General features: G+C 37.0%; 1 protein-coding gene and 1 pseudogene across 1 annotated transcript; both read right to left on the bottom strand.

Annotated features, from left to right (window-relative positions):
• Positions 1–48,253: 48,253 nt before the first annotated feature.
• Positions 48,254–244,245, bottom strand: Frmpd4 (FERM and PDZ domain containing 4). The gene is made up of 17 exons (XM_077107497.1): positions 244,211–244,245; positions 241,069–241,185; positions 149,444–149,604; positions 144,992–145,094; positions 94,458–94,503; positions 85,758–85,862; positions 83,364–83,471; positions 79,054–79,185; positions 76,850–76,969; positions 70,838–70,974; positions 67,298–67,424; positions 64,760–64,849; positions 63,827–64,009; positions 58,581–58,719; positions 53,041–54,105; positions 51,376–52,665; positions 48,254–49,578 (listed from the first exon to the last, which is right to left on the bottom strand). Exons 1-17 carry the CDS (start codon positions 244,243–244,245, stop codon positions 48,254–48,256), a joined length of 5,283 nt encoding a protein of 1,760 aa, XP_076963612.1.
• Positions 244,246–260,450: 16,205 nt separating this feature from the next.
• On the bottom strand, positions 260,451–260,941 carry LOC143639400 (cofilin-1 pseudogene; annotated as a pseudogene).
• Between the last annotated feature and the right edge of the window lie 27,417 nt (positions 260,942–288,358).

Here is a 288,358-nt window from a genome sequence, read left to right as displayed (position 1 = left end):
CAGAATGTGTATAATTAAAATGATCTATGAATTAAAGAATGACCTAAGTGAGCAAATACATGCAACATTGGTCACTCCAACAAAAAGATAAGGGAGCAAATACAGGGAACCATTGATCACACTGAGAAAGAGAAAAAGGAGCAAATATAGGTAGCAAAAGATTACTTCAAGAAAGAGAATAAAGATTCTTAAAAAAAATCAGAAATCCTTGAAATGAAGGAAATGATGAATGAACTAAAAAACTCAAAAGAAAGCATCATCAACAGACTAAATCACTTGGAAGACCAAACATCAGATAATGAAGACAAAATATACAATCTTGAAAATAAAGTTGACCACACAGTGAAGATTGTAAAAAAACATGAAAAGAACATCCAAGAATTATGGGATAACATAAAAAAAACAAATATAAGATTTATTGGGATAGAGGAAGGGACAGAGATTCAACCCAAAGGAATGCATATTCTCTTCAATGAAATAATATTAGAAGATTTCCCAAACATGAAGAATGAGTTGGAAAATCAAATACTAGCAGCTTATAGGACACCAACTGTACAAAATTACAACAGATCTACACCAAGACACATTATAATGAAAATGCCTAGCATACAGAATAAGGATAGAATTTTAAAAGCCACAAGAGAAAGGAATCTGATTATAGAGGGGAGCCAATTAGGATCTCTGCAGATTTTTCAACCTAGACCCTGAAAGCTAGAAGATCCTGGAACAACATATACCAAGCTCTGAAAAAAAAAAATGGATGTCAACCAAGAATCTTATATCCAGAAAAATTAAGCTTTAGATTTGATGATAAAATAAAAACCTTCAATGGTAAACAAAAGTTTAAAGAATTTACAACTAGAAAGCCTGCACTATAGAATATCCTTGGCAAAATATTCCATGAGGAGGAAATGAAAATCAGCAAGGGGAGGTATTACACTAAAGGAAAAACCAATCAAAAGAGAAACCAACTTAAGTTAAATAATGAGAAATAAACAAAAATGACCGGGAACACAAATCATGTCTCAATAATAACTCTGAATGTTAATGGCCTAAACCCTCCAATCAAAAGACACAGACTGGCAAAATGGAACAACAACAACAACAACAACAAAAAACCCAATATGCTGCTTTCAAGAGACTCATCTCATAGGAAAATACATCCACAAGCTGAAGGTGAAAAACATACCACTCACATGAACTGTAGAAACAAGCAGGGGTTTCCATCCTCATACCAAATAAAGTAGACTTCAAGCCAAAGCTAATCAAAAGGGATAAAGGAGAACATTTCATACTGCTCAAGGGAACTATACATCAACAAGATATAATAATTATAAATATGTATGTTCTGAACAATGGAGCATCTACATTCATCAAACAAACTCTTTTCAAGTTCAAGAATCAAATAGACCACAACACAATGATTTTAGGTGACTTTAACACACCTCTTTCAACACTGGGTAGATCTTCCAAATAACAGCTAAACGAAGAAACTGTAGAACTTAATAATATAATCAATAACTTAGACTTAATAGACATATATAGAATATTTCATCCATCAACAAATGAATATACTTTCTTCTCAGCAGCACATGGTTCCTTCTCTAAAATAGACCATATACTATGCCACAAAGCAACTCTTAGCAAATACATAAAAGTAGAGATACTAACCTGCATTTTATCAGATCATAATGGAGTGAAATTAGAAATCAACGATAAAATAAAAAATAGAAACTACTCCAACTGGAGACTAAATAATATACTATTGAATGAACAATGGGTTGCAGAAGACATCAAAGAGGAGAGTAAAAAATTCTTAGAGATAAATGAAAACACTGACACAACATGTCAAAATCTCTGGGACACTCTGAAGTCAGTACTAAGAGGAAAGTTCATTGCATGGAGTTCATTCCTTAAAAGAAGAAAAAGCCAACAAATAAATGATCTAACATTACATCTGAAGGCCCTAGAAAAAGAAGAACAAACCAACAACAAAAGCAGCAGAAGACAGGAAATAATTAAAATCAGAGCTGAAATCAATGAAATTGAAACAAAAGAATCAAGTGGAAAAGTTGACAAAACAAAAAGTTGGTTCTTTGAAAAAATAAATAAAATTGATAAGCCCTTAGCCATGTCTATGGAGAAAAGGAGAGAGAAAACTGAAACTAACATCTGTGATGAAAAAGGAAATATCATGATGAACACTACAGAAATACAGAAGATAATTAGAAATTATTTTGAAAATTTGTACTCCAATAAAATAAAAATATCAAAGGCATCAAAAAATTTCTAGAGTCATATGATTTGCCCAAACTGTGTCAGGATGATAGACACAAGTTAAACAGATCAATTTCAAGCAATTAAATAGAAGATGGCATCAGAAGCCTACCAACCAAGAAAAAACCCAAGACCAGATGAATACACAGCTGAGTTCTACAAGATCTTCAAAGAAGAACTAATACCAATAATCTCCAAATTATTTCATGAATTAGAAAAAGAGGGAACACTCATTCTATTCTATCCAAACTCATTCTCTAAGGCCAATATCACCCTGATTCCAAAACCAGACAAAGAAACAAAGAAAGAAAACTTCATACCAATATTGCTAATGAACACAGATGCAAAAATTCTCAATAAATTCTGGCAAATAGAATACAAAAATGTGTAACTGATGTGAGTCTGCAATCTGTATATGGGGTAAAAATGGGAGTTCATAACCCACTTGAATCTAATGTATGAAATATGATATGTCAAGGACTATGTAATGTTTTGAACAACCAACAATAAAAATTAAAAAAAAAAAAGATAGTGCACCACAATCAAGTGGGGTTCATTTCAGGGATGCAAGGTTGGTTCAACATATGGAAATCAATAAATGTAATCCATCACATCAATAAACTTAAAGATAAGAACCATATGATCATCTCAATAGACTCAGAAAAAGCATTTGACAAAATACAGCACCCCTTTATGTTCAAAACACTAGAAAAACTAGGGATAACAGGAACATATCTCAACATTGTAAAAGCTGTCTAGGCTGAGCCCCAGGCCCACATTATTCTAAATGGAGAAAAATTGAAAGCATTTCCTCTAAAAATTGGAGCAAGACAGGGATGCCCTCTTTTGCCAATTCTATTTAACATAGTTCTTGAAACACTGGCCAGAGCAATTAGACAGATGAAAAAAATTAAAGGGATATAATTAGGAAAAGAAGAACTCAAATTATCACTATTTGTCGACGACATGTTTGTATACCTAGAGGATCCAAAAAATTCCACCAGAGAACTTTTATAACTAATAAATTCAGCAAAGTAGCAGGTTATAAAATCAACACCCGTAAATCAAAGGCGTTTCTGTACATGAGTGAAAAATCCTCTGAAAAAGAAACTAGGAAAACCACCCCATTTACAATAGCCTCAAAGAAAACAAACTTGGGAATAAACTTAACAAAAGAGGTGAAATACCTCTACAACAAAAACTACAGAACACTAAAGAAAGAAATTGAAGAAGACCTTAGAAGATGAGAAAATCTCTCTTGTTCTTGTATAGGTAGAATTATTATTGTCAAAATGACCATATTACCAAAAGCACTATACAGATTTAATGCAATTCCAATCAAAATCCCAATGACATTTCTCATAGAAGTAGAAAAAGCAATCATGAAATTCATCTGGAAAAATAAGAGACCCAGAATAGGCAAAACAATCCTTAGCAAGAAGAGTGAAGCAGGTGGCATCACTATACCAACACTTAAACTATACTATAGAGCAATAGTAATGAAAACAGCATGGTATTGGCACCAAAACAGACTGGTAGACCAGTGGTACAGCCAATCTGGAAAGCAGTATGGAGAGTCCTTGGAAAACTGGAAGTGAAATCACCATTTGACCCAGCTATCCCACTCCTTAGTCTATACCCAAAGGACTTAAAAACAGCATACTACAGGGACACAGCCACATCGATATTTATAGCAGCACAATTCACAATAGCTAAACTGTGGAGCCAACCTAGATGACCTTCAGTAGATGAATGGATAAATGTATATATAAATATAATATATATAATATATAAATGTATATATACACAATGGAATATTACTCAGCATTAAAAGAGAATAAAGTGACATTTGCAGGTAAATGAATGGAGTTGGAGAATATAATGCTAAGTGAAATTAGCCAATCCCCCAAAACTAAATGCCAAATGTTTTCTCTGATTTAAGGATGCTGATTCATAATGGGGTTGGAAGAGCATGGGAGGATTAGATGAACTCTAGATAGGTCAGAGAGGAAGAATGGGAAGGAAAGAGCCATGGGGATAGGAAAGATGGTGGAATGAGATGGACATCATTATCCAAAGTGCATGAATGAAGACATGAATGGTGTGACTCTACTTTGTGCACAGAGATATGAAAAATTGTGCTCTATATGTGTAATATGAATTGTAATGTATTCTGTCATATATAGCAAATTAGAATAAAAAATAAATTAAAAAAAGAAAAATGAAATCAACCCTTCTCTCTCACTCTGCACAAAACTCAAATAGAAATGGATCAAAGACTTAAGAATTAGACATAAGAATTAGAAACTTTTCAACTGCTAGAAGAAAACATAGGGTCAACACTATTATATAGGTGCTGGTACCAACTTCTGTAACAAGACCCCAAAGTATAAGATAAAACCAAGAATTAATAAGTGGGATACCATCAAACTAAAAAGCTTCTTCACAGCAAAAGAAATGATTAAGAGCATGAAGATAGAGCCTACAGAATGGGAGAAAATCTTGTCCAGATACTCCTCTGATAGGAAATTAATATGCAGAATATACAAAAACTCAAAAACCTAGCATGCACACACAGCAAAACCAAAAATCTCAATCAATAAATGGGGAAAAGAACTAAGCAGAAACTTCTCAAAAGAAAAAACACAAATGGCTAAAAAATATATGAAAAATGTTCCAAATCTCTAGCAATCAGGGAAATGCAAATCAAAACTACACTAAAATTTCACTTCACTCCAATCAGGATGGCAATGATCAAGAATATGAACAACTGGCCAGATGCGGTGGCACATGCCTGTAATCTCAGTGGCTCAGGAGGCTGAGGTAGGAGGATTGTGAATTCAAAACCAGCCTCAGCAAGGTAAGGTGCTAAGCAGCTCAGTGAGACACTGTCTGTAAATTTTAAAAAATACCAAAAAGGGCTGGTGAGGTGTCCTGGTGGTTAAACGCCCCTGGGTTCAATCCCTGGTATAAAAAAAAAAGAAGAAGAAGGAGTAGGAGGAGGAGGAAGAGGAAGAGGAAGAAGAAGAAGAAGGAGGAGGAGGAGGAGGAGGAGGAGGAGCAGGAGGAGGAGGAGGAGGAGGAGGAGGAGGAGGAGAAGAAGGAGAAGAAAAAGAAGAAGACAAACAACCATCAATGCTGGTTAGATTATGTGGAAAAAGATACACTTGCACTTTGTCCATTGGACTGCAGACTAGTACCACCACTCTGGAAAACAGTATGGAAATTCCTCAAAAATCTTGGGATGGAACCACCCTATGACCCAGTTATCCCACTCCTTGGTATTTTCCCAAAAGATCTAAAATCAGCATACTACAGTAATATAGCTACCTCAATGTTCATAGCAGCACAATTCACAATAGCTAAATTATGGAATTAACCAGATGCCCATCAATAGATAAACAGATTAAGAAATTGTGCTTATGTATATTTTCAGCCATATAAAAGAATAGAATTATGGCATTTGTCAGTAAATGGATAGCAATGGAGAATATCATGCTAAGTGAAATTTGCCAAACTCAGAAACTAAAAGGTTTAAAGTTCTCTGTCATATGTGGAAGCTATAGTAAAATAAAGGAAAGGGGGGAGGAAGGATAGGATAGTATAATGAACCAATCAAATTTAGATCAATTGATGAGCAAACGAAAGTCTAGTAGAGGCAGGAGAATGGGAGAGGGCAGGAAGGATGGATGGAAAGAGGGGAGGGAAAAATGAGGAGGTTATGAACTGAAATAGATGTCCGTGCATATATGTGTTTGTTGGCATGATAAACTACATAGTATGTATACTACATAGAACTAATATGTACAAGAATAAAACTCTAATAAAAAATTATAGTCCAATTAAGTCGCCACAAGATTTAGTATGCCAGCTTCAAGTATTGCTAAATTTGTTAAACATACTTTTGGCATCCAAAAATTCATAAATTGCATAGAAATTTCTATGTATTTGACTAGAGAAATGCAAATCAAAACTACTCTAAGATTTCGTCTTACTCCTGGCAATCATCAAGAATACAGGCAACAATAAATGTTGGCAAGGATGTGGGGAAAAAGGCACACTCATACATTGCTGGTGGGACTGTAAATTGATGCAACCACTATGGAAATCAGTATGGAGATTCCTCAGAAAATTGGGAATGGAACTATCATTTGACCCAGCTATCCCACTCCTTGGTTTATACCCAAAGAACTTAAAATCAGCATACTACTGTGATGTAGCCACATCAGTGTTTATAACAGTTCAATTAACAATAGCTAGACCATGATACCAACTTAGGTATCCCTCAATAGATGAATGGATAAAGAAAATGTGGTATATATACTCAATGGAATATTACTCAGCTTTAAAGAAGACTAAATTATGGCATTTGCTAGTAAATGATTAGGGTTGGAGAATATCATGCTAAGCAAAATAAGCCAATCCCACAAAACCAAAGGCCAAATGTTTTCTCCAATATGCGGATACTGATTCACAATATGCTGGGGGAGCACTAGGGAAGAATAGCATTTCCTTAGATTAGGTAGAGGGAAGTGATGGGAGGGTAGGGGAGGGGATGTGGGGATAGGAAAGATAGTAGAAGGTGTAAGGGTAAAATTTCTAAGCTGATTCTAAGCCGCAGAGCCTGAGTTAAAGTGTAAAAGATCAGACATTGTAAAGTTTCTAAACTGCAGGGCTTGGGTTAAAAAGTAAAAGACCAAGTATTGTTAAGTTCCTCTGCTACCCCCAAAACCTGTAATCCCTGTAGCTGTTAGGACAATACCCGAACTGCCCAGTAAATATTCTCACTGACTCCTCTGGTTGTCTAATAACTTGGGACTCTGAGTAGCCCAGCACGTAGGCATCCAAGCCCCAAAACCAGTTTGAATGTGTACCCCGCTTAGGGGTGACCAATCACCCCTGCCCAATCTGTTCCCGCCAATGAATGTACTAATCAGGTCTCAGAGTTGTTGTTCAATTTTCCTGCGCCTCATGATGATTTGTTCTGATGTATGCAAAGCCCCCACCCCCTCCAAAAAGTGTACTTAAGCTCTGCCTGACCTCTGTTCTGGGCTCTGGGCCACTCTATCTTCCTGAGTGAGCCTGGAGCCTCAGCATGCTGAATCAATAAAACCCCTTCTGCCAATTGCATGGAGCCGGTCTCTTGTGGTCTCTCCCTCCGACGCTTCGCCAGACCCTTACAAAGGAAACAGACATTATTACTATATGTATATATGTGACTACATGACCAATATGATTCTACAACATGTACACTCAGAAAAATGAAAAATTATTCCCCATCTATGTATGATATATCAAAGTACATAAATGCATTCTACTATCATGTATAACTAATTAAAACAAAAAAAAAAATTAAAGAAGAAAGGCCTTAAGGAACTTAGCAAGACCCTATCTCAAAAATATAAAAAAGGGTAGGAATGTGGCTCATTGATTAAGTACCTCTGGTTTAAATCCCCAGTACCCCCCAAAACACACACACACACACACACACACACACACACACACACACGAGATACATTTCATTTTAAAACATGAAGCACCAGTTAAAAAAAAAAAAACTATAAATAAATGGAAGAAAGACCAGAAGAGTCGGGAAAAGAGAATAGGGGGAGGGATGAGGAAGTGAAAGAAGGAGCACTGGGGACTGAAGTGTAGCAAATTATATTTAATGCATGTAGATTCTGTCAAAATGATTCCCAATATTATGTATAACTATAATGCACTAACAAAACATTTAAACAGTAAAATATAAATGTATCTTTAATGTGGGATATAGATGATTTTTAAAAACTTACACATTTTACTAACTATGAAAAATTTTGAACATATAGAAAAGTTGAAAGATGGGTACCATGATCCAAGAGTTAGTCAGCTTTTGATAGATATGGCCAAAATACCTGACAAGAACTTAGAAGAACAATTTATTTTTGGCTCACGGTTTCAGAAATTTGGTCCATGTTTGGCTGACTACATTGCTCTGGGCCTGAGAGGCAGAAGATTATGGTGGAAAGGCATGGCAAAAGAAAGCTGCTCGGCTCATGGTGGCCAGGAAGCAGTGGTGAGGGGAATCATAGATAGATATAGTCCAGGCCATGTCCCCAGTGAGCTACTTCCTCCAGTCTACAGTTACCTGCCTACAGTTACCACCAAGTAGTTCATTAAAATTATTAACCCATTGAATTAATTAATTCACTGATGAGGTTACAGCTCTCAAAATCTAATCATTTCAGCTCTGAACTGCTTGAACACAGGAGCTTTTCATGGCCATTAAAGGTCCATACCATAACAATCCCCCATACAAACATTACCATTATTGAAAAATTAATAACATTTTGTCAGATTTACTTTATCTGTTTGTCAAGACATCTATCAATACTTTTCTACATTTTTTTTTTGCCGAAACTTTTGAAAGTTGTAGACATTATGTCATCCCTTGTCTCTTAATAAGGACATATTTTATATAATCACAATAATATTATCACACTGAAGAAAATTAATAATGGCCAGATATGATATAATATATAGTCCATATCTGAAGCTCAATAATTGTTCCTTGTATCAGTTGTCTTTTGCTGTATAAACAACATTCTAAAAATTTTGCACCTCCATACACCAACTATGTACTTATATGGAGATTATTTAGATCAGCAGTGAATTCTGAGCTTGACTAGGCGGTCCTGGTTTCCATAGGATCCCCTCATTTAGTTGTGGCTAGCTGCAGGTCAGTTGAGCCATTATCAGCTAAGCTTTTAAAGGCAAATGGGCCAAGTCTCATCTCTCCTGGCAGACTGGTCTGAAATTTCATGTTTCCTAACTATGAAGTTTGAGGGCCAGCCTTATCCATGGTCACATCTCTTTCCTGGGCCTCCAGCCCTATTTTTTCATTCACTTCATTACTTCATTACCTCAGTTATCCTTGTGAAAATCCCACAGATCTGAAAAACAGACCTGACTTTCTGGTACCACATCTTTAGCCAATCTATGGTTCTAGCTGGTTTTCCTTCCTTTGTCAGCCTTTGAACCTTTTGGCAACTGCTTCTGGCCTTACGCAATGCATGGACAAGGAGGCAGTGTTCCTAACAGTCACCAACTCTGCCTATGCAGACCGAGTGCTGAAACCCCACCCCACAGTCTACCATGGCCAACTACCTCCTCTTAGTTCCTGGGGTTCAATTGATTCATTGGGGTAACTGGAAGTACCCTCATTAACCCTACATTCCTACCTCTACAGCTTGGCTTGCAGACTTTTCTATTCCTTCTTCCTCTCTGCATATTCCTCATTCTGGAGACAGCTGTCAGATAGCTTGTGGCCTCTCTATGATATAGTAAGCAAGGAGGTGAGCAGAGGAATTTTTGGTGGATTCTAGTGAGAGATATTAGTCAACACTTGAATTTTTCTGGTGGAAAAAGATGAATTTCTGTCCTTCATACCTCCCCCATATCCTTGGGTCAAAGACCAGAGGCATGTTTTTGTGTCTACTGCTTCCCTTTTCTTGGGCCCCTGGGCAGGTTCACAATCCTCTCTGACCTGTAGAGTCATTTCTTCAGATGCGAAGTGGGCTATCCATAGAATTCTTCAGAAAACTTAAGGAAGACATTGAAATGAAAACACTGTGTAATCTCTGAAAATCTGTAAAGACTAGTAAATTTCAGGGAAAGAACAAGAACTGAAGAAGTCTGTTCACTTTGAAACCAAGAACAAAGGAATGACTTAGGGAGCCCCCCCTTTTTTTCCCCTAAGTATTCATGAAAACCACCCCAACAAGCCTTTTGTCTGGCTTATGACCTGGGTAAGAGCAAACTTCCCTTTGATGATAGACTGTCACAGCCTCTGCAAATGTGTTTATTTTATAAACCCTGAAAAATAACAATTTCTTTTTATTTGTTAGGGCTTATATATCAGAAATTCTTTGAAACACATCTATTAATTAATATGTCATGTGAAAACTATAAAGTAGGAATTATAATATCCCTAGATTTCAGATAAAGGAAGATGAGGCACCTAAACATTAGGTGCCTCACCCAAGTCACAGCTATGACTCAGCAGAACTGGGAAAAGGACAAATAGATATTATTTATTATACTAACCAGCAAAATGATTCTAACTAAAAGATAAAATCTAGGGCTGGGGTTGTGGCTCAGTGGTAGAGTGCTTGCCTAGCACATGCAAGGTCCTAGGTTCCATCCTCAGCTCCGCATAAAAATAAAACAAAGGTATTGGGTCCAACTACAACTAAAAAAACAAAATATCAAAAAACAAATAGAATCTAAAAACAAACAACTAAGCTCAAAAGGTTTCATTTATTAATGAAAACTTACAATAATAAAAGACCTGCTTTATTTATAAAAGCAAGACTCTGTTAGGAACACTGTACTTAAGAAAACTTGTGCTAAAGAGCAGTAGTAAATATCAAGAACTATGTAATGTTTTGAACAACCAACAATAAAAATTAATTAAAAAAAAGAGCAGTAGTAAAAATATTTACCTGCATAATTAATTCTACATTTCATTAAATCTGAAAATTAAAAAAAAATCATTCACAGCTCAGCAGCCCAACCAATGTATTGCTCTCTGGAGAGTCATATTAAGCATTGAATTATGCATCTTTCATTCCCAACACTACTTGGGTGGGTGTTCTATTCTAATGTTACTTCAAAGCAGCTAAAGTGATCAAATTAGCATAAATTCAGGACCTAAAGAACTATTGGAGCCCAGATATTACTTTTGTTCATTCAACAGTAACATTTAATGAGTGCTTGCCATTTGCTATTTACTAGGGGTATCTCTTATTGTTTGAGAATAAACATAATTAAGACTCATCCCTGCCCTCAAGGGGCATTGTATCACTCAAGAGTAAAGTTCCTGTAAGATAGGAGCTCAGAGTTGCCTGGGGCCTGGTGATGAGCTCTGCTAGGTCCACTGAGCAGAGCCTATTTGGCTGAATCTTGAAGTACAGATATTGAGGATATGGAGAAATTGAGGTTGGGGAGGTTCAGTAACTTCCCAGTGGATGTAAATTCCAAGTTCAAGATTCAGGATTAGAAGTCAGATCTTTGTGCTTCTGTTCCAGAGCCCTTTTCTCTTTACAGTGTTGGGAAGATTCTTAATATAATGGGTCACCAACTGACTTTCAGATGACAGATGGTTCCAAGGTGCTCTGATGTGTTCATGTGCAAATGTTTGGACTCTGATAACTGTGGGTAAATTGATCATTGACTGTGGTGGTTTCAGCATGATAGGTACAGTGGAGATTCCCATTGTGTGGTGCTGGGCTAGCAGGAGTGGCAGCTTTACCTGAGAACTTGCAGCAATGCAGAATCCCCAGCTCCATCCCAGGAACACTTGGCAAGGATATAACCAACTGTGCTTCAACACAGCTCTTCAGGTAATTCTGGTGGAGGTCAATTTTGAGAACTGCTGTCTTAGAGAAATTGAGAAAGTGTAACTTTCACATTTGCTTGCTTGTTGTGCAGGTGCCCAGATGTTGTAGCTATAATTCATGCATTTGGCAGGGGGTACTAGGCTCTTGCTACTCCACATGTGGTTGATGGACCAAAAGCACCACATTATTTGGGAGCTTCTGAAAAATTCATGGTCTCAGGTTTACCTCTGACCTTGTGGATCAGAATCTGAATTTTCATACATACACATACACACACACACACACAAGTTATATGCACATTAAAGTTGGAGATGCATTGGATTAGATAACATCTAATTCCGAAGTTCAAGTTCTATATTCCTGTCAGTTTCAATTTAATCACAGATCCAATTATATTAAATGTTTTAAAAAATATAATCCCCCTACAATGATTGTTTCATCACTATGTCAATACATAAAGAAAATCCTAGGGCCAGGCACAGTGGTTCATACCTGCAATCCCAGTGACTGGGGAGGTTGAGACAGGAAGATAGCAAGTTTCAGGCCTGGGCAATTCAGTGAGAACCTGTCTCAAAATTAAAAAATAAAATGGGCTGGGGATGTATTTCAGGGGTAAAGTGCCCTGGGTTCAATCCCCATTACCAGAAACAAACAAACTAACAAAAATGGGAAAAAAACCCAAGTGCTTAGAATTTCAAGTCCAGTTTTTTTTTAAATACACTTACTTTAGTGCTTGCTGTATGCCAGTTATTATCCTAAGCTTCAGGAATACAAATATAAATTGGATACAGATACTCTACCAAGCAGAACAGATAAACAGCAACACCACCACCAAAATTTCCAAATTAAGACTGTAACAGAAACATTAACAAGACAGTTCAGGGGGGGTAAGTGTTGCTTTTGAATGGGGTTGGAGACCATAGCCATGGTCTAAACATACAATAGAGTATTATTCAGTAATCAAATGGAATAAACTAAACTTCTGATTCATGCTAGGACAAGGATGATCCTTGTTTTAGTTAGCTCTTTCTTTGCTATAACCAAAGGACCCAGAAAGAACAATTTTAGAAGGGAAAATGTTTATTTGGCACTCAATAGTTTCAGAGGTCTCAGTTCAGAGATGGCTGATTCCCTTGCTCTGGTTGGAGGTGACGCAGAACATCATGGTGGACGGGTGTGAAGGAGGAGAACAGCTCAGGTCATGACAACCAGGAAGCAGAGTGAGACTGCTCTACTCACCAAGGACAAAACAAACAAACAAAAAATCCAAAGGCACCCCACCCAATGACCCAGCTTCTCCAGACACATGTACCTGCTTATAGTTACCACCCAGTTAATCCCTATCAGTGAATTAATGCATTGATTAGGTAAAGGCTTTCATAACTCAGTCATTTCACCTCTAAACTTTCTTGCATTGTCTAACATATGAACAGTTGGGGGAGACCTCAGATCTAAAATTTAACAGCCCTAGAAAATATGATGCTAAGTCAAAGAAGTGAGTAACAAAAGGTCACACATTGCATTACTCCTTTTACATAAACTGACTAGAACAGGGAAATCTATAGAGACAGAAAATAGATTAGTGGTTACCTAAGGGTAGGTACAATGGGAAAAGTGGTGGAGGGCTACCTGGGGAGGTGACCTATGAGGGGTGATTTCAAAAATGAATAGAACTGAGGCTGGAGTTATAGCTCAGTGGTAGAGCACTTGCCTGACATGTGTGAGGCACTGGGTTAAATCCTCAGCACTGCATATAAATAAATAAAATAAAAGATCCATTTACAACTAAAAATATTTTTTTTTAAAAAATGAAGAGGACTTCATTAGTTAAACAAAGGGTGGAATGGCATACCCGACAGAGGGGCTTCTTTGATGAAAGACACAGAAACAGAAAACAGTTTGGAGTGTTCCATGAGAACTGAAGAAGAGTTTTAAGCACGGGAAGTGCAGTCAAGTTTTCATTTCAGAAAGATCACTTTGATGCAGTGACATCACCCACAAAATATGGGTTCCTTGCACAGTTAAAAGAAGCCCTTGCTTCTACCAGAAAAGGTACTTCCTTCTTTCTGACAAGCAGATGATGGAAGCCTGGAAGGAGGTAGGAAGGAAGAGAGAATTATTTTTTATTTTTGAATTTTTAAAAACTATGCTTTCACAAAAACCTGTAAATGGATTTAAAAAAACAACTTTTTTTGAGATATAATTCACATGCCATACAATTTATTCAGTTACAGTATACGATTTGATCATTTTTAGTATTTTTATAGAGTTGTGCATCTACCACCACATCTATTTTAGGATGTTTCACTAACTCTGGAATGAAACCCCACATTCCTTTACTCTTGCTTGCCATTTTCCCCAAGAAGGATCTGCCCATAAGCTTTAGACAAGCTCCTTGGACACAAGAAGTCGAGTAGTTTTATTATCTCCCCAAGGCAAACAAGATCAGCAACGGACATCCAGCTATAACTAATACCTCATTTACAGAACATTTATGGGAAAGTCTCCATCTACTTCCTAATTGCATCATTAAAACAGCAAGCAGGAGCAATTTCTAGAGAGATTTCTCACAGAATGTGTGATGATTGCAGAATATGTATGTCTGTATAAATTGCAAAACATGTATAATATGTATAAATTGTCTTCTAGAAAAGATGCATACAGGGGCTGGGGTTGTGGCTCAGTAGTAGAGCACTCACCTAGCACAGGTAAGGTACCGGGTTTGATCCTCAGCACCACATAAAGATAATAAAGGTATTATGTTAATCTACAACTAAAAAATATTTTAAAAAAGAAAAGATACATACAGATCTTGGCAGAACTTATGTTCATTAGAAAGTCTCAGTTTGCTAATCACATTTGTGTATATGAACAAGGCAAAATGTGTGTTGAGTGTTAAGGGTACTGCAGGCCTATAAAGGAATTTGGGTAATGGGTTTCTCAATGGCAATTGTACTGACATTTTGGGCTAGATAATTTTTGGGTGGGCACCGTCTGGATTTTAAGATTCTTAGCAGTATTCCTGGCCTTTACCTACTAGATATTGTTATGCTCGAATTCAGGACCCCCAAAGACCACCAGAGACCCAAGATCGATGTAAGCAGCAAAGAGGCGTTTATTGCGAGCTAGCTCGGTCCTCCGCACGCACACACAGCAACTGGTGACGCTGAGAGGCCAGGAGCCCAGGATTGCATCAGTTTTATACATTCTTTGGGGAGGGCAGGGACTTCACATACATCATAGCAAATCATCACACACCGCGGGAAAATCAAATAACAACTCTAAAACATGATTAGCACATTCACTGGCGGGAACAAGTTGGGTAGGGGTGATTGGTCAGTGCAAAAGGGGTATTCGTTTGAACTGATTGGTTTAAGCCAAGAGGGGTGTACGTGCTGAACTACATGGTTTCCCAATATGTTATCAACCACCATAAAATACTGGGAGGGTCATCTGGCATCCCAGATATTTCCCTGTCTCATGCTGATTGGTGGCTGCTAGGGGGTTGCTATGGATCTCCACTTAGCCTGACTGAGTCAGGGACACCTGGCGCAGCAGATCTCTCCTGTAGATAAACAACTTAGCAGGGTGGGAGTGTGCTTAGGAGTGCTCTGTGGGTTTTTCCAAGGACAAAGATCATGTCCCTTTCTTGGACAGGCTTTGCTCTGAGATAGAGGCTGGTTTTTCAATATCAGTGGCATCTTCTCAGTTCATGGCAATAAAAAATATCTCTAGATATTGCCAAAGTTGCTCCTGGTGGGCAAGACTGCCTCTAGTTGACAGAATGACCTGGCTAAGGATTTCGACGTGACAATTCTTGCTGTGTCTTTCTAACTAACCCAGAGAGGAGCACTGCCTCTGGGATGGGCACAGTAGACAGGCTTAATGAGTTTGATAGAACCAAGTGAATCTGGGGGCCAAGTCAGCCTTTCTATTTGTCTGACTCATTCAACTGAATATTAAATATAAGCCATATATCAAAGGATTCAATGATGATATTGTAAACAACACTATATATGACATCTTTATTTCTCCTTTCTCTTAGCAGATTATTTACAAGTGCCCCAATTCTGGTCTTTTGTGGCTGAATCCTAGGACAGAATACCTTCTTTAATGCTCAGGTATCTGGCTGTGTATATATTGCTTCATGTGAGAAAGTCCACATAGGGGTGTGTGTTTAGGTATGGGTGTTGAAGAACCTTGTATAGAAGTCTTAGGAACCAGTGGAACTTCTTGCTGATTCAGAAGTAAGTTGCAGAGAGGTTAATTAATGCTCAAAGTCTCACAGTCACATAGCTAATAAGCTGAAGAGACAAGGTTCAGACCCAGGCAGTCTGATTTCAGAGGCCTAGTTCTTAATTGCCAGACTGTACTTCCCACCATGGATCAATCTCTCTCTCTCTCTCTCTCTCTCTCTCTCTCTCTCTCTCTCTCTCACTAATTGCACCATTCAACCATTCTGGTAATCTCATTCATAAGTGTAGTTGTGATTTTACCACTCTCCTCACTTTGATATGCTCAGGTTGCCCATAAGGAACTCTTGGTAGTCATTGTGAAATATTTTTAAGAACATTCTACTTTAGGTATCTGCTGTAGAAGAGTCTTTCAAGGATCAGAATCCTGGAGAGTCTGAACATTTAACTTGGGGACTACCTAATTCCTAGTCCAACTTCCCTTGTTGGCTCACCCATAAGAACCAACAAGGTTCTTAACTTCATAAAAATTGATTTTGGATAAAATAACCTACAATAATTATAGGAAATGAAAGAGAGGTCAAAATTTTGATTCACTAGTTCAAGATCATTCAGTGTGGTACCCAGGTTACAAGATGACTTTCCATGACTTGCCTCCTAAAAGTCATGCCTTTATGTATGTCTCATTGGTACTATATCAGAGTTGGTCCATGAATCCAAAAGAACACAGTTGAATTGATGGTATACAACTGCTAAGACTAAGTATTTTTGTTTGTTTTCCGATGCTATAACAGAATACCTGAGACTGGGTCATTTATAATGAGAACAAAAATTTGGTGAGGACCTACCTACTGCATCATCACATGGCAAAAAGCAGAGCAAGAAAGGAAAAGGATGGGGCAGAACTTCTCCTTTTATAAAGAACCCACTCCTAATATAATGACTCTGAAGAAGAATTGAGCCCTCATCTTAGCTATCTCCATTTTGCCCTCTGACTTGATCTCTGTCTTTGTCTCTGCCTTTTTCTCTTTCTGAGTCACTTTCTCCTTCTCACCTTATCTCAGATTTCAGGAACAGTGAGCCCTGCAGACTTATACCCTATGACTAAATGGAGGCTGCTTCCCAAGTGGGAGCAATCATCTCCTGAAGAAAACCAAATTGCCTGCTCAAGCAACAACAAATTCCCACTGCCAGCAGAACCTGCCAGAAGCAGACCTAAAATACTAATCAAAGTAACCACAGTTTGACCTAGACTTCTTGACTACACAGTGAGCCCTTCCCAAATTCTTCCCCTATAGAACCCAGAACTCTTGTCAGTGACCTGAAACAGAGCTTAGTGTGTTACTCTCACTGATTCCCAGTGGGACCAACTAGATAAATTTATTTCTTACTTTCACCTCCACTTTTCTCCTATTTCAGTAATTGGTGTAAGTGGATGAATCTGGTCTGTTGAGACACCCAGAGTGAGGCTCTAGGCCTAAGACTCTAGTAACAAATTCATCCTAATTAATAAACATTAATTCATTAATGAGGGCAGAACTATCATGACCTAAACTTTTCTTAAAATCCCACCTCTAAACATCTCAGGATTGGAGGTCAAGTTTCCAATATACCAGCTCTATAGGACACATTCAAGCCATAACACTAGGACAGAGATGACATTGCCTCTTTCTTTGTGAAGTTAAGAAAGATTATGCTTCAGGAACCCTTGTTTCCATAGGTCTATTCCTAAGCCCTTGTAAAGAATCTTAGTTATGTGTTTGAAAGGTCATGGATTTTTTATAAAAAATTACAAGAAGAATATATTTCAACAGGATTTGGTTAAAATAGCCGTCTGTTTCCTTTCTGACATCCCCTCTGTTACTCTTTCCCTATTTTCTACTGTAAACATTTTTTGAGAAATGTTTAAGTGGAAGATAAATCAGGAATATACTTAGTCTAGACATAGTGGGATATATTTACATGATTGCTTCTATGGGCTGTTCAGTTATTGCTTGTCACCATAGTGTGGGAAGAGCTCCGAGGAATGTCTCTGATATCATGGGTCAAAAGTTCCCATCCCTGGTAATAGGAATGAAAGCAAGCCTAAGAATATGAACACACACAAAGCTTTAATTGGGAGTTTTACCTCCAGGAGAGGGGAGATAGCACTGAGGAGGAGAAAATTCAAGATGACCCCCCCCCAACAAAGAAAGGATATAGTCTTTTAATGAGCAGTTAGGGTGTGAAAGGGTCTAATATTTTTTGTAGCAATTTCTAAAGGAATTTCTCATAGAAAGCTATTATTGCCATTCTGTAGCTTGTGTTTATGGTTGATCTGATTAGGAACAGGAGGGTGAGAAAGGCATCTTCCCAACATAAATAGAGTGAGGAAGTAGGAAAAGACTTTGGAGAGTAGGGATAATGAATTAAGGCCCTAGAGTTAATGATATCTCCTGGAATCACCCTACACCTGGTGTTTATGCTTCCTCAATTAAGAATAGGAGAGTTAGGAAAGGCACATTACATACACTGTTAGAGTAGGGGAGTGGGAAAAGACCTTTAGTAACAGATTATGAATTAAGGCCCCAGAGTTTATCCACCATTTTGTTCTGTTATGGTCCCTTACTATTTTACTTCTATCACCCACTGAGTTGACTTGACAAGAAATTGTAGCTTTATCTCAATATAGATATGTCCTATTGTAACCAGAACCCAAAGTATATGAATAGTAGAGATAAAAAGCTTAAAATACCAGCTTGAAATAGTCAAAAGCTAGTCCGGAAAAATTCTTCTAATTATTCCAATGTGTAAAAATTTAATCAGGAGAATTGGTTCTCATTTTTAACTACTCAAAATAGAAATTCCCTCCTGTCACAAATAAACTCTATACTTTACAATTTTATTTCTCAGTGATCTGACTTGAAATATTGACAAGGAAACAATAAAATTCATAATATGTTACCACAATGAAGACATTAACCACTAACCAGTTAATGATTGTTGTTAATGCAAAACATTTAATATTAGTCACTGCATAAGAATTCTCAAAATACCCTCAAATCTTAGTTTATAGCTGAAAAACCTTGACAGAAGTTTTCCCAAAGTTCACAATTCTAAAAATTCACTTGACCTTAATAGTGATGTGTTGCATGTCTGAAAGAAGTTTTTCTAAGCTATGGAGAGGCAATTAAAGAATATAAACACAATGGACAAATAGGCATTATTACCAATTAATCTAGGAGTTATTTAACACAAATAACTGACATTTAATGAATTTTTATGTTTATCTTATTTGTCAACTTCTTAACTGGTTTTTGTTATAATTTATTTCTCATCATAAATAACATAAATAATGCATGCTTGCTTCTTTTTCTCTCTCCTCTTCCCTCTTCCTTCCTTCCTTTCTTCCCTCCCTCCCTCTCCCTCTTCAGTACTGAGGATTGAATGCAGGGGTGCTCTATCATTTACCTACATCTCCAGCCCTTTTAATTTTATTTTAAAACAAGTTCTTGCTAATTGCCTCTCAAGTAGTTGGGATTACGGACATGCACCACTGCACCCAGCTACTTTTGTTTTTTCTGTTTTCAATCATTTTCATTCAGAGGACCCCACCAACTGTATAAGTTTCAGGCCTCTAAAACTAGATCCACCATCATGAACAGACTTGGACAGATTTTCCCAGGTCAACAGAGAAGACTATCAGTGGTGGGTTTCCTTAGCTCTAGCCTGGTGAAGACCATACTCCTAAGGGAATGTGGTACTTGTCAAGATCTGTGCTGGAGCTCTCCAGGAATCCTCTGCTGCCACTTTCCCTCTCAGCTCATCTTATCTCCCAGTCTCCCCGCCCCCCAATATCATGCTGACACCTTTCAACAAAATGATTAAAGCAGTTTACCAGTCTGATTAGACTACACCATTGGAAATAAGAAAGACATTTGGAAGGTCACTTAAGGCCACAGGGCCTCTTTCTAGTTATTAAGCAGAGAAACAAAAACCTAGGCAGACAAGGCAATGGTTCTGTAAAGGTGTTCTTTTGTAAAAAGAAATCTACATCTATCAACATAAGTAAACAGCAAATGCAGATAGAGAAGATGAACCTCTGTCCTCTCCACCTTCCTTCAGCCTGGGTGGATCCTTTTGACGCAAAGAAGAGATTGGGGGTTGACAGCTCACCCAGAGATAACCACAGGTGGGTTTTGCAAGAGATACTTCATCTGCACAATAAGACAGACACCTTGCTTACTGTGCATATTTTCCCCCAAGCATCCACAAATTGTGCCTCCTCCCTTCTGCCCCAAAGCCCAATTTCAACCCCTTTAACCTTTTTGTAAGGGTCAACTCTTTTGCCTATGTTATGCTTGAATTCGGAACCCCCCAAAGACCACCAGAGACCAAGATCGATGTAAACAGCAAAGAGGTGTTTATTGCAAGCTAGCTCGCTCCAAACCCAGGGTTTGCAGCAGTTTTATACATTCTTTGGAGAAGGCAGGGACTTCACATACATCATAGCATCTCTTAGCAAATCATCACACACTGCGGGAAAATCAAATAACTCTAAAACATGATTAGCACATTCACTGGTGGTAACAGGTTGGGTAGGGGTGATTGGTTAGTACAAGAGGGGGATTCATTTGAACTGATTGGTTTAAGCCAAGAGGGGTGTTCCTGCTGAACTACATGGTTTCCTAACATATCAACCACCATAAACTACTGGGAGGGTCATCTGGCATCCCAGGTATTTCTCTATCTCATGCTGATTGGTGGCTGCTAGGGGGCTGCTATGGATCCCCACCTAGCCTGACTGAGTCACAGACACCTGGCGCAGCAGATCTCTCCTGTTATTTGTAGATAAATAACTCAGCAGGGTGGGAATGTGCCTAGGAATGCTCTGTAGGTCTTTCCAAGGACAAAGGTCATGTCCCTTCCTTGGATAGGCTTTGCTCTGAGGTAGAGGCTGGTTTTTCACCTCCTTTGAGTCTGATCTTTTCATGCCTTAGGCATATAATAAAACTTGTAAGTTCTTTTTCCTGTTTTCTATCTTCAGTCAATTTCATGTAGATTAAAAGTGTTAAAATTTTAGAGGGTAAAGAGTAACCTTAAAACTTCCCTATATCTGAAATTAACAGAGAGTCATTCTTTCATGGGAGAAGAGGTTTTGCCAAAGAAAGATCTTAGGAGTTTCCAGAGAGAAGAGGAAACTTGACTCACAACCAGTGAGGTCCTTGGTGTAAGTGATGGAGAAGAATTTCATCATATTCCACTCAGAGGCAAAGACAGAGTCTTATTTAGGAAAAGGAGGATGCAGGCAGTCTAGAGAGTGAGACATGATGTTTGGGGGTACCCAGCTCTTCTTTTAAAGGAAACTTGGTGAGGGGTGAGTATGAAAAGGTATACAAGTGTTTTAGTCAGTTTTTTCATTACTATGACACAATTACCCAACAAGAACAACTTAGAGAATCAGATTCAGAGGTTTCAGTTCATAGATGTCTGACTCTGTTAAACCACGATGCAAAGAAAAGACCACTGACTCCAATTTTAAATCAAATTAAAGCAAACTTATAATTCCGACTAGCTGAGACTGTTCCTTTCCTGAAATCCATGGGATAGAAAACAATATTCCAGCTCTCTAGGAACACAGCTTTATAGCACAGAAAGTTGCAAAAAGGTGGGGGGGTGTCTTGAGAACTTACAGATAACAGAATTTTGACAAGCACAATAAAAAGGCAGGTAGTAGGTTAATGGTATAAATGGTTCAGCACTTAGGGAGTAAATTTAGATCCCAACATCAGAATTTATGAGACACCATTAGGGTTTCAGAGAGGGTTGTTCTCTGGTCAGGGAAAGCCAGAATTTATGAGGCGCCACTAAGGTTTCAGAGAGGGTTGTTATCTGCTCAGGGAAAGCTAGGCATGGGTGAGTTCAAGGCACAGGCAGGCATTCCAAGCAAGTTTAAAACATGAAAATATGGCCAGGCCAAATAGAAATCCTAATATTTTACAGAAAACAGAAATGAATCTTTTATAACTTTTGACAAGATAGCTCCTGATCTTTAGAGGGAATTAGGCTGGATTTATCAGACTCCATTGCTCCAGGTCCAAGGTGAGGCAGTACAATGTAGGGGAATGGCCCAGCAGATGGAAGTTGCTTAGCCATTTGTGGAGTCAGGAAGCATAGAGGAAAACCACAGGGAGATGCACCCTCCCAGACATGCCCCCAGTGACCCACCTCCTCCAGCCATGCCCTACTTACATATAGTTAGCCCATTCAAACTAGGATGGACCAATTGAGTTACCACTCTCAAAATATAATCATTTCACCTATGAATATTCATGCATTAACAGGAGGTTTAGGGGATACCTAACATCCAAACCATAGGATTCCATCCCTAGTCCTCAAAGCTCAACTTCATCTCACAATGCAAAATGCATTTAATTTAGTTCATCTCCAAGAGTCCAATGGTCTTAACAGTTTTATCATTGCCAATTCCCAATTCTCCTCTGAGACTCAAGGCAAACTCTTGTTGGTGAGCTCCTGTAAAAGTAAAAACCAAGTGTGTGTGTGTGTGTGTGTGTGTGTGTGTGTATCTATGTATGTATATAGTATATATGTATATGTGTGTGTGTGTGTGTGTGTATCTATGTATGTATATAGTATATATGTATATGTGTGTGTGTGTATATATATATATATATATATATATATATATATATATATATATATATATATATCTCCATATATATCTCCAATAAAGAGTGGCACAGAGTAAACCTTTCCATTCCAAAAGGGAGGAATAGGCATATAGAAAGAAGAGATGGGCCCAAACAAGACCAAAACCCAGCCAAGCAAACAGGTCTCCTAACTCCATGTGTAGCATCTAGGACACATGGCTGTGAAATGTGCTTTCCAAATGGCTTGGGAAGCCCTGCCCCTTTAGCCTAGCCAGTTGCAGTGCACATGGACTTTCTTTTTTTTTTGTCTGAACTTCTCTGCAGTCAGCAGGTTTTTTTTGCTGGACAGTCCACATTAATGGCATCTCAGTTCCTGAGATCTCCATTACAGTTTTGCCTTCTCTATCAGTTTCACCCATTGCCTTCTCAGGGGAAGCTCACAGGGGCTACAAACCTGCTACACTTTACCTGGCTTTCCAGACCTTCCTTTGATATTTTGGTGGAAGCCTCCATGACCCCCTAACTCCTGCATTCCTGCAGAACCAGCACCACATGGATGATGCCAAGGTCTACCAATATCTTGAGCAATATCCAAGACTCCTCGGACTATGGCTGTAGCAGCCTCTGAGTGCCTAAGCAGCTGAGGACAATGAAAAAATGTGCTATTCTTCCTTATAGTCTCTTCTTAAAGGAATTAGTACTTTTATACCTTGGAGCCTGGCATGGGCATGTTCTTGCCAATTCCTGAGATGCTCTCTAGCCATCTTTCCCTTTGTTTTGTGTAAGATAATTAGCATTTCTTTAGTGGCTGTAATCACTTCAACAACCACAGATTCCTAGTCCCTAATTTTATGTACTTTTCTGGGCAAATTGCAAGTTTTTCAAATCTATCTGTTCTGATTTCTGCTCCTGATTATCACAGTAAATATGGCTAAAAGCTGCCAACAATATTCATGACATTGCCCGAATTCTATGCTGCCTTAAAATTTCCTCTGCCAGATTGATTACTCCATCACCTTTAAATAAAGCCTCACAGAAAGTTAAGCTGTGTATCCAACATTATTATGCTTTTCCAGCTTTTATACTTAAACTTTTCAAAATTCCTCCTAAAATTCAGTTCCAAAGGCTTCTGAACCAATATTCAGGTTAGTCACAGCACCAACCTCATTTCTTGGTACAAATTTCTGTTGTAGTCTGAATTATTATTTCTATGACCAAAATAACTGACAAGAGAAACTTATAGGAGGAAAAGTTTACTTGGAGGTTCTTGGTTTTAGAGGTCTCAGTACATGGACACTTGACAAGGTATTGTAAGGGTCCGGCGAAGCGCCGGAGGGAGAGACCACAAGAGACCGGCTTCATGCAATTGGCAGAAGGGGATTTATTGATTCAGCATGCTGAGGCTCCAGGCTCACTCAGGAAGATAGAGCAGCCCAGAGCCCAGAGCAGAGATCAGGCAGAGCTTAAGTACACTTTTTGGAGAGGGCGGGGGGCTTTGCATACATCAGAACAAATCATGAGGTGCAGGAAACTTGAACAACAACTCTGAGACCTGATTAGTACATTCATTGGTGGGAACAGATTGGACGGGGGTGATTGGCCACTTCTAAGCGGGGTACACATTTAAACTGATTGGTTTTGGGGCTTGGATGCCTATGTGCCAGGCTACTCAGAGTCCCAAGTTATTAGACAACCAGAGGAGTCAGTGAGAATATTTACTGGGCAGTTCGGGTATTGTCCTAACAGCTACAGGGATTACAGGTTTTGGGGGTAGCAGAGGAACTTAACAATACTTGGTCTTTTACTTTTTAACCCAAGCCCTGCAGTTTAGAAACTTTACAATGTCTGGTCTTTTACACTTTAACTCAGGCTCTGCGGCTTAGAATCAGCTTAAAAATTTCACCTTTACAGTATGACAGCACATCATAGGTGAAGAGCCCAGCAGAGGAAAGCTGTTCAGCTCTTGGTGGGGTCAGGAAGCAGATAAAAAGAAAAGAGAAGGGAAGGGGCCAAAGGAGCATTGCACCCTCCCAGAGCACACTCCTGTGACCCACATACTCCAGCCATGCCCTACCTACCTACAATTATCACTTAGTCCATTTAAATTAGGATAGACTAATTAGGTTACAACTATCATAATACAATAGTTTAACCTCTGAATATTCCCATATTAACAGGAGCATTGGCAGGATACACCAATATTCAAAGCATAATGGTAGGAAGGATATTCGTCTGGTGATCTCAAAAGATGGGTTCTGGTGGTCTGCTCAGTCTCATTCTCAGGACCCTCAGATTGACATGTCCTTTATTATCTGATCAATATATGGTGCTGGAAAGTCGTAAATTCTGGGTTCCTCACAATATCATATATATCTTTGTTTAATCTATTTGCTGGGGCATTAATTAATAGGGCATATGTATACTTATAGATTTCCCAGGAATTTGGGGAGTAACAGGTCTACAAGGTAGACAGGCTTGGGAAGAGACATGCCTGGGATACTATAAAAACTTCTGAATTAAAATTTTTTCCTTGTCTTCCTTTATGTCTCCTCTCTACTATATTTTTTATTCCTTCTACCTCAATTACAGGGTTTTGGATAGAAATGATCACACAGAGATATAAAATATTTCAGTGTCAGTGCTTTGATTATGCCAAATTGTTCATAATAGTTATTACCTAGAGTGATAGTGAGTTAGGAAAGAAGGAATAGGCAGAACAGGATAAAGGGAATAGTCACAAATCTAAAACCCCCTAATTAGACTTGTTTTCCCCAAGACCTGTTTTTTATCCCCCCCAGGCCTGTCACTCCAAAATTTTGGAGAAATCTGCAAATCTTATTGTTACCGTGAATCCACTCATCTGTGAAAATTATCTCATTTTGGTTAAAGCTTAAGTACACTGTTAGCCCATACAATGTGTTTTTAGATTAGATGAAACAAAGGGAGATGTATTTTAAGAAACTTACTCCATGTATGTATGTCAAAATATATTCTACTGTCACATATAACTAAAAAGAACAAATAATTTTTTTTAAAAAAAGAAACCTATAATATAGGCACATTCTAAACATCATGTATATAGAAGAAACAATGTTAACCTGAAGATCCTGAAAGATCTTCATACCACCATACCACCATCAAGGTCTGGATTTCCCAGCTCAAACAACTGAGTTCAGCAAGCTGATGCTGTTCCCACATGCCTTCCCATGCCCAACTCCCCAAAATTTATTTTAAAAGAGCCTATGAAACAAAAGGTGTTTCTCACTCTTCACATAGACTGTATTCTGCTATTAGAAATGCATGCATCTTCTCCTTTTAATATCTAATAAAGCTATTCCTCTTTGCTGACACATCCTTAAAACCTGAAACATCCTTAAATTATTTTCTGTGACATGTTGAGAACCTGAGGTGTCTGAATGAAGGTCTCCTGTGCTTCTGGGAAGAACTTTTGGCCCTTTTATGATGACATTAGGCTTACATGTTAGCATCTACATCATTTTTTAAATTTTCTGGATTGTTCATAATATATCTATATTCAGTTTTATAAGATTCTTGAAGTAATTTTGACTAAGAGTATTATGGGGCCTTATCTCATTAGCTTGACTGTTTGACTGTTCTCTAATAGTTGTTGTATTTTGGCCAATTGGACTAATTAATAAAATGACTCAAGGGATTATAAAATCATCAGCTATAATTGTATGTGTAGCTACATCAAATTAAATCTGAAAATTAAGTTTTGTGAGACTGAACTTTGATGTGTTTTGAACTGAATGCATTCTGCATACAATGAGTGATATAAGAAACTTTCTGAGAAATTTAGCAATTTCCTGGAAAAACTCATTTAAAATTATAATTACAAATTCAAGATGCATTGATCAAATTTCAATCATTATGATACTTTTAATTTGTGCTGATTTATGTGTTGCCACAGGCACTTATGAACTCTACTCTGCCTTCTCTACTATATTTTCAAAGACAGATAAAAATGCCTTTCTGGTTTCAGTTATTCTTTCCCTTATGTCATTTTATTTAAGATACTTTCAAGTGTGATTTAGTAATAGGTTTACATGTTTAACTGTATAATTATAACATCTTGTTTCATATCCATTTGCTTTAATAGTATGAATATTAACTAATAGAAAAATAATTGTATAGAGTAATCCTTTACTCATAACAACATGAATGGGTGATATATACAGGCTAGGTTTCTCTTTTAGAATTGCAATTTAGTCCCAGAATTATAATTCTTATGTAAAGAATCTGAAAATAAAATGGTAATTTCACACCATTAAACATTAGAGAATGCAGTTGATATGAATTGTTTTATTTCCTTTGATCCTCATCAGTTCTGGGCTCCTTATGTGCCCAACTGGTAATGTAGGATTTTTCTTTTTCATTAATGTCTTGGGTTTTCCTGGGAGTTCTTAGTTCACCAACAGTTTGCCTAGAAGGCATGACACCCATCATATTCTTCTGCCTCAGTTTATCCTTGTGATCTCCACCGTATGAGGTGGCAGAGAGCACCTCTGCCTTTCATAATGTCCACAATCATCACAGTGGAATCTGTGTCATGACCAGGAGCATGTCCTCTAGAGTCCGAAGTGGGCCAGAGACAAAATGTATATAACCTAGAAGTGATGCAAATCCACAACACCAGTTTGTCACCCTTTAACGTCTAAGCCTCTACATGTGCTGTTTGTCCAATAGGATCTGACAAGAGATTCGATGTTGAAGAAATTGCCAACACCTATGTTCATAAATAAGAGTAGATTCTACCTAATAAAGACCTATGTATGAATGGTGAAACTCTAAAGTAAATAAAAGAGAATGTGACAGAATATATTTCTCATGAAGAATTGAAAATGCCTTTTAAACACAACTCACATGAAAATAAATGTACCAATCATTAACCTTCTGACTTATTATTCTTATTTTCATACTAACACTTTCTATTTTATAAGGGAAATTATATACAAAGTTTACAAATAATGGATTGGGAGTAGATATTTGCAATATCCCAACCAGTGAGTGCCATACATCTAAATGCACAAAAGCTTACAAATCAACATAGAAAAATAGAAAATTCAATTGAAAATTTGGAAAAAGACATTAAAAATAATTACAAGAAAGATCCAAATAGTCAATGACCATATAAAAATAGGTACCATTTGGCAATAATGAAAATTAAAACAATAAAGAAATACAAATCCATCAATAGGCAAAGTCAGAAATTTGTATGATGTGGATTTTTGGTGATCTACATAAATTAACATCCTATGAGAGTGTAGACAAGGTACTCATATACCTTGTGATTCAGTACCTTTGAGTGTGAGTGATTGTGTGTGTGTGTGTGTGTTTGATAGGAGTGTGTATGAGGATGTTCACTTCAGAATTATTGCAGGAGTTGAAGATCATCTAGGTATCCCACTCATGAGAAACAGACAAATAAAGGCAGGAACACATGCTATGGAATTTTATAAAGTCATTGGTAACCAAGATCTGATCATAGAGTCCACAGAGCAATAGGGAACCTATTTTCCACTAATAACAATGTGAAGATAAAAAAAAATATAACTATAGGGCTGGGGTTGTGGCTCAAGTGGTAGAATGCATGCATGAGGTTTGTTCAATCCTCAGCACCACATAAAAATAAAGGTACTGTGTCCATCTACAACTAATATATTTCTATACACACACACACACAACAATTAGAACAGGATCTATCATATGGTACCATGTACATTAAGTTATGTTCTATGCACACAAAAGTGTAATACAGTTTTCTTCAAAGCTGTGTTATTTTCAGATGATGGATCCCCTGAGTTGATCACCTAATTTCTTCCCTTCCATTCCCTTTTCTTCCTTTCTCTCCACTCCCCTCTTGCATCTCTTTGAATTATCCAGGTCGTGTATATATTAGTATAAACCCACTACAAACATTTACTTATACTATAGTCATGTTGTCATGAAGAGGAACTGTTAGGTCCCTAGACCAAAATAACTCCATTTTGAAAATCAGCACCTGCCCACCCAGGCATGACCTTCCCCGTTAGGCCCACCCTGAAAGAGTCCCTAATTACCAAAACCACAGCAAAGATAGCAAGTAACAATCACAGGACCAGATTGGTTATTTTTTAACTACTCCATTGTACTTGACTATATAGTTAAGAGGTTTTGTCCAGCAGGCTGCTGTGCCTTGCAGAAGGGCAGCCTGGCAGATATTTTATTCAATAAACTTTTTCTTGAACTCAGAGATGTCTCTCTCATGGATATTTGTGCCAGATACCCTAACAGGAACAAAATGACTTCTTTAAAAAATTCAAGGGGCAGGGGTTGTGGCTGAGTGGTAGAGCACTTGCCTAGCATGCATGAGGCACTGGGTTCAATCCCTGGCCCACATAAAAATAAACAACAAATAAGTTCCTTGGGGCTGGGGTTGTGGCTCAAGTGATAGTGTGCTTGCCTGGCACGTGTGAGGCACTGGGTTCGATCCTCAGCACCACATAAAAATAAAATAAAGGTATTATGCCCACCTAAAACTAAAATAAATAAGTAAACATTTTTTTAAAAAATTCAACATAAGCCTAGGTACTTGGAAATTGGGTTTGGTTAGTATTGGAGAGTGCCATATATAATTTGTTTCAGAGAGAAATCAATCATTGTATTCCTCTGCATCTCTATATCTACATCTCTTGACTTCTCTCTGTATATATAAAATTAGCCTACTTGCTTCAGTAGCCTGCTTGGAAGGACACCTCAGATACCAAGAAACTGACTACCAGAGGAAGAACATTCAGAGCAATGTAGGCAACCTGCTTGGATTACTTTCACTGCTCTTGTAATCACCGTAAAAGTTTGGGTCTGACCAGTTGAGGGGAATAATATCTAGTAATGTTAAAGAAGAGCTATCTATTTTTCAAATTCCAAACTTAGGCATACACTCTAAAGGCATTCACATATGTATACAGAAGGCCAGGTACAAGAACATTCACTACAGTATTAAAAATAGTAAAATATTGTGAATAGCTTATATGTCTATTAATAGAAGATAAATTTAATATGCAATACACTATTGTCAATGAAAATAAATGAATGTGAGGTATACCTATCAAAGGTAAAAATCTTGAAAAACTAATATTGAATAATGAAATCTTAGAAGGATATGTACAGTATAATTTAGATTAAAGTATTAAAACATGTCTAACAATATTATACATTGTAAGGAACATGTAATAATGTAGTATATATTTGCAGAATAGCTTGGAACTACAAAAACAACAGCAGCAACAACAAAAACAAAAAACAAAATAACAACAAAAGCAGAAAAAAAAACCCAACCAAAACAGGTTGATGATTTCTGAGGAGGGAAAGAGTAATGTTGTAGTGGGGAGGGTATTCTAATTCTGTCTCTGTGCATTTCTGAAAAACTAGGATCCAAAGCAATATGGTTAGTTGCTAGGATCTGACAAGGCTGGGTAGTAGGTATACGAGAATTTATTTTAGAATATTACAGAGAATAATATATGCTTCAACTGTGCCATATTAAAATCACAATATCAACAGAATACTTGCTAAAGTAGAGATAGGAAGAAAGTTACCTGTTTATGTATGTTTATATCATGTTAGGATACTTGCATTAAATTCCACTGGTCACATCATAACTAAAATCATAAAAATAACAAACCACAGCTCTGCATGTGCTAAATAGGATTTTTTTTTATTGGTTATTCAAAACATTACAAAGATTTCAGAATCACATCGGTTACACATCCACATTTTTACATAATACCATAATAGTAACTGTTGTATTCTGCTACCTTTACTATCCTCTACTATCCCCCCTCCCCTCCCCTCCCATCTTCTCTCTCTACCCCATCTACTGTAATTCATTTCTCTCCTTATTTTTTTCCCATTCCCCTCACAAACTCTTATATGTAATTTTGTATAACAATGAGGGTCTCCTTCCATTTCCAAGCAATTTCCCTTTTCTCTCCCTTTCCCTCCCACTTCATGACTCTGCTTAATGTTAATCTTTTCCTCCTGCTCTTCCTCCCTGCTCTGTTCTTGGTTGCTCTCATTATATCAAAGAAGACATTTGGCATTTGTTTTTTAGGGATTGGCTAGCTTCACTTAGCATAATCTGCTCTAGTGCCATCCATTTCCCTGCAAATTCCATGATTTTGTCATTTCTTAGTGCTGCGTAGTACTCCATTGTGTATAAATGCCACATTTTTTTTATCCATTCATCTATTGAGGGGCATCGGGGTTGGTTCCACAGTCTAGCTATTGTGAATTGTGCTGCTATGAACACCGATGTGGCAGTATCCCTGTAGTACGCTCTTTTGAGGTCTTCAGGGAATAGTCCGAGAAGGGCAATAGCTGGGTCAAATGGTGGTTCCATTCCCAGCTTTCCCAGGAATCTCCATACTGCTTTCCATATTGGCCTCACCATTTTGCAGTCCCACCAGCAATGTATAAGAGTACCCTTTTCCCCACATCCTCGCCAGCACTTGTTGTTGTTCGACTTCATAATGGCTGCCAATCTTACTGGAGTGAGATGGTATCTTAGGGTGGTTTTGATTTGTATTTCTCTGACTGCTAGAGATGGTGAGCATTTTTTCATGTACTTGTTGATTGATTGTATGTCCTCCTCTGAGAAGTGTCTGTTCAGGTCTTTGGCCCACTAAATAGGATTTTTTAATGAAAATAACATAGCTGATATCTCTGAACCACTATCTGTGATTATCTGCCTAATGGTTTGCTGTCTTAAATGAATACTAGATAATGACTACTGAGTAAACAGAAAAAGCTATAATAGAAGGAAAGCAATCTAGAAATGAAGAAAGACAAACTTCAGAAGGAAACAATACATTAAATTCCAGGCAGAAAGAATGAGAGAAAATTCCAGAATTATACACAACCTTATGAAATTAAGATTATGCATAAACAGAAGTGCATCTTTTTCAGGGGGCTCTAATGAAACAAGAAAAACTTAACAAATTGCTACTAATATATTCTGGGTAATGACATCCAGGTTCTCAAGGCATGTGATTTTGAATCTGGAATCCCACATGCAGCCAAATTATCAATTGAAACATATGGGTAAAGTAATTTTCAGGTATGCAATAACTTAGAAATGTTACATTCTACATAATCTTTATGAGAAAATTTCTCTATATAGTACTAGGTACAGGAAACTGTGAGGTTTATTCTGAGAAAGCTGGGAAGGGAAGTCCTAGGATGGTATTTATATACAGACAAACAGGTTCATACTGGAAAAGGAAGTCAAGAGGCTTTGGCAGGGATGACTGTCTCCAGGAAGAGCTGATTTCTTCTTCCCTCCTGGGAAAAAATAATTCATTATACAAAAATTAGTATATAGGAAGAATGTTTGTGTCAGTACTTGATTAGTGAAGGGCTTTAACTGCTCAATTTACCCCACATTCTAAAGCAGCACTTTTCCCAATGTTGGTGGCCTAGTGAAACCCATACACTTTCATGACTTTTGTCTTCATTTGCAGAGCTGATTTCTTAAAGTATATAAGACACCTGAGATGCTGGATCACGTTGAGGCTTTGGAGGAAGCACATGTGACCCATTAAAGATGGCTAAAGATTTTTTTCTCACCCATGTAATTCTTTTCTTACCCATGAGACATGGAGAGTAGTCTCCTGTTTTTCCCATTTTTTTTTAAATTTTAAATTTTGTTTTAAATCTAATTTTAATAACTTTTACATTTAAAAGCTAATACAATTCAGTATTCTTCTACATCTTTATTGGTACATTACAGTTGTACATAATGGTGGGACTTGTTGTTACATATTCATACATGCACAACATGTAACAATTTGGCCAATATCACTCCCCACTATTTATCCTTTCCCTTTCCTCCTTCCTCTATTCTATTGTCCTGTCCTCTTTATTCTATTGCTCTCCTTTGATTCCCCCCACCATATTTTTTTCCTTTTACCTAAGTTCCACGTATGAGACAAATTATGCAACACTTAACCTTCTGAGTTTTGCTTATTTTACTTAACATAATTTCACAAGTTCAATCCATTTACCTGCAAATGACATAATTTCAGGGTCTTTTTCTTAAAGAGCTTTACATTATACCGGGTAGTTGGGCTTATCCTGAGAAACTCATACATGCACGGAAATTGATTTCAGTTCATGACTCACCCCCTTTTCCCTCCCCTTTTTACCTTTCATTCTACCTCCCATCCTCAATCTCCTCTCCCATTCACCTTCCTCTTTTCTAATATATGAGCAAAACGAAGTCTAGTAATTTATATTGAATTGGTTCTTTATGTTATCCTGTCCTTCTCTTCCCCTTTCCTTTATTTTATTCTAGCTTCCATATATGAAACAAAACATTCAAACTTTGAGTTTCTGAGTTTGGCTCACTTCACTTATTCTTCATTTCCATCCATTTACTGGCAACTACCATAATTTCATTCTTTTGGTGGTTCAGTAGAACTACATTTTGTGTGTGTGTGTGTGTGTGTGTGTATACACAACAATTTCTTAATCCATTCATTTATTGATGGGCATCTGGGTTGATTCCATAATTTAGCTATTGTGAATTGTGCTGCTATAAACATTGAGGTGGCTGTATCACTATACTATGCTGATTTTAGATTTTTGGGGAAAACACCAAGGAGTGGAATAGCTGGGCCATATGGTAGTTCCATCCTCAGATTTTTGAGGAATCTCCACACTGCTTTCCAGAGTGGTATTGCTAGTCTTAGTTCACTGAATGCTTTAATAATTTTTTAAAATAATCTATTTTTAGGTTTTCATCCACCTCACTATCAGCAGGATCCTTTGTTGGGGGATTGTGAATTTTGGGCAGAGATTTGTTTGCCTGTTTCATCATGTTTTTCAGAGGTCTTGGACTTATACATCAATTGAGGTGGATTCTCAAGCTCCTTTTTTTTGCATTTATACTTTTTGTGTGTAATTATCTTATTTGTTCTGGAACTTCTCTATTTTTGATGTATGAGTAGATGCTAAGGGATAGGACCTGTGTTCCCTCTCTGAATGGTTCCTCCTTGCATCCTTATTGTTGGTTTGGGGCTTTTGTCTCACTTTGAGTTGGAGAAACATCAGGGAATATTTAGTTCATCAGCAGAGTCTCTAACCTGTGACTTTTGGTGTCCCTGTAGGTTTGCAGCACCTCACAGAATGGGGCGAATTAGCCAACAGCAACAACCACTGAAAACAACACAACAACACAAAGTTCCTACTTGAAGTTTTACTGGAATGGTGGGATCAGCAATTGTCAACAGTAAAACAATAACCATGAGCTAGATCTGGCTTTAAAGCAAACAGCAGGTGTCAACTATATCATCCATTGCAATAATGATTGTATTATCATTAATGGTGGGGGCAGTAGTTATTAAACCAATTAGTCCTGAAAGATGGTGTTTTAGTCAAGTTTTTCACCGCTGTAACTTAAGGACCCAACAAGAACAATTGTAGAGGAGGAAAAGTTTGAGAACTCATGGTTTCAGAGGTCTCAGTGCATGGACAGCAGGCTCCATTTTTCAGGTTAGGAGAACATCATGGCGAAAGAGTATGGCAGAGGGAAGCATGGTGATCAGGAAGCAGAGAGAAAGAGGTCTCCACCTGCCAGATACAAATATATACCCCAAAGCCACGCCCTCAATTCCCACCTCCTTCAGCCACACCCCACCTGTCTTCAATTATCGCTCAGTTAATCCCTATCAGGTGATTAATTGACTAATTGGATTAAGACCCTCATAGCCCAATCATTTTTCCTGTAACCCTTCTTACATTGTCTCATGCATGAGCTTTTTGGGGTCACTTCACATCCAAACCATAACAGATGGTAAAAATACAGTTAATTAGGGGAAAAGGAAATGGGTTGTGGAATTAGAAAAGACTTTACAATTATGAAACATGAAAAGAGACAATGTAGAAGAAAGTATCAAGTAATGTTTATATGAAGAGAGGGGAAAAATTGAAGAAGCAAGGTATTGGAACAGAGGGAGAGAGGGTAATAGCATTTGGCCATTAGAAGGAGAAGATAAGAGAGAGAAAGATGAGAAATAAACAAATGACAATAATACCAAACTAAACCAAAATATGCCATCCAAAAACCTGAACCCTCAAAAGACAATACTAGGAAAAATAATTACATTAAAAATGCTAAAAACAAGAGAAAAAGAAACAAATAAGTGTGTGTGTGTGTGTGTGTGTGTGTGTGTGTGTATGTGTGTGGCCTTAAACCAATCAACACAGCAAGAATTCACACAAATATATGCACACTCTGCCCCATATACTTACACAGAGAAAAAAATAAATAAAAATAAATAAATAAATACTAGAAACATTCAAAATCTTAGTGAAGAATGAAGGAATCTTCTCCACTGAGGTGGTCAGAATAGTTGACAAGATTGGTGGTCACTTTCTATGTTCAAAAGACTTTCCGATTCTTGAGTTATGTACTTATAGAAAGAGCAAGGGGTGGTGGTTGTTAACCACTTCTTGTTTGTGTGTTGTTCTCTGAGCTGCCAGTTGGAGTAGCCTAAGGTTGAAGCTGTTTCATATAAGACTCAGTCAGCTTCCCTTCTCACTTATATGAAGTGGGATGGGTTAGGATATATTCTCAGTTGGCATATTGTCCATTAGGATCAGTTTGGTGTACCCCCAGGATACCAATGCTGCAGTTTTCTGTGAGGGGACTTCCAGCAAGTGGGAATGAGGTCTAATGAGGCCACAGGTCTAATCAGGCTTTGTTGGTTTGGGCCTTCTTTGGAGAGACTTGATTGAACCACCTCTAGGGGTAGACAGTAGCTGATTTCTTCTGTGGTTTGTTTCTCAGGAGCCTCCCAGGAAAGTCAAAGTTGGTCAGTGGGGCTGGTCTTGCATTCACTGCTGCCAAGAACACAGCCTTCCTGGGCTTAGTCCCTGAGTATATTCACCCAGTCCACTCAGACTCCCTGTCTGCTTACTCTGGTCACCATGTGAGCTGCTAGACACAAAGGTGAAGTTTGCCCTTCCAACTGAAATTCCCCTGAATACAGTCTACTATGAACCTATTTCACTCATGTTCCACCAGGCACGGCCTAGGTCACTTGATAGGTGCCTGCTGGAATACTGTGGCCATGTTTTTTCTTTTTCTTTTCCTTCCTTCCTTCCTTCCTTCCTTCCTTCCTTCCTTCCTTCCTTCCTTCCTTTCTTTCTTTCTTTTTTTTTCTTTCTTTCTTTCGTTTCTGATCTCCTAGTTCTGGCAGTCACTGCAGTGGTGTACTTGCCCCATGTCACTGTAGTGGTGCTCTTGCCTCAGTTCTTTGTTGCCAGTTGAGATACAGAGTGTGTTTTTCAAGCACCAACACTCAGTGCAGCCTCTAGATCAGCTAATATTGGGGAGTATTTTTGAACTTGGCTTTGTCTGCATCATCACTATGTTCCTCTTTCTCTGTGTGTGGTGAATCTGCATTAGTGGTGCCTGTGGGGCCTCCATGTCAACTCCAGTGTCTTCTCTCTTCTTTATTGTACCCAAATTTCTGAGTCCCTGAGTGTACAATATTAAGTTCGGGTGAATTCCCTCTTTCACCCTCCTCTCTCAACAGTGTAGCTTGGAATGCAGCTTTTCTCTACTGCACCATCTTCTGTGTCCTCTCTCTTCTTCTTGAATTGGGTCTGGCCTGGTGACTCAGGTGACAAGTGGAGAGTCACTATGAATGCCTTTCCAATCTAGGTTAGAATAAGTCTCATAGTTTTTGCCTGGTTGCCTTGGAATGCTTATGCTTAGAAGCCAGTAAACATGTAAGAAGTGCTGCTATCTCCAGAAAAACCATGCTAGAAGAAGCACAAGCCTCATGGAGGTCACCTGTAAGACTAGGCTTATCAACCTCAGCTGGGTTTCCTTCCCTAATAATTGCTACCTACATGAGAAGTCCTGTTGAAACCCAGTCAATCTTTTTTTTTTTTTTTAAAGAGAGAGTGTGAGAGAGGGAGAGAGAGAGAGAGAGAGAAGTTTTTAATATTTATTTTTTAGTTATTGGCAGACACAACATCTTTGTTTGTACGTGGTGCTGAGGATCGAACCCGGGCTGCACGCATGCCAGGTGAGCGCGCCACCGCTTGAGCCACATCCCCAGCCCCCCAGTCAATCTTTAAGTAGACTCAGTCATTCTTTGATAATAACTGTGTAAAGGACTGCAAGTAAGAACCACCCAGCTGAGCCCATTCCTGAACCCAGGAGAGATGATATCAAATAATTTTTTATGTTTCTATACTTTGGGGTGGTCTTTATTTATTTTTGTTGTTTTTATGGTTCTGGGGATAAAATACAGGTCCTTTAGCATACTGGGTAAATGCTGTACCACTGAGCTACACCCTCAGCCCCCTGGGGTGGTTTTTAATGCAGTACATATGCAGAACAGCATCTTTGAATTTTGTCAGTAAAAAGAAAAAAAAACCTGTAGAAACTCCAGGAAAAAAATTTAAACAACTTATAAAGTATTTCTTCAGAGTAGATGTGATTCAAATTGTGTTCCCTCTACTTACTTTTGTCTTGTGAAACTTCTTCCCTTGATGTCTTATGATGATGAAATTCCAATATTCTCTTAAATATGTATGTAGACTGTAGTAATTTCTTTTAGAAATATTAATCATCACCCATCTGAATGGATTTTGATTTTTATAGCATGTTTTAACCAATTTCAGTTATAAGACAATATTCAATGCAAGAAAGTCATGGTGCTTAAATTGTATTCATTGTTAATCATTCAACACAGTAGTACTTAAACTTGAGTGTGCATTAAAACCACCTGTATGACTTTTTAAACCACAGATTACTGGCCTCCACTCCAGAGTGTCTGATTGAGTAGGTCTGGAAGTTGCATTTCTACCAAGTTTCCAAGAGATGCTGATATTCTCGTCCAAGGGCCATGTTTTGAGAATAACCAACTTAAGATATACTGAATTCACAGTGAACTTTTTCTTCTTCCATGCCTAGAGTTTTTTGTTTTTGCTTTACCCTCTAGAAGAGCTCTGGATAACTTCCTCCAGAGCTTTGAGAAAGCAGTTGACCATGCTGTATCTCCAGGCTGTAGTGGTTTACAAAGTTTTGATCCTTAAACACCATGGAAAATATTGCTTTTAATAACACTATTAATGATGTAGATGGGAAGATGCTGATAGCCTAAGATAGAAGAGTAAGTAAAGAAGTGATAGGGTGGAGGGAAGGAAAGGCTGGGGGCACAAAGAGCTTCACTTCTTATAGGTGGGGAATCAAGGAGACTGTCTAAATATGATTGAACCAGAAACAGCAATGTACTTATAATATTTAAAGCTAAATAAATGCCAAGAGTAGAACTTAATAATATCTATCAAACATTGGTTAGGGAAGGAGAAGGAAATGTGATGAGTAACATATGTAAGTGAATTCCTTATATTCAAGTGGTAGTTGATAAAAACCATTATATACAAAGTTAGAAAGTCAAAATATTGGATTAATCACAACTATGGACAAAACCACTAGAAAACTAAAAATAAAAGCCAGGGCTGAGGCCCATTGGTAGAGTACCTGCTTAGCATGCAGAAGAGGAGACCCTGAGTTTAATCCCAGCGCCACCAAAACAAAAACAACAAGAAACCTGATCGGACAGGTTTATCACCTGGAACTGGAACCAAGGGTGAGAAGTTTGGGGTGGGAGATGGTACCTTTTTGTTGTAAGTTCTTCAGTGGAATTTAATTTTTTAAAAAGACATGCTTGTATTCTTTTGATTAAAAGCAGTAAAGCCAGCTACTTGACTAAAAGCTACTGAACAAATTTGCAATTCATGTATTGGAACTCATGAGTTCAAATCTTGAGTTTGACTAGCATCTGTGATTTTGGGCAAGTGATTTGGAGTCTCTAACCTCAATTTCCTTTCTTAAAAATTGGGAAGATAATAGTAGTTTCTTGTAGATTCTTCTATGAAATAGGTGCAGTAATTATGCATGAAGATCATTTAGCACAGTACCTGAATAAATGTTGACTACTATTACTACTGTTACTGCTGTTGCTGCTATTATAACCACACTGATAACAGATTGGAGATTGAATTCACAGGAGTGGGAGGCATAGGCAGAATGGGGGCAGGAAAACAAATGTGGTCCCTACATGTATTTCTGGGTGATGCAATATTCTATATTTGTTTACATATTGTACAACTATGTGTATGGGGGTTGTGTTTGCCTTATTGTCCCTTTCTCAGAAATCCTAAAGAAGGGGTACTCCAGTAAATCTGATTCAATAATACAGTTTTTATAGCTGTGGAAAATAAATGGAGAGAATAAAGGAGCATGAAATCTATAAAGAAATGATTTCTATTCCATACACATCTTTGCTGGATGATGCATGAAGGCAACAGCAACTTTTTAAGGTAATGTGGCCAGGAGTTCCAAGTGGGGCCTATTGGGGAGTTGAACTTGAATGCACAGGTTCTGTTGACAGATGGATAGCTTAGGAGCAAGTGACCTGAGCTATCCTTATTCTCCTGCCCATAAACACTTCAGAAAGGTAAGAAGAAGAAAAAGTGATAAGTAATGCTGGTTAAAGGTCATCATCTCTAGCAATTAATCTGCCAGTTGTATTATTCAGTTTAACCTGATCCTGAAGTTAACTCTAAAATGAGTATAATGAAAAAAGTGGTCTTACCACAAAAAGCTTACCAATGAATTTGGCACTAATAAAATCCTGACTTACACAGATCAGTACATCATAACTATTGGCATTTCCATTCCCAGAGCAACATGGCATATTGAAAGAGAAATATATCTAGAGAATGGGCTTGGACCAGGACAGACAAAGGCTTCCCGCGTGACCTTCAATGGCTCACATTAGGGTTGTATTTCTACACAGAAGCAATGTCACCACAATTTCTTTTGTCCAGAGGAATATATGATCTGTTGAGTTTGTAGTTAAGGGAAAGGTCTTGGTGGGAATGGCAAATAGACCCCAAAATGGTTTTCATGATTCTTTCCCTGTGGTGTTCATGTCCTAGACAATTCTCTCTTTCTGAGGGTGGGCAGGGCTTGTGATGTGCTTCTAAACAACATCAGTATGGCAAAGGAGAAGAAATTTTGAAGATACATTTAAGGTCTCAAATCTGTTAATTTTTAGATAATCAAAAGGAAGATTATCCTAGGTGCACCTGACTTGATCAGATGAAAATCCTTAAAAGGAGGGATCCTCTTTGAGATCAGATTCTCCTTCTTGACTTGATAAAATAAGCAGCCATAGTGGACATGCCTTAGAGAACTATGGGCAGCCTCCAGTCTCCAACCAGCAAAATGCCATGAGCTCAGTCATATAGTTGCAAGGAAATAAGTTCTTCCAAAAACATGAATAAACTTGGAAGCAGATTCATACTAAGCCAAGACTTTGGATGGAAATACAGCCCAACCAAAACATTAGTTGCTACCTTATGAGGCCCTGGGTCTCCCTTATACTACACACACACACACACACACACACACACACACACACACACAGACATTAGGCAGAATGTATTGGTCCACACCTGAATGAACTTGGGAGTAGTTTTGAAATTCAACCAAGAATAAGTTGGGTCCAAGAACAGGTAGAAAGAGGAAGACAGAACAGAGCAAAGCTAAGGCCCTGAATTGGGGCCTGTTGTGGTTTCAGACTGTGTTAGGAAGGAAGTGTTTTAGGAAACAGAATGCTCTATTGGCTGTTAATCCGCTTTTTGCCACAAGGCTTCTTATTTTCTAATACACTTGCCAATAATTTTCAAATTAACGTGTAGGAAAAATTTACAGCAGATGTTCAAATCTTGAGGAAGGAATAGTTGTCCACATAAATCATGCCTCATCATATAAGGCATTGCTGAAAACAAGTGTGTTTGAGTCTTTCGTGTGTGTGTTTGCATTTTTGAGGAGGTGATCAATTGTCTTTTGATCTAGAACTTACTAAGGGCCATGAAAGGATTTTGGTAAGTCAAACTTCTGCTCAAATGAGGGAATCTTTATTTTCTACTGCCTTTATTACATATACCATTTAAATGTGTTCAGCAGGTTGGTGTGAAATGGTTGTCATGTATAATAACTGATCAGGGTTAATTTCTTTCTCTCAAATCTAGACAAAGCCCTGACTTATATAGTCTCTTCCTCTGAAGCCTTTCAGTTTCCTTCTAATTTTAGTTTTTCTCTAATTTTAAAAATCTGTTTGCCCACTAAAACTGTATTGTATAATATGGCAGCCAATAGCCTCATGTGGGTATTTAAACTAAATTATATAAACACTCAGTTCCTTAGTCACACTGGTCATATTGAAAATACCCTGTTGTTACATATTATTATTTGCTATTATATTGAGCATTACAGATTTTGGAATTTTCCATAGTTACAGAAAAATTCTTTTGGATAGTGTCAAATGCTATTTTTATCACTCGTCTTATTTATTTAATTACTTGTGTATGTGTGTAGGGGGGGAATCAAATGTTACACACACTAAGCAAATGCTCTACCACTGAGTACCAGCCCCAGGCCATGGTTTTAGACCCTCCAAACATCTTAGTACACGCAGTCATTATTCGTGGTTCTGATACACAGGGTTTTCAATTACTATGATTTAACTAATCACCAGTCCCCAACAAAATGGTCTAAATTTCAGTTACTGTGATATGTTAACTGAGTAATTTTGTAAAATGCACACTTTGTTGTTAGTTCTTCAGTCCCCAAACTACTATATAAATAAAATATGTGCCTGATGGTGAGCAACCAATCATGTCACTTCTTTCAAAGGATACCAGCCATTGCTCACTGAGCATCTAATGTTCAGCTCATGCACAGACAGCAGATCAGGTAGTTGTGCTGCCTTCTTTTTTGCAAAGAAACAAAAAGGGATGATGCCTGAAATTGAATTAAAATCCAGTGTCAGCAGAGTAATCAAATATGTAGCTGACAGTAGGGATGACAGTATCTTCATCTGAGACTATAGATGTATAGCCAGTGAGATGCAGTGAAAATGAATGTATTGATGCAAATTAGGAGTCACTATGATGGAAAGATGAAGCTGTCTCAGAGTGTAAAGGTAAAATTTTTAAGCTGATTCTAAGCCGCAGAGCCTGAGTTAAAGTGTAAAAGACCAGACATTGTAAAGTTTCTAAACTGCAGGGCTTGGGTTAAAAAGTAAAAGACCAAGTATTGTTAAAGTTCCCCTGCTACCCCCAGAACCTGTAATCCCTGTAGCTGTTAGGACAATACCCTAACTGCCCAGTAAATATTCTCACTGACTCCTCTGGTTGTCTAATAACTTGGGACTCTGTGTAGAATGGCACGTAGGCATCACAGGACCCAAAACCAATCAGTTTAAATGTTCACCCCGCTTAGAAGTGACCAATCACCCCTGTCCAATCTGTTCCCGCCAATGAATGTACTAATCAGGTCTCAGAGTTGTTGTTCAATTTTCCCGTGCCTCATGATGATTTGTTCTGATGTATGCAAAGCCCCCCGCCCTCTCCAAAAAGTGTACTTAAGCTCTGCCTGACCTCTGCTCTGGGCTCTGGGCTGCTCTATCTTCCTGAGTGAGCCTGGAGCCTCAGCATGCTGAATCAATAAAACCCCTTCTGCCAATTGCATGGAGCCAGTCTCTTGTGGTCTCTCCCTCGGACGCTTCGCCGTACCCTTACTAGAGAAAGTGACAATGGAAAAAAATACAACGTGGCACATTAAAAGAACTCTCAGAGATATTTACCAAGATTAAAAGCACAAATGATAAAACGCTGGAAGAGGATTCAAATTTAGAAAGAGGTGTGACAGGGGCAAGGGATGGAGCTCACTGGGAGAGTGCTTGCTTAGCATGCATGAAGCCCTGGGTTCTATCTCCAGCACTGCAAAAAATAAAACAAAGTATAGAAAAGAGTATATCAATTTGCCAAATCATAGAATAGATGATTGTCTATATTTTAAATTATCAGTGAATAAAAGCAAGCACTGTTTAAATTACTCTTTGTAAGTTTTTACAAAAAAGACTCATTTTAATTCTCAAGGTTTCTAATATTTTAAATTATTTTGTATTAGATAAACATCCAGTTCACTATACCTTTCTATGTCCCTGTATATTTGTAACTGACAATAAGAGAGTATTTAAATTTTTGAGAAAAATTATTGAAGGTCATGGAACAGCTGTAATTTTTTCTCATTGATTAGTAAGATCAATGTGTAGTTGTGTCACACATGATCAGTTTTCTAGTCCTACACTATCATGAAAAGGAGGACTGTTTGTAATTTTTTAAAAAGTATTTTTAGTTGTTAATGGACCTTTATTTTTATTCATTTATTCATATATGGTGCTGAGAATCAAACTCAGTGCCTCACACATGCTAGACAAGTGCTCTACCATTGAGCCACAACACCAGCCCAACTGTTAGTAACTCTGACTCACTCTGAACTCCTCTTTTCTTGGGTAATGGCAAGGGTTTTCCGTCCAAGAATAGGTGAGTGCTCATCTTTGGTAGTGACCATGTCAATCATATTCATCCTTGTACCTGCCTTCAGCACTTAGCATGATATTTGCCAGATTAGGAAGTTATTAATAACTATTGAATGAATGAATAGACTCATCCTGCCTCTTCAAGTAGTAGACAAAAAGGAGTCATTGATCATTAATGAAAGCTCAAGATAGGCATCAGGTTCTAATCAAAATGAAAACAGTAGAAATAGTACTTGATTGGAGACTATCAAGAAAGTTCAGCTCTTGAATTTCTTATCCCATGTCTATCTACTAGCAAAAGCTAATTCTTCCTGTAGTTGTGAATAATGATGCCACAATGGAACAGAATTTTGGTCCAGACTGTAGAGAGGAAAATGAAAATGAACAAGAATAAAATCAAAACAAATACAAGGCTTTAAAATTAATGTGTTAAAGAAAATTGAGATGCAATTCTAAATGTGGCGGAAAGTTCAGCTGAAGTCAGCAGGTTAATTTCATAAGCTACTTGGGATAATTGATTATTTCTTTCAGTGATGCAGAATTTAATTAATTCCATTATTTTGTGAGGCAACACTGTTTATAGACACAGATTGTTTTCCATGAATTTCCTATGTGTAGGCTTTGAAATTAGGATGAGACAGGTAGGCCAGAGAGTAACTGGAATAAGCAAAAAGTATTCAGTTTAGTGAGAGTAAAGTTGCTAAGAATAAAAATTCAGTTCAAAAGGTAAGATTACTACTCTCTGATTTTTCAAAACTGAGCAGGTATTACTACAATGGGATATTATATCTAAATTTTTTTCATAGTTTTTAGAATGGAAGAGGATAAAGTATCACTAAAGCCCTCCACAAAGCCAAATTGAAATCTGAAGAGGGAGGGAGAGGGAGAAGGAAAGAGAGAGAGAGAGAGAGAGAGAGAGAGAGAGAGAGAGAGAGAGAGAGAGAGGTCAAAATTGACCCCTTTCAAAGTAAAGATAAAATCACATTAGAGAAAAACAATTTTAATATTCATATGTATTGGTCTCCATGAAGATTTCTTTTCTTCAGTGATGGGGATGGAGATCAGTAAGAACATAGATTCTTACTCTAATGCTCGTGGACATTTGCTTCTTTTTTTTGTTGTTGTTGTTCAATTTCAAAAACCTTTAACACAGGACTGAGGATATAGTTCAGTGATAGAGTACCTGCCTAGCATGCCCTCTGCCCTGAGCATTGCAAAAAAACCCAAGATCTAAAAACGCCCAAAATGTAAGGAAGAGTAGTTAACAGAATCTCAATGAACAATAAACAGTTTACGAGAGCAAACTACCTCCATTATCAAATCAAAACTAATGTAAACAGGGCTGGGGAAAATCACTTGCTTAGCATGCAGCATGCACAAGGCCCTGGCCCTGGGTTTGAATCCCAGCACACCCCCAACAGATCAAAAACAAAAACAAAAAGGGATCCGGGCATAAGAAATTAGAGCAACATTCTGAGTAGTTCAGAAAATAGCATTCAGATAATTAATACCTGGCATTTAAATACATGAAAGTGGAACATAAACAAATGAAGAGTGTCTTTCTAAGACATATCATGTTGAAAGATTAAAGTCATAACAAAAGAAATTGAGTCATTGTAGTATTGCTGGAGCTGGTGATTTCAATTTTTATTTGTATTCATTTTTCTGGAAAATAATCTTTTGTGATTAGACTGATTCGTATTGGTCCTAGAATCAGTAGAGTATGTGTTAATTTTAATATAGTAAGAAATTGCTTTAAATGTTGGATTTCACTAGAAGCAGAATGCCATCATGGTTGTTCATCTGAACAGTCTCTCTTTCCACATCAGTTATATTCTTTCTGGACAATTCTTTCCACCTACATGAAGTATGATGGGATGAAATGAGACTCAGGCAGAAAGGCAAATGTGGTCAGATCAACTCTGAGTCCAAAGTTAAACTCATAAATAGATAAGATAATAATATCAACACTAATATATGTAAAAAACAGCATTGAAAAAGAATGCCCCAAGTTGTAGACAATGACTTTCTCTGGTGGTTTGGTTATAGGGGACTTTCACTTCCTCTATCATTTATTTCTGTACTCTTTATTGAACAATATTAAGGAATTCTTAACTTTTCAAATGTTAAAATGATATTATATTTGTACAAAAGTTTTTATCTATAGGAGATTCTTACTGAAACGTTCATGGATTAAAAATGCTATGATGTCTGAACTTTGCTCCTAAATCATATAGTACGGAAAGAGGTGAGTAGAATAGAGAAGTAAGACTGGACAGCTGTTGGTGTCTGATGAATCCATATTTATTCCTTGAATGATAATGTCTACTTTGTATATGTTTGAAAGTTTTATGATGAGAGATTAATAAAAATGGTAGGTGACACACTTGAAAATAGGCTGGGGACTAAATGCAAAGAACTCCAGTGCAAGGAGGTTTTGTTCTCCTGTTTGGTGTTCTCCAAACCTTAGTGAATGCGATCCTACCTGCGACAATATTTTTGCATGCATGCACCAGGCATATGCTTAGTTTTTTATTCATTCATTTATTTATTTAAAATTTTGTACATGTACCACTGTACTATTATGCCATTATAAAACATACATAAACATAAAAAAGCTAGATAAAAATAAACACAAATATTCGTTCTAATATGTTCTTCCTATACTCTAGTGGACCTGGACCCCAGTTAGGAGCCCCATGCTCAATGAAGGAGTGGGGGGCCCTTGAGGTTTTCCAAGTCATAAAGAATTTGTTTATAAGAAACAGAAACTTACTGGAGCAGCCATAGGTAATGGGAGATTGATTAGAAAGACCCAGAGCTATTTCCCTGAGGCTTCTCAAAGAACTGGAATTGACTAGGAAGTTGTTCTAACTACAAATGCGATTTGAACAAGGGTCATCATTTCCTTGTACACTTCTTTTATATATATTCAATTCACATAATGTGTTCTGCACACAGGATACAATATGCATATAAAACAAACATTCCCCCACATATTATCTTGGGCAATATATTTAACACAATAATTATGCTGATTATAATATCTAACATTGAGTACTTATTCTCTGCCAGATATTGTGGTAAGAACTTTACATACATAATTTTACTTAAAACTGTGACAACCCTATGGAAATAGATCTTATTACTGATTTCCATATTACTAAGAGGAAATTGAGACTTAGAAAAAAATAGCTTTCCAAAGATGAAAGGGCTAGAAAATGGCAGAACCAAAATTTAAATAAAGATGTTTTTGATCTCAAAACCCATATGCTTAACTACTAAACCAGAAAGAATTAATGATAGTGTCCAAACCATAAGATTGTTTTGAAGATTACATGAGATAATATATATGATAATGTATAGCACATTGTCTGACATAGAACACACATCCTATTAATGTTAGTATTTTAGTACACAGAATATTTACTAGGATTTTCCACAGTAAACACCACTAATATCTCTCAATATCAAAACACCAATATTTATAATTATAATGAAATAATGTTTTATTATTGAATTAAACATTATTTATAATAACACAGGCCTAAATTCCTTTCATTTTCTGCCATCTATAAACATGTGGTGTGGCTTTTGTTGTTGAGTCTCTGTGGAATGGCTCAGTAGAGAGAGAGATAGCAATCATGGATTGTGTTATGACTCCTCCCCAGTAGGCTACAAAATGGAAATATTTGTACTGGGTATTCTGTCATATTCCAAGGAGCCACTTACATAAATAAGAGTGTGTATAGTTTGAACACTGAGAGACCCAGGAAATACATATGTACAAAATCAATTTTAATTTATGAATTGCAGAGTTTGTATCCATTTGTTTTGACCTACAGATATATTTTTAGAGAGATGATAGTTCTGCAAACATCTTTGAATTCCATTGGTTTCACCTGAAATGGTCAAATTTATCACTTCTGCAGTTTTGTTTGCTTTCAGATTTCTTATTTCTATCAGCCAATCCAGATTAAATATTTTTTTTCTTTTTTTTTTTTTTTGGTGCTAGGGATTGAACCCAGGGCCTTGTGCATGTTAGACAAATACCAGAGTAAGTACGTACTTAATAAATACTTTATTATTTATTTAATCATGGCTTTTACTATTAGAGTAGCCGTCTCTCCTTGGTTTTCTGGAGCATTCCAGATTTGAAATTCTGTCCTGGTATTAGGCTGATTGGCAATCTTGACCCCTGTAGAGGAGGTGCTGTGCACAGCCCTGCTGAGAGCTGAAATGTGTCTCACTCATAGGCGCTACTGTGTGGTCTGGTTTACATTACTGAGTCTGTGCTTACTTTTCATGACCATTTTTTTTTGTAATTTTGCAAATACTTTACCAAATGACCTGTGACTCTAAATAAAATTTTGAGCTTCATGGATGAATCAGGGTGAGGGGAAGATAGTCTTTGGTTTATGTATTTTGACATTTAGTCAAAGCAGAACTTGTTATTCACTACAGTATTCAATTTTGGCATTATTGATTCCATTCATTTTGTGCAATTAGATAATCCATAATTCTACCTAGGAACATGCCCATCATTTTCTCTGTTCTTCTATATGGGATTTTTTTTTTTTTTAATTCTAGAAGCACTGTGAAGAGCATTTGTGTTGACACAGCAGAATCCACCCCCCCATCTGCAGCCCAAATAGCATAAACTAAAATTAAATATGTGGGATTGTTGGAAGAAAGCATCCAATAACCAAACACTATGAGCAAAAAATTAATTTATTATATATATTCTATAGTAATTTATAATAGCTTCTCGAATTTTAAATGTCTTTTCGCTATTTCCAATGCTTAAAAATCATAATTTTAAAACATAAGTACTGTTTATATACACTGTGATTTCTTTTCTATTTTTGCTTTTGGTTTTTACTTCTAAATATGAATGATATGGTCTCCAAGTATCTGCTTGGAAGGAGAGGGGATAGGATTCTTGTTTTGTTCTAACATGGTAGAATTTAAAATTTCACATCATATACCTGGAGTTTTGGCTATATGAAAAATAGCCAAATGTCATCACTTTCTCGTATATTTCTTTTACATGTGTATATATATATGTATAATATAAACAGAATACATTTGATAGGGACGTTTCAACATTTCATCAATGTAACTTTTATCTCCTATTTTATATAAAATAACAAAATATACAGAGAGAAGAAAGGAGACATCTGTTCATCGTACACATAAAGTAAATAAAAGTTCATGTATGGCTTTGCAAAGGTAGATTATGATGTGACTTTCATATTTATTTATTTATTTATTTATTTATTTAAAAGCATCTTGAGAGAACGTGTTAGTGTGCTTACTAGAGCGGCCATGGTGGTTGAATGTCGTGTTGAGAGTCCAATATTAGGATCCCCAGTGGTCTTTCCAGTGGCTGCTTCTGCAGCTTTCAGGAGACATATGTAGTTTATGACCACTTCATCGATCTTTGCTACAATTTCCTGCCGCTGTGTTTCTGAGTTCACGACTTTAACTAATCGCATGCAAGCTTCTGTTAGGCAACAGAGCACTTGAAAGCTGGAAGTCATAGCTAGAAGCATCTCCTCTGGACTTTTCTCGGCCATCGCCATTTTCCTACAGGCACTTCCCAACTGTCTGGACTCGATGGATAACAGTTGCTTGTACTGAGAAAGTGTAAGGTCATATGTTTCAGGGCGTGACTCCTCTCTCTTCCCCTTAGTTGCCCTGACAAGGCAAAGCAGCTCATTGGCATCATTTTGGGCTGCAAGGAACCCGTCAGGCATTGTGTATGTGCTCTCCTTTAGTGCACTTATTCTTGCAATCCGGGCATCAAAAGCCAGATTGCTGAAGTCCAAGTCATCTGGGCCATTCAGGTCTTCTGACCAGACTTTCAGCACTGACCCTCTGGTTAGCTCCCCTCCTTTCTTCCAAATCCCAACAGCCAGGGATGGACTGGTTGGTTCTGGCATGGCGTGAGTCATCTGGGGTGGATAGAGGCAAGAGACCCGAAGGGTGGCCTCTCCCTCCTCTTCTTCTTCATCACCATCTTCATCCTGCCCTCGGTTAAGGAAACAGTAGCTGAAAGGTCCTCGGCATCTCCAACTGCTGCCCTCCATCTTCCGCAAGGGTAATGTCCTATACTGCTTTGAGTCTTTGTGAACCACTGGGGACCTTTTGTGAAACTTCCCCTCGGGGCTAAAGTGCATTGAGCTTTGGGAAAAACTCTTGGTGAGCTTCTTCCCCAGAGGGAGTTCTGCTCGCCTTTCTGAACCGGCCTCCTGTGCTTCTGTGATACCTGGATACTTCAAGCTGACTGCACCCTTGGTTCTCTCTCGGAAGGTCTCCAATGCTATGGATCCTGAGAGGATACTGCTGCTATGCCTGAGAGCCCTCTGGCTGGGGGGTGTCCTGAGGCTCCCCCCTCTCAGATCTGGTGGCCGCCAGCTCACAGACTCTCCATATGCCTGATTTGCTTGGGAGAAATCATTAGGGTCTTGATTTGGAATTGGCACCTTTGATTCCGAGTGAATGTTTGATGGTAGCAGGATGGGATCAACTTCAGGATGTTGAGACCAAGCTGAAGGCATGCCTCCTCGTCTCTCCTTCCCAGGCTCTGTCAAAGCTACACTAGGGGTAGTAGAAAAACAGAGAGATTCATTAAGCATCTCCTGGGTAGCCATTTTCCCAACATCTCTACACAATGTCTGTCATTTCCCAAGGATGCATTATAGAAGATCTGCCATATGTTAGGGCCATCCTGTTTTCCAAAGACTAACTCCTGATAACTCATAACTGATTTCCATTTCAATGAAGAGCAAAAAATACTTGGAATCTGTTATTTCTGGAACTACTAGTTCATTGGAAATTGTCTAACAATCACAAACATTTTCCAGGAGAGAATGGTATTTCATGAACTCCCTTGCTTCCAATAATTACCTATTGAAGTTTAGAAACATACTTAGAAAATATACATTTTGTTTCTAGATTATTGAAACAAAATATTTAAGTTTCATTTCAAGGGAGTTGGGTTTTTCTGGAATTGGCATCAGTTACCTTTTTAAAAATAATTCATTAATGCAAATTAATTCATCTAACCTTTCTAAGAGGACAGAATGAGGTATGAGGTTTGCTTGGTATGGGGTCTAAAGTCAAGACAGTGGGAAAGTTGTTCAGGTTTTCTTAAGAAAAGCTCTCATGTGAAGAAGAGCAAGAGGTAACTTAGTTAAAAACTCTCCATAAACCATGAAGGATTAAAGAGTGTGTTTCAATCAATTTAGAGGTAAAGATATGGTTGGGTAACTGGGCATAGTGGTGCATGTCTGTAATCCCAGCAGCTCTGGAGGCTGAGGTGGGGGGAGGGGTTTCAAGTTCAAGGCCAGCTTCAGCAATTTAGTGAGGCCCTAAGCAACTTAGTGAGACCTTGCCTAAAAATTAAAAGGCAGGGGAATGGAGACCTGGCTCTATATTTAAGGACCCTTGTACCCAGTACCAAAAAATACTCAGTACCAAAAAAATGCAGTTGTGTGATGAGAATTAGGTATCATTTACAGGTTAGTTTACACAGGTAAGCATGGCCAATGGTAGATTTTGTAAAAATAGAAAAGTTGTAAGATTTAAAAAGGTGTTTTTAAGAACAGGAATATAAACTAACCCATATATCTATTGACCAATATGGAAAAGACACTACTGATGTAACTTGAAACAAGAAAGTATAAAGGAGCATCTGCTTTTGCTACCTGATGGCCAGCCATGTGTATTGATGAGAGGCATATGTGTTCACTATGTGGAAAGTAGAACAGTGAAGGTTGGTAGAGAATGTGGCTAGATTCTTGGTTCTACCTGTGTCTATATTTTATTATTTGGGGGAAAATAAAGCAACTCATCATGCATACCCCCCAAATCTTCCTAACTGTGGTATACCAGATACTTCAGAATATTCCTTTAGGGGAATTGTCCAGAGAAGGAAAGAATCTGTAAATTTCCTGGAAGGCAAATGATCTCTCAGAACCCCTCCAGTCTCTCTAATATTCTTCTCTGTTATCCTTCTTTGTCTCTCAGTAACAAAATGGGAAAACTGGAAATGAGATATCTTGAGAAGGAAATCAAATTGTTGTATGACTCAAATCAATACTACCTTGTAACTAAAAGTTATACTGGGCCCTGCTAAAAGTCTGCATTTAGAATTTAGAAAACAAATAGTGCTCCATCAAATTCTTAAAGGAAGAGCAGAACAAATTATAAAGAGCAAATTCCATTTTCACTCTTGTTCCAGACCTAGAAACTTAACAATTTATTCACTACCAGGGGGATCAAGGATTGCTATTTAACATTTCAGATGTTGTATTTTTAGGTTTGTTGTAAATATGGTTTACATGGTCCTGGTGTGTATTGCAAAGCACTAAATCCATCATTGCTGTACCTGTGGTTTCCTTAATTTTGGGGAGCCGATGGCATCCATCTCTCAAAGTGCCAAACAAGGGATCGGCATTAATGGCTGTGTGCAGAGCAGGCACTGTCATCCGTGGACACATCCCTTCTGCCTGTGGGTGCAGTTCCTTAAAGTTGGCTCCATGGTTGGGAAGGCCAGTGGCTCTCTCCTCTGAAGGAATATAACTCACGCCTTTCCCAGAAGCATCTGGAATCAAGTGCTTTCCCATGGAGGGGCAGAGGGGCGACTCCACAGGAGTGGCACAGGCACTGCTGCTGCTGCCTGGACCACAGCCTGTGTCCACTGAAGAGCCTTGAGAGCTCTGTAGAGAAAAATGGCCCTCACTCTGCAGGGATGACATCCGCTTGGCCAAGTGGTAATCACAAAGGCGGGCCACACCCTCTTCCGCCTCTGGAAGCTTGGAGGAATGGTCACAGGTGGGTGAGTCAGCATCCTCTGGGTTATCTAAGTCTTTGGCTGAAGACACACAGGCCACATCTGTTAAGAAGCGGTCCCCTTGGCCAAGTCCTGAAACATCATTCACTTCTCCATCAAGAGTCCCTTCCTCTTTCCCTTCGGCCTCCCTTGCCCCAAGACCAGAAGCTCTGGGAAAGACTTGCCCAGCTGCTGCTTCCAGTCCACCTTTCTCTGTGACCCCGCCTTCAGTGGCCACATACCATCTTTGGCTGTCCTTGCGAAAGGCAGTTCTCTCTAGATTAAAAGTGCTGAGGTGTTGACTGTCCCTCGAAGACACAGTACCAAATTTCCCTTTGGCGTCCTCTTCCATCTCTGTAGTTTTGGTTCCCTGCTGTTTTTTTCCTGGCATGTTTCCACTTGTGGGGACTTTCCCCTCCCCCTCAGCCAGCTTGCTTTTCCTTTTGCTGGTGCATGAATATGCCACCGACCCCATGTGCAGTTTACTAAAATAGTCAGTGACCGACTTGGTCTCCATGGTTTCAGGCTCCATCTCCATGTGGTCCGAGTGAAGTATCTGCTTGGAAGGCACAACTTTGGACGGAAGGTCGGTCACTGGGCGAGCAGCCAGGCTGTGGGAGGACTTTGGAGGCAAGGCCCCTGCAGGAGCTTTGGAGGTGGGAAACTCTGTCTGCTCTTCTGCGAGGGGGTGGTAGCCTTCATGAGTGGTCAAGAACATGCGGGAGAGGCTCTCTGACTGCTTTTGTGCTGCGGCCAGTTCAGAACTCTCAGTCATTTCAGAAGAATTAGTTTCATTGCCCGAGTCTGATGAGGACTCAGGACTATAAGCCCGCAAGATGGCTACACCTGCATGCCGTAAAAAACAAGAAGCAATTAATGGATGTATCAGAGGCACTTGGAGACATGTAAGAAAATGGGACTCATTATTCTTTACAAAACAAAAACAAAAACAAAAACAAGTTTTTCCCTTTCAGTAAGGACTCTGAATTTATTGCACAGTTGTTCCAGAAATAGGGGTGGGGGACGTGCCATATGGTTTAAAAATAACAAAGAAAGCACATACACACACAAAAAAAACCCATGATGGTAGTTCAGCATATTTATGAAATGGGACAATGCGTGAAATGGAGAATACCACGTAACAGGACTCCAAAGACAAATGGCTCGAAAGAATGGAATGACACAGTTATCAGTGAATAAATGTAACAATGGTGAAAGAACCTGAATTGTCACTGGTCTGCTGTTCTTCTGAAACAGATAGAGCTTCTAGAGCTTCCAGCGTGGAAACAACAGCATTATCCAATCCCTTCTCGCACTTTCCCTCAGCACTAGTGGGCACAGCATCTATGAGGGACACGGGGATCTCATCATTTTGCAGGCTGCTGCCTTGCTCCTTGTCTTCACGGAAGGACGTTGCCTGGCTCTGAGTGTCCTCCTCATCAGAACTGTCTCTAAAGCCAGGTGGGGGTGCAGCAATGGCCATGTTCAAGGAACGTAACAGGAAGTCATCCTCATTGTCATCGCCTTCCGGAGGAGGCAGGGATGTGAGGTCAATGATGTCATCACTTGACCCAGACATGTTGAGGATGGCTGGCTGGTTCATCTCGCCCACCACAAGGTCCTCCTCACAGCTTACCTCATCCTCATCCTCTGCATCATCAGTGTTTTCTGCATAACAGATGTCATGCAAGAGGGGCTCCTCTATCCCCTCAGGGGCCTCGAAATTTTTCACATCACCTATGTTTGCATAAACAGAATTTGCCACAAACTGGATGCTCTCTGTGTCTGGAGCGAGATCCAGGTTCTTCATGTCATTGGCACTGCTGATATACAGATTCTTCTGCTTCTCCAGCATTTCTGGACTCTCATCTAACAGTCTCTCATAGCCAAGAGTTGGGGGACTCATACCATCATCCAAGGCAAGATCTCCAAAAATAAAGGACACTTTAGCTCCTCTCGGAGATTCCTGTGCTTTCTTTAAAGTTTCTGGTCCTGAGAGGGACATCAGGGACCTCTGGGCTAGACTTCTGTAGTCTGCCTCACAGGGAGCATCACCAGGCTGGGTCAACTGCTGGTTAAGTTCATCTGGATTATAGGTGTTGTCTATATACAAGTGCCGGTGGTCCTTTGGACACATGGTGCTGTCTGTAATCTCAACTGTCTTCTGTTTTGAGTCTATATATGTTATCTGAGCTTCTTGTTCCCCTTCGCCAATGAAGGTGGTCATTTGAGGCATACAGTTCCAATCTGGGCCAAGGAGGTTAGGCTTTCCTTTATTTTCAGCTCCTAAAGAGAAAGAATCATGCAAAGACACATTACTGTAATATTTTTTTGGTGGGAGGACTTCATCTGTGTTTCTTAATTTAATGGCTTATAGCATCACTGTATAAATAGAATTATTTTACTTTCCAAATAACAGTACTGCCCAATGTAAGCTCCAGGTGCAAGGATTCCTTGGTTAGGAGAATCACCATTAACAAAACTGATATACACACACACACACACACACACACACACACACATATACACACACATACATACACACATATCAGTTATATATCTATATCTTTATATATAAGTGCTATATTATTATTAGAAGACCTTATTTACATATATGAATATAAATATACAACGTGCCTTTTACAAAGCTGATAGGTAATATTTCAATAGGCTATTATTCTAGAAAATAAATTGTTCTTTTCTCTGTAAAGTGAGATATAACAGTCTTCACTTTGTGGTGGAAGATATTGGACTTTTTTCTCATTGAGTTAATAGAAGATCAAGGATCTTCATACTTCCATCACACTTCATAGAAAGTTAAAATAAATATTGTACCTCTACCTTCAGCCTATTTATATCCTACTGAATGTAATATATTCATGTACAATGTCAGCACGAATCGCTATATGTATATGTGTATATAAAGAGTATATAACGTTTAAAGTGGAGCATTCATTCACAAGTAATTTACGTCTCTCTGCCATTTCTAAGTGTAGTTAATATTTAGAGTGACTTTAATTTTTGTTCTTATCATGGGACCCATGAAGATTTGTTTGATGTTTCATGAATTAAAATTGTATTACCCTAATTAAATATTATTGTTTTGTTTGCTCTTCAAGGGTCTTTAAATATGGAATTTTTAAGTGAAGATTAGCTCTGATATTTAACAAGATGGGGAATTTGGGCCATTCTGTGATTATTGCTTTGTAGATTCTAGAAGCAACCTTTTGACCAAAATTTAGGACCCTTCAATTTTTTCATCTGTTCCCTCAAATTGCCACTTGGCCCAGTTTGGGTGACACTGTCATCATATGTATAAGATATACAGAAGATAAAATTGGTTTTACTAAAGGAGTTTTTGCTCCCCCCCAAATTATACAATAGACTTCATGCTGAACACTGTTCAGAGTCATTTTACTAAATATATATATTCATAAATAGCAAGTAAAAGATATAATTTTGAAGACATTTAATTATATACTAGCCACAATTACATCTTACCTTACAATCAATATACTGCATGGGAGTTCAACATAATTTATCAACTATGAAAATTTAGGTTATGATGGGTTCTGTGGGTGTGTACAGGTGTGCATATGTGTTTGTGGGGGTGGGATGTTGAGGAATACTTGTAACAGCTAAGTTTAGACCAGGTGTTGGCAATATTTTCTATAAATGGAGGGCTAGAGAGTAAATATTTTAGTTTTTGGAGGCCAACTGTTTCAGTACAGCAACAACTAAACTCTGATGTTTTAACATGAAAGTAGCTATAGGTGATACATAAACAAACGGGAGGGAGTATGAGCTGAGTGAGTGGCACCCCCAAAATGTGTCCACACTATGATCTTATTTGGAAAAAGAGTTTTGCAGATTATTTCAAGGATTTTGAGGCAAGATCATCCTGAATTATCTGTTTGGGTACTAAATCCAAGGGTGAGTGCCCTTGTGGTAGTAGGAGATTTGGACCACACCAAGAAGAGGTGAAGATCATGTGAAGACAGAGGCCAAGGCTGGAAATGTGCAGTCACATGGAATGCTGACAGCCATCAGAAGTGGGAAAGGCAAGGAAGGATCCTCCTCTAATTCCTTTGGAGTGAGTACAGTCATGCTGACACCTTGATTTTGCCCTTCTGGCCTCCAAAACTGAGAGGGATTTATGTTGTTTTGGCCACCAGATTTGTGATAATTTGTTACAGAGACCCTAGGAAAGTAATACAATGTATGTAGTTAAATTCTAATAAAATTTTATTTGTAATAAAACTCATGATTTAGACCAACAAAAACACTGATCAGACCAGAAAGCTAAAAGCAAGTTAATGTTATTTATTCAGAGGCCCCTGAAGTCCAGAGATACAAAGGTATGGAGTCAGGGATTTTGAAAATGCTTAAAGGTATATTTTAAAGATGGAGGAAAATAAATGGAGGCTTACAGTTCCTTATTAGAGATCTTAACTAAGGTCTATCTCAGTTTGTAATGAGAAGAAAATACATGCTCAATTTTAGCTTCCTTCCAGAAGGGTATACTTATTTGGCTTCCTGGAATGATTGTGGAGACATGGAAGGATCTGGGGTGAGAACTTAGATCTGTTCTGTGGCTTAGCCTCCAGTGGACCAGGGATGAACTGATCTTACCAGACTTTACTCCTGATATTTCTCAAATCTCAGGAAGTCTGTGGCAGTTTCTAAAGAGAAGATGTGCTTGTAGCCACTATAGGTACTAAGTCCCAGACTGCTGCTCACCTGAGGTCTGCCTGTTTTGTTTGGGGATGTGCTCTCTCTCCCTTATCCACCCTACCCTTTCTCAGAGTGGAGAAAGATATTTGGAGCATGTTCCTCACCCTAGAAGAAATCACTGAGAGGCTGAGGCTCCATTTTTCCTCCATACTGATAATACATTTTTTAAAAAAATATTTTCTTAGTTGTCAATGGACTTTGTTTATATGTAGTGCTGAGAATTGAACCCACTGCCTCACACATGGTAGGCAAGTGCTCTACCACTGGGCCACAAACCCAGTCCAGTAATAATATTTTTGCAACTAAGTTTGCCTCTCAGTTTTACAACACATTTACATTGTAGATGTCTATAAATTGGATAGAAGTGAGACCCTTATTGCTGTAACCATTTTTAGAATGGAGGTTTGCTCTTTTTCTCATACCCATACAATTTAGCAGTCCATGGTGAAAAGGTTTTAGTGTCAAGATAAACATTAAGATTAGAAAATAAAAAAAACAAAGCTGGGTTTTCAATGTGAAAGGATTATTTTAAGTTGCTGAACTGTTCTTCAGAATTTCACAGGTCATTGCTGAATTGCTCTAAATCTCTTTGCTCAATGAAATTGTGTGGTTATAAAAATATGTGTGCAAACCCTATGTACACTTACTGCCTCCTTTTTGTTCTTTCCCTTTCTCTAATTATTTTAGTCATGTGTGTCTTTGTAGGATTTCTTTGCTCCATCTTCCATCTTCCTCTCCCTTATATATTTCTATAACTTTCATTCTCAATTTTTACACCATTTTTCACTATCAACTAATAGAATTACTAATAGAACTAGTGAGCATCATATTAGGTGTTGTACATAGATTTTTTCTAACACTTACCTTGCAAACTAAGTTTTCAATACCAGTTATACAAATGAGAAAACCCAAACCTAGAGTAATTTGAAAACACACACACTCCGAGGTGGGGTTGGATTAAACCTTAGATTTATCTGACTGGAAGTCATAATTGCCTTCTAACTCACTGTCATCTCTCTTTTTCTCTGCCTTCCCATTTTTTATGACTACAAGTGCTTTAAGTTACCAAGCCATTATAATAAATTATATGTGAGTCTATGTGCATGTCTATGAATCTGCATGTTACAATATATTTGTGGAATAAAGACATGTTTTCTTCTCAGTTTAAAAAGAAGAAAGAGTTTTCCTCCCCCCCTTCTCTCAGAAATGGTGACAGAAATTTGTTTTTAAGAATTTCTTCTCTTTTAGAAGAAATACTATTTATAGAACTCCTATGTATAACTTTTTCATGTGTTGGTGGCTTGGCCTTGAACAGTGGTATCCATTAGCCACATTTATTGAAAATCCATTGTAGATAGAGGAAAATGCTCAAATACTTAAGAAAAGTCCTAAAATAAATGAAAAACACCCTCAAAGAAAGACTCAATTTATTATTTTTGGCCTTCCTTGTCCTCATTTTGTGTCCTGTCAAGAGGTTATATTGAAGTATTTCACATCTGTATCATCTTGATGCTCCTATTATGGATCTAAAATGGCTGCCAGAGCAGTATAAGTTCCTTCTACAGTCCCTGAGTCCAAGTTCTGGGTAGGACCTACCTCCTCCTGCTGGAAAAGCTTCCTGAGTCTGGGAAAATTTTGACTACAGGAAGGAGGATCCCAGGCAGGTGGGTCTAAGACATCTTAAGGGACGAGTACCCCTAGAACAGGGGACTCACAATTATTAGTTGGGTATTCCATTATTAGTTCTCTGTGTCCTGGCCACTGTAAGAGTGAGGTAATACAAATGTAGCCGTAACAACACACCTGAAATTTACAAGTGCCATAATAAATGTGATAGGGAATCAGCATTTTTAACAATTAGATAATGTTAGCAATATTTGAATGCTTTTGTATTGTCTGGACATAACTTTTTCTATGTGATCAATTTTAACTCTTTAGGTAACATCTTCTTATTATTGTTAGGTGAGGTCTGGAAACCACAGTGGTGGTGAAGGAGTCACTGCTTCATTAGTTTAGAAAGAATATACCTGTGTCCTGGGTCCCTGCATTTTTCTTGTTGGCCATGTTAAATATCGACCTCCTGGAATCTACCAGCAGCCTGTAGTATCCAGCTGTCAAGCAGGCCAGGTTCATGGCATCTGAGGATTCCATCAGGAGTGTGATGGGCTGTACAAAAAAGATGTTTTGGTCAAAGCCATCCTCCTCAATAACGTCCCTCAAGTGGCAACAGCTGCATTTACACTCATTAAATAGAGAAGAAGTTATTAAGCAAAAATTGCATTGGAGAAATGTGAATGGGAAGAAAAAGTCAGGGATAACACAAAGTGCCTTAGTGAAAAATATTTAGGATATATCACTTAAAAAATCTGGAAATTTATGATCTCTTCATGGTCAGATTAGAATAAAAACAACAGCAACAACAAAACAAATTGATTTTCTTCTCGAATAGTTAACATTTTAACTATTTATATTAGTTATAAGTTACATCCATGACCAGAAGTGAATTTACAATGTGAAAATCAGAAGAAGATTAAGTTTGGGGTTCATGGTGAAAATTAGTGTTAAAGAGAAGATTAAAAATCAAGTGGAAATTTCTGATGAGACTGAATGAAATACAGAAGACAATTAGAAACTGTTTTGAAAATTTATACTCTAGTAAAATAGAAAACCTCAAAGACACTGACAAATTTCTAGAGGCATATGATCAACCCAAACTGAGTTAAGAGGACATACACAATTTAAACAGATCAATTTTAAGCAAGGAAATAGAAGACACCATCAAAAGCCTAAAAACCAAAAAAAAAAAAAAAAAAAAAAAAAAAAAGCCCAGGACTAGACAGATTTACAGCTGAGCTCTATAAATCTACAAAGAAGAATTAATACCAATACTTCTCAAATTATTCTATGAAATAGAAAAGGAAGGAATCCTTCCAAACTCATTCTACAAAGCTAGTATCATCCTAATATCAAAACCAGGAAGAGACACATCAAAGAAAGAAAATTTCAGATCAATGTCCCTGATGAACATTGATGTAAAAATTCTCAATAAAATTCCAGCTTAATTGCATAGAAAAACACATTAAAAAATAGTGCACCATGATCAAGTGGGGTTCATTCCAGAGGTGCAAGGTTGGCTCAACATATGGAAAACAATAAATATAATTCACCACATCAATAGATTTAAAGATAAGAACCATATGATTATAGCAATTGATACAGTGAAAGCATTTGACAAAATACAGTACTCTTTCCTGTTCAAAACATTAGAAAAACTAGGGATAGTAGGAACATACCTCTACATTGTAAAAGCTATCTATGCTAAACCCAAGCCCAACATCATTCTAAATGGTGAAAAATTGGAAGCATTCCCTCTAAAACCTGGAATAACACAGGGATGCCCTCTTTCACCACTTCTATTAAACACAGTCCTTGAAACTGTGGCCAGAGCACTTAGAAAGATGAAAGAAATTAAAGTAATACGAATAGGAAAAGAAGAACTCAAACTCTCACTATTTGCTGATGACATACCTAGAGGATTGAAAACACTCTACCAGAAAACTTCTAGAATTAATGAATTAGCAAAGTAGCAGGATATAAAATCAATACTTACAAATCAAATGTATTTCTATATACCAGTGATGAATCCTCTGAAAGAGAAATTAGGAAAACTACCCCATTCACAATAGCCTCAAAAAATAAAATAAAATAAAATACTTGGGAAACAACAAAAGAGGTGAAAGACCTATATAATGAAACTACAGAACACAAAGAAAGAAATTGAAGAAAACCTTAGAGGATGGAAAGATCTCTGATGCTCTTGAATAGGCAAAATTAATATTGTCAAAATGGCCATATTACCCAAAGTGCTATACAGATTCAATGCAATTTCAATTAAAATCCCATTGTCATTCCTTATAGAGATAGAAAAAGCAATTATGAGGGCTGGGGTTGTAGCTCAGTGATAGAGTGCTTGCCTAGCATGTGTGAGGCACTGGGTTCGACCCTCAACACCACATAAAAATAAATAAAGTAAAGGTATTGTGTCCATCTACGACTTAAAAAAAATTAAAAAGCCATCATGAAATTTATTTGGAAAAATAAGACATCCAGAATAGCCAAATAAATCCTTAGCAAGAAGAGTAAAGTAGGAGGCATCACAACACCAGACCTTAAACTACACTACAAAGCTATAGTAAGAAAAATGGCATGGTACTCGCACCAAAATAGACATGTAGACCAATGGGACAGAATAGAAGATACAGAGACAAAACCACACAAATACAGTTATCTCATATTAGACAGAGGAGCCCAAAACATACTTTGGAGCCCAAAACACACATTTTCTTCTTCAACAAATGGTGCTGGGAGGACTATTAATCCATACACAGCAAAATGAAAATAAACCCCTATCTCTCACCTTGGACAAAACTCAACTCAAAGTGAATCAAGGACCTAGGAATTAGACCAGAGACCCTGTGCCTAATGGAAGAAAAAGTAGGCCCAAATCTGCATCACATTGGATTAGGCCCTGACTTCCTTAATAAGACTCCTAAAGTGTAAGAAATAAAATCAAGAATTAATAAATGGGCTGGACTTAAACTAAAAAGCTTCTTCTCAGCAAAAGAAACAATCAATGAGTTGAAGAGAGACCCTACATTTTGGGAGCAAAATTTTGCCACACATATGTTAGATGGAACACTAATCTCCAGGATATATAAAGAACTCAAAATACTTAACACCGAAAAAACAAACAACCCCATAAATAAGTGGGCTAAGGAGCTGAACAGACACTTCTCAGAAGATATACATTCGATCAACAAATATATGAAAAATGTTCAACATCTCTAGTAACTAGAGAAATGCAAATCAAAATTACTCTAAGATTTCATCTCACGCCAGTCAGAATGGCAGTTTTCAAGAATACAGACAATGACTGGCGAGGATGTGGGGACAAAGGCACACTCATACATTGTTGGTGGGACTGCAAATTGGTACAACCAATCTAGAAAGCAGTATGGAGATTCCTTAGAAAACCTGAAATGGAACCACCATTTGACCCAGCTATCCTACTCCTTGGTCTATACCCAAGGGCTTAAAATCAGCAGACTACAGGGACACAGCCACATCAATGTTTATAGCAGCTCAATTCACAATAGCTAAACTGTGGAGCCAACCTAGATGCCCTTCAGTGGATGAATAGATAAAAAAAAAATGTGGCGCATATACACAATGCAATTTTACTCAGCATTAAAAGAGAATAAAATCATGGCACTTGCAGGTAAATGGATGGAGTTGGAGTATATTAGGCTAAGTGAAGTAAGCCAATCCCAAAAAACCAAAGGCCATATGTTCTCTTTGATTAAGTGGATGCTGATCCATAATGGGCGGGAGCATGGAAAAAATGGAGGAATTTTGATGGGGCAAAGGGGAGGGAGAGGTCAGGAGGGGTCATAGGGTCAAGGAAGGAAAGATGGTAGAATGAGATGGAGATCATTACCCTAAGTACATGTATGACTGCACATATGGAACAATGCTACACTGTGTACAACCAGAGAAATGAAAATTTGTGCTGCAGTTGTGTACAATGAATCAAAATGCATTCTGCTGTTACATATCCTAATTAAAATAAATAAAATAATTAATAATAATAAAAGACTGAATGAAAACTGTCTAAGATATCTAGGAAAAGGATACTTCTGAAAGAAATGGTACATTTACAGGAAGGTTAACTAGAACTGAGTGAGAGTTGAGAAAAGACCTTGATAAAACTTTCTGGAAACCAATGATATTATATAATTGGACATGTATCTTGGGTGTTCAGGGAAGGAAATTTTGATAGAGCAATTTTTTTTTTTAGTTAGGAAGAGTGTGTTCTTGTGGAAAGTGAAAGAACCTGGGAGAGAAATAAGGGAACAACAAAAAGCAGACATGAAGAGAGGAAGAAACAGGTCTCTACTGGCACTCCCAGGAATAGGATACGGGTCATGATCAATGTCCCTGATTGGTAGAATAGAAATTCCCATCCAAAGAACCTGTACTTCTTGTTGAACTATCTTTCCTTCAACTATAGTTGCGATCTACCCTCAATCTTGAAGCTATACTACCATTATTCAATACAAAGCAGGACACCATTAGTAGGGTTTCACCATTCATTTCTATTTAGATTAATGCTGATAGCAGACCTATAATGACCACATTCAGTTCATTCTTCTGCCCTTTTCTCATTATGGGGTTATTTCCCTCAGTATCATTAGTCATGGACTAGGACAGACATTCCAAATACATTACAAGACTCGTAACTTGCCATGAAGTCAACTGGAGTCTTCTAGATTCAGCCCATGAAATCCTATGGGGCATAGATAACATGTCCTAGTTCCATATTCTCTTTCCTGACCATTTGTTCCTGTTGCAGAGTGTACTGATATATCCTGATTTGCTCTAGAAACCCTTTCCCATAGCTTCCGTTATTCTTGATCTACTCTTCCCAGACCACACTGGTGGTAGTGTGGGCATGGTTGGGTCTTCTCTGACCATCCTCAAAGCAGCCCTGCTAGCTGATGCTGTCTCTTTTGTGGAGGCCCTGTCTCCTTTTGGGTCTAGTGCTTTTTCTCCATAGAAACATTAGATAGATTAACATAGGCAAAATTCAATGACTCAAATTTACTGGAAGAAGAAGGGGGTGTGAAAAGGAGACCTAGATTGTTTCCTGCTGATTTCTGATAAGGGGAGTAGAGTTTAGCCCTTTGTAGACAACCTCGGATGGTTGTTTTAAATAGAATGACCATGACATTCCTAGGGGCAAGATGTTTAGTCAGTACCAATTTCTACAGCATGAGAAGACAAACTAAAATACCCATCTTTTCCAAAAGAACAATCACATATGGTCCCAACTTAATGAAAGGGAATAGGAATTTTGAATAAAGTTAGGGAAAAATCTCCCTGACTCTGAGTGAATCATACATTCTAGAAAGTTGGGAAAAATCTCCCCTAGTCTCTGCCTATGGCTCAGTATTATAAAATAAGAGGGACTTCGAAATGAGATAGCTTGCTTTCTCATGTATAGATAAAGAAATGAAGCCCAGAGAAGCATAGCAAATTGCCCCCAAATCACAGCAGACTGGAGTCTCAGGCCTGAGTGGGATGGGTTTTCCTGCACCTCAGAGCATTGCTGAGACTCTGCACACATTAACTTCTCTGCTTTGTAAATGCCAGCAGTGTTGCCAGAAATGAGATGTTTAAACCAAGGTCATATGTCAACATTTGAAAGGCTTACCTTCACATCTAGCACATGGAGCTCCACCCTCACCAAGTTCTCCTCTTCAGTAAACATTTCGATCCTGTTGACATGGCTGAAGTCAGCTAAAAGTGCCACCAGATTGGTTTTGGTATTTATGACATGGCTTATGCCATACCGTGGCCCAACCAGGAGAGTCACTTCTGAGCGCTTTTCTGCCTGCTGAGAAGAGATGATGACAAAATATTTTAAAACTCACACTTTCTGAAGCACCATGCAAAGTTGAACCTGAGAGCCTGTTTTTATAAGATTATATTTTCTCTTTTTTTAGAGAGAGACAGAATTTTTTAATATTTATTTTTTAGTTTTCAGTGGACACACATCTTTATTTTTATGTGGTGCTGAGAATTGAACCCGGGCTGCATGCATGCCAGGCAAGTGCATTACCACTTGAGCCACATCCCCAGCCCTAAGATTATATTTTCTTTAGAAAGTACGTCTGGGTCACATTGTACTACATCATCTAATGAGAAGAACCAGATATATGATCACATTGAAGCTCTTGTAAATTATATGAATAATATATAAAGAAAATGTTATCATAACACAATAAATTCATAATCACAAAAGGTTTTTTTTTTTTTTTTTAGAAATGAGGTTTGTGGCTTCTCTCTTTTTAGTGTCAAAGAAACTTCTGGCTCAATGATTTAAAAAGCAGCTGTTGTTAGAGCCCTTTGATTCTCCTGTTTCTTCACATTTCTTTTTCTAGGGCATTCTGCAATGGCATTATCTAGTTTAACATTTTTTTTCAGATATTTTCAGACAGTGGTGAAGTCAATTAGAAATGAAGGCTGGAAAAGATTAATAGCTGATTTGCTTTTGCTTCAGGGGCAGCTCATTGAAGACAGCCTCTGCAGTGATATTTTATGGACCTCTATAGCTTCTGATAAAAAGCAAGAAAGCAGAAATTACCACTAACGTTGCCTTGAACACACGGCCCCCATACAGTCGCAGGTCACTGAGGAACTTGAGATAGTGAACCTTGGCTTGTAGTGCAGAGAGCTGAAGAGAGAAAAGAAAACTAACTTGTTGACTCCATTGGGTGTGAGTCCATTTGGGCTAGAGACCGACTAGAAACGAGGGACAAACTAGAAGAACAATTTCTTGCTGGGGAGATGGAATATGACAAGACCCTTCTTTAGGAAGGAGAGTAAATTGCTATGTATTTGGTTTCCTGATGATAGATTGCAACATGACATCAAGATTCAAATCTTAATTCATTTGAGAGAAATGCATGGGGAACTCACGCGTATGGGTATGTGGGCTGAGATGTTTGACAAGTGAGAACAAGTTCATAAAATGTTCCATGGAAACATCTGCCCATTGGGAAGTTTCAAGAGGCGAGTGGTGCTTTCCAATTGCAACTAAGGACAAAGGTGGATTGCACACAAATTCTCCCACAGCACAGGAGACTCACCTGTATGTAGTTTGTGGGAGCTGTTTAGAATACGCACCTGGAATCTATGCAAAGCCTTTTAAACAGGCTCTTACACCTCCCCTCTCAAGTTTCTTCTGGTCTTTGCAAATTTACAGGGAAAATGAACTTTCTGAACTCCAATCATTGTGGAAATGTTTGAACTTGCTATATAAGTCCTTGTTTGGTTAATTCAACTCTGAGAATCTGTTGAGTTTCATGAATGAGTTACAAATGAAATTTTATCCAGATAAAGTTTATCTTTATAAAGACTTAATGTAGGTCCCCACATCATTAAAAAAAGTATTTCGATTAAAAACACGTCCATGTTTCATACTGAATGTGCTAGGAATGTTTATTAAGGGTGAAATTTTCCAAAAAGGCTTAGATGATCTTTCAGTAGCAATGCTCATTAAATTCTGTTTCACTTGAAGGTACTATCCTTTATGTAATTGTTATTTAGTGCCATTTATTATTGTTATGATTATAATTATTATTATTACTATTATTTTGTGGTACTAGGGATTGAACTCAGGGACTCACGCATGCTAGGGAAATGCTCACCACTGAAGTACATTCCCAGCCCTTTTAAAATTTTGATTTTGAGACAGGGTCTTGCTAATTTGCAGAGACTGACCTGTAACTTGTTATCCTCTTGCTTCAGCCTCTCAAGTAACTGAGATTATAAGCATGTGCCACTGTATCTGGCTCACTCATCTTACTTTTTACAAAAACTCAACATGCTTTGCAAATTTTGAAAGCAAGCCACTTGTTATAGAAAAACTTAGCATTATAGAAGGACAGTGATACATACAGAAATGGATAGAACTTATATTAGTTCCTAAATTATTATAAGGTAAATATTTAAAAAAATATCAAATCAATTAGTAGAAATTAGCTTTGGGCAAATCAGAATGGAAATTTTAAAAAAATCTTGACCCAGGGCATTCCACTATATTATTAAAGCTGAATGTTCACTGCGATGGGACAAACATACTCCCATGAACTGTAAGTGAAAGGAGGCTGAGAGTGTGTTGAATCTGATTACACATTAAAAAATGTTATGGGGCAGGGAGAAAGGAATAGAAATAATGTGCCTTAACTAGTAAAATGACTTAGAATCTGATACTAAGATCAAAGAATTATCTACATGGACCATGATATATATGAGAGTCATATAAGTTTCTATAGCCAATATCAATTGGAAAGTGTTCTTAGGTTGTTAGCCTGCTCCCTATTTTATATGCCAATAATTCAAGTCTCCTCTTTCTGGTTATTGGAATCATTTTTTAAAAATTATTTACAAACCATACCTTTCTTTTCTGACCAACAGTATATTTTAAAAAGTCTTCTGTGTTTCTCCTACTTAATAAAAACAAATACAAAAGTTTTAACACTAATGATGAGTGACAGAAATAATTTTATCTTCCTTCTAAAAGTAGGATTTAATCCAATAGTTGTCAGTAGGGGTGATTTTGTTCCCTAGGGCACAATTGGCATTGTACAGAGACACTTTTGTTTGTCACAATTAGGGGAGGGGTGAAAATGGCATCTGGTAGGTAGAGACCACAATGCCCAGGACAGCTTCCCTTCCCCCTGCGACAAAGAATGAACTGTTACAGATATCAATTATGTTACAGTAGATATACCCAGATTTAAAAAGGGCCCCTTTTTGGCTGCTATACATTTAAGCTGGTCTGAACAGTAAGCAAGAACATGAAGGAAATGCAGAATTATCTTACAGCTGTATTGTCTAATCCCAAGGTCTTAGAGGCCATGCAAGGTAGGCTCGTGAATGTACACGTCTCATACAATAAGAGATTTCTAACTTGTAAGAAGTACACAGGTTTCCATAAGGATATTTGTTTTTCATTAGTCTTAGAAAACGTTAATGATTTTTTAAAGTTAGAGTGTTACTGCCTTCTGAAAATATGGTGCTAAGTATTTTATTCATGGGCTAATTTTAAACATTTAAAAAAATGCATGCAAACCTCCCTCTTCAAAATCTATTTTCTATTAAGATGCAAATGTGATACCTTTTTACCCGGTGGTACCAAGTTTTGATTTGCTTTGACAAGGTGTGAAAGTGCTTTCTTTATGTTCTTCTCTTTCATGCTTTGCAGCACAGCAGAGGGAAGAAAAGTCTCTAATCCCCATTCTTTCCTGCAAGAAAAAGCATATCTTTAATTTCACATTCCTGTGATGATTAGTTATCTAAGACAAAATGGCACTCTGATGTTTGTTGGAACAAATGAACTCTTGGTAGGGCAGGGAAGCAACTTTTAATTTACATCCAGGAAACATACTATTTGATCATTAATACATGTGTTTGTATTTTAAAAGAAACATATTCCTTACTCTCCAGAAAGAATGCTAAGAAGGCACATGGGGACCAATGGAAATTGAAGAGGCATTTTGTCCAACCCATTTCTGGAGATTAATTCACATGTCCAAGTTTATTCCTTTAATACCTGTTTCTATCCATTTCTTTGTTTATTCCCATTCTCACATCTCCCTGTCTGCCCACATTTTCTCTCTTTCTCCTTCTTCTCTTAGAAGAATGGCTGCAATTTCTTCATGCCCCAAAGCATCTTCTTTGCCATTCTCCCTCATCAGTGGCTCATTTTCTAGAAACTCACAGTTCTTTTATCCCAGTCAATTCATGTGTAACTCCTTCCATCAATATCTCTTATGCAGGGGGCAGGTTATGACCCTCAAGTATGTCAGTACTTATAGGAAGTATACATCTATCATGGATATGGATATATAAGAAAAAAGGCAGCACATAGGACTGGGTAAATATATTTTTGGCCAAACCCCCAGCAATCGTTAAATCCTCTTCTAAAAAGGTTCCATATTTGAATGCTTAGAAACCTATACTGATTGTTTGTGGGCCCAACCAGTGTCATCTAAATTATAAAGAGCTTCAAGAAGATTCTGTTATTTCTTCCTTTCCAGATCCTCTCTGAAGAAGGGTAAGAAGAAATCAGCATACCTCAGTAATGCAACTCCATCAGTGTTTACGGCAGCTCAATTCACAACAGCTAAGCTATGGAGGCAACCTAGGTGCCCTTCCATAGATGAATGGATGAAGAAAATGTTGGATATATACACAATGGAATATTACTCAGTCGTAAAGAAGAATAAAATTATGTCATTTTCTGGTAAATGAATGGAACTGAAGACTATCATCCTAAGTGAAATAAGCTCATCTCTAAAATCAAAGTTTGAATGTTTTCTCTGATATGCAGAAGCTAATTTAAAATAAGAGGGGATAAAAGACCAGAATAGAAGTAAGATCAGAGGAGTAGAAAAAGGGGAATGAAGGGAAGAGAGAAGGAATGGCATAGGAAAAGTGAGTAGAGTGAATCTGACTTTACTTTCACATGTACATATAGGAATATAGCACAGTGACTCTCACCCTCACATAAGACACTAGTTAGAAAAAAAGTTGTAATTAAATAGCACAAAGATAGGTAGATTTATTGTCATGTATAACTAAAAAGAACCAATAAAAATAGAAAAAAACCAACTTTCCCCCAGTTGACCATTCATGTTCTTTGTTAAAGATGCAATTATTTGTGATCACTATATTTTTTCTTCTTCCTCAACTTGTACTTATTATTTTAATTCATTATTTGGTACTCTTGTGAGTGACCTTTTAGTTCTACTTTTATCATTAATTAATTAATTTACTTTGGTACTGGGGATGGAACTCAGGGCTTCATGCATGCTAGATAAGTACTCTACCACTGAGCTATAGCCCCAGCCTGGAATTATTACTTTAAATAACTACTTTTCATATCTTCATGTCTTATCTTTACAATCAGACCACAAGTTCCTTGATGCTCAATGAATATTTGTTGAATAAAGGAATTGATGATGACACTATTGTAGAATCTGCAAGATTCTTAGTCAAGCTAGTTATCTCTGAGAGGTTTTTGACTCTACAACCTGGGAAAATGTTCAACCTGAGAAAATGTGGCTACAAGAGAGTAGGAACAGAAATGCATCTTAATTGTGTGAAGATCTGCTCAGGTTGTGCAGGTCACCTTTTCAAATGGCAGCCAGTTTCATTCGTCTCTAAGAACTTCAGAAAGGGGAGTGGAAAAAGGTGTGAATATGTCCAGCTGCGTTTGAGACCTCTCTGTGAGCTGTACCTCTCTCAGGCTACAGTCACTGCAGGTGTGTGGCAAGGGAAAAAGAGAGAAACCATCTGGGAGGAGTGGGTTGAGACTCTAACTGAATATGAGGGTTTGTCTCTAGGCATCAATGGGTGAATTCAGAGTTGCCAGAACAGTAGCACTGAAGACAGAAAATTGGAGTTCAAATACTTTCCAACACAAGTTCATGAGAAAAGCCATTTTCCCCCCAGGTGGGTTAACCTGGCATCATGTTATTTTATAGGCAGCCCATGGGAGGCTTCTTTGGAAGGTGAGATTATTGTTAGTTTGTCCATCTCTTAGAGGTGGGGACAGGGAGAAATTCAAGGCAACTTTAAACGTTACATGGAGATGGGGTTTTGGCCTGGTCATGAACTCTGAAATATGAGTGTTCCAGTTTCTTAGCATAAAGAACTGCCAGCACGAAGTAAGTTGGGGTTGATTTAGGCTTTTGAATCACCTCCAGGGAGACACAGAGCTCCCTTTTAAAGGATGACCCTTGAATATACTCACTTATATAGACTCATCAACTGAGGGCAATACACACTGTCTTTTTTCTAAGACAAGGGGATCTTCCCTGGCTGAAGAAGTCTATGGAAGCAGTTGAGTGGAAGACTAAGCAAGAGAAGGCATTCATAACAAGATATGATTCACAAAGTAAAGTTGGTTTGGGGCATCCTTTCAACCTCAGTTTTCACTACAAATACCATGCTTCCCAATTATGGCATTACTTTTTTTTAAAAAAATTATTTATTTGTAGATGAATACACAGTATATTTATTTATTTTTATGTGGTACTGAGGATCAAACCCAGTGCCTCACATGTGTAAGGCAAGCTCTTTACCACTGAGCTACAGCCCCAGCCCAGCATTACTTTTGATACTGCATTTTGACCATCTCAAGTGATCTCAGGTTATGCAGACACTTTGTAAACACAGGTGCCTCAAGCCATCATGCAAACTGTTGCACAACAAAGGGTCCCCTTGCCCCTTCCAGTGAATGGCCCTGTGACTTGGGCAAATTACATAATCATTCTATGCCTCAGTTTGCTCATCTCTAAAATGAACCTAAAATCCCACTGCAACTATAGGGACATTGTGAGAATTAAACAAGTTAATGCTTGAAAGGCACTGAGATTAAACTTGACTTGGAACCAAATCCTTTTAGGAATTTTTAAGTGTACACTTCATTTTAAATGTGACCCTCATTTTAACTACAATTTTTAAAGACAGATTATGTAAGTAATGGATCTCTTCCACTACATCAGGGACATGATATTCATACATTTGCCTCTGGTTAACAAATGCTCTGCTACAAGCAAGATCAATTTTGGAAATAAAGATCAAAAATACACTGAGGTGTTAAGGAGGCAGCGTCTCTGTCTCTGAAATGACGCTGAGAGCCAACACTTACTCGATGTATTTGAGCGATATTTTCTGCGTCTGCTTGGTGGTAACTGTTGCGATGTACATTTGTAAGGCGGCCAGCCGCAGGGCTATGTCGTATTTCAGCTCCGGCCCAAATCGCTCCTGAACCACATCGTTACAGCTCTGCGAAGAGACCAGCAGAGGGCGCAGCTCGTCAGAGAATGGGCCGCCCCGCTTTGCCTTAGAGGAACAGGTGACACGCATTTCCCCCAGCATTTTCAACCTTCACTTCAAAGGCAAGGAGGCTAAAAGTGGAAACATTTCCACCGTGCTGCTTGGAACCGCGTCAGTATTTAACTGCACGCACAAACACAGAGACCACACAAAACATTTAACATTCATCGACAAGCTGTTATTTAAATATTTAGCTTTTTGTAAAAATAATTAGGATTTTAGGAATGAAATTTCCAAACACAGGTGCTGCAGCTGAACACTTGAAGCACTGATAGCATAATATGGCTTTTGGAGTTAGGCTGTCAGAGTTGGAATTCTAGGCTCCTAATTTGTTCTTCCATTTCCTAGGGGGTGTGAACTCGGGCAAGTGTCCCCTCTTATAAAGTGGGGGAAAAGCATCAAGAGTCATAGGGTTGTGTTGAGGATTACTTACCTAAGTTAATGTAAAGCCATTAGAACTTAGCTGGTAAGCTGTGAACGCTGTTACAGATTAACTACTGTCATCAACAACATTCCTCCCTGCCTTCTCTCTTTCTGTCAATCCAGAGCAGCTTCAGGGAGGCAGAATTAGTAAGGTGACTGGGTTGGCAGCTCTGGACTTCTACCCAACTGTTCTGCAGTCCCAGCTTTGCCAATGGCTACCTGTGTGTGAAACCTTGCCCTGTTAGCGTGTATGCCTGTGGCTTCAGTTAACTCATCTATGCAATGGGGATTCACACCAACTGCCTCATGGGAGCAGTTCAAGCATTCAATATGTGTCCACTGGCACACTCTAAAGGGCAGTTATTCAAATTTTCCATTCATTTGAATGCCCTGCTACTTCAAAAGTGTAACTCTGTGGGAGTCATTCCACATCTCCAGGTGTTAGTTTGTACATCTGTAAAATGGAGAACACCTAACTCATAGGATCTGTTGTAAAGATCAAATTAAAGGGTGACTGAGAGTGTGTTATCAAGTGCAAAGTCCTGTATGACCACAAGACTTGGATCTTAAAAGAGTAGGGTTCTCATTCATTAGGAACAAAGCAGTGAGCTAAATGTTGACCAAATCACAGCATTGCTTAAGTATGATTTGCATATGTTTACTTATTTTTGTTATGGGAACCTGGGTTCTTGTGCTAAAGAATATATTTAACCCTTTTTAAAACATCCTTCTTTTCCTTATTCTTTGCCTTGTCCCAAAAGGATTTCAAATGGAAACCTACATCAGGAGTTGTTTGTCTCCTCTCAAGAGAAGCACATTTTAATCACTTCATATATTGATTTTTTTTTTTTGAGAGAGAGAGAGAGAGAGAGAGAGAGAGATGGATTTAATATTTATTTTTAGTTTTCGGCAGACACAACATCTCTGTTTGTATGTGGTGCTGAGGATCGAACCCGGGCCGCACGCATGCCAGGCGAGCGTGCTACCGCTTGAGCCACATCCCCAGCCCCTTATATATTGATTTTACTACAATGGGAACCTGTACCACTATATGGCTTCCGCATACAATGTTGACACCTTGCATACTTAACCCATGCTGTGCTGGCCCTGTATGCTGCACACTCTATCCACCTGTGATGTATGCATGTCCTCTGGCCTGTTGCTTTACTGTTAAGTGTGAACCCACATTTTGTTACCCTTCCACCCTTAGTGTGTTCTTTGACCTTTGTTTCCTGATAAAATCTTAAATCTACCTGGAATGCAGGGGACCCCTTGTTGGAAGGGGGTCTGTCATGAGACAAAAGCAAGGAAGTTTAAGTTAGGGAAGTCCCTGAAAGCAATCCCAAGGTACCTTTTTTTTTTGGTACCAGGGATTGAATCCAAGGGTGTTTGACTACTGAACCACATCCTTAGCCTGTTTAATGTTTTGTTTTGAGACAGCATCTTGCTAAGTTGCTTCAGGCCTCCCTAAGTTGCTGAGGCTGGCTTTGAACTTGCAATCTTCCTGCCTTAGCCTCCCAGGTCACTGGGATTACAGGTATGCACTACCTAGTCTGACTGCTATTTTGTTTTGCTAGATTGGGTTTACCAATTATTTCCAAGTGCTCAGGATTGTTCCTATGGGGTCCAAGGGAGTAACAGACTAGATAGGGTCATTTTACAGAGTCCCATGAAAGATAGGAATAAGGAAACCACTTGGCACAGTGCCAGGTGCGTGAAGAATTTTTTTTTTTAGATAAACCATTTGATAAATCACTTTCTTCAATGACTGCTATCGCATAATAGATCTGAAGCAGATGATTTTTGTACAGAATCCAGAGTCGAAATCTTAGGTTTGATGCCAGGCTATGTCAGCTACTAATCAAATGACCTCGAAAATGGCATTTCATTTTTCTTGAGTCTCAATTTTCTTATGTGAAAAATGGTCAAACTTTCAACAACTAACTTGAGAATTAACAATTAAATCACAAGGCTGTCATGATGCCTGTGAGAATGCTTAATAGTGGAACATGCTTTATAAAAAATGATTCATCACTATTACTTCTCCCAAGAGTTGTGGCTGGGATCATTTTCCCCATCCCTGTTTTACCCTGTATTTAACCAGACTTTTGGGTGATTTTTTTTGACAAGGTAGTTAGTCAATTATATAAATAGTTCAGAGGGATCCTTGAGAATTATTGTGAAATCTGAATTTTTTACATACACACACACACACACACACACACACACACACACACACACGTGTGTGTGTGTGTATCATTCTTTTTATTACTCTCAAGTATATTACTTAAAATACAGTTACAAAAGTGAATGGCAATCACTGTTTTGCTAAATAGAGGTCTTTGGGCCTATGAAATGTTCATTTGTAATTAATGTTAGGTGTTAAAAAGTAAACCAATGCTATTACAGTGTTTGAAAACATTTTGGAGCTTCTTAGGTCACATCTTGTTTACTAATTGGTGTACCAATCTTTTTCTTAATACATAGGAGACAGGAAAACGTCAGCATAGCCCATCATAATTATGAATTAGAATAATCTGGATTAATAGTTTATTGTTATACACATGCTAAAATCTGTTAAAGGTCTTAAGGCCCATTAATAACTAGGAGATTCATAGATATCATCACTCTCTGAATCTGTTTTCATCAGCATGCCTCAACTAGTCAATGGTGACTATTCTTGTTAGGAGACTGCTAAATAAAATTGATTTTGTTTTTCTATAGTGACATACATTGTTTCTGCTTATTCTTTGATTCTCTAGGTTAATTTCATTGCACCTTTTTAGTATCTTAAAATCAACATCACACAGGCACCACTTTGCAAACCTGTTTTCTTATATCAGACAGATATGTTATTTTAGATACACCACACATTCTGTGATATGGGCATTTCAACGTAGAGAGTCTGAGGCAAAGAAAGTTTCATTTCCTATTCTCAGTGGAGGATATATAAGATGATAACAGCTTTATTGTGGTCTCTATTGCCTACCATATATGGTTATCCATCTCCCCTGCTGGCTACTCCTTGAAGAGGTAGCTAATCTACCACCTACACAGCATAAAGGTGGGAAAGCAGAAACATTAGTCTTTTTCTGCTTGTCCCTAGGCAAGATCTCCAGACAGCTTTTCCCATTCTGAGACAAGTCCCACAGGTATAAAAGATGTGTCTTTTGAGTAAGAAATATCTCCATGCATTAAATTTGAGCAAACACACCTTAATAGAATCAGGTTTAAGGTGTTCCTTGTCTACTTAAGAGGAAACACAAGCATGTTATTCTTTTATAAATAAAATGTACTTGTTGTGTTTAAACAGAAGTAGAGTCAAATGGATTTAAAGCACCATCCTGCAATAAGGATGCATGTATAACTATAGAAAAAAATCATCAAATGTATCTGTCTATAGCTACAGCGTGACTGGCACCTGTAACTACTTATTTGCAACTAATGAGCTAATAAATGAAGCACGTGGTCTTAACTGGAGTGGTGGGCCCTGTGTTGGTTCTCAGCAGGAATATGGGGAAGATGCAGTAATGGATCAGCTGAGAATCAGGCTTTGTTTCATGCAGTCATGTCTGGGTTCCCTGGCCTGTTAGGGAACAGGGGGCATCGTTGACAAGTAAAGGGTTCAGGTGACCAAGTTTAACATTTAAAAACTTAAAACATGACAGTCTCACTGTTTTGAGTGGAAAATCCAGAATACATTTTTTTCTTGATAAACAGAGTATGAACTGAACAGGATTTGATGCATCCTAAGTGTTCAGGGTCATCTTCATGAATATCAATCATCGTATTGAGCCATAAATACCACAGTCTCTTCTAAAGACCACTGAGGTAGTGAAAGTTTAACTGGCCTTACCCTGAGGGCTCCCATGTGCTAGAATGTTCTCCTTCTTTTATTTTCTGACTTCATTTCTGATCTCTAGGGCTTATTATCACTTTACTTTATGTGATAATTTCTAACTTGTAAAATCTATCTTGTCTATCTCTCTTCTACGTTCTCTCTTCTCCCTATCCAACTTTTGAGGATTCCAAAAGCTTTGAAATACATCCAATACATGTACACCAACTACTCAGAGTTAACAAACGTTTGTTTGTTATTGGAAATTTAAGTGAGAGTAATAGGATATGGTTATAGAAAAATATAGAATCATCTCCTAAATATCAAATTGAGTAAATTTCTTTTGGGACAAACTGTGCCAGATACTCATTCCTGGAAGTTTTTGCTTTTGGGAGAATTATATCCTAGAATCAAATATCAGATAGATGGTCTGGAAAGGATATTATTTTCTTAAAGTTCTTTTAACTGAAAACTAATAATTCCAGTATAATGAATATCACAATATTTCAGAGCAATCTAAGCACCAAATAAGTGCATGAGTAGATACATAAATAAAGGAGAAGGGAAAAATATTTCTTACAGTAACATGCAAATTAATAGATGAAGAAGAAATTATGGAATTAGGCACATCATTTTCTACCATTATAATATTAATAGATTCAGGAAAGAATCATCAATTAATACTAAAATAGTGGGTAAAAATTTGATGAAATACAGGATAATAAGAGTTGCACAGTGACTCCACAAATTAGTTATTAATTACAAAAGAAAAAGTAGTAAATTTGGGAAGGAAAATTTTTAGAATACCATCTAAGAGTGAGACTTGATAATAAGGGGATAAACCGCCATCATGTGCTTCCTGAAGTGATGCATTGAAGAGGACACAGTCACTCATCTTATTCTTTCCAAAATATATAACCTCAATGTAATCATAAAAACATACCAGAGAAGCCAAAGTTGATAGATTTCTACAAATATCTGATCAGTACACCTCAAGACTCTCAAGGTCATAAAAGTCAAAGAATGGCTAAGGAATGTTCCAGAGATAGGGAGATTAGAGAGAAATGACAACTAGATGCAAAATGAGATCCTGCTGTGAATTTTGATCCAAATAAAAATTGATATAAAGAACCTTTGGGGGACAATAGGCATAATTTGGATACAAACTACAGATGAGATAATGGAAATAACATCAATGTTAAATTTCTTGATTTTGTGAATTGTACAATGATCATATAAAAAATAATTTAGGTTACTAGAAATTGTACACTGTATTTAGAAGTAAACACACTTGATTTTGGTAACTACCTTTCATGTCATTTAGAAAAAAAAAAACGTGTGTGTATTTTCCTATGGAGACAGAGACAGGGAACATACACCCACACTAATAAATATGGTAAAATGTTAATCATTGCTGAACCTGAGTGGAAAATATAGATGACTACTTTTACAACTTTTTAAGATGAAGACTAACAGGAAAAGAATTCCCCAAAAATAACTCAAGGAGAAAAAGTTAATTTATCCCACAACCTTTGTATAAACCATGCTAAATTTTTCACATACCTGAACATAGAGATACTCAAAAGCAACTGGATCTCTCCTTAACAGGTCAATTGGATCCTTTGGGACAAAGCTAATTCGGAAAAGACACCTCATCTTATGGGAACAGGGCCTCTGTGTCACCTGAAGAATAAACCCATTACACAAGAACCTTTCAGTGCCATCTGAGAGATGACTGAGGGACAGAGAAGCAAAGTTAACTTTCTTTCCACACTAAAGTAGTCAAAAGTTCTTTTAGTATTTATCATGGATACTCATTCCCTGAAAACTGCATCTTACCTTGTGACTTAGGTTGGGTTTCCCAGAAGCAGGCCTGGAGATGAGGGCTTCCATGCAAGGGACTTATTAAGGAACTGATCCCAGGAGAGCCCAGTATATGGGGGTGGGGGGGAAGCAGGTCAAGATAGGAGAAAATATAGTCCTTTGTAGGATCATACGAATTCAAACAAATATTTACATTAAACCAATTTTTACCCCACTCAGAAATTGTAATAATTACATCACATTGATTTCAAAGAAATGTAGTTGGTTTGTTTCAGGATATTTAAATAAATTTTCTTAAGTTTTGGTTACCTAGTACCAGAAGAGATTTTTTTAAAAAATCTTTATTCAATAAATCAGCATGACACATTCCTTGAAGCCTATGAAGTAGACATAAGTTTAGAGAAAAAGTATAAATGGTAAGATAGAGTTGTGGGGCTTTTGTTAGACTCATAGTAACTGGCTATCTCTCTGCATCCCCTTGTAACTTTTTGCTACAGGCTAAAAGCTATTTCCTGCAAATACCTGTGACCATCTGACAGCACAAGGAAAACCTGAATAACTAGGGAGTTACCTATCCTCAGATGCAGCTCACCAACAATAGCAGGCCATACAGTGGTGGACAAATGCCCCAGCTACCTCACCCATTGGGTGGGATACTTCTGACATGTATTTTACACTCTCTCCCATAGTTCCCCAGTTGGGGTGAGTTGTCTGCAGTAGAAACTGATTTGATGATATAGTCCTTATCGACTTCCCAATTGTTTCCATTCCCTTCCTCATTCCTCCTCCAGAATTTCCCAAGATCTCCTTCTAAATAAACCACATGCACTCCAATTCTTGTTAAGCTCTGCTTCTCGGATGCAGATATTGAGCTTCCAGTTGATGGATTCTGTATATCAGGGATTGTTACTTTATAATAAGGCACAAAATAGTTCAATTTCCAAGAATGCTTTAGCATAGGTCAAAATAATAAACAATCATTAGAAACGATTTAATATATGTATGGGTTGATTTAAATCTGATATAAATAATAGGTCAAGTTTTGAGAAGAATATAAACCAACACAAATGACAACTTTCCAATTCATTACCCCCAATTGGACTAAATCAAGAGAATCAGGGATTATTTGCAGGACTCAATGTGTGGGAAACCAGTTTTTAATTATGACACAAACAAGAAGCACTTTAGTATGGTGGTACTTTCTGTCCATCCATCTATCTGGTGGTATCTTGATACTTCAGCTCCTGGTATCCTCTCATTACCTCTCTCTAAAGTTCCATCATCACTGAACTCTTGCATGTAAGAGGAATTTGTTGAAATTTCTTGGATATTCAACAAAGGACTCCTCTTGTGTGGAATTACAGACAAATGAGGATGCTATGCTGAATTCATCAGCCAAGCAGTCTGCTTGTCTCCCCAGAGAACAGATGGGGGTGGCATCTTGGTAACCAGGAACTGGGACACATTGGTAGATCACATATTTATAGCGGGCAGGACTGGGGCATAGATTTTAGGCTTCCCAAAATAATTTTAATTATGTATCCAAAATTTAAGACAACTAAATTTGATTTTTACTTAATGTTCATAATCTCAGAAATCATTTCTTTTTAATGATTTCAAGAGATCAATGATCAAAATAGGGGAACAAGTCATTGTAATAATATAAAATATAATTCTACAGAGCTGTATTGCCAACAAGTAGCTGCTGAGTCTTTGATGAGTCTGTTTGGGAGATCAACTGGTGGTCCATGAAAGATTGATAAAAAGGGAATCATCCTTCTTGAGGGGTAAAATGCCTCCTGAATGCCAGCGGTCCCTTCAGTGAGAACACAGGGGATGCAGTTACTACATTGAAAGGATTAAAGGAAGGCACATTCTGAGACTACAAGCTTGGCTCTGCTCTTACCAGCAACATCAACACTTGAGAGTATAATTTCACAGACCTGAGTAAGTGTCTCCTGTTCATGAAGTAAGAGCAGCTTGGTGCCAGCCCCTTCCGTCCTCTGCTCCAGCATGAGGGAGAAGTGCTCGATGCCTTTGATGGAGAGCTTCTCTTGAAGGGTTAAGATGACATCCTTACAGAGGAAATAATGACATAATGAGATCAAAATCAAAGGTGCCCCTTTTTGGAGTCTATCATGACTGGAAAGTGTTATATTTTTAGGCTTTACATCTTGAAATTGCATATCTTTGGTTGATTCTGAAATTTAATGCTTCAAAAAAGTACACAAGTGAGGCCTTCCTTCTCTTAGCCTTTTCCTGGTCTCCCAAGTACCCAACATCTTTATGGAGTTCAAGACCTAGAGGTACTTAGCTGTAGGAGGAGCTTACCTACCAAGTCGTGTCTTAAATTAGAAAGGGTGTCAATAGATGGTGTAATGTAGTTAGTTCAAATCTTCTTCTATATGAAGTAGTTATAAAACCAGCTTTGAAAGTGGTCTACTTCAGGGGTATAGCCTGAATGCCAAATCTACCACTTGTTTTTGTAAATAAAGTTTTACTGGGACACAGCCATGACTATTTCTTTGTTATCTATACTGCTTTCACCCACCATATCAACAGAGTTGAGTAATAGCTCATGAAGCTTGAAATATTTGTTATCTGGCCCTTTACAGAATGAGCTGGCACCTGGTCTACCTTTCTGCACAAGGAATATGGAAAGGGTGAGGAAAATAGACTTTGGAGATAGTCTGGTTTCTTTTTTAAAAATATTTTTTAGTTGTAGTTGGAAACAATATCTTTATTCATTTTTATGTGGTGCTGAGGATTGAACCCAGTGCCTCACACGTACGAGGCGGGTGCTCTACCTCTGAGCTATGGCCCCAGCCTGAAGATAGTCTGCTTTCTAATTGCAGCTCTACTTCTTATTAGCTGTGCATCTTTGGGCAAGTTTTTAAATTTATAAGTATCTTAGTCTCCCTATCTATAATCTGGGGATGATTATAATGACTTCCTTGGAATGGATATGAGAATTAAATGAGTTCATATGTAGAACACATTTATTAAAACACTGTTTGGCACAGAGTTAGGGCACCATAATTGTATACATTTATTTTACATCTCTGTGGAAGGGGGAATGGACAAGCTCTGTCAGTAATCATTTGTAATATTAATCATTTATGATCAGAAAGGTGTTCCATATAGAAATATACACACATTTGCTGCAAGGCAAAAATGAATCTTTTCAATCTTTATTTTTTTTTCATGTTGTTGAAAATTAGGAAATTATCCCTCATCAAGAAAACTTATATTCAGATGCTAAATTCCTGTATAGCAGCTGTTCTCAACCAGAGAAAATATTGTCCCATAGTAACATTTGGAAATTTCTGGAGACATTTTTTGGTTGTCACAATTGGGCTGAGGATGCTAATGGAATCAAGTGTATAGAGACCAGGAATGCTTCTAAACATCTTATAATGCACAGGACAGTCCTATAGCAAAGAAATATCTAGTTTAAAATCCCAACAGTGTCAAGATAGAGAAACCTGTCATACATAAAGTTTTCTTTTACTGACTTTTCTGATGTTTGATTCTTCTCTGTGGCCCTTTTAAAATTTCTCCAGGCCCTCTTAAAACAAAATTCCCATATCCAAATAAATATGAAATAACACATCCCAATACTATTATAACTATAATGCACCAAAAAAATATGGAAAAAATCCCTATATCCACCATATGCCCCAAACAAAAACTGTTCAGTAGAAATGCCTTGACTATGCTGAATTTCACCAAAAAAGTTTCTGCTTCATAATTTCTGCACAAGACTCAGTAAAGAGAAAAACAAAACCAGCCTTTCTTTGTACGGCAACATATACTTTATAAAACTATCTCCCCAACCACTAGGGAGGACACTAAAAATTGATAGCTATAGTTTTTTCCTAATATAACTCTGTAGCAAGAATTTTGGCAATTTTTATTAAACAGTGTTATATTCCTTTCATAACTGTACTATTTCTATTTTACGCCTACTAGCCACTGTCTATTGTGATAATAAAGCTGTTAGGTGCAAGATAAGATAAGTTTGATTTGATGTGAACTCTGCATTGCTCCCTGTCTTCTCATTGTCATCGGCAGTCCTTGGGGAGATCTAACTCAGTCTAGTGTGGGTTCCTATAATAAAGATACCAGAGGGAATTAACAACAGAGCTTTCTTAAATTTAGATTTGTTTCTGTTAAGATATCCATCAAAGTCTTTACCTATAGCTTCAGGTGGGGTAGGGATTTCAGTGGCAAGGAACTGACTTGTTGGTAACCAAAAAAGGCCATGGTATTAGAGTTGTAATATATAGCTATATGGGTTACTTTAGGGGTCTGCAAACCATGGCCCTTGGGCCCAATCAGGACATACCCATTTGTTCACATATCATCTCTGCATTAACAGATTAACCTTGCCTAAACATAGATGTGGCCCTTTGCTTCCATTCATGGGAAGTAACTTCTCAATCTTTGGAATGTCCTGCCTGACAGGAGTATTTCTGTTTAACCTGGGCCCTGGGCTATACCACTTGATCTATGCTAACAACTGTATTTATGGTAGGGGCCTTTGGCCATGCAATAACAGCTTGACCTCTTGAAGGGCTGGACATTAAGGTCACCCAGGTTTGTTTACATGGCCAACCCCCAATAAAAACTCTGGACACCAAGGTTCAGGTGAGCTTCATTGGTTGACAGTACTTCGTGCACATTGTCACACATAATTTCTGGAATAATAGAGCATTGTGAGCATGAATCCATTAGGGGATAACACCTGGAAGCTCTCTCAATCCTTTAAGTGAAATACTAAACCTGAGGTGGTCTTGAGGATTTCCCAAACCTACCTGTCTATGGCTATTTTCCTTATGCAAAGACAGAATTGAATAGTTGAACAATCAAATGAGTCACAAAGCCTAAAATATTTATTATTTTGCCTTTTGCAGGAAAAATTTGTCAATCAATAATAAGATTAACATCACACTATAAATTGGTATTGAATAGGAAAGAGGAAAATTACTTTTTCAGTGATCACCATTTAAAATTAGCAGTCTTGTATGACGGAAGTTAAAATCAATTGGAATGATTGAAAGATGACTTAATGCTCCAACATCAATCTACTAATATTGTCTATTCTATTGCCTACTAAATAATGACGTGTTTAAAGCAATTTGAGACAAGCTGCTTGCTGGTATCATGACAATAAAAATTCAAAGTGAGCCTTTTCAGAAATCCTTCCACATGTGAGGTCTATGCTGATTAATTTAAAAAAAATAGAATTAGGGATTGACTACTGACAGACATTTTTAAACCAGAGTCGATATTCTCTTGATAGAGTATTGTACAGATTATCATTAGGCAGTTTTGCATCTCCATAAAATCTTTTTTACTGTGCCATTTGAAGAAAGCCTATTTTAGGCTGATGAAGCATTAGGGAGCAATCCATTTATGAACACACTTTTGTCCAATAATAAAAAAAGAATATGCATTTTTCTTTTCCAGGAAGGAAACATGAGGAAAAATAGGTGTACACTTTGCTATAATAGCTATTATGTAAAATTCACCCGTGGCTCTGAAATCATAGGATTGCTTTGTGACACTTCCTTTCTACCACTTCTCCTAAGAAGCATGCTTCATTTCTGACTTTTTATGCATTATTCCCATGAAATTGGTTACAGCAATTAAAAGTAACTGTAATCTTTACATTATTCTACCCCTTGTTTTTGCTGGACACCAAAGTAGCAGATATTCAATTAGCAGCTAACATCTTAATCTTCTTGGTGGCTGACATTACTGAGAAATCATGCTGGCTTTTGGGCAGGGTGCCAAACCTTCTTGGTGACAGTCACACTATTTTAATTAATCTGCAGTTGCATTAAAATGACTAGCCTTAGTGTTTCTTCATTGGGAGCATATTACATTGTTTCACAACAACAAGGAGGTTTAAAAAAAGAGCAGAACCTTCTTAGTTTAAGCTTTTTGTTTTTGTTTGATTTTAAATATTCATGGGGGCTGGGGTTATGTCTCAGTGGTAGAGCGCTCACCTTGCAAGTGCAAGGCCCTGGGTTCGATCCCCAGCACCACATAAAAACAAATAAATGAATAAAATAAAGTTATTAAAAAATTAAATATTCATATGTGACCTTATATGGGAGCAAGTAACACATTCATAGGAATAAAGGGATAATTCTGAAAGAAGGTGTTGCTACTCTGGAATTATAGTGTGAATCATTCACTCTGTACCTGGCACTGCCTGGGTACAGATGTTAGTAGGTCATCTTACCTTGATGGAGGTGCTGCAGTCAAAGCGGAATGATTTGGTCTGCCCATTTTCCAGATAGACTTTCAAAACATTTGGCATAAAAAGAAGTGAATTGTCCTTAACAGTTTCCTGTTTAATAACAGAAAAGGGGTGGGAAGGTTGCAGGTCAGTCAAATTAGGAATCTACTCTGGCCAGTGGCAACACATATCTATACAGTCTATTTTAATCACAAAATAAAAAACTGATACTCTTTGGAAAATACAAATAAAAAATAATCCCTTTTTAATTGAGTTTCAGTGTTAGAAAGTACAAGCAAGCCCAGGTTTCTGCAGGGCAGGATGAATTGAACAGAACAAGGACCAGTAGGGATGCTGTGTGATATAATGCTGTTGGTGCCTGGCAGTGGTCATGATGGTGACTCACAAGCATTAATGAGTCTGAAGTGCAAAGTTGTGTGTGAAACTATATTTTACCTCATTTAGGAATGTTCCTCAAACTCAAAAGGAAAAATATAAGGATGGGTTAGTGTGTTAGAGTCAAACATTAATGAACAGATCACAATTTAGAAATACCTTGAAAAGAGATGGCACTTTGAAATACAACCAAAAGAAATGTATGCTTCCAGATGTTTTAATTTGAAGTCATGAGAGAGAGAAAAGAGGGAGGAGGAGGCATGTATGTGTGAGTTCTATGAGTCCTAGGGGTGAACTGAGTTATGAACATGTAGTTGGCTACCAAGTTCACAGGGGCTGAGGGGGACTCAGCAATCATAAAACCATAAGGCCCTTGGTTTGAAGATTGTGGGAACTACAGACAAGATTCTCAAACATTTGCCAGTAACTTACAGTCCCAGTAAATGCAACCCCTTCTTTTCACATGCCTGTTTCTTTCTCTGCCTTTCCTGTCTACTTCCATGGACTTCCCACATGACTTTCCTGCAACCCAATTTATTGAGTAAATCTGGATCCACATCCAGGTGGAATGGCACCCTGTAACCAGGAAGAGTGGGGGTAGACTAGGCGTGAAGAGGTCACAAAGGCTGAGGAACAGACATGGGACGGAAGGTCCAGCATCCATAAGCCTGTGGCAAGGCAATGGAGGTTAAGAATGTCTGGCCCTCAGAACTGTCTTCATACACCAGCTAACTTTTATGAGCCCTATTATGTCCGAGGATTAATTGACATTTGCTACAACAGCTTCTAGAATCATATTCCTTCTATAAATGCCCAATCTCAAGCTCAGAAACTCTGGGAAAAAAGGTAATTTTCAGATGACCTTCTGAGAGATGTACTGAATGCTTTGTTCCTTCCATCCTTAAACTGAGACAGATTGTTGTGAATAGATAATATAAGGTAACCCTGTATCCAGAATGATGGGGATTCACCAAGTAAGCAGAACCGAACATGCTCACAGGGCAGCAGAAAATGCTCACAGTGCACACAGTGTCAGCCTCAGGCCCTTTTCCATAAGTGTCATAATAGTCTTGACAGATTGACCAGTTAACACCCTGCATCTATATAAATTGACTAGAAGACTCATAAGTGCCTTGCCCAGGTTGTGCAGGCCTACATCTTCCATTTCCGATCCAGTACCAACCTCAGGGAATAGTTTGTGACCAATAACAAAATATCACAAATGAGATATTATCATTGTAAATTTATTTAAACAATTCTAACAGCAACAACAAAACTCAACAACAAAATCTGTCATTTCCAAGACACCCCCCCTCCCGCCGTCCCCAAATATTAGTACCTTGGACAAAAGATTTGTAAAAGCCACACTATTTTCTTTGGGAAAAATGAAAACTAAAATATGCTACTGATGTTTGCATGATTCATTTTGAAGATCAATGGAATGCTTGTGCAGTCATGCTTTCTATTAAGACCTATTTCATGGGGATCTGAGCAATATTTCCTCAGTTCTGGTTGCATATATAAAACCTTTCCATCATTTTAATTTTTTTGCTATTTTATAAATTCAAAGATCATAAATTTTTGATATGGGAAAAATAATACTTTTCTCAAAATACACAATGGTCTATTGTGTGGAACAATGCTTAGTTGGCCCAATAGGAAGAAATCAGTGAATGTCTCAAAGAGGACTGTTTTACCCAATATGAATGAGGCATGTCAGTGCACACAGCTCAGATAAACTCTGGTGCAAAGCAGAGAGGTCTCTCACCCTAAATATGTTCTAGGAAACATTGAATTATCACATATTCTAGCTATGTTAAGGGGCCTGAGTTACAACCTGGTGATCTGTTAAGCTCTTCACATTCCTGAGATTCAACATGCCTGTGAAAAACAACAACTAGTTTTGATTGATCATTCTAGTCAAATTACTGGTGTTGCTTAAATGCTAAGCTCCTACCTCTGTGACCCTCTCAGTCACAAAGCAGATGACTCTAAACTCACCGACACTTGGCCATTGATGATTACCTCCTCAGAGAATCGCACTTTGACAGGATTGGACTTTAATCTTGCCTTTTTTGCAGCACTAATAAATGCTGATTTGGGAGACTAGAAGGAAAAAAAATATTTTATCTGGTTACTGATAACATAATGTGAACCATGTAACAATTGTTTTTCATCTTCATCCTCCAAGAAATGTAATATTTTTGCTAAACTGTAGAATATTTGGTACATTCCCAACTTAAAAAAGAAAAACAAATTTTGAAAGTAATTGAAATCCTGTCATGCCCATAAACTAATAAGTCGGATTTAGTCACCAGACCAGAAATATGAAAAGCATGTTCCATGTTGTTACTGAGAACATTTCCAAGGAGCTTTTAAAATGACAGCAGTGAAAGTACATAAACCCTAATTCTTTTTTATTATTTTTTTTTGGAATTTATAAATGACAGCAGAATGCATTACAATTCATATTACACATATAGAGCATATTTCTTCATATGTCATATGTCATGTCTTCATATAAATACTTTAGATAATAATGTCCATCACATTCCACCATCATTTCTAATCCCATGTAGGAGGCATCACTATACCAGACCTTAAACTATACTACAGAGCAATAGTAACAAAAACAGCATGCTATTGGCACCAAAACAGACCAGTAGACCAAAGGTACAGAATAGAGGACACAGAGACTAACCCACATAATTACAGTTATCTTATATTAGACAAAGGTGCCAAAAACATGCATTGGAGGAAAGATAGCCTCTTCAACAAATGGTGCTGGGAAAACTGGAAATCCATATGCAACAAAATGAAATTAAACCCCTATCTCTCACCATGTACAAACTCAACTTAAAATGGATCAAGGACCTAGGAATACAATCAGAGACCCTGTGTCTAATAGAAAAAAAAGTAGGCCCTAATCTCCATCAAGTGGGATTAGGCCCAAACTTCCTTAATAAGACTCATATAGCATAAGAATTAAAAATCAAGAATCAATAAACGGGATGGGTTCAAACTAAAAAGTTTCTTCTCAGCAAAGTAAACAATCTGTGAGGTGAATGAGAGCCTAGATCTTAGGAGCAAATTTTTACCACACACACACACACATCAGATAGAGCACTAATCTCTAGGGTATATAAAGGACTCAAAAAGCTAAGCACCAAAAAAACAAATAACCCAATCAATATATGGGCCAAGGACCTGAACAGACACTTCTAAGAAGAGGATATACAATCAATTAACAAATATATGAAAAATGTTCATCGTCTCTAGCAATTAGAGAAATGCAAATCAAAACTACTCTAAGATTTCATCTCACGCCAGTCAGAGTGGCAGCTATTATGAAGACAAACAACAATAAGTGTTGTTGAGGATGTGGGGAAAAAGGTACATTCATACACTGCTGGTGGGATTGCAAATTGGTACAGCCAATATGGAAAGCAGTATGGAGATTTCTTGGAAAATTGGGAATGGAACCACCATTTGACCCAGCTCTCCCTCTCCTTAGTCTATATCCAAAGGACTTAAAAACAGCATATTACAGGGACACAGCCATATCAATGTTTATAGCAGCACACTTCACAATAATTAAACTGTGGGACCAACCTAGATGCCCTTCAATAGATGAATGGATAAAAAATGTGGCATGTGGGCTGGGGATGTGGCTCAAGCGGTAGCGCGCTCGCCTGGCATGCGTGCGGCCCAGGTTCAATCCTCAGCACCACATACAAACAAAGATGTTGTGTCCACCGAAAAGAATAAATAAATATTTTTTTTAAAATGTGGCATGTATACACAATGGAATATTACTAAGCAATAAAAGAGAACAAAATCATGGTATTTGCAGGTAGATGGATGGAATTAGAGAAGATATTGCTAAGTGAATTTAGACAATCCCCCCCCAAAAACAAATGCCAAATGTTTTCTCTGATATAAGGAGGCTGATTCATAGTGGGGGTATGGAAGGGGGGCATAGGAGGAATAGACATAAACCCTACTTCTAATACAGAGCCTTGAGCACAATGTGGAAGATGAGCTGGTGGTCAAATCTAATATTGGATTTTTGATGACTTGCTCATTAATCTTCTATTTTAATGAGGTGGAGAAGAACCGCTCAAAGTTCAATATTCCCATTGTCATTCATATTTAGAATATATGGGCATGTGAGCAAGCAAGTACACACTCACACACATTCACACACACACACACACACACACACACACAGACACACACAAGCACTCATGATGCTTTATGTATCTGCACACTGAGTTTCAGCCTCTTTTTGGTAACCCGTGATCTATGATACTATTGGGCAGGGTATGAAGGAGACTTTAACTTAGAATTGAAAATTGAATTAAAATTTTGCCTTACAGGTCCTTCACACTTTATGATTCTTTCTCTTCTTTTACTGGAAAGAGCGACTGAGTGACACAGTTCTCTCTCAGAAATTGTCAGTGGAGTGGAAGAACCTACTTAGAAGGGTGCTGGGATTGGGGGATTCTTTGCTGTATGATTTTGATAAAGTTGCTTAATTTGAGAATCATTCTTATCATATAATTTTAATGACACCTAAAGGGAAGAGAATTCACCTCTAATAGATGTCTACTACGTTACCAGAATCATTTGTCTATTTTTTAAAAGAGTTACTTTCTTTTACAGAACCTAATAAAGAGGTAAATATTTAGCTATGAATCATATAAACTAAAATGGTCAAATATTGGCAACTGCCTAGGGTTCAGGCTAGTGTTTTTCATGTTATATAGTTCTAAGACATCAAGACTGTTGCATAATGAATTCTATAAATTGACTCTAGAATCAACACAGACGTTGAATCTTCTGTGTATTTTATTAATCTCAAGGCACAAACACCTGTTAGGGTGACCCATACTTTGGAATTTCATGTAAAATAAAAAAATATTCACATTCTTGTCCAATACAAGTAGTATATCAATTAAATTAAAATGAAACATGATAATATGGATAGATAAAATGTAGTATGTCAATGCAATGAAATATTGTTCAGCCATAAAAAGGAATAATATATACTGACACATGATATTACATGGATGAGCCTTGGAAATGTGATTATGAGTGAAAGAAGTCACTCATAAAAGACTGTATATTATATAGTTCCATTTATGTAAAATATTCAGAATAAGAAAATTCCATAGAAACAAAGTAGATTAGTAGTTGCCAGGAGCAGGGAGAGGAGAGACTGGGGAATGATCACTTTAATGGATACCAGGTTTCCTTTAGGGGTAGTGAAAAAGTTATGGAACCATTATTGAATGGCAATGTTGTACAACATTATGAATATACTTAATGTCATTGAATAGCACACTTTAAAATGGCCAAGTTTATGTTATACGTATTTCACTACAATAAAAAGCCAGCCACTGATGAAAAAACATGATAAAATGTGTATGTGGTGTGTGTGTGTGTGTGTGTGTGTGTGTGTGTGTGTGTGTATGTGTGTGTTTGTATTCCTGTGTGCAGTTTTTGCCTTAATACTAGGAGAATCCTAATATTTGTAAAAATATCCTCTACACCTATACAACTCCCAACATTTGCTATGACTACTGTCTTAAAAGACTGGATGAATGGATGGTTTAGTTCTCCAGAACTTCAACTGATCCACCTATGAAAGACATTTTAAGAGAATGGCTGCTCTCTTAAAAAAACAAAATCAAAATAGTGGTGGTACAAACCTGTAATCCCAGCTATTCAGGAGGCTAAGAAAGGAGGATCATAAGTTCAAGTCTAACCTTGGTAACTTAGTGAGACCCTATCTCAAAATAAAATTCAAAAATTTCTGGGTATGTAACCCAGTGGTATAGCATTCCTGGGTTTAATTCCCACTATTACAATAAACAAATAAACAAAACAAAAACAAAAACAAAAACCCAAAATTAAACCCCCCAAACCAAAAGAACTCTGAATGGGTGTTCCCTCAAAAGAACCCATCTTTAAACATGCTCAAGTTTTAGAAGTCCTACTACAGAGCTTAAGTGATATAACAGTGGTGTTCTCATCAGTATCTGTGTAATTATAGGCCAAGTTTAGTGATGATTAACGAGCAAATCATACAGTGGGGAGTTCATTTGCTTTTGATATGCCATTTTTTAGCTGAAGGGAAAACATTATTCTCCCTTAATGATTTTAAGCAGGCAGTATTTACTTTGGCACAACAAGTGAAGCGCCTGTAATAAAGCTACCCAGAACAGACACTACTAATTAGATGAGATGTTTCAATGCAGTAATACCTACTTTTCCAGCATTGTTTGGGAATGAAATATTTCACATGTGTTCAAGGTTTTAGACACTGAACTTTACTCCTCTGTGTATTCTGTTTTTTTAAAAAAAATATTTTACCATATTTTCTATAATGTTCTACAGAATTCTTTGTGTCAATAAAAAAGTATATTTTCTGGGTATGGTGGAACACACCTGTAATCCCAACAGCTTGGGAGGATGAGGCAGGAGGATCACTGGTTCAAAGCCAGCCTCAGCAATTTAGTGGGACTATAAGGAGTCTTGAAATAGAAAATAAAAAGGGTTAGGCAAGTGGCTCAGTGATTAAGCACCCCTAGGTTCAATCCTGATTTTTTAAAATATGTATATTTAATGGAACTTAGTTTTTGGATGAAATAATTTCGTATAATCTTAGAATGCAGTTATGTTTCCAGGGGTCATGGAAGTACATAGGGTTATTTCTTCATAGAGTAAATGACTCCAGTAAATGACTCAAGTAGAACTTGCCAAGCTGGGGATTCTCTGTCTTCTCTGTAGGTATAACGTGCCATCCCTGGTAGCCTCATTACTGTATTTATTTACTATGCCCTACTGACAAACATGGTAATCTATGAAGAACAGAAAAGACACTACTAGATGGCCAAGGCTGTTAAATAAATATTAGTTTAAATATAATTTGAAATTAACTGAGCTTTGATAAAAGTCTAAGAGTTCACAAGTTCATTTTTCTTGTTCTGGATTCATGACTGTTTCATATACTCAATTTACATTTAAAAATTATTTTTTGAAAATAAAAACATAAACTCTCCAAGTCTGAAGGCTACTTAATGAGAATCAACAAAGTAATGGCTTACTTTACTGGCCAGAGATACTGATGGATGGTGTAAACTACAGTTTTAACTCAAATTTTCTTTGTTACTAAAAAAAAAAAAAAATGCACAAGGTGCACCACTCAAAAACCTGGTGAATTAATTCTTTGCAATTTATAGGTGCTTATTATAAGAATTTCTTATCTTGTGGTGGAAATGATGATAATTTCCATTTAGAATAATCAAATTCTTCTGCTGTTAATTGTAAGATTAGTAGGCCATTAATTAAATCTTGTACCCTTTTCCAAGTTTGCTTTGGCTAAGATGGTCACAATAGAGGGTGGTATTGTTCCTGATGTTGTCAGATACTCTTAGAAGTAACTAGAATATAGTTTGAAAAATTACATAAATAAGATTGATTCCTGAAACTGAAGTGTAAGTTCTTGAACTTGTAGTCTCTGTAGCTCTATGATACTTCTTATACAACAGACATTGAGTGAAACATTTGGTAAGGATAACCCTACAGTTATCAATGGGTAACTTAGTTTTGAATCCCCACAAAGCAAACTTTAAGACAAGGACTACCAAGCAGGTAGGTAATTTGGGAAGTGCTCAATGGTAGAGCACTTGTTAGTATGCTTGAGGCCCTGGATTCAATCCATAGCAACAAACACACACACACACACACACACACACACACACACACACACACACACAAACACCATCCTGGGAAAATACTACTAAATACAGACAGAGATTTATACACAACAATTTAATCTGCAGAATTATTTATAATAGTAAAACATTAAAGACAGTGTGAAGGGCCCAATGATAAGGGCTTAGTTAACAGTTCAATGTAACATTTTACAGCCAGTTAAAAGAATCTTATAAAGAATTGCTGATGACATGCAAAAATGCTTATGAAATACTAAGTAAAAGAAGCAAGATAGAATTGAGCATCTATTATGATACTGGCTGCCAATAAGGCATAGAAAAAAGAGACTGGAAGGAGATAGTTTGAAATGTTTACACTTGGTTGCCCCTGAGAAAAAGTTTTACTGATTTTTAATTTTTTTTTATTTTTCTGCTTCAGAATTTTCTTCTGTATTTCTACATTTATTTCCTAGGGAGAATAGTAAAAATGTAGGGTGAGAGAGTCATTCATAACACTTTTAAAAAATTATCAAGAAATTTCATGGATCCTTAGACTTTTGCCAGGTCCCCTTGACCTGGGCCTTCCTGGAGATAGATTTCTGTGGCTGGATAAATATTGGTTCTCTTGTCTTTACTAGACCTTATAATTCAGAAGAAATGCAAGTAACATAAAAAGTGCAAGTTGCAAAATAAATTAAAATGTTAATTTTTATTATCTATAATAAAAGTAGAATTTATGAATTATCTCTTGGTCTGCTTTGTCATCTGTTTCTGTATGTCAATCCTGGTTGCCAAAAGGATACTTAGCAAATAAAAGAAATCCAATATTTTAAAGAAACAATTTGCTGGTAGGAAAATCCAAACATAAACATACAAATAAAAAATTGCAGTCTTTTCTCCCATTTGTCCTCTTGTCCATATCTAGTGTGTCTATTGAAATAATTTCAGAGTATGAATTCCCACAATTCAGAGAAGAGAAAGGTCATATATGACTAGAATAAGACAAGACTTTAGGAGGAACAGTGGTTCTCAACTGGGGGCAATTCTCTTTTCATGGAACTTTTGGCAATGTCTCAAGGCATGTTTGGTTGTCAGAACTGGGGAAAAGGGTGCTGTTAGCATCTGATGCATAGAGGTCAAGGATGCTGCTAAATATTGTACATGACAGTCCCACAACAGAGAATTTCCAGTATGACCTACTACAAAAATAATTTGGTTTAGAATAAAAATGGTTCTGGTCTTGCATTTCTAATAGGTTATAAATTAGGGACAGAGAATTCCAGAAAAACAATGTAAACTTGAAGTTCCACCAGTGATTTATAATCACTTGCTTACTACTTACAATAGACATTTACATTGGCTTTATCAAAATGTGTTTTCCTGCAACCAACAAATTACGAAGTATGGATAGATTTGAAGTAGGTGACAATGACGATTTGGTTAACTAAAACAATTTGAAAACAGCCCATCTGTACTTTATATTAAAGCATACAGTAGGAATCACAGAATCATGAGATGGTAGCAAAAGGGAGCCCTTGGAAATAATTTGATCTTAACCAATCCTCATATAGATAAGGGACTGAAAGTTCTGGCCAGCTATGAAAATCACTAGACAATAAATTATGCCATCCAGGACATATATTAAAAAAAACCTCTTAGTTCCATCTCTTTGACTGAATTTAAACACGTGCATTTGAATTTGAGGCTGCTGGATCTGAGAGAACCAAGATTTGAGATATAGTACCAGTAATATTATATTATAATTTATTGTCTGGGTTAGTTCTGTTTGTGGTCTTATCAGAATTCTGAATACATTTTTTTCCTACCTAAAATGCCTAGATTGGGCTGGGGATGTGGCTCAAGCGGTAACACGCTCGCCTGGCATGCGTGGGGCGCTGGGTTCGATCCTCAGCACCACATAAAATAAAATAAAGATGTTTTTTCACTAAAAACTGAAAAAAAATATTAAAAAAACATTAAAAAATTTTCTCTCTCTCTCTCTCTCTCTCAAAAAAAATGCCTAGCCCACAGCTCTTAGGAAAATTTTGGGATGGGAGAGGAGAAGTGCTCCAATTCTATGGTGAAGGAAGTAGAAGCCTAAGCAGGTTGGAATCTTTGCCCCTCCATGTGAAGGGCAAACAATTGTACTGATTGATGATAATCATTTTGAAAGAAATCTGAAAGAATTTGCCTAGGTATTTTTTTGTTTAACTGACAATTATGAAATTCACAAGTAACAGCAAGTCTATAGAAATAGAAAGTAAATTAGTGGTTGCCTGGAACTGAGCGTGGGAACTGGGATTAATTGTAAGTGGGAACAGGGATCTTATTGGGTTGATGAAAACTTCCTGAAACCAGACTGTGGTGATGGTTGCATACTTTAGTAAATTTTGTGAAATCTATTGAATTATGCTCTTAAAATGGTTGAATCCTATGGTAAGCAAATTATACCATGGTCATTGTTTTTTAAATCATGGGAACTAAATTCAGTATGATTTTAATCTCTTTCCATCCTCAGAACCAAGGTAGCTGAAATAAAATTCAGACAAATCATATTTCCTCGAGGACCACCTTTAAAGCAGGCAAAATATCCAGTTATTTACCAAATTATTTAGACATAGATAAGAATAAAACTTGTTCTTCAACTTCCTACAATTAGATATTTCCATAAGACGTGTGATTCTTAAGCTGGAAACCACAATCTTGAGTTTGGTGTTATTTCTAGAAGCGAGAATTTCATAGGGCTGAATAGCTGACTGTTTTTCAAGATATTTAGGATACACATAACTTTATTTCCTCTCCAATAGATGGCTTTGCTAATGTGAAGTACAAAGTACAAATACTCGAGAATTCCAAGCCTGCACTGTGAATGCATGTTATTTTTCTCTGCTGTTATTCATTGTCATGACTTCTGTAAAGTAGGTGGGGAGACTAGAATCCTGAGATCATTCAGTGGCACTTTTACTCACAGAACACTTACAGGGTAAGGCTGAATGACAGTGAGGAGTATTGATTCTTTGCAGCTTCTGTAAGAGAGAGAAACAAACATATTTACAAAATGCACAGAGCCTGAACTCAAACAGTGACAGTTTTCTTTGTAAATGAAATGTGTGATGTGTTGGCCAATGTTTCTTAGGCTCTCAGGGCAGAGTAAATCAAACAGCTCAGAAGAGGGCTTTCAGACCACAGAGAAAACCAAAATCAAGTGTTTGCCGAGTGTAACAAACTGTCCAATTGAAAGCTTCCTAGGCGGATTACATTGGGCAATATTATCTGTGCTGCCGAACAGCAGGACCCTAAAATAAGACTTGGCGAGGGAAGAACGGTTTTAGAAGCATCAACTCAATCAGTCTCTACGCTTTTTGCTGCTCTCAGAATTGATTCTCCCCTTCTGATTTTCCTTTAGCCTGCTTTTCTTTGCTGCTTAAAATTTTCTGTACTTTTCTGCAAGGGGAAGGGATTTTAAAAATTCTGTCAACTTGTGGAACATAATTATCTTCTCAGGGTCAACATTATGAAAGATAAATGTCATTGGAGGTTGCTTATGTAAAAACAGCATCCCAGCAAACATCCCTCCCCATACCGTTCAGCTCTGTACGTCCAGTGCCAAGGACCCTGAGCTGATAAGTATTTCAGACAGGCACCAATTGGGAAATATTGCTCACAACAGGGAACCCTTCATAGTAAAGCAGAATAATGTCATATAATGGTTTATTTAATTTCCTCCAAGTAACCCAAACCTTCCAAATGACTCAAACCCTGGAGAAAAATCACATTATGGGTTGTAATATTTTTCTTCCTTCCTTTCTTTGTTCTTTTGTATCATAAGTAAGAGAAAGGTCAGTTGCCATTTTGTTGAAGAGGAGCTGACTTTTTCTACTTTAGGTTGTAATTAATTATCTGCTTTTGTGACTTATTGCCTGAATGATAAAGGCAAAGGGATCTGTTGTAGTTCTGTTCTCTTGAGAAAAGTCACTGCAGATCATACCTCCCTCACTAACTGATTTGTGGTTTCACCTACTCATCCTGGCTATTTGGACCATGAACTACTGATTTGTCAAAGGTGATGTGAATCTTGAGGTAGAGAGTGAGGTACAGGAGGAGAGGGATGAATAGGGCAGGAAACGAACTAGAACTATAAATCCAGAAAGAACCAGGACACATAGGCTGATAGGGATACTGCAGCAGGTAGATAGCATACTGTTGACAGTGGCCCAGCTTCTCTCACAAGTTCTTAGTTTTTAAGGCTGACAGAGAGCCCAATAGCTGCAGTAGACAGAGCAACAGTATAATCAAATGTAGTTTCAGTGGGTAAGATAAGGATCGTGCCCTGCTGATGGGCACATGTGTAGACACATGGAGCAGTTTGAGGAGCAATCTGGCATCACCAGGTCAATATCAGTGTCAAAACACTGTTATCCAGCCAGTCTACTCTAGCTTTACTTCACAAAGAAATTCTTCCACTATGCTTTAAAGGGATATGGATATTCCCTGCAATAGAATGTGTTGGGGTGAGGGGTTGATGGGAAGTTGGGTGTCCATCTCTGGGACAGCAGATAGGAGACAAATATGTAGAAAGCAACATAAACAGAAGCAAAGTACTGTTCCCTAGTTTCCACTCTTCACAGGAAATAATAAACTTTGAGGAAATAAGAAATGTGACCCAGCCCACAGTATAAAGAATCTGTGAGTATGGCAGCCACGTCAATGAACTTGTCTGCCCTGCCTGGCCTGTTCTGTCCAAATTTGCTCTCACAGCCCTCAGTAGCAGTACTGGGAACTCAGCCTCTGGGACCAGCTGATGGGACTGAGTGTTAAAAATGAGCCAATCAAATTTCCTCTCTCCAGAATTACTATTAAGAGACACAGAGACTAAGAGAGTTGGGAGCCAAGACACATTTGTGGCAGAGCATCTGAATAAAGGATGCAGATGCCAGTAGTCCTTGTAACAGTTCTAATTCCCACCATTCCTGAGGGCTGGTTGTTCACTGTTCCATTAGAAATAAAATAATTGATGTAAAATTTCTCAGTATGATATCTATCATCATTCTGGGAATGAGCTTTTACTTCTGTTTTCTCTCATCTGTAAGTACTTAATCATCACCTGCCAGACAAGAAGAATTAATTCCATAGTGCTTCAGATCCCTTAGGATTCCTAACTCAATTCTAGGAAGAAAAAAAAAAGATCAAAGCCATATGTGTTTATATGTTAAAGGATGCCAAAATGGATTTAGACAGATTCAGCTGAGGTCCCATGCTGATAGATGCCAATCATCTCCACATGCTAAAGAAAGGTGCTGGATGATGTTCCAAGGGGGTGTTGAAAAGGAGAATTTGTAATCCTTAACCCCTTATTCACCTTCAGTCTGATTCATGACTTAATTTAAAATTGAAAAAAGGAAACAGGGAGAAGCTGGCAGAAGCAGCATATGCCTGAAGAGTAGAGGCTACATATGTGAAATCACTATCCTTCCACTCAGCCAGGCACAAAGTGTGATTCCTGGGGTAAGAAATATTACCCTGGGATCATTTCGCAAAGGCCTCCTGATCAACTAAACTTCTTCCAGGGGTAAAAGGGCATTAGCCAAAAGATGGCTAAGCTGAGGAATACTGGGCATAACCAGGCCTTGGGTTCTATCTGACTTGATGGGGCTGCAATTGGAGCAACTCAGCAGAGAAATCTTCTGGAAATATACAGACACACCTACAAGGGGAAGAATCAACCATCATTATGTTGCATGGACAGAGGAAACCAATGCTAGATTATATTGGTTTCAATCAAGTGAAAACTTTATTGAGAGAAAACTCTCACCACCCTGGCCCCATTTCAATCTGGAAGAGCTAAGGCTAGAGAAGAATGTTGGAAACTAAAGAAAGCATTGACAATGCCCCTTAACCCACTGCAAACCTGAAGAAAAACCTGGGGCAAGGGACAAATTTGTGGAGTTGGGAGTATAACTATTCCATGACAATTGAACATTTTAATTAGATTATAAATTATTGTAATCACAAGGGTACAAGTGACTGGAGAATTTTTCTGAGCATGCTGAATACATTTCTGGGATCAACCTGAGATTTTGTTAAGGGTTACAAATGACCATAGGGAGCTATTATAAATGATTAACGGGGGAGGAGAAGCACAGTTTCCTTCTGATTGTGCCCTCTGCGGTATGCTGGCTACCTTATTCTGATCTCTCTTTACTTATATAGACTTGAATAGATCATATTCTTTGAGTTCAAATAGTTCTTGACCAAAAGTCTTTGATCCTAGGAAGAAATAATAAAAAGGTTAAACACAAGAATGATGAATAAGGCTCAGAATAAATCAGAATAAATAAATGGAGTTGGCAAGAGAATGAATGGGCCCATAAAACAGAGGGACAAGTGTAATTTTCTATCAAATGATGCTCAGTGGCAACATATTTATTTGTTTACTTTTGGAAAAGGAAGCTGATATTCACAGTTGTAGTGCAGTAGCTGTTAGGAGCAGATGAGCCCCTGGAGAAGGACTATTGCTACTCATCATAGATGTTGGTAATCATAGATACTGTATTAGCTTCCCATTAGTGCTATAATAAATTACTATAAACTTTGTAGCTTAAAACCATACAAATTTACTACCTTTCATTTCTGGAGGTCAGAAATGTAAGATAGTAAATTGGGTTTTGCTGAGCTAAAATCAAGTTGCTAGCAGGGCTGTATTCATTCTGGAGCCCTTTTCAACTTCTAGTGATTGCCTGTGTTCCTTGGAGAATGGCCCCTCCCTAACCATCAGTACAGCATCTTCAAACCTCTCCCTGACTCTTTTTCACTGACAAAGATCCTTGTGATTAATTAGTCCTCCCTGGAATCTAAGATAACCACCCCATCATTAACTTCACTACATCTACAAAGTCAGAGACTCTAGAAATTGAGAACATCGTTGGGGGGTCATTATTCTCCTGCCACAGATGTGAGCTTTATTAGTTATTGAGTGCTGCATAACAAATTATCACAAACTTAGAGGCTTAAAGCAACACCCATTTATTATCTACATTTGATGTGGGTTAGAAATATAAGCATGGCTTAGCTTAGTCACCCTTTTCAAGTTCTCTCATGAGGCTTCAATCAAAATGTTGGCCAAGGCTGGGGCCTCATTTGAGAGTTTGATTGGGAAGGATCTACTTCCAAGTTCACTTCCATAATTTTTGGTAGAATTAAATTCCTCTTTAGGCTTTTGGACTGAGGATCTTCAGTAGTTGGCTTAGGTCCACCCTCAGTTCCCTGCCATGTGGGTCTTTTAACACTACCACTTAGCTTCATTAAAGCTGGCAAAAGGGAGAGTCTTCAGGCCTGGTGGAAGTTAAAATCCTATGTAATATAATCAGGGAAGTGATGTGCCATCACCCATGCTATATTCTATTGATTATAAGCAAATTACAGGCCACAGCAATATTAAAAGAGATAGACCACCCCAAGCTATGAATAAAAGGTAGCAGGGATTTTGGGGTCTATCTTCTATTCTGTCTGCTATACTGGTAAAGAGGGACTTGTAACAAGTTACCTATAAGCACCTCAAAAGTAATGTCTCCCTATGACTTCATCCTACACAGAATTTTTTCTTCTGCCAACAATTTCAAGAAGCAGCTCAGCATACCTTGTTAGCAGGAAATGGGAAATATTTTTCAAAATATGCCTATTGTATTTAGTTTTTGTGTCTATGGTAATGGTTTGTCAATTGATTGAAACATAACAGATTGATTTCTAATTTTATGATTTAAAGATTGAAGTCATCTGAATTGAAATAAAATATTCCAAAATGATATTTATCATTAGAACTAGAGACATGCTTTTCTGTTTTCTCTCATCTACAGTTATTTAATTTTAACCTGCCAAACAAGAAAGTTTAACTCCATAATCTTTTGGATCTTTTAGAATTCATAACCCTAACTTCCTAGGAGGAAAAAAATAGATCTAAGCCATTTTAAAATAGCCTCAACAGAAAGATTAAAATCAGGAATGAAAGATGCCACATTCAAGCAAACAGATAACCTCTTTTTAGGAAGGCCTGAAATAGCTAGAGGCCTTTAAAAATCCTGTTAAAATTACATTTAGAGAAGTATTTCATAATAAATTACAAGTAAAGTTTCTACTTTTGAGGAATATTTTCAAATTTCAAGTCCAACATTTTTTAAATGGCTGACTTGGTTATAAACATAATTTTGATTTCTGAATCACAATACTGACCTGCTGGGGGAGATCTAGTTTCACCTACTCTAAACTGTTCCTGCCAAATTTGCCTTCATTCCTATTTCTTCATTTTTTTATATTTATTTTTTAGTTTTAGGTGGACACCATGTCTTTATTTTATTTTTATGTGGTGCTGAGGATCGAATCCAGTGCCTCACACATGCTAGGCAAACGCTCTACCACTGAGCTACAGCCCCAGCCCCCAATCTCTTCATTTCTGTGATAAGATTTTATCTCATCCTTCCTTAAAACATGTTTGGGACACCCAGCTTGCATGGTTTGGCACCACATTCTATTGCATAATTTCACTTGATGTAATTCTATTGATGCAAGCAAACTATATGAAAAAGACATTCATATTTTAATGAGGTCTAGTCTTACATATTAAAATCTCCACACTTTTTTTGTTGTTGCTGGGGATGGAACCTAGAATGTCATACATTCAAGGCAAGTGCTCTACCAGTGAACTACATTCCTAGCTCTAAAATCTCTTTTACAATGAAGCTAAAGCTGGTATTCTCTATTTCATAGAGCAGCATGGTTTAGCACTTTTCTTTAACTGACTTTTCCATTTTATATTTATGACATTTTAATATAGCAATATATAATCATATTAGCATGTGCTACAATATTATTTCCCTTCAATACCAACTGATTATATTCCTTGATCAACTCGGAGATTGATATGAATTTAATAAGAGTTGTGAAGGGAACTGAGATTTTTCCAGAGATTGATAAAATGAAACAAAATTAAAAAATCAAACAACAATAATGTATAGGAAGATATTTTGTGACAAAATTCAAGAGTTTTACTAAAAAATAAGTCCAAATAAGTTAACTATAGAATTTTAAACTTCTAAAGTAGAAGAAAATAATCATTCTGTGAACACTGAAAGGTTAGGATTTAAAAGACAAATAAAAAGATAATTCAGGGCTACATATGGAAAGAGTTTGTAAACTGTAAAATGACATTCTAACATAACTCAAGAGACTGCTGTATAGTATTTTTATTTTGATACTAAATAAAGTGGTAAGGCACATTGAAAAAGGGTTTGAACACTTACTTCTAAGGTAAATATGTGCATGCATAAGATTATTCTTGTACTTCAGAGTTTTTCAAAGTGATTAAAAATATTTTTTTCTGCAAACTAGTGCATGTAGCCCTTAACCTCTCTGCTTGTGGGCAGCCACTGTTGATGGAAATAAGAACTGATTAGCAGCATTTCTCCATTGACTCTGTTCTGAAGGGCCTTTCCTTAATCCTAGGGTGTTTAGTTATGAGGCCATTTGTTTACCTTCTTTTTTCTCTTCCTATTTGAATCTAGAGATGTGAAAAGAACACCAAGATTTTTCTGACCTGGTAACCAATCATAACATAGTTTCAGCCTCGTCAGTCACTAGCAAAGCTGGAGGATGTAGTGTTGCCTTTCAGTTTCTGAAAAGTCACCACAGGACCATACTTGGAATGGGGTTTAATGTTTCATCTAGTTGACCTTTGCAACACAATGAATAGAGATTTTAATTATCCATTGAATCAATTCCTAACAGGTACTGAAGCCATTTGTTTGAGAGAATGGAAATGTCCAGCAAATGACCAAGCAGTCAGAAAAGGTCAACATATAATGGCTAAGTGTGATCTGTCATGGACTAGATGAAGCATTTATGCTCTGCTCATTGCTTCTGAAACTTGTCTCTACCCTGATACCTGCAAAGAAGAGAAATAGGATTATTTGTCATTCTCACTAATGTTCATGGGATGCTATGGAAGAATACAGGCAAAATGAAGTCACCATAGTCATCAGGGAAACAGACATAAAGGAGATGGATTAAGGAGTACATTTGTGCAGTAGCATTAGCTTGCTTCTACCAATTCTTCAGACAATGTCTCCCCCACTATGATTTTCACCCTTGAGTGAAAATTGCTGATTGAAAAGACCAAAAATTTGGTATTCAAAGGAAGAAGTAAAGAAATTAAGGAAAGCTCCTTATTAAGCAATATATTAAAGAAAAACTGGATGATTGCATTGTTTATCTTTTTTCATTTGTGATACAAAGACTCCAAATACGACCTTCAAATAGCCAAACCTCCTAGTATTCACACCTCTATGTAGCCTGTTACTAGCATTCACACCTTTTTTGTAATCATTTGACTCAATTTTGACAAAAGGAATATTGTAGAAATGACACTGCTTGACTTCCAGGCCTTAGTCAGAAGAATTCTAGATGTCTTGCAGCATGTACCTGAGTATCTTAGAATGCTAAATTTGAGGGAAGTCAGCTACCATGTAAATATTCCAACAACCTTTCAATATCCACATGTTTAGAAGAAGCTAGTCATGTGGAGAAACAGAGGGAGGTGTGCCTGACTAACCCCAGATATGTCAGCTTTCCAAGTCCAGGCCACAACATATGAGTGAAGAAGCCCTCTTTGATGTCTGGTACAATTGCGTCATCAGATGGCTCCAGCCACAGTTGTCATTTTATTGCAGCCATATAAGAGACCCCAGTGAGAACCATCTGGATGAGACCAGTCAATCCACAGAATAATGAGGGATAATAAATTATTTTATTAAGCCATTATTTACATCTGTTAGTAATAGATGGATATAAGATCATCCCCCCATAAAGAATTTGAAGACTATTTTTTAAACAGGCATTCAAAGAATAAAATGGGTTGGAATATTACTCATCCATACATAAGAATGACTTTACGACATTTGCCAATAAATAGAGGGACCTGGAGACTATTATGCTATGTGAAATAAGCCAATCCCCCAAAACCAAGATTGAATGTTTTCTCTGATATGTGGATGCTAATCTCTAACAAGAAGGGGAATAGAAATTCAGTGGATTAGACAAAGGGGAAAGGTGAAGGGAAGGGCGGGGGATGAGAATAGGAAAAAGAGTAGAATGAATTGTATATAACTTTCTTATGCTCATATTTGAATATATCACAGTGAATATCAACATTGTGTATATCCAAAAGATTGGGACCCTAATCTAAATAAGATATATTCTATGCTTGAATAAATATATCAAAATAGATTCTACTGTCATATATAACTATTTTTAAAAATTGAATAATATCTCCCTTATCCAGGAAGGGAAAATGTCCAGCATAACAACTTCTTAGCATATTGTAATTGTTTTTTTTAATAATTATTTTATTTATTTTTATGTGGTGCTAAGGATGAAACCCAGTACCTCACACATGCTAGGCAAGCACTTGCCACTGAGCTACAACCCCAGCCTAGTACATTGTAATTGTGACCTGCACTAACACACACACACACACACACACACACACACACAAAATACAACAAAATAACATAACCAACCCAACCAAAAGAAAAAATGAAATAAAGAAACCAAAAACAATATTTTCTTATATTAGCCTGTGCTGAAGTGTAGGAGATGATACTCTTTCTTCTGGTAATAGGGTTAGCACAATTCTAACATTACTTTTGAACTTATAGTGATTGGTGTGGAAAGGAAAAAAAACCAATAAACTTAGGAAAGAGAAGAGGATCTGGTCAGCATTTTGGACTAAAAATGCTTCATTCACTACAAAGAATAAATTGTAGAGCACTATTGTAAAATACATATTTGAATTTTAAAGAGAAAGAATTAAAGTACATTATAATTTTAGATTTAGAATTAAATAGCTTGCATACAACTTGAATAAAAGTAAAGGAAGACCCAGAATTCTTTGATGTCTAATCCACATTTTACATGAAGGTAAAATACCTAAAATAGGCTTAGGTTGAGATTGTCTTTATGATGAATATTAAGTAAGTAAGGTTAAATCCATATAACTGACATAGTGATTATCAAAATTAATATTTTGGTCAAATTGTATCATTTCAACACTTTATTTATACACTTTATTGTATTTTTTAAGCCTTCACAATAAAATTTCAGGTATGATGCTAAATTTGGAAATGGTTGCTAAAAATTTTATTTTCATATGACATCTCTTTTTGTTTTGATCTAATTACTTTGTTCACTAAATTAATTTTCTGATGAATGTTGTCTTTGGCCTTTGAACTACCTGTTTAATAGATGAAAATGTCACTTATATATAAGACTTATAAAAAGAAGCAAGATCTCTTGGGGTAATATTTCAATCTATAAAATTATATATATATATATATATATATAATTTACTGTGATATATTCATATATGTACACTACTGTAGAATGAAAGCTTATTCTTAACAGCACTTCTTATGAATGATGTTGGAAGGAAGTGACATAACAAACTAAAAGCACCAAAAATACTAAAAATGAAGGAAGGGAGAAAGGAATGAAGAAAGGAAGGGAGGAAGGTTAGAAAATAATAAATAATATGGTGGATGGTTTTTCATGGACACTGCCATGGATGAAGATGTACCAAGTCTAACCACGTTACCCATTTGTGTCCCAGTGATGGGAAATCCAGCCAGGGTTTAAAACAAAATATGGAGAAAAATGGAGTGGTTATTGAGAAAGAGCCAAAAGGCTTCTTTAATAATGAGAAAGTGCATTTTATTTGCAGCTCCTTTGCTAAAATGTCTAAAACTTTTACAAGAATGCTATTTTATTCTCATCACCTAGGATAAAATTTCCATAGTTAATACCTTTCCTTCCCACTCTATGCATGTTACCAGTACTGGACACAGGTTTAAAGATTAGCAGTTACTAACTAGCAAGTTGCTGGCCCCATCTTTGGGGACAACATATAGCATATTTATAAATTTCAGCACATGATAATTGTTATGATGTTTACTCAAGGGATCTTCATTCCCAGTCCTTTGAACACACATCATTACTAGGAGATAACTTTAAATAATATGATTTAAATTCTTCACTATCTCAGAGGCTTCCCTATTCTGACAATCTGACCAAAGATATTGCTACAGGAAACCCAGGTTTTGACTGTACAATGTGGGCCATTTTCCTTCTTCATAGCACACATTCCCTTTAAGTTTAACTGAAAATAAATCCTTTGCCCTTCAGAGTTCATGGATTTTCAGAGCAGTGGTGATCACAGATATACACTGTGATGGTGTACAGAGCAATGTACAAAAAATTAGCAATTGTTGCAGTTTACCCAACTGGTAAAGGTGAGTTGGATGAAGGGGCTCTGTTTTGGGGAGCCAGATCCAAGAATCAATAAATGGGATGGAATCAAGCTACAAAGTTTCTTCTTGGTAAAAGAAACAATCTATGAGGTGAATAAAGAGCCTACATCCTTGGAGCAATTTTTTACCCCTTACACATCAGATAGAGCACTAATCTCTAGAGCATATAAAGAACTCTAAAAGCTAAGCAACAACAACAAAAAACCCAAACAAACAAATAACCCAATCAACAAATGGGCCAAGGACCTGAACAGACACTTCTCAGAAGAGGATATACAATCAATCAACAAATTAATGAAAAAATGCTCACATCTCTAGCAATCAGAGAAATGCAAATCAAAACTACTCTAAGATACTACCTCTCTCCAGTCAGAATGGCAACTATTATGAAGACAAACAACAAGTGTTGGCGGGGATGTGTGGGAAAAAGGTACACTCATACATTGCTGGTAGGACTACAAATTGGTGCAGCCAATATGGAAAGCAGTATGGAGATTCCTTGGAAAACTGGGAATGGAAACATCATTTGACCCAGACTTCTTTTAAATTTAAGAAATTCCACTTAGAAATCTATCCTTTTTAGGCAGCTTTTCTCATTGCTGTGACTGAAAGACCTGACAAGAACATTTTTAGAGGAGGAAAAGTATATTTGGGATTCACTATTTCAGAGATCTCAGTCCATAGATGGCCAATTCCATTGCTCTGAGTCTGAGATGAGGCAGCACATCAAAGCAAAAGGATGTGGAGGAGGAAAGCAACTCAGGACTTGGCAACAAGGAAGCAGAGAGTGTGCTCGCTAGGGACAAAATATATACACCAAAGGCATGTCCCCAATGACCTGTCTCTTCCAGTCACGCCCTACCTGCCTACAGTTACTTCCCAGTTAATCACTATCAGTGGATTAATATACTTATAATATTTAGGCTGTTATAACCCAATCATTTTACCTGTGATCTTTTTTGCATTGTCTCACATGTGACCTTCTAGGAAACACCTCTTATCCAAACCATAACACAATCTGAAGGCTATAGGTCACTTTTGTGAGATACAGAAGTTCTGTTAATAATTATTCAACCAACCAAACTTTTAAGTATAATGTATATGCAGAAAAGTACACAATTCTAAAGTGTGCAGCTCATTAAATTTTATAAACTGAACACATATGTGGTAGGTAACCCCAAGATGGCTCCCAATAATTTGTACCTTGTGGTATTCAGACTGCACATAGTTCCTCCCCTTCACTCTGGGCTGGACTCTTTTTCCCCAGATTTTTAGTGGTGCATAATTGTACACAATGATGGGATCTCTTTTTACATATTCATACATGTATATAATATAAAAAATATGTCACAAATGATAAGATGTTATATCCAAGGTTATGTTATGAAAAGTATGGATCCTATATTCTGTGCTCACTTCTTATTACACTTTTGTTCATTTGCTCTGAAGGAAATCAAATATTATGTGGTGAACAGTATTTTGGGTAAGCCAACAGGGCAAGGGACCAAGGTAGGCCCTGGTCAATAGTCAGTGAGAACTGAATTCTCTCTGAACTGAACACATGAATGAACTTGGAAACAGATTACTTCCCAGTTGAGCCTCGGACAAGACCACAGCCTCAGACAACACCTCAATTTCAGCCATGTAAGAGACTTTGAGCCAGAGACACACAAGTAAGCTGTACTGTTTCCTGACCCACAGGGAATATGAGATAATAAACGTCTGTTGTATTAAACTGCTAAGTTTTGAGGTAATTTATTATGCAGAAATAGATAAGTAGGATCCAGATAAAGAAGCAGAATATTACCAGTATCAGAGAAACCCCTTTGGGATATACCTGCCAAGGATAACCACTATTATGATTTCTAACACCATGGAATAGTGTCACTTCATCTGAAACATCATATGAATGTTATTATAGTGTATGAATTATTTTTTCACTCAGAATTATTTTTGAGATTCATTCTAACAGTTATGTGCAGTTGTTGATCATTTATTGTCATTGATATAGTATCCATTATATGAATGTACCACATTTATCAATTTTATCATTGATAGATATTTGAGTAATTTCCAGTTTGGGGTTGTTAAATAGTGCTACTATAAATAGTCTTATATTTGATTTTGGGTGACTATAACTATGCATTTGTGTTTCCTATATGCCTAGGAATGGAACGGTAGGTCATAGGGTATGCATGTGTTCAGCCAATAACCCTGTTTTATTTAGCTACATAATTTCTTCCCAATCCTGGAACATGTGTATCTCTAATTGTATAAACTCTAATACCCTTTCTTTACCTTACTCTTTTATTATTCTTACTGTCTTTACTGAGTCCCTTTGATTTTGATAGCTACTACAACAAGTTGCAGTCCATCAATACTTGCACACTTATCTTTGGATGCATGTGGAGATAAATGCTATTATGACTGAAAGACATCATGCTGAACAAGCAATCAATTCACGTTTCATAAATAAGGGATTGGAGAAGATGTTTTTAAGTTACATAAAAAGTAACTAAAGCTTTATAAGCTGAAAGTGTAAGAAAATTATTAATAGCCTAAAGTATTGGTGTGCAGGTGGTTATAGTCTATGCTTATCACGAACAGTCAGGAAAGGAAAAGAGTAAGCCACATCAGCTCATCCATTTCTGGCTGCTTTGACATATTTCCACTATGAAAGCTTTCTTTCCGTATTTATTTTGCCTGTCTATGTTTTTGAGTATATGTTACTTGATGAGATAAATATCAAACAGCTTTCTAATTGGCTCAGGCATCTAAAGAAGTCTCTAGACCTATGTTTATTTCCATTTAAATTCATTAAATGAAATAAAATTAAATCCCAGGATGGGGATACAGCTCAGTTAGTAGAGCGCTTGCCTTGCATGCATAAGGCCCTGGGTTCAATCCCCAGCACCGCACACACACAAATTAAATCCCATTCCTCAGTTGCACTTGTCATATTTTAAGTGCTTAAAAATTATATATATATATAATTGGGCTGGGGAGGTGGCTCAAGCAGTAAGCGCTCGCCTGGCATGTGCGGGGTGCTGGGTTCAATCCTCAGCACCACATAAAAATAAAATAAAGATGTTGTGTCCACCGAAAACTGAAAAAATGAATATTAAAAATTCTCTCTCTCTCTCTCTCTCTCTCTCTCTCTTAAAAAATTATATATATATATATATATATATATATATATATGTGTGTGTGTGTGTATGTGTGTGTGTTTGTGTGTGTGTGTGTGTGTGTGTGTGTGTGTATGAATGAAAGAGGGGGATTCCCTATCCTATCATCATTGAATTATTTGTGGGACAATGCTATCATAGATGCTCATCTAGTGATACTGCCCCAAGAAATAACAAGATGATCTTTTCCCTTGTTCCAATGGGGGCAGTTTTGTCAGTTGCATCATATTGTTGGAATGTACATAGCAACAAATATGGCATTCAATGAAAGATACTGTGCTAAACAATACTTAAATCAGCCCATTCTTTTAGGAAAAAAGACTTTACTAGTTTCTCCCTAAAATTAATAAATGCTGCATTAAATAAATACACAAATAAAATAATGTAATTTCTAAAGATTTCAAACACAGCTGTTTCAAGATTTCCCCAAATGTACTCTCCTGTGTCTGAGCAGATGCAAAACTAGTATTGCTACTGTTTACCACGCATCATACTTTAACCTATGCTGCCTAATCCAAACCTCCTGGTAACCCAGTAAAGAAGGTGCTGTCACTCTCATATGGTGATGAGAAAACTTAGGTTCAGACAGATGAATTCAATAATTTCAGTTTAAAGTTCAGTAACTTGCATAATTAACATGGACCTGTGCTTTTCTGACTCTAAGACTGTGTCCTTAATCATTAAGTTGTGTGGAATTCAGAAATGGTTCCAGAAACATAGAACTTAGAAAGCACAAGGGTGGCATTATGGCAGACTTGGTAATACTCCCAAAGTGATATGTATTATTAATATTTAAAAGGAGCTTCTGATTTTTATACTCATTTATGCTTGCAACATTCCTGTAAAGTGGCTATTATTAGCCTCATTTTGCCAAGAGGATACTGAACTCAAAGATGCTGAGGACTTTGTCCAAAGGCCCCAAAGCTATTAAGAGGTAGAATTTTGCCTTCCATTTTATGCCTCTCTAATACACTAAATTATGCTTCAGATTCACAAAAATATGTACACACACACACACACACACAAGTAGATCTATACACATAAGCACATCTGTATGAAATTAAATAGATATGTTCATGTTTTTTTCTGTATGTATTCGTATGTCTACTGTATTTTCCATTCCTTTCTTCTACTTTTTTTTCTTTTTTGCTGTGGAGATCTTCTTTTCACCAGCGTCATATTTGTGTTTCTCAAATGGGCATAATCATGGCTGACATATTTGAGTGCTGCCTTCCAGACATGATATATCTGAATCAAGGACATATTGAGAAAACAGATAGGAGATAAAATTAAACAGAAGAAATTGCCATTAACCAACAAAGTCTGTGAAAGTTTACAGAAGTTTGTATGGTATGAACAAGGATTTACAAAAAGAGGTTCTACTCTCCTCTCTGCTCCAGCATTAATTAGCTGTGTGAGTTAGGAGGATCACATAATTCAATTTGACTTCATTGTTTGGATATGGAGAAAGAGGGAGTTTAGAATAAATAACTGGGTCCCTTGTGAGATAAGAACACATGCAATGGGCAGAGACCTGGATACCCCTATGTCCTTTCAAAAAAAAACCCTCTACTGATTTCTGTACTGGAATTGTAGGTTAGGTTTCTGTTAAATAAAGTGTTCTATGGCAAAGAGAAAATATAAAAATGAATGGACAAAATTATTGCTATTGTTGCTTCAAATACCAATAGAACTTAGCCTGCAATTCTTAATCCCTTTATGAATTTCCATGGTTTCTACCATCTTCTTCTAAATTTCTTTTCTCAATGAAAAGCAAAGATATAAAAGTTTTATTATGTTTGATTGCTTTTATATTCCTTACTTTTTAAGAATGGAAATAATGCTGCTTGATATTTTTATTGAAAAGTACAACATTTCAGTATAATCACATCATTGTATGAAATAGGTAATAACTATTGTTCTCATTTTACTAATAAGGAAACAAGGTTCAGTAACATTAAAAACTTTTTTTAAAAAAAGTTTCATGGCTAAACAGTGGTAGAACAGGGTCCAAACAACTCCTGAGTTCACATTTTAACCATGTAAGACAGAGTCAAACTTCTTCAACTTTTCCTGTAGCCACACACTTTACTTATGTAGTTTTGCAATCTCCCACTAAAGGTGGAGTTTACTTGCCTGACTCTAGTCTTTGACTCTGTCCAATGTCTTGCTTTGGCCAATGAAAGAGATATGGAAATGATAGTTTACCAGTTTAGAGCCTCATTTTTAGAGGGCTTGCATGTTCCTGTTGGTTGTCTGAAGCTCTGTACTACCAAGTACATCTCTCTGGTCTAAACAGGATGAGGGACATAAAAAATATACCTGAAGTATCATTCAGGCAAGTCTAGCCAAGAACAGCAGAGCTATCCCATCCAGTTTGTAGGCTCATGAGGAAGAAGCACTTCCAGATACAAAAGGATAAATATTATATGATTCCACTTATAAGAAATATTTGGAATTGGCAGATTCATAGGGACAGAAAATTGATTAGAGCTTACAGGGTGCTCAGAGAAGAGGAGAGTAATTGCTTAATGGAGTTTCTATTTGAGAAATGTAGTTTTGAAAATAGTGGTAATGGCTGCACAATATGATGAATATAATTAATGCCACTGAATTATACTTAAAATGGTTAAAATGGATATTTTAATATATTTATTTTACCACAATGGATATAATATTCACTAAGCCAGTAAGTTCGTGTGGTTATTTGTTATAATAGCTGACTAATAAAGAGTTTAATTATAGGGTAGCTATTATATAAAGGGAGAGATTCATGTAACACTAAATATGAGTAAGAGATGAAAGGGGAGAAATGTAAGATTCAACATCTGGCCCACTGAATGAAATCTGTCTATGTTAAAAATAAATTGAGTAGTGGGCCAAGGAAGGAACTGATTGTTGGGGCAATAAGAAGGGATCATTTGCCAGTGACTCATGCCATTTCAGGGTCATTCCCACCGGAGGCTTTGTTGTTATTGGATATGTGAAATGACTAGAAGAATTTAGTGAGCTGGAAACATTTCTGAGATGTTCAAAGTTTTGAAGCCAATACAAATTTGGAGGCTAAAAGACTGGAAGATATTAGAAAGAGACAGGTAGTGTCATCTGCCAAGTTGAAGCAGTTAGAAAGAATAGTTCATGTCCCAAGTCAATTAAAAAAATCACATTCTTATGCAATTCAAATCAATTTGCCTTGACAGTTGCTTTCCATTTTCCTTTTAGTTTTGAAGATATTTATGTTTGATTCTGTTCTTTTTCAGAATTCACTTCACCTTCTGTTCAGTAATCCTGCAGTGCTCCCACAATACAGGGTTTTAATATATTTTTAACTGATAAAATTAAACAGAGGGCCAGAGACTGTAATGGAATATGTGGCACAATCACAAATGGGAGGTGGCAGTTGAAGTCTTTGTTATATATATGTTGAAGGGCTGAAATTGTTCAAGCAATGAGGTGTTAGCTGAAAGTCTCAGCAGTAAGAGATATGACTGCAAAATGAAAATAATAATGATGATGATGGTGATGATGATGATAATAGCAGGCCTGTTCAGAGGACTATTGTGAGAACCAATTATAGATGGGTGAACTGCTGTTAGTATCTTGGAAGGAAGATATTATGTAAATTCCACTTCTTTCTCTTTTCATTATTTTTCCTTGAAGACTGCTAAAAAAGATCCTAGTGGGTGGATAAGAGCAAGAATTGAGAGAGGAAAGAGAGAAAATAATTCAAGGAAGCAAGGAATAGCTCATTTAAAGCATTTCTTGGCCACTGCATTTGTTTTAAACTTAATCTACCTAGACACATAACTTTATAGCAGGTAGATGGATGGTAAGGATGTCTTCTCACTCTTGTCCAGAAGTATATAGGTTTTATGTCTATACTTGCAAATGGAACCCTCTCCTTCTTTTTGATGTCGCTTTTGCCTTCACTTCTATCACTGACCTGAATTTTAGCATGCATAGAGAATACCCTACCAACATAACTATAAATGCCTGTTCTCAAGGGTGGGTGCTAATATTGAATGCTCTAAATGAATTAGCATGCAAATGCCAGTATGTGCAACAGTTGTTTTAAATTAGGCATTTCTGAAGACAAGGCTGAATATTAGTTTGTTCAAAGTTATAATGAGAGCCCTTGAATTCTTATCTTCAACTCCATACATATGAGTTCAAGGTAAGATTAAACAAGAAGCTTATGGCTTTCATGAAAACCAATATTTCAATCATTTTTCGAATTAATTCACTCAGTAAGTATACTTGATGAAAATAACTTTTTAGTAAGAAGTGGAGTATCTCTTGTTTCCTTTCTTTCCAGAACATTTGAAGCAATTTTAATCTTACTGAGGTGTTAATGTTGATCAAGTCACATCCCTTCTCAAAATACTTCAGTGATTTCCAAATGCATCTTAGCTTCAAGTAAAATGTCCTAATCTTTTTCTTCCAATAGACAATATCCTTAGTAGCTCCATACTCACCTCACTTTATTTTCACCTACACTTTAAAGACAACTGGAATTATTCATCAAATATTTACAAGCCCTACTATGCATCAAAAATTGTTCTAGACTCTGTGGATAAAACAGAAAACAATCCCTGAAAATCTGTGGTCACCATTATACAGAATCACCTGGGACTTAGGAGCCGGAGCAGAGGCCCACAGACAGCTGGGAATATGCTTGGAAAATCTCCTTACACCTTCTAGCCATATAGGTTTTTATCCAGAAGATGCAGAAATTGAAACAGACCCCAAATTACACAGGTTTCTCCTAGAGACTCAAATCTTCTTACTTTTCTAGTTGATGAGTCTTCTACATCATTCAAGCTATTTTCTGCAATGTCATGCGATGATTTGGATGTATTTATTCCCTAAATTCCATGTGCTTGAAGCTTGGTCTCCAGTGGGGCAGACTAGAAGTGGTAGAACCTTCAAAATGTCAAGTCTAGTGGAAGGTAATTAGGTCATGGGGGCCTCACATTTTTGACTAGATCAATGTTGACTCACAATTATCAGTTGTTATAAAGCTAGGCCATTACATGGCTTGGTCCTTTGGTCCTGTGTACACATGGCAAGTTCCCTTTTCTGCTTTTCCACCACATTGTGATGCAACCAAGGAGGCCTTCACCAAGACCCCAGCACCATTCTTTTTGATCCTTCCAGCCACCAAAAACATGAGCCAAATAAACTTTTCTTTATAAAGTACTCCAGTCTTAGCTACTTTGTTATAGCAACACAAAATGCCCTAAGACAGTCATTTTCTGAAACTTCCTGTTACTTTTTCTTCAACAAATGGTTCTACACCCTCCTTCTTCAGAACACTGTTCAGGAATTACTTCTGTGACATCTTTCCTCATTATCCCATCTGCCTCCAGGGCTACCTATCAATATTCAAAGGTAGCTCTTATGGGCTTATGGAAGGAAAGACCTTGATTCTTCTTAAAAAATGAGAGAACAGGGGCTGGGGTTGAGACTCAGTGATAGAGCACTTGCCTCGCATGTGTAGGGTGCTGTGTTCGATCCTCAGCACCATATAAATAAATAAATAAAATGAATGTTAAAGAAAAAGAAATGAGAGAACAAATTGAGAAAAGAGAGAAACAGGTTGTCTGTTTATCCAGATTAATATGGCTTGGACCATTTCTTTTCTTTGTGATGCTGGAGATTAAATTTAGGGCCTCATGCATCCCAGGTAAGTGCTCTACCACTAAGCCACACCCCTAGCCCACTTGAATCATTTTTATGAGAAGACTACTCTGGCAATGATTCAATACAAGAAGAATAAGAGATAATCAGGATCTATGAGAGGCCAACTTAAGACATTCATAGAGGAACTACCAGTATACGATCATTTAGTTCCTGTATACTGTAAGCTAGGCACTGTGAAGAGTACTTCACACCTAATATTTCTCATATACTCCTCCAAACATATTAGGAATGTCGGTATTATTTCTATTTAGAGATGAAAATGCAGAAGCTCTGGAAGTTTGAACTCAATGTGTCAGATATTTTAAAACAAATCCTCATTTACCAAACTCCTGCTGGAGTAGGAGGTGACTTACTATAGACCTAGTGACAGGACCAACCCTTGGGCAGAATCTGGGTCTGGCTTGGCAGGAATAAGTAGGAGAGCATATGGGAGGGTGTCATATCAGCCCTGAACCATGGCTTTATAAATGCTGGTGCCTGCTGTTGTTGTTAATAAACCATTGCTAATTATTGACAATTAGTAATTACTATTACTAATTCCTGTCCCTGAAGCTCTGAGAGGAAGCATCCCAGAAGACATAGTGGAGAGTCTAGCCTAGTGATAAAGTTGGCTCATTTCATGCTGCATAAAGAACTTCTCCTTTCCCTCCTCCCATGCTTGCTACATATTCTTGGAGCATCTGTATGAGCCTACAAAAATCCATGAGGTTCTGAGAATAACTTCTGAAGAACCTGATATGACACTCTAGACTGCTCTCAGCCATGACTCAGAGAACCCTAGGGTGGGGTACTGGATTACAAAACAGATTCCTAAAGTAGGATCTTGACACTTGGCCAGGCTGGCAGTATGACTTCCCAGGATAGAATTTTGTCTCATAAGTCTGACAATCACTTTCTCTCAGGCCTTGTAAAATCATATAACACTGTCTCTTACTCAGGGTATGTGTCTTGATCTTACAGGTCCATGAGGAAAGTGATAAGGGGATTTTGGGAGCAATGCGGGTTCCTATCATGAGAGCTATGCAAACTTCCATTTATTATTTATCACCTATGACATCAGCCTGCGTCACAGTGCTTGACCCTCATCATTTCTAATCTTTACAGTAACTATGCAAGTTAGCTTTCATTATGTCCACTTTATAAATGAGGAAACAGGCTCTCTTCAAAGATTAAGCATCCTGTCCAAGGCCACACAATTCATTTGAGTAAGAGACAAGAGTCCAACCCAGGCCATGTGCACTAGTGTTCTTCCCTCTGTTTACTTTGAAGTCATTTTTAGTATTCAAAGTTACAATACCCCAAGGTTTTACCTTTCTGGATTGATCCATTAGAGATGTCGACTAAAAGTATGTGTTATATTAGTTTTTATGAGTTCCAAAGTATGTTCACATATTGATTATTTTAATCTGCATAATGACACTGAAAGGTAACTATCACCTCTTTCATTTGGTAGTTCATTTAACTGAAGCACAGAGAGACTAAGTAATTTCCCACTTCATTTGGCAGGGAAGATCTGATAGTTGCAAAGCAGAGCTACTACAGATATCTTGGAAACACAGCACCAAAAAGAGTAACTGCAGCTTGTGGTACACAGGAGGAGGATTGGCAGAGAATCATAAAGAAGTCAGCCTTTAAGCGAGCTCCTGATGGATTGGTAAGAGCTTGACGAAAAAAGTAGTTTCCAGGAATAGTGGTAAAAAAGTATTACAGGCAGGAAAACATTGGGTATGCTTAAGGAAAAGTATGTTTCAGATGTAATTAGGATATAAGATGTGTGATGAATGACTACTGAAGCAGAGGGGTCTGAGAGAAAGCAGTCCCAGGAAGATGGAGAAGAGTTGAGGAAGACTCCATTGCTGTAAATAATTCTGGTAAGCACAACTCTTCAGTAATGGAGACATTACAAAGGGAAAGGATGCTGTCAGTGGGTAATATCCTACAGAAACTACTTTTCTGCTTATGAAATCAACTGGAGTTACAGGTGAAATTTTAACTGGATGAGTGTGGTTAGTACTTTGGTAGGTATCACAGCAAGGAAGGCTCTATGTTACCTGTTACCACTATTAGAATTTAGAAAAAAGACTTTAATGTTTTAGAAGCAGAAGAGACATAAGAATAAAGGTTTTCAAACCCAGCCTAATTTGGATCTTATTCATTCATTCCTATTTTTTTTCATTCAACAAATATTTTGGTAAATAGAATCATGGTAGGTTATAGGGATGTGAAGAACATAACAGGTTTCCTGTCCTCAAGAAGCCCATCATTTAGACTGAGATAAACAGATCATTACAATGACAGTATAATATAGAAGGTTGCAGCAGTACATGGTGGTATGAAAGGAGAATGGGTCCATTCTCCCCAGGATGTATGTGAGGAAATTTACACTTAGTGAAGTACTTACAAAGTAGGAGATGCTTCAACTCTTCTTAAAGGATAAAGGATGAGTTTAGCAAATGGTCAAGGAAATGAAGACACTAGGAATACAAATTCCAAAGAAAATAAGGCAGGAAACAACGCAGTACACTTGGGGTTGCTGGTAATTTGGTAACACCATACTAGAGGATGGCAGGGTGTGCAATTGACAAGTCAGCTTAGGCAATATCACAGCAGGCTTTGATTCTAGGTTAGGTGTATGTACTTTATTTCAGACAACAGTGTTGAGGTACGTTCTTTAAACTAGATACAGTTTCATATTTTCAAGTTCACCCAACCAGGGGCTGGGGTTGTGGCTCAGGGGTAGAGTGCTTGCCTAGCATGTGTAGGGCCCTGGGTTAGATTCTCAGCACCACATAAAAATAAATAAAATAAAGGTATTGTGTCCATCTACAACTAAAAAAATAAATAATTTTTTAAAAGTTCACTCAGCCAATAATGCATATAGATTTCAGGTGTATGAGAAAATGGTGACTCAGTGAAGAGGCCATTGCCATACTGAGGTGTGATGGAATGATAGCTTAAAGTAAAGATTTCAGAAATGAGGATAAAGAAAAGGGGAGATGAAAGAAAAATTTAAAGAAGAGATCAAAGAATGAAACATGGGAAAGATCTCAAAGGAAACAATGGTTCCATCCTTGCCATCCAAGGCAGTTGTGAGTCCTGAAATGGAGGAATCATATGATTATTGATTTTCCTCTTCAGCTCTAGTGGCTTAGATTGGGTAGGTGAAAATAAAGTACTTGAGGACTGTGGGTTTTGGGGCAGTAATGGAAGAAAGATAAGGGAGATAGGTGGCTCATGATTTCAATGAGAGAGCCATGTAAAGGCTGTGTCTTGAGTGACATGGAGAGAAACTGGGATGAAATCAAAGATAAAGGTCAATGAACATAGGGCAGAGCTCAGAGAAGAGGGAATTGGGATATTGGGAGTATATGATGTTAGAGAATGGTCAGTTCTGGTGTTATACAGATTGGGGATGTGGAGATGTGAGTGCTTGCCTAAAATAAAATGATTGAAAGGTGCCTAGAATTGAGGAGATGAATAAACTGAGAAGGTAAGTTCACCCATGTGGATATTTGCATGTTGATATTCATCCAGAGTGTCACGGAGGACTTAGAAGAATTCGGAGAATCTGAGGTGTTGTTGTTGGAGGGCATCAGTAATAAACAGGAGTAAATGTTATACTGGGATAAAAAATATGGCCTATAAATTAATAATGAGAAGACAGGAGAATGCCAATATTACCTCTTGACCCTGTGATTTAAGTGACATAAGACTGAGTCAGCCTTCTTTCAAAATTATTATAAGGAAGGATCAGGTTTCAGAACTTAGTAGGGAACTTAAATGTTAAGGTGATAACATTTGCAATAGAATAAGAATTCTAGGACATGCAGTGGAAATTGTTGGTTAGGAGGTATGGCAGACAATTGCTCTTCTCTCTTCTAATTGCCTGAGAGTTATTTCTGCCTGTTGAAGTCCACCCTGGCCATATGTATCCAACTAAAAGTGCTAAGGAACTACCTCTTAGAGCAGCCTTTACTCAATACCTGACTGGAGTTGGAGTATAAATATTCAAACTCAGTCAACCCTCAGTTGAATAACTGAGGCATGTGTTCAACACTGATCCTGGAGTTCCCAAAGAAAATAAAGCTTCAGTTGTCCATAGTGGTTTGATAACTTGCCCTCTATTGATTGTTTTCCCTCTCACACTCACCTCCCCATTTCATGACTGGTGTTTCCTGGGAGTATTTCCCAAATCTACTAGAGACATACAAATCCTTGTCTTAGAGTTGGCTTGGGGGAAACCAAACATAAAAGTGGTCACAGGCAAAGTGATAAGAAAGAAGAACCAGGTATCAAAGAGATGCATATCAGAGAATATGTATCCCCAAAAGCCTCATATTTCGAGTGGTATCCAAGAATGAAAATGTGAGAGGTACAGAGAGAATTAAGTAAATGGAACCCATGTGCAATGTTGCTCTGGAATGGGAAGTAGTTGTGACTACCAGGTATTCCTAAAGCTTAATGATGTTTGCCAGTACCTCTCAATTCACGTGTATCAGATTTGGAGCAATGTGGAGCTCTGCTGGAATTGAACTTGTACTTGAATGTCAAAAACAAGACAGTGATAAAGTCTATAAACTCTTGTTTCAATTGGTAATATTCATTTGCATATTAGGGGACAGGAGACAGTATAAGCAGAGAAAGCTATTTTTAATGTTGTCAAGGGATAAAAATGATGGCCTCAAAGAAGCTTCAATTCAAGGATGGCACATGCATAGACTTATAAACAGCTCCAGGACAGAATTTAACTTCTTTCTGGAAGGTACAAATCAGGTTAAGGAAGAATAGGTACATAGTTCAAACACAGCTATTCTGAAATGACACTCCAAATCTCAGAAAACCGAACTATGCTCTAATCCTCTCTGAAAGCTGACAGATTTTCAGTCAACCTTGATAATATTTTCATTGAGGGAAAGAGGTTGTGGGATTTATACTAAATTTCTAAAGTGTGCCTTTCCTGTTTGAATTTAGCCTTAACCTAGGAAATTTATTTATAAACTGATCAGTGGCTATACTTCATCCATGGCAAGGCAGAGAGAAATCCTGTTTTCTGCTCTATTGGGAAATACTGCTTTGAACACAGACTTGGGCCACACTAACCCTGCAACTGAATTTTGAGAACTTCCTGTTTTATTTTAATAGAGTTTATAGCTGGGGTTTAATGTGACTAAAGGAAAAAAAGAAAGTGCTTCACTCTAAAAAGCTATTCAATTACTTCATGAAAAACTATATAAAGATCAGTTTTAAAAACCATATATACATTGATGTTAAAATCAAAGAGTGTTATAACTTCCATAATTGGTGTTTGCCAAAAGTTCATATATAAGACAATGCAAGAAAGCTTACAGGTTAAATAATTGGGTCATGAGAGCCTTAAGGTAATTGGTATATTAATCCCATGATATGGATTAACTGGGTGGTAACTGTAGGCAAATAGGGTGTGGCTGGATGAGTCAGGCCACTGGGGCTATGCCTTTGAGGTATATATTTTATCCCTGGGGAGGATTTCCTCCCCCCTACACTTCTCCTTCTCCTTTTTGGTGGCATGCCCTGACCTGTTTTCTACCACTCCCTTCTTCTTCTTGGTGGTCATGTCCTGACCTGCTTTCTTCCATCACACTGTTCTACCATGAAGTTCTGCCTCACTGCAAGCCCCAATGAATGAAACTAGCCATCTATGGACTGAAACCTCTGAAACCATGAGCCTTCAAATAAACTTTTCCTCCTCTACAATTGTTTTGGTTGGGTCATTTTAGTCACAGCAGTGAAAAAGCTGAATAAAACAGAAATTGGTACCTAGGAATGGGATTGTTGCCGTGACTAGCCTGACCATGTGGTTCAGGAGCTTTTGGAACTTTTTGGAATCTGTGGGAAGAATTTTGGAAAGTTTAATGATGCAAGCTGGAAAAGCTTTAGTATGTGGTAAGTGGACCTTAATTGTCAATTCTTATGGGAGCCTAGAAGACCAGAATGCTGATAGGATTGTGGGCCGTAAAAGCCAGTCTCAACAGGGTTTAGAGGGAAAGGAGGACTGTATTGGTAATTGGACTAGAGGTCATTTTGTTCTGGCTAAGAAATTTCCTGAATTTTTCCCATTCCCTGACATTTTCTGTGAGGTTGAATCTAAAGGCACTGGACTTCTTGATCTGGTAGAAGAAATTTCTAGGCAGTATAGTATTCAGGCAGTGGCATGGATATTGCTGGTGGTTCTTAGTCAAGTTTATTGTGGTAATCAGGAGGAGAAAGCAAAGCAGAAAGATTTGAAACACTTGCAGTGGGGGGTGTGGCTAGGAAGATTTTTCACCATGTTCAGCTACTGAGGCACTCAGAGGCTACTGCAGCCATGCTCCCTGGAGACTTGGCCACTATTCAAGATGGTGGCAGATCTTGGTATAAACCACGTGGTGCTCATTCTGCAGAAATATAGAATGTTGGAGTTAGGATATCATGGAGGCTTCCATTGAGATTTCAAAGGAAAGATTTGGAAGCCAGGCAAAGGGCAGCAAGGTTGGAGTCCCTGCAGGCAGACCCTGAGAAGCCCATGTGCGAAGATGGGAAGAGGAAGCTGAAGCTGCAGTGGAGATCCTGAAGATTAAGGAATGCCAGTACAATGGGATGTCTCCTGAGGAAAGCTGCAGGAATTGATCAGAGACAAGCCAAGAGAGATGCCATGTGGTCTGCATCCAGCAAAGACATAGGGATGAAGCTACACAAGCACTTTGGAGAGAACATCAGGATGCTATGTGCCCCAGATACTGGACATGAAACTACAAGACTTATTTTCCCAGCTGGATTTCAGTCTTGCTTTGATTCCATCCCTTCTTTCTTTGCCCCCATTTCTCCCTTATGGAGTGAAAATGTTTGCTCTGTACCTTTATATATTGGATATATGTAACTTGCTTTTGATTTTTACAGGTGCTCATGTTGAGAGTTTGCCTTAAGTATTGGACTTAGACATTTGGTAGTCCTGGAACTGGTAAGTCTATGAGGACTCTTGAAAATTGACTAAATGCATTTTGTATTGCAAGATATACATGAGTTTTGGGGGGTCAGGGGTGGAATGTTATGGTTTAGATATCAGGTGTCCCCCCAAAAGCTCATGTGTAAGCTAATGCAAGAAAGTTTCGAGGTGAAATGAATGGGTTATGAGAGTCTTAACATAATCAGCATGTTAATCCCCTGATATGGATTAACTGGGAGCTAACTGTAGGCAGGCAGGTTACGGTTAGAGGAGGTAGGTCATTGGGGGTGTGCCTTTGGGGTATACATTTTGTTATTAGGGAGGAACATAGTACCCCCCTATGCTTCTTGGTGGCCATGTCCTGACCTGCTTTCCTCCATCACACTGTTCTACTATGATGTTCTGCCTCACCGCAGGCTCCCATAAGTGGAGTTGGCCCTCTATAGACTGAGACCTCTGAAACCATAAGGCCCCAAGTAAACATTTCTTCCTCTAATTGTTCTTGTAAGGTATCTTAGACACAGAAGCGAAAAAGCTGACTAAAAAACAAAGCAAGGAAACCAGACAGAAGTGGTGAAATAGCATATGCCATATAAAACTGTTGGGGAAATTCTGGAAAAAAACAGGTGAAATAGTCAATTTGCATATTTAACATCCCACTTTACATGTTTTTCTGTTATTCACATGCAATGTATTTGTGTAGACCAATTGCTATTTGTTAAGAATAGGAATAAATGCCCTCCATATAAATCCCCAGAAATGATTATATGTGTGTGGTACTTGGAGCTTGAATTTGAAAACTGGCTAGTTGGGTTGTCCTTTAGTTTCTAAGTTGTGCCAGGATTTGGGCTGGGGCTGCTGCTTAAGAAGACTTGTGTTGGGGTGGTCTGTAACCTGTGTCTTGATATTGCATTCACTCTGGATGGAGTAGTGGGGTCACTAGGAGAAACCTCTTTCTGTCCTCTCAGCTACCTAGATGGGAAGGTAAACCTAAGCAGAAGGTCTTGTTCAGCCTTGGGGCCCTCAGAGCCACTCCGTCCAGTCTATGGCTAACAACACTGGAATCTCCTCATTTCAAATCAGGACCTAAGAAATGTGGGTGGGTGGACCCTTCACAGCTGCCAGATGTTATGGTCATAGCAACAGCCCACAACTATTTTGAGCCTTGTATTGTATGTCCACAAAGATGCCTTTGCATAACATAAGGCAGTACATGTTTAATTTACATTTGAAAGAGTTTAATCAATGGTCTGAAATATTTGCTTCTTTGAAAAAAAGAGCTCAAATTTAGCTTATGCATAATACAAATTATACACAAACTTCATAAAATGTAAAGACAAGGCAACACAATTGCAAGCATGTCTGCCTAAAATAGACAATTTTGACCATTTCTTTGTGGCCCATTATGAAACTGCTCCAAATATTGGAAGTGAAAAAATTTAGTGTTGGTCGTTTTGTGTTCATTAAGAGTGTAACCCATGTGATAATCCTGTGAGAGACCATGAAGTTCATTGAAAAAGCATGAAGACTTAGTTTCCAAGGCAGGATCCAGGACTTTAAAACACAGAACTCTAATCATCTTAACTTATTTACTCACCTCTCCTAATCATGGGCTCATCATGCCTAGTACATAGGGACTGTCTAATAAATACACAATGGATACATTTCATCTCTTTGAGCCTTAATTTTGTCATAACTAAAATAGGACTAACAATGCAGCCATGTGCTATATAATGATATTTTGGTCAACAATGGACTATGTATACAACATTGGTCACATAAGATTATTTCACCAAGTGATGTCTTAACTGTCTTAGTTTATGTAATTATACTCTATGATATTTGCGTAATGACAAAATCATCATTAATAACTTAATGATGCATTTCTCAGAAGACATCTCCAGCATTAAGCAATGCATGATTGTATTTGCTTTAGAGGATTGCCATGATGATTAAATATGCCAACACCCCAAAGAAGTATCTAAGACTCAGACATATTCTTTGTGTTTGGATTTCTTTTACATAGATATAGTCTTTTTTTTAAGTAGGATTTTTGTGATTTGTTTTATATTTATTTTTTAGCTGTAGTTGGACACAATACCTTTATTTTATTTATTTTTATGTGGTGCTGGGGATTGAACCCAGGGCCTTGCATGAGCTAGGTGCTGAACCACAACACCAGCCCTAGATATAGTCTTAACAGATAGGATAATTTCTGAAAGACACCATCCATTCTTTTAAATAATATTGCAGAGGCTGATGATCAGAACACTCAAAACATTCAGACTACTTTGGTTGTATATTTATAATTTGAGTTAAAGATTAAAAAAAGCATACTGTCCTTTTTACAGCAACTATCTTTTTTCTAGTTAAATTAATTCACTCTCAAGACCTTTCTCTAGAGAGAATTCTCAGTGAATATGAAATGTTTGACTAGAAACAAACATTGAACTTAGGTATAGGTAGTCTCCAATTTTTGATTTGGTAATTGTCTGGAAAATGAAAGAACTTGAGCTTCTCAGGCACCTTTGTTTACTTAAAATATTTTTGAGGACTCCAGCATGTCCTGATGGCCACAGGAGGAAAAAGGCACATGCAAGGAACAGAGCGTAAGCACCAGGTGCAGTCAGTAGATAACACACAGACTGATCCAGCATGTTCTCTTTCTTAGCATGCAGCACCCATGCTCAGTTCTGTGTTCAAGAAATACACTTGGGCTGGGGATACAGCTTATTTGGTAGAGTTCTTGTCTTGCATGCAAAAGGTCATGGGTTCAATCCTCAGCACCACAAAAAAAAAAAAGGAAGAAAAGAAAAGAAATAAAAACTCAAGATACTCAGTCTGTTTTGCCTGAACACATGGAGCTGGCACAGTAAGCCAAGGGACATTCCCTAACCTGTGACAATCTTATAAACACAATACCTCTGCCTCTCATGGTTTATGGATCCTCATCTCAGGGTGAGCTGAACCTAAGACAGTGAATAAGTGCTTAATGATGAAAATTTGGCATTCTCTTTATAGATTATAATTTCAATCCCACCTTTTGTGGTCATAATTTGGGCAAATATTTTGCAGAAAGTATACATAAACTTGATTGTAAACATGCCTAGCTTACTTGAAAAGCTTAACTCAATGCTATTCATTCAACAACTTCTGAACTAGGAAGAGTAGGGGAAGAAAATTCCAAGAAGTATTTGGAATTTTCATAATATAATTGTAATCTGGTGTATTTCATAAATAAATAAGAAATACACCAGATTACAAGTATAATCTCCCATGTCAAGGCCATACTGGGAACATTTTGCCTATATCAAAACATACTGAAATAACCATCATTAATAAGGATCATTCTATTAAAAGGATGACTGGAAATGTTCTTTTAAACCAAAGAAATGCCAATCTGCATTAGTCTTACATAAAGATTTCTGAGCATAGAGGTAATTACAGCTTGACAGATGCCTAAAATAGCCTCGATTCTATGTTTCTTTTTCAATCTAGAGGTGGGCAGATACCACCCTGGTGCCTCTCTGAATTACAGCTTATAAAACTTGGAAGAAAAAAATTAAATCTATTGAATTTTAATGGTAAGAGTATATCAGCCCTTCAACTGCCTTCCTCTTCCCCTCCTCTTCTTACTATCCTTTAAACAATTGAAGTCTTAAGTTTTCTTCTCCAATAGTAATTGCTAGAATTTTTTTTGTGTGTGTTGAAAACATTGCTGCATGGTTTTCACGTGATCTAGAACAATAGTTTCCAGTTCATCTTCTCACTTGTCACCTTTGACTCTGGGCTGTGCTATTTACTGGCTACATAACTCTGGGAAAATACTACACATTTTTGAGCTTCTGCATCCTCACTTTTAAAATGAAGAAGACCATTTCTATGAACCTCTTATTTTGAGAAGGTGAAGTACACTCTTTACTCACATATATTAATCACTGAAGAAATTAGAGAATGAAATAATACTGGCAGAGACAAGGCCTCTAATAGATCAAATATTTTTTCACATTACCCTATAAGTAGACACTTTATTTCACAGGAACTTTTTTTTATCTAGGCTTTGTTTAATATCCACAAGTATAAAATTCTCAATGTTTAAAACAAATCATATGTACATCATATTTGCTTTCAATGAAACAAAAATTGCTTTGTTTTCAATGGAATAGGTAAGTTTTATTATTCCATAATAGATGATTGTTTGTTGATTTAAAATCAAGTCATATATAAGCTTGTGAGAATTACCACTTGCTTATGTTGTCTGCTAGAGTGCTAGATATTTAAGGTATAAAATGATCATAAGAGAGATTGAATATTTGTAACTAATTATTCAGATCAAAACTTTTTGAAAAAATCTGTACCTACTGCATGATGATGGGAAATTGAAAAAATACTTTTCAATTTCTTTGAGCACTCTCTTAAAAAGATAGGAAGCAACCAGGCACAGTGACCATATCTGTAATTTTAGCAACTTGGGAGGAGGATTATAAGTTCAAGGGCAGCTTCAGTAATTTAGTGCCATCTAGTCACAAAATAAAGAATAAAATGGGCTGGGGATGAAGCTCAGTGGTAGAGCATGCCTGGGTTAAATCCCCAGTACTACAATAGAGAGAAGAAGGAAGTGGAGGAAAGAGGAAGAAGAAGAGAAAGAGAAAGCTACTAGGGTAGCAGTCAAAACCTATGGACAATACCAGCAAAACTAGGTGGTGAGATATTCCCATGAACACCAAAGTATGAGCTGATGGAATCAAACCCTGACTCTATGTGGGATGAAATGAAGGGGAGGGAAAGCAGCTTCTAATGATTCCAAGACTGGGAAAACTCCTAAATTGCTGATAGTCTCTCATAAGACATAGGAAATTCTTATCCTGGAATCTGCAAGAGAATGAAATGCAGACATCTATAATACTCAGTATAATAGCCATAGAAGTAGAAGAGTGGCTAATGCTCTACAGGAGACAAGCAGCATGCTTGTCTTGGGTGCTCTATTGTGACAATGTGGGCATTATCTATCAACAAATGAAGGAGAAATAATAAAGTTTGAGAAAATCAGTTAGGTAACTCCTTGACTTATATGTAGTAATATTAATAATACTAATTGGGAATGAAGAGACTAGTTCAAGTCAAATGTTCAGAAAGACAGCAAAAAGAGTTAAGAAGATGGGCTGGAGTTGTAGTTCAGTGGTAGAGCACTTGCCTTGCACATGTGAAGCACTGGGCTTGATTCTCAGCATGACATAAAAATTAAAATTAAAAAAAGGTTAAAAAAAGAGTTAAGAAGGGATTACTCAGCAAATTTCAATAATGTTCATAGTAGTAAACCAATTGACAATAGCTAGGGGAAGAAAAGGCAGATAGATATATATATGGCAGGGAATTTAAGCCATTATATAAAGGTATTCATATATTGACAACCATTAGAATAAAAATATACATTTTTTCCAAATTTCTAAAAGGGTTACATACATATGTAAGTACACACATAATCTTACCTATCCATATTTTTTTCCATAAGTGTATAAAAACATAAGACAGTGGGAGTTAAGATATACAATAAAGTGAAAAAATCAACTTGAATAAAAGTGTGTCTAGTCTACCACTATTTCTAAGAATGGTGAGGGATTAGATTACCATATTAAATAATAGAAAATGGTCTTGGAGGGTGTATCTCAGTGGTAAAACTCATATTTATCATGAGGCCATGGGTTCAATTCCAGGAACCAAAAATAAAAACAAAAAATACAAAGGAAGAATGATCTATTAAATAAAATTTAAAAATAAGTATTGTGTACTGGGGAGAAAATAGAGTGGAGAGAAAAAGGAAAGAATCTATACTTGTTTGAATGTACATTTTGCATATTTGACTTAGGAATCATGTACATATATATAATTCTAAAACCCAGTTAAAATTTTAAAAGTATTTGCTAAATGTTGCATGTAAAATGAAATAAAGAACATACATATCCACTTGGTGGAATGATTGTAGTTACATATAATTTTAAAAACAAAATTAAATTAGAAAGCCATATCCAAGAATTCTATGTAAAATGAAATTATTGCAGTTGTGAATCTAGTTAGTGGCACAGTAACACCCAGAGGAATTATCCCAAGTGATTTTGAAAGAGTAACTTGAATATCCTTGTGGGATATGCCATAATGCCAAAGAGAACTACAATACAAATATCTTAAAATGTGTTTAGTAATCAGGTTATTTTCAGTAGTGTTGCTATTTGGGGACTGTTGTGTGGGTAGTATGGGATAAAATTGAAAGATTATGGCAGTATCACTGAGAGGAGTTTGAGAACATATAGATAATATTTAATATAGGTGAGGTTACATAAAAACTCTTTGTCCTAAAATTGAATCAGTCACATCAGTATGATATTATGATACATTTTATCTTCAAACAATGTACACAAATATCATAGTTCTCTCCTTATCAATGTACACACTAGCATTCTGATTCCTAAATACCATTTCCCACTAAAAGGGATCAGGGATCCTTGGAGAAATTACTGATTCCAGATTTGGGGCAATAAACATATAAATTGAATCTTGAGCATCTTTCATATAAAAAAGCCAAGACATTAACAAAGATGATTTGGGTTACATTGAAAGAACTCAACAGCCCACTTGAATAGGCTTCGCTTACCAAAGATGTAATACGTTGAGCTTTAATGAGTATATGATATCCAATATACTTAAATCCATGCATTTATTACATTTATTATAATGATACTTTGCAAAAACATTTTTCTTCTTCTTTGGCAATGCCATTTTTGCAGTACATTGTTTTGGAAACTGGCAAATAAAGTGACAGAGTCAAGTATTTGTTCTTCAAATAGTTATTCAGTTAATAATTGAAGAATAAATGATGGAATTAGATAATTACCCTTTGTAATCACTAATGAATTAACAGATGCTGGCAAAGAGTATCAATAGCTACTTATATAAATAAAAGAGACACCCAGGTATCATATACCTCTGGAGGATAAAAATACACAGCATCTTCCAGAAGGCAATGCATTTAACTCTTACAAGAAATATGGGAAGACAGAAGAATATGTGAAATAACACTAAAAGATGTAATTAGCAAAATTCAGGCTCTAAAAAACAATCTCTATAAAACAATGATTTTTTACAAACAATATAAAGTGTTCAGCTTGAAAGACAATAATAGGGATGGAAAGAAAACTATAAATTAACATAGTCTTAAAAGTCATATCAACAAATCACATTATATAGACTTTATTTGGATCTTGACTTAAATATACTGTAATAATAAATTATTTTATGAAACCATAGAGGAAATTTGAAAACTGAATATTTGATAATATGAAAAACATTATTAATTTGTATGATATAATAATGGTAACGTGGGGTTTTATTTTTATAAAGAATTCTTATCCTTTAGAGACATGCACTGAATTATTATGGATGAAATGATGTGATGTCTGGGGTCTACGTCAGTATCACTTAAGTATGGTGTATGGAGTATGGTATATGGTCACAAGTTGATGATTTTTGAAGCTGGGTGATTGGAACATGAGGTGACCTCACTGTTCTCTATACTTATGATTCTGTCAACAATTATCCATAATGAAATGTTTCTAGAGCAACCTATAGTCTCAAATGACCATTTGTAATGGCAGAAATTTCCTTTGTTTTGACTATGACTCAGTTCATTCTTTTAATAATGGCCATGAGATTTCCTTTGCAAAACTAACCTCCACGATGATGCTTAGATATTGAAAATCCCAGTAGGTCAAACCCCATCCTTCCTTCTAGGGGCAGGCACGAAATCTGGACCTGGCTGCCTGTAATAGTTAATTTTGGGTATCAACTTGACTGGGGTAAGAACTGGTAAGCCACTACTTGTAAGTGTATCTGGAAGGGTATTTCCAGAGAACCCAGATGAAACAAGAAAGAAAGAATTTTCTCTCTGTCTCTGGATCTCCTTCTAAAGGAGTGTATGTTTTCTTCTCCTGTTGCCTTAGGACATCAGTCTTCAGATTCTTTGATCTTTGGACTCTGGAACTTACACCAGCAACCTTCTAGGGACTCAGAGGCCCTTGGCCTCGGACTGGAAGCTATGCCCTTTTCCTGGTTCTGAGGCTTCCGGCTTCTTGAGCTGAACAAGGCTACAGATTTTCTGGCTTACCATCTTGCAGATGACCTATTGTGGAGTTCTTCTGTCTCTGTGATCATGTGAGCCAGTTCTCTTCATTCTGATTCTCTGGAGAACATGTTCCACCCTCTGGGTGGCAGTGATTTTTTTGGTCCTCATACTCAGCTAATGAAAGCTCTGTTTGGGAAGGCTGATTGGATTGACTGGAAAATGGTGGTCTTTCATCTCCTTGGTAGCACACCAATCCAGAGTTCTTGTACAATCTTAACACTCTTTGAAGAGATATATCCTGGAAAAATGGCCAACACTAGAAAGTGATCTAAGCCAATGGTGGACAAAGCCTTCCTGACACATTGTGTTCGATATCTAAATTTCCTGTGCCTCAACAGCTCCACCTCACATTGTTTTTAGTTCTGCTAGCCCGTAAATTGCTCTTTTGCTTAAGCCATTTTGAAATGGCGTCTCTTTTACATCAGCTTGAAAGGCTCTTACTAGTCATAGCTAATCTACTTTTAAGACATACTGTATATCTGAGAGCCCAATGAGAAAGACTTTATGGAGAAAAGAAAACAAATTACAGGGGAAGGCTACTTTTAAGGGCCTCCTACATATTGCATTACTTTGTCAAATAATGAAAATCATGGCTTATTGTGCTTGAGAAACATAATACATGCAGGAAATTAAAGGGGGCAAGAAACATGTTTTCTAAAAATGTTTTGCACTTTTAGAAGTGTTCTCAAAACTTTATATTTTTTATTATAAATCCCAAGAGAGGTTTCCTTTGTTATTGTATTTGGTTATTCAATTTTAAAATTATCAAGCTCCAAGTTACCCAGGTACCCTGAAGTGCTCTACAAGAAAGAACATTCCAAACATTATTTCTGGAATTCAGAGTGAGCTGATACTGTTGATTGTATTCAATGAAGAACAGCCTGTTCCACCTTTAATATCCTTGATTTAACATTAAATATAAACGAAAACACCCTGGGGTAGAGTTTTAGAGCATGTGATGAAAATTTAGCTCTGATATGCTTCTTAAAAAATCCAAGAATGCTCAGTCCACAAAGCAATCCCATTTATTAGACACAGAGATGTGGACTGTTTTGTTAATAAAAGTATAAATAGAACAGCAACAGGGAGCTAAAAGGGAAAGAAGGATGTTTAACAGTGATAAGTCCTGACATACAGGAAAAATAACAAATCTTTTTGTTTCTGGGTCCTAGAATTGGTAACAAGTTTCCCTTTAGTTTTTTAAGTTTGAAATAAACTTTTTTAAAAAAGCAAAGATATTGATATAAAACTGAAATCTTACTTGGAATAATTGTATATTGCAATTGTTTCTGTCTAATGACAAGATGTACAGTTTTTGTATCTTTCTGGCTAACATTTTATACCTCTCTAACTAGAGAAATGAGTCTATCTTTTATTTTTTATGTTGTTATCAAATGACTTATTAACTGCTTTTTAATGTCTACTACATGGTGGTATATAATTTGATGCATATAATAAGGACTGATTTAAAATATTCAGAATACTAATAAGCAAAAATGTTGAAATATAAGTGAAGTCTTATTTGTAATAAGACCAATTTGATAGATATAAGCTCTTGTGTATGTGGAATAAAAATAAACTGTAGAGTAGAAAGGGGCATTAAAGAAAGTCCTTACTTTCCATGCTTCTGCATTTTATCCACATTGAAACAAAATTACATAATATACAGAATTTTTACTTCATAAACTAGTTATACAAAGTATACTATTTCTTTATTTTGCTAAATAATACATCTCTACTCTCAGTTTATGTCTAGTAGGTGAATGAAAACTACAGTTAAATCTGGGAGACTTTTCTCCTTGTCTGGGACATATGTGTTTCCTAGGAAACTTACTCAGCTCTTACATCCAGGAAGGGTCTTCTGGTGATTAATCTCTACCAGTAACTTCATACTTACCCATTTATTGTCAAAGGTCCCTGGAAGGACACAACTGGAAGTTAATTTAGAACATTAACAACACATTGAGAGCCTCTCTCTCCTTGAAGTGCCTCTGGAGATGAGACTAGTTTATTTCCTCATAGATCCCCTTATTATCCCTCTATTAAGTTCCTCTTAGCCACAGTGGCAAAATGGTGTAAGTGCAAGACGTGGTAGAGCACACCAGTATCCCAGGTACTCCAGAGGCTGAAGTAGGAAGATCAAAAGCCCAAGACCAGCCTCTATAACTTAGCAAGACCTTGACTCAAAATTTTAAAAAAATTAAAGACTAGAGATGTAACTCAGTGGTAGACTATTTACCTACTATGTGTGAGGCTCAGGTTCAATCCTTGGTACCACCAGAAATTTTAAAAAATGAAGTCAAGAGAAAGTACATATACAGTCACATATTAGGCTTACCTTCTGACCCCATCAAGTATTGCTCAACCGAGTTTGAGCAAATTTCAGAACTAGTAGCATAGTATAGAGACCTATACATAGTCAGTACTTATCTAATTCTGTTTCCTCAACTGTAAATGAGGCCAATTACCCCCACTCAGAAAGATGTGCAAGGAGTTGGTCTACATTGCCCAGAGGAGAGTTTTAATAAATGATGGCTGCTTCCTTTTCCCATTTTTAAAGAATTCAGTTCAAGTACCTCTTTCAGCAGCTTCTGACTGCATGAGAAAACAAGCTAGCAAAGGAGTAGCAAGGGAGTACAAAATCCCTGTTTGTATCTTACTTGTTCAAAGAATACTCTCCTGCCTCATCCTGCAGACTTACAAGACAATTCATTTTATAGATCCCATTTATAACTAAAATCCACTGTCTTACCATTTAGTTTGTAAACATGGTAGTCTCTGATATTTCACCATCTGGGTTCCCAGCAGGAGAAGGCAGATATTGATTATTGCTACCTCCTGCTCCCTGCTCCAATGCTTGGGAACAAGGACAGGAATTGCCTCATTAACTCCCTCCTATCTTTTCAACAGCTCCTGGATATTCTGCCATCTTTGAAAAGTCCCATTCACCAGGGAGCCATTTATCTCTAGGAAATGAAAACTTTATCCTTTTCAGTAAAAATTGAGATGTGTCTACTATCAATCATGGTATGCTTAAGCTGGAAAAATTATGCAACAATCATCTCCAGTCATTCTCAATGGGGTAGAGGCCTTCCCAATAATTGGAGAGTACCACCAAGATTTTAGTGAATAGGGTCACAGATGTAAAATGTCCTTCCATTTAAAGCAGATATGTACACTGAAGAATGGTCTCTCATAGAATGTCTATAATGCTTCCTCCAACCATTTGGAGGATGAAGACTCTTAAGCTGTTATATGTCTAAATTGACAGAGCTGGTTGGGAAATTCAGGGTGTAGAACCTCATTTTTTTCTCTCCAAGATGCAAGTCTCTTCCAAGCTCCCCCATCATAACAATAGGGGGTGTGGGGAGATTATATATATGGAAACTGGTTCAGAGAGAAGAACCAGTGTTTATCTGCAAGTTCACATGTAAATGACATACATAAGGCAATAAATAATCCTTAAAACCCCACACTAAAGGCCACGAAACACTGCAGTTTCCTAGGGAGAAGACAGGTTACTGAGTTTAATGCAAAAATTAGAGTTCAGTGGGCATACATGTTACTCTGGTTATGCCAGGTGTATGATCTGACACTGGATTAAGGCAGTATGAGAGCAGCTTAATTCCAGAATGATGATTTGAACATCTTATCAAACACTTCATTTCATAAACGGAGCCTAAAGTGATTTGAAGAGGTTGAGAACAATGGAGCTAGTAAAAGTGAGGCAGATGGAGATCATATAATGAATGACAATGATGAAGTGATAGAGATGTTTAGAACATATGTTACATCAAGGCTAAAATCAAGACATGCACAAACACAAGACAAGCAATGGGCCTACTTCAGGTATAATGGCTGAAAAGTTGATAAATTCATTTAGATTTGATTCCAAAAATGATAAAATAAGTTATAGTAATCTTTTTCAAGGTGAGTAGTTTTACATTCACTTCAATGATTCTTTCTGCAAACATTTATTCCTTTCCAATTTCATGCTGAGCATTGGAGTAGGCATGAAGGCAAACATAATAAATAAAACAGGATCAGTTTAGAGCCTGGTTACGTACTTGGCAAACCTGCTCCCACCACTGCCTGGGCACTCAGTTAGAATACACTTAGCTTCATGAGCAGTTAGATTCATCCACTGGCTGGCTTCTTACCAATGGAAGGGGAGTGGAAATGCTGTATAGTCCTTCCACGAAACCCTTCCATGTGTCCTTGTATTCTCTTCCTCTTCCCCAGTTTGACAGGAACAAACTGGAAACTATATGTTAAAGATATCAGAGCCACACGATGGAGAGAATCTGAGTTGAGCCTTTGTATTACACTCTGAGGGAGAGATGTCCATCTATCAGGAACATTCATTATGGACTATCTGTTATTGACAATCTCCTATTGTGATTGAACTTTTGCCTAGTTTTGGGTTTGTTAACAGCTGGTACTGCCCTAATACTGGTCCTTTTCATTAAGAAAAACACAGAATTGTGAGAAAGAAAAACAAATTTTCAATTGATAACACTGTGTGGTGTAGATTATAATAAAGGTGTATATACTTCTCAGTGGTTAAAACTTTGGAAACACTTTTCTTTTTAGGGAGGATAAGTGGGCCATAAGAAAAATCTAAGATATTTATTTATTTATTTGCTTTCTTATCATTTTATCCTGTCTCTGTACTTTATAAAATAAATTTTAGGTAACCTGAGATGAAGCAATATTTGCTTTATCTTTATTATTATTTCTAGTAAAAATCCTCTGCTTCATTCTCTGTTTTTATGTCCTATTATCTTCAGGTCAGGTTACTCTAAGTTTCAGTGATTTAGGGCAGAGGTCAGCAAATAAGGCCTATGGGATAAATCTGTTCCTCTTACCTTCCTGTTTTTGTAAATAAAATTTTATTGGAATAAAGCCACAACCATTTATTTATGTATCATCCAAGGCTGGTTTTTGTGCTACAATGGCAGAACTGAGCTTTTGTGGCAGAGACCATATGGCTTGCAAAGCTTCAAATATTTACTATCTGATCCTTTACAGAGAAAGGTCTGTTGATCCCTGATTTAGGTCATTCCTAACCTAATTTCAACCCTAGCAGGGCACATGTCAATAGCCCTGAATCTTTCCATACCCCTTCACCCATAAACAGAACACTGAGATCCCTTTTATTTGTCACCATGCTGTTATACTTCTGCATACCTACATGGTCCCCAAAGTCAAGCTCATCACCAAATTCTGGTTTCTAACACCTCAAGTATGAGCCCTGGGCACCTTTGCAAATCCTACCTTAGGCCTTTTTAATCATTCCTTCATCCTAAAAGTCTAGATTTCTGCCTAGATTCCTCTCTTTGCTTTGATTGGGTACCTATGTTTCTGCTCAAGCTCCCTACCTTGCAATTTCAAGAGCAATAATGACAGCCTCTCATAGGACCTAACTGACTACAAGTCACAAAGTGCTCTCACATACATTATCTCATTTTATCCTTAGACAAAGGCTGAGAAGTGTGAAATCTTAGTCACTTTGTGTGTGTGTGTGTGCATGTGTGGAAGGTACTCTACCAACTGATCTGTATCCCCAGCCCTCTTAGTCACTTTTATAGACTAAGAGACTAAGATCCTGAGACTGAAGCAATTTTCTCACTATCATTCAGGAATGGAGATGAAGCTGATGACAACTTTGATAAAGACAATAATAATTCAGATTTATTAAGAGGTGATTCTGTGTTCATGCTCTGCTAAAAGCTTTATTCACTGCAGTTCATCTAATTCTTTATATAAATTTATAGGTAGGCCTTCATTGTATAGATGAAGTAACTGAGGATTATATACATTAAGTTCTTTATCTAAGATCACACATAGTCCATGCATTGCAGAGGTAGGATTGATATTTTCCTGATTTCTATAGGAATATATAGCAGGATGATATTTGAAATACTCACCAAAGTTGTTTTCCAATCCCATGCCCCTCTTTTTATTTTTCTGTGCTTGATTATTTCTATTTCTTTGCCCATTTGGACAGTCAGACCATTAATCAACACTTACTGCCTCAGCACAGCATTGTTACAGAAGAAAGTAGAGGAATATCTAGGTTCTAGAAACTCTTGATAAAGCTAGGAAAATATCCAATAAATAAGAGTTAAATTTACTCTTCTCCATAAAAGGGTCTATTCTAGAGATGAGGGAAATAGGGTAACTCTTAAGAGCAAGCAAAAAGGCAAAGACTTGCAGGTGTAGGTGGTAAGGCAGTCATGTTCCCTGGCTTTTAAGAGCTGATTTCTCCAGAAGAACTAATTGGGAACTCCCAGATAGCCTTGTGAAATGAAAGAGCATGGAGACCCTTGACTTTTCCTAGTCAGAAATCTGAGAATGTGACAAGATTCTGGATGGATTAAGTCCCAAATATTATGCTGTCTCAATATGGCTTAGAAGTGACAAATGCACCCAAGATGGCAGTGAAATGGCTAAGGAAGGATTGACAGTGGTGAAACAAGGGATGGCACAATGTCTCCATGCCTATGTGAGTGATCAAAGACACATCAGATGAGCACAAAGATAACTTGGTGAATGTTGGTGAGATGGATGATGTCACTCAGAAGAAAATACACTTCATTTTGTTTAATACCTCCTTTTATTAAACCAAACCCACTAAATGCAGACTTAGCACTGAAGAAAATGGGATGAACTGATCCTATGCTGGAATGAGGATTTGAAATAAATATTGGATTATTATAGATAATAGATAAAAATGAGATACTTCTTATACATCAGAGCATGTGGCCTGTGAGTCTTTCCCACCACAACCACTTACTGTGTTACCTGTAAAACTGGGGTTCTGGCTCTGAGTTCCTGAGTTTCACTCCTGAAACTTCTTTCAGGAATGAAGCTTATACTTTGGTTATAGGCATGCTCTGACTATAGGGAAAAATGTGCATCTTCACCAAAATAATCATTGTTTCTTTTGCCTTTTCAGCTACTTAGAGAAAGGGCAGGTAATCATCCATAAATTTGTAGTTCCAAAATATAACAGAACATGGCATAGGTCCAATAATTATCTCCTTCTTTTTTTCTTACTATATGTAAGGTGTTAAGTTATTCAGTAGTGTCAACCATATGAGATCACTGAAAACATGCCCTAGTTTAAATTTGTTCTTGTTCTTCAAACATCAACATTCATTTTCCACACGAGTTGCATAAAAGCATCTATAATAATGAAGAGATTTAATGAGTGAGTGGGAGATGGTCATTAACAAAATCTAGGCACATTAAAATAATCTGAGTGAAGCCATTTTCTTATTAATTTTCATCATTATATGTCCTTATAACTTTTATGAACTATAAACTTAAATTCATTTTTCTACTTTATCCTTATTAGAATTTTGTCACATTTTCCATTTTCTGGAATTGGTGATCTCTTTCTTTCCAGGCTCTGTAATTCACAATTGTCAGAAAACATCTACATTGCAAGTGTGTATTAGTTGAGACCAAAATTTGCAGTGTCAGCATACCACAAGGCTGTTTCTTTTGTGTTTTCACTGAAATTGCTTGCTGGTCTTACTTTAATAAGGCCTTATTATATTATACATCATCATGCATATTTTATGGGCTGGATATTCCATAGATGTTCTTCACTTTGTTATTTTACTAAGCAGCACTGTACTTCACCTAAGTCCAGCTGAAATTAGGCAGGAAGGTGACCTTCTTAATGTACTCTTCTGCAGATACAATGCTCCTAGAACATGATGTGATTTGACTTTCCATTATAATCCTGATGAGGAGGACTGATAAAAAGACAGACGTTTTGAGATCTAATTTTTAGAGGGATCCCTCCAAATATTCTTTTTTTTTTCTTAATAGTCTTGCCAATCTCCCACTGTCTGCAACACTGAGCACTCCTTATTCCTGAGCACTCCCTATTAAAATCAAGGTAATTGTTTGACAAACCTGGAATAGGAGAAAAGCTATTTTTGTATAACAAAAATGGATTGTGTATATGGGTCACATGAGATAAGACTCAGATTATAGAGCCCAATTATAGATGTGCCATTTGCTAAGGCTACCATGTAAGGATTTAATATGCCAGAGAGTCAGGCCTGCCATCTGAATGTATTTGGGTCTGCCTTTTAAAAATTGTCCTCCTTGGTCTTGGGCTCCACAAGTGTTTTACAACCCTCATTCTGGAATCCAGTGCTCCTCAAAAGGTACTTTTGTCCACAAATGATTGCCAAATTGTTGTTTCTGTAGAAATACCAAAAAGGCACTTCTCATTCTTCCACCTTGCTATTGTCATTAAGTTGCCACCCATTATTATTTCTCATTACAGTTACTTTCTTACTGGAAGAGCTCTACTGCTCCCTGGAAAAGCTCTTCAATTCAAGGATATTAGTATAGAAGGAGTGACATCTGGAAAACATGGGCAACTTTTTGCTTATAAATGGCCATGGCTATAGTACCACTCATCCATTAGATTAGCAGAGAAATTAGAGGGAGAGAAAACAGAGGGAGCGTTGGTTAGCATCCATATAACAAAGGATGGTAGAGGGGAGAATAGTCTGTAGTATGACCTTTGTATTTTCTTATTATGGAATATACAACTCTACTTCCACTGTGTTGGAAAGGTTAAGACTGAGTTGGTTATGTGCTTGGCTCTTCAATGTGACCTTCTGGTACTGGGGAAGGTGGAGGAAGGAATACAGCATTAAAAAAGAGTCTGCTGCCAGGGTGATAAAAATGGGACTGGCTTCAGTGGGGTTGAGGAACATCCTTATGTTGTATGCAGAACTTTGTATACATGAGTTTTTCTGGGTGGAGGAGTCCATGGTGTTTATTAGATTCACAAATGGATCTTTAATCCAAAAAGGCAAATGTACCCAATCTAATGAAAGCCAGTAGACTTATATTGCCGCCTTGCAGAACAAAAAAATTGAGGTTTTGTGGTTCAGGACAGCCACAAAGACAATAGATTTTCCATATCTGCAGGTTGGAAAGTGAGTATTTATTAGGAAGGTTTGAGATTTCCAGGAACAAAGGAATAATCTATTTTACAACCCCTTTCCCATATAAACACCTGCCTTCCATTCAGTATTGAGGGCTATTCTTTGCCATCATCACTGCATTCTTTAACCCATCTATCCACCCCCACCAAACTTTTCTACCAAGTAGTATCCTCCTCATCAGCTCTGCACAATCACAAATATAGTGTAATAAATAAGAAGTCTCTTCCATGAGGGCAGGAATCATGCCTTATATATCTATTTACACATGCTTAGTATGCCTTACATGAGCTATATAGTTTTTGCTTAAAAACTGTTGATGTGCAATGAATTTAATTGAGTTGGCTAGCCAGGGGATTTAAGGCATGATTCGTAATGTTTCTATGAGCAATTATACTCTATACTTTTAAACAATAAAATGTGGGAGATTGTTTTTAAGTTAATTTGTCTAATTGTGAAAAGCCAAAGAAAATCACCCTTAGATTCTTCTAAAGAAGGATATAGTGATTTGCAAAGAGCACGGATTCTTCAAAGATTTTTCTCCTCAACCACTACAAAGTATGAGTTAGAATTAACAACTTAGAGAACTATGAAATGAACGGAACTCATCTAATTTCAGTGCAGCAATTATAGCTCTTTTTGAGATTGCATAAAAAATGTGGTTACTATACCAGTAAATTGGTCTCCAAGAAATTCTTTTATTTTATAAAAAAAAAATAATAAATGTCTATAGTCAAACAACCAAATGATAAGGAAAATAATCCACAAAGAAATGTTAATGTATCTGGAAACAACAACAAAAAAAAGATCCATGAGAAAATACTGCAATGGAGAAAAAAGAACAAAACAAGACTAAACCACTTAGGCAAGCAAAGGGATGTCAATTTTTAAAGAGAGAATTTTACAGTGTTATTAAAATGATGAGTGTTTTTCTGAATTTCCTTAGTGGCTTAGGAAATGGGATACTTTATTAAACAGAAGGGGCATTCATCTTGTGTAAGATATAGACATTAAAACACATATTGGCTGAGGAGCCCAGTAAAAAGGGAATTATTTTACAAGAGCTAAAATTTTAGGTTACTACACATTATGGAAGACATATGACTACATTTATCAGAAAGCAGAGGAAAGTTTTCTAATGTCTAAACATTTTCATTAATGAGAAAAAACACTATTTAAAATTTTTGTTTTAATGAGTTTGAAGGTATTGGTTAGCACTGTGCCATTATACTTAAATTTATTTGGTTAAAATAAAGTACCTCATTACTTTAGATTTGTTTGGTTAAAGTAAAGTACCTCATTACTTTTATAAAGATAAATTTATTGTTCTGAGATTAAAAGAGAACATGTTTTAGGATTACATGTTTATCATCTCAATAGTATCCACAGCCTATGTCTATGTTTATCACTAGAAAAATTCTTTGAAAATTGCAGTTCTTCCATGTTTTCAATGTGGGGGCTTGTCTGTTTTCAGGATAACTTTAGTTGAAGTCATTATTCATAGTAGCCTTGAATGTAAGTTCTCTGAAGGCTGAGATCTGTTTCATTGATGCTAGTATAACCAGTGCCTGGCTCTATGTCCTATATATATATAGTAGAACATAAAAATGTTTGATAAAGAAGTGAAATAAAATAAACGTTTCCTGAGACATGGATTCATTAGTGGATATTAAGATTTATAGAATTTATAGGTGAAGGAAAACTTGGATGAACCCATATAAGTCCATAGTTTTCAAAGAGTATTCTCTTTTTATATTTTTTATAAGCCATTTTATATATATATATTTTTTATCAAGGACCTCCTATTATCCAGGTATTATCCTGGGTAACAGCAGGGAGCAACATGGACAAGGACTCTATTCTCATGGAATTTAAAATTTGGGTCAATTGATTCTATAACATCAAGCTATATTCTTCATTTAAACTGTGTCTTTGTCATATATCCATGAGATATCTGCAAAGAAACACTCATATTACATTCTAAAATGAGCTACAATTAAATGGATCCCCCAAAACTTTCTAAGAGGAGGCATGATGTGCTCTGCTAATTCCATCCACCACCCTCTATCTCATATCCTCTACTTCCTCAGTCTTTACAAACAAGACTAGGAAAGAATGTGAGACAGAATCATGGGTTGGCAAAATGGCTGTGACCTGGTGAAACTTTACTTTTTGTTTTCTGTGAAAAGGACAATTAGGTACCTTGAGTAGCTGGTCTTGCAAATACCTTAGCCAGGAGATTTGATCAGGAAAACTAACAGTAAGACAGGAAAAGATCTGAACCCAGACCTCCAATTGATGGTCCTATACAGTGGGGTGGCTTCTCCAAGTGGCTATGCTTTATATCACAAAAAATCATATTTGAACTTCATAAGATAGCCAACATGTAGGTACCAGCAACATGAAGGGAGTCAGCAGCCAGTGTTAATTTGAGGAGCAACAGTCTACCAAGAGAGGGTCCTAACAGAAAGTAGTTTCTCTGATTTCCCCACTCAACTTCCACCACCGAGGAGCTGGTCCTTGAGAAAAGAAAGGCACTTTTATGTCCTATAGTATCTCATTGTCTTAGTCAGGTTTCTGTCACTTGATGATACATTTGAGGGGGGACTTTAAAAGGAAAGATTTATTTTAGCTCATGATTTCAGTCCATGGGTGTCTGGCCCCATTGCTTTGGACTTGGGGTGGCACAGTATATCATGGCAGGAGCACATGGTAGAGAGGATCCTTATACTCAGGAAGCAAAGAGAGAGGAAGAGGCAAGAAAAAATTCCCTTCAAAGGCATGTCTCCAGTGACCTAACTTCCTTTCCCTAGGTCTGACCTTCTAACAGTGCCATAGGCAGAGGAAAAAAATTTAGTATGAGCATTTGGGGGGCATTTAAAATTTAAACTGTAACATTTATGATGTTTAAATAGAAGGTGTTGAAGGAAAATTTAGCAGATTTAACTCCCACCCCCCACTCTGCAGTCATTGGGTTGAGTCTGACTTGTAGAGAAAGGAGGGAATAGAAATTAAATGGCATAAAGTTGGAGTTTCAAACTGGACTTTAGCAAGTGAAAGAATATATGGGTTCTGCCTTAGATGGTGTCAGTGTATAGGAAAGAAGAATATAATAGTTCCTGACTAAAAGCAATGGAGGAGAAAAATAGACTCATTTCAAATTTCTGTCTTTCACTGAGTTGAAATTTCTCAATAAGTGCACAGGTGGATGTACAGAAGGGTGGACTGTTAGATATAGAAAATGAAGGAAAGGAAAACTGAGGATGGCTTTCAGATTCCTGTCCTAGATTATGGTTCTACTGGCAAATTCATAGTATAGGTGGGAAGTGTGGAATAGTGTGATAATAGATAGCAAAAGTGAATTTAGATCCCTTGAAGAAGATTGCCTCTTGGTCATCATGGAATCCTTTGAGCCTTGTCAACTATTTGTTTTTACTGGTGTCTTGAGGTGAGAAAGGTGGTGTTTTAGTCAGTTTTGGGTTGCTGTGACAAAAATACCTGGCAAGAATCATTGAGGGAAGGAAAAGTTTATCTTGAGCTCATGGTCTCAGAAGTTCAGTTTATGGTTGGTTGACTCTGAGTTGATACACAGCATCATGTTGGAAGGGCATGAAGAAAGAAAGCTACTCTTCTCTAAGTGGCCATGGAAGAGAGAAGGAGAAGGGGACAAAGGGAAGATAAACCATTCCAGGGCATGCTCTAAGTTTCCCACCTCTTCCAGCCATGTCCCACCTGCCTACAGTTACAACCCAGTAAGTCCTTTCAAACTAACATGGACTGATTAAGTTATAGCTCTCACATTTCAATCATTAACAGTCTTGCATGTTAACACAGGAGCTTTTGGGGGGTACCTCATATCTAAACCACAACAGGTGGACAAATGGGTAGGGATTTTATGGCTTCATGAATGATAAAAAGCATATTTTCTTGTTCTTTGCACCTTGGAATATCAAGACCAAGCACAAGGGGAAAACCCCTCAAACTTGGAGAAAAAATAAGGAAAGAACAAAAAATTATTCATTGGATCAATATATCTCATGCTTCTACCAGTTAAAGACTTTGTGTGGGTTAAGAAGTTATTCTTGTTTCTTTTTGTCATTCCTTGGCTTTTGTTTCTGTTGGCATAGGAAATTGTAAGCCTCAGCTGCCCTGAGTTTATTCCATTCTCTCTAGTTCTGGTCGGGTCATTTTCTTACAATTCTCCCCAGTGACCTGACTTTTCATCAGGGAGAACAAAGAAAAGAAAGGAGATAGGAACAAGAGGCTATGCTTCCAAAGCTACTACTGAGGAAAAAAGCCACGTTTGTGTGATTTTCCTCACCAGGGTCCTCTCACCTACTAACTCTCCTTTTTTGCTATTAATATCTTATATAATATCACAAGGGTCTCCATATGTCTTTGTTATTAGAAGAACACTTCTCAAACAGAACTTTCAGGGCATGGCTATAAAAGAATACGGAAAACATGCATGTTCTCAATTTCAGTCCATTTAAAACACCACCATCACTTTATCAAACATTTGGAAATTGTGCAATAATCAAAACTTCATTATGAGAGAAATTCTTTCTATATATTATTTGGGGTTTTGGTCTTCATTAGGCTTAACCAAAGAAAATACAATATAATTAGATTATTCTCTGAGTGTTGGCATTTTTTTTTCTAGAGGACCTGACAGTATTTTATATTTTGTAGGGCACAGAGTCTCTTCTCAATTCTGCTATTATAGGGAGAAAGCATCCTTAGATGATATGTAAATGAATGGGTGAAACTGTATTTATGAATTCTGAAATGTGAACTTCAAATGATTTATGTGTCACAAAATATCATTCTTATATTTTTTCTTACTTTTAAAAATGGTAAAAGCTGTTCTTGGCTCACAGGCTTTGAAAAAACTTATGGCAGGCTGGATTTGGACTTGAGCTACTTGCCATCCCCTCTTTTAATTGGTTCATTTATTCCATTTCATATAAAGTCCTATAGGGAATGCTTTGTTTTCTGAGATGCCATTTTCTTTCACAATGTGTTAAACCAGAAGGAAAAGAAAAATTCTCGAAGAAAAAAAAAAAAAAAAAGAAAACATCTTTCTAAGTGCCCCAGGTAAGATTGCTAGGAAATGATCACACTTTTAGATAGCTTTTCTCCATCCTGTCCTGCAGCAGGCAATTCACTCACAGCAAACCCAAACTCAGATATATTATTTCTTCTATCATTCTCCTAGCACAGAAATCAATAGTACTGATCATAGAGGTGTGTGCCTAGGGAAAAACAAAATGTGACTTCTGCCATTAGGCCCAAACATGGCACTTCAGGATGCAAGCCAACAAAAGGCTCAGAGCCTGCCTGGATGAGGAGTGTCCCTGCTGACACCCACATACCTCTCAAGATAGAAGTGACCCTAAATAGTAACACTACAACTCCTTCCCAAAGGCTCTAAAATCCAAAATCTTTTCGTGTTCTTGTATTTCCAGTCCTCAGAAATTGGAACGATTCCCAAGTCTTATTCCTGATGCAAGGTGAATATAACTTAAGTCCCAGTGCTTTTTCCTGTGTGATAGCATCCTTTGGAGATCTGGATACCCTTTGAGTATAGGCACAAACTTTCAAGCCAACTGAGAAGGTTCCATTATATCAGGTCCTGACTAGAGTGACTATCTTATTCCCTTTGGGTTGCTTATAAAAAGTACCCTAGACTGGGTAACTTATAAATAATATAAATTTATTTCTCATATTTCAGGAAGCTAGGAAGTCCCAGATCAAGTCACCAGCACATTCAGAGTGGGTGAAGGCCCCATGCCTCATAGATAACACCTTCTTGCTGTGTTCTCATGTGACTGAAGAGGTAAGGCAACTCCCACCTCTTTCATAAAGGTGCTAATCCCATACCTGAGGACTCCACTCTCTTGAGTTAATCACTTCCTCAAAGATTTAAATCGGTAACAGGTATTAGATTACAAAATTTGAATTGGGAAGAGGGGATACTAACATTCAGACCATGGTAGGTAACAACCATTTCAGGGCTAAAGGAGTTTTTCCAGGATGTGGGCTTTTCCATTGCTAAAACTGGGATGGTTGGTCATCCTAAAAATGAGTCCTCTCACTTTCTATTTCCCCATCTTCTTACTCTTCTTTAAATTCTTCCAAGTATGCTTGATCATCCATGACTACTTTGTGAAGTAGAAACTATCCTGAGTTTGGGCAAGAAAATTTCTATAGAAGACCCTAAAAATACTCCACTTAACGTTTTTCCCAAAATACAGAGGTACTTTTTGCTATGAGTGAGCATACATATTAGATCATAAATATTCAGTTTCAAGTGTTCTGATAGCTTTAGCTTCCACTCTAATCTTGCTTGAAAAGATCAGTTTATAAAAGACAAATGCCACACCTTCTATTACCTCAACACCCCCATAGCAAAGTAGGTCTGTTCATATGATAGAACCATCTTCATTGGAAAATTTATAGACTTCTCTTGCTCTAAATTCACTGACAAAGTGCAACTCCAGTGAGGTTTTAAAGGAATTTTTTTTGCTAATATTTTTAAATCACTCAAAACACATTTTTGGTGCCCAATTAAGAATACCACATAACAAACTACTTATATCCACAATAAAACTGAACTAACAAACCAAACACATTTCTTTACCTTTCGTAGCTTTGACCTAATTATCCTAATTATTCTTTTGCCTCAGCTGATAATCTCAAAATTCAGTAATGAATCAGTCAAGTATGAAAAATCAGTGAACTGTATGTGTATGTTTGTGTATCCATGGAATTATGTATATAAAATTACTCATCATCATTTAATGCTAAATTTAGGCATTGCATTTTGATCTCCCTGATTATGAAAAAAAAATCAACGTGTTAGTAATTCTGGAAGAAAAATATGCAACCTTTGGATGTAGAAATCGAAATAGGAGTAATAAAAATTTGAGCAGAAACATGCAGATCCTCAATGTTAAGAGAGTGGACAATTAAGCATTCTGTGCTAATGGAGCATGTGTTTTTATATTAGTATCACCAGCATTTTTAATAAAGTGCATATGTAATCTGATGTTTCTGATATAAATAAGTCCATAGGAATCTCTTGCATTTCTAGATGAGGCCTCAGAGCTGTGTAGCAGCCTTCATGACAGGATGAAGTAAATGAGTCACCTACCTGACCAGGTCGATGACCCGCTCCCTGGGTGCAGCACTGACTGGCTCATCATTAATCATTACAATCTGATCTCCTGGGATCAGTTTGCCTTCTGAGGGGCCACCTGAAAACACACAAGAGTGAAGTCCAGTTAAGAAGAACATTGGCAAGCCATCCAAAATCCCCTCTATCCATTATGATTCACTGTGAGCAGGCGGTGACATCAGCCAAGACAAAACCCAATCACACCTGGGTGTTTTTTGGATAAGTCTGAGATCATAAGTTACATCCTGACCAATTAAATCAGAAACTTTTGCAGTGAGACTCATGCATCCAAATTTTCTAAAAACTTCATGGGCCAGATGGAGACTTAGGTTCCCAGCACTTCGCACACTTTAGTATGCTTATGAATGACTTGTGGATCATGTTACCTTACAAGGGTGCAGGATGAGATCATGCATTTCTCCCAGGTTCTCAGCAGCTGTTAATGCTGCTGGTCAAAAGGCTTATGAATATCAAGGTCTTTAGAAGAAGGTAGTTTCCCAATAGGTAGCCAAACAGCTGTGTTGCCTGCAGCCAAAGCTGCAACAACCTGGGCACAACTGGATTTAAACAACATTGTATTTATTTGCTCATTTTGAGTAAGGAGATAGCACTTTGTGGGAAATCACAAGGCATCTCAATCATAGGGTGTTAGAAAGGACTTATTAGAAGATTTGACCTTGTGTTAGGTGCTGTTTGGGGCAGGTTCAAGGAAGTGGGGTGTTGTCCTTGGATCAGCAGCTAATGGAAAGCAGAAGTGATTCTGTCATGAACATCTTAATAATTGCCTGCCAGGTAAGATGAAGGAAGCAGAACTAGGTTATGATTGATTAACAACAGTCATTCATATCAGCTGACAGAGGGTCATAGTTGGTCATGCTTGTGGTTTGGACTGTGCTTGGATGTTTGTGTCTGTACTCACATATCAGTACAAGGAGTCTTGTTTTTGTCTTGGTTCATCAGAGCCAGAATGGCCCTGTCTGGTGATATTCGGTGACACTGTTCATGTTCAACAGAATAAGCCAGGCCCAGCTATGAGGGCCTCTGAGGGCTTCTGGAAGTCAGAGGCTGTTTTTCTTTCAGTTAGGTTTCCAATAAGGGAGTAGGAAATTAATGTGGGTTGATTTGTTGTGTAGCTGGCAATGAGCTATTTTGCCTGATACCCTCACTGAATATTATGATTTCTTCCATACAGTGAGACAACTGAGTTTCACATATGTGGAAAAAAATGGCATGAAGGTAGGACTGGATCTCAGTTTGCGTCTGCAGAATTCTGTCAAAGTGGTCAATGTCACTTTTGAACTTGTCCTCACAATTCAAAACCTGGTAACTGCCATGTCTCTTAACAGGCAAATTAAAAGCCACATCTGTGTGAAGCATAATCTGTATTTAAATAAAAACCCAGAACAATTATTTGGATTATTCTCACGTGTCTAGACAGAAGCAATTACTTTCCAAATATTGATATAGTACTATGTGGCACTATTATTTGAATTCTCTTTACAAAAGTCTGGCACTTGGTGACAGGGAGCTGAAATGTTTTCTTTCAAATAATATCACCATTACTTTGTTCAGTAATTGAAATGAACACTTCATGCCCAGAACAAAGAACTGAAGCCATTCAGTTGTTCTCTACCCATACAGGCACTTGGCATATGTATTACTCAAACTGTACTATAAATTTGTCTTTCTGGGGAGTAAGAAAGTAGAGAAACCTTAACATGTACCCATATCAGTGATAGAAAATATTCATTTCACAGATCTGGGAATTGAGTTATTTGTAAACATATGGAATCTAGAGAAATCACTTGACAAACTTATTGTAACTATTGGACTATGTTCAAACAGTCACACTAATTCAGTAGAATCAATGGGTAGAAATCAAATTCAGATAAAATACAGAAAAGTTTTCAAAATAACTGGTGGTCAAAAGGATGTTTGAAGGATGGATATTAATTATTCTCATAAGAATAATTAATATCCATCCTTCAAACATTCATCAACAGGACATAATCTTACATTTGACCCATACATATTGATTCAATGGAAATATTCTTATTTAATCAAGCAACTTGAATCAAGAATTCTGGTGAAATAACACACAATCCTTTCCAATATATAAAACAGTGGAACTCTTCAGATAATTGTCTCATCCCTTTTACTCTGAAGACTGGGCTTTCAGGTATAGAAATTCTGGTCACTGCACAGAAAACACTTGGGATTGCAGTAGAACCATTTTTTTTTTTTTTTTTTTTTTTTTTTTTGTGATAGGCAGAGCTTATTTGACCAACATTTTCACTCATACAAATGACTGGAAGTAGTATTCTTTGACCTCAGTTTTCACTTTTTTCAAAACTGTCTAATAGTTGACGTTAGTGAAGGTAAGAAGAGTTGAGGGAAAAGGAGAGAAGAGGTTGAGGGAAAAGTGAGACAATACAAAAAGTGAAAAACAAAACTATAATCTCCACAGCTCCTGGGAGGACTCATACTTCAGAGAATCTCATCACCAACAATGTTAAACTATCTCAATAGTATAAAATTGCATACCAAATACGAGCCCTCTTAGAAAAAACTATGTGTGCACATATACATACACACACAGGTTAAATATATAATGGATAATATATTTGTGTTTTTGTTTTTACAGAATTATGCCTATTGTACATATTTTCTATGTCTATGTGAATATGTCTTGGTAGCAGGAATTGACATTTTTTTACTCTCACTTATATCCTATTTACATTGTTTATGTCTTTTTTTACCAAGCTCATATATTATTTTATTATAATAAAAAGCAATAAATCTACTTTGAGAATAAAATTCTCAGTTTATCAAGCTCAAGTGTTAAGCAATACTTAAAAGCAATACTTAAGTAAGCAATACTTAAAAGCACAAGTCAGAAGGGGTTGATTGTATTTGTGGTGCATGCCTGGGGCATATTATGTCAAAATATTAAAAAGTTAAAATTTAATCAAATTCTAAAATCTATACCAGCTCGCTAGTTGACTTGAGTTTCCCATAACTGACAGACTCAACTGGCCAAATATTTGAGAGTTCAGTAATAATGATGATGATGATAATGATAATAATAATAATAATAATAATAATAATAATAATAATAAACAGTTATGGAATAAGTATGTCCTTAGCACTCTTCTAACTTATTGCATCCTCTCTATAGCTCTGTAAGTTACATACTACTATGGTTCCCATAATAACAGATGATATAGAGAAGTTACATCAAACTGAAAAGCAGGGAATTACCATGGAAGATAAAAAGTCTAATAAGGGCTAGAGGCCAGAGTCAAACTTGGGCAATTTAATATCAAATCTGTACACATAAGTGTACTTTACTATTGAATTCTGTTACTTATTTGCAAAATTCTGGAGAACAATGACAGAGAATTTTCTTTGTCTGAAAATAAAACCCAATTTAAGTCCATTACAATAAGTACATAAATATATAAAATAAGTAAAACATAAAAGCACGTTGTTCCTAGAAAGGCAAAGTCAGCCCACTTTAGGCAATTACATCACAGTCTGTTGAATTCAACTGGGTTGGTAGTGGAACATCTGTATACTCTAATATGAATGATTGAGATAAATCTAATAATTATCATATAGAATTTAAGATATTTGTATTAGTCAGCATTTTCTGTACAATAAAGCACTCCAAAACTCAGTAGGTGCCCAATAATCATTTCTTCTCATGCTTGTGGGACTTTAGCATACCCACAGACTGGCTGATTTAGGCCAGGGTCTGAGAAGTTCTGCTTCAAAGTGAAAATCAGGCTATACTTAGCTCCAGGTTGCAGTCTTGCTGGGTGCCAGCCTCAGTGTTCATTTTGGGAATCAGGCTGTAGGGACAGATGCCACCTGAGGAAGACTCTTCTAATGGCCATAGAAGATGCCCAAGAAACAAGTTACACAGAATGAGCAAATCTCAAGCCTTTGCTTATGTCACCTTCCTAATGTCATTGGCCAAAGTCAGTCCCTTGGTCCAACCCAACAGCAATGGGATAGAATATATTCTGCCTCCAGTGAGAAGGGAGAGGAGTACATTTTTTTAAAGTAATTGAACTACCCCCAAAACTTAGTTGTACTACAACTCAAACACTACTTTCTGCTTTTTTTTTCATTAAAGAATTCATCAGTACAAAGCCTACTTCTTATTGTTTACATTTACATGTTAAGAAGTGCATCATTTCCTTAGTTACAAATGATGGATCAGTATTTTTCCTGAATCAAATGATTTGATGGATTTGACAGTTTAAAACTTAGTTTGAGAGACATTTTTGACCTTTTGGTACTCTGCATGTATTGGGAAAACCCATCTAGCATCACAGCCTGGACACAGGAAACTTGAACAGCAGTCATCCTAGCAATGTGTGGCAGATAGTTCTAGGAGAAGGAGTGGGGTTGCATCCTTACCTGGTGTTACTGAGCGAACGACCACTGGTTTTTCACTCCCTGCCACAAAACCAAAACCCAGCACAGGGTCTCTCCTCATCTCCACCTTCCGGGGAGCTGGAGGGATGATTTGGCAGCTTTCTAACCGAGGGTCGTCAAATGGAATTGCCTGTGTCATGTGACTGTAGAAAAAAGAACATACAAGAGAAAGGAGGCATCAATGTATATATTTGGCATTGGTCTTGCAATCACATGCTTTCTTTTTTTGTATTTTATTTATTTATTTTTTAGTTGCTCATGACAATACAATGATCTTGACATATCATACATTTGAATCAAATGGGTAAAATTTCTCATTTTCCCAAGTGTACAGGTTGCAGAATCACATTGGTTATATGGCCACGTATATACATACAACAATACTAGTGTCTATTTTATTCTGTGACTCAAAATAGGGTAAGGAGGAAGAGCATGAGAAGATTACCACTAAATAGGAAGAGAGGTGGGAGGGAATGGGAGGGAGAAGGGGAATTGCATGGAAGATAGAAGGAGACGCTCATAGTTATACAAAATACATGTATGATGATGTGAGGGGGAAGAAAAAAAGAAAAAAAGAGAGTAATGTGTCACATTACATTGGGTAGAGAGAGGTGATGGGAGGGGAGGGGAGGGGAAGGGGGAATAGGAAGGGCAGCAGAACAATCACATGCTTTCTAGTTTTAAAACCTATTCTGGTACAGAGTGTAAAAGATCCAGAGAGACCCATACTCATGTCTCTTTCAGGACTCCCTGTTGTTCCTTGAAAACCCTTAGCTCATTTCTGCTTTAGGCCTTCACAAGGACTGTTCCCCCCAACCTGGAATGCTTGTTCTGCAGATGTCTGTATGGCTCATCCTCAATTCTTTCAATCCTTTGCTTACATACATAGCACCTTCTTACAGAGGACTCTGCTGTATAATATTTTTAATGGCCACCCTGCTCCCCCAATCCCATTTACCCTCTTCTAGTTTTCCCCCACAGCACTAATTATCTGTGAATGTGCTGTGGAACATACTTATTTATTTATTATACCTTTATTTTATTTCTTTATTTTTATGTGGTGCCGAGGATGAAACCCAGGGCCTTGCACATGCTAGGTGAAGCACACTACCACTTAGCCACAACCCCAGCCCAAACATATTTATTTTTATGTCTATTTTTTATTGTTTTGCTCTCCACACTAGAATGGAAATCCCAGGAGGGCCAGGACCTTAGTTTTTAAAACATTTTTTAAGACCTTTATTTTATTTATTTATATACAGTGCTGAGAATCAAACCCAGGGCCTCACACGTGTTAGGCAAGTGCTCTAACATTGAGCCACAATCCCAGCCCAAGGAACTTAGTTTTATTCACTGGGTTCTCTCAGGTACCTAGAAGACCTGGTACATAGTAGGTTCTCAATAAATAATTCAATTAATACATACAGAGAAACATATTTCTCTGTGGAAAATTATGAAGTTATAGCAGATCTGAGAAACTGCCTCACAGGACTATGGACATTTAGTAGGTAACATGTATGGCTCTGGCCTCAGTGAAATTGAAGTAATGTAGATTATTGTGGTGGTGACAAGTCATCCATTGCCAAATACTTTCCCCCATTGAAAGGAGTTGCAAATTTAGCTTTTGGAGTTTACTCTCTGGGAAGATTTTTGAGTGATTTAGATGAGTCATTTCATTAACATCTCAATTTCTGAAGTCTTATCAATAATCCACAATTGAAATTTGTATAGTATTCAAAAATTTTCAAAATGCTTTTGATTCATGAAATAACCTTGATAACAAGGGAGCAGAGCAGGCATTTTTATCTGCATTTTTCCCATAAGAAAACTGAGATCAAAATCACAGCTTATTGTTGTTCTGGGACCATGGCTGATATGGCAGAGTGTCAGGTCAAAGACCAACCGCCAAGACTTCTAATGAAGTCTTCATCATGAACATTGTCCAAGGAAGCCTTCTTTGGGGGGAAGATTTATTAATTTGAACACTAGAAATCTGCTTAGAGTAATGTAAGCTGAGATTATTTCAATGACATGGGCTTAATTCAATTTTTTCTCTCTAATCTTCAATAAGTAAAAGAAGATCATTTTAAAATACCACGGATGATGCTATTCTATATGCCATCTGGACAACATATTGTTCAAATGTAATAAAGAAAGACAGGGAAAGAGGAATCCTGTTGTCCTTCTATGTAATTAATAAGAGTTAAGTAAGATCAATGAAAGTCTTCTAGGAACTGTCCTTTGGGTATATATCACTGTCAAGAAAAATAGAAGTTTATAATCCCTTTTAAACAGAGAGAAAGTATCATTTCAATTAGCTGATTGTGATCTAGAACACTAGATAAAACAGGAGTAGCTGGTTGTGTGCCCAGTGCTACCACGCATTTGTTACCCTTAATTCATCCTTAAAAACTCTCCTATGATGGAACTATTCAACCCGACCCACCCCTCTGAAAATACTAAGAGAAGAAAATAACTGAACTGAGGTCACATTCTTCTCAGGTGAAAGTCAGGTTTGATTCACGCTAGGTCTTCAGATTTTAAGTGTCTGCACAAGGCCAGCTCCATAATTTGCAGGGATGGTGCAAAATGAAAAGCTTGGGCCCCCTCTTTTCATTTCCTGATTAAGAATTTCAAGAGGCCCAACATGATGGCTCAAGTCTGTAATCTCAGAGACTCCAGATGCTGAAGCAGAAGGATTTCAAGTTTGAGGTCAACCTCACTACGTTAGTGAGACCCTTGGCCAATTAGCAAGACTCTGTCTCAAAATTTTTTAAAAAATCAAAATAAAAAGGATTGGGGATATAGCTCAGTGATAAAGTGCCCCTGGGATCAATTCCTAGTAATCCCCCCCTAACTCACACACAAAAAAAAGTCATTAAATCTAGCTCAAGGTCCTGTGTGACTACACAGGTCAAATGCCCATGAATCTGTCCCTGGTAGCGTGCCATCCTCAATGTCCTATCATAATTCTAGAAAAGACTTGGCTCAGAGTGGAAGTTTTAGAGTCAAAGAGGGAGAAGCTGTTTAGTATGAAATTGCAGGTAATTGTCTGGATCAAGAGATTGAACATGGCTCCTAAGTGGGGCCCATGCTTGTGGCAGGTGAAAGGAAGCTGGAGAAGATCTCGTGAAGAGGCCTGGTGGTCAGGGGGAAGAATTCAGTCCCTGAGGAAGGAAGCAAAACCAATACAGAATGAGTCTCATGACCAGGGCAGGAGCTTCAGACAGGGCCCCCTGCAGGGAGGAACTGAAACCCAGGGAAGAGTTAGGGAAGCCAGGGCTGGGGACCAGGACACAAGAAAGACCTCTGATTCTCCTACATTGGGCCTCACTAGACAGAAACTTGACCTCATGACATTGAACCATCCCAGACCAGAAAAAGTTATGGGTGGCTGTGTCTGGAGGAGAGTGGGGCCACCTAAGCATGATGGCCATGTCAGATTCTCTTGTCTCCTGTGAAAGAAAGCACCATCTCAGAGCATACCTTCTAGTGGCACATCTGAAAACAATCCTCTCCTTTTATCTCTATATGGAACAAAGAAAAGAAGGAAAAAAGAGAAAGAAGTAGGGAGTGAAGAAGAAAGGAAGGGGAATCCACATTTTTGGATCCTGGCCCTGAGTTCTGAGTTTTCACCATAATCCACTCAAGAAACTGGTAAAGGTCTTTGCAGCTAAGGAATTTGCTAATGGCCACATGTGCCATGGGACAAAGGAAGGCTTAATTCTCACTTCCAAGCACAGAAAGGGACTACAGGAATCTCTCCTTCTGCTTCTGCCAGATCTATGACAAGCTTACATTAGCAATTCCCTAACTTTGCTGCATATTGGAATCACCTGGGGAGCAATAAAAATCCTAATGCCTGGGGTACACCATATCAGAATATATGAGCAAGGCCTGGGGGAGGACTAAGATCAATGTTTCACAGATCTCCAGGTAATTTAAAAGTGCAGCAAGGTTTGAGGACTACTCACCTTCCCAGCAAAGTGTGGATTATAGTGCATCTTCTAGATGACAGAAAAAGAAGGTACAGATAATTTCCCCTGATTACCTCCTGGAGCCAATGTAAATTAAAGTATTAAAAACATCTGTAGCTTGATTATCCTCTTTCTACTACCCAATAAATAGTATCTAATATTTCAATGCAGCATTCATTAAATAACTATTACATTAGTATAATATAATAATAAAACATGACATTATTAACCATTAATTTCATGCTAAGCATTGTTTGTTCTAAATGCTTGCCATATGCTAGTTTGCTTAATCCTCCAAACTGACTCCATAATACACCCCTTTATTCATTTAGTCAATTTACTAAATGCACACTGAGTTTTCTGTTCTGGGAATACAAGAGGAAAGAAAGCAGACAAAAAAAATAAAACATCCACTCTAATATTCAGAGACAGAGAATAAACTGATTAATTAGTAAAATATGTGCTATATCAGGTCATTATAAATACTAAGGAGAAAATTAGCACAGGGAGGGAGGATAGACAGCTGCTGAGGGAGGGGGCTACCATGTTGTATCAGGAGCTGGGGGAGGAGCCCTTACAACAGAGGGGCAACAAATTGCAAAGGTCCTAAGGACCAACATGCTGGTGAGAGCATGCCTCACAACAGCCAACATACTCATGGGTCCATTCTTGCTGAGAATGGGTAGTGCAGGAAGGAGATTCCAGAGTAGTAGAAATTAGTATGGGGTGGGGTACAGTTTGGAGGCAGTGAGGAGAGTAGTAAAGAAGTGACAAAGGAGACACACAGGTCACACAGGCTCCTGGAAGGATTTAGTGTTTTGTTCTAAAACAGGAAACCATTGGAAAGTTCTGGATGGAAGTAATAGAATCTAACTGCTAGGCTGAGAACAGAAAAGAGGGGGCATTGATAGGAACAAGGAGAGCATTTTGAGGCCCATTGCATCAATCCTGACAAAAGATCATGATGGCTTGGAAAAGGTTGAGAAAGACACGGGTGGCATAAATTCTTGGGCTCTGAATAGATTTGGAGGCCATTGTGGTAGAGCAGGATGGGATTCCTACACTGGAACCTTTTTACTGTACACACCTGTTCTCAGTGAGGATAGACTTGTGAGTATGTTGGCTGACCTATCTGCAGTAATCTACAGGAGACATTTTCTTTTCTGGGAGGCAGCACTTTCTGGTTTACTCAAGAAACAAATGACTAGGTATGGGGTGAACATGAGCTGACATGGTTGTTCAAATGAGACTTTGGAGCTAGGCTGCCTGCATTTGAGTTCCAGTCCCACCATTTTCTGGTGATGTGACCCACACAAATTATTTCATCATTCTGTGCCTCAGTTTCATCATTAGGAAAATGATGTTAGTAATTATATAAAATGCTTAACATAGTTGTGAAAACACAGTAAGCACTCAAAAATAATTGGCTATTATTTTTTATCTCTGGAGATCAATGACTAGAAAAGAATCAGTTTCAGATGTCATGAACTTATTCAATCTTACTAGATGAAAACAAACTGAATGTTTTGAATACCTGCAGCCCAACTGTCTCATTAAAATGCCTCAGGAATCTTAGGTAAGCTCTGAGGCTTTCAACTAAAAAAATCATATCAAATACATTGACACAATAAATACAAATATAATTTGACATTCACAAGGCAATGCTCTACCAGAACACAAAAGAATAAAAAAGAAAGTAGAATAAAATCCAGGCTCTCTAGTGACTGAATCACTGTTCATAAATTTCCCTTGGCTATGTCCCCTGATCACTAAGTGACCATTGGGTACAGGGCTGAGGAGCATGCCTATTCTGTGGGGATAATGAGAAGCACTAGTTATGTTCTATAATGAAGTATAAGGCAGGCACAGGCCCTTTTACCTCTGATGCTCCCATCCTCTGTATTGTTAGAGTCATATATTGGCCCATGTCCCTTCGTTGTTATTTTCCCATACAAATAAGGATAGAAACATAATCAAATGTTCATTTTAACTGCTTGTTCTAACTCTTTAGTTTTTGTTAATTATTATTGTATTCTCTTAACTTTGCTTGTACATGGACCATAACCTCATGATCATTTTCTTGTTCACAGATTTTCAGAATAAATCATCCCAAAATAAACAACTTTTGGTCCTTTCCGGTATAAATCAGTTAATACTAAAATGTTTCCCTAAGAAACATCGTTTTGTCCTTTGTACCAAGATGAGCACTTTTGGGCCATATACTTGCAATGTTTTGTGTAAGGATGCTTGAGTCCTTTTGTATGAGCTGAAAAAGTAACATCTTTTTACCTGCTGAATATTCTTCACTGAATTCTGGAGACTACAGAATGTAACTGATGTTCTACATACACCTCCACTCCCTGTTCCCACCCCAACATTCTCCAATGAACACATAAACATAATATAGTCTAGGAATCTATGACCTGAAACTACAGAGTATTACTGAGTTGGGAAAAATGTGTTCAATTAAGATCAATTGAACAATATTCCTATTTCCAATAAATTTAATTTCCAAATAAATAATGGTAGTTCTGCAGTCTAACCCCCTATAATGAAAGCAAAATGGTTTCCTTGAACTCTTGAAACCTTTCTTCCTCAGCAGAAATAAAAGGATGATACATCCTATGTTATCACAAAGGGTTACTCTGATTGGAAGAAAGCACACTGTAAGAAAACCTAAAGTCATTCCTGATTTTGATATACTCATTAGAGCCAGCAAGTTCCTTTCAGGAGTATGTGCTGAGTGGGAAGAATCTAGAAGACAGAACCAAATTTAGAACCACCTTTTTGATTCCCTTGTCTTAGGTGAGATGCATTTGCCAGGGCTCAAACCAAAAGTTGACTGTATGTAATACCTGACTTGTTTTCTGAAAGCCTGAGCTATCTGGTGGAGGTGGAAAGAGTGGAAGACTCCAGTGATGTGACAAAAACTTCAAATAAACCAGCATGGTCATATGTCTAGCAAGGCATCAAGAAACATAAGTTGAGCCTAAAGAAATGGTAGAGTTGGTGAATTTTGATGCAGCCTCAGAACAGGGTGTGGGAGGGCATCATAGGAGTGGGTAATGTGGATTGAATCTCAATGCCTTCTAGGATTTCTGCTCTTCAAGATTCCCAGGACTTTTGAATATTCAACATGCTTACATTTAAATGGCCAACCAGTAGTAGTTTTCTGACACACACACACACATAGTTATTTAAAGAAAAATATTTATATGAGGTACATGAGAAAACAGAAACAGAATCAATGAGGGAAGGGAGAAGCGAGTTGGAAGAATGCTGAGAGCCATTGCCAAGTAGGAATGACGCATGGCAATTTCTTTGTCAGCCTACCCCATGTTGCTTAGAGGGAGGACTCTCCATTGTGGAAATGGGCTTGCCTTGGACCCAGGTCATTTGCAGTGACATTGCATGATTGTTTGAGAAAGGACCAGGGTGGATCTGGGTTTAGGGAGGATTCTGCTGGATTAGGGCGGTTCCAGGTTTAAGGTGATTCCTGCTGGGAATAGGGCGTATCCTGCTGCCTCAGGCGCCCACCCGTTCCTTGAGTTCCCATTGAGTTCTCGGGGGATTCAGAGAGTATTTTGGGATGCAGAGCCTGGTGGAGGTGTGGATTTTCCTCAGAACGTGCGTGTAGAGTGCCGGTGACAGTTCAAGAATAAAGAGTTGCTGTTTGAATCTACAAAGTGTGTGGTGGCTCGGTTATTTTGTGCCCAGCCAGACTGCGGCAGAAGAAGTTATTAAACTTGGAGAGAGATCATACTGTGGAGGCATCCCTGCTAATGAGGATCCTAAGCATTCCCTGTGTCTGGAACTACTTCCTGCCACTGATTTCCATCAGGCAAAGAGGCTTGGCCTCTTGATATTTCAATTCTTACATCCATACAATCCCATCACTCTTACCATATATATGTTTTTATGTATGTATGTATTGTATGTATGTGTATATATATATATATATATATATATACACATACACACACACACACACACACACACACACACACACACTGGGGATTGAACCCAGGGATGCTCAATCCTTGAGCCACATACCCAGCCTTTTTTTATTTTGAGGCAGGGTCTTACTAAGTTGCTTAGGGGCCTCATTAGGTTTCTGAGACTGACCTCAAATTTGTGATTCTCCTGACTTAGTTTCCCAAGCTGCTGGGATTACAAGCATGCACCGTGTGCCTACACCTGGCATGAGTTACCTTTTATTTGCACATAAGTAACTGCAATAATGGGTTTTCACCTCACATAACTTAGTGGGCCTCACAAATATGCAAGTTGTAGGTTCAGAAGGACTTAACCTTCACTAATCCATTCCACAGGCCACGGTCAGTCAATTCCCACAACACATCAGAAGCATTTAAAGATTTTAAACTGTTTAGACAAGCTTGGAAATTTACATGGCATTTGAAAAGTCAAGAGAATACAGAATGATTAACCTTAAAATCACAAAATGTTTAGAGAAATCTTGTTGGAGAATTTTAGGAAGCTTTGAAATAAAAGAGCTTCTCCTAAATGGGTAGACTAAATATGAAAAGTTCAGTTTTCTCCAAAACAATTTATAGATTTAATGTCATCCAATAAAGATATCTCAATAGTTCTTTTTAAGTAATTCAATAAAGATAATTCTGAATTTTATATAATAATATAAAGGAACACTATGAACAAGAAAAACCTGTTTTTTTTTTTTTTCACCTACAACATACCAGAAGCTACTCTAAAATGACAATTCTTAGAATGCTATGATACTGGTACAGACATAGAAACAGATATGACAATAGAGTGGCACCCTTTTTAAAAAATTTTTTTGGTACCGGGATTAAACTCAGGGCCACTTAACCACTGAGCCACATCTCTAGTCCATAGATATGATGAGACAGGGTCTTGCTAAGTTGCTGAGGCTGACTTTGAACTTGCAATCCTGCCTCAGCCTCCTGAGCCACTGGAATTACAGATGTATGCCCCTGTACCTGGTTGGTGTAGCAGCTTTGACTAGAACAAAAAAAGTCTTCCTGCTAAATTTAGAGACAGCTGCCCTCCTGAAAGAATTCAGTACAAATTGTGGCAGCAAAGAAACCCAAGTGCTTTCACTTGTCAACAAGGTGGTTCCTTCCGAACCAAAACTACTAGAGTAGCTATAAAAATCTCTTGTTCTATATACAAGTTGTTGGCTACCTGGTGACAATGAGCCAAAAGAGTTGTCTCTTCAGGGTGAAGGAGATATTATAATAGTGAGAAAGTAACAAGTTTATTTTCCCCAAAAAACTTGGATTTTGGTAAAAATGTAGGGAAGCAGATGTTTGGATATAACAATCATGTGATTGTCTTACTGATAATTATGCAAATATGTTCAGATAAAACTGAAGTCTTTGAAAATTGGGAAATGAATTTTTCTAACCTGTTTAATATAAGTCTTACAAATGAAGTAATCAATTGTGAACTCATTTATTAAATACAGGGAGATTCAGTATCTTCCATGTAAAAACAGTTGGCTGACATCAAAGAAGATGGAAACTTCCCAGTGAATTTCAATAAAATCCTCTGTATAGATGGGATTGAAAAACAGTATTTTTATGCCAAGTATGGTGGCACATGCCTGTAATCCCAACTACTCTGGAAGCTGAGTCAGGAGGATCATAAGTTGCCAGCCTCAGCAACTTAGTGGGACCCTGTCTCCAAATTAAAAAAATTAAAAAAGGAGCAGTAGTGTAATGCAGTTGTAGATTACCTGCCTACCATGTGTGAGGCTCTGAGTTCAATTCCTAGCATCATCATCATCATCATCATCATCATCATCATAACAACAACTAACTGAACTTGCAACTAGAACTTCACATTTTTATTCAACGAAGTGATAAACCAAGGTGTTAAAAAATAAATAAACATCCTCTATTAGTTTGTTGTCATTTAAATATTAAATAATTCTTAATGCTGCAGTGATACAAAAATATTTAAAAGTGACAAAAATGCATGTTTCACCTTCATTTCATCTTATTTTAATACTACATTTAATGTTTTTAGATAAGCCCTACACTATCAATAATACAGTATTTATAGCAGTACACACATATATAAATAATATAAATTATGAATAAATTATATAAAATCATAAACAAACTAATACATGTTTGGGGTTAATGTGTTCAAAACATTTTTATAATCAGGTTATAAGAGCTAAATACATAAAAATTTCTGTTGTATATACTCCAGAGGGTTCCTGATTTATTGTGTGAGCCCTAAGAGTGTTTTACATATTCAAACATGATGGATAGAATCATTGATATTACAAAGCTCACTATAGCTCTTGAAAACTCTAGCTCTCATATTCAGAAATCTTCAGTGGCATTTTTAGAAATCTGAAAACAAAGTTGGAGTACTGAGGGGACATGATGAATTTCTGTCCTGCTTGTCTAATCCCACTCGAGCAAGTGAAATGAAACAGACTGGCCCCAGGTTTGAGTGACTAAGGGACAGACAGACTGATGGTTCTTACACATGCTTTTGCTTTGGGCTCCAATAGATTGAACCCTTTGGGGTTAAAAATCCAATCACTCCAAACCTTTCTAAAGTGTCAACATCTGTTGCTCACAGAGCATGAAGTATTGCATTGCTGGGCAGACATTTTCTTCTTGATTGATTGCCCTTATTTTATTTTTTGTACCTGCAGGAGAATGCATTTTTGAGAAAAATACTTATAACAATGAGTGAAGCCTTTCTCAAACATGTTAACATCATCAATTTAGGTCTGAGAGTTTGTCTCCGCTAAACTGGATTCTATTCATATATTAGGGCAGTAGTTGTGGGGAGGATTGAAGACATAAGAGGTCCTTTCCCCATTCCAAGAGGCTTTTGTATGTCCCCCTAGTCTACTTATATTCTTTGAAGATTTATATTATAATTTCATACTCGTAAAGTAAAAGAATCCCATGGTTTTGGTAAATGCACACAATGAGAGTATATGACACAGAAATTCTAAGAACAAAAACATGAATTGATTTGGGTCAGAGATATTTTTAGAGTTGACTGACCACACTTTGTACATTTCATAATTTATATAATCTTTACACAAAGCATTTTTAAAAAGTGATTAATTGATATGGGTTCAGTTCAAAAACTTAAAACTTTTGATGGAAGTTCAAAGGGGCTGGTAGGAAAATCACAGAATCAAAGGTTTGAGCTAATAGGTATGTTTTAATTAAGAACTTATGATGTCTCAACCTTTTCTATACTAACATAGCCCTTACCTAAAAATTGAGTTTCCTATCTAGAGTTCATCTAATAGGATAAAGTGGTGGGAGGGGAAGGGAAGGGGAATGGGGGTAGAAAAGATGGTGGAATGAGATGGACATCATTACCCTAAGTATATGTACGAAGACATGGATGGTGTGAATATTCTTTGTGTACAACCAGACATGAAAAATTGTGCTCTGTATGTGTAATATGAATTGTAATGCATTCTGCTGTCATATATAACAAATTAGAATAAAAATTTAAAAAAAATAATTTCCTTAGACCTAAAACTATATTGTTGCCCAACTTCATATCTCTTTTCTGTTTTGAGTTTATTTGTGTTTCCCCTGTTTTAAGTGAAGTGCACCTGAACTAGACTTTACTTGCACTCCCATTCCATATCCATTTCCCAGCTCCTTTCTCTGTTCCTTGCCCTCCAAGTGTCACTTCTATGGATAGAGAGTCACATAGAAGTCCCACGTTGGTTTCAAACATGGGAGGTGCTGACGAAGAAAATGAGGGTGGGAAGAGAGAGAAATCAGGTATTCACTCCTCCTTTCCTTTCCTTGCTTTGATTCAAATTGCTCCATACAGCATTACTGCTTTCTTTGCCCTTGAGTCCTGATGGAGCTAACAGGGGTCAGCTGTTGCCAGTCCCTGATGCCTTAGTGACTTGTTGATACTTATCTGTTCCCACAGTTGCTTATTTCCTGACAGGATTCTGAATCACTTGCTGTACCTCTTTCTTCCATGAAACAACTTAATAGATCCCATGAAATAAAAATTGCCACTAAGATGCACTGAAGGAGTGTCCTGGCTTCCAGGTCAATCCAGCCCATGGAAAATGAATGGGGGACCAGGAAAAACTTCACACAATAATTGCTTTATGGTGAGTCTGGAGAAGTGCAGTGGTAACTACAATGTGAATAAGGAAGAGCATGCCATTTCAATCCAAGGGAACAGCAAACACAGCCATAGAGGTATAAAATAAACTGCTGTTTGGGAAACACTGCCATTTGTTGGGTATTATGGGGGAGTTAGGAGAGAGAACACTAGCAAGCAGAAATGAGGTTAGAGAGGATATCCATGAGCCATGTTAGAATGCTGTCTCTTATTAGTTATATACCCTTTATATAAACAAGAAGTCATCCTTACTAGAAATCTCACAGATGCTAAAATCTATCAGATTAGAATCCAGTATACAATGAGTGAGACAATAAAAATCCTGAAATTCTCTCTTCATTTTATAGGAGCCCAAAGTGGAATATCTTAGAAAATAAGGTTAATAGAGTTCTTCAATCTAAAATCAAATACACATAATATCAATTTTATTTATGAGTCAGAACACTATTCACTTTAAGGATCACAGTTCAAAGGACCACAGGGTTGATATAGAACCCAGGCTGATACATTTTCTAGTCATGCTTTCAGCTTTAGAAAATGAGATGCAGTAAATCAAGGATCTATTAGGGCTTGTATAAATTAACGTCTAAAATAGGTTCCATTAATTCACGATCAAATTTATCCTTCAAGGACTCAGTTCTATTTGCCAATACCACTACTGAAACCATTTCCACAATTAGTCTTTTATCAACAGTCAGTTCATCCAGCCAGAGAGATTTTTGTCATCGTTAAAGACTATGAGTTTAGAGCCTACAAAATGCTTATTGACTGTGACTTGTGAATCTAATTTTGTAGGATCTAAAAGGGCAAGATGTTTGTCAGTTTCCCTAAAGCTGCAAAATCCCTACAGCTAGGCTGGTAATCAATTACATTAATTGAGTTCAGTTCAATGTGTTTAAGAGATGACTTTTATGTTAATGACACTCTAATGTGTAGGAGGCAATAATAATCAAGTTCACATCCTTGGGCTGAATGAGATGCTGAGAAGAGCTGGAAGCTCTCAACCTTACCTCATACCATCAACCCCAGGTGTGCATTGCTCTCTAGCATTGGGGGTCAGAAAGCAATACCCCTAAGTATGACACTTCAGCATGCTGAGTACTTTGAACTGAAGGACATTAGAAGGCCTCAGAAGTAAAGTATTTTTCTGACTTCCTGCCCTCCTTTTCTCCCTCACAGTAAGCCATAGTAACTAGAATTCCTCTTATCAAAGTGGGTCATAAAACCAGAACCCCTCTTCCCCAAAGCTAGCCAAAAAACCTAAAAATATTATTATAACCTCTGCACCTTTCTGTGTAGGAGCTGGCCATAAAAATTTCTCTGACCTACTTTGTCTGATAGTAGGTCATAGACCCTTATTTCTCAAAGGGTCCTACCCTATACCTAGGAAGAAGGAATGCTGCTGAGAGACCAAGGAGAATTGGAAGAGAGAGGCCTTAGTAGGTTTCTTTCTTTCTTTTCCTACTCAAGAAACACTCAAGTTTAGATGGAGATTTTTTTGGTAATTAAAAATTAAAAAGACAATTAATATAGACAACATTAAATACCCAGGATTGTATGCTTTTTGAAAATAATCAGTATATATGGTGTGATATTTATGTGAGTTTAAAGTAGTATGAATTGAATTCTAGGGGAAACTAAAAGGGACTTCATATATCAGTACAGAAATCTGTTACTAGAGAATAAATTGGTATTACCATGTCACAAAGTTATTTAGTAGTAAGCCCAAGCTTGTATTCTCAACCCTGAGTTACTGGGTAGGACTCAGGAGCAGGGACCTTCAGATCATGTCAATGGCCCTTCCATGACAGATGTGTACTCCAAGGGCTGTGGGTGTGACTCAGTGGTACAGCACATGCTTAGCATGAGTGATATTCTGGGTTCAATTCCTGGCACTGAAACCAAAAATAAACAAAAAATGGTACACTCCATTTGGGAGCCAGAGGTCCTGGCAATCAAGGGAAACATGGGCTGGGAGGAAACCAGATCGTGTAGTTGCCTAGATCCCATTCAAGCAGAGAAGACCTTCAATTTCTGTAGAGAGAAGATACTAGTCAAAGAATTGCCAGTATCTTCCAAGATTATACATTTCCCACCATTGATCATCATTTCAAAATAAAAATAATTAAAAAATTAAATAAAGTATAATAATGTTTTGTTTTCCATAATATTTATTTTCATACTTTTTTCTCTTAAAATATTTCATGTTACAGTTCCAATTCATCTGATAATCTAAATCATACTGCATTTATCATACTGAAATTTTTACTTATTCCAGCATTATCTAGAAATGTAAGTTTTTAATAGGCATTTCAGGAGATTTTGGTACAGGGTCGAGGACCACATTTTGAAAAGCACTGGATCAGTGAAAGACATCCAAGGAAAGAGCTCAAGAGAGGAAATGGATATCTAATACCTAGCTGGACACTGTGATACACACCTGTAATCCCAAGCTACTCAGTTGGCTGGGGCAGGGGAATCACAAGTTCCAGGCCAATCTTAGAATGTTAGTGAGACCCTGTCTCAATATTTTTTAAGGGCCACACATGTAGCTCTGTGGTAGATTGCTTGCCTAGCATATGTGAAATCTTGGGTTCAACCACCGCTATTTCAAAGCAGATATCCAATGCCCATATATCCACTATTTGCAGCTGCTCAGCTGGCTGGAGTGATGACCTCTAACATTAGCATGAATCAAGACCATTGTCAAGGATTGGAAAGCATATAGATTAGAGAAGCACATTTCAAAATTCTGTTGCTCTGTTCAGAATTGATGTACCATCATATCACAGAGCAAACAGCTCTTCATCATTTTGTCTTGCTGTAGCAACTCCAGTACAGACTGAAGCTGAGACTTGGGAACATTCCTACCTGAATATCTTGTAGTCCAAACTAAGCTTATTTTATGGATCCTTAACTACAGCAATTTGCATTTACCTTTTGACTTACTAAGAGAATTTTAAGAAATTTTTACTTTATTTTATATTATTAGATTCATTTGGATAAGCTCAAAATAGCTCAAACTTTCTGATGCCATGAATTCTTAATAGCATATTGAAATTTTAAAGCACTCAATTATTTTCCAGAATAATTAACATGTGTCACCAGTATCCATTTTACAAGATGCAGATTTCTTATGATCATAATTGATGTTTAACAAAATATGGAACATAGGCATTTTCAGTGACATATATTTAGCAATTTTATGGATGTCTAATTAACTTGTCACAATAGTATTCATTTAACTCAATTTAAGGGCTGAAAACTACTTTCAGCCTTTATTAGTGTGACACTTATTTTCTGGGCCACACAAACCATCAGGAAAACAAATCAAATACCCTGGATGAAATTCTGGAGATTTTGGCCAGGCACATTGGTGCACACCTGTAATCTCAGTGACTTGGGCAACTGAGGGAGGAGGATCACAAGTTTGATGTCAGCCTCAGCAACTTAGTAAGACCTTGTCTCAAAATAAAAAAAATGAAATGGACTGGGGATGTAGTTCAGTGATAAAGCACCCCTTAGTTCAATCCTTAGTAGCAATAACTAAATAAAGAAGGAAAGAAAGAAATAAATGAATGAATCAATCTGGAGATTTTACCCCTATTCTACTTCTCTTTTCATTTTCTTTTTGGTGGTCCTGGGGATGGAACCAAGGGCCTTGTACATGATAGGCAAGTACAGCATGCATACCCAGCCCCGACATCTTCACATTTAAAAACAAAACAACAAAAAAGGACATTACCATATATACCTAATTAAAATAAATTAATTAATTAATAAAAATATTTAAAAAGGATATTACAACTTTATACTGCTCTCTCTTCCACACAGTGATTTCTATTACTTTCATTAATTATTGAGGCTAAGATATAGCTTGGTAGTAGAACAAGTACTTAGCATGTGTGAGGGCCTCAGTACAATAATAATTATAATTCTTGTTGATTTTATCTAATTTTAAATCACATTATCAGGCACTGAGCTAGACCCTGAAGAAAAGAACCATCACCTTAACAGTAGCTTCTGTTACTAACATTCACTGAACTTACCAAGAATTGCTCTCAATTATTTATGTGTAGTGCAACATTCATTTTAACAATGAACCTACTAAGTGGGTATCATCCTTATTTTCATTTACAGTTGAGGGCACTGAGGATCAAAGCATTAATATAACCAGCCTGTGGACAGTTAGTAATTGGAAGTGAGGTAAGCGCCCACTGAATTATTACAGTATAGAATAAGACAGTCTCTAAAATACACTGATAAATGGTGCAATGAAACAGACGTGGTCCATAAATAAAGCATGAGGAAATTCAAATTTTAAACAACAGTTTATCCCAAAGAAAGGATAAACTGTTGTTTAAAATGGGATTAACTGGACTGGAGGTATAGCTCAGAGGTATAGTATTTACTTAGCATGCATGAAGCCCTGGGATCCATCCCCAGCACCACATAGACAGATGATAGGTAGGTAGGTAGATGGGTAGATGATAGATACATAGAGAGATTATTTAAACAAAAGGAGGTTAACTGAATAGCTATTTGGAATAACTATTTTAAAATCCAACACACCACACACAAGTTACAGATTACATATAAAACATTTAAGCTATGAAAGCACTAGAAGAAAATATTAAAGAATACATTTAGAGTCTTGGGGTAGGAAGGGCATTTCTAAGTTAAATTCAGGAAGATGAGGCAGGAGGAACACAAGGTGAAGGCCAGCCTTGGCAACTTAGCGAGAACCAACCTCAAAATAAAATATTAAAAAGGCTAGAGATGTAGCTTAGTGGTAATGTTCTCATGGGTTCAATCCCAAGTACTGCAAAAATGAAACAAGACAAAAAATCCTCAATAAGATCCAATATACAGTTAATAGTAATTCCTAAAACAGAAAAGAGGAAGCAATTATCTGAAAAATGAATCTTACAAGTTCTTGAGTTGAATGACCAAAGAACTCAGTCTAAGAACCTTCAGGCTGACAATAAAAGTACCTTCACATCTGGATGCATTACAATGAAATTTTAATTCACCAAATATATTATCCTTAAAGGTATAGAAAAGACATATGGAGAATAAAGGAAGGAGAATCAGTTCATGATCAACTGCAGGACCTGGAGGCCCCCAAACAATATATCTTGCCTAAAATATTCTGGGCAAAATTTTTAAAACTAGATTTCTTTGTGAAGTAAGAGGGCAGAATAAAGATATTTCCATGTAGACAAAGATTTAGAAAGTTCACAGTCAACACATTTTTTGAAGCAAGTTATCTAAGGATGTTCTCCAACAAAATGAAGAAAGTAAAAGGTGTGGGATCAAGAATGCAATGGACCTAACACGGGAGGAGAAGAAAGTGGTACAACAGGGTACCAGTTTTGTAAGAGACCTAGGAAGTCAAGGAGCCATGTTGGAGCAAGAGGAAGATCAGAGGAGGAACACAACTGGGATAGAAGATAATTCTAAAGATTTGACTCTGCACTTGAGAAAGACAAACCATTTAATACAGGAAATACAAGGAGGGAAATGAAAAGCTGTCAAAGATAGAAAAACAAAAAGACTTTACATTAGTGGAACTATCATCAAAACTGGTTACCTGTACAATGAATAATATTTTATTGACACTAAAATAAAAATTATCAAAGTTTAGAATCAACCTATAGGTAAGGTACAAAAAAACTTATGATAGTTTCAGGGCATTTTTCAAATGTTTTCAACTTTTATATTATTAAAGACAAGATATGGCAGATAAAGCTTGGGAAAGAAAAGGATAAGGCAAGGGAAATAAGAATGTTACATTGATTATATTTTCATCTTACTAAATGGAATTTCTAGAATCAAAATATGCTATTTACAGTAGAATAAAAAATAAAACTGTAATCCATCATTTATAATCATAAAGATAACTGGCAGTTATAGAATTACACTGGAGAAAGAGGAGTATATAGGGACAGAAAAGTGTTTCCTTTTTCTTACCCATCAAAGGATCATGGGGAACACTCCCCTAACAAAAGACAGATAACAATAGAAAAGCACCATAGATTTATTAAATCAAATTTTAGGTGTCATAGAGTCTTCAGGAAGGAATACTCAAAGACACAGGGAGAACTGTATTTTTATGCTCAGGTTTGATGAAGAGTGGACTGTCACAGAAATATGATTGCACAAAATGTTTTTTTTTCAGTACTGAGAACTGAACTCAGGGGTTATCACTGAGTTATGTCCCTAGCCCTATTTATTTATTTATTTATTTATTTATTTATTTATTTATTTATTTAAAGACAGGGCCTCACTAAGTTGCTGAGACTGGGCTCAAACTTTTGATCCTCCTGTCTCAGCCTCTTGAGTTGCTAGGATTACAGGCATATGCCATTAGGTTTTCATCTAATGGGAATAGGCTGAATGTCTCTTGGGATTGTTCTTGGCCTCCACGCAGCATTCCTCTTCTCCTAGGTATGGGGCAGAATCCCTCCGGACTGGGAGTCTTCAAGAGACAAGGGATGGAGTGAGCTTTTTGTGTTTCAAAACTTGCTTTGAACTTTCTATGTTTCATAACATAGAGTGGGGTTCTAGTTTCTGTGACTTCCTTGGGGAAGAAGAAATCTGTTTTTTTATCACTCACTATGGGAGAGAAAGAGAGGATGGAGACAGAAGAATAAAAGAAGGTCAGAAAGACTTTGCTTTCTGAGGTCCTTCCAATCTCCTTTAGTTCAAAGTTCTCAGCATGTCAAGGTACCATACTTTGGGGTATCACATTCTGAGTCCCCAAAAGCACAAGAAGGAGGTAGAGAATGCTACAACTGGCCTAGATTTATCTAGAAGAATAAACAATCACAAAATAAGGTCTCAAACTGGTAACACAAATTTAAACACATTATTAGATCAGAAGTTGGAAAACTTTTTGTGTAAATGGCCACTCAGACTTTGCCTGCCATATAGTCACCATCACTACTATTCAACTCTGTCATTATAGCACAAATGTGTTCATAGATAACAGATAAAGAATGAACATGGAGGGGCTGAGGGCATAGCTCAATGGTAGATTTTAGAACCAAATGCTCAGCATGTGTAAAACTCTGGGTTCTATCCCCAGCACAAAAACAAAAATGAAACAAACAAAAAGTAAACGTGGCTGATTCCAATAAATCTTTATTTACAAAAGCAGGCAGAGGACCTCAGATAGAGCATTAATCTCCAGGACATATGAAGAACTCAAGAAACTCATTACAAAAAAAAAAAAACAAAAAACAAATAACCCAATCAATAAATGGGCTAAGGAACTAAACAGATACCTCACAGAAGAAATACGATTGATCAACAAATATATGAAAAAATGTTCAATGTCTCTAGTAATTACAACATGCAAATCAAAACTACTCTAAGATTCCATCTCACTCCAGTCAGAATGGCAATTATCAAGAATACAAGCAACAATAAATGTTGGCCAGGATGTGGGGAAAAGGTATACATTGCTGATGGGGCTGCAAATTGGTATAACCATTATGAAAAGCAGTGTGGAGATTCCTCAGAAAACTTGGAATGGAACCATCATTGGACCCAACTATCCCACTCCTTGGTTTATACCCAAAGGAAAATCAGCATACCATAGTGACACAGCCACATCAATGTTTGTAGAAGCTCAATTCACAATAGCTAAACTATGGAACAAATTTAAATGCCCTTCAACAGATGAATAGTTAAAGAATATATATATTATAAACTGTATATATACACAATGGAATATTACTCAACCTTAAAGAAGAATGAAACTATGGCATTTGCAGGCAAATGAATGAAGCTGAAGTATAACATTGCTAAGTGAAATAAGCCAATCTCAAAGAACCAAAGACTGAATGTTTTCTTTCATATGCCAATGCTAATGCACAATAAGGCGGGTAATGCTAGGGAAGAATAGAGGGACTTTGCATTAGGCAGAGGGGAGTAAAGGGAAGGGAGAGGATAGAGGGTACATTTGTGATTACATGGCTGGTATGATTCTACATCATGTACAACCAGAAGAATGAGAAGTTATACTCCATTTATGTATGATGTGTCAAAATGCATTCTACTGTCATGTATAAATAATTAGAATAAATTTAAAAAAACAACAGGCAGAGGAGCCTGAGTAGTGGTGCATGCCTATAATTGCAACTCCTGGGGAGGCTGAGGCAGAAAGATTGCAAGTTCAAGGATAGCCTCAAAATAAAAAATAAAAAAAAGGTCTGGGGATACTGAACTTGGGTAGAATACCTCTGGATTCAATCCTCAATACTGTAAGACAAATAAAAAACCTATTTTTAAAAAAAATTCAATTTAACAATTTTTCATGGGCATTTACAAAGAATTCTAGACATTCTATGCCCCCATTGAATAAACTTGAGAATCTTTGTTTTCGTTTTTAGGTTGGCATAGTCAACTTTGTTTTATTTTATTAGAAGAAATGAACAGGCTATAAATCAAGACTATAAATCAGGGTTAGAAACTTTTACAAGGCTCATTTTAGGCTTTAGAATTGCATGATGAAAACAAGTCTTGTCATTCGGGTATTTGAAAAGCTATCCTAAAAGCTTTTAAACATATTTTTAAGGCAACAGTCAGAGTGTAATATTGATGATTGGTACTTTTTAAAACTTGTGAGCAATATCTATTAACATTGAAGAGGAAATCCTATTAAAGTGTCCAGTTATTCTTGAATTTAAGACATTGCCTTCTGTTCTAAAATGTAAAATGTAAAAAGAAAGGAAGAAAGAAAGAAAGAGAATTCCCAAGAGGATTTAGCCTTGGAAATGAATTGTTTGTTTGTATTTCCTTACTCACATATCAGATGAAGTAAAAGGAGAGAAATAAACTTTTGTGGTTTCACTTTACAGAAAGCCTCATTCCACTGGAGCATAACCACATTTCGTCATTTAATTATAAATAGTCTCCTGATAATCATGCAAAGTTGACTTTCATTATGTCTCAAATTTAGAGCTAAAAATTGTGGATTTCATAGGTAGAGGGAATCAGCTGATGAATTTTTGCTACAGAGCTTTGCAATGTTAATTACAACAATGAAATGAGAGCGGAGGATGAAGGAAAGCAAACAAAGTGTATGGTAGAAACATCTGGAAATAAATCTAACTCTTCTTTTCTGAAAATGGCAGACTTGAAATGTTATGCCTTTAAGTGTTATTTTATGGGCATTATAAAATCATGCACAATTAAGGAACAAATTAAGCATGGAAAGGCCACAATTCACTTTTCAAAGGCATATGTCAGGATGTGTAAAATATATAAAAAGTATATGAAGTGAAGGTTGGCTAGACAGAGTTGAAGCACTTGTCTTCTGTAGAAATCAGATTTAGAGGTTTATAGATAGTAATAATATAATTGCTAATACGTGTGTGTGTGTGTGTGTGTGAGAGAGAGAGAGAGAGAGAGAGAGAGAGAGAGAGAGATAGATAGATAGATAGTGGGTTATATTTTCAGCCATTTTTATTTTATTTTGAGACAGGGTCTCAATAAGTTGCCCAGGGTGGCTTCAAATTTGCAATCCTCCTGCCTTGGCCTCCCTGGGATTACAGGCATGTGCCACCATGCCTGGCTAATTGCTAATACTTTCTATGTTACATGAAATGATAAACCTTTTCTCTGTGTGACTATTATTGCTAAACAGAATGTAATCACCTTCTGTATTTAATTTCAGATATATTAAAATCTGAGATAGTTCACACCTGGAAGTGGTTTCTCTCCCCACAGGGTTTTTCTTGAATTCTGAAAATTTGTTAGGGATTAACTGAATAAATAGTGGCTTGATCTCTGAGGAAGACATTAATCGTGTTTCTACATTCGTGAATATTATCACTTGACAACCAAAGCTCCAAATGAAACACCTGGTTTGGGCCTAAAGAAAAAAAGTCAAGTTAGGTATTAGCCTCATTTAAAATAAACTGTATGAATTTTTTTCAAACATTCTATGATGCAAACCTTTCAAATATTAGTGACCCTAAAATGCCTATCTACATTACAAGAATATTCTGATGATATTCAGAAACCAATTTATTTCATTGTGTCTTCAAGCAAATATTAGGAAAATATTGGCTTAGGAAATACTTTATTCTATAAAAACTGAAGATAAATCATGATTTCCAAACACCTTTAGAGGATTCATAAGAGAAGATTCTGGTGGGAAGATGTTTTAAAGCATACAACTTTCCTTTAAAGATATATGTGTGTATACCAACATATACAAATACACACACACACACACACACACACACACACTTTAAATGAACAGAAAAGATACTTTAAATTAAGAGGCGTTTAAAATATAATGATAAGCAACTAATGCTTTCAGCAAGTTGACATTGATTATGGAGTGGGATATTTCATTACAAAATAGGCCCACTGAATTGAAAATATTTTGACTTGTCCATATTATACAAAATCATCTGGATTAATTCTAGGCAGAAAGAAAGCAAAGCAAGGTGAAATGGGAAATATTGTTTTCAATTTAGATAGTCACAGACATGGACCACAAGTATTAATCATTAACAACATTGTGGGGTGTGTTGTTAACATGTTACTTATTAGATTCTTACTTTATACCCAAAGGAAACAAATCCTGGGGACTGGCATTTTGAACTTTGTGAAGATATCGCCATCATTTAATAATTCCCTTAATTACTGTAGTTTCCCACCACTGAACTCAAATTAAAGACAAGAATTCCATAGACCAAGCCAGAATGTTTTTTTTAAGCATTCAGCTTGATGTATACTCAATAAGATAAACACAGTTACTCTATGACCCAGAAATTCCAATCCTAGGTAAATTCTAAAAATAACCGAAAACAGGTATTTAAACAAAAAAATTGCACATTAGCATTGATTATAACACTATTTGTGAGATCTCAAATATCCATTAGTGAATGAATGGATAACAAATTGTGGGATATACATACATACACACATGTGCACACACACATACACACAATGAAATTGTATTCAGCCATAAAAATGAAGAATGTACTGATACATATATGCTACAACAACATGGTTGAACCTTAAAAACATGATGCTCAGTGAAAGAAGCCAGATGTGAAAGGTTATATATTGTATGATTCCATTTATGTGAAATATCCAGAAGAGGCAAATCCATAGAGACAAAATACATCAGTGCTTGCAGAGGCTGTAGGGACAGGGAATGAGGATTGACTGCTTAATGATTATAGTTTGTTTTTAGGGTAATGAAAATGTTCTAGAACTAGATAGTGGTGATAGTTGCAAAACATTATGAATATATTCAACATCTCTAATGGTAAATTTTATGTTATATGTATCTTACTACAATAAAAAGGACATTAAAATAATTTCCCTTTGAAGGGCTAATTTTCTCTCTGAATCTTCTTCCTCCCCTTCTCTGATCCTATGTAGCACTGCCTTAGAGTACAGATGATCTTAAAAGGAAATGAAAGCTTCCTTGCAAGATACAAGTATTACATTTCCTGAATCATTACTCCCATGATCTTTTCTAAGAAAGGGGTTGAAGAGAAGAAGAGGGAGGCAGCATACTTATTAAGGAAGAAATGAAGAATAAGAAAGATTCACTTAATCCCACCTGCTAGGTGAAGGTTTTGTAATAATGCCTTGGGCAGGTTTTTGATATATAGTGTTGACGATCCTGAGCAAAAGATCTTTTACTGCAGAATTAGCTTTTGATTCTCAGACTCCTGCTATCAATGAGCAGAATCTGACCAAAGCCAGTCTCCACTCTGCAATCAACTTTTGGCTCTGACAACATAGTGGAGTAGAAAGGTCACAGTATCCAGCTTTGTCACTAGCTAGCATCTGGTCTTTAGTTTCTCATCCCATAATGCAGTAAATATGACTTGAATGCCTCTAATGTACAAGACTCTTCCTGAAGTACAAAGATATGCCAATACACAGATCATTTATTTTGAGAGTTGTGTATGTTCCAGACACTATACATATCTTATTTCCAATCTTCATGACCTAAATTTAGAGATATAAATATCCCCCATTTTCAGAAGAAATAGCTACAGGACAGAGAATAAAATATTGTTTTTATCCTTGATAAATTACAGTTCAGTGAGGGCTGGTAAATGTATTCATAATTTAATACATTTTGGAATATTACAAGCCATGGAATCAGAGATTCCTTGCCCTAGAAGGGTTTTGAGTGATCAGAATGCAAACCCTTGACAGGTGACCATATGGAACATAGTGACTTGCCTAGGGTCAAGGACGTAATGAAGATTCAGAGGAATGAGGTTCTCACTGGGTACTGAGACCTTGACAAAGTTTATTTGAGGAGCCAGCATAGGAAAATCTTCTGGAAAGGTGGTGGGAGAGAAACAAGGTAGGTGAAGCAAAAGCAAAGACCAGAAGAACAGGGAGTGACTCTGGCAATGAGAATGGAGTAAGACTAAATCTAAAAAGCCATGATGTTCTCAGTGTTCTGCTTCCATAGTCCAAGAATCCTGTTATCATTTCCCTACATCCTCCCTTTTGGGGAGAAATCCCAACAACCAGCACCATGGATCTGGGTTGGCTGATAATACTGGCAGCCAGAACCTGCTTTGTCTGTATGCACAGAGAACTGGAGACATTTGACTAACAAGGAAAGGGACCTTTAGGCATGGAATGGGGCAGAGTTATTCTAGCTTCTTGTCTCTAGAGATGAAGCCAACCAGGATTCATGTTCTTTACTGTCCACTGAGCACTTCTAATATGTTTTCAGATGTATGGTTCAGAAGTCATTCACAGATTCAAGTTGGATGCGGAGAATGAGGGACACACCTCCTTTGACTTTCTGCTTTCAGTGATTTCTCCCTTTATTGCCAGCATGACCCAAACTCTGTCCCCTTGTTCTTCACATCAAAAGACTACTGGTTTCCTTTTGGAATGTTAGCTATTTGTCATGGGGCCAACTGTGATAGGCTAGAAGTTATAAAAACTGGTAAGTAAAATGATTTCTTGACATGTCTTTCTTCTACCCATCAATTCTGCCACTGAACCTGTTTGTTTCTCTTTACTTCCCAATGCCTGGGGGTAGGTAATCACTTATTATGCCTAGAGTTTACAGTTATTTTATATAAGAAGATCAGTCTAGTAGGAAATTTCAGTATGTTTTGTTTTTGCCATACTGAAAGCAAAAATTCATATTTATTTTTTTAAAAAATCTGTAATTTGAACTTTTTACCTATTCCAATAACTTTCCTGCTAGGGGAATGAAGTTTTTATTTATTTTCCAAAGACATTTTAACCCTATTTTAACATCTTCTCTCCTTTCAACCTCATATTTTTTCTGACCTATAATAAGAAAACATTTTGAGTTTTCAATTTGTTTACTGGGATATTTTTAAAAGTGGAATGAAACATTCATGAAAGATACTGGATTCCACTTTCTGCCCAGTAAAAATTTCAAGAAGGGCTGGCATGGTGGCACACACCTATAATCCCAGTGACTTGGAGGCAGAAGCAAGAAGCTTGCAAGTTCAAGACAATTTAGCTTGGGCAATTTAGTGAGATGCTATCTCAAAATAATAAAGGAAAAAGGGGCTGGGGATGTATCACACTGGAAGAGAGCTCCTGGATTCAATCCCTAGTAACACACACACACACACACACACACACACAGAATTCAGAGGAGGCAATAACTCAGTAAACAGCTTCTAATAGACCCAAACTCATTTTTGTCTATAAAATGCAGACTTTTGAAAGCAAAATATCAGAAGCACTATTTATAACAATGAAGATACAGAAGTGCTAAACATCAATTTCCAGACTCAATAGATAATACCCAGTTGAGTTCCCAACCCATTATCACTTCACATGGGCTCCACTGGGGAACCACAGGATTGGGAGATAGGGTCAGAATGAAGTTGCCTCTGAGGCTGAAACTACTCAAAACAAAGAATAATGCATCTTCCAATGTAACTCTTTGGTAGATGACTTTGAAATGTGTCCCTGATGAGACTAGAGTCTGCAGTCTAATCCAATTAAGAAAACTAAGATGTTCTCAAGGGCTATAAAATACTCAATTGCATTGTAACAAGTCTGAGACAATTGTATCATTATAAAATTGGAAGGATGATCTGAACGGTGTCTAGGAAAGGTAGAAGGGAAAATCAGATTTTGAGACTTTGGTCATCATTGTCAATATTTTATCTATTATAGAGTTAGTTATATTGGTTCACTAAAGTCAGGTTTCATGTGTTAGGATAGGGGATGTCTCAACAGGATTTCTATATATGAAATATTCTACACATGTGTTAGCTTTATGGCAATCTGATAAACACCTGAGGAAAACAACTTAAAGGAGGAAAAATTTATTTTGGCTCATGATCTCAGAGGTTTTAGTCCAGGATCATCAGCTGGCTCTAAGGCCAAAGCATTATGGAAGCCTGGAAGGAGAGAGAGAGAAAGAGGGAGGGAGGAAGGAAAGGGCCAGGGATAAAATACAGTCCCTATCATAGGACCCTAGTGACCTACTTCCTCCAACCATGCCCACCTGCCTACAGTTTTTGCCACCACCCATTAGTCCACTCAATTAGCAATACATTGAATGGATTGATCCACTGATGATGTGAGAGCCCTTGTGATCCACTAATTTCCTAAAATCCTCACTTCTTAAGCTTCCTGCATTGGGGACCAAGACTTCAACACATGAGACTTTGAGGGCCATTCCAGATTCAAACCATAACACCATAACTATTCAATTTATTTTCTTTGAACTCAATGCTTATTGAACAGTTTATTTTCTTTTAGTTTTCTTTTATCCTATAACTTTAATTTTCCCAATACCTGGATCAAAGATAGGAATATTCAATTCCTCTAGAAAGTTATACTTTCCATTATGAATGAATAAATAATATATGTTTTTTTGTGGGGTGCTGGGGGATTTGTTGGAAACTTGGGCCCCAAATTCACATATGGATGACATTTGGAGGTGGGGCTTTTAGGAGGTAATTAGGGTTAGATGAGATCATAAGGGTGGGGTTCCAAGATGGGATTAATGGCTTCATAAGAGGAGAAAGAGAGTCCTGAGTGACACACCCCTACCCTCTCACCCTGTGGTAACTTCTGACAATTTATGATTCAGGAAGAGGGCCCTCACAACATGCTGGCTCTTTGACCTTGGACTTATCAGCCTCTAAAACTGTGAGCTAAATAAACTCGTGTGTGTGTGTGTGTGTGTGTGTGTGTGTGTGTGTGTGTGTGTATGTGTATAATTTTTTCCTTGGTACCAGGGATTGAACCCAGAGGTGCTTAACCACTGAGTCACATCCCCAGCCCTTGTTATTTTATATTTTGAGATAAGTTCTCTCTAAATTGCTTAGGACCTCTCTAAGTTGCTGAATCTGGACTTGAAATTGGGTTCCTCCTGTCTCAGCTTCCAAAGTGGCTAGGATTACAGGCATGCCCCATCTCACTAATAAACCTGTATTCTTTAAAAAATTACCTAGTCTCAGATATTCTGTTATAGCAATAAAAAACAGGCTAAGATATAAGAGCAACTAACACAAAGGCTGGAATACATAGTTATAGATTAAAACTACAATGTCATCTCTCACTGATAACTAATAAACATTTACTGGCCACTGTCTACACATGAAGCTTTTGTCTCTGCGGGACTAGAATGAATTAGATGTGATTCTTTTCCTCAGGAGGCTTAGCATTCAGTAGGTATCCTAAGACAGGTTCATAGATTTATAATTTAATAAGAATCAGAGGCTTAAAGTGACAGCTAACATGGAATTCAGGCATTCCTGGTCCCTCAAAGATGTCTGGCCAATCCAAAAGACAGGCTTAGCTCATTAAACTTGCCTCAGAGTCAATGTCTACTCCTACACATTTTCTTACTGCTAATAAATGGTTGACTATTCCAGATTCTATGATCTTTGTTTCCTTTTTCATTCCTAAGTGATGTGCTAATGATGATTTCTAAGTTTTTAATGCACCTGTAGCAATAGATTACCATAGGGTATGGAAGATCCCCAGTGATGCACCCCCATATACCATCCCAAAGGTACCCTGTGAGAAGAGCATTCAGAATTTCTTGCCATTACTATTAATCTGCCTCCTGCAACCCTGACAGGATTTGATTTTCTTGCTTGAATTCCCACAAGAGTGCCTGAGGGTGCTGTTGTGAAGGAAGAGACTGATAGGTTTCCTGTTTCACAAATGCAGCCTTGCAGGCCTTAAGCAGTGGAGAATGTGGTTTGGTACAAACAAAAATTCCCCCAGACAGAGGAAGGTCTTCTGTGTCATCAAACATCCAGGCATGGCTTGGGCATCTGCATTAATGTGAGCTCTATTCAGAATAAGAATCTTTTTTGTAATGTTTCTTCTGCAACTCCACCATGATTAATTAGAAGTCTAGATTGAAGCTCATTTTCTTATTTTAGTTTCATTAAAACTTTAAGTCAAAACTCCTCTTTTATTATGAGGAACATCTAACTGTAGCCTACTTTAACTCCAAACATGGCTGTGAGCAAGAAAGAAAGTTGGTTTTTTTGTTTTTTTTTTTTTTTTGTTTTTTTTTTAGTACACAGAGCTTTGGTAGACAGATGTCAAGGGATGGGTTCTCATAATCAAATGAGGTTTTGGAACATATAGGGCCCTTACCCTGGGGTCAATCCTGCCTAGAAAGCTGGGTATGTATGCATGTATATGCTTTGTATTGAATTTCCATTGCTGCTCAGATAAATTGCTATAAATTTAGTTGCTTTAAACAACACAGATTTGTTATTTTATGGTTCTGGAGGTCAGAAGTTTGAAATGGGTCTTACTAGGCTAAAATCATATTTTTGGCAGGGCTGGTTTCTTTTGGAAGTCTCTAGTACTGAATATTTTTCCTGGTTTTTCCTTAGCCTCTAGAGGCTATCCACAATTTTTTTTTTTTTTTTGACTCATGGTCACCTTCCATCTTCCAAGTCAGCAATGGAAGAATGACTTACAGTAATTTCTGAGAGTCCAAGATAAATTACTCTTTTCATTTCTTTGAGCCTTCAAGTAATCATGTATATTGGTTAAACTCTCTATGAATGGCTTCACTTGAGGTCCACCTTGACCTATCATTTCCAGCAGGGGAATTGATCTGATGGTAAAGGCAGGCAGACAGGCAAGGGACTGAGTGTTCTCTTGGGAAATCAGAGCTTTTTTTAATGAATTAGTGGAAGGGGAAGACATACAAAAGCTGTCAGGAAAGGAGACTTGTCTTTATAGATATTCCTGTTTAATGAGTAATCTCAAGAGATAAGAGTGTCAGAAGAGAAAACTAATTTTAATGTGGCATTTTATGGGGTTTAAGATGTTAATGAATCCCAGTTCTGAGTCTTATATCTACCTTTCAATGTGTATTGAAAATGTTTCTCCATGTAAAAGACTCCATTGAGTTTAGTTGATCCTTTCATTTTCGTACACACCCAATAGAATATTCTAAGTTTTTAGAACATCACTTCTTAAACTTCTGGTCTCAGAACTTCATTACATGCTTAAGAATTATTGAAGGTCTCAAATATCCTTTGTTTATAATGACTTTTATCTATTGATATTACCATGCTGGAAATTAAAACTGAGAAGTTTCCAAAACTCCTTATTAATTCATTAAAATAGCAATAATAATAAACCCATTCTCTTTTCAAATAAGCAACACATTTAGAAAATAATTATATTTCCTCAAACAAACAAACACATCTGTTTTAAAGAACTTTTTAACTTTTTTCAAATTGAAGAGATCTTGCAAATCTCTTTAATGTCTGGCTTGATAGAAGACAGCTGGATCCTAACACCTGCTTCCACATTCTGTCTCTTGCAAGACTACATGCCCAGAAAATGCCCTTGTACCCTTATGAGACAGTGAGAGTGAGAAGGGCAATCAAAATTTTAGGAACACAGTGACAACAGTTTTGACATTGCTTCCCCCTCCCCCGTGGGTCCTCAGGACTCTTGGGGCTCTTTCATCATACATCAGAACTACTGCTCTGGAATTGGTACTATAGGGATCCCAGTTAAATGACAAATTTATGGATGCCAGAGAAAATGTGCTTGGACTGGAGTCAGAGGAAAAATTGTCTTTAAAAGAGCAGTTTTATTTCATAATTCCATAGTGCCACTGTCAGTGAAGTTAGTTTTTGAAACTGTAAGAAGCAGGGACAGTTTTGGGAGCCTGGTCTCCCAAGCAGAGTTGGGCAGGCTGGTCCTGCCCTCTTTCTCTCTAAGATTCCCTCTACATATGTCTACTATATTTTTAATCTTCATTTTGTTCTGAGAGTTTAGAACTAGAAGAGTTTTTATAAAATAGCTATTAACTATTGCATTAAGAACAAAAGTCAATTTTCATTTTTAAGTCCTTTTTAATAAGTAAAACGGGCAGAGCACTATTATGCTTTAGAGGCCTAAGTCAAAGCACTTGATCAGTATTCCTTTTGAAAATTGGTTGGACTTGGCCTCTAAATTACATTAAAACTAACTTCAAATGTTTTATTTTGTTCTACTTCAAATAGTAGATACTGCTGAGGGTGAATCAAAGTTTGAATAACTTGTAGCATTTCATGTAGAAAATGAATGGCAAACTACCCACTCTTAGGAAGCTCCAAGGCAGTGGTTCTCAATGGAACGATTTTGCCCCTTAGTGTCCATTTGGTACTATCTGGAAACATTGCTGGTTGTCATAACTGAGGATGAGGGTGCTACTGGCATGTAGTGGTAGAAGCCTGGGATGCTGCCAAATATCCTATAATGCACAGGATAACTCCACAACAAAAGCATCTGGCTTCAAATGTCAACAGGGTCATGAATAAAAAACCCTGCCTTGGACAATGACTTTACATTTACTTTTCATCTTAAAACATTGGTATGTCTTTTTTCTTAGGGGCAGCATTTATTTTGCTCTCTTAAATGCAAACAATCTCCTCTCTATCCATCATGTATTTTAAGCAATTTATATTACCTTGATGTGATTGATTACCTTGTAAGTTTATATAGTATAAGTTCTGGTCTTAAACCTGAGTAAATTATAAGCACAGCTCAACATGTTATTTGAAAACAGGATCCCATAGTTATCTGAGAATCAATGGGTTAATAGAAGTTTTAAAAAAAGTAATAGTAAACAAACTAGGGTCTTTCATTGTTGGAGAAATCATCAGAGGCTTTCAAAGTCTAGTACACACCATATACCTCCCAAAGGGGAATATAACAAATGTCATTTGGGGAACAGGGACTCTCTCTTTTTATAGTGCTGGGGATGGAACCCAGGGCTTTCCTGCATGCTGCCAGACAAGTGATCTACCACTGAGCTACAACCTTAGTCTAGGGACTCTAATCTTTAGGAAAATATTTGAGTTCCAGTATCTTCAGGAACTCACTCAGTGAGTTCTGTTTTTGAAATATGACACACAATTTCAGAATTTCATGCTAACTAAAAACCCAATGAATTTTACTATTTTATTTTTTCTTGCTATTTTCTTCTATTTAGAAAATATTCCCATTGTTTAAAAGAAATTGAAATAAAATCACCATTATTTTATGCCAATGTTCAATGTTGACCACACAAAATGATCCTTTTTGAAACAAATCAAAGCTGTGGTGACCCCGTGATTAAGCAATTTTTACTACCTCAATGTGATTACCTTCTAAGTTTAGAGCTGTGAAATTTTCAACCAAGCGAACAATAATAATTAGGAAACACCTTTTCAAAGTCCTCCAAATCTATACATATTTATCATATCATTTTATTCTAGACTAGACATAATTGTTTAGAGGGGGAAGAGTCTAGAAGAGATGCCTCACTGAAAGGAAAAGGAAGCCAGAGTTCTCTACTAGAGCACTGCAGAAAAGCCAGAATGTGGCGTGATCATTGCCAATTACAGAGTGGAATTAAAATTTATCATCTACAATTATGAGACAGAATTACTGTTCTGAGCTGTAATCTCCAATTACTAAGACATAGTTAATCAAGATGGAAAGCCTGAAATGGCTCACAAGAGGAAGGGGGAAACAGGCTAGAAAGGAGAGGGGAAACTCCACTCCTTGTTAAGTTTCCATTAAGCCACTGTCGTGTTACAGTCATGTAAATGCACATTTGACAAAAAAATTACTCACAGCCCATACTTCATTTAGTATGCCAAATGCTTAAGCAGTTTTTTTTAAAAAAATTGCTGTCATAGCAACACCTATCTGCAAATACCATAATATGTTTTATATGCAAGTTAATAAGGGCTTTCTTGTGATCATTTGTGTAGCTCTCCTTTAATTATTTCACAGGCATGCTTGGCTGAAGAGTGAATTATTCCTTGTGGTAGAAAAGAGTTTAGTAGTTCAATATTAAGGTCAGCCTTAATGACTGGGTAGAGCATCTTGACCTCAGAGTTTAGGTTCCGATTCAGATTTCTTACAAGACATTTAATACAAAAGTAACATTTATTTTTATTTATGAAGATAACAGCATTTTTATGTTTTGTAGCACAATGCTGGATAAAAATCGGGCTGAGCATACATACTGTCTAATATGTAAAGTTCAGGGAGAATGTGAATTCTGTCTTTTCAGGGAGATTAGGAACTGGATGCTGCCCTGAGGCAATGAAAGGTCAGGGGCTTTACCTTGAGATGCTCTGGCTCAAATTCTAGCCTTGCCTCAGGCAAGTGGCTTCACCCAAAGACAATTATTGGAAAATCTACAGGTGCCCAACTGAGATAACAATGTAAAAGTGCTAGGCCAACTACAAAGTGCTATTCAATTTTAAAATGTTATCTAGTATATGAGTATAAATTAAGAGTATAAACCAAACACTCAAAGAGAGAGAGATCCAAACCATTTAAATATACTCAGTGTATGGTGTGGGCCACATTTTATAAGCCACCTCTGATTTGAACCTAAGGCAGATGGAAGGCAGAGCAATACCACAGAACTATACAGGAATTGATTGGATTTATATTAGGAAATAGACAAGGGAGATTGTTTTATGCCACTTAATAGGAAGAATACTTTTAAATACAAACACTGGAGGTACTAGGGTTAGGGGAGTGTGTCTGTGACTGAGTTGACTCTTCCCTCAGCAGAGGGAAGGAACCTTGGCTTTCCTTCATTGTCTTTTCCATTAGACAAAGGGGCAAGGAATGGAGTATCAGCTGCAAAGAGGACTCCTGGCTATGGCAGGGAGGAAGACTGATAGGCAGGGAGTCTTTCTCCCTAGGTGGGATAGCTAAGCTACAAGGGCCCTTGTTTACAGGTAGTTAAAGAGGGCAGGGCATGGTAACCAACACCTGTAATTCCAGCTACTAAGGAGGCTGAGGCAGTTAAGAAAGTTCCTGTCTCTAAATAAATAAATAAATAAATGGACTGGGGATTTAGCTCAATGGTAGAGCACTCCTGGATTCAATGCCCAGTTCCAAAAGAGAGAGTGAAAGGAGCAAGGGAGGGAGGGAAGGAAAAAAAAAGCAAGGGAGGGAGCGAGAGAGGAAGGAAGGAAGGGAGAGAGGGAGGGAGGAAAGGAAGGCAGGAAGAATCAATGAATTGTCCTGGGTGGAGTCCTTAATCCCAAGGACTGGCTGTGTGATATTCCTTAACATTTCTGTACCTTGATTTTTCATTAATGAAATGGGGATAATTTCTACCTGGTGGGTTGTGATGGGGATTTGATTCATGTTTAATGGAAAGCTTCTGGAATAAACTCTATACACAGTAGTATTTAATCTACTTTAGTGAGTTTAGGTAGTTCTTGTGATCTATAAATTTTGATAATTTTTACCTATTTTCCCTTGAAATATTTTCACCTCTCAAATCATGAAAAATTTAATTATTTTAATCTTTCCTTTCTGAAATTCATTCAGAGACATAATCATTGGAATTTTATTCCTATAATGGAATAAACAGAGGTTTGGGGGTCAGACAGTCATATTCCCACTGGGACTAGATGTTCACCCTGTGTGGAGTTGAGTAAACTGTTTGATTTTGTTTATATCTTGTTTGTTTAACTGAATGTCACATGAGATTTAAATGTATCAGAACTATAAAATACCAAGAAGGTATTTGGCACACAGTAGGCATTCAGGAAGTGACATTTGCCTCCCTTGATTATCAGGACAACATCATATGACATCCTCATATTAACTGCGCTCTCTGATTCTCAAACAATCAAAGAAAATAAACCAGTCCTGGCAGTAAGCACTGGGCCTGGGCTTTCAAGATGACAGGGAGATTCCATTGCTCTACCACTGATCAGAGTGATTGTCACCAAGTTTCTGGTCTTTCCTAGATCATACTCTCTTTTAAACCAGGAAAACATGATGTTCTTGATGCAATGTCATGAATGCAGCAGCCTTTGAAACACATTCACAAATACTCCTGGATCAATCAAAACTGAGTCAAGAGAAAAAAGTCTCCTTCAATGGAAAACTGTGCATTGCTCAAGGAACACTCGTCATCTGATTCTTATTCTATAGTATCTATTTTACAACCCTGGCAGTTACAGGTAACTGATAGCTAAGCAAAACAATTCTTGTTGATAGATGTGCAAATTCCCGCTTATAAAATCTGGGCATGGTAATGCATGACTGTAATCCTAACAATGTGGCAGCCCTAGGAGGGAGGATCATGAGTTCAAAGCCAGCTAGAGCAACTTAGTGAGGCCCCAGGTTACTTAGTGAGACCCTAGGTTACTTAGTGAGACCCTGTCTCAAAAAGTAAAAAGGGCTGGGGATGTGGCTCAGTGGTTAAGTGCCCATATGTTCAATCTCTAGTAAACAAAACAACCACCACCACCACCTTCCCCAATAATTCTGTCTTATCTTGTGAGGTTCAATTTATCCCCCATTCTCACTATAGAGGAAGCTAGTGTTGCCTCTGTTTGCACATTCTTCACTGTTCCTTGGCTTCTCCTTTGGACTGCTGAGAGCCCTGTAGCAGTTTCTTCATTAATGAGTAAAAATCTTTGATATGGGTTCATTTTATGTATGTGAGGACTCATGATTTTACCTAGTTTTAAAATTTTAACAAGTATTTTATACTTGTTTTGAAATAACAAGTGCCTACTATGTACCTAATATTATATGAGGCACTCCTATAGATAGATGAATATGTTATGTTAGTTCTAAAACTTAAGACATAGTAAAATTTCTCTAGCACATTTACTATTGCACAACTCTTTCCAATGATTCCTTTTATGTTTCAATGAAATTTCCATGTCATTAGACCAAGAGAAAAAAATACCTGAACAAATTATGTTATTTTAGAAATATAAATTCTAAAAGCTAACAAAAACACAATGAAAATTAAGAGTGTGGCTTTAAAAAATAACTCTTTTCAAGTTTCCTAGTGAGTTTCTTAGTTTTTTAAATGTTTTTTATTTGTAAAAGGGCATAATACCTTTATTTAGTTTTTTTTTTTTTAAATGTGTTGCTGGGGATTGAACCCAGTGCCTCACGTGTGCTAGGCAAGTGCTCTACTACTGAGCCACAACCCTAGCCCTCTTACAGGTTTTTAATAGTAGATAAAAAGATTGCTTTCCATTGATTTAGGTGAATAGAATAATTGTCATTTTTCTGATTAATAATCTGAGCCATATGGAACACTTTAAGTAGATTAAGATGCAAATACCATAACAAATTTAAAAGTCCAACTGAGAAAATATCTCCAATATGTATGACTAACAATAGGCTAAATTTCTTGCTATATTCTTTCCCTCTTTTTTTTTTTTTTTTTTTTTTGAGGTGCTGGGGTGGAACTCAGGGTCTCATGCAGCAAGAAATTATCTTACTGCCTAAGAACTAAGAGAAAAAGTTTGAATTCTGGGTTTCCTGACTATTAGCTTAAAACATTGTAATATTAATTACAAATATGCTTTAGCATAATGAATTATCTTTACTGAAATTTGGTTTATCTACCTTTTCCTTTGATACATTCTGAAATTTCACTCTCCATTAAACTTTTTATATATTTGAAAATTAGATGTGATTTTGTAGACCATGAAATTCTGAAATGTGCCTCTTTCTTAAAGATAAATAATATTGAATACTCTCTGTCACAGACTAGGAATCCAATAATTTCATACTTTTCATTGCTAATTTATAATCATAGAGCAGTTTTCTAATATTATGGAAGTAAAACATACTTTTGGAGAAAATTTCAAATTATTAGGGAAGAGTATAAAATAGAAAAATAAGGGTCTTACCTCAGTTTCCCAAACCCCAATTCATTTCCCTGAAGATGTGATACCCATTTCTTTTTTAAATATTTTTATTTTTTAGTTGTAGTTGGACACAATGTCTTTATTTTATTTATTTTTATGTGGTGCTGAGGATCGAACCTAGGGCCTTGCACGTGCTAGGTGAGTGCTCTACCACTGAGCCACAACCCCAGCCCATGATACCCATTTCTAGTGGTTCTTTACAAGAATACTTTAATGTATATAAAATTTACATTCATCTATCAGTTAAAATTACTTAAATCACACTCAATGGAATTCTGTGCAGCATTTAAAAAGAATTAGAGAGGGCTTGAGAATTGCTCAGCAGTAGAGTGCTTGCCTAGAATGCATGAGACCCTGGGTTCCACCCCAGCACCAGAAAGAAAAGAAGAAAAGGAAGAAAAGGAAGAAAAGGAAGAAAGGAAGGAAGGAAGGAAGGAAGGAAGGAAGGAAGGAAGGAAGGAAGGAAGGAAGGAAGGAAGAGGGAAAAATACAGCAAGAAATTTAGCTTATTGCTAGTCATACATAATGGAGATATTTCCTCAGTTGAACTTCTAAATTTGTTATGGTATTTGCATCTTAGTCTACTTAAATTTTGAAATAATTATTGTTAATTGGAATGGGTTTTGTCAGTTTAAAGTTTATGAAGCATGACAAGTCTCTTAGATGATGCTTAGTAGAAAATAAATTGAACTATGGAACTGAAAGTTAAAAGACTCTGAAATGCAAGGTATTACTGATAGCACATAGTTTCTTTCTCTCTCCCCTTCCTCTCTTCTGTACTGGGGTTGAACCCAAGGGTGCTTTACCAATGAACAGCATCCTCAGTCCTTTTAATTTTTAATTTGGAGATAGGGTCTTGCTAAATTCATTAGGGCCTCACTAAGTTGCTGAGGCTGGCTTTGAACTTGTGATCTTCCTGCCTCAGACTCCCTAGTCACTGGCATTACAGGTATGTGCCACAATGCCCAGCATATAGTTCCTTTCTGTGTCTGTCATTATGCTTACTATATACTAATGTGACTATCTTAAACTTTTCCTACACTAATATCTTCTAGTCAAACAAAAATAGGGGGGTGTGCATGCAGATTCAAGGCTATTTTCTCAAAAGCACTGAACCCTGGCTGCCTCTGGGAAGTAATCAAGAGTCCTCCCCTTTTCATGGTTCTCCTCATTAGACTTCGTTTTGTCTATTTTTGTTCTTTAAAATAAATGTTCTAGAAATATTGATAATTATTTAAATATACATTATTGAATTGCTCTGGCAATGGTCAAGGGTATGTAGTTATTATTAAAAACTTAAATTATCTATATAATATCCCTGGTTAAAAACTTCTGTCAGCTCAAAGTACATATACCTTGAAAAAGTCCAGTGTTCTCTGTGTAGTGTACAAGACTATTCAGAATCTGCTCCAAACTGTCTTCTCCACCATCATCCTGCCTAGCCACTCAATAGGATTTGTGGTCTCCAATCCCAATGCCCAAGACTGGTCATGGGCTTGTCCATTTATGCTGGCTCCTCTTTTCCTAAAGTCTTTGGTTTATCTGCAGAGAGTAAACTGCTCACCACATAAGCATCACCTCAGTCTTTTCAAACTTCTCCATTCCTACTCATTTCTCTAGTTCTGCATTGGACATCTATTGCAATTATCTTCTTGCACCTAGGTCCCCTCTATGAGATAACCTCTTCAGCAGACGAAACATTGATTATTCATTTTTTAAAAATTTATTTATTTATTTAGTTAGTTAGTTAGTTAGTTAGTTTTCGGCGGACACAACATCTTTGTTTGTATGTGGTGCTGAGGATCGAACCTGGGCCGCACGCATGCCAGGCAAGCACGCTACCATTCGAGCCACATCCCCAGCCCCTTGGTTATTCATTTTTAATTGCACCTCCTAATTGATTAAGGAATGGGTGAATGTGCAGGGAAATTTTAAATTTACTCTTTTCCCTCTGAAGTTTCAATAATTTTACTTTGTGAAATGAACTGACAATGGATAGATTAACAGAGAAAAAGAACATTTAATTTTATTATGAGCCTAAACACAGGAGTCCCTCAATTTTCATATGATACTCAAAGAAGGTCAAGATGGCTGAACTTTATATGGAGCTAAACAGAGGCAGGGACTTAGGTTTCTAAGAAGGGAGGAACAGGCTATGGGAGGTTGGGGACAGAGATGTGCAACCAGAAAAGTTTTTCTTGTTATATAGATAAAGTCTCTCCGTAACAGCCAACCATGACAATCTCGACCTAGGCCAGGTGTAAGACTCAATCTCTTCTTCCTGTAGAAATATCCCTCTGAGGGAGAAAGGGGGATATGAGATAGAGAGGCCTCTTTACATTAGCTGGCTCTGTACTTTACTAATGTAGATTTCCTTTAAAGATGCAAATTTCATAACAATAAAGCAGCCTTTTGGAATAAATCCTGCATCTCTGATATCCATCTTGAAATATGCCAAAAGAGATATATTTTGGGGTGGTTTGTTTGGGGGTCCCACAAAGGTATGCATACATGAATGAATGAATGGTTACATACAGCTAGGATTTTACATTTTATTTGCTTAGAATATCAATTCCATGCCACAGAAATCTCACAAAAGGATACTGATATTTCACTTTAAATAAAATTCTTATCTTAAATCCAAATGGCTCTGGTACAACCAGCAGTGGAGGACTCTTGGAAAAGGAATGTTGTGCTAATCTGTTGCCCCTTGAATCCTGAGGTGGAGAGGTCTACCTTCCTCCTCAGAAACCCCAAACAGGAGGACTACAGTTGTCATTACTGTAATAACTCAGACAATGAAAATCACCAGCAGTTCAGAATGTGGCAGCTCATGATAGAAACTAGTTGAGGGAGGAAATTTTAATGTAGAAAAAAATAATGTGCTTCCGTCTCAGTCTTGGAAAAGAAGAAAACATGTAATAACTTCTGTATCTTTATGGGAAGATTATGTTGAAATGGAAAGAAGGAAAGCAACATTGATTTCTACTTTCTATCAGTGAATTTTCAGCTATAACCAAGATTAAAGTATCTTTATATTGCAAGTAAGTAGAGAAAGGCAGTTTTCTCATTTCCAAGAGGGGAGTTGCAAGGGCTAGGTTGGTGTGTGATCTTGAGAAATAACATTTTAGGCTACTTTTAAAATGATCTCCAAATAGTCTTCAAACAAAAATGTTCCCCAAATAGTCACAGTTCCTAGATCCAAAGAATACTGGGCAGTTATTAATACGATATTCTATGTAAAATAACCCACTATCCTATCTCTAAGACAAAGGTAAAATAGACTTCTGGTACATAATTTCTTAGGCATTCTCATCTCCTTCAAGTTTTAGAAATTTAAGACAATTCATTTTAGTACTTTTAAAATTTTCTTTAAATTCAATGGGGAATAAGTTTCTTCTGCCTTTGCTGCATTTCTTTTTTCTTTTTAACATCCACTCTTTTTAAAAAAATTTTTTTAGTTGTAGGCAGACATAATACCTTTATTATTTATTTGTTTTTATGTGGTACTGAGGATCGAACCCACTGCCTCACACATGCAAGGCAAATGCTTTACCAACTGAGCTACAACCCCAGCCCCACTTTGCTTCATTTCTTTTGATTCAATGAAAATATTTACACAATAGAAAATTCATATATTTAAATTATGATATCAGACTACTTGTGATATTATTAAGTAAACTTTGTGATAAAATGTAAGTATATTGTCAGGAATGGTGGTGCACACCTGTAATCCCAGTGATTCAGGAGGCTGAAGCAGGAAGATCGCAAGCTTGAGGCTAGCCCCAGCAATTTAGTGAAGTCTTAAGCAACTTACTGAGACCCTCTCTCAAAAATAAAAAATAAAAAAGGCTGGGGATGTAGCCCAGTTGTAAAGCTTCCTAGGTTCAACCCCCAATATTAAAATTATAAGCAATCATATTGATATTGAGGATTCAAGAAATGATCATGATTTATAAGAAATATCAGAAGTAATGCTTCTTTGTCATTACATCATCATCAGTATATGCCATCAACATGACTTATTGCTAATGATATTAATCTTAATCAGCTAGCTAGGGTAGTCTTCACCAGCCTTCTCTATTGTAAAGTTATGTTTTTACCCTTATACACTCTTTGGAAGCCAAATCACAAAGTGCGACTTACACTCAACAAGGTGAAGGAAGTAGCTGCATGAGTTATAAGACATTACATAAGGAAGATTAGTCTCCAACTATTTAAATCAATTATTTATATCAGTATGGATTCATATATATTTAATTTTTTTCATTGAGTTATAATCCAAGTCTATGCTACTCTTTTGTTACTCAAATTCTAGGTTTGGCCATTGGAAATTCTTTGAGGTTGGCTCTTGTGTCCCTCTGACACATTACCCCCTCTTTTTTTTTCAACATTTAATTACTTTCTACTACTACGAGATACTGCAGACTGATCTTGTATTTTTCCCTGTTCTGGCCACACAATCAGATGTTTCTCCAAGTTTCTCTGTTTCTTTTCATGGGAGAATGGTACAACCCCTTAAATTTAATAGGGGCTTTAATGGGAGCCAGATGCCTTAACCTGAAAGTTGATCCCACTTATTGATTCCACTTATAATGATTTATAAAGTATAAAACTCGCTTGTTATACTTAATAAGTACCAGTTATTGAATTAAATACTAAATTGTGAAACTGTAGGTTGTGAGAACAGAGTCATTGTGGGGGAAATACTGCAATTATGTAGCATCAATCTTCAGAAATAGTTCTTTATGGAACACATTAACACATGATAACAAATGATTGAAGAATTCTTTTATGCCAGATGAAATAAACTCTACCAGGCCCATGTTCCATCACTTACAATTATTTTACCACAAAATAGAAATTTGAGCCATTTAGATTTTAAAGACTATAATCCAATTAATCTCTGGTCATGCAAAAGTTTGAAGCATCCCAATCCGGAGAATCAATCCCTTGTAGAGTGCTATGGACTGAATGTTGTGTTCTACCAATCATAAGCATTCATATGTCAAAGCTTAATTTCCATGTGATAGCATTTGGTGGGGGGTCCTTAGGAGGTAATTAGGCTTGAGGGTGAAGCCCTGATGAACATGATTAATTCTGAAAAGAAGAGGCATGGGAGAGTTTGCTACTTCTTTCTGCTCCTTTCCATGTGAGGACACAGTGAGAAGATGGCCATCTACAAATGAAGAGATGGGCCCTCACTAGACACCAGATTTGCTGGCACATTGATCTTGGACTTTCTAGCCCCCAAAACTAGGAGAAACAAATGTTTATTGTTTTCCTCTTTTCTTTGTAAGTAGCATTAGGGATCTAATCCAGTACTTTGTACTTGGTAGGCATGTGCTCTACAACCAAGCCACATCCCTAGTACCTAATGTTTATTATTTAAACTATCCAGTCTATTATATTTGCTATTGCATTCTGAACTAGGACATAAAAGAAGTGTTAGATGTCTAACCATCATTTTGATGATATGCTGTTATTAACTCAGTTCCTAACCATGCCTAACAATACTTAAAAATGCAGTTTATACCAGTGGGTCTCAACCCAACTGTAAAGATTCAATGAAGTTAGAAGTATTCAGGAAGCATTCCAGACCAATCAGCACTGTGGGAAAAGCCAAGTTCCATTGGATTCCTGTGAGCAGCTAAAGATGTGTCAAGAAATACTGCTCCTTGAATATTTTTATGTTTCTGCATGGTCAGAGCTTTCAAAGTAAAAAACTCTGGCACTTTGAATAAGAGATGAATAGATAGGCATGTTGGTGAATGCCTGTATTTCCAGCTACTCTAACAGCTAAAGCAGGAGGATTGCAAGGTCAAGTCCAATTTCAACAACTGAGTAAGATCCTGCCTTAAAATAAGGATGCTGAATGCAGCTCAGTGGCAGAGTGCTTATCTACCATGTGCAAAACCCTGGGTTCAATCCCCAGTACCAAAACAAACAAAAAAACAAAACATGAATGAATAGCAAACCTACAAACTGAGACCTTGGCAGTGATGTGCAATCTTAGATCTCCCTATAGCCCTATGTTTATATTCCAGAGTGGTGAGCTACAGACTTTTCCCTCTAGTCTCCCGACAGGACTTCTTTACATTTCAGAGCAATGTTTACCATCTTTTCCTCCAGAGGTGAGGATGTATAGATATACCAGTCATTCCTAAATACGTTTGAGGTTTCATAATGTTATAATTTAGATATTAGGTGTCCCCCAAAAGCTCATGTTTGAGACAATGCAAGTATGTTTAAAGGCAAAATGACTGGGTTATGAGGGCCTTAATCCAATCAATGAATTAATCCCCTTATAGGGATTAATGGAGTGGTGTAGCTTGAGAAGGTGGGTCATTGAGGGTGTGCTCTTGGGGTTTATATTTTGTCTGTGAGGAGAGTTTCTCTCTTTCTCTCTCTCTTTTCCCCTTCCTCCCTCCCTCCCTCCCTCCACCTCCCTTCCTCTTTCCCTATGTCTTGGTGCCATGTTCCTAGCTGCCTTCCTCCACCACACACTTCCACCATGATGTTCTGTGCCCCAAGGAATGGAGTCACCCATCCATGGACTGAGATCTCTGAAAATTTGAGTCCCCAAATCAACTTTTCCTCTTCTAATCATCCTTGTCATGAGGTTTGTTTTTTTTTTTTTTTTTTAATTTCAGCAGCATAAAAAGCTAACCAAAACACATAAATACAGGGTTCTTCTCAGTAGTTCAAAGCTCCTTTATGCAGGCAGGTACATCTGGATCAGACTAAGTTGCTCCCGAAAGGAATTGTTGGTTTTGGAAAAGGTTCTCTGTGAATAATTGGCATCTGACTTAGGCATCTGGATAGTGTGCTTTGTATGTGTGCACAAGTATATACATAATTGTGAGAAGCTGATTTGTTACTGTGAAAGTAGGGTAACGTCTCAGACTCTTCATAATGTGACTCAGCATTTGAGATGAGAGCCAGTGCTCCAAGGACACCAGAGTTATGCTTGTTACCATGAGCATTCACTGGTTTGATTATATTGCTTTTTTTCTGGTATTTCCCTGATTTGTTTATGCCCATACTGTACCTGTTGTTAAGATATTATGAATACTGCCCCAATTAGAAACACCAAATATACTGAGTTCCAAGATTTACAGAGAAAAAAACTGTCTTTACCTTACTGTATGTTAACAAAAAACAGTCTACATTTATTTTTTCCTAGAGAAGCTTCATGAAAGATTTTGGTCAAATCTGTGCTTTCAATGGCGTTGCACTGTCTCAGCATGCAAGGGCAGTCCACAGAGTGTGGGTTTATGAGTTTTCAAGTCAATTTCCTGAGTTTCATTCTATTTCCTCTTTCAACTAACACCATTTGAAAAGAATGAGAGAATTAATCATAACATTTTGTACTTCTTTTGCACATTTTTTTCCTCCCAAGGAGCTAAAATTACTTCGCACTGAGTTCCATAGGGATTGTGAGAAAGAAGTGTCTGAGGTGGGTAGACTGTTGATATTTTCATAATTGTCTACATGGGGGACATAACGCCTAAGATGATGTTTGCTATAGCCAGCACCAGGAAGCAAAAGTATGGATAAATTGACTGAATATCATAGTAGAGAGTATCCAAAAAGGCTGACTATATCATATGGATTAGTTCCTACTTTTCTTTGTAAAAAGTAAGAGGAAATCCTCATAAGATAGGAATTCAAGAAAAAAAGTAGGGTTTTGTTTGATTTTTGTCTTTGTTTTGGTAGTGGAAATTGAATACAGGCACATTGCCACTGAGCTATATCCCCAGCCCTTTTTATTTTAAAATTTGTGACAGGGTCTCGCTAAAGTTACTGACATTGGCCTCAAACTTGTGATTATCCTGCCTTAACCTCCCCAACCACTGGGATTACAGGCATGCATCACTGCACCTGGCTAAGAAAATAGTACCTTTAAATTACAGATAGGTAATGATTTATTTTCAGATCTCTCTAGAGAACAACTAAACTCCACTTCTTTTTTATTTTATTTATTTATTTATTTTGCTAATGTGACCAAAAGACCTGACAAAAACAATTAGAGGAGAAAAGTTTGAGAGCTCACAGTTTTAGAAGTCTCAATCCATACATGGCTGGCTACATTTCTCAGAACTTGAGGTACACTAGGACACCATGGTGGAAGTATGTGTGTGGGGAAAGCAGCAGGGAACATGGCATCAGGAAGTAGAAAGAGAGAGACTTTCCTCACCATGGACAAAATGTATGCCCCCAAAGCATGACTCCACTGATCACTTCCTCCTTCCACATCCTACAGTCCCTATGAGGGGATTAATGCACCGATTAGGTTAAAACCCATAACCCAATCATTTTCACTCTGAAGTTTCTAACATTATCTTACACATGAGCTTTGGGGGGGACATCTAATATCTAAACCATAAGAACCTCCTCCCCCACATATACAGCTTCATCTAAGCAAGATGTAGATTTTGAAAACTAAATCATGCATATCAAACACTAATGGAAAATGAAAGTGCAATCCCTTGAGCAATTATCATTTTGTGTATTCAAGAAACAGAATTGATCATGGGTCATATTTGATAAATGAATGCAGGATGAGCATCTGTAACTTTAGATTGGTTGATATCCATCACAGAAATAAAGTCCTTCTAGTTTCCACATTACTGTTACAATTAAACATGTTTCCTCACTCCATTTGGGTTGTTGATTATTCAGCATTATTTACAAATATGTGGCTTGCTTTCTTGTTTTTATTCTCTTCAAATAAAAAGTGGCATTTAGCAAGTTGTTCAGGATTCCCTTTGCTTTTTTTTTTTTAAATTTTTAATTGTAGTTGGACACAATACCTTCATTTTACTTATTTTTATGTGGTGTTAACGATTGAACCTAGCACCTTGTACGTGCTAGGCAAGCACTTTACTGCTCAGCCACAACCCCAGGCCCTCCCTTTGCTTTTGATCTTCACTGTATCTTTGCAGATCATTCTCTGGTCTGTGGCTAATAGCATGCACTGAGAGTCATGAGTCATTCTTTTGCTCAAAGGTTTCCAAGTTAACCATGAGCTTCTTTTCTTTTTTTCAGGAATGAACTCCAAGCAATGAATTTTCCTCTTAGAACTGCTTTCAATGTGTCCCATAGATTCCGATATGTTGTGTCTGTGTTTTCAATTATCTCTAAGAATTTTTAAATTTCCTCCTTGATGTCTTCTATAACCCATTGATCATTCAGTAACCTATTGTTCATTCTCCAAATGATGCATGATTTTTCCTTACTTCTTTTATCGTTGATTTTCAGTTTCATTCCATTATGATCAGATAAGATGCATGGTATTATCTCTACTCCTTTATATTGTCTAAGAGTTGCCCTGTGACATAATATATGATCTATTTTTGAGAAGGATCCATGTGCTGCTGAGAAAAAAGTGTAACTGCTTGATGTTGGGTGGTATATTCTATATATGTCAATTAAGTCTAGGTTATTAATTGGGTTATTGAGTTCTATAGTTTCCTTATTCAACTTTTGTTTGGAAGATCTGTCCAGTGGTGAGAGAGGTGTGTTGAAATCCCCCATGATTATTGTATGCTGATCTATTAGACTCTTGAACTTGAGAAGAGTTTGTTTGATGAACATAGCTGCACCATTGTTTGGGGCATATATATTTATGATTGTTATGTCTTGTTGGTGTATGGTTCCCTTGAGCAGTATGTAGTGTCCCTCTTTATCCCTTTTGATTAACTTTGGCTTGAAATCTATTTTATTTGATATGAGTATGGACAGCCCTGCTTGTTTCCGAAGTCCATATGAGTGATATGATTTTTCCCAACCTTTCACCTTCAGTGTATGTATGTCTTTTCCTATCAAATGTGTCTCCTGTAGGCAGCATATTGTTGGGTCTTGTTTTGTGATCCATTCTATTAGCCTGTGTCTCTTAATTGGTGAGTTTAAGCCATTAACATTTAGGGTTATTATTGAGATATGGGTTGTTCTTCCAGCCATATTTGTTTATTTATGTTACTAAACATGGTTTGTTTTCCTCTTTGATTATTTTCCCCCCTTTACTGTACTACCTCCCACTGTTGGTTTTCATTGTTATTTTCCATTTCCTCTTCCTGTAATGTTTTGCCGAGGATTTTTTGGAGAGATGGTTTTCTAGCTGCAAATTCTTTTAACTTTTGTTTATCATGGAAGGTTTTAATTTCATCTTCCATCCTGAAGCTTAATTTCGCTAGATACACAATTCTTGGTTGGAACCCATTTTCTTTCAGTGTTTGAAATATGTTATTCCAGGATCTTCTAGCTTTCAGAGTCTGTGTAGAAAGATCAGCTGTTATCCTGATTGGTTTACCCCTAAATGTAATCTGCTTCCTTTCTCCTGTAGCTTTTATAATTCTCTCCTTATTCTTATGTTGGGCATCTTCATTATAATGTGTCTAGGTGTGGATCTCTTATGATTTTGCACATTCGGCATCCTGTAGGCTTCTAGGATTTGGGATTCTGTCTCATTCTTCAAGTCTGGGAAGTTTTCTTGTATTATTTCATTGAATAGATTGCTCATTCCTTTGGTTTGGACCTCTATACCTTCCTGTATCCCAGTGACTCTTAAGTTTGGTCTCTTTATGTCATCCCATATTTCTTGGATATTCTGCTCATGGTTTCTTAACAGTCTTGCTGAACTGTCTATGTTCTTTTCAAGTTGAAATACTTTGTCTTCATTGTCTGATGTTCTATCTTCTAAGTGTTCTACTCTGCTGGTAGTATTCTCAATTGAGTTTTTAAGTTGGTTTATTGCTTCCTGCATTTCTAGGATTTCTGTTTGTTTGTTTTTTATAACCTCTATCTCCCTGTATAATTGATCTTTTGCTTCTTGGATTTGTTTATGTAATTCATTGTCAAAGTGATCTTTCATTGTCTGATTTTGCTATCTAATGTCTTCCTTGAGACTCCAGATCATCTGAAGCATGTATATCCTGAATTCTTTATCTGACATTCCATCTGTTACAGATATTACCTCTTCTAAAGTTGAGTTGACCTGCATTGCTTGTGGTCCTTTCTTTCCTTGTCTTTTCATACTGTTCGCGTTTCTTTCTGCTTGGTGAAACTGTTGTGTTATTGAATTTTCCCCCTATATATTTATATTGCTCTTGTATAGTTGCAGTCTCCCTCAGAGGTGCTGGCGGCGGCTCTGCCCCTCCTCCAATTGGGGCAATGTGCCTACCACGCCAGCAGGCCACTGGGCCTGTTCTGCCGGTCGGTAGCAGGTCCGCCTACCTTGCAGGCGTGGGCGGTGGCTCTACCCCTCCGCGGCATCTGGGCCTGTTCTGTCTGTCAGTTGCAGGTCTGTCTACCTTGCAGGCGCTGGTGGCGGCTCTGCCCCTCCCCCAACTGGGGTGATGTGTCTACCACGCTGGCGGCCTCTGGGCCTGTTCTGCCGGTGGGTCACAGGTTCGCCTACCTTGCAGGCACGGGGGGCGGCTGTGCCCCTCTGCGGGTTGCTTGGCCTCTTCTGCCGGTGGGCCGCAGGTCCGCCTACCTTACAGGTGCGGTTGGCGGCTCTGTCCCTCCGCGGGCTGCTGGGCCTATTCTGTTGGTGGTCACAGTTCCGCCTACCTTGCAGGCGCATGGGGCGGCTCTGCCCCTCCGCGGGTTGTTGGGCCTGTCCTGCCGGTGGGTGGCAGGTCCGCCTACCTTGCAGGCGCAGGGGGCGGCTCTACCCCTCCACAGGCCGCTCCCAAAGTGGTAATTCTTGCTCTAAATAAGTATTTCTCAGCCTTTATTTATTTTTATTTTTTAGTTGCCAATGGATTTTTTACTTTATTTATATGTGGTGTTGAGGATTGAACCCAGGGCCTCACACATGCCAGGCAAGGGCTCTTCCACTGAGCCACAACCCCAGTCCTATTTCTTTGTTTTACTTTATTTTCATGGGTTTATTTTTCTAGTCCTAGGGATGAACTCAGTGTCTTCAGCATGCAAGGCAAGTGCTCTACTACTGAACTATACTCCCAACTCCCTCAAATTCATCTGCCTTATATCTGGCCAATCATCATATCCCACCAGCCTTGGCCACATAATTGTTGTATGCAGGACAAAATAAAAATGCAGGACAATTTGTTTAAAAGATAATAGAAATTTCAACATGATGATAGCAGAGGGATAAAACAAGTGATGGAGCCTTCTAAGTGCAAGTGACTGGACTGGATACCCACACAAGAGGCTCACCCCACTTACAGCCACAGTCAGTGGCTCACAAAAGTCACAGAAAGCAATTGACATGACTGTCAGACCTATACTTTGAGTAGGGTTATTGAGAAAGAGAAGCTTTCTTGCTACCAGTTCCAAAGCTTGCAAGATGCCAGCCTGAAACTATTGATGCCTAAGAGCCTGACTTGAAATGAAGACAAAGGAAACCAGAGCTTTGAGGAAGATCAGAAGTCATAAGTCCTGGGATGGCACTGTAGCTCAGTGGTGTAGTGCTTGCCTAACACATATGAAGCCTAGGTTCTATCCCCAGGACAAACACACACACACACACACACACTCACACTCACACACACAGTAGTTACTGAGTCTTAATGACATTGTTGGAGTTGCTGGGTACAGCTCCATCTTTTTATATAAGCCAACAAAATCTAATTTATGCTTAAGCCAGTTTAAGTCAAAGTTTCTGTCACTGGCAACCAGAAGAGTTAGAATAACAAAAATGATGTCACAGGGTTGTTGAGAGGATGGAAATAACAGTTATTGTTACAGATACATATTAATTATTATAATGATCTTTTCTTCACATAACAAAACTTTGTCAATCTTTTGTATTTCATATGCATTATACACTATAGTTAGTTTATGACAAGTAGATTTTGTGCTTTTTGAGAATAAAGATTATTTTAAAAATCTTTTAGGTCCTAGAATACTGTCTTTTACAGAATAGATGCTAATATATAACTGCGATTGTGTTTTAAAAAAATCACATGAATTGATTGCTTATTTGGTACCTTGCAGGAAAGTTATAGGTAAGTGTGTTTAAAATATATAATATCACTTGACAGAGGCAGAAAATTTTTGAGGGGAACTATAAGTTTGAAGTTTGTAATTCATTATAACTTGTAGCTAAATAACTTTTCTAGGGAATATACATTCAAGGCAGACATGAGATTCAATGGGAAAATGTTTTTGTGCTACTGGAGATGGAATCCAGGGCCTCACACATGCTAGGCAAAAACTCTATTACAGAGCTACATCCCCAGACGTATTTATTTTTTATTTTGAGATAGGGTCTTGCTAAATTGCTGAGGCTAGCCTCAAACTTGCCATCTTTCTGCCTTAGTCTCCTAAGTAGCTGGATTACAGGTGAGTGTCACTACTCCCAACCACCCAGCTAAAATTTTCTTGATTGTAAATAATATAGTGAAATTTATTAGTCCTCAATTGGTCAGAAAGTAGAAATATCTAGACATATTTTTAGACATTTGAATTTGCTGACTTCCTCAAAGTCTGAGACAAGCAAAAATAAGTAAGACCCACAATTTCCATATGATGGATAAATTAGTGTTAGAACTCTCAAAAAAGGTGAGGAAAGGTGAAAACACAGGAACAACCCCTACTCTGAAATTCTGGGAAATGGTAAAAAGTATATACACAAAAATTATCATCTAAATGCATGTTATGTCATATTTTTAACAATGCAGTAATACTTTATTGAGAATTACTGGTTATAAAAAAACATTTGAAGCTAAGGATATTTAATTTTTTTTTTCAACTCGAAAATTCTACCTAATTTTCCTGTTAGGCTAGTAATATTTTCCAAAAGTTACTTCCATGCTTTTGTGTGTGTGTGTGTGTGTATGTGTGTGTGTGTGTATTTTTTATGGGATGTGGATGGAACCCAGGACCTAGTGCATGCTGGGAAAGTGCTCTATCACTAAGCTACATCCCCATTCTGATTATTTTCATTCTTAAAGAAATCACAAGGTATTTACATTTTTATTAAAATTAAGAATTATCATCATGAAGTCAAACTGCTGTAAATTCTAGTTAATATCCCTCTTTTAATGTCACTCAAGTGACTGACTTTTTGGTTTCTCCTAAATTCTCTCTTGCTGGCTCCCGTTCTCCTCCATCAATCCTGGCTCTTTGTTTTTGCTTTTCCCTGAGGTATTAATGCTATTGTATACAGTTTTGGAAACTCTAAGATAAATAAACTTTAAAAGAGAAATATATATTTGAATAATGGATTTTTGTTGTTGTCATTATTGTTATTTTTGTGGTCCCAGGGATGGACCTGGGACATCATGCATGCTAAGCACACAGTATTGCTGAGTTATATCCCCAGCCCTGAATAAAGGGTAAAATAGTAATTATGGAATCACAAGCCTTTATATTTAAAAGAGAATACTTCCCAAGTGTGTGTATACTGTCTGATATTTTATCCTGAGAGTTAAATCAATATTTTTTCGGTTAATGTTGAAAAAGTGTCACGAATTACTACTAGATGAATTCTTTCACTTTCCAAACTCAATAAATCATCTATTTGAATGCACTCTGTAATTGCAAAGCATTTGCAAAAGAAAACTCTTTTATTTCCTCTCTGAAAAAAATCTTGGGTTTCCAGGACTGAAAACTGAAAATAGGGAGGGCATAGAAAATGGAGTAGACATTTTTATTCTTCACAGAATAAAATCTAATTTGAAGACATCAACTTTCTCTTTCTTAAATTGACAATTTAAAATAATCGCTCAACCAAGCAAAAGTCACAAGTCCTCCATGCCACACAATTTTCTGTAACTAAATGTTCATTTAAAGAAGGTGAATTCTTTCTCAAATAAGTTATTCAACATCAGTAACATTCATGTGCTAATCAGGAAAATCTTTTGCCACTTTTTGAAGCCTTCCATATTCTTGCTAACTTTCAATTTTACATACTCCTTGCCACAAGGCATTCTTTTTACTGCTCCAATATTTATATCGGCCTTTTATTTAATCAAATATACTACTGATTTGCTAGAAGGTATATTTATTTCTAAATCAGTTACCAATGAAACATTTTTTAGCCTAAATTTGGGATGGTATAGGGTAAGCAGCACAAGTAACTTTTGGGGGCTCAGGAATTATCTCGGGTAATGGGTAGGTAAATTTTGGCATTTTGAATTTGAAAAGTCTGATGCTTAGCTGATTCCCCCAGTGCAAATTTAACTCCTAATTCAAATGTGGACATCAATATGAAATTTGAGAAAAACACCTAAAAAATAGTGGCATGACCTGAACTTAACCTGTTTACTCTTGAGTGTTCTTTAGCTTAAGGCTTTCCTGTTCTGAATGAGCTCATTTAGTAACTAACACTGAGGGTTCCTGAAACATTGCTTTTGCTTAGCCTTCTGATGCATATGGAAAAAAAAATTCTGTGCTTTCCCCCCTGCTATCTTCTGAAAGCAAAATGGCTTTTCAAAAGGGTTGACATCTATCATGGTATAACAGGCATCATTTAGCAAATATAGTTTATATTTTAAAGTCAGATCATTTCCTGGGGATATGCCTTGAATTAAAAAGCACCAAGTGTCTGGTTTTCATTGTAACTTATAGTTGCAGAGACAGATCATAGACATTGCTATTGTTTTGTTGACAAAAAGACAACTTCGGTCATCCAAATGTCTGTAGGCCATTTTCTTTTCTTTTTCTTTTATCAATGACTTGTTAAACATAACCCTGTTCTTTTTCAGTTCCAGAGAACGTACCCTTAACTGTTTTTTTTTTTAAAAGGGAAAAGCATATGACAGTTTTGCATGAGCAATCAACCTTGTGAGGATCAAATGAAACAAGTACAGGTTCACTGCAACCCATGAAGGGATGTACAGATGGTAGCTGTTATTATCATGCATGAATGATTTAGTTGGTAACTTTGGGGGACAATGTGCAAAGGTGTCCTGTTGTTCAAGCCTATGCACATGATGTGGTAGCAACAGACTTACTCTTTGGGATCTTTCAGACATTCAAATCCTGTTTTTACCATATATTAACTATATAACTCTGGTTGACTTAATTTCTCTCGATCTGTTGTCTCATTCCTAAAAAGGGGACAAATAATGCCTAATTCAGAAGATGTTGTTAAAATTAAATGTTATACAACCATATCTATAGAAGGCTTCCAATGATTATTTGTTGCCTTCTCCTTCCAAGACCAGCTTTCTTCTGAATAGGTAAAATCCCTCTTGCATGAGAGCAAAACTGGGATGTGGGCAGTAGCCAGAAGCTCAGGGTCTCACCTGAATAGGGAAGGATAAGTATTCACTTAACACTTGGAATGAATCAGAGAGATGGAAGGCTGGTAGGTATAGGATTGGAGAAATGTCCATTTTATTCTAAGATTTGGTAGAGATTTTTTGTGCTATATTTTCAACATATTCCAATGGTGATAATTAAGTGAACATTTTGGGAAGCCAAGATGGTTTCATTTGGGTCTACCATCTATGGTCATTTGAGTGTTAATAGATCTTAACCATAATTATTTTGTACTTTTGCTGTAACAACCAAATAGTGTCTTAAAACAACATGTGTATTGTTTCAGGATTCTCTGCTAATATAGTCATCAGACTGAAATTAAGTTTTTGGCTACACTCTGGTAATTCTTATCCGGAGTTTGGAGTCCTCATTTAAGCTTAATGTTTTCTGGTAAGATTTAGTTCCTTGTGGCTATCAGAATGAGAACCTCAGTTCTTAGATGTCACCCCTCTCCATAGACATATACAACACAGCTTTTTGTTTCTCTGAATTCAGCTGAAGGGTTTCTGCTACTTGGAATCTCTTTAAAGGGGCATATCTGACTAGGTCAGGCTCATCCAAGATAATCTCTGTTTTGATTACATTAATGTTAATTAAATTGGGCTTTAATTATATCTGCAATATTTCTTACTTTGTCATCTTAGCTAACAACAATCATAGAATGATATCCATTACATTCAAGGTCCTGCCCACATTCAACCAGAGGGGATTGTACATCAGAGGCAGGAATCTTAAAGGCTGTCTCTGAATTCTTTCTCCCATATATATTAAAATAGAATACTTATCTTGACATAAAATGGGGAAACACTTTGTATTTCATGAAAGTTTTTTTTTCCAGTATTGGGGATTGAACCAAGGGATACTCTATCACTAAGATATATCCTTAACACTTTTTATTTTTTATTTTGAGACAGGGTCTCGAAGTTGCCTAGGCTGGACTTGAACTTAAAATCTTCCTGCTTTGGCTTCCTAAATAGCTGGGATTACAGATATGGTTGATCATAACCAGATTATAATGAAAGTTTATATGGTAACTTTTAGATATAAATTTTATTATTTCTAATTATAGTTAGCATTGCATTTAATTAATACTCAGTTTCAAGCCATTTAGAATATACTCCAGATATTTTAGTGGGATAACAGAATCTTGTTTTGTTTTATCTGAAAATTTTTGAGGTAGGATAAAAAGAAATAATAGGTAAAAAGGAGAAATAAAAGAAGGACAAGAAATTAGGATTTTTAACTTAGAAGTGCCACATTTTTCCAGGCCTATCACTCCTTAAGCCTGTCTCCCTTATAGACCTGTTACTCCCCATATTGCTGGGAAATCTGTAAATCTACTATGCTCTATTAATTAACCTTATGATAACTACATTAACCAAAGAAAGATATACTATCTTAAGGAACCTGTAATTGAGGGGACTTTCCAGCACTGTCTATTGATCAGATAATGAAGACCATGCCAGCCTGAGGATCCTGAGAATGACCAGACTACCAGAACATATCTTGAGATCACCAGACAGATATCATTCCTACATAACTTCTTCTTTTCCTTTAAAAGAATAGTCATAAAACCCTAAACCATCTCTCTCACTCTTGAGATAGCCCACATTCTCCCTTGAATCCATATTTCTTGCTTTACCCCCTAATATTTCTCTCTTTCTCTCTCTTTCCCCCCTCTTCCTTCCTCCCTCCATCCCACATTCTCCCTTGAATGTGTATCTACTTATTTTTTCTCTTTTTAGTACCAGGGATTGGATTCAGGGGCACCTGACCACTGAGCCACATCCCCAGTCCTTTATTTAGAGGCAGGGTTTTACTGAGTTGCTTAGTACCTCACTGTTGCTGAGGCTGGCTTTGAACTCGCAATCCTCCTGCCTCTGCCTCCCGAGCCACTGGGGTTACAGGTGTGCATCACCGTGCCTGGCTGTGTATCTAGTTCTTAAATAAACCTTTGTCTATTTCTTTGGCACAGTTGAAATTCTTTTCCCTCATATAAGCCAAAGACCCCACTGGTCCTGAGTCAAGTTCTCCCATCTTTCTTGGAACTCCTCAGACCCTTCTTTGGAGACATCTCTACATTCTCTTCTCCCATGACAAAATGAACAGTTTTGAAGTACTTTGTAGAAAAATGTGCTTTGTTTGACCTGAGGGATTATCTTCTAAAGATAGGGCCTTCTCTGCCTATAAGTACCTACTTTTTTTTTCTCTTTCACTTACTGACTTTTGGTGGTCAAAGGTCATTTAGCTAGTGCAAATTCTGAAAAAACAAAAAGTAAATGCTCTTGAATCAGTTGGTCCTAAGATTTCTCAATATAATTTTTGCAATATGCCTCAATTCCATTTTTAATAATTGTAAGAGAAGGAATAATATGCATTTTATTGAATATATATATCCCCTCTGAAAATGTATACACACACACACACACACACACATGAGTGTGTATGTGTGTGTGTGTATGAAGTGTGTGTGTGTGAAGTCTTCTGATACCCATAATAGCAGAAAGTCCAGTTTAAATAAAGCAGGGAAAGAGAATTTTTGAGTTAGATGAGCTAATAATAAACACAGTAGAAAATACACAGGGGCCAGAAATCCACTCTGACACTCAACAATTCACCAATTATGTGGGAGCTGAAGGTGGAGGTGAAGGCTCATTGTTAGGATGATAATATTATAGAATTCTGGTATATTTCCCCCCTAAAGCCAAGGGGCAAAGAAGAGTTATGAGACACAAGTTTAAATATAAAGGAGGAAAGTAATCTGGATGTAGCTTTGGAGCCAAAATAAGATAAAGGGATCCATAGGAAGATGAAATAGAGGGACCCACTGAGCTAGTGGTATGGCTTGGGACCAACTGCCCTCCAAAATAGGGCCCTTCTGACATTTTGCTGTACCTTCCACAAGAAGAAATATATTTTCCTTTCTGATTTGCTATGCATATATACATACCTTGCTCTCTGTATTAGGGATTAAACCCAGTTACTCACACATGCTGAACAGGTACTCTATCACTGAGCCATATTGCTAGCCATCTAGTATGTATGTGTACATCTATATTTATTTGTTTTCAAAAATATTATCTATACTAAATGACATGCACTTTATTTTCCACTTTAACCTAGGTCACATTTGAAAATGCTTGTTGTGACTTACTGAATTGATTTTCTGAGTCACCAACAGGTAAAAACAGTGAGCCAGACATCCTAGTAAATAAGGAGTCTTTGGAAATCTCTCTGCATGTGAACCACCACTATGTGTATTTCAGTGGCTCCTGAATGTATTAGTGAGCCATGCTTTGGAGATTAGCTGTAGATACCAAGAAAAACTCCATACCATCCCTAATTTGGCAGTGATGCTGGATAATGAAATTATGTTCTCATATTACAAAAGTTTGTATAAAACACATAGGTAGAATTTCTTAGATTATATTTTTGATATAAAAATAAACTCAAATTAAAGCATGATATTAAATATAAATATACATACATGTACATATAATTTGTTCCTTATAGGCAGTACATTCTTTAAAGCAGAGCTGACTACTTGCCAACTTTCAAAATCTGCTTTTATGTTGTGAATGTCTTTTGATTTACAAATACAAATGCAAGTATATATTCACAATAAGGGAAAAAATCCCTCCAAATAATCCCTTCACTTTTTTTCCTAAGATGTAAAATTATGAAACATGGCTTGACATTTCATGGCTCAAAATTTTCTATACAAAAGTCTCGCCCTCATAGCTTCTTATGTCAGGTCACTAATTCTTTCAGAGAATCACCTCAAAATGTTACCATCATAGAGAAATGTGCTTTACAAAATATTGGAAAGCTGTAGTCAGAGACTTTTTTTTTCAAGAATACAGACATTTGTAAGCAACCTCTTAAATGGAAAAACATGGAATGCGAATGTCCTTCTAGAATGCTGACATTGCCTGTATACAAAAATGGATCTGCTGCCACAAGACTTGAACTACATAGAACTAGAATGACTTAATCATTTCTTTTTGTTTTGTTTTTGTTTTAGGATAGTAGAAATTGAACCCAGGGGCACTCTACCACTAAGCTACATCTCATCCCTCTCATCTCTTATTTTTATTTTGATACAGAGTCTTGCTAAATTGCAGAGGTTGACACTGAACTTGCAATCTTCCTGCGTCAGCCTCCTGAGTAGCTGGGATTACAAGTGTGTGCCACTGCATCCAGCTAATATTTTTTTTTCTTTTTACTTTTTGGTACCAAGAATTTAACCCAGAGGCACTTAACCACTGAGCCTCATCCCCAGCCCTTTTTAATTTTATTTAGAGACAGGGTCTCACTGAGTTGCTTAGGGCCTCACTAAATTAATTGATGAGGCTAGCATTGAACTTGTAATCCTCCTGCTTCAGACTCTTAGGCCACTGGGATTATAGGCATGTGCCACTGCACCCAGCCTAATGTTTTCTTTTTCTTTTTTATTTTATTTATTTATTTTTGCATTATAAATTATGCTATAATGGTGTATTAAGAATTGTAATGCAAAAATAAATAATCTTTTAAGTCCACCATAGTGTTGAGTTTTTAAAAATAAAGTTTTAAGAAAACATGGAAAACTACAACCACATAATTTTATATATTTGCCATAGGTGTTTCATATTCTTGGCTACAAGAATAGCTGTGCTTTGTAGAATGCTTGCCCAACATACATGAGGCCCTAGGTTCGATTCCCAGCATAAGTCATGTTGTATAGATGGCTAGATATTCCTCCACACTGGATTAATTAAAGGTTAGTACACAATTTATTACCTACCCATAGCAAATATATATATTTATGAGAAGCATTGTTTTCTTTTGTGATGCCCATTCATAAGTGGGTGTCTTTATCTACTTTCTGCTGCAATAACTAAATACAACAGACTAGGTATTTTATAAAGAGAAGAGGTTCATCTAGCTTGGGATGTGGCTTAGGGGTACAGTGCTTGCCTAACATGTCAGAGGCTTTGGATGAAAAGAGGGGGCGGAAATCTTATTTGGCTCACAGTTCTTGAAGTCCATGAGCACAGCATTGGCATTTGCTTGGCTACTTGTGAGGGTACCACATGGTGAGACAGTGCAAGCAAGCCAGAAAGAGCTGCTTTTATACAACAAAGGCACTCCCTTGATAACTCTTCAATCCACTAATCCATTAATCCACAAATGGATTAATACATTCATGAGGGCTAAACCTTCATGACCCAATCACCTCATAACAGTCCCACCTGGTCCTAATTCTTAATACCTCACAATGGGGGATAAAATTTCAGCATGAATTTTGGTTGGGCATTCAAACCATAGAACCAGGCAGGACAAAGTAATAAGCCCTAGTAAGACTATAGCTTTCATAGAGCTGGTTTTTCATGCCATACAGCAACACTGGGGCCTGTGCATACAGTGCCACCTCCGACTTTGGGTTGGGTAGGAGTAAGTACCTGGGTTAAGTATAAAGGAGTTGAAAGCTGCATGGAGAGGAACAGAGAAGCAAAATGCTACAGGGAATATGTTGTTGCAGTTACAAATAATGGAAAAAATATGAATATATATATATATTTATATATATGAATATATACAGATCTCACAAAATCAGTGCTGCATATTGCTATATAGTGTAGGATAAGACCAGAAACAACCCAAATGTCCATTAGTATTCTCTGCAGCTGTAAAACAGAGTGAGAACTACTTTTATATATCCTTGGGGAGCGATTGCCGGAATTTATTGTGAAATGAAAAAGCAAAGCATATTTTGTATGCTACTATTTATTTACAAAAGGGATGTATATACAGGCATATACATACTTATATTGAAAAATAATGAGATGATAGAAGGTATAAAAATAAAAAATAAACTAAAATTTTGTCTATGGGGAAGAGACTAAACAAGGTGAAGAGGACAGGGAGAAATGTCAGTCTTTTCTGAGTAAATCTCATTTTGTATATTTCACTTCAGAAACAAGTAAATATTTTAAATAGTTATAGAGCAAAATTAAATTTAAAAAAGACATTCTATAAATCAAAATAAAGGTGAAGGAAAAGAACCTAACCATCAATTGAGCTACTGACATTAGTATAAAAAAAGGAAACATTTCAAGTAAATTTAAATCACAGCAATTTAATTAAAATTATTAATGAAATATATTCTAAGGACAAGAGAACTGTAAAATATATTTGTTTAATTGTTTCCAGTATATTTTGTAGGTGGTGTTAGTATTATTATTTTGAGACTGTGTATGAATTGTGGGATAAAGCCAAAGAATACTTATACTGGTGCTGTTAGATATGGTAACAGATACTTATGTAAGACCAACGAGGTTATTAAAAAATCCTGTAGTTCTGAATTGGAATTGAAAGTATGAAATTGTGATGCAGTTTATCTTAAAAAATACATATTTCCTAACTCTGCTTACTCACAAGATCTCAAAGAACTATGCCTATCCCAGCTGTAATGAGAACTCCTATTAAAATCCTAACCCCCAAATTTTGGATTAAATACCCAACCAGGCAGGGCTTCTTGTAGAAATGGCTGACCTAGGGTCTGGGATAAGTAATGTAAAAATGACCTGATACATCTTGTTATACCAGAAAGAAAATTAATAGTAACACAAGAAAATGTGAATCATTGGGTGCTGGGGATGTGGCTTAGTCGTAGAGTACTTGCCTGACATGTCTGAGGCCCTACATTTGATCCCTAGCACTGGAAGCAGGGTGACGGGGAGGTAGAGAGAGAGAATGTCATGAGAAAATGTCATTGGTTACCTTTTGGGGATGTTAGGAAACCAAGTCATTATTTTGATAACTAGGGCATAAATAAAAGCCTTAGAATTTATTCTGCCTTTCATTCAAACTGTAATCAGTATAACAGATAATTGATGAGAAGAAGTTTGTCCTTATGGAAATGCTTCAGTTAATTTATGCAGTTGGAATGACAGAATTAGGATATCACCATTTGCCATCACCTGGTGAATTAATATTTAAGCAAGGTTCATCAGTGGCTATTAACATTATACACATAGAAAAATCATGTGCCTCCAAATGTAAGTACTCCATATCACCAATGAAATATTCTCCCCCTTAAAAAAAATTAACTGGAACTTAATCAAATATCCAGATCTAACCATCAATTTCCAGAAAGTATAGTATAATAGGAACATGTTAAACACCACCATGGTATATGATAAACAATATCCAGAAAATAGGCAAACTCATAGAGTAAATGAAATATTTTTCTACACATACATTAAAGAAAAATTCTAGAGATAAGAAGAGATTTGAGAGACACATCAATCAACTGCTATTTATGGCTCTCATTTAGACACTAATTTATTCAAACTACAAAATAATTCCTGAAACCATTGGGAGAAACTTAACCCAGACTGGATATTTGGTGGTATTTAGAAATTACTATCTTTCTTGTGTATGATAATGGTATTGTCATTAAATAGTTTGGATCTATAGATACAGATCTACACATCTGATATGATGTTTGAGCTTTGCTTCAAGAAACCTAGGTGGGAGTGAAGTATGGGGCATAAATGAGCTAAAGACTAGACATGAGTTAATTATTGAAATTGCATGATGGGCATATACGAGCTCATTGTACTTTTCTCTCATTGTACACCTGGTTTATCCCTCCAATTTTTCAAAGTAAAATGTTATTTCTAATACTATAGAAATTAATGAAAAATAAGAAACACATATGTAAATATTATTTACATGATAAATTATGAAAACATGCTCACAAAATAATACATATTTCACAAGAACACATAGGAATAAAATGAATAATCAGGAAACATAATATTTCCCAAGGAGAGAAAAAAACATTTAGCACATATACATATATTCATATAAATACAAACTTATTGTATACACATATATTGTATATATTCATATATATATACAATATAAAGAGAACATAATATATTTATGTATTTATGTGAACATATATATACTTTATTCATCCATGCTTATACATAGTATAAAAGAGAACAAATACACCCAGATATATGTAGATCCATATATGAACATGTATATCAGGAAAAAGTCTTACAAGAATCAAAAATTGTAAAGTTCTAGTAATTTAGGAATATTATCAAATCAATCTTTTTCATCCACGATCCAAAGAAAAATACAAGTGTGCATACAGAGAACAGTTTTTTTTTCTTTTGCTACCTCATTTGGCTCAGAAAATAAATACTTTTTTTAATAAATGGGTTGGAAAAGTGCTTTCAAAATTGAAGCTTCAAACATAGTACTGTATTTCTTGTACTTGTCATGCTATTATGAAATATTCAATAGTAGTATACCTCAGTGAATCCAAAATAACTTATTCCACTTTCTGCTATGAAAAATATCAGATTTTTTTTATTCATGAGTTTTATGCTTCAAGAAGATGCTAACATTTTTAAAGTCATTAAGAATCAGTCTATTGATTTTTTTCACTTTGGCTTGGTTAATTTCCATACCCAACAAAGAAACCTAGAATACTAATAGAATTTTTGTCTACTAATTTTAATTAATTTAATTATAGTTTTAAACTCATGTGTCTAAAGCCCTGATCTTTACACAAGCAATCCACACCTTTTCAATGTATAACTATACCTAATTACTTTCCCTGTTAGGAAGGTGTATCTCCAAGTCCAAAAGTGTCTACTTAGGAAATAAATAAACACAATCTTTGAATCTAACTAAAATGTACCCTATTACATATGCAAATATTTAAGCTAGAATAACAAAAAAATCATAGGTTCTGGTTTTAAGAAATACAAATCTCACTAACTTTATGCATTAGATGCCATCAGTGTCCTCTATAATATGCCTATCACTTGAATATCTAGACATTTTTATGTTAAAATGATAGACTGGGGAGATAGCAATGGGTACTGCTAAATTAAAAATGGTTATGTTGCCCAAAGGTTTTGGAAAATGCTGAACTGAGAGCATGAATAAGCTCTTCTTTATTCATACAAATAATACTAATGAGCATTGTGATTCTCCAATGAAAGGAAGAAAGTAAGCCATAGTTGTTCTAGAAACAATTTCCTTTCATAGAGCTTTGTATTGGACTAATGTTTGGTAAAAACGCAGTTTGGGAAATGCTATTGGCACCTGGATACTGCCAACAACAGCAGCATGAACCACATTAAGTCTTTTTGTAGCTCTGATTCAGAACTTTCATTTTCTGAAACAGATGTAGCAATTGGCAAATTTACAGAAAAAAAATACTACCATCTATGAAGACACACTCTGGGCTTTTGTATTAAAGAACTCTTATACAAAATATAAACTTGTTTTGAGAACTAATCAAGAAAAAGTACATTGACTTCAGCTATAGAATTTAAAGGAAGATGACCTAAAATTTGAATAATGTAATTTTATGAGAAATTAAAACAATCACTATCAGTAAAAGAAAAAGAATATCTGAGTGTGTACATTTTAGGAATATAATTCATAAAACAAATGACACTTTTTACTCTGAAGAACTTTCAAAGGAGAGTCTAGGATGTTAGTACTTCTGAACTGGCCCAGAAATGGAGACCTCTGGGGAGATAACTAGATCTTTACCTTGATGCCATAAACCCATCTGATGGAATACTTGCTTACATAGACACGCTTTTTGCTAGAAGTGATGGCTATTCTATATAATAATGTATGAAATCTTAAGAATATGAACATTTTCATAAGAAATCTTATTTATTAGTTGTAACTCCATTCTCCTAATTCTGCAAATGATATTCCTGAGGACAGAGGGGAAATTAGGAAGTTTTTCAAAAAAGCAGTTTTGCAAAAATAAATAAATTAAAATTAAATGGGGCTTCTTCATCTTTGTTTCCCCCCTTATGTTAGGGATCAATCCCAAGACCTCATGAACACAATAACACTGAGCTCCATCCCCAATCCCAACCTAGGCTTCTGAGAAAACCTGTCTTCATAAATAGCTACTCTACTGGAACTATCTGAGGTATTGAGCCATCTTGCAAAGAAACTCATGGTGAAAGATCAAGCCCCATTAGATATCTGGGCCCTATTTTCTTCCTTCACCAACTCAAATTTTACCTCCAAGTACAGGTTTATCTATAGCCAACTACTTCCCTAACCCATGCCTGCCTGACTTTATTAAAACCTATATCTCAGGAGGCTAAGGAAGATTGCAAATTCCAGGTCAGCCTGGGTAATTTAGTGAAATCCTATCTGAAAAACGAAAATTAAGAACAAGGGTTGGAGATGTAGTTCAGTGGTAGAATACCCCTGGGTTCAATCACCAGTACCAAAAGAAAAAAAGAAAACATAAATAAAATGAAATAAACCCTATACCCATTGCCTGGCCCAACAAACCAATATGCGATCTTGTCTACTTCACCTTCAATTGGCGCCATCCTCTCCACAAGATGCTCAGTACCCTACCAGTTCCATGAAACTCAGTTTTCAATCAGTTCACAGAAAGGTGGAAAGACTGTTGAAAAGCGTTTCTGTGCCTTAGTGACAGTTTTTAAGGAAAGCCAAGGAATAGTAGAGAGTAGAATTCTGAACTGGATGACATTGTGTTACCATATTGCTAGACAGCTGAGAAGCACAATCTCAGATAGGATGCCAAACTTTAGCATTTAGCAGCTATGTAATTTAGGACAAGTAAACTTTTCTGAGCCCCAGTGCTCATAAAGCATTAAGTTACCATATTGTAGTGAATGAAGTGCATAGATATAAAAGCACAATATAGATGGCTGGATTTGTACACTGGTAAAAGAAGGCCCTTGTTAAAACTTTTTAAAGAATTATAAAATACCTTATAAAATCTTTTTCATTTAAAATCACTTCCACCCTTCCTATAATGCCTAGATATCCATGAGAATACTTCATGTCTAACTAAGATTTGAGGAAGAGTAACTAAGATTTGTTCATTTTTCAGACATCTTGTTCTTCAGTAAAAATATACTAGGACAGTATAACCCATGAGGAAAGTTTTCATGCAAGGATATTTACATCAAGAATCTAACTAATAGCTGGCCATGGTAGTGCATGCCTAGAATCCACTGGCTCAGGAGGCTGAGGCAGGAGGATTGCAAGTTCAAAGCTGGCCCCAGCAGCAACTTAGCAAGGCCCTAAGCAACTTAATGAGACCCTGTCTCAAAATGAAAAATAAAAAAGTGCTGCAGATGTGGCTTAGTGATATAAAAAAGAATCAAAATAATGATGTGACAAAAAAATCTTAGAGTACATTTCCTTCAAATTTAAAATCAATAGGAAAATAAAGATAATTAGAAATAAATTAAATTTTTACTTACATAGTGTTCCTTCTAAATTTCTTGTATGTATCATTGATCGTTTTTAGTTCTCCAGAGAGATTTACAACTAGAGGTCATTAAAATGGACATAATAGAGTTAGAACCTCGAATCCTAGAAGCTTTCATTAAATGTCTATTTATTTGTACCACTTATAATCCCTTCTATTCTTTGACAGATTTACCTAACCTGTGCCAATTTATTTAGTTTTTATTAAATTAGTTAAATGATTTTTTATTAAGTTGGTTATTGCAAAAGCCATACCTGATCATTGCAGAGAAGATGGGAAATAGAGTTTTCTTTTTTTTCTTTCTTTCTTTTTTTTAATCGCTTCTTTTCCTTCAGCCCATGGTTAGTTGTTTAGGATTTTTTTTGCCAGCATTTTTTATGTTTAAATATTTGCATGTATTAGTGGATAGTACTTCTTATATACTTTTTATACCTTATCGCTATGTCATAAATATTTTATCTTAATATTTTCAGCCTGAAAGTACCTATAGATAACATGTACATAAATAGGCATGATTGTGTTCCAATGTGACTTTATTTATGGACACTTAAGTTTACATTTCATCATTCTTCACCTGCCATAAAATATTCTTCTTCTCTCCAACAATCTTTTAAAAATGGTAAAAATAGCTTTACTTCTGAGCCATACAATACCAGGTGGTACACTGTGGATTGCTGATCCCTGCATTATAACACAAAGAACATGGCTCTGGAGATGGATCATTTGAGTTGAATTGGTAATCCTGTTGCTAGCAATGTGACCTTGGGCAAGTTGACATTTCTGTGCCTCAGTTCCTCAACTGTAGAAAGAGGAAGCACTACTCTGTAGAACTGTTGAGGGGGTGATTTGATCAGTAAATGATACTTAATAAGTACTTAATAAACATTTACTGTTATTATTGGCCTTTTCATATTTATATATAAACCCCACCATGACTGTACACGTTGGGTACCAGTATTTTGTGGAGGAGGATGTGATGAGTGACATAGAGCTTTGCTGAATCCAACTCCATGGGGTTTGTTGGTTGGAGTCTGCCACTTGTGCTACTTTGGTAACAAGATTGAGATTAGTGGATCATATATATTCCTGCATTGAAAAATATGGAAAAGTCCACTACATTTCTAAATACAACTAAATTATAATGTTGAGTCAGTAACTTTTGGGGGCAGGCCTAGAATTTTGCCATCATGTTTCACATTATTTATTTGGAAAAGTTCATTCTATGTTCTAATTTTTTGTTTATAAACCAATAATTGGAAAATGCTCTGGTCATAAGACAGAGTACTGTAGAGTTGTATAAGACAATAGGAATAAAAGCAGTTTTCAAGAAATAAAAGGTCTCACAATTTGGGACATAATATATTTCACTTGATAATGGCTATCATAAAACAAACATTCATTAGAAAATGATATGCCAAAATTTGGACCACTCTTTCATTGACATATTGAAAGTGCCACTCAAAATCATGGTTTTAAATGGCATTGTTTACCAGTTGCTTTTTTTTTCCAGCTGTGACTAGCAGTGGTTTTAAGTAGTTCAACTCAATAAAGACAAGTTAAATGGCTCACTGATAATTAGGGAGTTTTCATTTCTATGTTCTAGATGTGCCACTGATTGGGACTCACACTTAGCTTTTCAAATTTCCTTTAAGGCATTGGAGCCCTAAACTGGAAAGAATACTTTAATAAAGGGTTAGCCCATGACTTGAAGTGCTGAAATTGAACTCCATGCCATTTCCTCCTCCTCCTTATCTATTTCCTTGCAGTTCACCATTAAATATCATTATTGCGCTCTTTCCAAAATAAACTGAAATATGTGAGTCTGTAGCTTAAACCCCAGTCTGTGGGCTCATTAAAATAACACACAGAGTTCATCCCCCTTGCCTGGAAATATGTGCTACACAGTTTCCAAGGGAGTTATGTCCGTGTGAATTAAATTTGGAAATCTGTGGAGTTTTTCCTTTTTGTACTTGGTTCACAGAGACTGCCCTAGGGCACATACCATCCTGAGAGACTTTGATATATCTTACACTTTGGTCCTGATGATAGGGAGACATAAAGGAGAAAAGTACTCATTCTTCAGCTGCTGTACAGGCAATGATTGAATTTGATGGAACCATGGAGAACATCTCTAGAATAAACAAAATTCTGTGATTCAGTGTGCTAATATAAAGGCCTGAAAGTTGGTATGACAAGGTAGACAGCCAGGTAGAGAATTCAATTGGGTCAGATATAAATATTCAAGAGCATGGTGGGTCCTGAGAATATGAAAAAAGCAATATTTTACCAAGTTCAAAGATCTTAAAATTATATAGAAAGAGCATTTATACTTACACAAAACTATGCAAAATTCAGTAATTTGGGTATGGTTTGCCATTTTGTTTTGAACAAGAAGAAAGGATTAGATATTACACATAATTAAACTCCAGAAAGCTGGGCTGTATGAGCTCACCTCTGGAAAGCTATGGGGTTTACCAATCACCCACTATGGTTCCTTCTCTCTTCCTTTTTTTTCATATTGGGTAGGTTTAAGAGATGGTCAGAAAAGCTCAGATATTCTTAAAAGTCATTTTTTATTAGTTGTGATTATTGTCTTTAATGGCAAATTGTATCTATAAACATCCTTGTGAGAAATTCTTCTTAAAAATTTGTATAAAGATAAAAACTCTTTATCTCCTGAATCTTCTGAACTTTATTTCTGATAACAGGTGTTCCATTGGTTCATATTTTCTGATTTACTGTGGCTTTCTGGAAGCTCAATATTAAACATAAAGTTCAGTTCCAGGCATTATCCTAGCTTTCTACCATGTTTACCTTCTGGAGATAATTAGGAGACTTTATTATATCCATAGCCATTTATTGGGTTGGAATTCATCCTAAGTACTTCTCAGATAAGTGCAAAATATAATCATATTTCAATATACAACAGGTTCATTTTAATTTCTCTAGAATTTACCTGTGAATCAGTTACATTATTCCTCATGTTTTTTGACTATTGGGTTCCTCTCTAGTTCAAAGAAATCATACAGTATAGACCTGAAAAAATATTCTGTCTTCCTACAATAGTCATTCTGTCTCAAAGGGGAAAATGGACTACATTTAGTTTACTCTGCACCAGGCAATGAGCTAAATATTTACACATCTTGAGTCCCTTTAGCTTTGTGTCTATACTCTATGTCAGGGGTCAGCAAACTTTTTTCTGAAAAAGGCCAGATAGTAAATGTTTTAGGTTTTGTGGTTTATGCTGTAACAAAACTCCATTGTGATACAGAGGCAGAGACAATATGTAAACAAATGGGCATGGTTGTGTGTCAATAAAACTTCACTAATATAAACAAGTTGACAGCTAGATTTAGCCTGTGGTCTATAGTGTGCTGATTCCTGTTCTAAATGAAGTGCAATTTCACCAATCTTTCAGATAAGAAAACTAATTCTAAGAGAAGTTAAATGATTTGGCTAAAGTTCTACCAAAGTAAATGTGAAGCTGATATTTGGATCTTAGTATCTGAACCTTATTTGATTCCCAATACCCTTCTCTATTGAGTCATGCTGCTTTCAGAGGTCAAGTATTTGAGCGTCAGTTTCCTGTTCTACCAACCAGAAGATCTGAATTCAGATGGCCTTTACTATCTCTTTCTCACTCAGCAAGTTTTTACATGTTTTGTGCTGTGGACATCTTTGAGTCTAACAAGGCCACTTTTAAGAATAAACTTCATAAATGCATAAAATAAAATACACAATATTACAAAGGAAAGCAATTCCATTAACATACAGTTTTCAAAAAACATTTGAAGGCTATAGAAGGTTTCTGAACTTCAATACTACTGACATTTTGGACTGGACAATTGTTTATTTTTTGGTGGTGGTGGGGTGTCCTGTGGGCTGTAAGATGTTTTCAGCATCCTTTCCCACTGCTCACTAGAGGTCAATGAAACTCCCTTCCCTAAATGTATCAACCAAAAATATGTCCTTACATTGCCAAATGTGCTGTGTGGGGTAAAATCCTTCTAACCAAGAGCCACTGGGCTATAGTAATAAATGTACTCCTCCATGCATGTTCAGTGATAAGATATAGTTAATAGTCTCAATAACATCAAAACTTTGAAGTAGTGGTAAGCATCAATGACATTTGATACCTACTAAAAGTAGAATATGACTGTTTCAGTCAGCTTTTGCTCCTGTAATCAAAGGACCTGACAAGAACAATTTTAGAGGACCAAAAATTTATTTTGAGCTCACAGTTTCAAAGGTCTCAGTCAATAGATAGTCAACTCCATTCCTTAGGACCCAAGGTAAGGTAAAACATCATGAGGGAGGTGTGTGGCAGAGGAAATCAGCTGGAAATATGGCACCGAGAAGGAGAGAGAGAGAGAGATAGTTCCACTCACTGGGGAAAAAATATAAACCCCAAAGGCATGCCTCCATAACCTACATTGTCCATCCAAACCCTAACTGCCTACAGTTATCATCCAGTTTATTCCTATCAGGGGATCAATTCACTGATTAGGTTAAGGCTCTCATTATGCAATCTTTTCACCTTTAAGCTTTCTTGCATTGTTTCACACATGAGCTTTTTGGGGAGGCCACACATCTAAACCATGACAATGACATAACATCTATTTGTGTTTTCTAACTGGTAAGAAAACCACAGGTACTGTCCAGTATATTGCTTATATTCCTTTTATTTTAAAGAGAGAGTGAGAGAGGGAGGGAGAGAGAGAGAGAGAGAATTTTTTATATTTATTTATTTTTTTTATTTATTGGCGGACACAACATCTTTGTTTGTATGTGGTGCTGAGGATCGAACCCAGGCCGCACGCATGCCAGACGGGCATGCTACCGCTTGAGCCACATCCCCAGCCCCTTGCTTATATTCCTGATTGAAAAAAAAAAATTCTCACTAACAGTTTGAGTTTAGATAAAGATAAAAATAAACCCCCTCTAATAGAAGTTCATGAATTCTGAATTCTATCCACAGAGTTCTTGGAGATCCATGAGCCTCATATTAGGAAGCTCTAGTTTAAATACATAATAAAGATGTGAGGCTAAGTTAGCCTTTACTTAATTTTAACAGACCACAGAGATCATCTAAACTTAATGTACTATTTTAAAACTGATAAAGCCTGGGCTGAGACAGGGAAAGTGATTTCTTCAAGGTCATATAATTGTTCAGCAGGAAGCATAAAGCTTGAGCTACCTTGTTTCCAGATAAGACATCATTCCCCAGTGGCCCATGATGAACACTTTTCTCATCTGTTTGTGCTGATACATTGCTGACCTCCAAAACACTGTAACTTCTTGAATCCCAATTTCTTACTAAAATGTTAAGACTTGATCCCTGACCTCTGAACCTTAATTGATTGTGAATTTTTGAAGACCTTAAAGAACAAGAGACTGCAGACTAAACCTAAGATCTGTAAACAAAGCATTAGGTGAAGAAACAATGAGGGAAGGCAGAAAGGAGTGTTGCAAAGGTCATATCTGACAGCTTCATTAAGGAACTGAATGAGGTGGAAATAAGCATGTTAGAGCTACTCTCAGATATTGTTATTAAGTTGGAAGAGTTGAAAGTACCAGAGACGGAATAGATAATCTAAAAACACCCAGGGAAGCTATGAAAATGAGCAGGAGGTAAATGAAAATTTGGATTGGAAGACATAATATTGGAAAACAGTTGACAGCCTATCAACAACAGTGACATCAGCCAAGTCACCAAGATTGAGTGATACTTTCAGGTCTTTGACACTCAAAGTGTGGTCCATGAATCAGTAGCATAAATATTGCCTGGACTCTTGTCAGAAATACAGAATCTTGGACTGGGAATGTGGCTCACTGGTAGAGCATATGCCTAGCATGTGCAAGACCCTGGGTTCCATACCTAGCACTTAAAAAAGAAAACAAAACAAAAATAAACACAGAATTTTATGCAAACATGTAATTTCAGCAACTCAGGAGGCTGAGGCAGGTGGAATACAAGTTCAAGACCAGCCTGGGCAACTTAGCAAGACCCTGTCTCAAAATCAAAATCAAGGGCTGGGAATATAGCTTAGTGTTATAGAACAACTGAGTTTAGCCAGTAACATAAAACAACAACAAGAAAAAAGAAAATAAATACAGAATCTCAAGCCCCACTCCAAATTTCAAACTTGAAATCCACATTTTAAATATATCTACAGATAGTATAATTTTTTCCAATATTATTTCTGTTTGTCAGTGCCAGAGATCTAATCTAGGGCCTAAACAGATGCTAGGCAAGCCCTTTAACACTAAGCTATCCCTTCAGCCCCTTGGATGGTGTATGTTGAACTTTGAGAAGCATTGCCTCGAAATACTGATGTCAAGAGGTATGGTTGTAACATGGGAAGAAAGGTTACTATAGGATATGCAAGGACAGAACTTTTTGATTTGAGCTTCTGGAGTGAAAATCAGCATTCCCATGTCCTTTACTAAAATCAAAGGAATGCTAAATGACTCCATTGGACAGATAACTGCTTAGCATAATGTTTTTAGACAAAATACTGAAAAATCTAATAGGTTTCAAAAATCTTAATATGATTTACATAAAGAATTATTTTTGTTTTCTGAAGAAATCATTCTTTCTTGAATTTTTTTTTGAATTGGATAAAATAACAAATTGCCACTGAGAAATAACAAAGCAATGGATTACCATAAAGAAGAAACCTGGGATAATTTTCTTTCTTTTTTTTTTTTAAAAAATATTTATTTATTTTTTTGGTTATCGGCAGACACAACATCTTTGTTGGTATGTGGTGCTGAGGATCGAACTCGGGCCGCACACATGCCAGGCGAGCGCACTACCGCTTGAGCCACATCCCCAGCCCTGGGATAATTTTCTAATTGCTCTCCTAGTTCTTTCTACTCTCACTAGAGCCCCCTGAGGGTCTTATTACTTCCTTCTGTTTATTATCTTTTCTGTCCCCCAAACTGATTTCTCTTCTGTATTTTCTTGGATGATTTATAATATTATCCATACTTCTATCCAACTATCTAGCCACACACATATTCACCCATCCATCTATATACCATCCATCCATCCATCCATCCATCATCTATTTATTCATTCATCTCTCTATCCACTTGTTAATTTAGGGAATACCAACCACGTCCTAGGAATCACTAAAATCAGAATTGAGATTCTGAAAACAAATAAGACATACTCATTCTTTTAAGGGACTTTTATTCTCCTGAGGTAAAAATTCCAGAGAAATCTTTGGCTCTTCCACATCCTTTCCTCGTTTCTCACAGCATTTTCTGGGATCTGATAACCTTGTAAATTTCAGACCTAAAAAATATGCTGATTTAAAACTCTATCTGAATGGCCTTTGTTTGCCTGAATCTTATTTTACATCATAAAACATTCTCCTTGAAATATTTTCTTCGCCTCCTATCTACTATCTCCGGTAACAATTTCACCTGGCCTCTATAGTTCCTTCCCCTAACCTTTGGTACTGGGGATTGAATCCTGGGTAATTTACCACTGAGATACATCCCCAGTCCTCTTATTTTTTATTTTGAGACAGGGTCTTGCTAAGTTGCCGAGAATCTCACTAATATGTTGAGGCTGGCCTTGAACTTGTTGTAATCCTCCTGCTTCAGACTTCTGAGTCACTGGTACTACAGGAGTACACCACTATGCCTGGCACCAAATCCATTTCTAAGGCATGCATTTCACCACATTATTCTACTTGAGAGATTTTCAGTCATCTCTCTACATTTATATGATGAAACCCAAACTCGATGGCATGGCATTCATGTTCCTTTCCCTAATGACTCCAATGCATCTTTCTAGACTCATTTCATAACAACAATTTCCTGTCCCATACCACAACCTTAACATTCTAGTAATATTATACCACCAGTGTTCCTAGCATGTATCATACTGCATCACATTTCTATGCCTTTCATCTTTTGTGTGTGTTTTATGCTTGGAAAGCCATTTCTACTTACTTCATTTCTTAAGAACCATTTCCAATATCATTTTTTTTTCCTGGGAACACTGTTGTGAAAAAAGAAGAGTGTTACAGAAGTTCCAACAAAAGTATGGTCTGAATATTTGTGCCCCTCATTTATGTTGAAATCTTAACCTCCAAGGTGATGGTTATTAGGAGGTAGGCCCTATATTAGATCATGAGAGTTCCACCTCATGGGATTATTGCTTTTATAAAAGATGCTCCAGAGAGCTAGTTGACTCCCTTCATCATGTCTGAGCACAGCTAAAAGGTGCTATCTATGAACCAGGAAATGAGCTCTCACCAGGCTCCAAATTTGCTAGTTTCTTGATCTTAGACTTTCTAGCCTCCAGCAACTGTGAGAAATAAATTTCTTCTATTTATAAGCTACCTGGTATATTTTTTTTGTTATAGTAGCCCAAATGGGACAAGACACATTAAGTTTGAGCTTAACTGTGACACTTCATTCTTATCTTTGTTTATGAACAAAAGCATCCATCTTTTTCATGTTCTTATTTGGTTTTGAATCTATACTATATGATTTTTCCATATTTTTCCTATTTCTCATGCTACTTTCTACAACATTTGGCATATAGTAAATTAGTCAATAAATTCCTGATCACTGATTGGTTGATTGGCAATTATAGAAGGGTTTTTAAATGTCAGAAGTTATTGCATGAGAGAACATTTCAGTTTCCCCTGATAAGCCAAAAGGACTTCTTATATTTTAAAATTTCCTTGGAATGAAAATTTGATAAGCTTTGTCTAATGTCTTAGAAAAAATTCCAACCATGACACCTGTGTTACTCAGCTTTGTATCACTGTGACCAAAATATCTCTCCAGAACAACTTAGAAGAGGAAGAGTTTATTTTGGCTCATGTTTCCAGAGATTTAGTTCATGATCAGTTGATTCCATTGCTCTGGGTCCAAGGTGAGGCAGGGCATCATGGATAAAGTGCATGGTGGAAGAGCACTGCTCTATTCATGGTAGCCAGGAAGGAGAGGGGTGGGGAGGGAGAGAGAAAAGTGGAGAGGGAGAGATGGAGGGAGGGAGGGAGGAAGGGGGAGAGAAAGGGGGAGAGAGGGGGGAGAGAGAGAGAGAGAGCAAGAGAGCAAGCAAGCAAGAGCGAGGGAGATAATGGACAGATATAGTCCAAGCCATGACCCCAGTGACCTACTTCTTCTACCCATGTGCCACCTGCCTACAGTTACCACCCAATCAGTTCATTCAAACTAGGATGGACTGATTAGGTTAAAGCTCTGGTTAATCATTACACCTTTGAATATTCTAGCATCAACAGAGGAGCTTTGTGGCAATACCTCATATCCAAACCATAATAGCATGTCAGCTCTGTAAGGAAGTTTTACTAGTAGAATACAAAACCTGAGGGCTGGGGTTGTGGCTCAAGTGGTAAAGCGCTGACCTAGTATGTGTGAGGCACTGGGTTTGAATCTCAGCACCGCACAAAAATAAAATAAAGGTATTGTGTCCACCTAAGACTGAAAAATAAAATTAAAAAAAGAATACAACACCTGAAAATAGCACATGCATTGTGGTGGATGAATTCCAGATAGTTAGGAACTTAAATTTGCATAGATATTTATATATATATTGACCAAGAACAGATTATACTTTCTGACTATATCTAGTTGCCATGTGCATGCTGAAAACAAGAAAAGGATATTTATCCTGAGTGGAGGAGTTCTTGGGAGTGCCAAACAAAATATACCAGCCAACCAAACAATAGACCAAAGCCACCCAGATTCCAAGGGCAAGGTGATTCACTTATGTTTCACAAAGACGGAACGCAAAAGGTCAACTGCAACTCAGATCTCTGATATTGGGTAAGGGCCAATTAATATTTTGAGCCTTAAATCCAAAGGATTAACAAAGATCATTTACAGTAACAGAAGCAGTGCCAATAAAATAAACAGAAATGTAAATTAATATGGGATTAAATGAGACTAAAAACTAGCTGACATGAATGGAAAAACCTCTAGTGAGTTCTGTAGGCGAGGACTCAGCCAGAAAGATGCCATTAGCCTGGCACTTTCCAGTAACTGAAAAATCAGTAACAGCTTTAATTAAGCACTGTGAGAAATGTGGGCCTGCCACAGTCATTCAACCAGTATCTGTCCCTCAGGAGACATTCTGATTATGAGTTTACAATCTCAAAGTCAAAATGATCAATTAAGGCCACTCTTAAGGGATTGCTTAACTAAATTTACCCTGGTTTCCAAATTTTGATCTTGGTTATATGGTAACTCATGAAACTGACTGGATATAGCAGGTGAAGATAGGCTGTAGATAAGAAACATCACTCTTTCTTACTTTTTTTATTTCTAATTCTAGGACTGAGACTCCTGCGAATCTCAGGAGCAGCAGTTACAACTGAATGTGTTGTGAAATATGGAGTGTCACCTGTGAGTAATTCCTCTTGATGATATGTATGCTGATGCACAAGACAACAATATTCTAAAACATAACAAATTTTTTTTAGCTTAGTGGAAAATCAGACTGTTTTCTCATATAAAATCTTCTGGAAATTTAAAACCTTTCTGTTGTCACCCATCCATTATCTCTCTTGGAAACACAGGATGCTTCCTCAGTTAGGATTTCCAAGATGCTGTCAAAGGCACTTTTAATGCTCATTTGACCACCAGATGGCTGCTACTCAAGCAAGAGGAAGATTTAGAGAATGTGTTATAAAGGTTGGCATTGAAGGGCAGAGGGAAAATGATTCACAGGGAAACGTGTGATGAGTGGAACTGACATGAGGATTATTCTCAAGTCCTTTAGCAATGGACTTCTCTCGAGTCAGTAGTTTCTGCACCCCATAAGCTGCTAACAAGGGCACTTGCCCTACGGGGCTCTTTGTGCCTGAAGAGGCAAACCTATGCACGGATTAAGAATAATACCTCTGGGAAGGATGTCACTGTAGGCTCCTGTCACTCACTCTGGCTGCTCTAGACTTTAGGAGAAAGCATTAGTATCCAAGGTGTTTAAAATTAAAATTCAGGGCAGATGATGGCTAATGTCAGACTGCACCCAGCTTTTGCTGTTAGGAGAGTGACACATACGAACTATACTTTGATGAATTGGTCACACTAAAGGAACTAACCTGCCAGGAAGCCTGCACAGGGCTCTGTGCTTGTGGGGATTGTTAATCAGTGCTGCTCCCACAAGGAGACATTTTCAAGGCCCTTAAATTTTAAATTACCTCCCCTGTAGTATTCTCAGACTAAGAAATTAGCACAAAATGTTTGAGGAAATAAAAAGAAATGTTTTATCCAGAATATATAAGGAATGCTTAAAACTTATTAACACAGAGATAAATGACCCAATTTTAAAATGGGCAAAATATTTGACAACAGATTTGATTAGCTATTTCCCCAATGAAGATATAAAAAGAGTTAAAAGGCATATGGAAAGATCTTCAACATCATTAGCTATATGAGAAATGGAAATCAAAACCACAAAGAGGGGCTGGGGATGTAGCTCAGTTGTAGAGTGCTTGCCTAGCATGTGCAAGGCCCTGGGTTCAATCTCTAGGACTGCAAAAAAACAAAACAAAACAAAACCACATTGAGATACCAATTCACTCTCATTAGAATGGCTATAACTAAAAGGACAGATGTGAAGCGATTGGAATACTCAGACATTGCTGGTGGGAATGTAAAAAGGAAAAGAGTGGGGAATTTTTTTTAACAAAGTTAAATGTAAGATTGCCTCAAAATTCAGCAATTCCACTCCTAAATATCTACACAAGAGAAATAAAGCCAAATATTCACACACAAAGACTTGTGTACATGAACACTTAAGTAGTGGAAAAAATAGAAATGTCCATAGAAATGTAGTCCATCCATACAGTGTAATATTATTCAGTCATGAAGAGGAACAGAATACTAAATCATGCTACAAGTATAGAGCATGTTGCAAGGATCATGGGGTTTAGAAAACTGATGCAAATTGCCCAGACCACAAACATACTGAATACACAGCAAATAGATTGCAAGGCAGTCAGGTCTGCAAGGATTGTATCATGGTTTGGATCCAGAGACTAAGGAACTGATAGTTCAAAGACTTCACCTTCCACCATGATGAGACCCACATGAATAAGTGGAAGGGAGACTGCACATATGTTTATAGGATTGCGGATTGGTAGGTGGGCAGAAAAGAAGGGAAGGGAGGAATCTTTGATACCTACCAGAATATTTTACTATTAAATTTAGTTGTCTGGTTAAAGGTATTATACCTTTTAAAAAATACAAACACCCCTGAAGAAATGTTGCACTGGCTCCTCAGTCAAATGCTAGCATGACCAACTCCATCAGACCCATTCCACGATGCAGGTTTTTATTGGAGAAGAATGAGGGGGCTACGAGGTTGATGGTGTAGAGAATGGGAACTGAGAGAGAAAGTAGACAATATCAAGGTCAAATATAGTAAGTCTAGACATTGATTCATGGCTGCCATACCCATTATCCTTCCCCTTCCCTTCTTCTTCCTCCTCCTTCTCATTTTCCTCCTCCTCTTCCTCCTCTTCCTCCTCCTCCCCCTCCTCTTCCTCTTCCTCTTCCTCTTCCTCTTCCTCTTCTTTCTCCTTTTGGCAGTACCCAGGTTCTCATGCACGTTAGGCAAATGCTCTCCACTGGGCTATACCTCCAGCCATTTTTTATATTTTATTTTGATACAGGGTCTTGATAAGTTTCCCAGGCTAGCCTCAAAATTGTGATCCTCCTGACCCAGCCTCCTGAGTAACTGGGATTACAGGCATGTGCCAGTAATCTTTGTGTATTTCAAAGTGACAGGTATCAGGGAAGGAAAGCACACATTATCTTTTCCAAGATATCAGTCACACGGATAATGTTTGACATAAAATCCATTTGTAGAGTCTGCTCCCTTGCTTGTTCTCCTTTTCCTTCTCTTCCTAAGAGAATAATGATAAAGACAGCAATAATGATAAAACTAACACTTGAATACTTCCTATTATAAATCCTTTATTAGTATTTACCCCTCTTACAATTCAATTGAGAAGGTGCTACTATTATCTTCCCTTTACATAACAGTAAAGCAATGCAGGAAGGTTAGGCAGCTTGGTCAACCGCAGGAAACTGGAATTTGGGACAGAAGATTCAAATCCAGGCATCCTAGCTCTGGAGCTCACACTCTTAACCACCTTAGCTTTCCTTTAGGTTAGCTTTTACTTCACAGAAAATAAGAAACCCGGCTTTAACATTATTTGACATTACTTTCCTATAAATGCAACCAGCTAGAACACAATAATTAAACATTGGAAATGAGAGGGAAGAATGAAAACCAAAGGAGTGAACATCAAGGAAGCACACAGCCTTTGCACTAAACTTCCGCCTCCATCATTTCAGGAGAACCCATAAGACCCTGGCTTAGAACCTGCTAACCTTTGTTTTATATACAATTCTAAGAAGCATAGGAAACTGGTTTCCTGGTCATTATCAGATTATAAACTATAAATTAAGAGTGAAACAGGATGTAGGATAGTTTGGAAAGGGGCTGCTATTAGAACATTTAAAGTCCAAAGCTATGTCAGGAGACTGAGTTTACTGTAAGGGACTCTCACAATTTAGAATACAAAAGAAAGGAAAAGAAAGTGACAATAACCCCCCCCCACACACACACACCAAAAACAGGTAAATAGGAAAAGCAGAGTGATACTACTCAGAGGGGGGACCAAAACTAACCCTTCCTCCTTCACCTTGAATGTGCCTCATAATGGTGGCTTAAGAGAGCAGAGAAAGGGAACTGAAAATTGGATATTAGGAAATTTTGCCATTAAAATAATTGCTATAATAAAATTCTAGAATTTATAAATTGTAATTTACCAGAATGATGACAGTTTGGTTTTGTGAAGAGTTAGACAACTCCTCTAATACATGCATTAGTGGCATCACTAGGGATTTCTACCTAGTCCTTCATAGCTCTGTCCACTAAATGGCCCTTTGACTCTGCTTGGAAATTTCACCTGGGAGAATTGCAATTCAAATGCACTGCCACCCAATCAGATGTGGCTTTTATCACAAGGCACTCCACACTGAGGCTCCAGCAAACAGATATAGAGGATGTGCTGGCCAAGGGGCCAAATGGGGATTAAAATCTACTCCTTTTACAAAAAGGGGAGTTCTCTGAAATTTAACAGAGATGTCACTATCTGGGTCAAAATGACCCCAATTTTTTTTTCCTTAGAAGTAGAAGTCATTATACAGTGCCCCCCCCCCCCCCCCCCCGTGTTTGGGGAGATACAATCCAAGACACCTAGTGGCTGGTTGAAACCACAGGTAGTACCAAACCCTATAAATACTATTTTTTCCTATACATACATATGTATAAAGCCTAATTTAATAAATTGAAACAGTAAGAAATTAATAATAACTAATAATAATGTAGAACAGTTATAATAATATACCACAATCAAAGTTATTTAAAATTTATGAATTGTTTATTTGTGGAATTTTCCATTTAATATTTTTGGAGGGTAATTGACTGTAACTGAAACTGTGGAAAGTAAGACTGAACTATGTGCAAAGATATTTGGACTAAAATTCAAAGGCTGTCAAAATACACTTGACTGAATCTTCCTGCAATTTCTTATTTTCATTTTAAAACAGATCATCACTCTTCTATAGCCTCATGCTATTTCAATGAACTTCACTTTTTCCCAAGCCAGTTTTCTTTTCCTCTTTCTCCAGAGATCCTGCCAAACATGTTTCTTACAGGCATTTGTATGTTTCCTTGACTTTATCCTCCTCTGCTCCTTATTGTTCAGCTTCATCTCCAGTCTCTCTCTCTCCCCCAGGGTCATTCCCTGACCCTGAAAATCTTTAAACCCACATTTTGAATGCTTGCTTCAATCATTTACATAATGATACTCTGTCCAATGACTGGAAAATAAAGCCTTTAAGAAATATATCATTCAGAAGATAGTTCTAGTCTACTAAATATTTAAGTTAGAAAAAAGGTACTGCTAAAGGTGAATAAAAATAGAAGAACAATTGCTTAGCAACATGACAGAAGTTTAACCTAACTCTATAAATCATGCCTGTAGAGTTGAAGGCATATATTTAATTTCCAATAATGGTAGGGGTAGGAGGAAGAGTCTTTATCTTTAATATTTAATGGTGTGCTAACCTATATTGCCTAAGTGTTCTATGGCAACCAAGATATTATAACACTTCACTGCACAAGGGAATAATAAAAGAGATTTCACAAACTTCCAAATGCCTTGTTGCAAGTAAGGTTGAGGATTTTGAGCAAACATGCCAGTTGAGGGTCATCTCATTATAGGTAATGAAAACAAAAAAAATAATGAAAGTAAACCAGGAAAAATTAAGAAGAAAAATAATTGCTAACATAAAAAGGCATTTAGAGAGGTTATCTACCCAAGGGATCTTCAAACTACTATTCCTGGGCCAAATCTTACCTGCCACCTGTGAACTAAGAATGTTTTTCTGTTTTTGGCTATGCTGGGGATTGAACCCAAGGCCATTTGAGTCACATCCCCAGTTGGGTTTTTATACTTTCAAATGGTTAAAAAAGAAAACATGGGCTATGGCTGGGGTTGGGGCTCAGTGGTGGAGCATTCGCCTAGCACACATTACACACACATCCTCAGTACCATATAAGAATAAATAAATAAAATAAAGATGTTGTGTCCATCTATAACTAAAAAAACAATTAAAAAATAAAAGGAAAATATTGTATGATACTTAAAATTGTTATGAAATTCAAATTTAAGTGTCTGTAAAGTTTTATAGGAATATAACCATGCTCATCCATTTACATAAGATCTCTGCCTACTTTCATTACACAATGGTAGAGCTGAATAGTTGCAATAGAGACCATATGGCACACAAAGACCATAATATTTACTATCTGGTCTTTTACAGAAACAGTTTGTGATCCCTGGTTCCACGGGGAAACCACCTTTCTCCTAAGTGATCTAGGTAGGACTGATTTAGTTTCCACTTTAAGGGTAGGCCCTAGTTGGCTTAAGCTGATTAGCAATTCCTATCCCCTCTGCCTATAGGGATTAGTTTAGGTATACTATGGTCCAATTTTTGTAGTAACTACTGCAATTACATAAATCATCTTTAAGTTTGCACACACTCTTTAAAATAAATAACTATCTAATATTACAAAAACACTCCTCTACGTCTCCACTTTCACTATTTTATATTATGAATGTCATGAATCATATCTTTGTTTTTCTTTTTCTGTAATACTAGGGATGGAACCCAGGGCTTTGCACATGTGAGGCAGGCATTTTCCACTGAGCAACATCCACAGCCTTTTTACAAATTTGTTTTAAGACATGGTATTGCTAAGTTGCTGAGGCTGGTCTTGAATGTGTTACCTTTTTCCTTCAGACTCTTGGGCTGTTGAGATTACAGGGGTGTACCACTGTGCCCATTAGATTACATCTTTCTATATTATATATTCATTAACATAGATTTATGGTTATTTTTACATTTTTATTATTTCATTGTACACATCGATCAAAAGTGCATAAGTGCACAAAAATACATGAATATAGGCTTCTATAACTGTAAATACATAATTTATCTTTACTGGAGAGGAGCTGTGACTCTAGCAGAAGTACTTGTACTGTAATTTATGTGCTTTAGTACTCTATGCCACTTGTTTCAGGAATACATCGCACTCATATGACTCCTACAAAGATACCTTCATTACATCTTGAATTCTGGAAATCTGATAAATAGTTACACTAGCATGAATCAATGATTAGGCTTTGATGAATCTTGGGGTCTTAAATATAATCTTACATAAATACCTAAATTCTGGTAATGAAATCTTTTAGTTAAGAAGATATTTTTAACTCTCTGATTTGTATATCAGCATTTCCCCTAACAATCTACTGAATATATTTTTTCACAAATGGGCATATTCATATGTATGGCATACATATCTCTATGTAAATATATATTAACCAAATACTAATTGATCACATGCTATTGCTAAGGCAATAGCCTAGGCAGTGCAAACCAATTATCATTGATCTCCTTTGTCTCCTACAGGTGAATAGTCATGAAAATCTATTAATTTTTGAACTAAAAGTAAATGGTCTCATCATATCTACACTCCTGAATCCTTTACATCTTTTGGTGGGTTTTAACTAGAAATATCAGCTTGATAGTGTGGGGAACTAAAATTTAAATGTTGAACTAAATAAACCAGCTGAAGAAACTTCAGAAGGAATTTCACGTGAGCTTGGTGCTAAAGAAGGGGGATAGTGGCATGGATGCTGAGAGAACAGAACATCAACAAAAAGAGTTGGGGACCTTTATGTAGCAGCTTTATAAACGTCCATGAGGATAATAAGCAGAATTTCTTCAAAACATGATGGACAATTAGCTTTTTGAAAGTATAATAGGGCTGTTTCTCTGTAGAACATTAGCAAGAGGAAGTTGCTATGTAATTTTCACCTCCCTAATAATTATTTGCACTTGACTTCAGCATTCCATTGTGGCTAGGCTGCCCCATTGCTATCATTTCCTGTCCCTCCATCACCCTCCCAGGAAGGTGCTAGTTGGAGGTTGGGAACAGCTGCAAGTGCTGTGATCAACAGATCTCCTCCACATGAGAACCCATCAAAAGGAAGAGGGGAATAATGACACTTTCATATTAAAAGTTCTACTTCTCTGGTGGACTTCAACAATGTTGTTCTTAGAATAGCCTTTAAAGGTAGGTCATAGGTGTCAGAGCTATATAAGAACTACATACCAAGAGAAGACACATCATAGAGTTTTCTGGCAACAAGTAGGACAACACATAGCTCTGAGGTCCATTTTTAGCTCAGCCATTTCACCAAACTCTGCCCTAGTTCCTTTCAAAGATAAAACATGTGGCAGCTCTCCATTTCATGGGAGGGATTTGGAAATTTATCAGGTAATTAAAAATATGAAAATGAGCTCAAATGCATGATGCTCTAGAGCAGGGGCCAGCAAACAACTACAGTCCATGGGTCAAATCCAGCCCAAAGTCTGGTTTTGTATATATACAGTTTTATTGGAAGACATCCATATCCATTTGTTTATATATTTCCTGCAACTGATTTAATACTACAGTGGCAGAGGTGCATTGTGTTGAGTCACAACAGAGATCACATCCCTTCCAAAGCCTAAAATATTTACTATGTGTCAGTTTCAAAAAGGTTTGCTGAACTGACCTAGAGAATTAAGAGGTGGGGTTGCACATGGAGAAAAATGTACATCTTTTGATGAGAAGACCCATCCTTGACAGGGCATGAAGATTATTTTCTTTTTTTAAACATTTTTTTAGCTATAGTTAGACACAATATCTTTATTTATTTTTATGAGGTGCTGAGGATCGAACCCTGTGCCTCACACATGTAAGGCGGGCACTCTACCACTGAGCTACAGCCCCAGCCCTGCATGAAGATTACTTTCTGAGGGATTCAACAGCTGGAAGCAATTGTTTATTTTCTAGGCCTTTATTGAGAAAGTCATGTTAAGTTTTTTTTTTTTTTAAGTTAAGAGATGAGAGCTAAAGGCCAATTTGTTTTTAACACAAGTGGCCTTATAAGAAGCATGAATGACCAAGGAATCCTGTCATATCCTTTCTTACTCATGTACCTGTTTGTATTGGCTAATCACGCACACTGAAACCGACTACAAAGAAGGAGAGGAAAAGACAAGGCAGCCCAGAATTGCTTTTCCTTTCATTTCTTCTTTACTCATCAGCAAGCCAAAGGGAGGGGACGTTCATAGAATGTGCTTGTATCAAGTATAATCAAAACAGATGAGTTAGTTTTGTGCACCATTTCTACTATTCTGGGAAGAATGAAAGCATACACATGCAAGAGCTCTGAATTAGTAAGTAATTATATACCTTCAGTTATAGTGCTCTTACACTTGTATCTATAGCCTGCATTGCACAATGTAAGGATGATCATCAGTAAAATTCATATTAATAATTGACATTTTCAACTTTTACTTTATAATGACATTAACTAGAAAATAAAGCACAGTGTTACATGTTGATAGACCACAGAAAAAAAGAAAACTTTCACATTTTTGTACCTCTACTAGTACTTTTATCTTGATTTTGAACAAGGGGTCTGCATTCTCATTTTGTAGTGGTCAGGAAAATCATGTGGCCATTTGTGTATGCTCAGCACCGTTCTTTAGTACCTAACAGCCTTCTTCGAGAGTTTCAATGTCAACTGCTATTGCCAGTCCTCTGTTCTTGGAGGAGCTAAATGGCATGGTCTTATGCAACTGCTTGATATGGGTACTGTTGACTCAGAATGAGCTGAGGGTCCACTGGCATGAAAAGTACGACCACCTCTTATCATCCTTGCAATTGAAGGGGCACTTTTTTTTGCCAGAAATTGGCCATTAATAATGAGGCTTTATTCAAGTTTTAAGAGGTGCTATAGGATAGGGCTTGGCAGGAATTACTCTTTCCTACTCTTTAATGGACCACAGAAAGGTACTTCTGTCACCAGCCCTCTTTTTTCAGTTGCTCACCTTCTCCTTTTAAGCAGGAGGACAGACAATAATGGAAAGACACCTGTCACAAAAGTGATTCTGTACCCTCTTAAATTCAGCCAATTGGTCTGCCAGCAACACCCACTCATCCCACTTGGCATTTGGCACAGGCTAGAATTTCTGCTAGCTTTAGGCAATGACATCAAAATTGCTCTCTGCAAGGGTTGGCTCAATCCAGAAAGAGGAGGTTCAAAGGTGATGCAAAAGAATCAAGGGTGGCAGGTAGCCCCAAGCTAGTATTTCAATTACAGGCTGTGATGGAAACCTGGTTTTCCAGGTGCTTCTTTCTTGCACAGGTTGGCCACCCCTATGATTCCAAATGGACTCTGTGACCCACCTCAGGTACATCCCTGTGGCTGCATACATAACAGGAGAAGAAAGAGGTGACTCAGGGCATGAGCTAATCTGTTGCCCACAGCTCGGTCCAAACGTACATGTCCCAACTCTGTTGTAGTTAAGTGGCCCAAGATTTTCAGATAATTAAAACCCCACCAGATTCTTTGACCTGTTCAACAAATAAGCTGGCATTTTAGGTATTTGTCCTTGAGTGAAGGACACATTAAGTAAAGCAGCAAAGTTTCAAAAAGAAATGCACAGGGAAAATGATAGCCTGCAATATGGGAGAAGTCTGCACAGCTCCTTGTGCTCTATGCCAAGTTAGACCTAGAATGACAGTGTCATTTCAGAGCCTTCCTGTTAAAAGCCTTTCCATCAACTCTGCAAACTTAACCTTCAGCTGGAAGCAGCGATTATTAACTCAGCAGATAGGTGCTTTGTCAGATTCAAAACAAAACAAATCTGCTCCAATGAAGGGAATAAACAGCTCCTAATGTTCAGCTTGGGGAGCATGTGCATTGACTGACATAATTATCTTTCATTTTGTGTAATGATATTATCATGTTTACTTTGTTTTCCCCATTCCAAAATAATAATATACCTTCCTCCCCTGGACTGGATGCTTGAAAGCCTAAGAAACTTGTTGAAAATTTGCTCTTGCAATGAGATGACCCTTCATTTTTCATGCATAATTTATTGTATGCACTTGGAAGCAATATAATTTATTTAAGAATTCTTTATCAGAATCACGAAAAATGAAGCAAACTGCCCCTTCTCTAACAAAGCTAGATCTTAACTCTTTGGATATTTAAAACTTTTTTTAAAAAACAGAGCAACCTACAAATAGATCTGTCTTATTTCCTTCATGGGTAAAACTTTTAATTTCCACAGAGACCTCCAGGATTTTGTTACCAGAAACAAAGGGTAACAACTTGTGTAATCTCTCAAATCCATTTGTCCTTTGTTAGATGTGTATTCAAAGTGTGGGCTTGATAAAGTAGGAAATTGACATCTGCTTCCAATTAAAAAATACCACAGGAATGCAAGCACAATATCCACATCTACTTTACAACTTAACTCTTCTTGATTTTTTTTATTTTTAGAGTAAGAGAAAAAATAGTTTAAGGGAATTCATCAAAGAGTAGTAGAAAAAGACACTAATCCACAAAATAATCCTAAGAGTCTTATAAAATCTTGGAATAAAAATCAAGGAAAAATAACTTTAAGAATATACCTAGAACTGCCACATAATGTTTGAAGATAGTCAATTACTTTTTACCCCTTTGGGACATTTGAATTAGACTAAGTGAAGTTTATAGCGGGAATACTTGGGGCTCACATGGAAGGATGAGGTAAGGCTTCTCTAATTTCTACAGTGACATACTATCTCCTTTACTTGACCATCCTCTGCTGTGGTTGATAAGAAGTGTGTGTGTGTATGCGGGGGTGAGCAGAGTGCACAAACTACGTGTATTATTCAGATTATTCTCTTCTGGAGAAAGAAGAACCAAAAATAAATTTCACATTGATCAAAGAATAGACCAGCTGATGGGAATGGCTAAACTACTTCAAAGTTTGGCCAAGTCCATACTGGAGAACAAAGTAGAAGTTTCCACATCTCATTACCATCTCTACTATGCAGGTTTTGAAATTGAATTCTTGTGCATTAAGGAGATAGTAGCTCAGTTTAATTGCCCACCATGGGAATTGCTGATAGAACAATAGAATGGCATGTCTTGTCAAATACACATGCAGGGATAATTTTTACATATACAGGGTGAAGTTGGCCAGAAAGCCAGAAAGCCAGGAAAATAAATGTCTCTATAATTTGTACTTGAAAAATCATGTGGTTTGGATATGACCCACTAGTTTCCTCTCCTATCATACATTTTTATCCTCAGATTCCAACTTAGCTTATCATAATCCTCCATCTTTCTGGCTAGAATTTTTTTTAAATATTTTTATTTTTTCTTTTTAGTTATAAATGATAGTAGAATGTATTTTGACATATCACACACACTTGGAGTATAATTTCCCCTTCTTGTGGTTGTACATGATGTGGAGTTATATTGATCATGTATTCATATATGAACATAGGAAAGTTATGTGTGATTCATTCTACTGTCCTTCCCATCCCCATCCCCCCCCCCATTCACCCCTGTCCAATCTGGTGAATCTCCACTTTCCAACCCACATTGTGTCTTAGTATCCACGTATTGGAGAAAACATTCGGCCTTTGGTTTATTGGAATTAGCTTATTTCATTTAGCATGATAGTCTGCAGTTCCATCTATTTACTGGCAAATTCCACAATTTCATTCTTTTTTATGGATCAGTAATATTCCATTGTGTGTATGTATCACAGTTTCTTTATCCACTCATCTATTCAAGGGAACCTAGGTTGGTTCCATAGCTTAGCTTTTGTGAATTGAGCTGCTATGAACATCGATGTGGTCACATCACTATAGTATACTGATTTTAAGTCCTTTGGGCATATGTCGAGGAGTGGGATAACTGGGTCAAATGGGGGTTCCATTCCAAGTGTTCTGAGTAATCTCCATACTGCTTTCCAGAATGGTTGCACCAATTCAAAGTCCCACAAAAATTGTATGAGTATACCTCCTCAATGCCCCATCCTCATCTGGCTAGCATTTTAATACTTATTTTGCTTTGGCTTTAATTCTTTCCTTCTGTATACAAAACCCCAAAGTTTCAGATTTATGAATACCAAGTTTTGCACTCCAACCCACACAGTCAAACAAACATGTTCTGACTCCATTAAATTAAAAATTGAAAATTTAAACAATATTCTGTATTTCTGTCTTCTTCTTCTTCTTTTTTTTTTCATTACTGGAGATTGAACCTAGGGGAGCTCTACTGCTGAGTTACTCTTATTTTTTATTGTGTCTTACTAGGTTGCTGAGACTGGCCTCGGATTTGTGATCCTCCTGTCTCAGCTTCCTGAGTTGCTGGGATTACTGCACTATTGTGCCTGGTATATTTTATATTTCTAAAGAGGTTAAAATAGACATTGGTCAGTTAAGAATGATGTTTGACCTCTCTGCAGTGTTAAGTCCATGGCAATGGCCTTCATTCCTGCCCTCCTTTCTAAACATATTGAATTAATTTTTGTTGGAGGCCTCCACTATATCCAAAACACAGTCTATTATTGTACTTATAACTTTTACTGCACTCTAAGTTCCTTAAAAATAGGAACCTGTCTTACCTATCTTGCTATCTTCAGTATTTAGTGGCACTCAATAAATGCTGAGTATGGCTAAGAAGAGCATCTAAAGGAAGCATAAGACCAGACAACTAGGCTGATCCAGTACAGAACTAAGAATTCTGAATGGAGAATTCTGAGTGGGTACAGGTGGAGGCGAGTTGAGCTGAGTGCACATTAACTGGGATGAGTAACTAGTGGTGAGAGTCAAAGTTATGGAAAACAGGGGGATTCGATTCCATAACAGAAAAAAAAGAACCAAGCTCTTGGAGTCTAAAGATGTGGGTCAAAACACTGGACTGAATAACCATAAGGTATAGATATCTTAATTCCTGTGAATTACAATATTTTCTACCAAGGAAGAGTCGTCTATGTGTCTTAAGTACCTCATAGGACAATTGTCAAGATTAAATGAAATCTTATTCCTTGTAATAATTTTTGTAACTTTGGCAGTGTGGTATCTAAATTGAGTTATCTTGTTTTATCCAAACCAGAACCCTTTGAGAGCAAGAGGAAGTACTATCAATAAATAACTTCAGAACAGTACTCACAAACCAGAACTCTTCTGGGTTAACTTGGTTATATGCTCACTTATCTATATCATTTATATCTATATTCTAAATCCATTTATATCTACAACTATATCTGTGTATCTATACACATCTATATCTATATCAATATCTATGTCAGTGTCTATATTCTATATCTATATGTATGTCTACATCTATATCTATATCCATATTTATATCTGTAGTTATCTATTCCCATTTCTTTCTACATTTACTGTTTACTGATGCTGTTATTATCATCATCCCAGAGTTTCTCACTTTGTTTCCCTTCATTTCTCTTTCCAACCATCTCTACCTCTCTTAACCATTTCTCATCAGGATACCCTTTCCTGAGACTCTTTCCTTTCCTTGTAGTTTCTCTCTTCCCACATGTCTTCCTCCTTTCCCCCTACTCTATCTCTTAACTGTTAATAATAAGAACTGAGAAACTTGTATTTTTTATCTATCATGTGTCTTAGACAATATTCTCTGTTCCTTAGAACAACAACAACAACAAACAACTCTACTTAAAGTAGAGGAAGAGGAACATGGGGAGGGAGGAAGGAAGGGAGAGAGGAGGCCCTGGAGACTGAAATGGAGCAAATTAAATTCCATGCATATATAACTATAATGCACTAATAAAAGCATTAAAAATCTCTAGTTCATATTTCTCTAAGCATACCAACAAGTTGTCCTTTCTTAATGAGGAATCTAGTGAAGTTGGACAAGCAGTGGATTGTGATTGTGCACACGTGTCACTCTGGGAATTAGCCAGACTCTCAGTTTTATCATCTGGAAAATGGGGATAACCATTCTTGCATTGCAGACAAATAAATGAGCTTGCATGAAGAGAAGTGCTTCAGAGCAGCAATCATAACTCTTCATTGGAATCACCTGGATGAAGTTCTGAGACTATTCACAGGCTCTACCTCACACTAAAGGATCAAGCTGTTTTACTGCTCCTAGGTATATTCCAATATTCAGCCAAGGTTGAAAACCACTAGTCTGTAAATTATACAACATTATACAAATGTAAAACAACATGTATGTTTATATCCTTACTTTTTAAAAACCCTATGGATCGGTAACTCCTTAAAAGAAAACAGGTTACCTAGACCTACTCTGAATAATTGGGGATGAAAAGGGGCAGATAAAATTTTAACATATTTCAACTATTCTGGGCCATGTTCAGAAAGACTCATGATGATGGGATAATCTTATTATTTAGCTATTAGACTATAACTTGAACACATGAAGCCTGAGTCTTCCCATAGCCTTTTCAGCTACTCAGAAATAGTTGTACCTCCATCAAAATAATTGTCTAATGTAGGTATCATCTACATCCCAAGACAATATTAAAACATCTAATTTCTTTCAAAATAACATGTAAAAGAGTAAAAAATTAAATGCAAAGGTTCTGATTACTAACCATAGATTAGTTTTCAAATTTTATTTTTAACTTCTAAAACTAATGAGTAGAGAAATACCGTATATTACAATGCTGGACAACCCAGAAACTCTGATAATTAGAGTATCTCTTTATAATGGACATTACACAGTAGGTAAGGAAAACATGAATGATTCTCATTATTTATAAAACTCATTAGTAATAAAAAATGAACAAATACTTTCCAAGGAAGTACTATCCTTTATACCTTAAAACTTTCTGAAATGACTATAGAAACTTACTTTTCAAGTAAAAAGAAACTACACAGATTTGGAAAAAATGACATTAGTGACTTTGGTTTTAAAACTTGTCATTTAGTAATCAATTCATGTTTTTCATGTTGCTGATTTGTTTTTATATGTTAAACAGCTGGCATTGGGCCAGTATCAATGTTATATTGCTACCTGGTATGTTGTTTAAAAATGTCAGTGATGCTAATGAAAATAGAGCTAGCTAGGGTTCCCATAACCTCTAGTCAATTGGTCTCAGTTTATGTTTTTACCTATTGATCTAATGGCCTAGGATGTACAGGAACCCAACTCTAAACAGGAGAAAAGAGAAATTCATGTTAATCAAAGAAGTCTGAGACATAAATTTATAATCCATTTCTTAAAAATTACATTTCCTTGGCAAAATTTTTTATTGATTTGTGTGAAATAATATAGGTCATCTTAACTGAGCCAATTGTATAAATTCACAGCCATATTATAAAATAGATGGTACAATATGATATCAAAATGTTGTCTTAATAGCAGCAGAAGGGGCTTGGGCAAACTAAGAAATTAACAATCCAAAATGTGGAGTGTAAGCCAAACTACTGGACTTTCTACCAGTCTTTAAATTTTCTAGTCAATTCTACTCCAACTGCCATTTCCATTGTAGAAAATACTTGAACAGCCAGAAGGCCATTTCTCTTATGCCTCCCAGAATGGGTCATGTTCAAGGGCAACTTGGGTTTTCCTGGGATGGTTCCTGTAGGCAAGTCCCTCAGCAACTTGCTCTGCAGGAATTCTGGGAAAGGGGAGAAATTTGGGCTGTAGAGACTATGAAGCTGTTCACCACACTCACATGTATTTTTTGTCTGGTTATTGTTCCAACAATCCTCACTTGTAGCTAGGGTAGGAAATGCAAAAGACCAAATCCCCCCAAACAATCTGGACAGATTATTTACAAAACTGACCCCCCACTTCAAGGTGATCCTATGTTTCTTAATCAGTCCACAGTCAGCTTGGCTGCAACAAAGAATGCAGCCTGTGATGGAGACAGATATTTTCCCCCTTGGCCTCCAATCTCTGCTCAATTACAATTGGGCTTGAACCCACTATGCTTCCTGATTTTAAATCTGTTTCACTAATTTCTTGTAATTAGGAATATTTCACTTAGGTTGGAGAAAACAGCAGGTTGAACCCTTGCCATTTTGAGAAATGCAATATAAATGCTCTTCTATTAAAACTGGGGGAAAAAAGAGCACTTCAGACACTGTGAAAAACAGTTTGGTGGTTCCTTCAAAATCTAAACATAGAATTTAATACTGACCTGTGATTTCATTTGACCCATAAATTCTACTCCTAGTTATATACTGAAAACAATTGAAAGCAGGGTCCTAACAGTTGTGTGTGGAGTGTTGTTGTTGTTGTTGAGGATGGAGCCCAGAGTCTTGCACATGCTAAGCACATACTGTACCACTGAGCTATGCTCTCAGACTGCCAAACAAATACTTGTGCATCAATGGCATTATATCACTACTTCCAACAGCCAACAAGTAGAAACAACCTAAATGTCTTTCAGTATATAAATGAGTAAACAAAAATGTGACCTATCTCTATAAGGGGATATGATTCAGCCTTAAAAAGGAGTGATTCTGACACATGCTACAACATTGGTAAGATGTGAAAACATTATTCAAAATGAAATAAAACAAACACAAAAGGACAGATATTGTATGATTTCACTTATATGAGTAACCAAGAATAAGTAAACTCAAATATAGAAATCAGAATAGAAGATACCAGAAATAGGAAGAGGGAGAAATGGATAGTTATTGTTTAGTGGATACCAAATTTCTGTTTGGGATGATGAGTTCTGGAAATGGACAGTGCTAAGTAATTGCACAACATTGTGGGTGTACTTATTGCCACTAAATTATAAATCTACAGTGGCTACCATTGTAAATCACATTATATATATTCATATGTATATATTCACTTAACAGTTTTTAAAATGCTACAAAAAATCCCAAATCTAAGCCAATATTAGGGTGAGAAATTTACAAAAGTACATGTAATGCACATAGTCCTTTTGCTGTTTTTTTTAGTTCCAAATTTACAATAGCATTCTTCTCTTGACCATTTCTAGAAAACATTCAAAATGACACTATTTCATGTCAAAATTAAGTTATTACTTTCAGACAATGAATATACTGACTTAATGTTTAATAATGGACACTGTTTCCCTGAGCCAGAATTACTACACTACAAAATGAATTGTTCCTCTAAGACGCAGTCTGCCCAAGAGCAAAGCAACCCAATGCCACAAGATACAGAATATATAGAAGATCAAATGTCTCAGTCCCTACTTGAAGTATATTCATTCTCCTGTGCAAATCAAAACAAGAGAAGTCCATTAGCCAAGGATTTCATTCATCATGCCAACTTTTACACCTACTTGATGAAATAGTCTCGCCCATCTCGGTTTGTCATCATCTCCCATCCATAGGGTGGCACCTGGTTCAAGCCCCAGGTTCCTGAGGGAGGTGGCCAGCCTGAAGACTTCGTCCTGTGGCTGCAAAAGAAAAAAAGGATTATCACAACTGACTCATAAATATATCTTTTGAGACAAATTGCAGAAGAATACCCTATTTACTCCTCTAAATTGAGGGATGTTTCCTCAATTGATTAATTGGATAATTATAAAGAACATTTTTATGTCATGTACCATGCTAGGCATTTTCTATGTGGTATTTCAGTTTCCACAGGGGCTCTGTGAAGCATAAGCATATTTATACATTTTAGAGATAAGGAAACAATAAATGGGCCAGAAAATTTAAGCGTTTGAAGACATACAAGCCAATTTTGAACAAAAGTTCTGCAACTTCCATCACATTAAGCATCCCTGAAACCAAACATGAGGAATATTTGGTCCCATAATTAGATTTGACAATATTATATAAATACACATGAAAATAAATTTTTGTGCTCTTAAACAACAAAACAAAACAAACAAAACAATCCCCAAGCCTCAGTTTCTTGGATTCCTATGACCAAAATATAGACTCTTGCTAACCACACTCCAGGCTAAATGAGTTATTCATAAACATTAGACAAACTCACAATTTTAAATTACAACCAAAATCCACACATCATTCTTCACAAATTCTCCAGTGCACAACCTTAATTTGACTCATCAGTTAAATGAAAGTGTCATTAAAGAGAATTTCCTTTAAATCTGTTTTTTTCCCCAAGAGTAAGAGAAGGGAAGAAGTAACTCCTTATGACAAGCAGTTATGATGGGTAGCACTGCAGAGCCACAGTCCATAACTAGAATCCTAAAGCCAGTTTCTGGAACATCATTGAATCATAGCCTGGCTTCTTCAACCCAGGACCTGAGAAATTCTTGTCTTCGAATAATTGTCCAACACTACTTCAGAGCTTCACCATGCTTTTGGAAGGAAGTAAGCAATTCCATTTTAGGATTGATCAACATCCCTCATCACTTTGTCCTTTAGGTTGTGGAGAAGTTATTCACTGTATAGCTTCTAACATCCTCTCATGGTTCCAAATCCCAGAATGATATAACTAAAGCAGGCAGAGAGAAGACAGTGATGACATTTTCCTGGACTCACAATCAGTGTCTCAATAGCTACTCAAGAACACTTTACAATGAGAAAGAAGTACCCCCTCTGATTAGATAAAAGTAGAGCAAGTGCCACTGGCCTGAGGATGGACTGCAGTTGTCACCTGCCTCCTTGGTTCAGCCCTCTTGCATGAGGTACAACTTGCATAATGTAATGTATTTGCTTTCATGCAGCCTGTGGCCCTTTGGTGGCAACTACCTAAACCAGGATTCTTAACCCTTTTGTGAAGAGAGAGACATTAAGTCAATAGAATACTGGGCAACTCCTTCCCTCACTTGGCCCTCTCATATACCCATCTGGCCATAACCCAAAATTTCTTAAGAAACATAAATCTGTTTCCTGTAAGTTCTCTGCAGAGGAAGTATTTTGCATAATTTCAACCAACTCCACTGCTTTTGTTTTAACTTCCTTTCAGTTTTGCTACATCCTTCATACAGTGTTCACCAATTTGATATAGGTCTGTAAATTTAGAATGCCACCATAGGCTTATTTCTTGTCTGTTGATATTAAAAGAAAAACATGGCTACTGCTTTTGGTTCTTTTACTTGCATAAAAGTCAGCAGTGGCAATTTCCTAGGGTGTTTTTTTTTAATGTGCTGCTTTCATGCAGTGAGAGAACACATGAGTTTGTCACCCTGAGGTACTACAAAAAAACAAAACAAAACAAAACAAAAACAAAAACAAACAAAAAAACCCCAAACCACTTTCTCCACAACTGCAGAGATCATATTTAGAATGCTTTCTAAGATGGTGCCAAGGAAACAAGTTCTTAGAGGCATGAATACAGCCTGTTCTGTTATTAAAAACTTTTTCCAAAAGCAAGAGTACAGTTAGAAGTGGCACAAAGACTGTTGTTAGGAGTGAAAGGAGGAGGCCTGTGCAGAGAATACAATAATTTTTTCTGGATTCTTAAATTATGTATTGTATTAGAAAGGTAATCTTCCTCATAGAGGGCTAACTTATTAAAAACAATTAACTGTCTTTCTTTTCCTTCAACCATTTTTTCCTCCCTGAAATCTTAATTACTGAAGGAAACACAAGGCTTCCTAATATAACTTCCATATAAAATATAGCATTATAATAAAGAACTGGAGGAAACCCATTTTACTATACATGACATTCTATCCTGTACAGTATGTTCAGGAAGGGGCAAACAACAGTTCAGCAAGATGTTTTCAAGTAAAGCTTTCTTTTTTAAAAAATTCACCAAATGAAATGCTAATGCTAGAAAACTACATAAATACTAATTGAGTTTAGTCTAGGCCAAGAGGCATCAGCTGATATAAAACAAATGATTAGAATATTAAGATCAATAAAAGAACATATATCTGCCTGTCAATGTGTCAAAATGAAATGTATAGGTCTGAAAATGCTTAGTAGAATTTAGCAAATTAAAAGTGCAAGTACAACAAAAATAACATCCTTTAAAAGTATCTATCCATAATGTCTTAAGAAAATTCAAGGATATAGGCCATAATTGTGAAGGGATCTGGCTCCTGCTTCTATGAAGTGTGATTACTGGAAGTCTAGCCATCAACAATATCCAGCCTTGAAAATCCAGTGGTTTCCTCCCTGCTTACTGGGGAGATGCTGCAGGGAATTCCTTTTCCTGCTCTCACCTCTGGTGTTGCCCCAAACTCTTTAATATTCTTAAATGTCCCCATCCCATGACTGCTGAACAACATTTTCTCCCCAGAATATTAATCTATTATGTCCCATCATCCTATATAGAATTAAAAACTTGGGATTTAATGGGTTAAGAGTGGTCTCTTGCAGAGCAGCAGTGAGGCCTACATATGTAAAAGCAAAGCTCTTGGCTTTAGCACCCCTTCAGATATGGAAATTATACTCAATTCCTTAGGATAGCCCAGGAACTGTTATGATGACACTATTCTAAAAGCTCTTCATTTTTGGCAATAATGCCAAACCTACATGCCAGTGTGAGATACTTGCCTTTTTATTTCCTGTCCATTTCTTAGGGAGCCCATTCTGAATTCTTGAGCTGAGCCATTGTAAAAGTTTCCCTCTTTGAATGAGGTCTTACTTTTCTTGTCTAAGAACCTGCCAGCCTCAAGATTCCTCGTGACCACCTCTGTGGAGCGCGAACACTCTCATAAGTAATACCCTGGCTGTTCTTTTCAGCTGTGTTACTGAGGATGGTATGCAGGTTGGCCCCGCTGAGAACATTTGCAAGGTGGTCTTCCAGTCTAGGGCTGCTAAATGTAGAACAATAAATACAGGGCACTCAGTCCCCAATTTGAGTTCTCCATAAGCAACATTTTTAAAGCATGTCACATATACTATTTGGGCAAAACTGATGCCCACTGGAGTTTTAGAACCACTGGATTAGAACCAGCCTCCCTTTAACTGAGGCTCTGCCATCTATTTTCCATGATATTAAGCACTTTATTTAACCTCTCTAACCTCCTCAGAACCAGATACTCCTCTGTCAAATGGTAATAATAGGACCCATATCATTGGAAGAATATTAAGCGAGTTTTGAAAGAAGTTTGTACAATTCCCAGACATATATGCTTGAAAGTCTTTGATAAAAAATATCTACCTACAAACTAAAAAAAAATATAATACTGGGGGGGGGGTGTTGTGCAAATGTAGTTGACTGTAATCCATCCTCAGAATAGAAAGAAGGTGAAAGGCTCATTCATCTATGCTTTTCCAGTCTGGCAAGAGCAGGTCTAGAAGGGGCTGAACCAAGCAGTCACACCTTCTCATAAGGCTAGAAGTTGATGAGTTCAGCCCTTCTCAAAGCAGAAGGAATATCAGGAAGTTTTTTTTTTAACCAAAAACCAGGAATCCCAAGTCTGTGATCCAGGGTAAAGAGGGTCATTTTCCACTTTTCTCGGGCAAGGCTTTGAGAGTCCTTGCAATTGTGATGTTCTGCAACTTCTATCTGAGATCATGGCTGTGTGAACCACTTTTGAACACTTAGCTCAGCCTTAAAAATAGCGACCTACATTGTCAGAGCTATTTAAATCACTCCAGAAACTCATAACAACTGACTGAACTGGTTTGCAACTTTGTGCTTCACTCATCTATTGTTTGCAACAGGCTAAAACCATCCTGGACAAGATAGATCTTCCTACTTTATATGAAATGAGAGCAGCTATGAACAGTACAGGCACGGTTGCAGAAGTATTTGTGTTGAGATCATTGGTGGAAGTGCTCCATGATTTCCTCCTCTATGCCTGCCCCTAAGTCCTGCACCAAATCTTAATGGCAAATCTGCCATAGGAGAAAACAAGCTTTTGGAAATGCCTGCAGGCCTCTACAGTGATCTGACTTTCCTTAGAAGTAACTCAGTATCTGAAAAAGTTATGCTGCCAAAATAGACCTGTAGACCAATGGTACAGAATAGAAGACACAGATATAAACCCACATAAATACAGTTATCTCATACTAGACAAAGGTGCCAAAAACATGCATTGGAGAAAAGATAGCCTCTTCAACAAATGGTACTGGGAGAACTAGAATTCCATATGCAGCAAAATGAGAATAAACCCCTATCTCTCACCATGCACAAAACTAAACTCAAAGTGGATCAAGGACCTAGGAATTATTCCAGAGACCCTGCACCTAATAGAGGAAAAAGTAGGCCTAATTGTCATCACGTTGGATTAGGCCCCGACTTCCTTAATAAGTTTCCTAAAGTGCAAGAAATAAAATCAAGAATTAATAAATGGGATGGACTCAAACTAAAAGGCTTCTACACAGCAAAAGAAACAATCAATGAGGTGAAGAGAGAGCCTACATTTTGGGAGCAAATTTTTGCCTTACATACATTAGACAGAGCACTAATCTCAAATATATATAAAGAACTCAAAAAACTCAACACCCAGAAAACAAACAACCCAATCAATAAATGGGCAAAGGAGCTAAACAGACACTTGTCAGAAGAAGATATACATTCTATAAACAAATATATGAAAAAATGTTCAACATACCTAGCAATTAAAGAAATGCAAATCAAAACCACCCTAAGATTTCATCTCATGTCAGTCAGAATGGCAGATATCAAGAATACAGACAACAATAAATGTTGGTGAGGATGTGGGGGAAAAGGCACACTCATACATTGCTGCTGGGACTGCAAATTGGTGCAATCAATCTGGAAAGAAGTATGGAGATTCCTTAGAAAACTTGGAATGGAACCACCATTTGACCAGCTATCCCACTCTTCAGTCTAAACTCAAAGGACATAAAATCAGCATACTATAGTAATGCAGCCACATCAATGTTCATAGCAGCTTAATTCATAGTAGCTAAACTGTGGAAGCAACCTAGATACCTTTCAATAGATGAATGGATAAAGAAACTGTGGTATATATACACAATGGAATATTACTCAGCATTAAAAGAGAATAAAATTATGGCACTTGCAGGTAAATGGATGGAGTTGGAGAATATCATGCTAAGTTAAGTAAGCCAATTCCCAAAAACCAAAAGTGGAATATTCTCTCTGATAAGTGGATGCTAATGCATAATGGTGGGGAGTGGGAAAAATTGAGGAACTTTGATGGGGCAAAGGGGAGGGATGGGTTAGAAGGGAGTATGGAGACCAAAAGGATGGAAGAATGAGATGGACATCATTACCCTAGGTACATGTATGACTGCATATATGGTGCGACTCTATATCATGTACAACTAGAGAAGTGAAAAGTTGTGATGCAATTATGTACAATGAATCAAAATGCATTCTGCTGTCATATATACCTAATTAGAATTAATTAATTAATAAAAAAGAAAAATGGATGTTGTAGGGGAGAAGAATGTGAGATCAACTTCTACATTCCTGACTCGGATTCAAATTTTGCCACTTACTATATTTGTGACCCTGGGCAAATTACTCTAAACTCCATACTTTATTTTCATCACCTATCAAGTGGAGTTATTCTAACTCAACATTTCCATTCAGGGTGACTTTGCCCTCAAAGAACACTTAGCAATGTCTGGAGATATTTTTAGTGGTCTCAAGTGGGGGAATGGAAATGTGTGCTTCTGGGGTTTAGTGGGTAGAGGCCAGGAATGCTGCTAAACATCCTACATTGCATGGGACAGTTCCATGCACAAAAAAAATGATCCAGCCAAAATGGTAATAGTGCCAAGTTGGATTATACCCTGCTTTGCTCACAGAGCTTTTTATGAGAAAGTAAGGATATGACTATACAAAGTTTAGCCCTGTATTTTGCAGAGTAGGGGCTCAAAAATATTACTTGAAAACAAGAAAAAAAGCATTCTCAATGTTTCCACTTACATCCTAATTATGGTAAGCACCATGTGTCTTTATATCAGAAAGAATGAGTTAAAATCCCCGCTCTGTCACTTAATAGCTTGGTCTTTCTGCATTTTGGTTTTATGTATAAAGTGGAAATAACAATATCCAGATCACAGTGATGCTATAAGACAAATGAGATATTCAAAGTCCTAAAGTACAAAGCTTGGCTTATTTATAACAGTCTCATCAAATGGTATATAAAAAGTAGTTGTAATAGTAATGAGAGTAACATTTGCGTTTGACCTAACCGTTTAACCAGCATTTCTACATCCACACTTTCTTTTGATACCCACAGGCCTGCCTCAGAATGCAACAGGTACCTTCTAAAGCATTATTGTTTCTGTTTTAAATATGAAGAAGCTAAGAATCAGAGAGAATATATAACTTACACAATAGGGGCAGCAATCTACTTGGAAGGGAGACTAGATCCTTTAGCAGACACTGTGCTTTCCATAGATTGTATTAGACACAGAAATGTGTGGAAGAGGCAAGAGCCCTACAGCCTAGGCAAGGCTCCTGCTAGAAAAATGTCCAGACTGAACCCTGGAGCTTCCTACTCCAAACTCCATATTTCTCACACTGTGTAGCAATTAAGTATAACACCAACATACAGGCTTTCTTAGATACTTCATAATATTTTGGAACCAATAACCAGAATCAAGTTGTATTCTTTGAGACTCAGTGTTGGGAAGTGAATTATCATGTTCATTTCAGATATGAGAAAAACCAAAGCTACATATACTCAATTATTCATCCTTGACATTGAATGACACTATACAAATCCAACAAATTAAAACATGACCCAGAATTTGATCATTCTTATTTTGTTGGACTCAAAGAGATTATTTTCAGAATGACCCTTGATTGTATAGTGTTACAAAATGAAAATCATTTTCTCATTTATTTTGCTCTAAATGGTGGTGGGGTCACAGGCCCTGAAACCCTAAAGATACCTAAAGGTATATTCAAATAGTATTTTGCATTTGCAAACTGATGGTGTTCTAGATATCTCCTGGGTTGACTGCAATGTGGATTAATGTAAAGGAAGTAAAGAGGGAGTGAGGAAAATGAACCACAGTCAATGTTTCTGGGTGAATTTTAAAAGTTCCAAGTTTTTCTGAAAATCATGTTCTTTTTGTGTCTAGCTTGGTATGCCCCATTGTAGTTAGAGAGGGGTCCTTGACATGATGTCCTGGGAGCCCTATCCTATAAAGTTTCTTGTCTCTATGAATCAGTAAGGAATTGATTTACCAGGTTCTAGTCAATCATGCTGACCACTCAAAGAAATGTTCTGAATTAAGTTTCATTCTCTTATATCTCAGAACATAACTTTATTCTTTAAGTTAGACTTCAGCAATAGTAGTCAAAATATTTTTTTCCTTATATGAGAGGTAATAACTGTCCATACCACCACCTTTATTAGCAGGTTTTAGTATAGGTGCATATGAAGAAAGCTATGCCAATAGGGTAAATATAACTTCAAAGTCATACAGACAGAAGAATAATCCCACCAATGATATTAAAGATTTCAGGACAGGCAAATACAGAAAAGGGAGAAGCAAACAGTTAAAAACTACTTTAAATGCCAATGTCAAGCTTATTAAAGCACACAGAAATATATTATTTACAAAATCATTTAGTCAAACAGATGTATTATGAGTCAATAATTTAACTATGGTAAATGATAATTAAGTGTGTGTGTGTGTGTGTGTGTGTGTGTGAGAATCTGTGTAGTAGATATACTTATCCATATATATATATGTATATATACACACACATATATATATGTAAGTATGTGTGTGTATATATGCATGTATGTGTGTATATATATATGTATATATATGTGTGTGTGTGCATACGTATACACACACACACACACACACACACACACACACACACACACACATATACTGGGGATTGGACCCAGGGATTTGCTCATACTAAGCAAATGTGCAACCACTGAGTTACAAACTACCCCTGAATGTATATTTTAACAATCAAATTTAAACATCTTTTTGGTTTATTTTCATCTGCTTCATTATATGATTTATCAACCTACACAATAAAACTAATTTTGTGATGATACATCTGTGAGTTTCAGCACAACCCTCTCACAGCCTGTTGAATTAGTTATGTTTCCTAGTTAGGAATCAGGGAGAATTACTAGAAGTAATTCTGGGTTAACTGGTTCTCCTCCTCAAAGTTTGTACATAGAAATTTAAGCCTAATTTTGTATATAATCCTATGACAGATGACAGATGTCCTGAAGATCTGAGGTCATGTATCTAGGCTACCCAAACATCACACACAGGGGTTGCCCTTAAAGTCAGATATAGCTCTGACTTAAATTACATTTTTTCAAAATGCACTTGTATCTTTTAGCTGATTGAATTCTTCAACTCTGTATACTTGGAAAGACAATTATAATTGGCCCTGTATTGTTGAGGAGAAAAAAACAGCCAGGTTTCATTGCTCAAAGAACTAAATGTGGGAACAGTTGACAGATCAGGTCTTGATCTCCATTTGCTTGACTGCTGTTGCACCTGCTCATGAGTTCATAGTTGTGCCTCCCAAATAAACAAACAATTCCAAGTGGCTAACATGAACTGGGCACACACCCTGAGGAGGCAGTGACCATGTCTTCTTCATTTTTCCATGCTATTACTCAGAGTAATGCCAGGTACATAACTGATGCTCAAATGTAAATTGAAATAATAAATGAAATCAAGGTACATGAAGGTACTGGCACAGAATCTCAGGCATTAAAATTGTAGCCTTCTGCTTTTAGGTGGGTAAAAGCATGGGCATGGGGACAATGCCATTTGTTAATAACTGCTGTTAGGCAGGACTATTTTAGGTATTTTCATGGGTTATTTCTTTTTACTCACAACGGCTCAGCAAGGAGGGTTGTTGCCAACTCATTCAACAATAGAATACCATTTGGTCATTAAATCAAAGTTGTAGATGAAAACAGTCACAGGATGCATTGTTAAATGAACAAAGTTTTTATTAAAACAGTGTGCACAATATGATTAACTTTGCAAACAAACCAAAAACCTATACATAGAGAAAAATGGTCTGGGAGGATGGGTCCATAGTGGCTATCACTGGGTTATAAGATTGTGGTGTTTTAAAAATTGTCTGCTTTTTCATATATTATTTCCTATAATGAGCATGCATTATTTTTATCACTATAATTTCTTTTAAACAATAGAAACTAGGAAAGGGCTCTGACTCCCTGTGGATTCTTAGTGGAATCACTGGAGAAATTATAGAGAAGTAGTGGAACTTTGAAAACACACAGTTTTGGTGTGCCTGTATGGAAATGTGCATTGCCATTTATTGCATCTTGACTATCCTCTATTTAGGAGTTTGTCCTTTAACCTAGGTATTCATTAGTATAGGAGGGATTAAATAAAGTATTATAAAAGCAAACAATAGAATGCAATGAAGCTGTAAAATAAGAAAGGGATTTCTTTATGTAATGATATGGAAAGATTCTGAAGATATGCTAATTATATTTTAAAAAGGAAGATATAGGGGCTTGGGATATAGCTCAGTAGTAAGAAGACTTGGCTAGAATGTGCAAAGGTCTGGATTCAGTTCCCACTACAAGGAGAAGGAGGAGAAGGAGAAGGAGAAGGGGAAGGGGAGGGGAAAGTGGAAAGAGGAAGAGGAAGAGGAGAAGGAGGAAGGGGGAGGAGGAGGAGGAGGAGGAGGAGGAGGAGGAGAAGGAGGAGGAGGAGGAGGAGGAGGAAGGAGAAATAGAGAGATGCCCAGTTTTCTACTATTTGTGCAAAAGCAAGGGATAAATCAGGGAGAAGAAATAAGGCCAAACCATGAAATCTTGATTCAGATAGTACTGCATTTGAACATTGGCTCTACTAATTAACATCCATATAAATTTATGTAGGTTCCCTTTTCTCATCAAAACATCAGTTTTCTTCTCTGAGTATTAGGGACAATACTAACCACCTTGTTGGATTGTTGTAAGGACCCCCAAAATTGGATGATCAAATTTGGTTGCTCTTGTTATTATTTGCACACATGTAACAAACATTGTCTAGTTTGTGCCACATGCTGTTCTAGGTGCTTGACATGTATCAGTGAACAAAACAAAACATAGAACACCAAAACCCCTGATGCAGAAAATAAACACAATCACCGAGACCTTCTTTTCTAGATTGTTCTAATTTTATATAACAATATTCTGCTGCTTTAAAACAATCTCACCTGACATCATTCTCTGGACACACATTTTCTATGTTCTTAACTCCATACCTCAGTTCACGTTATTTCCTTTGGCTAAAACATTCTCCTCATCCACACCAATTCCCCATACTTCTCCATCACTTAAAAATTGACCCATCTTCCTACACTCTTATCAAAAACTATCACCTGCATAAAGTAGCTTCCAAATACCCCACAATTAGTACCTTGCTTTCTTATAGTCATGGGCAACTATTGTATGCATCTTTCTGGAAACATCTACTTTGTACAATTTCTAATAACTGTGTGTATTCAAGTCTTTCAAGATTATAAGCTTCTGGAGACATCATAGCATTAAGAGAAACATCCCCACTTGATGCACTTAGTCAATGCTTAATAAACATTTATTTCTGAATATATTCATTGCAACTTGAACTCTTCTCATTAGCTTTACCACATTGAAGTAGCATGCTCTCTTTACTTATCTATTATATCCTCCAGCCAATTGGTATTTCATTAAGGACAAGAACAAGTCTTATCTTTATATGCCTGGTAGATATATTGAGCTGACACATAAATTGTCCTGTTAAGTTTGGTTTAACCAAGGAACACAAAATTGCACAGAAATATTTTTTTGTCATTGTTTTTGGAAGGGTAATCTAAATACCTGGAATTACAACATAGCCCTAGAACATTACTTGCTGTTATCAAATGGTTGGGTGGATATATGTCTCTGCATGGTGAAAATGTACAGACAGACATGGGAACTCTCATGACTCCTAGGTTTCCAGCCCTCTCCTTTTGAGTTTGACAATGACCACCAAGTCTGTACTTTGAAATAAGTGGATCCAAAACTACTACTACTGTTTACATCAACGTTGAGTACAGCATTTAGTACCTGCAGACTGTTTAATAACAGTACCCTTTGAACAAGTGAATGAATGAATAGCTCTCATTTGGGGGCATCCTCCAAAAGGAGTCATATGACAATGAACAGGCAGGTCCAGGTTTTCAAAGCCAGCACTGTGCTCAATAGGAACTTGCTGCCTCATCATCCTAGGAGTTTTTGTAAAGATAAAATAGAAATTTGAAGGTTCCAAAACAAAATCAGTGTGTAAGTCTAAACCTAAATGATGTTAGATTTTTTAAGCCTTCATTAGTTTCCTTGATGTAAAGTTGCTTTCATTTCTCTAGCTTAAGTAGGATGTGACTCTTCCCTGAGGATAAGCTTATTGTCCTGACCATGATTCCTTGTTTCCCCTTTTTCATTTTTTCCCCTGGAAGTACTAGGCTGGAGACTGAATCCACAGGTTCTTTAACATTAAGCTACATCTCAGCTATTTAAAAATTATTTTTGAGATAGAGTCTCACTAAGTCACTGAGGCAGGCCTTGACCTTGTAATCCTCCTGCCTCAGCTTTCCGAGTTGCTGGGATTATAGGAGCACACTACCATACCTGGCCTATTTACGCTTCTTATTTGGAGAAATTTTAATCATATAGAAAAGTTGAAATATGAGTCTAACAAACATCACTGTACTATTTACCCACATCAATGGTTCTCTGCAGGGGCAATTCTGCCCCCCAGTGATCTTTTGACATCTGCAGATGTTCTTGGCTGTCACTACTAGCAGGGAGGAATGGCCTGCAGTGAGTAGAGACTAGGGATGCTACTAAATATCCCACAATGTACAGATCAGCCTCAACACAAAGAATCACCCTGCCCTAAATATCAATAGTGCAGAGGATAAAAAACATTGACATCTTATACATCTCCTTGCCTAAGGGCTATAATGCAGACTGAGAACTCTCTTTTCCCTCTTCCAAACACCTAGGTTTATCAATTGTTAATATGTTGCAACATTTATCTTTCTCCCCTCATTCCCTATCTCTGTTTGTGCTTATAATTTTTACTTGAAACATTTAATATTAAGTCATAGATACCATGACATGTTTCCCTCAAATTCTGCACCATCAATCTCATAAAAAGACATTCTCCTTTAAAACCACAAAACAATATCACATTAAGTGTATTTAATGTTGATATAATAACATTATCTAATGTATAGTCCACATTCAAATCTCTCCAATTATCCTAATAGTGTCCTTTAAAAAATCTTTGTTTGATTCAATATCCATTAGGCTTTATGTTTTGCATTTACTTGTCCTGTCTCATTATTCAACTGTGTTTTCAAGATGCAAAGCTGTCACTAAAGCCAGAATTAGACAGGAAGTCAGTATAGATAGGTAATCAAGTCAGGTCAGAGCAAAAAGGCCAATCTGAGTGAGTCCAGGAAGTTGGGGACTGCCCCCTGAGGGATTGATATACCTTCTGAGCCCTTCTCCACTCTATCAAGATAACCTGCTCCTGTACCAACCTGTTGCTAAGGTAACCTGTCCCAGGAATTGCCCCTCCCTATAGGGAGTTATAAAGTTGTTAATGTGCCATGGACTGCTTCATTCTGCCTTTCCACTGTCCATTTGCTTCTCACCTTTTGGCCATCCCACTGAGCATCTCCTAGGCCTAGTCATGTATACAGGAAGGAGAGAGATAAAGGGAAGAGAGCAGGAGAACAAAGGAAGCCTAGGACATATAAAAAGGCAGAACACCCTCACTTCTTGGGATACCAGCTATGGCCCCCTTCTCCCTCCTGGGAGAAATCTATGTTACCCCTTTTTAAATAAATCTTGCTTTATATGCTTGCCTCAGTGTGTTTCTCTAATGTTATACTTCAAAATGTGAGGGAGCAGGACTCATCACCCATAACTGGTGGTATCATCATAAGGTTTAAACTTTAGAAAGATGACACAGTTCTTCCCTGCAAATCTCAGCAATAATGACCAATATTTGTAAACTATGTCATAAAGTCTATTCAAATATGACTCCTATAATTCAAGCAGTGTCTATTGATGGTAGTTGTCTAACAGCTACTGTTTGTTAACTGAGCTGACACACAAGACATGAGAACTTTCTATGCAAATATCATGGTAATTGTGGTTAGTAGGGATATGGCAGAAAAGGTTCAAAGGTTCCTGCTTGGAATGATCAGAAGGCAGAGATCAAGATGGGAATATGAGCTAATAATTATTTAACAATCAGAAAGCAGGACAAAATGTTCCTAGAATTTATGATGAGGAAATGTGTCAGTGGATACAGAGAGGACCCCCACGTTCTGGTGGATAGAGGAAGGAAGTGGGACAGACAAGAAAGAACAGCAACAGCACAAAGCTGGCACCAGAACATGGGTTTTAACATCAAAGAACATTCTATCCTGGTTAGAAAGCTTCTCACCAATGTTTCAATATGCCAGGAGCCCAAGGCACATCCAGAATGGGATGTTCACATTTGTTAATGAATGCCAGACACTAACCTATCCTTTTTATTCTTCTTTCTTTCAGAAAAGATCTGGGGTGGTGAATGAATCTCTCAAAATGACAGTTTGATTTTACTGATGACCAGAGAGAAGACTGACTTATTTTGATTAAGTCAAGATTCAGAGTAGAAACGTAGGCACTGTAAAGGCCAAATATTTTTCTACCTAGATAGGCCTTTCTTGTCAATCAGCAAGGATTCATTGAACAATGACCCACCCCTGTTTTCAAGGCTCTGTGGTCAGTCCTGTATGTGATATAGCAACCCTATCTCTACATCCCCATTTTTATGGGCTATATTGCAGTCTGAGAGCTCTTTTTTCTCTCTTCCAAACACTTAGTGCCCTCATAACACTACACTCATTCATTCACTGAAAACATTTTATTGAGGACTTTTGTGTGCGTTATTGTGCAGTACTAGAGATATGAGAGGCAGACAAGTTACTTTCCTTCATGGAACTTATAACATTGTTGAGGAAGGCAGGGATCATGATTTACCCAACCTGGACCTTGTTCTGGTTCTGGGTTGTTTCCTGAACCCTGAGCTTTATTTAAACTCCTGCTCTGGGAATTTCACAGAGTAGGCATTGGGAGACAGGAAAATCTGCCTTGCATTTCTCGAATTATTCCCACACAGACCACTTCTTAACCCATACCAATCATTAAATACTTGCCCCACTTCATTGGGGGCCTAGTCTTTTGCTTTGAGCTGTAATATGAAGCTAGAATATGCTCTCAGGATCCACCAAATACATCATGTCATAGAACTTGATAGTGATTGTAGAATTAATGAAACACAACATTGCTTGAATATGCCAAATGGCCTAATCTAATTTTCAAATGTGTTTTTAAATCACTTTTGCAACCACTCATCAATTTGAGAGATAGCATTCATCTTCACATTTCACTTCTCTATAGATGACTTATAACCTAATATTGCTACTCACCAAGCATACTAAAAACTAATTGGCTTTTCAATGAACATGTATATAAAAAAATTAAAACATTTTCCCATGTAGCTATCTATGTGAAAATTACATTTTCACTGTTCTTGGGAACGTGCTCATGTTTTGATAATTTTTAATTTTTTGTAGATTACAATATAAAGTATTTGCTTATCTTGACTGCAGTTCACTCAATCTTCTTGGCCTTGCTTAATGACTTTCATAATCCTAAGTTAAAAGTGTATTTATTTAATAGTTATCTCCTATTCCATTAAGCTTTTTTTCTGAGTAAGAGAATCAAAATGTTACTTATAAATTATCTTTGATTAGGTACATACAGGAATAAAAAGGGAGGAACTGTTAAAAAAGAAGGAAGTGGAGAGAGAGAGGGGAAGGAACTGATATAACTGTGTATATACTTTTGTGAACAAAATGGAAATAGATGAAAAAACACTGGCTTAGGAGTTAGAGGCTGAGTTCTAAGTACACTATTTATAGTGGAGTTCAGCAGACTTTTTCTGTAAAGAGCCAGAGAATAAATATTTTCAGATTTACAGGCTATAATGTCTCTGTTGCAAATACTCAAACCTACCATTGAATCAAAAGTGGCTGTAAACAACATGTAAACTAACAAACATGGCTCTTTCCAATAAAACTTTATTTACAAAAACATGTATATTCGGCTTTCAAGCCATAGTTTTCTGAACTCTGATTTATAGTGTCGCCTTGGGAAAGTAATTATATTTCTGTTCCTCATTTACCTTATTCATGGAATGAAGGCATTAGACTACATGATTTTTGAAGTCCCTTCAAATTCCAAAATGCCACCTTCATCATTTAAACAGGTCTCTTTTTCAAAGGAAATACTCTTTAATAAGATTGGAAGAGACCCAGATACACAAATTCTGCAATACAATTTTTTCACTGAGGTAACAATTACCACTCATGGAAAATGAATAAGATTTCTATTTACCATAGCATTTGATCCAAAGATAGTACATTGTAGTTCAGCTCATCCCATACCTGAATATTTATAGCAAGCTTTAAATCTCTGAACCATTGATCTTCTCTTACAAATAGGGCATTATTTGGATGAATGGTATCTCAAATATGGAACATACTCAGTTCCAAACCATAATGGAAAAACCCATTGTAGTGACTGCTTTCCAAAATTCAAATCAAGAATTTTTGCAGCTGAGAGAAACAAATGGGACCAGAAACTAATATATGCTTTCAAATATCATGTTATAAAGTGTTTTTACTATCAAGAGGTATGATGCCAAATAATGTTCATCATTGTTTTAGCCTTACTTGGGTTTTATCTAATTACCAAAGACTTGATTTTCCTATCTTAAATGTGCCTACTTTTTATCCCAATCATGCCTGAGTTTGGTTTGCTATCTCCGTGTCTGCTGGAAACTCTTTTATTTTTACTGCTGAATTATAATCCCTTAAGCACAGGTGTTTATAGTAAACCTGCTGATATTCTTAACAAAGTGTGGTAGAGAGTTACAGCATACTTAGTTATACCTGTATGCACTGGTGTTAAATGTGTCATCTGTTTCACTTCCCTAGAGTTAGAGTATCTATGTGATATTGTAACAGGTTATATATAATGTAAACAAAACATATAAACCTAGTGTGCTTTATTTTTTTATCTAATTCTAGGAAGATTTCTAGTGGCTTTTCATTTAGAATTGCTTAATACAGAGATTCACACCTTCATTTCCACATTTACATGACTGTTGCCTCTTCTTATTACAACCCTGAATTCATCATGCAGTTCCATGGCATCTCATAATTTTCCAGAACTATTACTATAAATGAACAAATGTATACTTGATACTAAGTGCAGAAATTAAAATGATTTTTTAATACTCCCAGTCTAGATATCAAAGGAAACGTACTATTTCACTAGATTTCTCAATATCTGCACATTTCCAAGATCATAAAAAATGTATAAGAATAGAGAGTACAAAAAGCCTCATAAGGGATACAAATATATACATTGGAAAATAGATATCTATCATTCAGAGCTTCCTCCTCCTCCTCTTCTTCTTTCCTCTCCCTCCTCCCCCCAACATTCCCCCTGTCATCTTTAAACAACTGTGAAGATCATAGTGAGAAAATATATTCTAAGGATTATATAGGACTTTTCCTATCATGATTGAAGCCAATTTGTAGATGCTTCCCATCCAATATCACCTTCCTTTTATTTATGTTTATTTTGTTCATTTGAAAATCCTTATGTTGAGCAACATTTTTTTTTTTTTATACCACGGATGGAACCCAGGAGTGCTTAACCATTGAGCCACATCCCCAACTCTTTTTATAGTTTATTTTGAGACAGGGTTTCGCTGAGTTGCTTAGGGCCTTGCTAAGTTGTTGAGGCTGGTTTCAAACCCATGATTGTCCTGCTTCAGCCTACAGAGCCACTGGGACTATAGGTATGTGCCACACACCCAGCCATCCTTGAGCAACATTTAATGGGTAGAACTATGACAGATAAACAGAGATGATGAACTTTTGTCCTCAAAGAACGAACAGTCTAAATAAAAATTGAGGGAACAAGTGAGGCTGAGAATGCACTAAAAATGTAAGCGTTATGTCTCCTTGCTCCACATAAGGAAAACTGAATTATGGCCTGTGTCTTTAGAAAAATCTGGAAGAGCTGGCCTCCATCTCAGACTCTGGAGGTGAAAGAGAAGGCCCACATTAAAAATATAATTTTCACAATTTCCCATTGTGGCCTGACATTTCCATAACAATTTTGATGACAATTATATGTATATGGCAATCATAATAAAAACTAAAAGAAGATAAATGGTGCCATTAGTAATAATATTAGGTTTTCGTTGTTTTCATCCATCTTCCCCAGCTTCCATTTGCAGTTTATTCATATTTTGCATTCCATCTGCTCCAAATATGGGCATATTATCGCTGAACAAATAAAAATTCAGAATTCCCTTGCCTTAGCTCAAGTAAGAGCCACAAGTAAGCTCTGTTACCTTTTATGTCCAAACATAATCCTTTTGTAAATCAGGACAAAACACCATCATGTATTTTTCCAAGATCTGTCATAGAGACAAAATGAGCTGAAAACACTAGGAAGGCAATAAGCTCTCAATATTTCTACATCATGGAGTAATTATTTCCACAGCAAGGAACACATTTATTTACAAAGTGTACAGACTTACTTGGTAAAGGGAATGAGCTATATTGTAACCATGTGTGACATGCTAAGTTTTTATTAGACAAGTTCTAAAAATCTCCTCCTCCAACTGACAATAATAATATATCTGCAGCTGTGAATGTTTCCAGGAAAGAGATTTTAGCAACTAGCTGATACATTTATTAGAAAAATGCTGAAAAGCCTTTTATAATGAAAAGCGCCCCTTACAGCAGGGCTTCTCCATTTAGTCTGCACAGGAATCATCTAAGCATTATTAAAAATGTAGGTTCTAGCTGCGTGCAGTGGTGTACACCTGTAATCCCAGCTACTCCTTACGCTGAGGCAGGAGGATAGCAAGTTCAAGGCCAAGCTGGGCAATTTACCAAGGCCTTGTCTCAAAACTTAAACAAACAAACAAACAAATAAATGGGCTAGGGATGTAGCTCAGGTAGAACATTTGCCTAGTATGTACAAGGACCTAGGTTTAATCCCCAGTACTACAAACAAACAAAAAAAAAATGCAGGTTCTGATTAAACAGGCCTAAGGTAGGGATCAAGATACTGGGGTTACTAATGAATTCCCAGGGAATGTTGATGCTGCTGGACCAAGGACCACACCCTGAGTAACAGGCCTTCACATGTTCTTTTTCTTCTCCCCATTAACAAGCCTTTTTATTGTTCTCTTTTTTTGTTTTTTAGTTGAATGTCCAAATGGTCCTGCTTACTGGTCCTGCTTCCATGAATGGTCAAGACCAAGAGAAAAGGAAGGGGAACCAGCTAGCACAGGGAGGGATCATCTCCACAATATTCCATTTATACAGAGAACTAAACAGATCAGCACAGAGTCAGTATTGTGGATAAAAGTTGGCAGGATGGGACAAGAAGTAGGGATGTGGGGAGTAGGAGTGTCCTTTAAAAAAAGATAGCCCCCACCCCAAACCTGGTGCCTAGGGAGGGCTTGGTCTGCTTCAACCCAAGAGGAATCAGAAGATCAAAAGCAGTTTGGGAAGGCCAGGGCAGTCAGGGATGGAGGGAGGGGAAAACTCCAAAGGATGGGAGGGCTGTTTGGCAACTGGGGTAAAGGGAATGCCTTCCCCCTGCTGGGATCCCCCAGCCCGTCCAGTCTGGAATAAAGGAGACAGCCTGCAACACCCTAGTGCAGGTCTGAGGCTGCCAGATGTTCCATGCAGGGAACTGGAGGAGGTTCATAAAGGTTTTCCCTCCAGAGAGATGAAGGCACTGTCTGCCAGTTTTTCAGCCAGGGTGAAGTGATTTTTGACCTCCTCGTAGTAGCAGTTTTCTTGTAATTCATGCTTGATCCCCGTCAGCTTCTTCTTGACGGCATTCTTAAAACTGGCGTTTTGCTCTGAAGGGGTGCAGACTCATGGGCCCGGAATATAAACACCAGGTCTTCCTTCTTGCTCTCCTTGGTCTTGTAAGTTGCGTCACAGAGGTCATAGCAGCAGTCCTCGTCAGCAAGCATCATAACAAAGGTGGTATAGGGCTCATCTACAGTCTGACTCACATCACCTACCAGGATCTCCTTGCTCTCCTCCAGGATGTTCTTCTTCTTGTTCTCACTCAGGCAGAAGAGCACCACCTTCTTGCATTTCTTCACTTCTTCTGGCATCAAAGACTTGTGTACCTTCATGTCATTGAACACCTTGATGACACCAATGGAGACAGTCACACCAGAAGCTATGTTTCTAGAAGCGAAAGGAAGATAGCAAGGAGAGCTAGCCAACATGAGAGCCACCATAGCTGCTGCCAGGATCCAACTTCTTCACATGTTCTTGAAACAGCCTGTGAACCATGGCTGCTGCAGATTTTAGCTTGGGGTTCCCAGATGGGTGGCAGTTGACAGGTATTTGTGAGGCCTATGAAACTGCCCTGACAGGATTTGTCAGGATGGATACGAAGGCCCACTCCTTACCTGGCACTGATCTTGGGAGATTCAGGTCAAAGAATCCATGAGAATTCATTTGAGCAGGTAAAACAAGGCAAAACAAAGTATGTCTCCTGAATATTAAGGGCCCTTCATATTTATGGTTATCTCAGGTTTTTAATGCATAACCATCATGACCACCCTTTAACTGGAGTGCTAACTTACTTCCTTTCAGCATTAATATAGAGCTTCCATTATGGTCTAGAATCAAAGGGTCCCCTTCTCTTCTTGGGACACCACTGATGACACCATTGGAGACAGTCACACCAGAAGCTATGTTTCTAGAAGTGAAAGGAAGATGGCAAGGAGAGCTAGCCAACATGAGACCCACCATAGCTGCTACCAGGATCCAACTTCTTCACATGTTCTTGAAACAGCATGTGAACCATGACTGCTGGAGATTTCAGCTTGGAGTTCCCAGATGGGTGGATCCCGAGTTAAATGCCTCTTTCAGAAGCTCTATTAGTATCTACAACTCCAAAATGATAAATGAGACTAGTCTTGGGGCTGGAGTTGTAGCTCAGCAGTAGAGCACTTGCCTCATATGTGTGAGGCACTGGGTTTGATTCCTAGCACCACATATAAATAAGCAAATGAAATAAAGGTCCATCAACAACTAAAGAATATTTTTAAAAAGAATAGTCTTTATTAATCTTTAGCAGTGGCTTTCGACCTTTAGAAAAGCAGATGAAAAGCTCAGTGAAAATTTCCTGAAGTCCCTATTCTATTCTTAATATCTTAGAATTCATCTAAACTCTGTTAAGAACTGAAAATGACCACTTGGCCTCAATATTTAAGGAACCTATATAAAAGCTGATGACAGAATACTAATATACATAAACAATTTGACAACAACTAAGAACAAACTTCATTGAAAATAGGTATGCCAACAGAAATATTGTGCATCCTGTTAGAACCAATTTTTATACTTCTTCCCTCACAAAGGTTTGACTCAAGCATTCAGTAATGATGTCTCCTCCCTGCATTCCCAAGCCAGTGGTTAGAAAACTATAATCCATGAGCTGGGCCTGCTACCTGATTTTTGTAAGTGAGATTTTATTGGAACATAATCATGCCCATTCATTTAAGTATTGTCTATTACTTCTTTCACACAAAAATGGCAGAGTTGTGTAGTGTGACAGCACATACAGATTGCAAAGTCTAAAATATTTACCATCTCAACCTTTACAGAAAAAGTTTGCCAACTCTTGTTCTACAGTAATAAGTACCTTCTTCACAGTATCTCTATTGCACCTTATATTACAATCAACTGTAGATAAGTAGATAGATAGGTGGCCAGTAAAGATTGATGGGTGCACCAGGGCTACTTGGTTGCACCACCATTGGAGGGGTTCTTATTAACTTTATACTGTAAGTGACCCTAGTTCTCTTATGAGGTGTTAAGCCTCCCTACTCATCTATGTACCACTAGCATAGGGATTCATGTCAACTTGGAGTCCAATGAACAGAGCTGAATCAAACTGAACTCTGGAGTTTTTCTAGGGCAATAATGGAGCCATGATATTTAGGACAGTGAAATTTCCGAGAGCAATAAGCAAATATCTGATTAAACCTGTAACTAAATTAGCAGAAACCAAATGGTTCTTTTGGCAGCAAAACAAAAGTGGCTCTTACAGCCATTTTGTTTGACAGGATTTTACAAGAGGTTCCACAATGAATTGCAGCCATAAAATACTTGATATTAGCATTACTAATCCTTGGTGAATCTTTCCTTCCAAGCCATAGCAGAGATAAAGAGCACACTCCCTGCCCTTTCTAGCATAGACAACCCAGAGGCTCAGTCATTAGCATGCCAGCTTAAGGGTTGTGTATTTCTCCGGCTCCAGCCAATCATTCCTCTGATATTGTATAGTCTCACCTTAACTCCAAGGACCCAGTAGGAAAATGAGGCAGTGATTGCATTTTGTGAGCAAATAACTTTTCTCTTTATTTTAAAAATTCTTCCCTTATATTCGTCAATTTTTAAGAATGGAATAAAAATATATACCTTCTGTCATTGCCTCTGGAAAGGAGACTAATTTAGGTCCTTTTCTAATTATATTTATCCATTGTGTATTCTAACTTTCACAATTTGATTCATTTACTATCATTCTACCAGTCCCCAAAATTTCATATTTTGTAATTGTGCCCTGTACACCCATATAAGTTTTAGTAGTTGCTAAGACAACAGAAGAAATGTGTTCAGGGAGGTCAGTATTTTTCCATTTAAAATTAGTTTATTTGACATTAATATTTTGGATATAACAATTTCACTCGTTTCCCCCACTAAAAATCTGGAATTTTAAATTTTGCCCATGCTCAGATTCTATATTAGAAATTTATATACAAATTTAGAGGATGTTTTAACAATTTGGATTAAAAAAGAAAAATAAGTGTGATGTTTAAATTTAGTTTATTCCACTTTAGGCATGGGTAAAAACTTATTCAGTAAAAATTATGTACTTTTAAATGATCTTAACAGCTAAATTAATAAAATTTCCCTAAGCCACACAAAATGGACCTTGATTTCATGAGTGATGAAAATCTAAGTCTTCTAATAAAAGGTCTGCATCTACACCAAAATGCCACTCTAGCATAACAAGTAACCATATTTTGTTTATAGGAGATAATGGGGTGTGAATGTTACATATAGGCTGACTTGGTGTCCACAAACTTTTGGTAATTCCAATAATTAGCTTTGTTGTGTCTGTTCCTCTGTGTAGCCTACAGCTCCTGTAGGGTAACTGACATTGTCTACCCATCCTTTAAAACACTGATTACACTTTCATCTCCTTCCTGATGCTTCTGTGCTGTAGTCCAACCCACCTAGAAGTTTCTGAACTACTATAGTTCTTGAAGCTCACAGTTCCACTTGGTTGTCCCCAAACAACTCAAAATCAACATGTCTGAAACTGAACTCAAGCTTATTTCCCCAAACCTACTTCTCCCCCTAGCTTTCCCGTCCCTAAAAATGGTTGCCCTGTATTGCAAGAGAGGATACAAAGAATCCCATGCATTTTCTGGAAGATGCTGCCTTCTGTAATCTATTGAGTGTTTGAGTTTATTAGTTCTTCAAGCCCAGAAGATGTCTCCAATGCTCCCATGTCCATTTATTTTCCAAGCTAACTTTTTATTCTTCTGGCTTAATCATCCTCCAAGAAACTTTTTACCAACAGGCTCTGCCCAATATGTTAGTCACTTACTAGATGTGGTTAATGAACACTTGGAATGTGGCAATTCTGAATTGAGATATGCTATAAATGTGAAATATACACCAAATTTCAAAAACTTAGCAGGAAAAAAGAATGTAAGACATCTAATTTTTATAAATTGATTATATGTTGAAATGATAATATATTGGATAGTATGGGTTAAAGAAAATACAATAAAAGTAAATTGCATCAGTTTAATTTTTTAATATAACTTCCAGAAAATTTTAAATAATGTGGTTTTGCATTATAATTTTGTAAGACTGTGCTGCTTTGTAACTTGGGGACAGGGTTTGGTGTTCCTCCCACAGATATTTTTACAACTGTCATTCTTTTTGTTAATTTGGCATGTAATTTGTGTATCTCTCCTGGGCACTATTGGCTGCCTGAACAGTGAATTTGATATCTTGTTCAAGATTACACCCACATCTGATGCATAGTATGAATTCTCATGTTTGCTAAAAGAACCAAAGAACTACACAGAGAATTAGAAGACCAGAGTTGAAGTCACCTTACATCCCTAGGCTATAGCTAAAGATGAGGGTTAAACTAGGTAGTCTCTAGAAGCCCTTATAGTTTCATTGACTACAAATATCGAACATGGATACTTAAATGAGTGTTATGGTTTGGATTTAGAATGTCTCCCAAAGACTCATGCATTGAAGGCTTGGTCCCCAATGTAGTAAAGTTCACAGGTGGGACTTTCAGGAAATGATTGGATCCTGATTAATCCACTGATGGATTCATAGCTGAATGGACTACTGGAAGTAGTGGAAACTAGGTGGTATAACCTAATTGAAAGCAGTGGGTCCTTGGGGGTGAGTCCTTGGGGACTCTATCTTGACACAGGCCCCCCTCCTTCTCAGAAACAGTGAAGCCAGTCAACTATGAACTGTGAACTATGAACTGACACCTCCGACACCATGAGCCATAATAAATCTTTCTTCCTTTAAGTTGTTTTTCTTAGGTATTTTGTCACAGAGATGAAAAGCCAACTAACACAGTATGTCACTTCTTGGGCTATGTATGTAGCTCAGTGTGGAGTACCTGCCTAGTATATACAAGGCCCTGGTTTTGGTCCCAGAACTGAAAAAAAAAACCCAACCAACCAAATAATAAAGAGTCACTTCTTCCTCATCAGGTTTCAGTTCTGTCAGTATGAAAAAAAAATCTCATATTTTCTTTGTTATCTTTCTCAGGACTCTGTACATACCTTAAAAGTGATTATCAATTAATTCAACAAATGAAAAGCTAAAAACAATTATTCACAAGTATGTTAGACAGATTTTCATCACTATAACAAATAATAAAGATAATCAACTTACAAAAATAAAAGGATTATTTCAGCTCACAGTTTTGGAGGTTTTAGTCCATGATTGATTGGTCCCTTTGCTTTGGGCCTGTGGCCATATATCATGGCAGAAGTATATGGTGGAGCAAACTCACCTCATGGCAGGGAAGTAAAAAATAGAAAGAGAAAGGGGCTGGTGTCCCACTATCCCCTTCAAGGACACACTCCCTATGACTTGAAAATCTCCCAGTTGGCCCCATTTCTTAAAGGTTCCACCACCTCCCAATTATGCCAAACTGGGGACCAAATCTTTAACACAGGGGCCTCTGGGGTACATCTCCTATCCAAATTATAGCAACAAGTTTCACAAGGTGGGTCTGATGAAAATTAGTATTTAACTTAGTTGACTCTTCTTAAAACATTGGTGGGGTGGGGGTATAGGTGGAGAGAGGGAGTGACTTCTCTGAATCATGATAGTAGAAGAGCTGGATATAGAAGGGCTGGCAAGCTCCCTATAGAAGATGGGTAAATTCACATACAACATTACTGGGAAGCTTCCAAGGAAGCCAATATCCAGGATCCTCTCTGTTTTCTCCTTCATCCTCTAGGCAGTAGGGAGTAAGCAAAAGGGACTGCCCCCAAAGTTCCGAACAGTGTCTTAAGATGCCAAATCATCTGTCTGGATATTAAAATTCTTCTCATAAAAAGCACAATGTTAATTTATATCTACAAAAAGCAAGTACAAAACTGACCAACTGTTAAGTTTATTTAGTGAAAATTCCACACCAGAGCACATGATTGTTCTTAGATAATTTTTAACTTAAAAATAATCTCAAACAGCACAGGAACCAACATTTGCAGGCTAATAGTCTGTATTAGTTCTACTGCTCTGATAAATGTTTCTAATGTGGACTACTGATGTCATTAAGATCATTTGCCTATTTATAGAGGAAGCTGGCCATCAACTATGATGCACAAGACAAGGAGAGCTGCTTTATTCTCAGCACAGGTGAATGAGTTGAAAAAGAAGGGGTACTGCATACAGGAAGCATAATAAACTTCTGCAGTAGGCTGCAAAAGCCACAATTACCATTTTCTCTCAGTAATAGCCAATATCTTATGGCAGAAAAAATCTCTTCTGGAAGACAGAAGAGTCAAAAATGCAAAGACCTATTGGAAATTTTGCTTTTCCTTCTTAGTTTCTTTCTTTTCTTTTCTCTCTTTCTTCTTTTTAAAATGTAGCCTGCCTGAAGCTTCTATTCTGGAACTTCTCTGATCACCCCTGGAGAATTCAATGTCCTCTCAAAGGTTTTTGTTGTGTTTTTCTTCTTACCCATCACTAGCCTTCCTCTGATTCTGGGATTTTGGCCATGTGTCCTTGAAGCCAATCTCTGTTTATATAATTGTTCTAATTTCTGTCTTGCAATTACTTTTTTCCGTATTTTCTTTTTAAAATCTCACTCTCATTCCATTTCTTTTTCATCTCTCTCCCTAGGAAAATTTGTTCTTTCTGGCAGGCTCCTCTTGTTCTCTTTGGCAGTATTTCATAGAGGCACAAATAGTCATAATGATAAAAATGTGCACTTGTAGAGGGGCTCACCCAAGGAGATTAAACTATTCTGCAGACATTATCCCATCAATTTTCCCTAAATCCTACAAAGGAAGGACCCATTTCACAATAGTATAGCAGAGGGTTAAGATAGATGCATTCTGAGCCTTAAAAAACTGAAATCATACAGTCATTCATCATAAGTCCAACCTCCTGGATTTTACTTCTCCCTTCCCTTCCTTCCGGGCCTCATCCTTAATTTTTACCCAATGCAGAAAGATGACTTTCATCTCCTTTGACTAATTTCTTCCTATAAATATAGTCTTAAGAGTGCTGCTGTCCCAAGATGAAGAGGCATGAAAAGAAAAAAAAAAACATCAATTGGTTTATGTTCTATTTTCAATTTCCATCTGCTTCATATGCTTTCTTGTATACCTTTGAGATCCCTGTAAATATTCCACTTTTTTCCACTCCTAAGTAATGGTCTTATATAGATCTCACTGATGGCATTTGATAACATTATGACTGAATGAAATTTGGGCCACACCTTTCTCTTTCCCTACCTCATTTAAGAGATAAGGTAACTGATCCTCAAAAATATCCATACGTTACTGAGCTAGTTCAGCATCCAAATTAGCTTTATAGGCTAAGTCTTCAGATTTCTCAGTCTATATTTATAATTTTTGACAGAACTTCATAATAATAATCTAAACAAATAATAATAATAACAACAACAATCTAAACAACTCTATAAGGTCATTATTCCTATCCACCTTCCACAGAAGAGGAAACTCCTAGATTACTTGCCCAAAGTAATGTAAGTAAATGATGGAACCAGCAATTAAACCTAAGTTTATCTAATTGAAATCATGGGCCTACACATGTTTTTGTTTAAACTGCTTCTCTCTTGACATGCTGACAAAAAGCATTGGCACCTCTTCCATCTCTCCTTTCACCCAGGTTGGGTTTCTCAGTGTCTGCCATTATCTGTGGGTACCTGACTTTGGAATGCTCCTCTAAGCTGACATCTTAGCCTTCTATAGAGACCCCCTTCTTCCTGTGAGCAGCAAGTATCTACTAAGAGACCCAGCATGTACATCATTTCACTTTAAACTTAGAATACATGTCTCCAATAGTCATCATAGAGTTTCCTTCACATTTTCTCTGAGCCAGGTGTTGCCAAGGGCACAGTGGAAGCTGAGGGTCTTGAGACACTTTTCTGTGTCACCTGTCCTACCTCACCATAGCCTATTATGTACTTCGACTTTTCAGGAGTTTTCCTAGGGCAGGAATCCTAAAACTATCTTAGGATTCTATGGGGGATGTAAATGTACATTTAGTTATTTATATCTCTGCTTGGAAGTAGAAAAACAAAACAAAACAGAACACCGACAGTCCCTTAAGATCATTTGGGTCCTTGTGATCTATATAAATTCAGTATCAAATTCACTTTGTGGATAGCACATCAACTAATTAGAGTATTTAATAGGTATATATACCAAAATTCTACTCTGTAAAACATGCAATAAATATTTGTCAACAAATAACTACAACATTAACTATTTAGTTGCTAAGTATGAGCTATTCTCCTTAATAATACCACTGTTCAACATATGGTCCCTAATCTCAAGGAACTTTCAATATTAATAATACATTATTGTATTCAATGAATCTGCTGGAACCAACCCAACTGAAAAGACTGATGTCTGCCTAACACCTCTTCTCACACACCCAGCATGGACAACTTCCAAAGAATTTATAGTTAAAACTGCAGTTTATTAAATTCTGAGAGGAGATCCCAGGATAAACCAATGCATTCCTTGCTCCACAACCAGAGTTCTCAAGCTCCATGATGAGCCCACAACATAATATTTACTTGCAATGAGTCTTCTTTTCAGCACTTACAAGTTATAATCATTATATGTGGAGAAAGAAAAGGGTGATTCCTTTAAAAATTTTGATACATACAGTTAGCTTTCACAGTGCCTTCTGCTATCTCTCGAGTAGTTTTCAGTACAGGTAAAACTGAATTTATTGCAAACCTAGCTTCTCACCATAAGGGATGGCAGATAGATTAACTTGACATCACTGACTCCCAGGATTCATCATCATGAACACAGTGTTTGTGGGCAATTTATTTCGGCAGCTTACCAATTGCTAGTGGCAAATCTTTTTTTTTTTTTTTTAATATTGAGGAATATAATATAGAGGTTTTCAGTTTTTACTGCATAATCTCTGTTCTGAAGTTCAAATTTTGTATAGCTGTTGTTTTATTCCCAGTACTGGGGATTGAACCCAGAGACTCGCATGCTTGCTAGGCAAGAGTTCCACTACTGAATTATATCCCCACCCTTTTTGTAGGGGATACCAGGGATTGAACTCAGGGGCACCCAACCACTAAGCCACATCCCCAGCCCTATTTTGTGTTTTATTTAGAGACAGGGCCTCACTGAGTTGCTAAGCACCTTACTGTTGCTGAGGCTGGCTTTGAACTCATAATCCTCCTGCCTCAACCTACCAAGCCTCTGGGATTATAGACATACACCACTGTGCCCAGCTCCCCATCCCTTTTTATGTTTCATTTTGAGATAGGGTCTCACTAAAGTTGTTGAGGCTGGCTTTGAACTTGCCATCCTTCTGCCTTGGCCTCACAAGTAGCAGATGTGTACCACTACGCCTGGTTCTGACATAGCTGTAAGTGGCAGGGCAACTGTATGGGTTGGGAAGCCCTGCTCTAGGGTAAGGATGTAAAAAAATGGATGGAATGGGTAGCTGAGTGTCAGGAAGATGTGAGGTTGAGTATGGGCTCTTAACAGACTTTGGCACATACTTAATCTTTACTTTCCTGTTTCAAAATGAAAAGTACATTTCTCCTTCAGTTGTGGGTGACTTAGATGAGGAAATCAATGCCAAGTACCAGGACCAGAATCCTATCACTAAACTGCAGGGAGAACCCCCTGGTTTGATGAACCAGTCACTCCTCAACCATGCTTATTGCTAATTACAAGTAAAGGAAATGTTTTAGGTGGAGTTCCCCTCCATGAAAATACAACAGCAAGTATTACAGATTCACTATCCTCAAATCTTACACCAGGGCCCCAAAACTAGCAAGGCAAATCTGCTGCTCATTTATGCTTCTGGCTTTGTTTAAATTCTCATCCCTGCTTTAGGAACTGCCAAATCAAATCAACCTTTTCCCCTGACTATTCCAAACCCATTTGTATCACTCCTTCTCTGGTAAGTCTTTTCTAATTTGTTCCTGTTATCCAGTTGCCTAACCTCACGATTGAGTCCATTCCATGTGCTTTACTGAAGTTCTTTCAACTATATTAGTCTTACTTCGGTTGTTTTCTGTGGGTGCAGGTTTCATGCTTCTTATTATATCTATCCTTGCTCTATTAGTTATAAGCACTTTATAAACAAGCTTGTGTTTCTTAATTGTTAGCATCTTTCCTTAGGGTGGAATGTGGTTTGTTACGGAGCATGGCTCCAGCATAAGCACTGATATGACCACTCCCAATAAGCATCTCTTCTGGTAGTCTGAGCAGAGTCAGCTCAGGTCCTGAACTATTCACAGAAACAAGTCAAAATAAGTTGAGGGCAATTTTTGTGAAGGTTCATGTGCTGATTTGAGTGTTTTAATTTGGAAGAACAGAAGCTTTGTTAAAGGGAAGTACAGGAGAAAAGATGCCACAAACAAAATATCAATAGGGGAGGGAAGTTTTCAACTAATTTTCTCTGGAACCATATGCCATAATATATTAGATATGTTATAATGTTTGTTGCTCAAATAGAAGGAAGGAGGGATGGATGGACAGATAAGTGGAAACACAGATGGACATATGCTAGAAGTAGCCAGTGAAAGGACACAGAAGCTAGATTTCTCCATTTGTTTTCAGAAGTACAATAGAGTGACCAAAAATTTTGATAAGGAAGAAAAACTTTATAACATGACAGAGGTAGAAGATACATTTCACAGCTCCAGGGAAGGATGTCTGAATGAGAGATATTATTTACTCAGATTGATCTTCTTATACATGGTCTCAGGAAAATATTTTATTTTCCCAAGGGAATTTTTGGGACACTTTTCTACCCCATTGTTTTTTATTATTACATTTGAAAGAAAAACAAAAGACTACAATCATACTAGATTTTAAAGAAGCATGTTTATGTTCATCCACAAATATAATTAATTTATGTTTCATGCATAGAAGCCTAGCCACAAAGACTATAGGCCAGTTTGTCCTTTTTGCTGAAAGAAAAACATCATAGTTATTGTAGTCAATTAGCAATGTTAAGGAATAATTCAGTTCTTCTTATGCAAATGCAATTCAATGGATAGGGTGGTACAGAGGCAAGAATTGGGTCTTAAATGTTCCCAAACATGAGCCCATTAGTGGCTATAACTACATTTATTTATTAGGAAAAAAATGGCATTTTCAACATTATTATATGGGGAGGAAAATAAAGAATATATAGATGTTACCACAATTTTAAGTTGTGTTTAAACAGAAGGCTAGTCTAAGAATCATGCCTTCTCAGAGACAGTGGTTTTTACAAATAATTAAGAGACTCTGAAGAGAAGGATGTGTTCATACCTACACTGATTTTAATGGTGTCTCCACTCTGATTGGCTCTTTGTTAGTGTTTTAGTCAGTTTTTCATTGCTGTGACCAAAATACCTGACAAGAACAATTAGAGAAGGAAAAGTTGATATGGGAACTCATGGTTTCAGAGGTCTCAGTCCATACATGGTTGATTCCATTTTTCAGGGCCAAGGTAAAGTAGGGCATCATGGTAGAAGTGTGTGGTGGAGGAAAGTAGCTTAGTACATGAACATCAGGAAGTAGAGAGTGTGTTCCTCACCAGGACAAAATATAAACCCCAAAGGCATGCCCCCAAGAACCCACCTCCTCCTTCTACATAATATATGCCTACAGTTACCACTCAGTTAATGCCTCTCAGGGGATTAATGTACTGATTAGGTTAATGCTCACATAACCCAATCATTTCACCTCTGAATCTTCTTGCATTGTCTTACACATGAGCTTTTGGGGGACACTTCATATCCTAACTATAACAATTGGATTTTGCAATAATGGTATCTTGTAATATTTGTATCTTGCAATACAGATTTCACTATACAAACTATTTTCATACCTGTCATTCCATCTAATCCTAATCATTGTACTTAGGGAAGTAAATTAATATTTTCATTTCGGAGATGATAACTGAATGGTCCACATTAAATGGCTGATAGTTTTTGTCTGTTAAGAGCAAACAGTCCCCATAATCTCATATCAACTATCTGAGTGAATAGCCTCCTGATAATAGATGAAACATTTTTTAACTTAACAGATGACTTCATATTTCTCTACCTAGGGTATCTGATTATAAGCCAATGATGGATAATTCATTTGAAATAACTTCAAAGATTTTATTCTTCTCCTCATTAGCCTTATTTTATAGTTGCCTTTGAAATGCTCATCACCTTGCTTCATCTTGAGTATCTGCCAGTGCTTACCTTCAAGAAGGTAATTATAAAAAAAAAAGTCAAGCACAACCTAAAACATTATGACTTCCTGAGAAGAGTATTTCTCTTTGCATAGAGATATAGTTTGTCAAGATAATTAATAGATGGAAGGGAAGATGGAAGCAAGGAAGGAAAAATAAATATGCTAGTGTAAAATATCCAAATTACTGGAGTTCTATCCTTTGATTTTTCAGAGATGACCAGAATTTTAGTCCCAGAACACTATACCCAATGTCCAGGTCTTTCTAAGCAAATGAAACAACTCAGTTTCATTTTAAGGTAGGAAAGAACCACGGTTGTTTAAAAAATCGATTTCCACAATTGATTATTTTTAGAAGGAATCAAAGCATTCTTAATTTTTTTTCCTAATTTGCATTGCAGTTTTCATTGGGACAGAGAAATTATTAATGAACTTAAATTTGATCATTCTCATATACAACATATCTTGTACAGTTTGAAGTGGCACAACAAAACATATTTATGATTCTCCTTTCCTTGAAAGATCAATAAGAGCTTTAAGGACAGTTCATGCTCTATGAACATCTTTCCAAAAATTTCTGTGTTGTAAAGGTTATAAAAGAACAGATACCTACCTGCCTGATCCAGGGTATCCTACTGACTCATGCTTGGATCTCATGGTAAGTAGTGATGATGTGGCTAGAATATTTCCTCCACTTGGATCCCAATTCAGGGTATGTCTGTCACTTGTAAACTTTAAGTCATGTATACAGAAGAACAGACAAGGTTTTTTTTTTTTTTTAAGAGATTGAACCCAGGGGTGCTTTTGTAGTTTTTCTTTAAGTTGCTGACTCTGGCCTTGAACATGTGATCTTCTGCCTCATCCTCCTAAGTAGCTAGAATTACAGGCATGCACCATCAAGCCTGGCACAAGGTGTTTCTTAAAGCTAAATAATTTTACCTCAATGAATTTTCCTTTCTACATGAACTTCTATCACCTTGATTCTTCATATGGCCTGAATATAGGCACATAATGAGCTTTGAGTGTCAGGCACTTTGTCTTCCTTCTGGCGTAACCCTAACAATGGTAACCACACTTGACACTTTCCTACATGTGCCTTTGTTAAATTTCCATTTTAAACAACTTTGCTGGTAGTTTTTTGCTGAGTTTACAGATATCTCTTTTGTATTCTGTTCAAAAATACTTCTCTTATGAAAGTACAATTTGTTCTAGCTCTTTGATACCATCACTAGCATACAGCTGGATCCATTTGTTTATTTCTGACAACAAATACTATACAAATTTGGTAGAAATAAAGTGGGGCAAATCCTCCTTTGATTTATTCAATACACTGAGATGTAAATCATACACATCCCAAAAGACAAATATGATGTGTGGGATAACTCTAGTAAATGGGATTTCTCACTAATCCACAAAAATTCATTAATTCTCACAATTCAGTGATTCACATCTCAACCTATTTTATTTTAGACATTCCCTTTCCAGATGATTATCATTTAAACTCTGTGCCCTGTGCAAAGCAGACCTTTTCATGAAGAGATTGGAAAAGTACCAATAAATTAGAAATCAGTACCCTGAAACCATGATGAAAACCAGGAGCTCCTCTGTTCCACTTTTGATCTTGTTTTTATGGGGGTAGCTCTAATTTAGTGTCAATTTAAGCCCTTCATTTGCTGTAAAATCAAATCCCTCCAGGAGACATAACCCATAGAAAGGATCTTATGTAGAACAGCATGCATGTTTTCCTTCCTCCTTGTTTGCATTAAACTGGAACAAATTAACTTAATGTTGCATGAAAATAAGTGAAGTGTCATCTTAATTAAAAGACAGAAGTGCTATATCCTTTGGCTGAGCCTTAAAACGCATTTCTTATTCCTTAAGAGTGGATAATTTTTCCTGATGGTTCATACACTAGAATCTTATCTTAATCCATTTTGATAGGTTGGACTGGGCACATTTGTGCTGTGGACCAGCTACTCATCATATTGAGAATGAAGCCACCATTATTTTGACAATTTCCCAGGACCGAAGCTGGTCCAACAGCTATAGGCAGTTAAAATATCAGAGAGGTCTCCTACTGAAATGCAATAGAACAATTGTTAAGAAATGGTCACTTCCTTAGGAGATACCACCTAATCCTGTGCTTTGTCAAAATACTGTGGGTTTCATTCTTTGAACCTTTGAGATAGAGGTGAAATAAGGTCTTCATCTGCAAAGCTATTTTGAAAACCTGATTAACAAGCTCTGTTACATGGGCACAAATTGACCTAGTACAATGGACCATGGGTCAGAGGTAAAGCTGTCATGTAACTACTTGAACCACTGAGGACTATGATGGCAAATGTCTTTTTTTTTAAGAGAACATAAGGATGGTAAGCCTAGGAAGTCAGAATGAGAACAGTGGTCTGTTCACTGGTATTTCCAACAACTGCCTTTGGGCTGTAGAATTAATGTCTTGGAGGAAGCAACCAAGCATGCATGTATATAACAAGCACACATATAAGTTTCTGTAGCAACACACACACACACACACACACACACACACACACACACACACACACTCACACACCTCCCAGTTGGGGAGACTGATACATGTCTACATTCAGGAACAGAAAAAGTGTGAAGCTAAGTAGAATTCTGCAAAAATGGTTCAAATATATTAACACTAAAAAAAAAAAAAAAAATCTGAATGCTCCTTAAACTGATTTTACCTTTCCCAATATACCACCCGAGTTTCCTCTTGCTCAATTCTGGCTATCCCTTTCTTTGCCCTTCCTTTAGGAAGGAGGAATTATTCTGAAAATTGATTTTACATTCACTGCACATTCCATTAATCATGGTCTTTAGACAGTTGCACAGACTGAATTTTCTGTGTCCCTCACTAACAAGAGGTTCTTACTCTCCTTTCTTCATCTGTAATTTGAACACTGAAAACATTCAAATATGGATGTTCTTTTGACTCTTATTAGGTTATAAAGAAACCAATGAGTTTTCAAAGATCACAGAAGAGAGGAGTAAGAGCAGACCATAGGTGGAAAAACTTTAGGGAGAGAGAGAAATCAAGAAGAAAAATAGGAAAATCTCAGGCCCAGTAAATGAAGACCATGAAGGCATTTGGGAGGCAAAAAAGTTTCTTAATCACATGGTGCAAAAGTATGATCATTATTCATTTGGTTTTTCATTTGCAGGTATTTCTATGGGGAGCAAAATCAATACTGGAAAATATATCAGCTCTGATTTTTCCTGGCATCACATTTTATGTTCCTGTTTATTCTCATTAGCATTTCTGAGAATGTAAACCAAAAAACTTTTTGTGAGATAAAGGGTTATAATCTAACTTTTAATGTTCCATTGTATTAGTGGAATTTATATTTACAAATTCAAATATACTCAGAATGAAAAGATGCTTTCACTATTCTTGCTTTCCTCCCTTTCCAACTGTGGTCATTATCTCTTTAGGGAATAAAAGTCAGGATAAAGTACTCAGGAGAATTTAACTTCAAATTGTTTTACAGATACCTAAAACTTTTTAGGAAGAAAATTCAGTTGCACAGTGGTCTTTCTTAAGAAGTAAAGGAATAGGGCAGGGAAGTTGATAGCTGTACTCAAGCATGGAGCCCAGGTTCCAATCTAATGAAAGTTATCCACACTCTACATTCTTCCTACACTTCCAAATAGATGTGACAGTTTGCATTGACAATAATACTTTTGTTGATAGAAGTTATTATTTACAATAAATATTATTTTTCTTATTTTTTTTCCTGTTCTCAATAGTAACCTACAATAATTGTGCATTCTAGGCACTGCATTTATTGTTCAATTGATCCTTTCATTTAATTTTAAAGCTTACAACTTTCCCCCAAAATGCTTATTAAAACCTGTGTTTTCACATATTAAAAGTATAGCATCGGGGGCTGGGGTTGTGGCTCAGGGATAGAGCACTTGCCTGGCATGTGTGAGGCACTGGGTTTGATTCTCAGCACCACGTATAAATAAATGAATAAAATAAAGATCCACAAACAACTAAAAAATACATATAAAAAGTATAGCATCAAACATGATTCAATCAAACTTATAAAACCTAATTCAAAATCTAGCAAAACATCTGTTTTGAGGCACAGAAAACAGTGAAACGCCGAGTGTTTCCTAAGCAATGGCATTGAACATTCATTTCAAGGTCTGGGCAGACTTCTGTTCTAGACTGTTTTATAATAAAATCCAGTCTCACTTACATTATTTGTCACCAAGATGTTTGGCCCTGCTAAAGGTGCAAGCCAAGTAGTCATCAGGACATTAACCCACAGAATAAAATATTATCAGGGACCATCTTACCAGATCTTTTTTTTTAATACCTGGGATTGAATCCAGGGGCACTTAACCACTGAGCCAAATCCCCAGCTCTTTTTAATATTTTACTTAGAGACAGGGTTTCATTGAGTCCCTTAGGGCCTCACTAAATTACCTGGGCTGGCTTATGAACTTATGATCCTTCTGTTTCAGCCTCATGAGTCACTGGGATTACAAGTGTGTGCCACTGCACCCGGTCCACCAAGTCCTTCTTTTCAACCAGCAACTCTAAAAGTGAAAACTGCTCCTAGTTAGGTTCATGTAATTTTTCCAAATCAATAACATTTGCCATTCCTATGCAGTAGAGTCAAAAGGATGTTAACAATGAAATAATCACTGCATGCTTTTCAACCAGAGATAGTGTGGACAGAATTTGTGCCTTAATATGAAAGTTTGAATATGTGAATATATGTTCTTCTAACACTGGGTTCCTCAGATTATAACTTGCATTTTTCAGATGCAATCACTTGAAAGATATGTTACTCACATAGATTCAGAACACCCTCTAACTTCTGGGAAAAATATAGTACATTTAATGAAATGAGTGATTTTTACCCACAGTGGACTATATGGTGAATATAGACCATTTACTTACATTTTGGGTAATTTTAAAGGAGTGTGGGGCTGAGGTTGTGGCTCAGCGGTAGAGTGCTCGCCTCGCACATGCAAGGCCCTGGGTTCGATCCTCAGCACCACATAAAAAAATAAATAAATAAAATGAAGTTATTGTGTACAACTATAAAAATATTTAAAAAATAAAGGAGTGCACTCTGTTTTGAATTTGATTTTGGCTCTATGGATTTGTCTACTCTACATGACCTGTACCTCTAGTCCCCATGTTGCATTGTAGTATCTAATCCACATGTCTCTCTCAAATACAGTTCAATTTCAAAGTATGTCTTAAAAGTGGGCATGATGGCCACACCTGTAATCTCAGCTATGTAGGAGGCTGATGTGGGAGGATCACTTGAGACCACATGTTTCAGACCCGCCTGAGCAACATGACCTCATGTCAAACAAAATGAAGCAAAACAAAGGTATCTCATAATTGGATTCTGGAAATAGCTACATCTGTGTACATAAGCATTGATAATAAGCATTTAAAGCAACATCAAAGGGTGAATTGTTCTAAACCCCATATAGCTTACCCTTGCTATTCTGTACAAAACCATGATTTAGGAGATCTTGGTTAGAAAAGGGCACCTCTCAGTGCTGTCCCTTAGCCTTTGGCAGTGAATAACTGTTCCTATGTGGTAAAAATGTTAAGTTTATTTTGAAAAATTAACTTCAAAGAAAATCTCCTAGTGGGTACATATGAAACTCTCAAAACACCTAGAAATAGATGGCTAAGGTAACCAAAACTTTTTGGTTGATGTTAAATGGATAAAGATAAAGTCTTATTGTTGGTCAAAGGAAATAAATATTGGTAGGTGAGAAGAGGTTAGTCCTTATGGAATAATAGTCCCGTAGAGGTTGCTTTAATATCTCCTTGTCAGCCAACATGTGCTGGTGCATAGCTATAGCAGACAGTTGTATGTTCACCAGTGGTATCACCTTATGAGGTCTAGCTAAAAGGTCTCTCCATTTTTCTGTCTTTGAGCTTTCTTTGAAGTTGTTTAAATGGAGTCAAGGTGCCAATGGGAAACCTTTGGGAAGGGATCATGAATACATATTCCAGCTTTTGTGCTTCAGAAGGACAAATCTGAGTAAGTTCTACACTAGGGGTAAGCAAACATTTTCTTAATATATAATATATTTTGAGATACTTTCTAGGTCATATGATCTCTGTCACAACTATTCAACTCTGCCATTGAGCACAAGAGCAGTCATAGCCAATACTTAAACAAACGGGTTTGGATATGATACAATAAAATTTTACTAACAGCTGGCCAGGTTTGGCCCATAGAACACATTTTTGTGAAAGTTTTTCCTACATGATTTTTTAAGAAATTTCCTAGTGGATTTGAGGCCTAGTAGTGCTAGGCAAGCTCTACCACTGAGCTACATACCAGGCCTTAAACACTAGTTTAAAGAATGTCTCTGTCTATTTAGGTTTATTGAATAATGGGAATATGAAAAGTGGGCAAATATTTGACTATTTTCTCTAAGGGTATTTAAAGATCTGTAACAGTATAAAGTAGGTAATGATGAGTTACTAATCCTATGGTCAAATATAAGGATCTCAACTAGAGCAGAGTCCATAAATTCCCCAAAGGTTCATTATTTAACTTTCCACACGAAACAATAAAAAATTTAAAAAGTATATTATTCATTCTGTTACTCTCCAGGAAAATAGTCACCTGGTTTATATTTGATGACTAATGGGGTTAATTTTTTTTTAAAGAAAGAGAGAGGAGAGAGAGAGAGGAGAGAGAGGAGAGAGAGGAGAGAGAGGGGAGAGAGAGAGAGAGAGAGAGAGAGAGAGAGAGAGAGAGAGAGAGAGAATTGAGAGAATTTTAATTTTTTTTTTTTTTTTTTTTTTAGTTTTCGGCGGACACAACATCTTTGTATGTGGTACTGAGGATCGAACCCAGGCCGCACGCATGCCAGGCGAGCGCGCTACCGCTTGAGCCACATCCCCAGCCTGGGTTAATTCTTATTTTCTTCCAATTATTATGTTTCTTCCTCACATTTCATTTATTCATTCATTCATAAAATTTAAAAACTATTATCTACAATACACTTTGGTTTGAAACACTGTATTCATTATAAGTCCCTATGTTCAGATTTATTTCCTTATTTCATTGGAGTCAGGCTTGGGAAAATATGAGTGGAAGTGACAAAATACTTCTTAATAAAAATCTGTACATATTATCAGGTGTTTCTACTTTCCTTCTGTTTTCTTTTAGCTGATTCCCAAAAGGAAAACAGCATGGTCGAAAACTACAGATATCCCACACAATGACTTTGGCAACAATGATAGGCAAATGTTTGTTACAGTAAGCCACTGAAGTATCTGGGATTCTTTTTGCTACCCTGACACAATTCAGTCACAGGGTTCAAAGATTAAACAGATATGGATTTTGTACTCAAAAAGTTTTAGTAAAATTTATACAATAAAAAGACCTATTGCATATGATGTGGGTTTGTAGTATGAACAGTGGTTAAAAGTACAGATTTTGGAGACAGATAGCCTGGGTTTGAAATGCCTATTCCCACTTGAGTTGAACAAACACAAACAGATTATTCAAGATCTCTCGGCCTTACAGATATAGTTCTTAACTTGCTAGGTTGGTGGGAGGAATAACTGAGATAACATTACAAGGTATATTGAACAAGAAAAAAATAGTTTGCATATAGCAAGTGCTTCATCCAAATTATGAAAAAGTGAAAATTATTTAGGGAACACACCATGACACTATGGCTTCATACTTTCATGGAATAAACTTTCTTGTTCTTAATCCTTGGACTGAGAGATAGCAAAGACTGAGAAACTTTTAGAAAGAAAACAGTGTCCAGTGTACTGAGTTGTAACTCTCTATAGTACCACAAGGAATTTACCTTATACACAAATATTTGAAAGTTTTTTTCCTCCTATCAAGATTTTTACATTCTACAAAACCTCATTTTCCTTAAATGCAAAATGAGGAATATGCAAGTTACATACATATAACACTTATCTTGTTTTGTGGAGAAAACAAAGAGATATGGACCAGGTTTGGCTACCAATATAGTTACATGAATGACAACAGGCAAGGTCAGCAGAAATGCTCCATCAACTAGCCGAATCAAGAGAAACAATACACTGTGGTGCTTCTAAACCATTAAGTTTTGGTGCGATTTTTTGGACAGTAAATGATTAACTAACTGACTTAAACTCTCTGAGTCCAGTGAGATGGGGATCTTCAAGAGCACCACCATAATTTGTGATTAACTAGGAGGACTCACTGGCCTCAATACATGTTCATTCTCATAGCTAAGATTTATGAGAGCAATAGTGTAAAGAATATTCTGGAGGAATCTGTACAAGGTTTCTGTGTTCTTTCCATCTCATGAAAAATCACTTAGAGTGCATTCTTTTCTTAGCAACAAAAACTCAGGAAAGTGTGTGTACTGTTTTTGCCCAAGGTAAACCAATAGAGACTCACACTCAAGGTTTTTATTGTGCTAGTCATGTACATACCCTTTGCCGAGCAATTTCTCAAATTCTAGACTCCCAGAAGGAAAGCAGGTATTCACTAAATATCATACCATCTGTATAGAACCCTGAAGTGCAACAAACAAGTCTTATTATCTAATAATGGAGGGAATATTTTGAGAGTCAAATTTCCATGCAACAGCCAAGAGCCAACCTTGAAAGCAGGCCCTTCTAAAAGAAGCAGTTTTAGGGTTGCTGAACTGCTGAATATCCAGTTTCTTTGAAGAAGTATCTTCACTGTTTTCTAGATTTGCTCTGAGGATTAAAAGAGATGGTGGCACAGCACTTTGCAGTGCTTGCTGTAAAATGTACAGAATCACCATCCTCAGAAATAACTATCATCTTTACTGCGTCTTGCAGAGTTCTTTAATGCAGTTCACATCACATCATCACTTATGTGATGCCTTTTTATTTGCCGAAAGGAACTACAGAGCAGTGGTTAAATATATTTCCTAGGAAGTTGAATCCTGGCTCAACCATTTAGCCACCATGTTGGCAAGTTATTTAAGCTGCCCATTCCTACATTAGTAATCTATAATATGGAGATAATAATATTATCTACAGCACATATAGTATTCATGAGGATTAAATGAGAGAGAATTCGATAAAGTACTTAGTGCATTGCCTGGCAGAGAGTAAATGTCCATACACTTTCATAATGGAGCACTACTCTCATTGCCAAATGCTTTTAATTTGGATCTTTTCCTTCATGGCCCATTGAGTGAGAAACAGGAGAATCAACAATCATTCTTAGAGGGTCAGTAGTCTAATGAACAGGGTTTTTCTTCTCTATGGTGTGCCAACTGCCCACCTTCTTCCCAGTGACCCTGTATATTCCCACTAGAAAATTAATGCTCTTCAAGATTGTGTCAGCATCTTCTATTGACTCAGGGAACAAATAAAACATGCTTGTTTTGTCAAAAAACAGCTGCAAAACCAACTAAGCTGTGATTTCAAATAGTGAAAGAGTTTACTAACAATCTATAGGATTTTGATGGATTCCTCTCTCAGGGTGGCTGAGTTTTGTTTCTGAAGATCTTAAAAATTATGTAGTTCAGGAATTCCTTCAGCAAAGCCAAATGTCTGGAAAGCCACAAGTGGGGTCAAAATCCAGCACTGTCAGAGCTGACCTGGAGGGAATCTGATGAATGACAATTTCTCATCCTGCACCTGGGGTGGAGAGATGTAACCTTGAAAGTATCCAAATCCATTTCATTGTAAGGACAGTCTATACAGTGAGAAGCTTTGGTTCAAACTCCAAAGCATAAATAAAATATACTCTGGAGGCAAGTGACATATATATTTGCTTACCTATTACAACTGAAACATGCTTAAAAATGCAAATATAGCAGAAAACATCCATAGTTATTTAAGAAACTTACAAAAATTGTTTTAATCTATACAGAAAGAGTGATTTTTTACTTAAGATAAATCCCCTCTTTGAATTCAAGTTCAAGAAGGAATCTGTGGGTTTCTTTCTTTCTTTTATCCTCTACTAGGGATTGAACTCATTGTCACTCTAGCACTGAGCTACATCCACAGCCCTTTTTATTTTTTATTTTGAGATAGAGCCTCATTAATTTTTTGAGGCTGGCCTTGAATTTGCAATCTCCCTATCTCTGTCTCCCAAGTTACTGAGATTACAGGTGGTGTGATGATTCTTGTTTGTGTTTATTTCCCTTTTAGAGGGAGGAGGGATTTGGGAGATGGGGGCAAGAAATAAGCAGTGGTGTGCTGATAAACTGATTTGAAAAGCAAACAAATAAACAAAACAAATAAAACTAGCATGACTTGTAGTGTTTGTTGATTTCCATGGTGTAAATAGTTACATCATGGCCAATTTCATGTTACTAATGATTTACTGGCTCTCCCAAACTGGTAGCAGTTGGCTCTAGCATCAATAAATGAAGTCACTGAGAGGGAGGAAGGGAAGGACAGTGGAAGACGCAGGGAGAGAAAAGGAAAAAGAAAGGAAGAGAAAGACAGGGTGAGGGATTTGAGTAGTCACATTATCATGTATTGTTTTAGTTCTTACTATATGCTTGGAACTGACAGTGATTATTTTAAATTAGTCTACCTATTGTTCTATAATATATATTATTCTATTACTTGATGTCCATTTGAAAATAAGAAAATCCAGGTATAGTAAGTTAACTAACGTGCTTGAAAGCACATGACCACTTTGTGGTAGGATAAAAATGAGGCTTTCTTATATACTCCAGTGCTTTCTTTTCAAATGAGAAAGTTACTCTCAAAGCATTAAGAACAAATCCAGACACTTTGATGTAAGCTCACATCATCACCCCTTAGCCTGACTTGGTCCAGTGATGTCCTAAGCCACTGTTTATTTTTTCTTGCATCGTGTAATTGCAATTACTGTACAACAATTGGTGCTGCATTCCAAGCATGAGCCACCCACAAAGCTATAAAAGAAGCTCAAGGTCCTTTGTGGAGTCTAAGAAATGTTTTATCTTCCACAGGCAAGTTGGATGCAATTTAAATAAATGATGGATACTTAACATTCTGGGCCCTAGGCCTCTTTTTTTCTGTTTAAACTTAACTTTATTAATACCAGTGCCAATTATTTTCCTTTCTTCTAGTCCCACTCATGAGCTAGCTCAGAGGCGTAACCTTGATCCATGTTTCCAAAGGAGGTAAAACTAAGAACAGTAACATAATAAGGACAGGTAGGTCACTTTTGGTGATGACACACAAATTAACAGGCCTCTTAAAATTAGTCTCTCATTTTATACTGTACACAAGATCATCAGTATTTTGTTAAACTACAACTATTTAATTGGTCCTGTAAAACCTTATATTTCCAGTACTATTTATTAGATCTAGAGAATGAAGCTATTCTGAACATATAGGGCAATGATCCTGAAAAATGTCAATCATGCCAGGTAGAGCTAATAGTGCATTCCATTAGTGACAGAAGCTGAGGAGGGTAGGCATATTTAAAAAAAAAAAATTGGAACAATTTCAGATTGAAGAAAAGTTGCAGGATAACACAAATAGTTTATTTTTTTCTTTTACCCAGATTTCCATAGTATGCTTATCAAAACTGAACAATATGTTTTATGTGTTACTATTAATTTAACTCCAGTCTCCATTCTAATTTTACTAATGACCTTATAGTAACTGTTAATCAAATAAAAGGATAATGTATATAATGTTATAGACTTTGTAAGTTGTTTCACTTTATGAACATTCCTCTAGGGTCTTCACCAACTCTGAGATAGAAGGTTAGTGATATCTCACTAAAAAGATGAGCAAGCAGTTGCTGCTTCATTAAGTTTGGTCTAATACTTAAAGCTACAAAAACCTGGCTTCCTAATACCAAATCTCATGCTTTCATTTATCCTATTTCTCTTTATTGTATGAGGAATAAAAAGGCTTTTTAAATTGAACTGAATGGATCAACACAGAGTGATGAATAAGAAACTTCAACAAAGCTCAAATCTAGGTTCTTTTTTTAGAACCCATCACTGAAATGTCTAGGGAAAAAACCTCCCCAAATGGGGTTGCTTCTATGTTGGTGGTACTACTTTTCATCATCAAAAAGTTATTTTCCTCCAGCAATTCATGGACATTCAATATTCTTTGCAGTCCATGATCATGTGATTATGCTTAATTGTATTATGGAATCTTGAAGTGCTGTGAAATTCTTCCAAAAATCTCGTTGCTTTCAATGCATGCATGACTTTTACAAAAAATTATAGACTAAGGAATATCTTCTTAGATTAGAAAATAGGAATTTGTCAGATTTTTTAAAAGTAACACTTCAATATTTTTTGTTGTTGACTTTTTTGCTTAATATTTTCCTTTCTCATTCTAACCACTGATATTTGCTTGATTCTTAAGCCTAGGTTTCCTTTCCTTCTCTCTTTCCAGCCCAGGCCCATCACAGAAGCCATATAACTGCTGGAGAACAATCTAGGTCCTTCTTAATAACTTCACCTGTGGAACACAAAGGTGTGGCACTCATTATGGTGCAGTTGAGGAAGAACCCAGAAATTCCACCTTGTACGTTCATGGGGATATGCCAACATAGACCTCAGTCTGTGTCCTTTTCAGGGACCATGTATTTCCCTTAACATTTATTGCAAATATTTTTTAGTTTTTCATTATTGATACTTCTACTTAAAAAAATTCTAGTGGGAAAAACAATGGACCACAAGCCACTTAGCTCTCTATAGTAGTTTATTCAGGGATGACAAGTTATGGCTAAATGCCACAACTCTCTCTTGAGCCTGGCTTCCCTTAAAGCCTGTGGCAGACATTGTTAATGGATCACAACACCCTTCCCTCTGAGCTCCAGTCCAGGAAAGAATGCCCATCAATACATTACTCAACAATAGGGGTTGGCATGGATGATGAAATCTATTCACCATTTCCTAAACAAGGGGTCTGTATAGCTCTATCTCATATTAAAATCTTGCTTTCCCCTGTGGTCATAGTAAGTCTCTCAAAGCTAGGGAATGATCATCCTCTTTTGACTAACAATCAAATCAAAGGAAGAGAAAATGTTACCACTTAAGGATTCCAAACTATTTCTGCAAAGAAGATGACAAACGAAAATGTTTTAAATTTCTATGGTTAGTGGGGGATTTGGAGGTCATACTCTTCCTTTCAACTCATAGTGGGCCCTTCAATGGGTTTCTAGATTGGTTGTAAGTCAGTATGACTAAATAATGTCATTCTTTTTTAAAAAATATTTTAATCTTTCCAAATATTTAATTCTCACTGGATTCTAAAAAAATACAGCTTACAGATGCATCACTGGGCATTTCATGGAAAAAGAGAAGCTCATTGATTGATTATGTCTGGAAGCACAACTCATTTAGAATGTTAATATTCATATAGAAACTTATGTATCTAAAGATTGACTTTTAGCTAAGCTGATACTAATGTATATTTTGAATATTCTAAGAAGAAATAACAAAAAAAATAGTTTTCCTCTGCCTTTTCTCTTCAGCTTCCCTGGAGAAGTAGCAAATCTGTTCACAAAAAGCATTCCTATGCTAGGTTCATTTTATCTGTATTTACAAAGTAAAATGTGCAGAAATAACAACTAAAACTTCATGATAACACAGAGAAATAAAATTTGAAGAACAATCTACTGGTTTCATATGTTGATATGTTAGTTCAAGGAACTGTGGAATATTAAAAAAGTCAGAGGTATAAATAAAATCATAAACCAGGTAGATCATTAAAGGGGTTATTATATATCAGAAATCAAAATTCTGCTAAGTTTTAGATGTCTATATCCTAAGTTTCAAAAGTCACCTTCTTTCACTTTATTGCGACATGTAAGGGGGGCTTAATATGTGATACTGAATGAATGAAGGAACAATAGCATACAGCACTGAAGGTTGTCAAATGGGAAATACAAACTTCTATAACCTGCTCTGTGGTCCTTGACATCAAAATGGATGACACACTAAAAAGTGAACTCATGAGCCTATTGTCATCTTTGCTACAGCCATCAAAATCCAAAAATATTTATAATTACCATGAAAGACTGATGCTTTTGAAAGATATTAAAAGGGCTGTTCCCCATTAAATACCTTAGGTAAATTATTAATTTCAAAAATGAACAAACAAAATCAACATAAAAGTTAAAACCAAACCAAAAGCAACCTTGTTTTCTATTACTGACCCAGAATTGTAGCTCTTTTGTTTTAAAAGTGTGCCTATTTTTTTAGAAGGTCTTACAGTTTAGACAATTATCAAGGCCTAACTCTCTCCTTTATTTTATTAATTTGCTTTCCTCACTGTAGGGAATTTTGAAAAAAAAAAAAACATGAGATAAACACAAAATCTTAAAATGTGTTAAACACTTAACAAATCATTGACCAGTAGTAAGTTTCTTTACTATTTGTTTCTAAGTTTGCAATGACAAAAATATGGAGTATTTTATTTTGGTTTAATTTTGTGTTTTTTTAAATGATAGTCACATTAAATAATTATACTTTTTGGATGTTCTACTCTACCTTCTGTAGTCAAAATCAAAAGTAGAAATAATTATGTCCATGCTGGGCTGGAAGTCTGGCCCTTGCCATTCAGAGATCCCCAACAGCGGCTGTCAAAGATTCATCACGTCTGACCAGACAGTCAGCACAACTTGGAAGGCAGTTTAGAGGTGGTAATTCACCAAACTACAGGAAGCCCTCACAGCAGTGCATTTTTAGAACCAGCAATTTTAGCCTCATCAGTGGTAATTTACAAGCGATTTAATGGTGCTGAATCATGGGCCTGTTTCAACATTTATGAGTGGACATAAAAAGTTATGACAATTTCACAGTATAAAATGAATGTTAATACTAAAAATAGGTTTGCTTTTAAATGATATTTAATTTGTGAGAAGTCTTATTTTTTAAAAATTGGGTGGAGGCACACTTCTTCCTTAAAACACAGGTCCTATGGGAGAAAGATTATAACAGCTGATAGAGAACAGAAGGAGATTAAAGTTCAGGGCACTGACAATATAAACCACTGCCATGTTGGGAAATTGGCTGTTGGTGGTTATAGGAGCTGTTTCCTGCTGATCATGGCAAAGTTTCCTAATCACTTTTGCTTTCCTCATCTACTTGTTTAAAAAAGATGTCAAGATGGTATTCATGGCCATGAATATGTTGTATATATGAAACAGAAATTATTCCATAGGTTATAATGCAATAATTGGCAAAGTAGATGTATATCCAACTCTATCCTTTCCTGGTAAGGGTCATCCTTTCAGTAATACAAGCCCTTGTTGGTCTGGATTTTTAAATTTGGGTACTGATTCTGGTTGACATAGTTATCCCTGTAGAGAGAGGCAAAAGGACTCAGCAGAGGAGATGATATTTTACTGAGAATTCTGTAATATCTATTCTCACTGAGTCCATATAATGCCTCTTGATAATTGATGGGACATGATAGAGGGCTAGTGGAAAAAGAAGAGAGAAATAATAGAGCTGCCCATGAGAAAGTTTAAATTACTCCGTTAACTAGTAAGCCCAGATCCTAGAAAAAAATGGAAAATTCATTCAACATGCCAACACTTGGAACCAAAATAGAAACACAGAAGAGGAAAGTAAATAGAATTCTCCCCCTCCCTCTCTCTCTCTCTCCCTCCC

Source organism: Callospermophilus lateralis, chromosome X (genome assembly GCF_048772815.1).
Source record: "Callospermophilus lateralis isolate mCalLat2 chromosome X, mCalLat2.hap1, whole genome shotgun sequence".
Lineage (NCBI taxonomy): Eukaryota > Metazoa > Chordata > Mammalia > Rodentia > Sciuridae > Callospermophilus > Callospermophilus lateralis.
Note: the sequence above shows the minus strand (reverse complement) of the source record. Positions and strands in the feature narration are given on the sequence as shown.

Bases quoted from the DNA above. Each gene is read 5' to 3' on its own strand.
- Frmpd4 (XM_077107497.1), bottom strand. From the start codon at position 244,245: ATGGGCTCCCTAAGAAATGGACAGGAAATAAAAAG. The intron at 241,186-244,210 runs GCAAGTATCTCA...TTTCTTTTGCAG, and splicing joins AATGGACAGGAAATAAAAAG to CCACAGGACGAAGTCTTCAG. The intron at 70,975-76,849 runs GTATGTGAAAAA...GTCTCTTCGCAG, and splicing joins TTGAGTATCTCTATGTTCAG to AGCTGTAACGATGTGGTTCA.